Consider the following 288,358-nt stretch of genomic DNA (forward strand, 5'->3'; position numbering starts at 1 on the left):
AATATTTTGAATTTTTACATGATGTCATATTATATGATAGCATTTGGGTACATTCAAATGAGGTGGGGCAAAATTTTCCCAAAGCAGAAGAGGCATTTCTACTCCTACCTGCCGTAATCCAAACAGACAGTGAGCCACCAGAGGCCGATTACGCCGTTGAAGTGCGCCGAGACGGATCCAATGAATGTTTTCCAAGAATTTGCAGAGTGCAGTTCAATTTACACGAGACGAATGCTTCATGTTTTAGCCAACCGGGAGATGGCTCGGAAGAAACGACACCTGGTTCTTCACTTATCATACGGCGATGTTTTGTCACTACGAGTGTTTGGTAGACTGACATCAGCAGATGTTTGTGTCCTCGATACTTGCTTTGGCTGAATGAGGCATCGGGACAGATGCGAGAGTGACGGTCAGATTGCTGCCGCCATCCAGTCTCAGCGTGAGATTGCTGATTTTAGTCTTGCAATGAGAAGGGACAAGCGCTTAGGGACTGATTAAGGCTCATCATCATCACCGCTGTGTCTTGCCTCATCTAATGACTCAATTTCGGAGGGGGGTGCAATAGCGTGTTGTATATTGTTTGCGACTAAATAGTATTCAACAACACAGAGAAAGGCTTGTGTATATTTTTGGATCATTTATTAGTGGCAAAAAGATTGAAGTTGTGTTTTGAAGAGGAAAATGGCCGTCAAGAAAATTCAAGCATATGCAGAAAGAGCAACACTTTCCTTTCTAAGTAGGTTAGCAACAAACCTGGTACTCTTAAAAAGAAGCTCAAAAAAATATCTCTGACAGGCATTACATAATTCCTTTGGCTGCGGGAATGGAAATGAAACAATGCCGAGATGACACTTTTCAGTATTTTTGTTTTCTGCTTAGGGTACTTCTATGCGCTAATGTTTTCTGCTCTGTTTGGAAATATGATACGGAGAGGAAAAAAAAACAGTTCAGAAGCAGCTGGGTTTATATTGTCATTTTTCAGGTTCCATATCTCAACAAAACTAGAAGTCATTTCCAAAATATGCCTGTTTGCTACATATATCAAGTCAAGTGTGGAATTTATTCCCTTTTTGTTTGACGATGGGGGTCCTCATCCTATCATGGGAAGTGACCCACGTTGATGACCCCGTGGGTCAACTCAGGCACGGTTGCGAGACGACATCTCGCAGCTGTTGAGAGTCCCCATACGGAAATGAGTTGAGTTGAAAGGACATTTGAGCTGCTCTGTTTGTTCTTTTGTGCCAACGGGGCCAAGGAGAAGCGGCTCAAATGTTAGCGGGCAGATGTTTGGGTAGGCCTCTTCAAATGTTCCAAGGTCACCGTTCGTATCTGTTTACATTTCATAGACACAATAATATGTAAATCAATCAATTCAGATTTTTGACTCCTAATAAAATAAACTTACTGGTGAATATCTGACTGGGTTATAAGATTAGCATTGACCCGTGATGTCTTTTTTCAGAGTGAGGTGAATCCTGAGAGGAGAAGTCTCCTGGAGGGGGAGACAAGATGGCATCCAACCACATCCTGCGTAGCTACTCCATCATTCCATGTTTCATCTTTGTGGAGGTGAGAAATTGCCCCGAGTGCCGACGATGAAAATCTGGGAATGGATTTTATGTGAGATATTTTAACCATTAGCAAAATGACCTTGTCTGGTTGATTTTAAATGTCTAAATGGAGCGTGAAGTGTCGGGATGAGTGCGAAGCAAAACGCGTGTGCCATCCTCCATATTTAATTACCTTGTAGCCGACTGTCTTAAATCAGCACCGAATAGTACTTACATACACATTTCCCGGAGAAAAATCCTCCAGAATTTGGTGTGGCATTACCATTCCACCCTCGTGCTTTCACCTCGACTGACTTGTCACTTTCGGACGGGACGGTCCTCCCTACGCATCTCGTGTGTATTTTAATTTCTCTTCTGCGCCTCAGAGCTTCACCTTGCATTCAGGGCAGCCTCATCCCTTTGCGCTTGTTATGTAAGAATCACATGACAGATCTGCATCTCTTTTCAACCTCCCCTTACAGCAAGCAAAGGGTCTAAATAAAATGGATCATGTATCAAATGTACACCAAAACATTCTGCAGCAATGTTAAAAACGAATCTTTGACAACTATAGCCGTCAACGGCAGCGAATGAGTTAATTTTTGCGGTTGGGTCACATTGACCCGGCATCATTTTTTTAGTGTATCAAAGAAACAAATTGGGGAGTTTTCATTTTATAACATAAAATGTACTGTATTCATTCTTTATAGATAATTTTAAGTTCTTTTAATTGAATTCAACTCAATTGTTCTGGAGTTGTAGCGCTAAAAGATTACAGTGGGGGCTATCGTTTCAATCCAATTGCAGACCAGATTGAGTCAAACCATGTGTGACATTGCTCGGCAGCTTGCGTTGACATTAAAAAGTGAGCACAGACGCATTTGAAGCACTGTTGCCTCTATAAAATGTTGTTGTGTTGTCTGTTTCACAGCTTGACTTCATCGTACAACAATTTGCTCAGATTGCAGCTTTCAAGTATCTTGGCTTGAAGTCGGTGTGCCGTGCCGTTCATTTGGACATTGCTAATCACCACCCAATTAGCTTAATGAGGGTATTTGATTGCAAGAGGGTCAATAAGTGACTGTTAATTGTGTTGATGACAACATCCGCCAATTAACATAGTGGTGGTGGGAAGGCCTGCCAAAAGCTCTGAATTATTCACTGTTGACACGGAAATAAATACAAATATTCACGTCAGACAGGTGCTTAAAAAAACGGTTACTGGTTGAGTGCTTGTAAGACACACAAGACCTTTAAATCAAGACTCTTGGGTAGTATATTTATATTATATTTAACTGCTCGGTGCAGTTAAAAAACAAGCCTCTTCTGCGCCGTTGTGGGTGTGAACACAGCTGACTTAATTGGTGAAACCTCCACTGGAAGATTATACTCGATGTATGTGACACAAATACATAGAGACTGGGTTTTTTTCATGTCACATGATCAAGACATGAAACCAGAGTGGAGCAGCTGGCTTGTAAAGTTTTACCCCAGAGGCAGTGTTGACAATTTATGGCCATTTGTCACAACCTTCCTTTCATGAACCCCAAGCCCATGTTAGTTTCGCCATTACCTTTTTGCTGAAAAATAATACAAGACAAAAGAGGCATAGAAATTCTATTGAGAATCACAAGAGAGGTGGGATGAAAGTAAGCAGGATGAGTAAGGTGTAACGAAGTGAGCTGGAAGGAAGAGGGAGTAAATTAATTAAAGGAACAGTTGTAGTGAAGCAGATGGAAGCTGAACTTCCCTTTGGGTGCGCTTATGTAACAATACAATTTGGCTTTCCTGGGAAAGGGACAAAATATTCATAGCTATGGTGATATTGATATCACTGATCATCAATCACTGATATATTGACGAAAAAGGAACTGATTTCATTTTTTGCATGCATGTGGCATTTCCCTCGGTAAGCTCTGAAAATGCATTACAGCCGATAAATTATTCAAATCAACCGGCGCCTACGTTGTATTTGTGTTGAGCATTCATGTTTGGAAAGTGACTATAAGTTCATTTCCATTACTTGCTGTCGGTTCTAAATCAGGTCATGCATTTAGTCTGCTGATTGCATTTGACAATCCCGGAACCAGCAGGCACACCTTGGTGTCTCTTCTTGCGTGTTGTCCCCTTGCTTGCGTGGCTTTCCACAGCTGCTTCTTCCCTTCCCTCAAGACAGGCATGGGAGGTTAATTGAGGACGAACACAACTTGAACACAAAAGGTGACGCAACACACGTAGACTGGTAATATATATGCAACAGTACTCAAAGGCATACATTCTTTATCCTGACTGACATTACTTCCATACTGAAGAGCTGATACCTTCTCTATGTAGCGTGTAACTATTACATTATACTGCCTCCTGGTGGTTAATCATTTCATGACGTATTCGGATAAAAGTGAGGTTTCAGAGACATTAAAAAAAAACAAACTTGAAAATGTTTTATATTGAGGGAAAAAAAGTATAATATGTCCATTTTAATTCTGCTCACGGACCACAAACGACTTAACGCCAGTGTAGTCGGTCAAGTTTGCCCTTCAAGGTAGGCCGCTTTACTGCATTAACTTTGTAGCTTGGTTTTATGAGCGCCAGTGCCATCAGTCTGCCCTTCTCACAGTTGAGGTGGCATGATGCTGGCTGGAAGCGGAGAAGCACATATAATGGAGCCAACAAATTTCACAGAGAGGGACCCTTGTCTAGATGGAATATAAATTGGAACATACCTGCTATAATATTAAATACTTGGGAAAAAAACCAGTAATTCAATTTGACTCAAGTGCAGACCAAAGTTGAGTGTATGATTGAATAAATTAATTTCATATTTTCATGACTCTCACATAATGATCAATAGCACTAAATATTTAATAGCTCGGTAGCTCTGGCTAAAATGAAGGCCTTCATTAAAACATACTTCAGAGGTAATTTAGCGACACCAAGTGTTCAAGACCGGTATTACAGGTATTTAGCTCTAAAATTAAAATGCAAAGTCTATAAAAGCACAAATGACAGATATTTCTACATGTATTTATATTTTCGGGACCTTCAGATCCTTCAAACACAACCTCATCAGACTCCTTTGGCTAAAAAAAACGCAACAGATCTTGGGCGCATTAGTGAGTGAAGAATACAAATGTGGAAAAAATATTCACAGAACCACTTAAAAAGGTTTCAATACGCTTTCTGTTTTGCATTGTAGCCTGGCTTCGTCATCGCGGGCTAAATATACCATATTTTATAAAAAGAAGCAAACATGCCTTCAGCTAAATTCTGGAAAGAGTGGGGTAAAAGAGCAGAGACAAAAGCTTCACGTTGGAGGGATGAAAAGGACGAGGGGGTGCAGTAGGAGGAGAGCGAAAGAGAGAGAGAGCGAGACAGAGACTGTTTCTGTGCATGTTTTGTGTGAAAAGCTGCCAGACAAGCGCAGCCGAGGAGCCGAAAGCCTCGAATTCACTTTGAACTTTTCTTGAAATGGCAACTATGAACAATTCTTAAGTCCTGCAACATGTTCTTCTTCCAGCTGGTCATCATGTCAGGTACGGTGTTGCTGGCCTACTATATGGAGTGCACGGATCTTTTCAGCGTGCACGTGCAGGGTTTCTTCTGTAACGACGCCGAGCTGATGAAGCCGTACCCCGGGACGGAGGAGGCCAGCTTTGTACCCCCCCTCATCTTGTACTGTGTGGTAGCCGCTGCTCCAACCGCTATTGTGAGTAAAACTGCTTCAGTGAAGGAAAACGCTAGTTTGGTTTACCGCATGCAGTTATCCATCCTTTTTTTTTTTTTTTAATCGCACTTGTTCCTTTTATTTTCCTTAATTTTCATTTTGAAACGTGCCCAAAATCGATAATGAATGAAACAGTGCCCTCTGCTGCCAGTTGAGGGCAAATCATGTAAAAACCAATACCGAAGCATTGAAACTCTGGACAAAAAGTGCCTGGATCAGTTATTATTCTTACCATAAAAAAGCCAAAATGCCAAAGTAACATTTTCATGCAGCTTTAATTCTTTCACACCGGTAGAAATGAGATTTACTGAGATTAGAAATTAACGTCTTGTAACGAATATGGACATCCGGATGACATCAGAAAGCCTTGCTGACCATTGTGAAAAAAGTCCAACTTCTCTCAAGCAGCTTCATTCAATGTAATGATATTTCCGAATGAAACCTATTTGCCTCATTCAAATGCCTTGAAAAAAAGTGATATAGCTCTGCCGATAGGTGTCAGTGTTGCTCCTTGCTGTCACTTGTTAATTCCAATTAGAGTATTAGGTATTCATCATAATGTCATATTGGGTTAAACACAAGTTAAGATAGGCCTGATCAACTAATGACTCTGTCATATCCAAAAACAAAATCTAAAAATGATATGGTAATTTATTGGCATCTGTTTTTATGTCTCAAATTGAGCTGCATGCAATTTGCCATCAGGCCTTCCACTCTGATAGGATGCCAACAATCGGCTCTCTAGTCATGTTATATTTAGCATCTCTATCTGATGCATTTGGATTAGTTTTTCCCTCTTCCCCCTAATTTCATTTTTCCTTTGAATATTTACATAAACGTATTCCTAACCGTGTAAATCCTTTTAGCTGCTTGTCCCTGGTCATGCTTCATCTCCGTGACGTGCTGCGTCAGCTTGGGTTTAACACTCCTCATCACTTCCCGTTTTACCTTGTACACACATGTATTTTTTTCCACTTTTTTTTAATTGTGCCCTCTGAGAGTGCTTTGTCAGGTGTTACAGTTGACTCTCCAAATTGTTCCGAAGTCTTCTCATGCGTAAATAAGCGCGAGAGCAGCCAATCAGAATTAATGATGTCAAGGCTGGGATGTTGGCCAATTAACATGTAGCCTGCAATGGATGCTGTCTCTTTTCCGAAGGAAGAACCCAAACCATGTTGTCACGAGAATTTAGTTGGCTTTTTGAATACATCTGCATTTAAATTTTGATTTATTTCATTAGTTGAAAGTGGGACTAAATTCATAAATTCAAGTATTCATTCACACCGCCAGAGGGCAGTATTTCTCTCATTCTTTTTCCCTGGACAAGGGCAGTTGTCCTTGTGCTTCTTTCGAAAATGTCAACTACTGTCTGGCCTGGCATGCACAATTCCAGTATTTTCACGAAATTGAGATATATTTTAAGCAATTTGTGAATTCTAAATTGCAATGAGTGGTTCGACATTACCCCCGAATTAGAATCAGAGCAATTCTGTTGAACCACCTGATCAATTGCTCACTAGCCATAAATCAATTTCAATTGGAGTAGTAGTTTGAATAATGTATGAATGCATGCTAAAAATTGCTATTGGAGGAGAGATTAGAACTTTTAAAAGCCCATGAGGTTGAAAAAGTGGTTGGTGTCGCTGTGTTTGTTTTCATTTAAAAGCAAACCGATTAGAATTAGCGGCACAGTGAGCTAGCCATTAGCAATTGAATATTGAAAGTCATATTGTTCAAAGTTGTCCAGTTGAGTGCGGTGAGATCCCTCTGCAAAAATGAGAGAGAGAAAAAAAAAAGTGCCTTACTGCATAACTGATTTATGTCTTGAGTTATTTGTTTCCTCCTTGAAGGGAGGCATATTTGTTTCACAGTTTGGGCATTAGCTTGCTCGAAGACAAGATTATGCAAAAACGCTGCGGTGCAAGAAAACAAATAGAGCTCGGAATTGATCTGTGGCATCGGCGGATACCGAAATCATTTTATGCTTTGATCATTTTGAATTGCATTCCACTTTTGGTTTTTTTGGGACGCTAGCCCTGCGCAGGCTAAGTAAAGGATGGATGATATTTGCGTGGTAACAGTTCAGCTGATTTGTTTGGTGGTCACAATGAATCTGCTGTTTGGCAGCATCTTATGATGGAAAAGAAAGGCAACATTCATCAGTTGTGGTTTTTCATCGACGTGCCATACTTAGCTTGTGAATAAGGTGACATACACGTAAAGACTCAGCCTGAATATGGTGGGCAGTTGCAATCCGTCATTTGAATTTCACAGGTGAAGCGTTTTATGGACTCGCAAGGATATTGCGACCCTGCGCTTCCCTTAATTACTCCGCCAGTGTTATTAAGATACATGAAGCTGCTGCTGCTTCCGTTCTATGTCGGGGCAGAATGCGAATGAGTCATTTGGTTTAATTCTGTGTGCCATGCAAAATTTGTTCAGGCCCACGTTTCTGTTTTTAGGATAAACACCAATTAGGGGTATTCAGGAGATGTAAAGCGATTACAGTCTATGTTGATGTCATGATGCATTTTATGGCTCCAGGTGTAAGGGCACTTCTTCATAATGATGACTATAGATGTGATATAAACTCTGTTGGTCTTAAAATGTAATCTAATTTCTTTAATTAGGTTACAAATGAAGATGTTTTTCAGCTCTGTTTTCAGTATTCCAATTGGACGGTCGTATAAAATTAAGTGCAATTGCTTATCCATGACAGTAGGTGGCGTATCACATTCATTGTCAGCATTTGAAGAGGAATTTTACACTATTTTTTGGTAATTTTTTTGGGGGGGGGGTGAAAAAAAAGAACACAAAAAAACTCACCTTCAGAGTACAATAGTTTAACACCGCAAACAAACATGTCGGCAAAATTCCTTGGAGTTTGTTCCAGTCAAGAAAAATATTGACGAAGGACATTGTGAGGGTCAGAGCAGAGTCTGTTATGAACACAAACACACAGCAGCTTGCCTCACTGTAGGAATTTCATTTAGTGTGTCCAGCAGCAGTTTTTCCATCAGAGGTAATGAAATGTCACCGCTGTAATAGAGCCCAGCAAAGACCGCATTGAGAAACACTGCTTGTGTACACAAGAGCCACCCACGGGCTCAATGTTATCTCCCGTCATTATTATAACAGGTGTCTTTTTCTTTTTGTGTGTCTGTAGATTTTCGTCGGCGAGGTGTCCATGTACGCCATGAAATCGACAAGGGAATCTCTCCTGTCTCAGGAGAAAACCATCGTAACTGGCGACTGTTGTTACCTCAATCCTCTTATTCGTCGCGTCATACGCTTCATCGGTAAAACCGTGATATTTAAATTTTGTTATTTTAAAATTAACATTAGCTAAGCAATATTTTAAGAAGCGCGCGGTGATCAAGCAAGTCAAATTTCCATGACCTTTGCGTGCATGATGAGATGGGGCATTTGTCCAAGATGGCACAAAGCCAGTCGATGCAGTGATGGATTCGATACCAGCTGCAAACTAAATAAAATCTTTAATGGCCGCCTTTTACAAGCCTTCTTTAGAAAATGTTCATTGGAGTTCACTTTGCTTCTTGCAATTAATTTGCAGCACACATTTAGCTGCGTCTGTTTCTTGACCTAAATAAGTGTTGCTGTTTTCGTATTTTTTTTTATACTCAAATTAGAAAAGTGACTATTTTCCCTGTTTGGACAAAGCGTTGCAACAGCTGCCCCCTGTTGCAGATGAGAATACAAAGCACAGCCGTTTCATGCCTATGCAAGCCAGATAGCTAATCAGCAGCCATATTTCACAGTGAAATCAATGCAGACGCTGCTAAGATTGATTGGGCTGCAAATGTCCATGCAAATATGCACATTAAGCAAATATTTGTAGGTTTGTTGCTATGCAACTCAAACTTTTGTTTTCCTGAGTTTGTAGGAGATAAAAATGCATTTTGCAAAACAAGAGGCAAACAAAGTACAGGGACAACAAAAAACACAAATTCAGCCAAATTCAGCAAATGGAAGTGACACTGAAACAGTGACCTAAATACAAGCCAAGTGATGAGTTAACGAGCTATACCTGGACAAGGCAGGAGTGACTGGGCGGAGCTTATTGCTCTTGATACAAACCAACAGGTAGATGAGAACAGGTGGAAACAAAAAAAAAAACTAATCAGCAACCAACTCCAATCAAAATATATAATTTAACAACCTATGCTAATGCGTCCTGTAATAACAACAAATAAAAATGGCCGCCATCAGTCGGCTTCCCGTTACATCCTGGTACAGCGTCTACATTTATTTGAGTGTATATCATTCGAGTTATTGCTTTAATTAAGTAAAGGTGTTGAAATAGTGGCGGTTTTTTTTCCGCACTGTAAATGATGATTTTGGCCCCAACACAGCCCCAATTTCACACTAAACTCATATTTGCTATTACGTAATACGGCGTGGTGCTTTTTTTACAGGCTTGTATGATCCCAAATTCTTACATTGTTATTCTTTGTGCATCCGTAGGTGTGTTTGCATTCGGACTCTTTGCCACAGACATCTTCGTCAATGCCGGCCAGGTGGTCACGGGCGGCCTCTCGCCGTACTTTCTGACAGTGTGCAAACCAAACTACACCGGCACCGAGTGCCGTTTGAACCACCAATTTATCAATAACGGCAACATTTGTACCGGAAATCCCGTCATTGTCGGGAACGCCCGGCGATCTTTTCCGTCCAAAGACGCCTCGCTGAGTGTTTACTCTGCTGTTTACCTGACGGTGAGTTTTGATGATGTCATCGCCAGTTCAAAGTGGATGAAAGATTCAAAGTATTAGGAAAAACTCATTTCATACCCAACCACAATTTGTTCACAGAAGCACAGGCAGGGATTTTCGGAGAAACCATCTATTTGTATTCCCGCTTACCAAAATTCTTTTCAGCTGCGGCAAAGTGAAAGGGGAATAGAAGTGTGTGTTTTGATAAACAGAAAATAATAATCCACAGACGTGTTTGTTGTTGTGGGCGCAGCAATACGTCCTTGAAAGGCTGTTGAAAAAGTGTCTGGCTTCAAAACATGACCTTGGTCACATCTGGTCATGTGAATTAGGCCGTGGATTTGTGGAAATAACAAACCATACACACAGTAAAGCCAGCAAAACTGGTTGCCTTAGTCAACACTTTGATAAACTCAACAGACAGATTGTTTTTTAAAAATATATTTTGCTAGCTACACGCATCTGGTAGGAAACTCTAGTGGTCTCGGTACGGTTCCGTGCAAACTCTGCCGAGGTTAGCAACAGAGTTTAACATCAACTCCATCTTCCTTTTCCAGATGTACATAACCAGTACCATCAAAACCAAGTCTAGCCGCTTGGCCAAGCCTGTCCTCTGTCTCGGGACTCTCTGTTCAGCCTTCCTCACCGGACTCAACCGGGTTTCAGAGTACCGAAACCATTGTTCGGACGTGGTGGCTGGATTCATACTGGGATCAGCAGTTGCACTTTTTCTGGTGAGGACTATGAAAACAAATAAATCTGATCCTATGTATTTTTATGTCAAGGTCACAATTGTTTTAAATCGAGGTGGTCTACCAAAGAGACCCATAGGGAACCCCGTCCGAATTAAAAACGATTTATTTCACAGTCTCAGAGGCTTCTTAGGTGTAATTGCTGTCGGGTGAAGAGAAGAGGGAAGACATAGCGGGAAGACTGACGACACGTTAGCGAAACGGGAGTCCTACTGGCACCGAGCGTGCTTTTAATCAGGGGATTGGATTGTTCCCTCTGCCAAGGTTTTATCCCACATCCGTCTGTTTGTTCGTCCGTCTGTCAGCTGCAAAAACTATCAGGCTGATTTGCCTCTGCTGCTGTCAATACGAGTGGACGCCGCACTTGTAGTTAATCGTAAAGAATTTTTAGCAATTTATTGGGCTCCTTGTCCAATTTCTGGTATTTAGTTCAGACTTGGTGGCAATGTCCAATGTTTAAATTGGATTGTCCGTGTTGCTGCCGGATAAGAAATCCAGCTCAGTCTGGATGACAGGAAAAACAAATTGGTACTAAGATTGTCTCGCATTTTATTTGGGAGCTTTAAAACAAAACACTGTTTGGATAGTTTACTTCAAATGAGCTTTCTTGCGCAGGATCAGATACAATCTGTCAGTGAGCATCAGGATTAAGATTAAACACAGTGTTTGGAATCACACCGCCAAACCCGCTTGGGTTTATAAAATATTGGTTTTCTTGTTCAGATCTAATCAAAGAGACATTTTTGTATCTTATCCGAGGAGCAAAGGTGCTTTCTGCTTCATGTTCTGAGACCAAGTTTGGTTATGAGATTTCTACTATGCGTTTAAAATAACAAAAATGTCAAATTTCCTTTCTTTCATTTTAACTTCATCCTAGAAGGTTTTGACAACCTCAGATGTGTAAAATATTGAAATGAATTAAGCAAAATGACATTGTTGAAGACTTACTGATGACTCTTCTACAACGCACTCCACAACTGGACCAAACTTTCTTTGGGCTTATTACTTTCGATTTTACCGTAATTAAAAACATGGCTTGGGAATATGGCCTATTATTAACCAATGGCACTGTTTTAAGAACATTACAAATTAGCCAAGCTGTTTACAAAATTCCCAACCCAACATAGTCTCCCTAAACCCATTAGATTTTGTATAAAATCATTCTAAATACTCTCCGGTGGACTCGTACAGTTTGTATGAGCTGACTTGTTCCCCTCGTTCCATATTTATTGTCGACTGGGCGATAGGGCGTGTGCGTGGTGAACAACTTCAAAGGCGTCCACGGTGCCACGACCAAACAGAAGAGCGAAGATTACCGCGGCCTCCCCCTGATGACTTTCCCTCGTGTCGAGAGTCCCCTGGAGACCCTCAGTGCACAGGTACAACCTCGAAGTTTGTTTCATAATTGGCAGAATTCCTTCAAGGCTTTTTTTTCTCTTTCTTTCTTTACAAATGACTCATCAACAAAGCACAGGCATGAATGTTTGCATGCACCTTGTCCTCGTCTCCCTGAATGAAACGCTAACAGAAGCTCAGCCGGAGCGTTCCTGACACTTGCCTGATGATGTTTTCCCTCTTTCCATTCACCACGACCCCTTTCCACACTCCTCCCAATTCCTTTTCTTGTCCTTAATATCCCCCCCTCCCCTTTTTTTACCCTCCTGCTATCACATCCATTTTCAGAACCACTCGGCATCAATGACGGAGGTCACATGACTAAGGGGGCAGCACCGGGTCACGTTTGCGTCTCCGCAGCACTTCCAGACACAATGACAAGGACGCATGTCACGTGGCTCCGATTGCTTACCAAAACCAAACATATTTGTCTCGTTCATTCCTCCCCTCCCGTGTCAGGGGGGACCAAATCCACCATGTTTGTAATGGGCATGGGTATTACAAAGCAAACTCAAGCACAGATTGTTTTCTTGATAACAACTCATTGCAACATGGGGCATTTATGTTCCTCCCAGGTATTCTGTTTTTGATTGGACGAGGGTGTTTTGCACATTTTGTATGAGCGATCGCTGTCGAACCCAGCCTGAGGGTATCCCACACCCCTGTGTCGCATCACATCCCGTCAGGTGACTTCCCTCCGTTTACCCCGTCCTGTCCGCACCTCAGTCTGAAAATGTGCTATGGAAAAGTAGCAATGTTGATGTTGTCATTCTGTGATGTTTGTCATTTGTACAGAAAAAAAAGAAAGAGATAGAATTCTTCTTTTCATGACGCCTGAATATGAATTGACCGTGTCGGGTCGAAATTTTGTAAAGATTTTTGTCAATCGATCCTTTTGGACCTTATGCCTGCTGTAAACGTCGACGTGTTTCGGTATCGGTCAGACACATCAACCATGTGTGAGACGCTACACGGTGTATCCAGATTCATCGTTTTGCTGTTCGGAATTTCTTCTCAGAGAAGTTCTGCTGAGCTAGCCTGTGCCAGACCGCTCCGAAATGAAATTATAGTCTGTACACTGTAGAAATGTGTTTTGGAGGGTTTCTCGAAGGTCTGGCCAGCTAACAACGTGAAGCAGGCTAACGACCTTGGTCGGCTAACAATGTGAACCAGGCTAACGACCTTCTTCACCTTTCCTCCTTGAGGTGTCCCTCCCCCACCCACCAGTGGATTGTGATGCAATGTTGTGACTCCATTTCCTATTGGAAGAAATCGCCCAGCATGAAGAGAGAAGTCAAGATGTTTTATAAATATTCATGATTTGAATGATAACATTGTGATGATACTTGCCATTTTATCATATGTTGGAAAAGAAATGTTTTCAGTTCAAATGCTGCATAATATTTTATTTTCTCGGATTGTTCTCAAATTAAATAGTCGGTAGCAACAATGTAGTCTCCTGAGTGTATTTTCCCCCTGACCATGTTTTACATTATTTAGATCAAAGGTGTCAAACTCAAGGTCCGGGGGCCATATATGGACCGCGACATCATTTTATGTGGCCCGCATAGACAAATTGCGCATCGACTTCAAAAGGTGTTTCTGTTTAAAATACTACTGTCAATAAAATTTTAATGGTCCATAACTTAATAGCGGGAATTTTTCTAAAGTTTTAGGAGTCAGAGATTGCTGGCTCAGTTGAAATAAACGGGAAAGTGAGAAAATATCGGCAGGAGCAATGTGTTGTCGCGTGGAAATGTGTTGACCAATTCCCAGCCTGAAGAGAAGCACTGATAGACTTTGAACTTAATAGCATGCCGCGCAGAAGAACAAGACATTGAAGGAACACAATCCGGTAGAGTCCCCCCAAAAATATTGACTTGTTGCTAGCAAACAAACCTTGACATTATTTTCCTTTTGCATGACCGCATTCAACGTTTTCTTCTTCCAATCGACGTTCCTCAGACAGAAGTATTAGTAGGAGCACGAGATGGGTGACCTGACACTTTGTTTTGTTTTGAGTTAAGTCATTCTGTCACGGCCTTATCAACCTTAGTGACATTCACGTCAGCACAAAGCAGAACTCTGTCTCGCTCTCTCTCAGATTCACAAAGAAAGCTGGGTGCCGTGCCAATGCACTTCTGCTCGCTCAGGTATTCATTTCAACGGTGACAGTCGGCGCTTACCGCATTAGACACACTGATGAAATATAAGAGCCTGTTTGTGTGTGTCTCGCAGTCCTTGGCTTTTCCCAGACTGCCTCCTTTGTCTATATCGTTCTCTCCAAGCAATGTAAGTGAGGCATAGTGCAAGGACCAAATATTGGTTATATTGCCGGTGGTGATGTTTGAAACTATAATGGATTTTTTTTTTAAGATTGAAAAGCATTCGTAGCTGTAGGTGAATCTCAGTGGTACTCACAAATAAATATTACAAGAACTGGCAACGATGCAGCCGTTTGAAGCCGGTGCTTAAATGGTGAATGTGGAGGGTGCTCTTGTTTGATAAATAATTTGTGATCATTATAAGTGCAAACGAGAGAGGTCAGTCTTTAATGACAGAACTCAAAAGTTGAACAGCAAACTTGTGAAACAGATTTCATTACAGGGAGACGACTTCAGTTGTGAGTGTTAAACAAATATGTCAGAGGTGGTGTGATGGTTTATGTGTCAGATGTTCACAATGCACTCAAAAATTTAGACTGTTTTATGTTATGATACTTTTCTAGCTTCTTCTTAGCAAGACAGAACAAAAAACTGATCTCCAATGCAAGGGGTAGACATGTTCGGTCCTAGAGAGAGTTTTCCTTCTTCACACACCTGATTCAAATGATCAAGGTCGTTCTCAAGCTTCTGCAGTTTGCTGATGAGGTGAAATTTGGAATCAGGTGTGCTGCAGCAGGAAGACGTGGAAAACTCAGTTTATCGCAGAAAAACCGAAGAGATGATGACCAGAAAACGAGACCCAAACCAATAGATTCATAACCCCAAAGAAGTCATTGGTAAACAAAATCAGGTTTCATTAAGATCCAAGGGACACCAAGACTTAATGGCTGGGTTCAAGCTCAGGTCATGGCAACTTTGGCTGAGCTGTAACATAAGACTCGGGTGATTTGGCCCATTAGGCTTAAATACCTATGGGTCTTCATATCTGGGATGGGGCTTATCACCACTGCAAAGCAAATGTGCTCCCTTGAAGAGGCGAGGCTTAGAGGTGGAAGGCGCCAGAGAGAGAGAGAGGGAAGCAGTAGGCAAGGGATTGATTGTCTATGTGAAGCCCTTTGAGACTGCTTGTGATTTAGGGCTATACAAATAAACTTGACTTGACTTGACTTGACATGAAAGAAAATGAAGGTAATGAGAGGCAAGGAAGGGAAATGGTTTACACAGCTCACCACAAATTGCAACAAGCGAGGAAGGACTGACTTGGTGCTCGGTACTGTTCACGACTCCCCGTTTAATGCAATTCACAGGTCAAGAAATGATCGATTGATTCTGTTGGTATTGATTGAGACCAAATGCACCAATTCAGTCCAGCGTTCTGGAGCCCTCCTGGGCTTCATAACATTGTTCGTCTGTAAATGCCTTGGGTGCATCTTCTTCTGGGACCACCACATAGGGGAAGTTTGCTCTTGACAAATTGGGAAAATGTTTCAGAATTCTGGTAGTGTGTTTTGGTGTTGGTTAGTCTGTTGGTGGGATTGTGGATACTGTGAGAGCTGATTGGACTGTGGCACCGTAACTTGGCTAGGTGGAGTCTGGTTTGCTAACGGGTTTTCCGATTGGTACTTTTCCAGTTCTCTCTTCCTCCTCATCGCCGATTGCAGCTGTTGTTTGATGACGGAGATTTGAGTCTCCAGTTCAGACAGCTCTTGCACTAGTGGAATGTGGCCCACACCCAGTCCAGTTTCACAGTCCCCAGCACTCAAACCCAGACACTGTCCCGGAGTTATGCCCGGTGCGGCGCTGCCCTGCCCTTGTCCAAGTCCTTGGGAACATAACCGGCCCAACAGGTTGGTGCGCCCATTCGAGGCGGTCACAACGGGGAGGTGTTTGCCCAGTAGAGGAAGAGAATGGTGAAGAGGAATAGCCAAAGCCGGCGGGGAAGACGGACGCTCCAAGTCATTGTGCGCCTCGTTTGGAAGAACCCTACGCCTGTTACAGAGCGACGAATCGGCGGGATTCCAGGAAGCCGACTGGTTGTTTCCTTCATTGCATCTGGAGATGCAGACAAAGACGGAAATGTAAGGTAGGACTTTTTTTTTTAAATCTTTGATAATGTGGTCCATGTACTGATTCTTGACTAATTATACAGATGACAAAACTACATTTTTACTTCGACCTGAAGTCAATATTATTAGATATGATAACATCACATAATATAATATATATTAAATCTAAATAGGTGCATCTATTGAAAACTAAAGATCCCAAAATAAATAAATCAAGTAGATTTTAGAAGCCATGGCAAATTTTAAACCAGCAGAGAAGGTCTTACCAGGCTTGACAGCCTTAAGTGTGATTGAGCTGAAACATGAACCGGTTGAACATCTCTTGTGACTGAAGCTGCTGCAGCCTCTGACACAACAGTGACTTCTCTTCGTCTAAGTCACTTCCATTCTCGCCATTTGTGATCTTGATCCAAAGTCAAGAGGAATTGGGCCCGTTCAGCATTTTTTACACTGGAAATGCAACGTGCTATGGACTGCAATATGCGGATTTCTATTCATTTGCTTATGCGCACTTCTCTAAAGTGGTGTTTCCGTTGAGTCAGTAATTTTATGATTGTATAGTATTGTATAGTAAAACAAAAATCCCGATTGTGCTCTATGATTTAATATTCTATATAACAGGATGTATGGAGCCATAACCGCAGGACAGCCTATAGTTCTATTCATTATTCAAACAGCAATAATTAATTTAGTTTTACAAGTGCTCCGAGTCAGACAACCGCAAAAGGTTGTTTTTCACTTCTGTGTCCCACTTGGAGGACGCTGTAAGCATTTTCCTTATGTCACTTTCAAAAATAGCCACATTGTCTACCATCCTACTGCATCTAATTCAACATTCACATATTCATGTGCATAAATATTAATTTCCGACAATGTTCTTAAGTGTTACATATGTTTTTCCTGTCGGCAGGTTCTTCCTAATATTTTCTTCACAAAGGTTGTTCGGCGATATCATTTATAAGCTAAAAGCTTTTAATTGGAGTGAAATACAGAGCACATTATACCCGCAACATACTGACAGGTTGACAGTTATAACTTGAATTGGAAGGGCACAGTGCAGAAGGGCCTGATAGAATGAATTGAACTCCACGGGCAGAGTAATCTATTCTCATTACTCAGACATTCCTCTTGATTTGGAGTGTCCTCTCTGCGTGTAGAGCTAAGCTCGGACAAATTTGAAACGGCACCAAAGAAGCTTCTCTCTCTCATATAACAGAACTCTTGCTCAGCAAAAGCTCAATGGATACTTTAACCTCCTCTTGAAAGAATAAAGCTACGAGTGTAGGACACAAGTCATCCTTATCTGATAATCTGCAGTCATAGTGACTCAAGAGAAAAGCTGGAGCGGGTGCGGTAATGGAATCATGGCTTTCGAAAGAACTTGGTTGAGTTTTGACCGCCACAGAGGTGGTCTAAATTGCGGTACAATAAAGGCAAAGAGCAATTTAAAACAAGTATATTTGCAGATATTAAGGGATCTTTGAAATAGCTAAAGAAATCGGTGTTACCTCTTTTTGGGCTTAGTGACAGTCGGCAGCTTGTCATCTGCAAAGACGGAGTTGAGGGCTCGGTGTAATCTCTGGAGAGGAAGCAACATATGAACTGTCACTTATTTGGGCCTCAAAGAAACTTTTTGAGAAAGAGTTGAGTACCTGACTGGTATGCAGCCAATATTTGAAGCGTGGCTCCTTGACCCTCGGAATCACCAGCTTGTACACGATATGTTCGGCAATGGTGGTCAACAGAGATAAAGCCACGCCCACACACAGCATCACAAAGAGCCCGGAGAAATGTTTTATGCCCATTTGTAAGGTCTGCGGGGGAGATATGGAGGAATACCAAAGTTGGTGTTGAAAGAAGAACGGTCAGAGTCATCTCAAATGAATTTTCTCGAGCATGAATGTGTCAACGCTCCCTAAGAGGCGTATCATGAGTGTGCAAGTAGCAATCAACAAATGTGATCTTGCACTTTTCTTAATGGAGCTCTTGCCACAGATACTGCCGAAGCACATCCCCCGTATGAATCTTTTTTACTGCCCCGTATGGAGGAGCTCTCAATACGGCTGCAGTGGCCGCATTATCAAGTGATGTGGGATGTAAATACATGATGGATTAAATTGGCCATCTGCCATATTGTGACTCAACTAAGATGGCTGTAATGACATTTCAGGTGAAGCCAATTACTTCCAAAGCTGGGGGGAAATTGCCTCAGTGCTGTCACCATGTTTGGCATCATGAGAATTGGTTACAAATTCGAGATCTTTTTTAATGGGATACTCCAGTGGTATATTCTTGAAATTGAGAGGATGCTAATTGAAGAGTTTTTGCATCTTAATTTAAAATTCAAGCAAACTCAGCCTCAGTTCATTCAGGCTGCCTTGATATAAAACAAGAAAAAAAAGTGCCAGGCATGAACCAAAGTTAACATCCACAGACAGAACAAAAGGGGTTCAAGGATTGACCCTTGAGGGACTTCACACAATAGCCACTCAATCGCTTTCAAACGTTTTAATGGTAGCAAAATACCTCGTTTCCTCTAAGCATGACAAGAACTATTTTAGGATTGTTCTATTTCCCACCCAAAGTTTCCAACCTGTCTAACAGTATATGATATCAAATGCCGCACTGAGATCAATAAGTGACTATCGTTCAAAGGTAGGTGATGATTCATTCCGTTCATTAAGTGTGGTATTGACTCTGAAATTATTTTTAAATCGCAGTCGTACTCTCACGTTGTCTGGAGTTGCCCACTTGATGAAAGGTGATCTATCAATTGTGTCACTGTTTTTTTGGAAATAAGTTTGCCAGCCATCCGATTGAATGATCGCTTTGAAAATGCTGAGCGTGTCTCAAACATAGCAGCATGGTCAATATTTTACTGCCTGTGTCACATGAATCTCTTTGCTTATTCTGTCTTATGTTCACTTTGACAGAAACTTGTAACATTGCTGAAAATGATGGCGATGTCAAGGTAATCACAAGAGTTCATTTGCAATGAAACATGAGTAATGTTTAGTTGAATCATTTTTTTACAAGGTTTTCATTTGACAGTTTATACTACATATTTCGCCGCCTGCCGGCTTGGTGCACCTCTGGCATCATCCGTGATCTGCTTGCCGGGCCTCGGACGGATAAATTGCGTAAAATTGAATGGCATCCAGCTAAACGCCTGCAGTCATCATAGAACGGGGCACGGTGCTGCAAAATGAAATGAACCTGAAGCAAGTTGAATGTCTGGAGCGACTGACACCCTCTCGAACAAATCTGCAGTGTGAAATAGCTGACTTATTACAGTATTATGGAGAACTGTGCAACATTTTACAGCTCAGATATGTTTTTTTTTATTATAATTCTTTCATTATTTCATCTATTTTTTTATATTGATGTTCATGAATGTACTTAGTCCTAAATAAATAAATAAATAAATAAATAAATAAATATAAAATAAATAAATAAATAAATCTATATAGCACTATTGTGGCAAAGCAAATACAGAGTCTTTGTGAACAGAATTAAGTTACAAGTCCCGAAACCACATTTTTAAAGACCTAATAAGGTTTGTACAACCCAATGTAAGCAAGGAGACACTTTACGAGATCCCAAATCACAGCCGGCAGTTAAAACGACTGACTTGTCGTGAACAACGGTACAAGATGGAGCTCAGAGGGCTGTTTGACTGCTAAGGACAAAGCAAAGTAATGGACGTCCAGCTTGGTTAGCAGCTGGAGGGTTTCAAGGGGGCTGACTTTGAATTACAAGTTATTGCACACATGGTTGTTGAAATGACCTTGAATGGAAAGCATAGCGAGAGCACCTTTTTCCTGACGTGTTTTTAAGAGGAAGCCATTATTTGAGTATGAGCATGAATCTTCAAGTAGCCTTGACTTTTACACAAGTAGCCACACTTCTTTATACTCTGACATTATGTAAGGAGAAACGCTCGACGGATGCCACTCCAACGAGCTTGACGGGGGACTATGTGAGTTTTATTTTATTGTTGCCAAATATAAAAGATTGAGTGCGATCACAAGTGACACACATTTACAGGCAGAGAGACCCAAATAAAAGGCTGACTCATTTCCTGGGTTCATTTATAGAGATTGTTGATCGTCTTCATCCTGACTACCTTTTTTCACTAAGTTTAATCGATAATAATTGATACATATACTTTACCGCAGCCATGAGGCAAATTAAAGAATCCAACAATTAGGAGGGAAGTAAATGTTAAAGCCAACAGTTAATGATCTAGATAGCCATCCTGCATCTCCTAATTAAACATTAAAGATGCATTAGGAAGATAAGCGGCAGTTGATTGTTTCAGTGAGTTGCTAGTTTTCGGACTTCATCACATTAATAACCACATTAACTCGCGCTTATCAAAAAGAGCTCAGCAAAAAAAAAAATTGAAATTAAGAAAAGCAATTTAGGATTCTGCTTATCATTTCAGCAGGTCATGGTGCAACATAGACGTACAGTACCTAGAGGCACACAAAGCGACTCTCATCCATGTGAGTACGTTCAGTGAATATAAAGAACGCAAAGCCAAATAAATAAACATGACACCGAGATCAAAACAACATCAGCGGGGTTTAATTGAAACGCCGCCAAGGTGAAGGCGGCTTGCGTACTTACCTCAGTAACAGCAAAGCTGCGTTTCCCGCACGGCACCACCTTGTACCATTTGTCATGCAGCATGTCCATGAAGCCGTCCGACTTGTACTGACTAACAAGCTCGGAGAAGTTGGAGGTGAGTGGAGAGTTCTGAGGCAGACCGATCCCATATCCTGTCAGTGGGCACACAATCAAAAACAAAATAATCCATATGTGGCAGCATTTCTATTGATTTCAGTATTTATATAAGACAGATTTTCATTCAGGTCGCAGGTGTGCTGGAGTCTACGGTGTTGACCGTCTTTTTCGAAACTTAAGGTCTGCTTTCCCTTGGCAACCAACAGTGTCAATAACGGCCAATTCTAAAAGTACTAAACTTACCACTTGATAATGTGAATAGACCTGGAGGCTGCATTAAGTAATTAAAAGCAGCCATGGTATGTGGGACTATCGAGGCCTGTAATGGATGTTAAAAACCACGGGGACGTTTTCACTGCGGGTGGAACGATGCTTTCTAAATGGGCCTGAGATTATCAGGAGACTGTGTGGACTGTAAGCTTTTGAAAGCCACAAGATTTACCCTGTTAAATGATTTTTATGTTCGCTTACCTTCGATAGCAAACGGTTTGCCAACAGTCAGAGTCTTGCAGTCTGCGTCGATTGAGACCTCGTAGTCCAGCAGAGCTTTGTCCATGATGAAGGCGTCCAGTTTCTGGGGATCGTCCCTAAAACAAAAATACAATACATCGTTTTTCACTGTGTTGTCTTGCAGCCGGATCCAGATGATTTTAGTTCTCGCAAGCAAAATAAAATAAACTGTTTATTTCATGTTAGCATGAGCTTTTAAACCCACCACCAAAACGTCATTTGTTCATCTGTAGCGTGGCTTCATCGAGCAGTTCTATTCCCGCTCCATCTCTGAGGTTGATTACTAAAACGTCTTTGCATCTCGATGCTTGCAGGCGGGTTAATAAGAAAAACCTGTGCTTGAAATTGCATTGTTTTGAATTCATCAGCGGTGAGTTGAGCCGTGAAAATCTGGATCCTGATGAAGGTGATAATAGCAAAGATGAAGCAACCCTGCAATATTATGATTATATTATCACGTGACTGACAAAAAATGACAAATCTCAGGCGTGCATCCTTAAGATACGCATTTCCGGCTGCTGAGCTGTAATTTCCTAAGGTCAACGTTTTCCTTGAACTTTATAATCAGCATTTTAGAGACTCAGTTGAGGAAAAAAAAAACGTTTCATCCATTTAAATTGTGTTCTCTCCAAGCTCTGTTTGTATCCAAGCGGCCTTTCTTACTTTATTTTTTTTGCTTTGCTCAGTGGGGACACCGGTGGAATGTCGAAGCAGCTTAGGATGACAGCGATGGTGGTGAAAAAGAAGATAGGAGCTGAATGTGAAGTGAAGGCATACTCGCAGTAAGGAAAATGACAGCAGTGTTATTTTTTTCCTTCTTTTCATTTCCATTCACTTGACATTTGTGTGATATTTCCAGAGACAATAAACCCTTGCTGGACTGTGCAAATATTTGAATACGCATGCACGAGTATGCAAAAAAAAAATTGAATTACTTGAGATTATGTATGCCGTCCGGCGTTGCTGGGACGTTGTATCGCCGCATGTACTCGTGCATCTCGGGAAAACTCTTTCTGACGTAGTCCTCGGCGCTGCTTTCCCTCACCGTAGCGAATCGGAATCCCTGAGAGGGATGGTGCAACTGCAGGAAAGATAGCAAAGGCATTTAAGCTTTAATAATATCAACCCCACCACCTTACTTCAATCTTCTATTGATTTTCTACAGTTACGCAACAATTTCCGCATTCGAGTACCTGCATTTAGCATTGAAAGGTAAATACATCCAAAAGAAACTCAAAAGTTGCGGTTGAGTTTTTTTTTGTATTACCCTATCAAATAGAGTCTAAGAGATATGATTTTTTTGATCATGTGATCAGAATTTGGTTGTCCAACATGATGGCGGTTGAGGATGTTTCAAACCGTAACGGAATTCTTTCTACTCAGTACCAGGTTATAAGGTGTATTCAAAAATTACATAACTTTAATTTGACATCCATACAAAAGCCGCACCCGATGATTTTTGTGAAAATTTAAAAACATTTAATCGTCTTTATAATCGGAAAAATATGGACTATACATTTTTTTTAAGACTTATCTTGATACATTCGCACTGTCTGAGTAGGAAATGAGGCCATGCTGACTGCATGAACACCCCCACTGACAAGTCAGTCAAACCGTCTGTCAGTTTTTGTGTAGAATACCTTTGGGTCATGGATCCCTGACAGCTGCTCATAGGTCTTCTCACCAACCATGACCGCCGCCAAATTAGCAGTGTAGGTGGACAGGCAGAAGAGACAAAAAATGGCCCAAAGGTTCATCAGCAGACGGCCCGTCCAGCACTTTGGAGGCTTGATGGCAACGGTTCTTCCAAAAAGTATGGCGTAGCATACGTTCAGAGCAGAGGAGAAGGAAAAGACGCGGTCTCGGTTGCGTCCCCGTGGCGTCATACCAAATGGACTGTGCCACTCGTATAAGGTGAGGAAGATGGCGGTGACGTGGAGAGAGACAAAGATACCCAGCCACATTGACCAATGGAGAGGCCACATGAAGGCCCCGATGGGTGCTGCGGTGTCACGGGTACGAACCTAAACACAAATTCGAAACAATGTTGAGGGGAGGTCAATGATAATAGCAATAGAAAAATGAGAGGAATCAAAAACAGACAACTGACCAGAATTCCCAGGCTGGTGGAGAAGAAGGGCGAGGTGAAGTCAATGACTTGGCTTCTTGCTGAATTAATGCTAAAAGACGTCACAGCTAGGTGAGCAGCACCGCTAAGCAGGTCACCAACTAATCCCGTCCAGCGTCCATTTTTAAAGCCTCCGTATTTCCCATCTCCAACAATGTAGAGGTCAAAGGTGAATCCCATGTCCTCTGCCAGCTTCTCCAGCAAGTCAATGCAGTAACCATAGCAACATTTCTTCGCATCTGTAGGGACAGATCCATTTGGTCCTGCAAGATTTTGGAAAAAACTCTGTAAAACCGATGAGTCATTGGTGAGCGGATCGAGGCACAACTGGCCGGCGGGACACATCCCGTCTCCATCTACGTCCCGGGTGAACACAAACGGGTGCTCCACCAACGTCACCACCCGTAAATGCAGCCTGGTGGGTCTGCGCCAGTCGCCTCCCCCTCCGGAACCCTGTCGGTTCGTCCAGGCCCCGTGGTCCATCACAACCTTCCCCCTGCGCCAACGTCCTAGTCTCGTCCAGGTTGGCTGGCCGAGCGGGTCCAGCTGGAGGGACCAGATGTAGTGATGGGCTTCTGAGATGACATTTTGGCTCTGACGATCTCTGGATATAAAGCCACTCTGGCCCTCAAAGGATGTGTTGGAAAGAAATCTGAAGGGAACCAAACAGAAGCATGACTTAATAACCGTTCAACTTGAACAATGGAACCACAAAACTCCCTCAACCAATAAGTCAGCTCCACGTGACGGTGAACAGCTTTCTCGAAAATAGAAAGCTGTCAGCAGCATCAGCGACAGACACAAGCCAATTTCACACCGACTTCCCAATAAATTGCTGCTTCAGACGTAACAGAAGAGCCAGGAATTATTTGGCCCTCTGTTTCAGACAGTGGCCACCCAAGCGAGACGTCGCCTCGGCCAAAGTATGCAACACTCGGCTTGTCGTGAGATAACTAGATGGATGACGACATCAACACACCGCTGTTGTTTTGCTTTCAACGCCGGGGACCGGCCGTAGGAAATATGTCATAGATGATAATCTCCGCTCTCTGTTTATCCACCTGTGTTAAGACCCCCCCCCCTCTCCCATTTTACATTGGTAGCATCCACACAGGACAGTGAGCAGATCAGAAGGCCTCTTATCAGTGTTTACCTTAAACACGTCACTTTTAGCTTTGCCGGACATCTGTCAAGTCATTGCAACGGTGTAAAATCAATCCACTCATAAGGACAACATGAAAAGGTCATAAATGAACGATGATGTGGTTAAGGTCAGAGAATGTTGGTTAGTTGGAGATCAAATGTCAGAATACTCTAAGTTTCCATTTGTATGTGTTGTGATGATAAAGAAAACAAACCGGTGACAGGATTTAATTACGGGTTAAACGTATCTCAGTCTGACTATTCATAATATACTAAAATATTAATATATATAGATGTTTTTCGGGCCATAAAGCGCGCTATAGATTGTAAAGCTCGGGATAAATTAGCTTTCTCTACATTCAAATATGTAGAAATGTCTATATATAGGGCACACGGTTTTATAAGCCATCAAGCTTTATTTAATTTCAATTCATCATTGCTACACAAAGTGTGCAGCTGATTTTTGAGAAGATTAAAAGATTTTAAGTGTGCCTTATAATCCGAAAATACGGTCCTGTATGTTACTTTTATTTTATAAAGTATTTTGTATTCAATACAGAGCTGTGGTTGACAAATTGCATTTGACCCAGAAGAATCCCAAATATCTGCTTAAATATGATCTCATACTGTGTTTTTCTGGCATGTGATTGTTGCTCCGCCATTTTTTTTTGCCCAAATCAAAATGCCAGTGTCCCGCTACAGAGATGAGGTGTTCATTTTGGTGGCTTGAGTATATGTGTGTGAAAGTGAGTGTTACAACAGAGGACAGAGCATGGCCCTATGATCACGCCATGCCTCGCAGTAAGCTATGCTACTGGCTGTCCGAGAGTGTCCGGAACCAGAACAGACACGCACGCTAACGCACACCCGCAGTCATGTTTTCCATCACACCAGCAGAAATCTCAATAAAGTCAATACCTCGCTTGTCCAGACCCAAAACTTGACAACAATGGCCATTCAAAGATTTAAACTAAACTTGATATCACGACAGTGACTCCTTGCAGACTATGAGAAGAGAAAGGAGCTGAGTTGGTAGACTTTTCTTGTGATGCACAGTCACGACTTTGGAAGATGGCCTCTCACGGTTGTCTCTTTCATCTCCGACGCCCGCCGTGATTTTGCTGTCTCACACAACTCCAACAACGCAATGTGACATTCAACAAGAAAAATGGCTCCAACTATCAAGGGTCTTGCTGACAAGTGTGATGAATGTCCAAGCTGATGTCAGAGAACTTTTCTTTTGTGGAACCCGATGGGCCGCTTGTTCTCATGCATTAACTACTGAGGAGTGGGTGTCGGTTGGGGAGAGAGACTAGTTCGTCCAATACGACCAATACCAATAAAGGTCTTTTGGGAAAAAACAAAAAACAAAAAAAACTGAATATAAATTCAATTTCAGTCAATCTATGGGGCCCATTTAAGCAAAATTTGGATAATTTTCATGTGATTGACTATCAAAAATATAATGATTGATTATTTTGATTGATAGTCAATTAATCGATTAATTGTCAATTTCCCTGCTTAACACATTGTGGCATTATTAAGATTCCTGATCCTGGTCATTCTCATGATAGTTGCTCATAATCAAATCCAAACATTTGGTGGTGTTCCACGTCATAAACCTGATTTATTTTGTGTGTAAACGCTCTGCTCAAGGAATTTTAGTGCGAATATATTCTTCTGCTTCATTTCACTCATTTGCATGGAAGCTAGTTTTATCGCTGAGGGAAGCTTCGCCCTTTAAACACAACTTCGAAGTTCACAAGTAATAATAAAGTGTAACTTTCTTTTCAGGGTCGTCGGAATCAACGCGGCACATAACAATGACGTTTTTATTCTTTCCTGTGCGATTCACAAATGGAAGACTGATGGCATTTGAAGCGAAGAATCCAAGCTGGTATTTTAAGCTGGAGAATGACAGCGGGGTGAATCAAATCTGTTTTCCACCATCACGACCTCATTGCCTGCCATGTCAGCTGTGTTCTTGATGCCAGAAGATACGTAAAGAAAGAAGCGCAGCTGTTTTTATGGAGGCTTTAAAACAATCTCACACGCCCAGAGCAAAACGGAAAGTGTTTGACTTACACAGTACAACCCACGGAGGGAACATTTATTACGTAGGACTTTTTTTTTTTTTGGTAACCGAGCTAGCTGGCACATTAAGAGCATGAACCAACTCCTCTGATTAGTGATCTCATCTGCAATTTGTGCAAACACACACAAAATCTTTCTGGGGACTTGACAAGACATTATCATCAATTATGAAAATTTGCAAAGCTCTGACAAAAATATACAAGAGCCAGTGCACATGGGTAGCTTAAAATCATTGACATTTGCTTGGTCTTAAATGGCATCAACTTTGTGGTGATGCGAACATTTAAGCTATCAATGGCAAATGACAAGCTTTGCATTTTTGCAGTTTGTTTGGACCTGCAAACAAAACTATATATTGGATGATTCTTGGGATACTAAATTTAAAACAATTTAAGACTTGGAGCGCAAGATTGTGAGACTTTGCCTTTGCTGCTGCCAGTATTATTTTTTCCCTCATCATAATACAAAGTGATGTGCCTTGAAAGAATTTTCCCACAGGAGCGAGTGAATTAACATCCAATGATGCAGCACTTGGTGCTCAGCCATCAGATCAGAGAGGTAAATAGAAAGGAGTATAAAGTGGCATCTCTTTGAGGACTTTATAACACTTCCTGCTCTAAGCCCATAAAGGCAAACCAAAAGAATAAAGTAATGTCAGGACAAACAAAAAAATATAACCCAACCTCAACAATGTTAAATTTCCAAACTTTCTTTGCAGTTTGTTGATTATTTCAAAGATTTACCATAAAAAGGGAATTTTCAAAGTTTTACTTATATTTATCTTCCTTTTTCTACTCCTGAAATTGACTGTTTTGTGTTTAGCATAAACGTAGCCAAAGCCTCTCCTGCTCATCTGTCACACCCTCAACATGATATCTTGATTCCGCGATGCAGAAAGAAAAGTCTGGAAACACATGAAGACACAACCCTCACTCTTGTTTCAAGCATACGTAAAGGTATTCAAGGTGTCTTAAACATCGCGAATGTCAAAACACAATTTGTACAACGACACGTACTCCGTCACAGGGTGGCAATTGCTCATCTTTGAGGAAGCCTGTAATCCCGGACGGGGTTCTCCTCAACCCGCCTGTCTTTGTCTACTGATACATGTAATTCCAAGAGCGACTACTCAATAATTCATAAGATGCTCCAACCAGAGTAATGTTAATACAAGCCTAATTCCCTTGCCTTTCTTCCTTGAGATGCTGATTCAGTTATTTTAAGGTAAATCTCAGCAGGAAAAGACACACTGGAATTGTAATGCAGCGGCTTGTTCACTTCACCTTCTCATCAAAGCACTACTAGCAGAAGTGTCATCAATTCAGTCTCGGTTGGCTAAAAGAAAAAAAAAATGCTACAAGATAATGGAATGTCTTTAAGAGCGGTCAAATGGTCTGCTAACTACTTTAGTAACAGTACCAAAATGGTTCAATGTGATGGTATTACTACATGCCACCTGTCAATTCATTATGGGATCCCCCAAGGGTCTATACTAAGTACCATTGAATTTGCTATTTAAATAAATGTGTATCAGGGGACAAAAATAAAAATCAACATGGTCATCTTACCTTGTCAAGTATTCCCCTGAGCTTCCATTTCTCGGCTGTACATCCATACAATTTGTAGTTCCGGGAATGAGCGCCAGAGCGGGATTCTCTTGGGCTGCACTTCCGATAGCCCGTGCCACCAGTTCCAACGAGTCTTGGACGTACTTATCCAGTGAAGGTGACGCCATGATCCCGTGTGCCAATAGTCCAAGGGGTAATCCTTCTGTTCTCAACTCAGCCACATTCTGGCCGTCCCCTAAGATCCAGTGGAATTCCGGAAGAGTCATCCGAGTAGCCGTCGCCCAGAGTCGACGAACCTCGCGAATCTCGCAGCCGAACGTCACCACTCCCACTGTGGTCGAAGGCTCTCTCAGGGCCTCCAACTGCCGCATGAGAGCTTGCTGCTGCTCCGTTTTAGCGTTGGAAGCCGAAGCAGATGAAGACAAATGATGGGAAAATGTCGATGACAACTCCATTCCTGTTGAGACACTTAATGCGCCTCCTGAGTTAGATAAAGATGATGACGGCAGTGCAGAAGTTGAAGATGTCAGGTTGACAAGCGCGCCCAGGTGGAAACGGGTGTTATTTTTGATGAGGAAAATAAATTCACTTATGTCCCATTCCTGGCAGAGCAACACGCTTATGTCCCACCAGCCATTCATCATCAAAAGCGAGTAGAGGAGATGAGGTGCCGGGGCCTCCGCTGATCGCATTGCCATTTGGAAATGAAGAGGATTCTGATGAAAGAGGGACATGAGAAGAACATAATTAAAGACATACACAGAAATGTGTCATGTGATGTAAATGTGAGTTGAGCTGACAAAAAAAGAGGGTTCAAAACACATGTTGTTTTACCCCCTACAACTAAGGGGCAGTGTGTTTATTTTTATTCAGGTGTGGGCGGGGCCAGAAGGTTATAAGGTGTGACTGATTAGCAGAGCAAACAAATGTTGAAGGTGGAAGTTACTGCAGAAACTGTCAGAAATGTTTTAAGGTAAGACCTATACTTTTTTGTTTGAACAAAAGAAAACAAAAGGAAAGCATGTTTGTACTAGAACACGTTTGTCGGGCGTTTTGTTGGTTCCTGATTATAAAATACAAGTTGTTTTTTTGCAAGGAATTCTATGTTGAACATTATTTCAATGGCAAGACAATTTTGTTGGTTCAGTCAATTGTAGCAAACAAAGTAGTGGTGGACATGCCCCCCACACTGTGCAGATGTTTTTAGACATTTCATTTATGGAAATTTCCGAAAATAGACTTCTTCCTTAAGTCTTTTTAAGAGATTTGGAAAATAGTTGGAATCATAAGGAAGGAATGGAAATGATAAAATGACAATGTCAGTGATAAACATGGAATGACGCAGATAAAATTTTTGAAGGGGTCATTTGGATTTCAGAGAGTGCAAGAGAGACATTGGGGAGCACTGCGAGAAACAAAAGGAAGAAATGAAACGCAATTAGACGGAGGGGGAAATTCCGATAGCGACTGGGGAACGTTACAGTACGGGGAATGGGATAGCGGACGATGGCTTGAAGATGAGGCTTCGAAAACAGATGTAGTGAAGTGGAAGAGGAAATAAAAAATGGGTTATGAATCCAGCACTGGAATTACTTTGCCGCTTTGAATTCAATTTGTTCCTTGAGACCAGACACAGAGGTGAAGAGAATGGATTTTCAACCTTCACTTACCTGCTTCCATGAATATCATTACTCACATCACAAGTTATACTACATGTGTTTATGCCAAAGCAAAAAAAATGGAATATAGCCAATATTTGTCACATACTTTATATCTTCTAATCGTCGGTAAAAAATGAAGTTCCGAGACTTTAAAAAAAAAATAAAAAAACGATAAACATGATGAATGAAAAACTTGTTTTAAAAAATAGCGGTAAAATGGCTTTTTATTCATTTTTTTGTTTTTTTTATATATTTTTTTGCTTAATTTTGTTTCAAGACTCCAAAATGGAAAAGAAAATCCACTTGTTTGATATCCTATTTTTTTCCCCTTTCTACTCCTATTCATGTAAGAGAAACTGAGAGGAATATCTTGGGACGCACGCAAAAAATTATTTATTGACATGTACTCGCAACCGACATACCTTGGTGTTAATCGACTTTACACAACCTGTGAAACCAAAATCTATCAGAGCCACCAAAAGCTTTTAATCACATTAGTCACTTCATATGCGCGTAATAATTTTTCATCTGCTTTCTAAACTGTGCCAATATAAGCATCAGTTATAGCCAATTAAAAAAGCTGTTTTCTGATTGGAAGATTAATAAATGCCACTTCATATTGACTCCAACCGCCAAAATCTGCACATCCCAATTCAGTTCTCATTGTACTGCGATCTGTTGTCATGAAAATAAGATGAGGGGGGGGAAGAAAAGATCTGCAGTGCGGCTACCTGTTAAAATCTTTGTACGAGATCCCAACCGTGTCCCAGAATCTTTCACCCATCTAATGTTTGTCCACCATCAAGCCGCCTATCCATTAATTTGCTTCCAAATGCTACCTGCCTATCCACTGTCCAGTCATCATACACATTTACAGTTCCCACCATTGATCCTTTTCACTTCTACCGTCCATCCATTCTCCATACACTGGCAGCTTTCATTTATTCACAGTTGACAAATGACTCAGTGGATAGATGGACCCCGAGGAAGATCAACGGATGACTGGATGGATGAATTTATTACTGGATGAAAGGCGATGGGACAGATGAATCAGAGGATACAGTAAAAGGATGTTTGACTTGATTGGTTACTGGATGGATGGACGGGATGCATGCAAAGGTTAGATTACTCGATGGATGAATGGACAACCCAAGTAGCTAAGATTCAGCCATATGTTGCCATCCATCCATTCATCCAGCTATCCATTCACCCACCCAAGCGCTCACCACCTAGACTTTCTCGTCCAAGGTATGGAAGTGAGATAGAGACAAACACACACACACACACACACAGTCTTTTGTGTCTGAAAGTGGCAATTGTCCCAGAAGCATTCATCCACACGGCATGTGTGTGTGTATGTGTGTGTCAGTGTGCACGTGTCTTTTATTTTGAGCTGTGTGCACGGAATATCAAAATCTCCCCCCGGTGATGAGCAATGACTCTCCTGTCAGTGCAATTTAAGAGTGTGCATTTAGTTGCAATAAATCAATTGAGTTTGTGTCTAAGTGAGGATGGCAGATAAAGACAGTGCACAGTATAGAATTAGTGTTCAACTAATTTCATTTTTTCAAGTAAAAACCTGACATAAAATTCACTTGTGAGTTCATTAAAATGACTAAACGGTTTTTGAAAACAGCAGCAAGGATGCTAACAAATTTCCTACACGGCAGAGATAAGAGACTTCTTTCTGCAACCGATTCCTCAATGACCATAAAATCCGCACTATCGATCCAAGGTACACAAATGAACTAATTGTTTCAACTTTTAAACATAACCATGAGAGGTAACAGGTAAGAGATCAATAGTGTGGATGAAAGCCCATCCTGAGGCGACCTCGTCGTGTGTAAGTGTGTATTCATCTTCCACTGACTTGGCAGTGCTATAATAATGGAATCATTGGCTGCCAGGTGATCACCTTCGATCATTTATGGAAATGGAATCCCCACCACCACACCCCCGCCCCCTCCTGTCGTGCCGCTTGTTTATTGCTACCATGGACAGCTCCCTCGCTTTTGTTGCCATTTTGGAGCGACGTGCGTGTTTTTGGAAGCAAACGCAACGATAAAATGCAAACTCTATAATGCATGAAGGCCTGAGCCTAAATTTGAACCCTGAAACTGTGAAGTGGATATTATGATTTTACACCACTGTAAAAAAAAAAAAAAGGATTCTGTTACATATATTTATCAAACTGGATTATCAAGAAGCATATGAAATTGTGCAACAGTCTATTTGATAATGTAAATGTGATTGAATGTGAAATATTGAGATATTTTTTCCATTTATCTTGCACATGCCTGTAAAAATAAAACCCAACTTCACTTCTGTTTCTTATTATTACCTCACTTTGTCGCTTAAACTCTCTCGGAAGCACGCTGACAACAGGCACCCGAAGAGCTTGAGATACGAACTCCAACTTAACAAACTCGTCACGGTTCCGAGGGAAGGAGACCACGGCGGAGATCCCTTGCACGACCACCGTGTGACACACGCTCTCCACAAAGGACAGCGGGTCCTCGTCCTCGGGGCTTCCCGGCGAGGAGAAAGAAAAGGCTGGAAGCTCTCCGAGTCCTGAGCCCACCGCCATGACGAGCTCCAGTGACAAATTATAGGGAAGAATCCCGGCTCGGTTCACAGCCTCCACCGCGAGCAGGATCGACTCTCTGGGCGCAAATAAACGCTCATCCCACGATGTGTTCTCTTCCCGCTGCCGTGCGTGGATTTTACCCCGATTCCCACCCCGCGGACTGGGAGCGGAACTTCTACTCCGGAGGCTTCTGAACTCAGCACTTTTGGAAATCTGTTTGTCCTCATGCGCTCGCCCATTTCTGATCTCCGATGGAACGCCCTCGGTATTCCAGACATCGGAAGTGCTGGTGTCGGGGAGTAAGCGAGGATGCACATGCAGAACTCCCACCCGAACCGTGTGACCGATGCGCTTTAGAACCTGACAAGGTTGGGGGTGCGAGTAAGAGCACAGCGGGAAAAAGACAATTGCGCACATCAGTAAACACACTGAGGAGCCTGTGCCATTCACCAACATCATCATCAGCCCCATCTTCAACGTCCCCAAACCATAATCGGATCCCCAGTCTGGCCACAAATCGGCCCAATGCGGGGGCCGCTCCTTTGGTGCCCCTCCCGGGACCCACGGCGTGGCCCTCGTGATGCGCTCAAATCAACCGCAGCCCCGAATCCAGCTTCGGTTCCACGTCCAGATGCCGGTCCAGCTCCCGGCAAAGTTGCGCGTTCCTCCACAGACTCGAACAACAGGCGGGAGCCGCGCGCAGACAAGTAAATATCCCCCAAAGTGCCGTTTTTCATCTCAACAGATTGCCATCATTCAAACCTAACGCAAGGGAACAGGTTGTGCCATTAAATGACATCTTCACGTATTAGACGTGAGGGAAAAAAAAAAGAGGACGATATGAAGACCAAATATGTCCACTGCGCATTAATGAACATATTCCAAAAGAGTGGAAGCCCCTTTTCGGCTTGTTGGCACAGAAAGAAAAAATAGCCCATTTTAATCCAAAGCGCAGGCGTTAAGATAGGCTCACCAGGTTTTGGAAAAGATGGACATAAAAAAAAAAAGATATTTCCCACTTTGCTGAGCGTGTGTTGACAGGTTGGAGTCCACGTCAAATACCGACACCGCTGCCGGCACGAGAGCGCAGTGGGTTGGCTCTCATTGGGAGGAGGTTTAACCCTCTACTGGCTTTACCCCCACATTCCACACCTCACTTGTGTTCGGAGAAGAGCCGAAAATGAGACAAAAGTATTGGGACACGCGGTCGTGACGCATTGTCAATTGCTTTCTTGCGCTATTCAGTGAAGAACGTTTTTTTCCCATTGTTAATGACTAATTATGTAATTATGATTTCTGTGTTTTATTTTAGAATGTGATTATGTCTGACTTATCTGAAGAGAATCAACCTAACAAAATATACCAAAGCCGTTTTGTGCAAATTATTTGAGTATTTTTAAAGTGACTTTCTGTTTTATAGTCTTAAAATGACTGAAATCAAATTTCTATATCATTACTTTTAATTTAATCACATTAGCTGGTGCTTAATTGAACCTCGATGTGTATATATGTTGCAAAAAAGTAGGTCATTTATATGCCCCCCCCCCAAAAGATCACAATTAACCAGCATCGAAATTTAACCTTTGTTGATGGACAGGCTTGAAATAAAAGACAATAATAGGCACAGTAATCCTGAAGGACGAACAGAAGGGGCAAATGTCTTTTGGGCAACAGGTGATCTAGAATGGGTGCACAACATGAACATCAAAGTCAAATGGGTTGTCATGTCCGGCGGGGAGAGTGACATGTTATGTCACGCATTACGTCCCTGCTGCAGGCACTGTTCGGACCATCTAACCTCTACACCGAATGCAATTTATGAACTCAAGCGGTGGGCAATATAGTCCACTTATGACACAACTAGCACCATGTCACCATATTTTTTTTCTAGCTTTTTTTTAAGTGCTTTCTGATAATTGAAATAATAATTCCATTCATTTGACAGTCATTCTTGAGGACAGTCGCGTCTTCATTTCAAATCTGATCGGGGCATCCCTACTATTTATTATACTGTTAGGCTAGCAAGCTTTAATGCGCTCGACCCGTCGCTACAGGTGCCTGGAATAAGTCTGGAATGTTGGCGAGCGGCCAGATTTAACAGTTGCTGCCAGTGCAAGAGTTTTTTGTCAGACTGTCAAAAGCCGCCTAAGGGCAGCCATTCTCCTGGCCGGCCACTGAGGGAAGAGACCAAACGTTGCTGGCACTGGCGTTAATGCTTTGAAGACCATCTGGAGGGGACTTACCAAGACCAGAAGACCAAGCGGGAAGTACCGCTCTGTGAAGATCGAAGGCCATATATGAAGGCACACTTTACGAGCATTGTGTGGGGAAGTATAAACTCGGAAATCCCAGCTGGGTGTTTGGAGACTCAACAAAAAAAGGATGTCAGGAAATGTCTTCCGCTTATCTATTCACTGCTTACTTTTTGTTTTCCCTGTTAATCCTTTAAACTTTTCCAGGTATTTTGTCGTCTGTGATGTAGTGGTCACCCATTTTAATCCTACCACCACCAAATTTTAATCTCACATCCGACTAGCCATTGCTCTTTTTTTTTTTTATCCCTGTCTCAGGTTTATGACCTTTTTTGGTTCCGATTTCTATTAAGTCCACTAGGCGATGTTACATTTGTCTAATCTGGCCTTTTTTTATAACCTTTTCGATTTTACACACTCGTTCTCCTGTAAATTGACTATACGGGGACCTCTGTAACACAACATTTTTGGGAACTCTGATTAACATCCGATTAATTTGGATTTTTAAACATAGGGAAAATAACTGCATATGAAAAAAAAACATAATAAACAGCCAGTACTGGTAAAATTCCAATTTAGAGGTTCCTTTGTTTCGGTTTGTTTGTCTCGGCTTACACCAACGAGTTCCCCATCATCCATCTCTCCGTGTGAGTCCTTTTGCTTGATAGTGAGTATGTTGACCTTTACACCTGCCATCCTAATTCTTCCATGGCTCATTTCCCTCTCCAGTGTCAGGGCTCATGACCAGATCAAACTTGAAGATGAGGATAAACTTCAAGGTCAGAGTGTGTATCTGTGCATTTGATCACAGCATGGGTCAGCAGAGAACTACACTCAGATCTTTCCCCGTTTGGGGGTGGTGGTGGGGAGGTATATCAACAAAGACAGGTCACTGAGTTCTTTGATAGTTCAGTCATGTTCAGTAATAGAGTCCCGGGCTTTAAAAACGAAAGACATCTACACCGGCCGCTCATGCTTTTGTATGCATCCTTTCTAAAAGATTGAAATTCAATAGGAGGTCATTGGATGTCTTTGCAGATTAGATATAAATCAATACCCTGCACAATTATTTAGACAACTTTGCGTCGCGTGGAATCCCTAAAACAGTTTAGCCACGAGTAAACACGCAGTTTTAATTGCTTAATCCGTCTCATTGGTTAGCTTAACACACATAACTTTAAAATGACTTTCGGGCTTTTCGTAAATGAATTTGTCACTGATAGTTATCAAATCAAACACTTTCAGATTTTCTGCTTTTTTTACTTGTATTCTAGTAGAGTTTTATTTGGTGGAAATCAGTTGAGACTGACACAGTCCAATCAGGTGCAATCACATTTTGATTGGGTATTCAAATTCAAATCTCTCTCTCAGGCATGTCAAACTCATTTTTTGTTGCGGGCCGCATCGTAGTCATAGTTTCCTTCAGAGGGCCATTATGACCGTCAAGGTCGTATATGGTATAGGCTCTACAACAAACTGATGAATGAACTAGTTTTGAAATCAGAGACTAGTGAAAACTGTTCAAATATGTTAAAAAGTTGGCAATAAAGAAAATGCAATTTTTCTATTTCATAAAAGTGAAGGCAATTTGTTATTTTAGTATTGACACATAAAGTTGATGCAGAATTTGTCTTCATGGGCCATATAAAATGATGTGAAGGGCAATATCTGCCCCCCCGGGCCTTATGTTTAACACCGATGCTCTATCTTGTGTGTCTTGTAAGTAAGACAAAAAGTTCAAAGCATCATCATGTGCACCTTTTTATGTAATTGCATGTGTAGCGGATGTATCTAACGGGGAAAAAAGGAAATGCTTATATTGACACGGGCCTGTGGTCTCAGCTCATGCTGACATTAGCGTTATGCTAATCAGCTCTTCCGCTGGAAATTTAGCACACTGTGCAACACCTTACTTTTTTTTGCACAAATGTTCTTTAATTTGGGGAGATGAGAATTACATATATACATATAATATCGGGGGGAGCCAAGAAAGTGATGATTCAATTTGAGAGTATAGCCAAGTGATTGTCGCCATAGCAACCGAGTCACAAAGCAAAGGATTAGTGGGCAATGCTCTAACCTTCGGCTCGTTCTTCTCCTGCTGAGTGGAAGATATTTGACAAATGAAAATACGTGACCTGAACGCATTTTAAAGTCAGGAGCCACTTGAGCGTAGTTGATGATTATGATAATATATGATAACGTGATAGTCTTGCTTTATACAATCATATTTTCTGTATGAATATGCTATAAGTAGAACATGTCATTTTGGGCTTGGCCACAGAAAGGCCAGGAATTCCGTGACAGTGTTGCAAGGTACTGCCACGTTCGTATAAATAGCTAATATTAATGGGCCGCGCATCCGCAGTGTCAGCCGGTCCAATGACATTGTGGAGTCTCATATTTCAATGAGCCACTCGAGTCAGCACATACTTTATTTCTCCGGATTTTTCTTTTTTGTTTTTTGTTTTGCACAGGCAGAGGATTACTGGCTCTGCAGGATGGCTCCCCCCGCCGAGATAGCCAGCCTGGAATCATCACATACACCGTTTCTTTTTTGGAATCCCCATTCCGACATTTCTCTATCACCAGCAGGCTGCGTCAGCCCTGCTCCAAAATACTCAGCCATTTTCTTTGTGACTTAGAAATGTTTTTTCATTGGTGTAAAACTCAAGGCCCGGGGGCCGGATACGGCCAGACACATCTTTTTATATGGCCCCCGAGGACAAATCAAATTTATGTCAGTGCTAAAATTGCAAAGTGTTTTCACTTTTAAAAAAATACAGATATTGATAGCATTTTTTACAATTCATCCTTTTAAAGTAACTGAACATGATCTGCTGTTTTTCAGATTTGAAAAGTAGTTATTCATCAATTTGTTGTGTAGTCTATACTGCATATAATACGAGGCCTTTATACATTTATTTGGGTTGATAGGAAACTTTTCTGACTCTGAAGATACTGAATGTGTTTTTCTGTCGAGATATTAACGGTTGAGTGAATAGAAAAAAAAAATTGCTCCGTTCACCGTCCTCACCTTCAGGCTGTTCAATACCCAGTTGGGTATTGTAATGCATTCTCATTGCACCTTTAATTGTCCAGATTTTCTAATTTGCCCAAGAAACGAAATAAAAGTTTACGAGTGCTGTGGCGGGGATCATTGAACCGCTCATTGGACCACTGTGGGGGTAATCATCTTCTCCTCGCTTGCTATATTGTATAATTAACCTGCTAAAGAAAGCTACAGACAGCCACTAGAAAAAGATGGATCGTGTTTTTTTTTTTTTTTTGTCTTTGCGGATTGCGTTTAGGCGACATAACAAGATGGCGGTTACAAACTTGCGTTCAGTCGACCGAAGTTGATTGCCTGACATGTTGGATATCTACCGAGCACACGGGGGACACTGTTAGGCGATGTCAATGGGGACGAGTCCAATTACAGCATGGAACAGGTGTTCCTTGTAAAAAAAAAAAATATATATATATATATATATATATATATATATATATATATATATAAAAGGCTGGTGTCGATATTGATGGCGGAATGGGATCCGTGATGACACTATAACGTTTTTAATGAATATATATGAATAACTAAGCTGAAATGATATTTTGTGAAGATGGAAAAAAATGTGAGAAGATGGAAAACTGAAACATCAGCAAATTGAGTTGTGCCACAAAAATGACTCGATAATCAATTTTTTTTTCCTCGTTCATGAGCCTCAACATGAAGAACAACCATTTTTGTTGCACATGCACCTCTTAAAAGCTGTTTTTAACCCCGCTCAACTTTAAGGTTAGTCAGTGCACATTATTTTCATCACTTACATTCATGAATAATAATATTAATAAAAAGCTTTTTCCTGTAACACCCTCTAGAAATATTTCAGAAGTTGAACGTATCAACTGAGCCTTTCTGTTTTTGGATGGAAAATCTATACAATGTGTGCATATCTGGTCGGAATATAAACCTAGCATCGATGACATCACACTTTTTTTTTCTGTATGGATTGATCAAATCCATATTTTCTTAAATGTTCTATTATTGTAGGTGGATTGACCATATGTCTACTCTTATTTACCATCTTAGTCACTGCTCACCCTGCTAAAACGTGATTAGAATCTCATTCGACCAGGGCTCTCATTAGGCTTTTTAAATGACTTGATTAGGTTTCCACAACACACACACAAACACAAACACACACAGTTCTGCGATAATACTGACTATCTGCAGTTTTCCTCAATCATCATTTACGATAAAGAGAATAATGGCGATTGTATCTGATATGGTCGTATGTTAATTAATATATAGGAATAATTTGACATTTGCGCCTTTAAGTTTTCATTGTTGGTGTTCCCCAACCTTCGGAAAAAAAAAATAAATTACGCACCACTAAGCCGAAATGTGCCAAAAAATGGACATAGAGCGTCTGTGTGTGTACCAGGTTAAGTATAATTAGAATGCATGTGTTTTTCAGGTGCTGTGTGTGTGTGTGTGTGTGTGTGTGTGTGTGTGTGTGTGTGTGTGTGTGTGTGTGTGTGTGTGTGTGTGTGTGTGTGTGTGTGTGTGTGTGTGTGTGTGTGTGTGTGTGTGTGTGTGTGTGTGTGTGTGTGTGTGTGTGTGTGTGTGTGTGTGTGTGTGTGTGTGTGTGTGTGTGTGTGTGTGTGTGTGTGTGTGTGTGTGTGTGTGTGTGTGTGTGTGTGTGTGTGTGTGTGTGTGTGTGTGTGTGTGTGTGTGTGTGTGTGTGGTTGCTCAGGTGTCTTTTTCATTTTGTGAGTGTGTTAGTTTGTGCCCCTCTTTTTGTGTGTCGTTTTCGAACTCCCAAGTGGCCAGTCTGCTGTCAGTCACAGCGATGCGGCGTGACAGCACATCTTCCTAGATCGAGCCCAGCCAAGAACCTTCTCTCTCTTTCACTTAATGCTACTTTTCTCTCTTCCTTGCTTTTTTTTTCTTTCTCCTCCTCCCTTCTTTGTACTCCCATTTGTCTCATCTGTCATTTAGATCTCGCTTTCTCTCACTTCACCTTGCTTACTCCATTCAAACGTATTCAACTCCATGCATAATCAGAGAGGAAAGTCAGAAGGAGGCAATCCATTTGTTTACTCCCTGTGTCTTTATCACACAATGTCAACAAATATAAAAGGACCGTTCTGGTGAAAGACGCTCATCGGCTAAACGCTGACATCGACTTCCAGTTATTTTGTTGACCATTGTTTGTGATGAAATGATGGACCATTTTCTTTTCATAACGAGACAAATCCCTTGAAGGTGTTTATCACAGAATGCAGAGTATTTAATAAATAGCATCACTTTCCAGGAGGTGCCATAAGTCAGTCATGTAACACCAAAGGACTTAAATTATTTCACGGAGGACATTTGATGAGCTTGCAGGGTTTTGCCCAACTAATGTTTTTTTTTTTCTCTTGCCGGGTTGATCGGATTAGTATAAAAGGGTTCATATCAATCAGATTAGCATTTGGATGTTCAAAAATAGCAGACACGAAGATATACTCGAGCATCTTGAACACAGAACGGTGCTAAAGCGTTTCGATGTTCTATCCATCTCACGAGAGTGATCATATTTCATATAAATATGGCCTTTACTTGTAAGTTAGCGTTAGTGTTAACTTGCTCGCATGATCAGTGTTTGTGCGCGCACATTTTTTTTATATTATCCTTTTGTCAATTGACATTGTGTCTTTATTGTGTTTACTCGTTAGGATCGCTGCATCAGCGATAAGTCTCACTTCACAAATTTATACTCACGATAGCATAACTTTATTGATTCATTTGCTGACCTAAACAGTCAGGGACGTGATAATTAATATTCGTCGAACCGTCCAAAAGGTCACAAAAGTAGCAAGGCTGTTTTCATTGCTATTCTCGCTGTTGGGCCCATGCGGCAAATATGCTGTCAACATCTTAAATAGTTCATTGCGGTATGGCAAGCTAGAGACCACCACGCATTGTGTCACCAGAGCTTTGGGAACAACATTGGGTATAGCCTTCTGTTCAAGGACATTTCAAGATGGCCACTTGGGAGGAGGGGGGGGGGGCGTCACAGACACCTTCTGGATCATAACAACACAAGTTAAAGATCTTGACAGGTGAAGAGAAGAGAATTGAACTTTCAGTCTCCCCCCCCAAAAAATATCTTTGAGATGGAAGAGCCACTGCTGCCTTCTGTGCAGTCGAAATACAAAGTCCGGGAGACACCGCTATCCTTAATAATGACTAATGACCTGACAGACTTTAAAATAAAGTGTTGCGCTCAGTTTTATTGGGTTCCATTATTTATAATCATATCACTGTGAGTGCAGGAATATTAAAAGAGTCACAAGACAGAGAAACTCTGCTAATGCTTCTTTATACTGATATTATAATTGCAATACTTGATAAAAAAAAAAAAAAAATATTGTAATATTTTATAATTTTGGTTGATTCAGTACTGGAAACACAGCAGACAAAAATTTAATTTGTTCCAAAATATTAGATTTCACGTGAGGTGAACAGAAACTAAAATTACAAATGAAGTACTTATTGATGAATAATAGAACTCATTTAAAATAGATTTATAAGGAAGGAATACCAAATATTTGATCTCTTCCTGATTGAGAAAAAATGATCCAAATGACATCACGACACAATCTTCTCTTCACCTTCAACCTTTACGGCTCAGATGTGAAAGTGTACAGCCGCTGCCGAGTGCACAGCATAGCAAGCATGTGTCCCAAGGGTCGGGCGTGAAGGTTAAAGAGAGGAGGGAGGTCACCGCCGCTTATCATTTTGAGTGTCATTTTGGCGTCTTACTCTGGAGGCTTAACGACACACTCGATGTACTGAACCATATAGATAAGCACACGCGGGTACGCATGCGCACACGCTTCCGGCAATTAGCTCCATCCACAAGGACGTAGACAAATTAAAATAGATATTTATCACTGCATCAAGAGAGAGAAGTCACTCATACATCCAGTCGGGGAGAAGAGACAGGAAGTGAGGTGGCGATGATTTGCGTTCAGACATTAGAGCAGACTGTCTCTCACTTGCAGCATGGGCAGAATTTGCCACAATAGGTCAGGTGTTAATGTGATTTCCATGCTTACATAATCTGCACCCCCTATAAGCTCATAGAGGCACGGGCCAACTCTGTCGAGTCAAGTCTGCAATTTTTGCAGACTCGTCCTCTTCTGGTAGGCATGCAGGGACGGTAATCGCAGGGAAAAGCGGATCGGGTCGAATCTTTTCTTGCTATTTGTTGAAATATTTTGTTTTGCTGTAATAATAGTCACAGAGAATATATTTCCGGGAGATTTGTCTTTTTTTTTTTTTGTATACCTTAAACTCAGTTGATATGTCTGGCAATGCCCAAAAAAAAATACCGGATTGTGTCTGTTTGGTTCTCTGACCTTGTACATGGCGGAATCACAAATGCGATGATAGACACTTTTGTTTTAGTCTAAAGTCACTTATTGTCAAATCAACAATGAAGTTAGCGAGATGTTGGAATCGGGCACATTTTGTTCCCATTCAGATGGCAGATTGACATTTTGCTCTTAGCCATAGGGCAAACTTTTCATTCATTCTTATAATTGTGATTGATTTGTCATTTGTCAGTCAACGACTCAAGTACAGCAGAAAACGAGGCCGCTGGTTATATGTGGTCTTATTCTTTAGGACTGTCAACCTATGGAAAGCCTGCAGCTTCATTACGCGCTCATGTTAAGCCGGCGAAAGATGACAAGGGCATATGCGAACCGCCTCAGCGTAATGATGCTGATTATGTACACTGTCATGTAATGATATGATTGTTGTGGCGGAGTGAGAAGTCAAGATAACATCAGGCTTGCAAAAGTTTTTCCCAAATTGCTTCTTGTAATCGCAGCATCTTGATATGTTTCGTTTAATTTTCCATATCTATGAAAATGAAAAAACAGCAGGAACTCAACAACTGGATTTTCCTTACCGACTTCATCAAACACTGCCGGAACTAGAAGGGGGGGCCATGGGGGCACTGTCTCTCCGCCCATTGTGAACTACTTTGATGTGCTTGTTTATATTTCTTTTTGAGAGCTGCACCGCAATTTATATCTGACGTGTTCATGCCGATACTGTCGTATGCCATTCACAAAAACGCCAAATGCTAATTAGCGACAGTAGCGTTGGAATCTTCTTACCTCATAAATTTCTCCCAGCGAATATGTTTAAAGAGACCTTGCTAATAAAAGTTTATGATTCATTAGAGAGGTGAGCCAGGTGGTCTAAAATCTTTTTTTTTTAATTTCCTGTGGACATTTCCAGCTGTTGCTTTTCTTCACCACAGTTGCATTAATCTCACATCTGGGCCGTCATTAACTTGATCAATTAATTTCCGTACTACAAATCCTTCATTTAGGTTGACTCCCGTGCGTTTTGTCCGGCAATATAAAAAGATTTTACAACCTTGAGACTTTTTCAAGTGCATCTCAACCTTCCCTGCAGTTTCTGTCTTCTTTCTCCATCTTTTTACACATAAATAATTGTTGAACGAGGGCATGTTTTTTTTTTCCCATCCAGCTTTCATCTTTTTACTTGTCCAATATATTTGCGTCACAACCTCTGTATATCTTCCACCTGCATAACTTTCCTCTCGTGGGAGCTTTTACCGGAGTTTGGTGCTAAAAAGCACACACACATATAAATTAATAGAGAAGTGCATGACTTTCGATCAGCATTCTCAAAAATCCCGCTAGCCTGCACTCTGTACTGTCCTAGTTAAATTTGATCGGACTCTACCGTCATTATTTTACCTCCACCGCCCCTCCAGCAAGTCTAATAGTGCAGAACAATCAGTTTTGAGTCTTGGAGTGGTGATCAGTAGAACAGTTTACGTTTTATTATCCGGCGGAATTAATGCAGTCGATACAGATCAGTGTGGTGATGAAGCCGATAGCTGTGAGTCAGGACCAAGTCGGAATCAATAACACTCTAAACTTTATGACGGCCATAAAACGCATGCATACACACCGGGATGGATTTACAACAAGTGTGCGTTTAAAAAAAATGACGCTGTTGTAAAAATGTCTGTAAAAAATAAATAAGAGATGCTGTTTGTCATTTTTCGGGCAGAATCTGGAGAAAAAAAAAATGCTTCTCAGCAAACTGTGAATCCAGATAAGATATTTGGCTTCCTATATTTGTAAATACCAATTAATCCATTACGAGGACCCTACGTTGCAGAATTTCTGCACAAATCCCCTTCACACAAGGTCGAGATTGAAAGTGCATATTTTGAAGACACAAAGAAACATCATTAGTTGAAGCTGGGCTGGTTTTTTGAGTGAGGCGTTAGAAATATTTTATATAGTAGACGACTTGAAATGAATATTAATTACTTCAAAAGGTCTTGGTACATCAATGCAACTCATGTTTGGCTTTAAGGCTTCATTTAAAGTTGAGGTCAGACTCCAAGGATTTTTTTAAATTTTGACAGAAGATGGAATAAGTAAAAATGATTCAAGAACTTAAGAAACATTTGTCTCCTGCAAAATCTTGTCAGCTCCTAAAATTTATGTACTGACCCTTAGCTCACTACCCTGCTCAGCGATTTCAGTTCTGGATATGATGAGGTAACAAAAATTTTGTTTTCCATTTTCTTTTCATAAGCGACAATCGGCTTTGTCCACACCCACAACGGCGCAAAAGAACAAAACACCAAAACAAAGTCTAGATTGCCAATCCGCAGATTTTGATCGACTTTCTTCTTCGCTTTCCCACCTGTCACGTTGTGATTAGTTCTTTTGTATTCGCTTCCCTTGTTTTTTTTTTCCTTTTCTCAGTCGCTTTGTCTTCCATATTGTCTAATGTGTTTGTGTGTTTCTCCCTCAAGGTTTTCTAAACAGGATTTATCATTTTTGTCCAAAGTTTTTCTGTCTTTGGCTTCACCTGCCTTCACACTACAAGCAGGATTATACAAATGGAGGCAATCCTCTTTTCCTCGATATGTCCCAGTTTTGGAATCCTGGAAGATCACTATAACTTGTAATACTGCTACAGTACACACTCAATTTATAATAAGTACTGAAATAAGACTTGTAGGTCAGTCGTGGGTATGCAAGTTTTATTTTGAATTTTTCATTTTAAAATCCTTACTCGAATTTGCTTGCTGTGCTTTGGGACGGATCGAAATAGCCACATCGTGTTTTAGAAAAGTGTTACGATTAGGAGGATTACATGCCTCGGTGAGTGTGAAAATGTCGTTTACATCAACTATAGCCAATCGTGTGACTCACAAGTCTTTTTTAAATGCAGCGCGTGTGTGTCTGTGCTGTTGAGCAATGTCCAGCCCTAATCCCACTTTGAGAGAACCAGCCACATATTTTAAATTGAATAGCTACCCAGTGGGCTCTGTTAATCTTCGATTTCTGTATTGTGCATTGTGCTTGCGCTGCATGCATACAGGATTTTGAAGCTGCAGTCAGCGATTGAACGCTTGAGTCAGATATTTGGAAAACCACTCGTGAATTTACTATCAGAAAATTAATGAATGCCAAATATTGGCTTTGTTCAGTGGAATTTTATGCACATTTGCATGATGAGAGTTTGCCATTTTGTAGAATACATTCCCAATATACCAAAGTGATACGTTTATCAAATTGAGGTCCAGAGTATAACTACTTGCTCAAGATGTATCATTTCTTAATTTTGACTATTTTATTTTCATTTAAAATGTTTATATAAAATTTTATATATAGTTTTTAATTTGTATCTAAAATTATAATGAAGCGCTTCTCACAAACTGTCTAGAATTGATTTGTCCCTCCTTCTACATTTACTAGAATTGATATATTTTCGTTGACAACAGTAATAAGAGCACATTTGCAGCTCCGATCACAATTGTCATACATGATACAGTGACACAAAGCGATGCCAGACCATGTTTAACATCTACTCTAAAAAACGCTTTCCAATAAAAGCTGACATTGAACAAAGTGCTGCCAACTCACTCGGCTCTTTAGTACAGCAATTACACAAAGTGGTGACACATATTCTATATAGATCTATGGATTATCCCAATATAACCTCACAGGGTAGTGTGAAATAAGTCTGTCTCCACATCATAAAGCTAGCAATGCTCTGGCAGTCATACATCCCGAGAGTGTCTACTAGATGAGGTCGCAACTCTTGATGAAAAATTGTGAAAAGGAATCCAAACAGACCGCGCATGGTCTAAAGCAGCCAAGTTGGGCTTCCAACCAGCTGCTCAGCTTCAACCAAAAATGGACTCGGGAACGTCAGTCCGCAGCGAGTGGGGAGGAAAGGTGGCGATTCACAAACAAACTTGAAAGTGAGGATGACTAGCACGGTGCTGTGAGATGGGAGGGGGGGGAGCAGACAGATGAAGGCAGCGGTGTACATGGAAGTCGAACGGGACGGGAAAGGATGCTGATGTAAGGAGACAAGGGAGAGAGGCGGAGTGAGAGACAGATGCTCAAAGACTACAGAGCGAGCATGTGTCGACACTGTCGTAATTGCTATCTCATGATGGACCGTCTGAGTGGGAAGTTGAAAAAGGCCAGAGGCTGAGATAACATGGTGAAAAACTCCATTTGACATCTTGTGACATGAACTATGGCGCTTAGTCTACATAACAAGCAGACTAAGCTTCACACATTGGTGAGAACTTTGAACTTGACATCGGTACTTGCTGAACTGGACGTTTCCAGATCGTGGAATGAACCCACTCCCCTAATTTTAAAACTAATTTACATAGGTGTCAAACACAAGGCCCGGGGCCCAGATACGGTCCGCCATATCATTTTATGTGGCCCGCAAAGACAATTTTTGCATCCACTTTGTGTCAATACTAAAATTACAAATTGTCTTCACTTTTTAAAAATAGAGATATTGCTACAAATTGTTTTTGCTCGCGACACCCCTGAAATCTACATTGTGCAATTGAGGGCAAATTGAAAATTTGGTGATTTTTAATTGTACAAAAATTCACTGGGGCTTTCCTCACTGCCCGTTTGTTTTAATGACTCTTTTATTCATGGAGTTGCGTGAGAATGAAATATGTTTTCAAATCAAGTGAGGGAACTCCTTTCACGTATTCCCTATATGAAATAAGCATCCGTCACCTGTCCAATAATCAGGCTTTCAATTTGATATAAGAAAAAAAAAAGCTTTCGGGCAATGAGTCGCTCATTTTCATCTGCTAAGTAATGCACCAATTCTACCTTTCCAAGCAATTTCTCTTCAACCATTCAGCCTGCAGGGAGAAAACTTTTCCACACCTCGACTCTACTCTGCACTTAACATCTGCAACCACCACCCACCCCAACCCCGGCTTGTCTTCATGTCCCATCTCTTTCTTGCACTCAGCTGGCATCAAAGGCTGGATGTGAGGAAGGGAGGCAGCGAGAGGCTGCCAACGCGGTTGGGGAGCCATCCACAATGCGTTCGGCATACTAAAAGCTCAAACGGGATTTTAATTCAGGATCTGGCTTTCATTCAAAAGCCATGATTCACCTTTACAGTTTTATCCAGTTATGTATTTAGAAAAAAACACAAAAAAATATAAAACAACCCAGTCTTGATGCCATGAAATAACGAGCAGATGTTTCAAACCATACGACGTTGATGAGCACAAGGTGACGACTACACGACGTCATTGGATTTCGTTTTAATATTAGAACAAAATGCATAATGGAGCTTTAAGGTGGCTCTTGAAACAGATTAAGCCGTTCCATTAATGGAGATTGTGGCTCATCTTGTAAGAGCTGAGTCGAAATATCTGCACTGTCATGGATATAAGGCCACATGATTGGAACTGACTGCCACAATCTGAAATCCAATTTGGCACACGGGCCAATTTGGCTCTTGTTCAAATACACTCCAAGATGTGAATTAGTGTTTGTGATGAACTTTTTTTTTTTGCTCATGTACGCTTTGTCCAAACTACTGCACCATCTGTGAAACCTCAAGATTTATTCTATGTGTGTACATGCAGACCTTAAAGTATATTTTGTCTCATGAGTGTTTTATGCTTTGTTTAGGATGTGAAATTTTCTGGTAGGACGCGCAGGTAACAGCCCTCGAAAAAAGCTTTTCGGAGTTCCAAACCAAATGGGACGACTTCTGAAAGTGGATTTCTGGCAGAGTGAGAAAATGAAAAGACAGGACATTGAAGGTGTTAGAAAATAAATACATACATCCAAAAATATTAAAAAGTATATATTTTAAATGTATTTTATAAATAAATAAATATTAGGCAGCCATCAAGGAATTTAACTCATACTATACACATAGAGACAATTATTTGTATACAAGCTGACAGATTGAAGCAGGCCTCGGAGAATATGACTCTCCCAACAGCCCGTATCATGTTCCCACAGGTGGCCCGAGCTGTGACATGGTCGTGACCCCGTCATCAGTTTCCCAACTGTCAACTGTGCCCGTTGTAATGCAAACTGACTTAATGAGCCTTTTGAGACTGTGTTGAAGAGGTCAGGCTGCCGTTTCTTGGCTACTTTTGCTACACGGAAAGGCGAATGAATACTTTAACAGCACTAAGTATTTGGAATGGCAAATTAGAATATGGCAAATATGTTTTAAAATGACTTAAAAAAAAAAAAAATCCTCTGCATGGTGCAGTCTTACATTACACTAGATGGCTTATTAAAATAGTCTGGGAGAAAAAATTGAAAGTAGGAATTAGTTCAATGCCCCTTTGGAGTCTGTAAGTTCATCTTTTGAAATATAAAAAGAGAGCAATAGGGAAATTATACTTCAGCCCATCTTAATTAATGTAAATACGTATTGAATTGATTGCTTGAGGCGCGGGCCATATCGGCATGCAACCATCCCATTGGTTTGTCTTGGCTTTTGGTCCAAATTCCCAACAGAGATTTCTTTAAAACTCTTCCACAGGAGTAGATAATAAAAAAAGACTTTGACAGCTCCATTTCTGTTTAAGCTTATTGGCTGTTTGGATCCAGGATCCATAATGACACGCAACCGACTACATTTCTGTCTGGCTGCACATTGGTTTTTCGATCTGCTCACCTTGCCTGCTTTGACTTGCAAGTTGTGGGTGGGAAAGAGTTTGTCTGGCAGGACGTGCTGATCTTTTTGTCTCTCGGGATCTTTGGCGGGCTTGAAGTAAGATAAACGAGAGGCGGTTAGTGCTGCCGTCTGCCTAGTAGCTCATCAAAGACTTATAATTACATTACGTTACGTTACGTTCCTCACTTTGGACAACATACTTCCAGGTTTGTCCTTTTTATGAGACCTTTATGATGTGATTGAGCAAGGGACCGTGAGAAGATTAGATTTTTTTTTTCCCCCCCCCTCCACTCGCCACTGTGTAATAGAGCACATGACATTTTGATCAAGAAGTGACTTTTTTGCTTTGCCTTTTAGCGATGGCTTAACACATACTTTTGTGACTGGAGGACAGGGGGGGGTGCACACTATAGCAACACTGGGGGGAGAACAAGGGTGAACTGATGGACTAGTGACATTTGCAACTTTTTCCAACTTTAGAGCGCTGCGTATGTGTGACATAAACCGATGTCTTATATTAACGCTGACGTAACATTATGAAGCGTTATTTCATTCTTTGCTTTTTATTCATTTCATGAAAGTAACCTCATGGAAGCGTGAATCAGCGCCATTGATTTTCCGATCATTGTCTTCATTACTTCGTGCTTTGCCGAGAACTGCAGCGGACTAATTGCTGGACTGACATTTCCATACTCGTGCTTGTTTTTTTTTGGTGCACAGGCAGAAAGAATGAATTTTAGATTATAAAGCTGGTTAACACTCGAACGTTACAACTATGTCCCGTCGGTTCACCGGCTCCGGCTGACCTGCCAAGTGACCCCATTACTGGATCCGTTGGCTCTATTAGACTCTCTTGTTTTTTTAATGAGTCTGTTCAAGCACAACATTACTTTGAATGATGACTTTGGCATGATTGGCAGTGACCCTAATTTGCCGGTCATGGTGTTTTCTCTAAATGTTTTGAAATGATGTGAACATTACAGATCCAGAAATTTCCTTGAGTTCTTTTTTTGTCTGTGTCTCGTTACTTGGTTTCCTTGACACGTCTTGTTTACAGCTTTACAACAGAAGTCACTGACGAGATGAGACCCCCTGAGTTAGCACCTTAAATGCCCGCACCTCCAGCAGAAGGGTTGCATTCGTTTATCTGCCAGCATGTACAAAAAATGCTAGGATCAAATAATTGACTTTTGGGTATTCTCAGATTTTTCTAGGGTTTTTCTTGCCACATTTTCATTCGTCCCTGTCGTACCCGTACTATACTTTATCAACATTTATTTTTGTAGAATCATTTGGGTTTGCAAGTTTTTTTGTTTTTGTTTTTTAGACCGCCTGAGCTATCCTTGACCTCCCCACAAAAATCTTAACGCCAACCAATGCCAGTACCAAACAAACTGCAGGAAAAAAAAAAACAACAACCTGATCTGTATTTCTATTACCTCTTATCTATTTCCATCACTGTCTCCAGCTAACGCTCTAACTTGTAAATAAAACTAATCACTTTAATTTAAGCAGGGAACCCATTTGGCTCACTCCAGCTGCACTTGCATTATTGATTGGAACCAAACATTGGTTGAATATATTACTTTTCCTATCTCACACCGTTCTTTTCAGAGCAGTTAAAGATGAATGACGCAATTATATTTACAGGTAAACGGCATGTGCCAACGCGATACGTTCAGTAATACCCGCCATACCGTCACCGTACGTAAATCAGTTCCACGAAACCACATGCGACGTCGTGTCCTTATCTCAGTCGGTTTATTCGAGTTAGCAGACTCTTCAAACGAGCAGAGGTATATATTGTTTCAGCCCTTGTATTTAATTATCCTCGCCGTCACTTTGACGTACGGTAAATCACGGAGAGAACCCGACGAGAGGAGTGTCGTTGGACCGGAGTTGTCTGCATGGGTGTGCTTTTCAACAGGCTTGCATTTTTCAATCGGCGCACACCTCCCTTTGCAGTGTGACGCCCAGTCCCAACGTGGCTCGGTACGACAAATGAGAGGTCATTAGATGATTCTCAGTCAAACGGTCATCAGCTCGATCCGACCTAATCGCATAATGGCCTCAAAGGCTGGCACGGAACATGCTGGGAAGGGGGTGGAGGGGGGGGACTGCTCGCTCGGCCTGCAACCATCTGGATGAATAATGAACTTGCTTTTCCACCAGGAAAATTGTTAGTTTGCAATCACGGTAATTTGATTCTCGAAACTGAGACTGTGACAAATAAAGTAGCTTGTTTTTGTTTTTTTGTGAGGACCATCACAGGCACCAGTCGGCTTCAAAAAGATCCCAAATAATAAGATTTTTAAAAGTTTCCCTATGTGGGTCACTACTCAGTGGACTTTGGAGAAGTGCGACTTTGGACTTGTGACTTTGTATGTTTTATTATTTATAGCTGCTAATGTGTTTTTGGATCTCTGAGGATCCTCCCAATGGGTCACTGCGTCACTCTGTGTCAAGTCCACAGATCCTTTTTGGGTCAAGTTGGATCAGTTCTTCACAAATCAATGATTCCATTTAGAGAATCACCATTTGAGGGTTTTTTTTTTTTTTTTTTTTTTTGCAAACACTACATTTTATTTAGGTCAGTCAGCTACTCGATTTTTTTTTTTTTTTTTGCTCTCCCAAGGCTGTCAATGTAAAAATGTGTTCTCTTGAATCACTGTGCTTGTTCAATTTAATGTGGTTTTTCCAATCCCATGCTGTGCCCCTCCCTTTTCGGGACCAAAAGCTTGGGACTTTTTCTTCCCCCTCTCCACTTCTTTATTTTTTTTCTTCATCTAATAAACCCGGGGCCCCTTTTGGCAATTCAGGCTTCTCTGGTGAGCCTTCTTCTGTTGGTAATTGTTTTTTTCTGTCTCTTGGACGGGTTGTGACTATTAAGCGAATTTTGTTGTTCTGCGCAGTGACAATAACTTTGATTCCATTCTGTGACTTGGAATTATTGTTTGTACGGCTTCTCTTGTTTGTGGTCATTATTTCCATTTTATTTCACATGCACAAGTCTGTCCCTTTGCGCTGTATTGGTTTCACTTCATGTTACATATTTTTTTTTAACAACTAACTTCATATTTCTTCGACACAATCACTGATGTATTCATTTTTGCACTGGGAGTTGCTTGAAGATTTCATATCCTACCGTTCTCGTGCAAAGAAAAGGCAACTTAAATATTAAACGACATCAAACGGTGCCGATTCCATTTGCATTCATGAGTTCCTACTTTTATGTCTGAGACACCAGCCAGAATGATTTCCGTGACATTTTTAGAACAAATTGAGCCAAGTATTTTAAAGTGGCAAATTTTGTTCCTTCAAATACTTGCAAGCTTTCTACACGAGTCAATCAGAAAATATTCCGTCTCAATACCTGCTGGATATCTCACACTGGAGGGTTTTCAGGAAAGTCCATCCTGGTAGGATAACCCAGGATAATACCGGAACATCCCCGGTGGGATTATGTGCCTCCTCTGGCCTGCATGTGAACATCATTTGGACCCCTCACTGCTGTAGAAACGAAATATTCACATTACACCACCTCGGCAGATGCTGCTGTTACATGATTGCTAAGAAAAACAAAATGGCGGGAAAAGTGAAATTACGGTTCGTGTTGGAGATTCAGAAGTCAATTCCGACACATGCAAGGTAGAAAGACAAGGCGAGAATACATTTTATACACCAATCCCTCTTAAAATGCATTGAGGATAACGCACTCAATCTGTCAGCTGTATCCCCCGATGTTCATTTTATCTTGACGAGTTGAGAAAACAATGGTCGAAGGAAGCTGTGATAAGGGTCAATCCAAAAGGGAGCTGAGAGCAGGAAGAAGGATCAGATGAGAGGACAGAAAGGGACCCAAGATGGTTGTGTTGTGCGAGGTGCATGGAAAAGGGCTTCAAAGAGGAGGAATTTAGTGGACTGCAGAGGAGAGGAGAGCAGAACGGGGTTGGGATGAAGAAAGTTATAAAACAAAACAGGCACCCCTGAAGCCAGGGGGAGAACTCACTATTTCCTTTTTTACCAAAAAACTCCATCTTAGTTTTTCTCTAATGGACACACACACACACACACACACAACGTAGATAATAAACACAAGAAGTAGACTGTGAATAATTGCCTCATGGGAGGGGAAGAAGAACCCTCAGCAATGGATTGACATTTGGGCTGGTGAGTGGAGCAGAAGGGGCTGATTGAGAGAGCTTGTGATATTTATACATAAACAAACAGATACATGTAAACAATATGTTCTCATTAAATATCGGTTACATCATTGTCAGAGACTCAATCCTGTATGTCGGTTGAAATAAAAATGATTAAATGGTTCCAAAACAAGAGTTGGCACAGATTGCTGCATTACATCATTTCAAGATTATATTTTAAAGCATGGGTAGGCAACTCCGATGTCCGGTGGCCTCTGTGTTGTCCATGTTTTCTATGTCTCCCTGTTGCAACACAATTGATTTAAATGGTCAAATAATTAGGAAGGTCTGCAGAAACTGGATAACAATCTGGATTATTTGGGGTGTTGCAGCAAGGAGATGTAGAAAACATGCAGGACTGGAGTTGCCGAGCCATGCTGATGGACTTCTTATGTGAGTAAACCACGAAAAGAGTCTATATGAATTTAAAGTGAGATGTGAATTAGAAATCAAGTGTGATGACTGCAACAGAAGTGTTTGCTTCCAGGATGCTTCATAAATTGTATGCTTCTGACATCTATAGGTCCATAGAAAAATTGCAACGTTTATTTTGTACCTAAAAAAAATAATAAATAAATAAATTAATTAAGCCTGAGTTTATGAGGAAAATAGAAATATATTTTACCACAACTAAGATACAAAACCATTAACACACGTACTTTGCAAAATTATGTCACTAAAATAATAATAAAAAAACATCTCCCCAGAAAATCAAGACCATAATGTAAACAAACATACTTTCCAGTATATATCACAAAAAAAAAAAAAAAAAAAACCTGGATCACCTGTATTGATCGCAAATGATTGAGAAGGTTTTCGCGTCTGTTGTGAGCAGTGTGCTTATAATTAAAATCCAAAATGTCAGTGTCATAATCCTTTCATAAAAATGGATCCTGTTTTGCATACCTTGTTATGCTTGTGAACGATGCCCATTAAATCACATCATTGTCAAGCCTGCTAAAGCAGCAGTGCAATTAAAGAGCAATGGACCAAATCATAAAATTGTCAGCAAATTTTATGTCAGCATCTCCGCTGAATAGCTTCACTGATAATGAACTCTCCATATGACTAAATAACAAGCAGCAACAATAAAATAACCTAGTGGCCGCTATAAAATGTTTTATGTGGCTCCTCAATACAATGAATTCAGAAATCCTTCTAACCAGATGGAGGCGCTAGTTGCTCATGATTCCACTGTCTAGTTTAACTCAACTCAAATCACTGTTTTTTTTTTATTTTATTTTATTTTTATTTTATTCCAAACCATGTTTTTTTTTTACACCACAAGCCCTCAAAATATTCCAGATATCTAAAAGAGTCTTATCGTGCCCAAGTACGTTAATAGAAATACATTAAGTGGTATATTTAAGTATTTTTAGCATCAAATAAAAGTGACCAAGCTGCACAATGAAATCACACATTAATCTATGGCTAAAAAAGTATTACATTGCCATTAATCTCACTAGACCTCTCCAATTAGTGTAATCTAATTAGTTTGTGCTGGTTAAAGGAGGCCAATGGCTCAACTTCTGACAAGTGATGTGGACCATAAAGGGCCTTTGTGCAGATGTTCGGTGCAGTATGTTTTATATTGTATTGATATATTGTGAGATATTTAAAAATAAAAAAATCCAAAGTAAAGTAGTAAATTAAAAAAGTGGGATTTAGACCAGGTGAGCTCTGGAGGAAACCTTTTATTTATATATTTGAATAGGGACAATGCACATGAATTAATGCATCAGTATAAAAAAAATAATATTTACATATACCTTGACATCCAGCACCATTCCCAGTTGATTTTTGCCGACTTCATTATTTACACACTCGAAAACAACGCTCCATAATCAAACACATTAAGCAATTTGCAAACACAAACAGTCCTATTGACAAGTGTCTTATTGACAAAGAACAAGGAACAAATCTTTCTCCTTGACTAAGCATCTGCTCAAGTGAACAGAAAACCGTTTAATGAACACGGATCGGTGTCCGCCAGCAATTAACATTTTCCCACCGAGGCCCAGAAGGCCTTCAAAGGGAAAGCTCAAAGGTAATCGGCAAGCCCACATAAGGAGGACCCACCTGGGACCTAACACAATGTGCTGCGGAGGAAATTCACGGTTGGTGCTCGCCTCAAATGGCTGCAAATATGGGAACAAGGCTGGAGAAAAACAGGAGAAGGAGATGAAATAAAAAAGCGGCTAGTGAGAGTGGGGGAACACAAGAATGTAACAAAGTGCACAGATGGCGGGGCATACGGTGAAATGTGTCGCCGCCGATGCTAGCAAATTTGGGGGATGCTAAAGCTGCAATGTGTGGGCATGTGTGTCTATATTTTATAACCCATTGCGCTTTATATTTGGAAAATTCCTGAAATACCCCAAGCATTAAGCACCTGGGACGAACAATACCGTCCGAACAAATTGATTTGAGCTTGGGCCGAGGCTGCGGATTTATCAATAATAGATTGTTTATGTCGGCTTTTCTGTTCTTAGCTACTCTTTGTGCACTCGCAAACAATTCAATCTGAGATAAGAATGGCATGCACTTCCATCACTCCATCTACATGCACTTTAGTGTCTCCAAGGATGACTTCTTTGTTGCCAAACTTGAGGACACTTGAACTTTATTGGACCGTAATCATTAATGGCTTAATATTTGATTGATTAACAATAAAGAGATGATCTAACTTTCTGCAGCTAATCTGAATTCAAGAAGATGGACGGAAGTAAATATTTAATCAAGATAAAGGGATGAACCAAGGTGGCCAAGGAATATGAATGAGGGTTATGAAAAAGAATGCATGCGGGATAATTTATTCTTCCGCAATGCAAATAGTGTGACATATAATGACATTATCTGTAATTATATTAGGCAGCTATTTCAGGAAGAGAATCTGCCCCCAGCTGCTATCACAGATGTTGAAGCAGAGATTGGAAACAAGGGAGGGGGGGGGCATGTTTATTTGCAAAGTGCATGTTTGCACGCATGTTTGACCTCCCCGTTGGGTACGTGCATGTTTGATTGGATATGTTTGTATGCAAAAGTAAATTGCGCTACAAGTGCGGGTATGCACGTGTGAACCCCCTCACCCAGCTCCCCCCCCCCTCATATTTGCCCTTCTTCTCTGTGTTGAGGTATCCATCTTGCCAGTATTGTGATGTTTTCATCCATGTGTGATTGCTACAGTTCCCCTCAGCCAAAACACACAGCTCTCCAAAGGCACACGCCGTGCCAGCTTTAGCCACCCTCGGAGGAGCGAGCGTCAATAAAATATGAGCGCATGCATACACCCAAGCAAACAGACACTCGCTACGGGTCGCACATCAATACACGCAGCCAGGCCCGACCCGGCCTGCGCGTTTACACTGCTGTGAACACCGACGCTAAGTGGAAGTTTGCACGCAAACATGGCGGCCACGAGTTACCTCAGGCCGACTGTCATAGAGAAAATCATGCTTCTCACGCTCCAAGTTTAATTCATGAATGCTTTGTCTTTTTATATATATGAATATATACACGGTATATTTACATTTTTTCGACACCCATGTTTTTCATTCAAGTTTGAAGCTCGGCGCCCTAGTAGCAGTCATCTCAAACTTTGCTAATTAGTCCAGACAATGAGAAATGGACTTCTATTAATGCTTGTGTTATCGCTTCAGATCCAGACTAGCGGGGGTATTTCATGGTCTGGCTGAGAGGACATCAAGCGTGGATTGACGTTTGCAGTCTTTTATGTAAGCGCCGTGCTCAGACAAAAATGGAGCCAGAGTTGATGAACTTTCATAACTCCATCATATCTGCGCTTGGTCGAATGTTTTTGTTATCGTGAATTGCTTTGCAAGTAAAACAATAGAAATCCTTGCTGAGGTACGGACGGCTTGCCAAACCACTAGGCTCCCATTAGATGGTAAAAATACAATTCCGATTTGCCCTACAGGGCACTTGAGTGGGAGGAAGCCAAAATATTTGGAGAAACCCTTCAGGTTTGAACCCAAGTTCATCTTGGCGCTGAGCAACATTTCCCAAAAACGCTTTTCTGTGCCATACCTGTTCTCATGTTCACCTTCGCTCATGGGTGATGGAAGGCGATATTTTGTTTTGCTCAAAATAATACCATTTGGATCCATGTCGATGTATAATTGACTTAAAAGAGAAAATTGTAAAAATAAATCATTTACATTGGTTGTAGTAACAGTCTGCAAAAGTGTCTAAGCCAAATTCCAATCACTTGTCTTTCTTTCAATTGCAGTATGTCCAAAGTTATGGCGGCACTCATTAAAGTCTTTCTTTATCATTTAATGAAGTCATTGGATTAGAGGTGAAGCTTGGAACGCTCAAACACGGAAAAGTTTTGGCGCCGAGGTGTTTGATAGCCCAAGCGAGAACTTCTGCTTTGCGCTATTGCTATTTATTAATTTACTTTCATGACTAGCGCTAGGTCCAAAAAGCTACAAAACAACAACATGGTCCAGTGTTTTCTTAAAAACGACTAAGGAAATAAATTGCAGATCTAAACAAACCACAGAGGTCACGACTTAGTTAAGGCAAATTAATTTATTATGAAGTCATGCTCAATGGAGTGAGACTGTCAACAATCTGTCTCGCTCAGCCAAGCGTTCGTCTTTGAGTCGACGCAGAGCTCCTGCTTGTTGGACAAACGGCGCAAAGGTTTCACAGACACATAATGTTTACTTAATTAGCATAGTCTGGGATCAAATCTATTTATAATTTACAATGAAACAAGTTCAATTGAAAAGAATGAATTCTTGATCCTCTTTTCAGACATTTTTTTCAAACTTCCATTCTCTCTTGGCCGTCATCCTGTAGGGAGAAAGTCGCCGCAGAATTAGCGTCCCCTTGATCTATAATTACCAGATAATTCGTTACCGCTGGCTCTTTCTCCTTCCTTGTGTGCCAAGACAACGTGAACTACACGACGTTCTTACAGCTTGACGACTTTGGTAACATATTCACAAGATGCATCCAAATCGCTGAGAACTGTAGTAGTCCACTCCTTCACACAGAATATTAAAATATTTTATATAACCAGTCTTATTCCAAAAATATTTTTTAATCAAATTACTACACACTGTCTGAATAAATTTGCATAAGTATTCACAGTTCTTGCTTTACTTTTCCGACGCATTTTTAGTAGCAATTGCAGCTTCTGGTCTTTTATGAATATTGTCAATCAATAGTTTGATTGAACTTTTGTGGACTTTTCTTGAAGTCATTCTTTGGATATCTTGGGCCTTCAAGAGTGCTCTCGAGTTTGTTTTCATCCAGGAAGTTTCTGTACATTTTACCTTCGATTCCCACTCAGTTCCTGCGATGATGCTTGACCTTCTAGAACATAGGTGTCAAACCCGAGGCCCGGGGCCAGATACGGCCTGCCACATGATATTATGTGGCCCGCAAAGACAGATTTTGCATTGACTTTGTATTTGACACCCCTGTTCAAGCAGGTTGTCCTCTTTTCACACTAGAAGTCAGAATTGCAGAGAATAAAGTTAAGAGAACCGCATGATCGAATCAGACAGACAGATCATTTTTTTTTTGCACTCGCAGGTGGATGAAAGACTACTCGCACTCGGCAGTGATTCATTTTTATCACTGTTGCACTTGGTAAAATGAATCAGATGTTTCCGTAAAAATTGATAAGACAGTCAATAAGGCGGCGAGGGTAAACACAGTTTGTAAACCACACTTCTATTCACCTCACTATCTATTATTCATCGCTTGAGATGATTCTTTCATGAAGCCAGCTAGTTGCACATAATTCATAACGCTTGCTGTGGAAAGTAGGACAGCGTAAGATGCAGGCGGGTTGGGGAGGAAAGATGAGAGGGCTGAGGGAAAATGAGGGTGACGAAAAGGATGTAGACAGAGAGAGAGAGAGAGAGAGGGGTGATGGAATTATAGTTTGAGCGGGAGTCTGTTTACCGCCGAGAGAGAGAAAAAAAATGGGAGAAAATTGGGAAATTAGGAGATAAAAGGCAAGAGAAAGACAGACTGACAAGCGGGGACGGATAAGCAGAGAACACCCCAAGACACTCTTAACAAGGAAAGGATAAGGAGGGGGCGTTTTGTCAAGACATCTCTATTAAGCGTTGGTGGGGTGGGGGGGGGCGGAGTCTGCGGCAACAAGAGGACTTCCTGATTGGCTATTTGTTTTACAGATGCAAATTTGCTCCACATGATGCGCAGACAAATGTCGTCTCGAAAACCGACCTCCCGGGATCTTCAACATCACCTTTTAGCGCTTTGCATCATGTCACTTTCCAGACATCCATTTTTTTCAACGCTGTTCAGGGTCACTGATTTATTGGAATCCAGCCCGGCAGATTTTTTTAGGGTACAGTCCATTAGGCCGCAATCTTTGACCGATGCTAGCGGGATCAAACGAAAGGAACCATGTCCTCGGATGACATGATTTGTGTGTTTTTCATGCTCCTCATAGATACATAGACATACATTTCTAATGTTAACCCCAAAAATTCCAAGTTGAATTTCTCCGATAATCTCATCACACCCAAGTTACAACCCTGTAGCTATTTGGTGACATGTGAAAGGGCGGACTTTTTACTCGTCTCGGTTCCTCTCTCTCTTTACCAGCCCCCGTCTTCTTTCCTCTTGATCCTTGCGCTGCCGTCGCCCGTCAGTGGAACCTTCATGTCGCATTTTAACGGATGACTAAGTTATCACAAACACTGCCGCAGTGACACGGAGAGCATTATGCATATATACGCCAGAGGTTCACGTCAGTTGTATCAAAGTGTAATGTTAATGTTGGTTTGCCTCAAGGTTGCTGTGTGTGTGTCTGGTTGCTCTTTGTTTATATTTGGGTCAACCGACCTCACACATCCTGTGCGCTACGAGTTCCTGTTTGTGTGTCTGTGTGTGTGTTTGCGTGCAAAGTCCCCACAAAGCTGTTTGTTGACCATATTTTTGTCTATAACCTTTTTTTTCCGTCTTTCGCAATTTCTCAATTTTTGTTTATACTCATTTTTATGGTGCGCTTGCCCCATTGTCACATCCATCTCATGCTTCCTGCAGTTCCTTTGCCACTACTCTCCTCTGCAGGCCTCCAATTCTCTTTCTACCTCTCTCTCCTTCTTTTTGAGTCTTCATTCCTTCTGTCTGCCGCTCTGTCTCGCCCTCTCTCCTCTCTTTCGGATTATGGAGATGAGAATGCCATTGTTAAACGCGGGGAGTCGTCTGTTATCCCTTGGTGTCATTTCACCGGCAGGAGAGAGCAGAAAATATGTGACTGTCAAATTTAGGGGCACATATACCTCAGAATAAGCGACGATAAATCTCGATGCGCAAACATACCGAGATAGAAGCGCTGAACTTGTGTAGACATGGATAATTGGTCAAATTGAAGAACACATACGATAACGTTTGGGCCGCATTGTAGTCATAGTAGTTGTAGTCATATTTATGCCTTATATTATATACAAAAGTGAAGACAATTTGCAATTTTAGTAATGACAGGAATTTCATGCGGGCCACCTAAAATGACGTGGCGGGCCATATCTGGCCCCTGGGCCTTGGGTTTGATACTTATGGTCTACATGGTTTAAACCTAACATAGCTGTCAAAATGGTGGACCTAACTCCATCTGGCAACCGCCAGGGGATATCAAACTGCAGAAAGGGGCTTTTCTTTGTGTTTCTTACGCTTCCTGAATAGAAATTTTAATTTCCCGCCGCTCGTGCTTAACGGTGTTCTGTATTATGGAAACGAGCGGAGGGAGGAGGGGCAGACTCGGAAGGTAATGCGATCCATTTGTTACAGTTACAGTCGGCCACTCAAATAATTTCATCAAATACAGGTTGTGTCCTGCTATATATTATATCTGGCTGGATTATTAATGGCCTTGTACTGAGCATGAGTTCATTTCCGTTGTAATTAGCCTACGCTGCAGGCTATAAAACGGGAAGTGATTATACGATTATTATTATATACTATTTGCAACAGGATAAATGACAGTATGGAAATAAAAAACGTGCAAGATTTGTTTCCGCATGTTTTATTAAGACACTGCAAAAACAAAAGCCACAATGTGGAATTGCTGGTGAGGTATTTAAATCCCTTTTTCTCTTCCGACGGACATTGTGACAAGTTAAGACCAAATTATTTTCCACATTGTTTTATAAATAAGGCTTGATAATGGAATGCCGCGCTGTCTTTGTCATCTGCACAATGTATGCAGGAAAGCATTCCCAAACCACCATAAAGCAAGATTAAAATAAGCCCGTCCATTTTGTGTTTACACACAAACACACACAGGCAAACACACACCAAAAATAATAACAGCAAATATGCAAACATAAATCACCTTGTTAAAGCCCCGCTTGTATCTGTGCCTGTGTTTAGTTTTTATTTATTTATAAAGAGAAAGCTCAACGGTAAATTGGAACGTAGCCTCTTTTACACAATAATTATTCACATAGTGACAATAAATCCCCTCAGCGGGTAAATTTAGACTGACTTTCCTTTCTCATGTTACTTTTTTCCATTTTATTTTGACACACTTTATGGCTTGTGTGACGGATAAAATAAAAGTTTAAATCATCATAAGGGGGAGATAATGAATGTTGGCTTATGGGAAAAAAAAAAGCAAATGATTAACAAGTTGACCTTCAGGCAACCTAGCAGGAGGAAATTTTCATTTTTTTTCTTTGTGTACCTCGACAAAGTTTTGTGGACATTGGTTTTGTACTTGTTGGAACCTGCTGCGTGGTGTCCTGGTGTTAATGTTTTACAAGTCGTACAGACTGGGATCATTATCAAAACAAAGCTACTGGTGAGCTGAAACTTTTAGCTGGACTCTATCTTGCCGAGCACTGTATTAATAATTACCCACAGGTATGCTAAAAGGGAGGGAAAAAAAAACCCTCTTGTTCTCATTGGTAGCGGTAATGGTTTCATTCTCCTTGTGAATGAATAAAAAGGAGAAAATAAGGTTTTTAAAAATGTTATGAACATTGCACTGTTTTTTCAAAGCAAACAAGCAAACAAACAAATCAAGAATCACTGCCTGTAAATAAACCAAAACCATCTTTCTTTATTTGACCTATTTAGTAGCATCATTTTCACACCAAAATAAATAACCCACCGAGGGTTTATTTATTTATTTTTAACTGTGAGCATCGAAGGTGCTCTTAGAGCTCCTCTGCAGCGTCCAGCAGCTGTGCCAGCTCTCTCCTGGCATACTCACAACAGTCATGAAACCATCTGTGTATGCAGGCAAGCACAAGTAGATATAAATGTCCTCCTTAGATCTGGAAGCGACGCAATACCTCCTCCACAGCTACGAGCAAATGCTTTTCAGTCCAAATCAGGCTTTTACATTTTTGCTATTTTAGCTCAAGACCAGATGAAATGCTTTCGTCTGCTTCGGTTGTGGTGATTTATTAAAATCAAATCTTATTTTATGAACAATTATTGTATGGTATTATATTGCTATAGTGGCTGTGGTAGCAAACTGAATAAATCTTGCTAGTTACGGGATAAAACGTTTCCAAAGTGAAAAAGGCAGACGTAATACAAGTCCACAGTAAATCCTCGAGTGTGGCAAATTGTTTGGAGGCTCTTGACATGACCTTAACCAACATGTTTGCCTTGAAAGAATTTATATAATGTGCTTCAGCAGGACCGTGCACGATAACGCGCCTATTGCTCTCGTTCCTGTCCAGACGTTTTCCGTGCTAAACACGTCTCAATTTATCCAAGCCCATTATCACACCTTCCATGCCTACGCAGATTGAAAATGTTCCGCCGGCTCTTTTTGTCTTCCCCTAGTTGGAATTATACAGGAGTCATTATGAAAATTGGTTGTATGCATTCGGGACAATAAAAAAAATGATATGAAAAAACTGATTTAGTAATTTCTATGCATTCCTGCTAACTTTGTCTGTCACACCTATTATGTGTTCTTTTTTTCAAGCTTCAATAAAGTTTGAAGGAACAAAATGTAGAGCAAAAAAAAACAACAGGCGACAAAAAGATGAGAGAGTTGCATGGGGCAAAAACAACAAAAGCTAAACGAGATAAAAGGCAGGCCTTTAGGAAATAGATGTGATCAATTAAAAAAAAAAAAATCCAGCTGGCAGAAACGATGGGATTGCGGGTTATATAACCACAACATGGCCGCCATGTCCACAAATGTGTGGTTGTCCTCTGCTGACTGTTTAATCGCACCTCAAACATCGCCTTCTGCAAATAGCGATGGCACCAACACGAGGCGGCGGCGTGCCAGTTTTGGGCGTCCCGTGATGTTCCAAAAAGCAGAAGTTACCATTTAAGCTGCATTGTAAATATCACGCGGTCGGAAGCCAACAAAACGTAAACGTCAACATTGACCTGTCACGTGATATATACAAAAATCAAGAAAAAAAAATTCCGATGGCCGCCACTTACCTACCAACAGCGATATTACCCGTACATTCATCGGGCTCAAGGAAGTCAACTTTATTTGACTCAGTTAAAATCCACATTAATGAATATATCAATTACAAATATTTATTTAAAATGTTGTTTAACACTGCTTTTACAAAATTGGATTCAAAATTAAAACCCTGTCAACAGAAGTCTTACCGAATGTTTTGTTGGACTACATTTCACATAACAGTATATTTATTTCATTTTCTGTAATAAAATTCTCATAAGCTGCACTTAGTCTAAATGAGCGCACTTGGTCTTTGAGGCTTGTCATGCATTCCCAGGCTTCTTTTTTTGTTCTTTCTCTCTTATGATTCCACTTAGAAGAATCTATCCCCGTGGTCCTATACATAGCCCCTTCTCACATGAAGTATATATTGTGACTTGGGAGATAAAATGTGTGAAAGAAGAGCAGCAGGATTGGGAGCAGTGTGCAGAAGGGGGGGGACCAGCCAAAATAGAGCGAGAATATCAGCAGCGCTGCCTGCCAGACTCGCTGAGCTGCTAAGCAGGGCTTAACGATGCCCAAGGGTGTGTGCGTGTGTGTGCAAGTGTGTGTGTGTGTGTGCGTGTGTTTTGGGGAGCTTTCCTTCTTTATAAGCCCCAAACATGAGTTCCATGTTTTGGGTTCAACCAAAGGCCAAAGAGTCTGAATAGCAGAACTTTGTTTGAAGGTTGATTACTTGCCAATTAGTTGGTCAAGTGACTCTAATTTCAGGGAGTGGAGGACAAGCGGTTGTCTTTTTGCTAAAATTGAAAACATGGTGATTCAGTAGTTTTGGCGGTGTGATTTAAAAAATAATAATTCTTGCCGGTCATCGGTCAGGGCATCTGCTGCTTCGCTCGACTGGAGTTCCTAATGAGGTCACCCACAGTTAAGTCAACCAAAAATCCGACTTGACCTTTGGTCTCATGCCGCGTGACCTTCACGGCGGGGCCTGTTTAAACTTGTCAGCCAAAAATCCAAAATGCATGAGAAAAGTCCAATCTCAAAGATGCGAGTTGAGAAATTAACAATCAATGACATCAAATCATGTTTTTTTTGGGGTTTTTTTACTTAATGTCTTCTTTCTGGCATTCTTCTAGGCAAACATTGCATGGAATGAAGCAGCGACACCTTGAGCAAAACACACTTTTCTGGCATCCCACAACCACCTCCACACCCGCTGTCACGCGCACACACACACAAAAAACAAACACCCGTACTCAACACTAACACCTACGACGATGCTCATCTTTTTACATACAAGAAATGATTCAATTTCGTACTCCGAAAGGTGAGAATATTTAGGAGGTCATGCCAGCTAGAATGGAGCTGCACACAATTATTTTTGGATAATATATAACAAAATGTTAGAAAACATTTTTTTTTAAAAAGCCTCTACTTTAATTTACAAGAGGAAAAAAAAATCCAAAATTGAACATTTACTTTTCTCCTGACTTTGCTACTTAGCGGTTTAATCACAACATGTCACAATATGAAAATGAAGGGATAAAAGAAAGAAAGAAAGAAAAAATGAATAAGCCGACCGTGTAGTTAATAACAGACATCAGAGTAGGAGTGCGGCAACACTTAATTGTCAGTGAGTCACGACTCCCAAAGTTTACACCACACAGATTTGCACCTCCATTAGCTGTCGCCTGAGAGTGTCTGCAAAAATAAAAAAAAATAAAAAACCACAAACACACACACACACACACACACACACACACACACACACACACACACACACACACACGCACACAATGGAGAACAAAAAAAAACCCGGAATAAAGCGTTTTGAGCTATCTGTCTAAAAGGAAGTCCTTTCCATTAGAAAACAAATGATAGCAAGTAGTTATTTTGTTCTTTGTGCGTATTTTGTCATGCATCTGGGCTATGTGGGGGTGGATGAAAAATATGCCCCCCCATTGCATTTTTTAAATTGCCCATCTGTGTGTGTCACATCCAATTAAATGGCCACACTTGCGCATGTAAAGCCATTACGCCTTTATTATGAGGAGCAATTTTGAGGCTTTTGCGCCACGAGGGTCCTGCGGTGGGGTTTACCTGTGGACTTTTCCTGATTGGATAGGTTTGGATCTTAAACCCCGCCCCCTTCCGCCCGTCTCTCCAGCTGGTGATCGGAGCGCACAGTTTGCGTTCAGCTCCCCACTGCAGAACATGAGCTCTCACCCCACGGATCGGACACTCCACGTCACTCATGCTTTCACCACGCGATTTCTGAGGGAACCTGCCACGCTTCAGGATTCAATTTGCGTTTGAATCGTTTTGTTTTCCTTTTATTTATTTTTTTGGATGCGCCATGAAAGCGCGTTGGAGGAGTTGTGGCGCGGCGCTGGTGGCGTGGACGTGGGTTTGGAGTGTGGCGTGGTGCATCCCGGCAAATGAAGGTAAGCTCGTGTGTGTGTCCCTCAATATTATCTTCTGGGCTTGACTTGACGCTGACAAGTGTTCAATCAGTTTTGCGCGTCTTGCGCGCACGCGTGGATCTCCGCCTCCTTCTGACATGTCAAACGCTAAAAAGACATTTGCAGATCATTTCACTTGCGTGGATCGACACAATGTCTTAACTTTAATGTTTCCTCCTTTTTTTTCATCATGTCCCCTTAAAGGCAATAAACTGTCAGTATTATTTCATCATCTCGTGCAAACATGATGACATAAGTCACCTGACGCGTCACATTCACCTGTCACGTTGGACATCCCCAAAAAAAAAAAAAACAAGGGGGGGGGGGGCTGATGTCAATACAGCATGGAACGGAGTGTCAGGTTGTGTTCCCACGCTATTGTCTGCCCACTGTGCAGAATTCTAATCGTGTGAGATGAAGGCTATTGTGGAAGGCTATTAGTTGGCATTATCCAGGCGAGAAAGAGAGAACATTCTTCAGCCTGCTTATTCTTCACATGATAGATTTATTTGGAAAAAGTTTAGGGTGCATTGAAGAAGTGTTTTGTCCATTGTGTGGTTGTAGAATGGTTCGCTACTGGTGTTTGCTGTGTTGGAATTCACCTGATTAGCAGGCAGAAATTTGATTTTATCGAACATTTACTTCCCGTTTTGATTTGACAATTTGTTTTTGTCATTTGGTATTTCCATCATTATAATCGCCGAATGCAATTTTCTTTCTCTTGTTTGCGAGGCTGGTGATTAATTGGAGGCACAAACTGTGAATACCAAAAAGATCTTAATGGCTCTTTTAATATTTAAAGATGAGCTCCAGTAGTGAGGAAACTTCTTGAGTTGCATATTTTAATGGATTGCTTTTTTCAAAACATTTCAGTGTCGTGTAAGATGCCCACACATTTGTTTTCGAGATCACCGGGCCCTATTAATGATAATATTATTTGACATTAGTGTGGGCCCAATCCATCACAGTGGATTAGCCACGTTTGGATAAATGACATAAAGTGGAAATGCATGAGAGAAGGTTAGTCATAATGATCACGCTTGAGTGACTCAAGCTAGCTTGCATGCAAGCAGATTTGGAGAGGAAAGAGAAACCAAGACCAGGTTGGTTGTTGTGAGGTCACATTAATGCCGCCCACCTGCGTTTTTATTTTAACAGGACTTCCCGTGTTCAAAATCTACGCACCTCTTAAATATGTAAAATAACGACGACTATTGAATGCCCGGAATGGATCAGTGTGACGAATTAAATGGTTGAAGGTAGAGCAAAAGCAGCCACATCTCCCATATGATCTAGTTCAGCATCACTTATCTCTTCTTTATGGCCTAATTAGTTGTCTAACAAGCGCCAAAGGACATTTTTTATTATTCTCAGCAGAGCGGTAGAGACTTTAAGATTAGCGGAGTTTTTAAGGGAGCGAGTCTTTAGGCACAGAATAAGAAAAAGTTACTTTCGGAGAATGCGGAATTTATTTGATTTTTTTGTTTTCATTACGTGATTATTTTTATGGCCACTAGGTGGTGTCATTTAAAATACCGTCATGTTTATTCTTCTCAGTTGATTAAAATAAAAAATAAGTCAAAATCCATCCTTCATGCTGAACTTTTTTTTTGCGATTAATTTTTTTTTTTTGTAAGTGCATAACTGCAATTAAGCTAGCTGGCAAACATGAACACACAGAGTTGGACTTTCACGTTTATTGTTTGAGTGCACACCGTGTACAAGTTCAACATTATCACTGATGTGATAAGGGTAAGTGAACCCTGCCCACATGACGCAAGATGCTTTTATCTCATGTGGCACGTCATCCCTACCTCTGTTTTCATTCCTCTTAATCAATGTTATCCATGTTGTATGCCATGTGAAAATTACATTTGTGCACTTTATTCATTTCTCACTTTGGATCAGCTTCTGTATTTTCGATACTTTTCATATCTTCCATTTCGACTCACTGCTATTTTTTTTTTTTTTTTTTTTTTTTTTACAGTTAACCTGCTGGATTCTCGCTCTGTGGCGGGAGACCTCGGATGGGTGTCATACCCGAAAAATGGGGTGAGTGTACATAGAATTCATTCGAAAAAGCACAGGGAAAAAAAAAATCCACCTTATAATCAAATAGTCTGATTTGTTTTAGGAATGTTGAAGGTCATTTAAGTTTCTAAGAACTCCTCATTAAGTAGACGATTAAAATGAATCAAAATTCTTTTTCAGCCGATGAGTCAATCGAATAATCGGTAATATAATCGATTAATAAAATATCAGCTATAGTTAATTACGTATTTTCCACGTCACTACAAACATCAACAATAATTGAATTCCTGTTTTGCAGTCCTGGGAAAAATACAATCTCCAATATCAGAAAGCTCCATTTAATCCCCATTGATTACCTTGTAGGGTATATGCTAACATCTCTCGCTTTTAAATATTCAGGTGTACACGTCAAACCAGCGTACACGCTGACCATAGCGATTTCTTGCCTCTTTTTTATATTCTGATCACGGCTCCTCTCAGGCTGTTTTGGTGCTCCATGGAGGAGATGTGATGCAGACATAGCCGCAATCATAGGAATCTACTGGGATGATGCCTCATGTGTATATATTTATCTATATTTCTTTTTTTATGTATTTAATAAAAGACAATATTCTCACATATTAGCTTTTTTTTTTTTTTCTTCCATTCAATGCAAGCTGCTATTTGTTTTTTTCCATTTACCATATTGTCGCGTGTTCAAATGATTTGCGGGAGGAACAGCAATTACTGTTCACTATTCGAATTCTTATTGTGGAAGCTGTTTACAATGGAGTCCAATTTGGAGCAGCCTCTATTAGCTCACACACACACACACATGCACACACACACCGACTTGGCAGCGGCGGTCTACTACGGCTAAATAAGATGTTAAGCAGGGGGCTTTTTTGGGGGCTCATATTCCAGATGGTTTGTTTCATTCTCCTCCTCCGCTATCTTTCACATTGGCTTCTTCTATCTATCCTCGTTGCCTCCCGTTTCTCTTCATGTCCTTGTTGCCATCTGCTTGTCTTTTTATCTCACCATCCTTGCTCGTTTCCTTTCTGTGCTCCCTACCAAATGCTTCAGTTTGCTTTGAACAGAAAAAAAAAAAACATGGAAGGTGCGTTTGAGGAATATTTTGTCTGGAATTAAATGGGATTAATGCATTCCTGATGTTCCATATATTACCAAAAATCCTCGCAATTTTATTTATTTTAACGTTGGTGACCCTCCCATTGCGTAAAAGGTTTCTGGATGGAAGTCAAGCCTGAATTATTTGCAAGTTACAGCCAGACCGCAAAGGCAAGTCCTGGCGAGAACACTTAACTTTGTTCTTTCTTCCAGTGGGACCATCCCTCCTCCATTTCATCTCCCGTATTGTGTCGGAGAGTGATGGCAGATTAGCTGAGCTGCTGTTCGCATGCTATTTCACAGAGGCTTTTATCTACTGCATCTTCAAGCAAAGAAAAAAAAATAAAAGAGGCGGCACGAAAAAAAAAATGAGGGTTGTCACAATAAGCATTATTTTTTCCATCCATGTCACCTGGCTCGGTTATATGCTGTTAGTCTAACCAATTCCAGGCCCGTTTTGATCTGGACCATATCTCCTGGCCTCATTGACAGTGCTGACAAAGGCCCAGTGATGAAAACATTTGGACTTGAAACATTGAGGCCGAAAAAGGCACGTGACAACTGATTGCCAGCTGGCGTCAGATTGGAGGCAACCAAAACAACTCTCAAACTAGCTACTCACTTTTCTCATACTTGAAAATCTGAAAGGGTTTCACGCATGCTTGGAATATGAACCGTGCATGCCTCATGGATGGATGATTTTGAATCAAGTTCTTTCAAAAAATGACAGAAAACATTGCGTAGAGACTCAGATTTAGTGCATTGGATATTTACAAGATATTTGGGAGACTATTAAAAATCATTTTTTTTTGTAGTTTTACCATGTCAACACACAAAATAAGTTTTCAACATATTCTAAACGCATCATTAAAACATACACACAAAATAAGTTCACTTAAAATGAATCCAACACAAACTTGACACTTGACACAAACCTCACTCAAAATCTCCCCTACGAGCTCGTCGGTAAAAACGCATCAGAGCGACGACTGATTTAAAAAAAAAAAATTCAGGCACGCTTCGACGGTCTCGCTGATTCAGCGTGAGAAGCCCGAGATAAGGCCAGACGAGCGACAAAAATGCTGAACGCAACACAAAAATGGCATCGATACCTGATGGTAGCCAACGCACGACAATGTGGATCTGAACTGTGCTGAAAGATTAAAAAAAAATAATAATAACCCTCACTTACATCATTGGAACTTTTTTTCTATATATATAATGAGTCAATTTTGCATGTACATTTGAACCAAATTGCCATTTCATTATGGGAAAAAAAAACACAAGACTTGATGGTGAATGACGTTCAATTACAGGCTATACGAAAAGAAAACTTGCAGAAATTGGAAAGTGGAGGAAAATGATTACCATGATGGACAGAGCAGAGTCAGCCGGGTGCGGAAGTCGATAAAAAAAAAAAAAAGTGAGGGTGTTACCGCGGGTTGTCGCGGTTGTGTTTCATGTTTCACGGATAAAGAGCTGGGGAGGTGCTGTTCTATTACGGTGTCATGGCGGTCAGCTGTAATAGGCGGTAATAATAAGTTGGAGACAGCTTTGCAATGCCAGGAGGGCACTCCAAGCAGCCGCGGGGGGTCGGCCGCTGACTGATGTGACACAACGCAGACACAAACACGCATGCACATAATAGTCAGCCAAACAAATACACACGCTAATGAGGAGCTGGAGGGATGGATGCTTACGGGGACTCTCGCCCGTTTGGATGCAAGTGATAAGGACGGCGAGCCTGAGCGGGATGGCGAGGTGAAATAGATCAAACTTTGTCGTTATTTTCACTTCAGAGCAATGATGTGGATTGTTTTGCAGGTCAATCTTGAGTTTATTTTATAATTAAGTGACTGATGCCAAGTAAAGTTCCGTATTTTCCGGACTATAAGTCGCAGTTTTTTTTTTTTTTTCATTTTAAACTGCCTTTCAAGATGACATGTCTGTTCCTGGTGTTTGATTTTATCAAATAAATTTCCCCCCAAAAATGCGACTTAAACTCCAGTGCGACTTATACATGTTTTCTCTACTTTATTGTGCATTTTATAGCTGGTGCGACTTATACTCCAGTGCGACTTATAGTCTGAAAAATACGGTATTTATTTGATATGGCTTAAAAAGTTCAAAATACTCACATAATAGTCCAGGTGATAGTCCAGGTCCTGCCTCCGCCCGACAGCCCCTCCCCTCCCTGATTCGCTGTTGTTTCTTGTCGTTCGAAAAATTGATGACTCATCTAAATTGATCAAGTTCCTTTCACATTAGTAATATAAAAAAATATTCTGGGGTTACTCGGTTAGTGTGTGTGTGTTTGTGTTAAGCTGCAGTGAAGGCTCCAGGATCCGTGCCATCTAACCGATAAGAAGCTTAATGTCTACACAGGGGAGACATAACTCCAGTGATATCTCCACATGCATATCCTATGTTTGTGAATTGTGTGAGGGCAGTGATGTCGCCATGTCCTAAAATGTCCCCTCTTAATAATCTCCTCGCATTCCTATTGAAAAAAAAAAAAAAAAAAAAAAACCTCAACAATCTTGTGTTAGGTACCTAAATGGCTCAGCAAAGAAAGTGGATGATTACGACCTAAACAAAAGGCTGAGAGGTGGGGAGGGGGATGAAGAGTAATCAGGTGGAAGGAGACTGATGCAGAAAGACACGAAGAGGGAGGCATGGGGGGGCGGGGGCGGGGGGGAGACAAAGGCACAAGGTTGTGTACAGCAGCCGCAGAAAGGATGATTAATATGGGCTATTAAGCTATAACACCAGATCATAGTCTGGTCCCTCTGGCCATATTACGCTGACATGATAAAGCGCCTGTATTAGCCATGGGAGAGTGCTAGCGATGCAGATAATAGCCACATCCCAGGAGAGTTGCAGAAAGGAATTAATGCCACCGGAAATCATTTACATTCCAACTTTGTGAACAAACACACACGCACGCAGTCGGGGATGACTAGACTGTAACTTTTCGGCAGGTGTGGCTCGACGAGATTCAGGCTAATTCGTTTTTTGCTGACAAGGACACCCCCCTCGTTTATGGTGAATGCATACACTCGTAAGTCCCTCTACTCCTTTGGACTGAGGGGAAATGAGGTGGAAGGGATGAGGATTAGTTTGCCGTCCATATTGAGCCACTCACGGCTCTTTAGATACTTTCCTCTTTCTATGTTAAGCCTCGACGAGATTTTCATGGTAATGTAATATGAAATCAAATGATTTAAGAGAAACGTCTGGAAATATTAATCGTCATGTGGCTAGACCAGGTTGGAAACACAAAATGTCTGAAATTCTCAATGGCCACCACCCTGTTGTTGATCAAGTACCACAGAGTCTGATTTTTTGATTTATTTTATTTTTTTCTGTACCAGTGGGAAGAAATCGGGGAAGTCGATGAAGACTATGCCCCCATCCACACCTACCAAGTGTGTCGGGTCATGGAACAGAACCAGAACAACTGGCTTCACACCAACTGGATACTGACCGAGGGAGCCCAGCGTGTTTACATAGAACTCAAGTTCACCCTGAGAGACTGCAACAGCCTCCCGGGTGGCGTCGGAACTTGCAAGGAAACGTTTAACATGTACTACTACGAAACGGATGGTTGGGAGTTGGAGGATGGAGAAATGGGGGACAGCGAGGGGATCACGGAGGAGGAAGACAGGGCCTTGAAGGAAAGCCAGTACATCAAAATCGACACCATCGCGGCCGACGAGAGCTTCACCGAACTCGACCTCGGGGATCGGGTTATGAAGCTCAACACCGAAGTTCGGGATTTAGGCCCTTTGACTCGGAAGGGCTTCTTCTTGGCCTTTCAGGATTTGGGAGCCTGCATCGCTCTGGTTTCCGTACGCGTCTTCTACAAACGCTGCCCGCTTCTCGTCAAGAGCCTGGCTGAATTCTCCGACACCATTCCCGGGTCGGAGGCCTCGCAGCTGGTGGAAGTGGTGGGTCGCTGCATCAACAATTCGTTGCCTTTATACGAACCTCCCAGGATGCATTGCAGCACCGAGGGTGAATGGCTGGTTCCTATCGGCAAGTGCGTGTGCCAGCCTGGATTTGAAGAAATCCTCGGATCCTGTCAAGGTGAGCACAAAAACTTTGAACCTGCTTTTGTTCATCTGGTGTCTTGACTGTATTTTTTTTCACCGAGTGCATGTGCTTTTCTTAGGCTTAGTGGACTTTTTTTTTTTCTCCTCCCCCCTGAGCCTCGAAGCACTTTGCTGCTTTCATACAGTCGCCGCTCTGCTAAGCCAAGAGCCCAAACATTCCCGCTTCCGACGTCAACTGACATTCCCATGTGCATCCTGTCGTCTCTTGTTTTCTCTGACGCTTTTTATTTTCAAACAAGACAGTCTATGTGCAATTAGCATTGTTATTCTCAACATATTTAACAAAATAATTCAAACCATGGTACTTGTACCGGTACTACTGTCATCGACTCGTACCGTTCATTCACGAACACCTTTTGTGTGTTTACCAACTCTCGACTGTTTCTGGTATTTCGCACATTCACACTTCCTTGAAACATGGTGCGCTTCAGTCGTTAGCCTTTTTGAGTTCAGTGTTGTTCAAGGACACCTAATATGAGCTGCGGAGCTCAGCTAGTCTCGTGACCTTCTGATTACAAGACAGCCAATCTACCCCCCACCCTTTCCCGCGCCCTGCCGGCCCACTTTGTTGTTTCATTGTCCCCGAGCTATGTGAGGTTAGTGCACAAAGTGGCTTTGTCAAGGACCATTTAGCACGTCTAGTTTTTCATCGCCAGAAAGTCACAATAATAAACATACCTTACTTTCCTAGCTTCACGTGATTATTAGCTACAATGTCTACCTTAAAAACTATATCTGCAAAAATAGATGTCATAGGAGCAAAAGGAGTAACTTGAGGACAATTTACGGGCGGGAATGTCCGTGTTTTATAACTGACAGCGAGTGGCGAGCACGTTTTGTCTCAGCCTCAAGGAGAATTTCTCCTTCCACATGAAAACCCCAAAATTAATTTAACTGTCAAAGTAAAATACAATGTGAGGATGTCTTTAAAAATATATTGGGAGGGACATTTGAAGGTTACCCAACATTAGGTGCTGTTTGTTTCAAGGCGTGTTGGCGTTTCCCGCTCTGAGACGATAAAAGTTGTGTTAAATGCTAATTATTACTGCTTGTTCAACATTTATTTCTGGATAAAAGACATCTCGCTGCTCACCGGTAAACACGGCTCACGTCGCTAACGGAGCAAAACAAATAAATGTGACTCCTCTAGCAATTAATGAAGCTACAGTGGTTTTTACTCTTGGACATGCAAATGAGGTTGTCACTCTGCCAAGTCTTTTGAAAATGTTCGAATGAGAAAGGAAATATTTCCTCTAATATAGCTCGATATTTATTTTCGTAAACAATCTTGTATCTTTCAAAGGATTGGTGAACATTTATTTTATATATATAAAAAAAATATATATATATATATATATTTTATATATATAAAATATATATATATATATATATATATATATATATATATATATATATATTTTTGCAATGTTAACAAACCTATTGTATTCACCTCATTTAGTCCTTTTTTTGCCCTTAAAAGCGAGACACGGCACTCTGAAAATAATACAATTGCATATTATTGCCACGTTCAGCCTATTCAGCACCTGTTTCAAGCACACACGCCTCGCCGAGTGGGAATCGTTGCAGGTCAGAGTGCAACACAATTGGAGAAAATGTCGCACGCTGCCGAGCTGAGCGTGATTTAAAGCAGTCTTTGTAAAAATGGGATGGAAGCGTTCGCGGGCAGCTCGTTCGCACCTCCTTTGTCTTCCTGGCGTTTTATTACCTTACCTCATTGGCACGCCGCTATTTCACTGTCTGGTTTTTATCTTTATTTGACTTCCTCCAATCTCCCTGGTGCTCGCGTGTCTTTTCTTCTCCATTTGCCGTGCTCCACGTTTATCTCCATGTCACTGTCAATCATTTATTGTCTCCCAATTCCTCACGGCCTCACGCTGCCTTTTTTTTTTTTAATACAACCGCCTACATTAGCACTCCAACGGCATAAGCGGCAGGACCCTTTTCCCTCTTTGTGTCACTACATTATGTCTCTGTTTGCGGAAAAACAACACAGGCCATTGTCACTTGGAAAGAAATGAATTTATTTAAAAGGTGAAACTTGTGCGATGTATTTGGTTGTGGATCTACAAATTCACTTGACATGTTCTTGGAAAAAAAATATCGGAATGATAATGTGCTGGAGTCTCCTCGCTCTTCCTAATCCAAAGCAAATGGAGTCATTGCTATACGCTGTAAACAAACGTAATAAAATGTTTTGCTTCGTGAAGTCATGAAGTGCAGCGACAAGACAATGAAATGTTATCGGTTGAATACAAAACCGAAAAAAAATGAAATAAGTCTCAAATGTTCACGTTCCAGAAATATTCCATTCCGTCTCTTGCCATCGTAAAAAACTTGATTAACTGACCGTTTTATGTGACTTTTGATATTCTTAATGGCCATACAACTCTCATCTCAACACTTTTTCTTTATTTTACGACAAATGTAGAGCACCTAATAAAAATCGCAGCTGTGCCTTTCATGTCATTCATCAACAACAAGAATCGAAAATTAAAGCAATGACTGTAAAACAATAGAAATGATTTCATTCGACACTTGGAAAACAAGTCATTGAAATTCAAGTTTGTATTTACATATTATGTGGTGATATCTTGTTACGTTGCGGTTGTGTGAGGTGACAGATAAAAATTCTGAATGTGCTTTCGTGAAATGTATAGATAATTGGTAAAAGCCAGCGGCGCTGTCAGCACAGCGAGCCCACGAAGCGAGACAAGAACGAGTTGGGGGGGTGGGACTGCAAACAAGGTAGGGGGGGAGGAGTCTATAGATGGACAGACAGATAAAAAGTATAATGGGAAAACAAGTGGATGGAAGAGAAATGGAAGATTTCTCACCACAGGGTGTGAGGCTAAATAGACAAAGAGATGGATGAGTGTTGTTTCTGGGGCGACGGCCACTGTGGACGAATAACTGAGGACAGAAGTGGGCAGATGGATGAAGAGAGAGATGAAGTATGGAGGCGTGGGTAGAACTTGGAGATTGAGTTCGCTCTCCCCAACTCGAGCAATGAATTTTGGATGTGTAATGCGAGTGAGAACATGATTAGATTGAATTTGGGGAGCTCGTGGAGATAAGGGAGAAATCTTCGTAGGACTTCAATCGTATGTATTTGAAAGAAACCAAGTGTAATTATTGCAGAGAAACTCATTTGGACCTTTTTTCCAATGTGTTACCTCTACAGATTGCCCTGGGTACTATGTCAGTACCTTGTCAGTACCTGATGGTCCATTTTTAGAAATGTAGAGATTAAATGGAAGTAGTCTGAGGATTGACCCTTGTGGAACTCCGCATTTGATATTTGTTTTTGTCGTCTGCTGAGCAGTTTATATAGTCAGCACTGACACCTCGCAATACTAAGACGGTGGTTTTGAAGCCATTATTTTTCAGATGTGTCCAATGCTGCTTCTCACCATATGCCAATCGAATTAGACTTCAGTTTGCCTGTGTCTCGACAAAAGACCAACAGAAATAATGAATATAGTTTATACGTTTCTGCATATACTAATGATGGAATTTCATCATTAATGGGAGGAAAGCTAGATTTGTATTCAAAGCATAAAGACCAAGGGCATTGTTGCAAAGCTCTTAAAGGAGAACTGCTGAAATAATGAACGCTCCATTGAAGTAACGGAATACACTGACGGACTTCTTTGAATATAGAAAGGTATGAGAGATGGATGCCATGGTACAAATAAAGCTAGAATCCACTGATTGACGGCTTTGCTCTGTTCCGTTTCGGACCAGGCTGACAAAAGATAAAATGCTTGGTTATATAAGATGGCCAGTGAAATTGAGTGCTAGGATGCTAAGGTGGGGAGGGGGGGGGGGGGCAGGAAAGATGAAACGGGATGCCAGTGGATAAAGAATGCAAACGAAAACCTGGACGGCGCTTACTATCAAAGAAAAGAAATTCCTGGAATGCCGCAGAGTATGTTCCTTCTATTTTTGTCGTCTAAGTGTGTCATGGGCAATGCTGGATGTCCCTTTGGGATTCTTTGCTCAAGAGGCGGGTCTCCCTTGATGTTCTCCCGTGTTTGTCAAACTTGTCAAAGATAACAAACAAACAAAAAGGAAAAACATAATTACGCGGAAAACTGTGCTCAGTTTGTATTGCTTGTATTACCTCATTTGCATTATTTTCTTCATATTTGGAGTCATTTATAAAAACACCCGATTCCCACGCAATCTTGCTTCGAGCTTCAGTTTTCCTTTTCCTAATGTGGCTTTTGAGTCAAACACTTAGAAGCAAGCTTGAACAAAAATGGACGAGCCGTCATGCGGCACTAACAGAGGCGCCTCGGTGAATGATAGCATAGAAATCTGCAAGGGGCGGATGGAAGCCTTTTCCATCATCTCCTCAAGTATGAATTGAGTCAATTTGCTGCAAAAAGAGCTGCCATTCATCATTTTAGATCCCGCTTTGCTGGAAACCGCCTGGCAGCTTTCATCGCATGCTCCCGTTTTGCGTTCTGGGAGTCTCTCGCTCTCTCCCCCCCTCCCTCGCTTATCACCCCATCATCTAAACATGGCGATGCTGTCATGACAACTAAAGTGCTTCCTGAGTGCTTGTTGGGTAAACCAACTTCCCAACTCGGGCATCCTCTAGTTTACCCTCCCTACTGTGAGCGAGCTGCAAATGGGCCCAGACCTCATTTAAATACCAACTCAAAAATGTAATACAACCACGCTGAATTTAAATGTAATGTTGTTTTTTTTTCTATTTTCTCAAGAATTTCATGTATGAAGTCCTTTAGGCAAATTCAGCAGGTGTGTATCTAAGTTTTCAATCTGGTTCTGATCCAAATTGTGATTATTTAGTCTTGGCCAACCAACATTCTACAATTCACGTTATTCTACAAAACGAGACTAACATTCTCAAACGATGATGCTATTTGAGTCACACGCGTCGGTTGTTTTGCTGTACAAAATATCCGTCCATAACATCTTCCCTCATTATGTCATTGTGTTCTACGTTGGCGTTCCTAATATATCGGCGTGCGTGCAGTTAAGGAGTTGCAGCTGTACGTGCAGCTGCACACACAGACCCGCACGCATGTTTTGTATGCAGATTGTGAATGGTCCACATGGGCGATGCTGATTTATTTTTTTTTCTCTGATTTGATACCATTGAAGTGCCTGACCCAAGTTCACCTCAATTCTGCTTCAGGTCATTTGTGAGCCGCTTTTTTACGCTAGCTAGAAACGAGTAAACATTCCATAAATATTTAATCCAATATCTTTTTTTTTTTGTCTCTGTATTTTGGCCAGACTTATTTATGCTCGTGACATCTAACGTCCAATCTTCCCCAGCCGAGCTTCATTGGTCCACTAAATTGGTTTAGGTTCATAAGTTATTGTGACCTTTTTGTTTGGCCTTTTTAGTCTTGGACTGATTGTTGGATGACAGAGAGGACCATTGTCCGGCATGACAGGAAAGCCCCGTTGACTCGATTGTATATGACGACATTATCATCTGCCATTGTTTGTGTTCACACACAAATACAGACACAAATTGGCAAATAGACACGAAATGTACACAAAAAGTGAATGAGCATAATAAACAAAGCCACGGAATCCCGATCCACACACAAACGCCCAAAAGTCAGTCCATTTATCTTCATCTCTCTCTTCATCCATCTGCCCACTTCTGTTCATAAAGTCTTTGTGTTTCTTACGCCTCACTGTGGGACAAATACAGGAAGAGGATATTTACTTTGTTTCCTTCTGTCGTTTATTGGTCTACAATACTACCGACGTTGTATTAGAACCGATTTTGCGTTCAAGATTACTTTGGCGTCAATTTGTCTGCAGTATTTAGTGCAGAAATTTAACGATTTCAAGTATGAAAAAACTCATGCTATTAAATAATATCATCAAAATATTAGAAACACCAAAAAGGCATTTTAGGTATTTAAAGTGAAGAGGACGCTCGTTAATGGCCATCATAGGACACCACTAGATTTTTTAATTGCCCGGGATGCGGCTTTGTGTGATGCATATTAATTGCGTATTAGACACACGCATCTACACACAAATGGCGCATTAGCGTGTATTGCATATTAATTACCTATTAGCCTTTGTTCTGTGCATTAAACGCTGTGTGGCATCAAAAGACAGCTTGGCCAAGGGCAACGTGCACGGGAAGGTAGGACAGTCAACCATAAAAATCTCACCCCCTCAAAAAAAAGAAAAGAAAATGAACAATCTGATTCCAATGATTTAAAATGATGATGTCACTAATTCAGAAATATTCATGACATTGTCAGCATATGTCCTGCCACGTTTGACAAATTCGGCTTGTAGTTAATTAATTTCCAATGGTGATCAGTGTTCACTTTTATGCATGTGTGATGAATTTAACATAAATGGAAATGAGCAACACATATTAATACCTCAACATCAATAATGTTGCTTCCTATGAGAATTGCCCGACTGACTTTCATTAAAGCAGCATGCAGGTGATTTTTTTTTTTTTTTTTTACCTCCTCTGTCTTTCCTCCTCATTATTTGCAAAATTCCCAGGTACATATTTTCAATGTGACCCTTTAGCTTAATTGACTTTATTTAAGTAATGACGTGCGTAAAATTAGAATAAAATGGACTGACACTTTCATTGAATTAATTTCGTTCATTTCATTGAATTTAGGTCATTTACTCATCCCTGTGGACAAATTTTAGATTACTTGGTTAAACTGTTTTTCCAAGTCTGTATTATTTTTGCTTCGATTGGTTTGGATCCAAAGATCCTTATCCTTGCCGGGTTTTGTATTTGAAAGGAACAGTTACTTCATTCTTTGTAATCTGTCTGTGGGGGAGTTGGAGCTTGAAGTCAAGGAGAGCTACCGGAGATGATGGTGGTGATAAATCTAGTGGGGGGGGGGGCTGGAGAGAACAGATCAGGTGTCCAATTGTCTCTCCCACATCCTGGGTTATGCACACAGAACAAAATAGAACTTTATTGTGGTATTTATAAAGTCTCAAAAAGCAGTTTAGCTGCTCAGTGGTTTGGACCGAAACTCCCGGGCCGGTGCTCAGCAGAGCGTAGACGATGACCACTGCCAAGGTTGTTATCCATTGACGAAAGTTTTGTGAGAAGGCCGCTTCCTACTTCACTGACTGGAATTCATCGACGGGTTAATAAAAAAGAGAATGTATCACAAAGTGAAAATAATGTTGATCCGAAAAAAATAAACCAGTCGAAGCAGAATCAGCGCCTCTGCTGGTTGTAGACGAACATTGCGCGGCATGATGAATAATCAAGCCTTTGCATTTAGCACAATCACTTAAATGACAAGTCGGCAAAAACAATGCCCATCCATTTTCCAGACGGTTTATCCCCATTAGGTAGACGTTGGGCAAGAGGTGAGGTCCACCTTGGACTACCGACCAATCGCAGAGCACTTAAGAAAACAAACCAGCATTCACACCGACGGAGAATTTAGTCTTCAATTAACCTTCCAAACACCGCTCAGAACGAGAACATAGGCGTGCTAATCAGTCGTCGTAAAAACAAACAATTGTCATTAGGCTCACATTCGTGTGTGGCATCCGAGAAGCTAAAAATGTGTGTGACGGCAAGGTCAAGGCGAGAATTTTTCAGGCCTAACGTTCCGTGACAAGTGGGCAAGGTTCCATCAAGGTGACTCACTGCATGCCCGGCACACACACAACCACACACACACAAATCTTGCACATCTCCCCTCATTCCTATTTACCTCTGTGGTTTTATCTGCGCTTAATGTAGTTATTAATCACAGTTGCGGTCTGAATAGTCCACAAAAGTGCCGCAATAAGAAACAAAGGAGCGATCAAGCAAGAAGCCTTAAGAGGACAAGGCTCCCCCTGTGGAAGCTCCATTATCACACGTGTCTATTTGTATCTGTCTGCCAGCACAAGGGAAGAAGATATTGCAGCGATAAGTCAGAAGTTGTTGATGCATTCTTGCGTGTTAACATTCGCTGTGTGTCCACCCTGTCGTGGAACCGCGTTTATTTTTTGGGGGGGGAGATTACATCTTGTTTCTCGCATCCTGTATAAAACGTTGTTGTGAGAGAACATTTTTAATCTGCTGCTGGCGACAAACCGGTGAAGTGGAGATTGACGGGTTGAGCGCTTCCAAAACGTCCGTTGTTTGACAGTCGCATTGTGACAACTCGCAGCCCCGTGCGCAATCAATATAGCGAGCAAAACAACAGAAGACAATTGACTTGCTAAAAAGTATGCTTCAATGTCAACATTTGAAGAAAAGTCCCCACCGAATTGTACTTCCCAGTAATCCCTTGAGGGCTACTGACAGAAACATAGAAGAAAAACAATGCAACAAATGTTTTTATTTCCGTTTTTATTGCGGCGATCGGTATCTCTGATGACATCAAAACTCCTCGGGAAAGTGTGATTGCCACTGTGACCTCCTCCGTCAAAGCAACTAACTGCTTTCTCTTCTTCTCCCACTTCATTTGACCTCTCTGCTTCCATGACACCCTTTTTCTATCCCGACATCTGCGACTATCATCTCATCTTTAAACACCCCCTTCCTCCCTGCGGCATCCGCTCCCGTCTTTCAGCTTGCAAAGTGGGGTTCTACCGCTCGCTGCTGGAGTCTCTTCTCTGCAGTAAATGCCCGCCCCACAGTGTGGCCCGGCACACCGGAGCAACCGTCTGCAGCTGCGAAGAAGGATATTACAAGATTGACTCGGATCCTCCCAACATGGCCTGCACACGTGAGATTTGACTTCTCTATTTGTACAAATTGATTTTTGATTCATTATCTAAGCAGTTCTTTTGGACAGACATGGAAGATTATTTTATTTATTAAATAAGATATATAAAATTAAAAAATATATATTATCATAATAAATATTATTTAATAATATTATTATAATAAATATTGAATCAATTATTATGGTAAAATATGTATAAAATAATCTTCCCTATCTAACCAAAAGAGTTTAAATAGTATCTTAAGAAGACGGTATGAACTTTCACAAATGACTTTTGATTTGTTCTGACTGAGAAATCCATTTTAACTCTCAGGGTCGCCATCGGCGCCCCGCAACGCCATCTCCAACGTCAACGAGACCAGCGTCTTCCTGGAGTGGTCCGTTCCAATGGAGTCCGGTGGCAGGAAGGACATCCGTTACAACGTCCTTTGCAGACAAGTCTTACCGGACGGAAGGGGATTGGAAGAGTGCGGTGCCAACGTTCGCTTTCTGCCGCGTCAGGTGGGCCTGACCAACACCTCTGTGATGGTGGCCGACCTGCAGTCCCATACCAATTACAGTTTCCTCTTGGAGGCCATCAATGGAGTTTCTGAGCTGGCTAAAGAGCGTACAAGGCAGTATGTGTCACTCAATGTGACCACCAATCAGGCTGGTATGTACTCAAATTACCTTTTGTCCATAGATGGTCGTGTGTGGGCGGAGCCTAGTTTAGTTTAGTTTTGCATTTCATTTTTTCACATTTCATTTTTTGCAACAGCAATGTCGTCGTCGAACATAAGGGATAATAATCGAGATAACGGATCTCACCGTAGTTGTCAATCTCACGAGCTTTCTTGGTTTCTATTCAAATGAAGATTAAAATTGCAAAAGCATCTGCTTGGGAAGCCAATTTTTCTTGTCAACAAATAAATTGTGCTTGCGTAGTTTAGTTTTGTTTGTAATGAAATGGCAAGATGGCGGTATGATGGAACGAGCAGAAGGAAACGTCTGCGCTCTGCTTCCATTTAGGGGATACATTGAAAAAGAAGACAGTTTATTGACGAAAGGTTTGCACGCTATCGTGGAATCGGAGGAAGTTGTAATAGCGGAGGACAACAGGGACGGTCACTCGGTCCGGGAAAGAAGAGACAGATGGTTGTTTGATAGTCAAGAGAAGCGACAGACCTCTAACCCCGCCGTCACTGTGACTGTCAGCAATCTGAGTGGATTACACCAGAGCGCAGAGCTCCCTTTGAGTTCATCGGAGTTGTGGCAGGATTAGAGTTAACCAAATTGGAGATTAGGGATTACATTAGATTACATATGACTGGCAAAATTGCCAGTCCTTGGCAATGGGTGCAATTGTGTTGGTTAAATTACACTTGTTCATTTCATTCAAGTGTTGGGAACCCGTATTGGACAAATTGGCCCTTTCTCATGCTCAGATATCATAATTCATAAATGTATCAGATCACATGATTATTCATTTTATCCATAGGCCAGTTTGGAAATGTGTCAAATTGTCATCTGGATTGGGATCATGACCAAGTAGTTACCGTATTTTTCAGACTATAAAACGCATTTAAAATTGACAGTGGAAAATGCAATCTTAATATGGCTCATGTGCAGTAATGCAATTTATATAACCCAATGCACCCAATATTTGGAAATTTCCCTAAACCTTTGAGTGAGACCGCACCTTATATCCTGGTCCAAAAAATACAGTATCAGATTTTTTTTTTTTTTTAACACGGCAGCCAAATAATTCCATTACTGCCTCCAGCAGATGGACAAGAAGATTACTCCAAAGGTATGATAGCTACTTCGTGACAGCAGGTTGCTTACACACAGTGAGAAAAGATATTAGTAAGCTCCCAAAGGACCCTCAAAATGTGCTGGTAGCAGTTCACTACAGTGCAAACCGTGTTAATTTCCTCACAGAGTTGTGTTCAATGGCTTGATTAAAGCTGACAGCTTTGTTATTTACCAGAGATGCAAAACAGATGTCACCTTTCCCAGATGTTGCTACCATCATCATTCCACTCGGGCTTTGGGCATCGTTTCAATCCTATTCCCTGCTGCACTTGAAACAATCCTGAGCCCATTTTTGGTGATAGCTGCAGTCGCAACAAGAACTTTCTCTGATCAGTTTTGAATCGGTAAGAGAAATCAGGCCAGCGGGAGAGCTGACAAGCCAGAGGACGAGTAGATCTGAAGTGTGGGGAAGTGTCATACTTGATAAGGGGTCAGATAAACAGACCGTTTCACGGTGTCCCTGTAAAGCCGCGTCGAATAATAAAATGTCGGTGCTGAAGGGCAGGTTCACGGAAGCGCCATGTCCATCACATCGACTGGCAGATTAGAAATGTTGGAGGCCGTTATGCAGCACGAACACAAAACTTTATGAAGCTGGGGATTTTGTTTGTCTGAGAAGTGCATTGCAGATGTTATAAAGACAAAAGATTGGTTTGAAATAGAATCGGGAGAAAACAAGATGAAATCGGTGAAAGCTTATCTACTTTTCTTACACTTTTGGTTCTACTGATATTTCTTTCAACGCTAGCTAGATGTTCGAGGGTCTGTATTGATTTTATTTTTATTTTCCAAAAGCTTGCAGAGCAAAGTGGTTGGCTCGGGTTTTATTTTCAGCGCTGCGATAATGATGTAAGGCGGAGGTACTTGAAGTTGACAAGTGAGCAGCTGTCAGCGTTAAGGTAAAAAGTTAACGTGCAGAAAATTGTCGACATTTGTGATCATTTTGCACTTTTTGTGAAATACCCCAAAATGTTTGAGCACGAGAAGCGCGACGCCTTTTCCGTCGTATCTGTTTATGAAACCCTCATAATTTATAAATAGGAGAAGTACTTTGGGTGCCTTATTCCCGGTTAATCTGAAGGAAAACTAAAGGCACTCTGTCACGATGACAGTCGAGCCTTTACAGTATTTAAAAACAGAGTGTGCTTGTGTGTCGGTTTTTGGTTTCAGGCTTTTAAGATGTTGCAGATAGGACTTTTGTGAAAGCATCTACTCCAGGATACAGTTACCGTTGTATGTAGCCGTGATTTATTCCCCGTAGAGTTCTGCTGAGACCATTGAAACTGAAACGTTGTTTGGTGTCACACACAGACACACACACACACATACATACACACACACACACACACACACACACACACACACACACACACACACACACACACACACACACACACACGTAGACGTTGCCAGAGGGAGCATTTTGCCTGGTTAAAAGCCTCTTGTGTCGTAGATTCTCCAACTGTCCCTGGGAGAGTTGGGCCAAGCGTTCAGGTTACGTTCAGGATGGCTCAATGACGGATGCACACTCACGCAAGTCGGCTCACTCCAGAATAAATTACCTCAATAAAAATTTTTAAAATTGAATCCACACAACCTCAGGCTAGTTGAATTTAAACCAGTCAAAGATACGCTAGCACTAAACTAACCTGGGTACTTATGAATTTTGACGTTTTCTCCCAAAAATTTCCTGAATTTTTCACACCACCCTACATGAACCAGGAAATAGCCTATTAAAATTGCTCCTAATATTTTTTGGTGTTACCGCTTCCCTCAGCATTGTGACAGATTGATACAACAACTCGCCTTCTCCTCTGCCAGCATTTAATGAATTGCCCAAGATTTAACTGGAAAGTTTAATTAGGCACACGGGCATTTCAATGCCAAAATTGTCGCTGAGCTGCATTGGCATTGGTTGGAACAGCTCAGTGGGTTGAAAATAATTGAGTATTCCCGAAAGAGCTTGAATACAAAAAGTGTGTGTGTTGCACCTGATGGATGAAATGAAGTCACATGGTCATGAATTAAAACTGATTGTATGGATGGAAATATCTTCACAATTTTGAAATGGTCTCAGAATAGCAATTTTGGCCCTTTGTGATATTTTCGACAGTTTGATGAAACTTCCTTGTCAGTTGTCAACTCTGTTGAAATTGTGTGCGTGTGTTTGTGTATGTGTGTGTATGTGCAGCACCCTCGCCGGTGAGTGTGGTGAGAAAAGGTCATGCCGGTAAGAGCAGCATCGCGCTTTCCTGGGCAGAACCGGATCGACCCAACGGCATCATCTTGGAATATGAGATCAAGTATTTTGAGAAGGTAAAGTAACAAATGTTACGAATATCAGTAGTTTAATTGCGCAAAACTTTGTTTTGCTGATTTACGTAACCAAAATATTCTACTACCGTTTATACCGAACATATTCTGGGTTTTCTTTACAGTCCATGATTTTGCTGACGTAGTCACACCTACTAAACGACACCTTGTGAAAATAATGTTGCCTTACCCCAAAGCTGTTTTGAAGGTGGACATTGTTAAAGAGAGCAATTTGATGCTTCAGCTCAGTTCAGTGATTCTCTGCCCTTCCTCCTCTCTTCCTTTCATCCTTGTAAGCATTCTTTTCTGGGAAGGTCATAATAAAGGTAAAAAGAGAGTGAGCGAGAGAGGGGAAAAAAAAAAAAACAAGGTTTGTGGTCAGTGGTTAGCTAATGGTTTCTGGCTAATGGACTGGCTTTGAGCCTTGTTTAAACCTGATGAGGTTACACTTGGGAAACTGATCCTCAGACATTCAAACAAAGCTGAGCACTGAGGCTACCAGACCAAAAAAAAAAAAAATCTGTTTCAAATATGTACTTTCTCTTCCAACAGGAGCAGGACTCCAGCTACACCATCATAAAATCCAGGGAGACAGAGATGGTGGTGGAAAGCCTCAAACCCTCTTCGGTCTACATCTTCCAGGTCGGACAAAATCCATATCGACATCGATTAATGATAATGAGATGACACGGAAAAGAATCTACGCAAAGCGGGCAAGCACTTGCAAAGATTTTGCTTATTGGAAGTGACGTATAACTCAAACAAATGGTCCCTCGGAAATAATATTGCGCCGGACCAATAAAGATATTTGAAAGTGGTTATAGTCGGTAGATTTCAATACTGGGCAATCTGTTCCAGGAGGCTGATCAATGTGATCACACTTGATATGAATCCCCCTCCTTTGAGAAATAATAGAATTAATGTGAGTATTGAATATTTTTGACGTGTACTTTGCAGGTGCGAGCCAGGACGTCTGCGGGCTATGGCGCGTTTAGCCGGCGTTTTGAATTCCAGACCAGCCCTTACTGTGAGTTCACACAAAACTGTTGGACGAGGGAAACGAGGAGTGTAAGCCCGAGCGGGCAAGCGTGGCCATATAAAAACCTCACACCTGTATCTGCAGCATCGTTCAAGTCTTTACATCCCACCCTGTCTTTTTTTTTATTTTTATTATTGGCAGTAACAGCCACCAGCGAACGTGCCCAGGCATCCATAGTAGCGGTGGCCATCACTTTGGCGCTTGTCCTGCTGGCGGTGGTGGCTGGATTTCTACTCAGCGGACGGTAAGGCCAGCTCGTATCGGTTCGGAGACGGACGGCCGCTGCGCCACCTGAGCCGTGCCCTCAATCAATTTGACAGATAAGCAAAGTGATGCTTCCCCCGGGGATCGGCCTACGTTGATGTAGCTCGATTTCATGTGGTTGGATGGAAATCGCTGATCTATGTTATGATTACCTTCAAACGTAGCCCCGGAGTTGTTATGACAACCCGGTCGTTGCTCTTTGATGAGGATGATAGTAGTCTAAAGCATTCCTCATCTCATTGGATCCGGATTGGCATCAGAAGTGTTTAAACTTGTTTGTATAAAAGGTCGGTATAGAACGAAGCCGACGCGTCCGTCAGTATCACAGCTCCAAGCTGCAGCCTTCAGCCGCATCCGCTGTGGAGGTCACGTAGAGCAGCTGGTGTGGTCACAATGCTTTACTGTCAGAGTTTGGATTCATGAATATCATTGATCCTTGTTGGAGAATATGCTGAGCCGTGCTGTTTTCTGCCAGTGTGTTGTGTCTGTCTGGGGGAGTGCCCAGCATGCAGTATCTACAACGGATGGGCCTCGTAAAAAAAAAAAATAAAAATAAAAAGTCTGGACTTTGCTATAGTCAGTGGAATATATTCCGTGTGGCCAAACTCATCCAACAAAATTATCATTCGAATATTCATACAAAAAATAATTCAAGAAAAATGCCTGGATTATTTTCACCAAATATATGTAACAATAATAATAAAAAAATATTAATAATAAATTGAAAATTCTCAAGCATGTGACAAAAGGTTAAAAATGGAAGCCCAAGTGAATTTCCCCTGTTGAATCTGGGCCAGGAACCCAGCCCCAGGCTACCCCCCAACCCCCCCATCTTTACTGTCCAGACTGCTAACGCACATCCGTTGACATAGAATCAGGACACACATGTGTAGACGCACTTCAACGCAGTGATGCATGTCCACACGCATACACACGGACATCGCCCATACAGGAAGTCCGAAGACCGAGTGGCCACTGGGCAAGCTCAAATCCCTTGACTCAACAGATCCGGAAAGCTAGACACCCTCGGGCAGACACAAAACACACACGCACGCACATATACAGTGAATATCCAGCTGCCGATGGAAAGCCTCTTGGATTTTCTGTCCTACACAATGAGAGCTGCATGCGTGAATATTTGGAATTTGTTTGAAATGACAAAACTAAGCTACGTTTGCCTTAAGTATATTCTACGTAGAAATGAGGGCAGCATCGCTTGACCCAGTTGACAAATGAGCACATTTCAAGTTTGTTCAACCGTGAAAATAAGAAGCTCCTGTTCTTGTTGAGCATTTTTGGCAGGCATCATAAATTTCCTGATTGAAATCAATTACAGATGGTTAGCCGGCATTAAAATAATTGGAATGTCTGTGTGTGTCTGCGTGCGTGTGTGTGTGTGTGTGTGTGTGTGTGTGTGTGTGTGTGTGTGTGTGTGTGTGTGTGTGTGTGTGTGTGTGCACCCATGGCTTTTTGTTAAAAAATCAATCTCCTTTGTTTAATCTAGGTTATCTGATTGTATCCGATGGCTCGGATGTGTAAATATTGACGTAGAGAAATTGTTTGGACTGGCGCAAACTCGTGGGTGGATTTTTGGGTACACAGGCAAAAAAAAAAAAAAAGACTATAGTAAATTTTTCATACATAACATTTACAACAACAACAAAAAATTTCCTTCTAATTTGCTGTTTAATTCTAGGAAAAAAAATATTGACCGACAGAATAAATAAATACAATACTACAAATATATTTTTTATCTTTCCTAGGCGGTGTGGCTACAGCAAAGCAAAGCAAGATCCCGAAGAGGAAAAAATGCACTTCCATAATGGTCACAGTAAGTTTACATTGCATTTCTAAATACGTTCTAGATTTCCGGGTGAGACAATATGTCATCAGTGATTAACTGTGGAGGGTTCAAACGGTGGCCGTGTCGTTACGGGTTAGTTTCCCCCCCGGAAGGTCTGACCATGTGTGTCTCCATGACACTCCAGTCAGAGATCTTCAGGGCATTTGATTGTTGGCACACTGGCTGAATCCAAACATAGCCATGATGGTTTCCCCGTCTTTACTGCTTGATATATTTGGCAACATTTTGGCATTGTCTTCTGTAGGCCATCTGTTGCAATTAGGGATGACCGAGACTGCCGTGTTGGCTCATAAGAAGCAGAATGCTGCCAGTGTGTGTTGCTAGCACACTGAAAGACTTACCACCAATATAAAAAAAAAAAAAAAGTATGCTATTCGTGTGTCTGCAGTAAAGTTCCCGGGAGTGCGTACCTACATTGACCCCCTCACCTACGAAGACCCTAACCAGGCTGTGCATGAATTTGCCCAAGAGATTGACGTTTCATTCATCTCCATCGAAAGAATCATTGGCGCTGGTAAGGTTTTTTTTTTTTTTAGCTTGCTGTACCATTGAATAAGATATTTGCAGCTCTATGTGTGCGTTTGCCTCAGGGGAGTTTGGCGAGGTGTGTAGCGGGCCGCTAAGGTTGCCAGGGAAAAGAGAGATGCAGGTCGCCATCAAGACGTTGAAAGCGGGATACACGGAGCATCAGAGACGTGACTTCCTGTGGGAGGCGTCAATCATGGGCCAGTTTAATCATCCCAACATTATTCGTCTGGAGGGCGTGGTCACCAAGAGTCAGTGTCTTCTAATAATTAAAAAAATATAAATAACATAATTTGTATTTATATTTTATTTATTTATTTATTTATTTATTTATTTATTTATTTATTTATTTATTTAATTGTTCTTTTCAGGCAAACCAGTGATGATTATCACCGAATACATGGAGAATGGATCACTGGACACATTCCTTAAGGTAGGGGAAAAAAAAAATATTGCAAGATACAACTGACAATTAGATGATAAGAAACCAATTGAATAGTGGTAAATATGGCACTAACTATACACAATGGAGATGAATAATAATGAGCAAACCAGTAAGATTGCAGCGACGGACTGAAAGCTAATCAGTGAATGGATTATCGTCGCTAAAGTGTGTCCTTCTCTGGATGTAAAAATGAATAAATACATTTGGGTGATTTTGTTGAATGCTGCACCGCAGTTGTTGGCAAAGCGGATCAACGGGGAATGACAATACAGCCAATTAGCTTTTATGATTCCAGCTAAATGCCTCATTAAGTTCAGACATTCAAAGCCAAATGTAGCTACTTGCTGCAAACATACTTCACATGACTGGCACGACTGTGAACGGGAATCTCAATCGTTCTCGCTGCAAACCACTTTAAGCTTTTCATACTTTCCAAATGGCACCTTGTTCAAATAAAGCAGTTCAGGTTTGCTCCTCAAGTTCCTGTGGTTCATCTCAGCAATGTCAAAATGGTACTAAAAATGCTTCAGAATGTTGTGGTGCGGGAAGTGAGAGCAGGACGGTCCTGGGTGCCAAAAGGAGGGAGGGGGTCGAGCAGCAGGCAGAGCAGCTCGCAAAAGCCTGTCAAGTAATTACATGGATGGCTGCTGTACTGAGGACAGTATAAATGACACCGCCAAGTGTCTGGACGGGCTTCTGGATTAGTCGTTGCACCATTTTGACAATGCAGTAAGCGATGCTCGTACGTCGGGCTTAACATGGAATTGAATTTCTAAGTGGGACCTTACACTGTCGATACTTTGGTGGGCTATATAAATGGTGGAAAATCTGATTGAAAGCACAAAAGGAAAGTAGGTTCATGGTAACAGAAGGGGATGTACTGACACGAATACCCTGATGATCAATTTAGGGCTGTCACGATTGAATATTTTTAGAATGGATGATTCTTTCGATTAATCGATGAATCAGACAAAAATGATTTTGCATGAAAATGTATTGGAAAATCATTTTCCCCATTTACTGTTGAGAGGCTGACACTAAAAATGGCTCTCAATTTGATAACCGATTGCTTGTCGATTAATCAGTTCATTTTGACAGCCGCAACTCAATTCATACCAACATTTATTTTTTTTGTCTTCCACTCCAGAAAAATGACGGTCAGTTCACTGTTATCCAACTGGTTGGTATGCTACGTGGCATTGCATCCGGCATGAGGTACCCAACGCACACACACGATTTGATATCGACAGCAAATCTCCACGGCTCGCTTCTAAAAGCCAGTCGTCTCTTTCTGGCTAATGAATGCAGGTACTTGTCTGACATGGGTTACGTCCACCGCGATCTGGCAGCTCGAAACATCTTGGTCAACAGCAACCTTGTGTGCAAAGTGTCTGATTTTGGCCTGTCCCGTGTTCTGGAGGACGACCCTGAGGCTGCTTACACCACCCGGGTAAGGCGTTGCATTTTGATTTGGGAAGGCGCCTTGGCAGTTTGTTTTCATTTTCACATAAAAGAAATTGCTTGTCCCATACAGCCCAAGGTGACATTTAAAAGTTGACCAACTACTCTGTTTACAATAAATGGTAAATCACGTACAAATAATAGCATTGAAAGTCTGAAAGACGGATGATATTAAATGCTTTTTTTTTTTTTTAATCCACACTCCAAATGGCCACACGATAGTGGACATCTTTTTTTCCGAGTGACATCCTTTCAGATGAATCTCCAGCTTCCAGCCAATTAGTCGCGTCGGCCTCTCCGGCACTCAATTAGCGCCCGACATCCCGTCACTCACCTCTCTTCCTGCTCTCCACTCATTCTCACTCACTGGCACTTCCTCGACTCCGACAGAACGGCGAGAGGAACATCATCCACACCCTTCACATCATCAGACTCGGAGATATCCCGCTGCTGTGTTCATCAATGCCGCATCAAGCTAATTTCACTTCTCATCGACTGAAAGCACATTTGGCTCAGCAGTCATCCCGGGAAATATTCTATCTTAGCGATGAACGCTTTATAATGAAGTCACGTGTCTGCACACACACACACACACACACACACATACACACACAGCCTATGACTATTTATAAAAGAATATCAACCTTGTTATCTATATTGCAAAAATTAGGATTCATTAGCATGACGGTGGGTTGTCTCGTGTTTGAGTTCAGTTTAAAACCTTTGGAAATAAAAATGAAAAAAAAAAAAAATTCTTATATATTGTGTCACAGGGCGGGAAGATTCCAATTCGCTGGACAGCTCCCGAGGCCATCGCATTCCGGAAGTTCACCTCAGCCAGCGACGTATGGAGTTACGGCATCGTCATGTGGGAAGTGATGTCGTACGGCGAGCGTCCCTACTGGGAGATGTCCAATCAAGATGTAAGTTCTAGAACGTTTGTGTATTTTGACCTCACACAGATTTGTCCTCCCTAGTCATTTGCATGAAATATTGCTGATATTTTTAAAATGCCTTGTTGCCCGTCTTCTGTACCAAAAAATGAACGTGTTAGTGAAATGCACGCGTTTCCTTTCCAGAGACTGACTGAGGCTTCCTGTAATGTCACAAGCGATTGATGTCAATCTATTACTGCAAAGTGTTGACAATGAGAATGAATAGCTTTAATAGAAGATTAGATTTTCCAGTGTGTGTGGGGGGCGGGCGGTGAAGCGCGTGAACGAGCACAAAGTTGCAGAGCTAAGCAGAACCTCGTGGGAGGGAATGTCACACTTTTTTTTTTTTTTAACATTTACTCCGTTCAGCTTCCATTTTATTGTAGCCGTGAACACCATGTCGGAGCAAATGACATGACATTTTTAAGTAGCCGGCGACCTAAATCACTCGCGGGTGAGGAGCATGTCGGAGGATCTTAAAAGTACAACCCAGAAGTCCTCCAAGATTTCAACGGCGTGGAAGCAGACACACGTGCACACGCAACCCTGCGGTGACCTCCTCATCCGCCAGCCCCTCCCACCTCCTTTTTCTTTTGCTTATGAGGCCGTCTGTCTCCAAGAAGTGGCGAGAGGGGGAGTAAGGGAGGATGAAAGAAGGGAAGTCGAGGAGGACGTTTGATGTTTAATTGAAAGCGTTATGGCGGATTTTCTCCGATCCGCACAAGAAATTGCAGCTACTTTCTGAAAGCCTTCTCCTTGTGTTTCATTTTTTTTTTCCTGCACTCCATCGCGTTTTCTCTCATCCTGCCTTTTGTCTTTCATCTGCATTCTTTTATTATTATTTTTTTTTTTGCCAGTCAGCTTCGTGTGCCTCTTGGCGTGTTGGCCTTCTCACCGTACACTCCCACGCATGTGTGTTTAAATGCAATCTGTTTTTTTTTTTTATGACTGAACTTCAACATCCCAATTCCCTCCAGTCAGTCTTGAGTCGAGCAGAAGTAGACCAAGACCTCCTCCGGTTTTGATTCACAGCTCCATCTCGCACAAATGATTAAGTAACCGATACTAGATGATGCCTTCATGATGCTCATGAGATACAACATCACATTCAGCTAGCCAATAATTTCGGGTTTACCCTTTGGACTATTGTTGTCTATTTTAAGATGAAGGAATTGTCCTTAGGTGTTGGCCATCCTATCCTTCTCAACAACTCCCACCCAATTCTGCAGGTCATTAAGGCGGTAGAAGAGAGCTATCGGTTACCGGGTCCGATGGATTGCCCCGAGGCGCTCTACCACCTCATGATGGACTGCTGGCAGCGGGAACGAAGCAACCGGCCCAAGTTTGATGAGATCGTATGTCTACTCGACAAACTCATTCGCAACCCTTGCTCGCTGAAAAATCTGGTCAACTCTTCGCACAGGTGAGAATTACACACTTAGAATAAAAAAAAATTAAAAATTCCCGAATACATAATGTACGTTGAATCAGAAGGACACATTTAAATTAATCTGACTGAATTTGTATTTTTACTTAAAATTGAATTTCCTCTTTCGACGGTTTGGAGAAAATTCACCTTGGTGCCAAATTAGAATTTCTTCACCTACCATTGCTTTACATATTCCTTCTCTTGTGAATTAAACTCAGAGCTAAACTCATCATCATTCAGATTAAATGTAAATAGAGTCTGTTGAATTCTTATGTGGCGGCATAATTAAATCACTTTAGACAAAGACCGCAATCGCTTCGTGTTGTTGGAGGAAGAGGTGGGAAAAAACCCCCAAAGAGGCATAAATGAAATTGATTTTCTTAAGAATAAGCAATAGTTTCAATTGTTTGCCTTTCAAAGCATTCTAACATCCAATTAGTTAGTTTTACATTCGGGTATAATGACATTAACGTGTTGTAATGGAGACATTTTAAGTCCTCATTTTCTCGGTGGAGGCAATGAAACAACGGTTGATCATTTCTCGGCCTATTCTACAAAGATAAGTAAATTCCCGATGTAACAACCAAAGCAATAGCGCTCGACAGTTCAAAGGAGCTCGAGCAAGACCAGACCTTCCGCATAATGAAGCTCCTATTAGCTAGCAGCGGCGTAGAAAAACCTGTTTGCAACCTTCAACGTTTGTATTTCAAAGCTCGGCGCACTCGCTTTGTCGGCATGGAGAATAACCTGAATAATGTCTTCTTAGTAATGAGTGGACTATATTTTCAGTTTTGCATCACAATGCATTCAGAGAATAACGAAGGCAATATGTCCAAAAAAATTCTGTCACTCTAACAATCTTCAAATACACCGCCATTTTGTTCCCGGCAGTGTTTGCAATCTAATTACGATTGCCGTAAATTGGACATTTTCTGATTTCTCATTTTAAGTTTCTGAATTCCTTCTCGATCCAAGGGAGGAAATAATCAATATCATCTCAACCAGCCTTCCGCCTTGACAGCAGATTTTACTTTCCAAAAGGTCCAAATCACCGACTACATTAATGACTGATGTCTTCAGGGTGTCCAACCTGTTAGTGGAGCATGCCAGTGTTGACGTAGACTGCAACGTCTGGAGTAGAACAGTAGGCGAGTGGCTGGATTCCATCAAAATGGGTCGTTATACGGAACTCTTCATGGAAGGAGGATACTCGTCATTGGACACGGTCGCTCACATGACATCCGAGTAAGGCCACTTGGAATTTGAATTTGATGATATCCGACGGTGATCTTCATGTCTTCCTGTTTTTTAGGGACTTGCGGAGAGTTGGGGTGAACCTAGCAGGTCATCAGAAGAAAATTATCACTAGCATTCAGGAAATGAGAGTCCGTATGAACAGCTCCAATACCAGTGTTAACATCTGATGCATACTGGATGTGCACAATATACGTGGACCTAGTATGAAGAAGACTGCAGTTGGACCTAGAGCGGCTGAGCACTTTCTAAATGATAAGGAGCAGACTTTCTATGGACCAGTTTTTAGGGGTGTCACAGACCAAACTGAAGGGTGATGAGTGGTTTTACAACAAAGGGATCATGGTGGACTTGTTTGACTGAAGACTTTCCATCCAGAGGATTTCATTTGAGTGGTTCTCTGGGATTCCTTACATCCCAGCACTGCTTCGGTTCTCAAACACGGAGAACTACCAGCACTTTTCGGTGACATCACAAATACGTTAATTTATTCTTTTAGCTTGTCTCAGGTTTTCTGAGTCCAGCGGATCTGTATGTTTTGCTTTGTGTCTTCTGGAAAAGTGCATCGAGGCACCAACGGCTACCGTCTAGATGTGCTCCGGTTTTTGTTTGGCGGTCACAAGGATGCCATCAAACTCATTTCCATCAAACCTTAAAATGAATGGCAAGCATGTGTACTGACTGAAACCTGAAATGCAAAGGTATGAGCCTAAATTTCTCGGTTAGATTTTTGTTTTGATATTGGGTGAATGTAAAGTTCTTTAGATGCTCATCTGAACGGTTGTGTTATGTTCTGATCAGGAAATGACACGGGTAACCCACTCTCCTAAAGTTTGCTCGCAGATTGCATGAACATGTCAGCTCGCTTCATGTTGTCTTTCTTAGGACAAAAAAAATTGGAACTTGATTGATCAGCGGATTTACCATGTTGCTAAGGAAACAGTCAACAATCACTTAACCGAGGACCATGATGAGTCTTCAAATTAAGAATCACCCATATTTGAGATTCCAATGAAGCCTTCACGTCCACATTCAGGTACTGCAAAAAACCCTCAGCAAGTTTTTCTCCACCACAGTGCACCTCATTGAAACGGAACCACTGGCAAACGGAGGCAATATTGAATAAATCGATAATCACTTATTATTTATTTGTATTTATAGAAAATGCAAAAAAAAAAAAAAAATGTTAGTGTTTGCGTTTAATCTGTGAAGCTCTGCCTACATGTATTTCATGTATATAATGTATTATAAATATTTAAAGCAGGGAGCATTGTTCTTCAGTCTACCATGCAGGTGGTCAAGTTGCTATTGATCGAGCATTTCAGTACTTAATAAAGATGACATTTCTAGATCAGTATTCTTAAAAGATCAACCTGGACCACTCTAAATTAGGGACAGGAATAATTGACATTTGGATTTTTTTTCTAGAAATATTTTCAATATTTCCACCCATCCACTTAAGGGAACATGTGATGAACCATTATTAAAAAAATGTCCAAGACTTTTTTGGGTTTGAGAAGATTTTTTTTTTTTTTGCCCCCCTCAAAGAAAAAGCCTAACTCCGCCTGTGCCCCCAAGAGTCATTTCTAGCAGCCTATATACAAAAACAGTAAATATTTTTACTACACTATCCAATGTGCAGATAACTTGCCACATGAACCTCATCTTTTCCGATGACCGCTATTTTTTTTTCTTCAAAAGCTTATGAACGAGTATTAGGGCAAGATTGTTGTGTATTGTTAGAAGAGAATAACTCGAATAACAAATTGTCTAAAGTTTTATGATCGTCCTCTCAATGCAGTCTGATTCCGGTCCTAATATTCAAACATTATTCTCCATCCTCTTACTTTGTGTTTTTCTCTCTTCACCGTGGCCCTAACACTCCTTCATAGCTTGCGTGGTAATTCAGGAGATGGAACTGAATCGAGATTGTAAAAGTACTTTTATAGGAGATGGTTTAGTAGGGGGGGGGGGGACACTCAATGGACTGTTTGAAAAGCACACTGGAAGAATGTAAGATTTTTAAAAGGCTATTTCACTTTTTTTTTAAGAACACGTTTTGACTTTTAAATAAGACCCAGAGTCAAACCGAAGGCCTCTTCTGTGGTTAGGAGGAGTTATGGTGTTAAAACATTTTACTATCTTGTTTTATATAATAGGACAGTGGAATTGTTCCTTACATTAAAGTAGAGGGGAATAAATTCAGTAAATGCACAGAAACCGGTACAGAACGAAAACAGAACTTGGGAACAAATTAAGTTTGTGACTATTTGGATGGATGAACATTTGGCTGTCATGGGGGAAATTATAAATCGACTAACAAGTTGTTTTTAGCTATTTTTTAATGAGACGGGAGACTCCTGCAAGTGTCCTATTGAGCAGACTAATGCTTCCCTGAGGACTTGCTATAGTGTGCATGAATCTCAGCTAAGCGAAACTGACTGACAACACCCCAGCCAAAATAATCGCGCTCCATTTTGCCTGACTCTCTTCAAAACACAATTAGTCAATAATCAACTCCATTCAACCGACTTGAATGGTTAACATCGTTTATGGCCGACCGTATATACAGGCGGTATGAGCAATTATGCTGCCTGTATCTGCTTTACTGCTTCTTAAATTACTTTCATCAATCATTCCATAATTTTGAAATAATGTGTCAGATTTTGGGGATCACGCACAAATGTGGTGGTTATTGGCTTTTCGCAACCACCAAACTAATTATAACTAAAATCATATGCCCAGGGCATGAACAGTTGGAAAATTGTACACCCTTCTAAGTGCCTCGTATCTTTTTAGCACCGTCGTTTCCTCCCCTGCCAAAATACTTCGTCTTGATTGTGCCCCGACGTTTTATTCACTTTTGCCAGGCAATAAGAAGAATGTCAGACAATGTGTATGTTGGAACTAATTTCATTTGCACTTTATGACAAATCTGTCAACCTTCTTTTTAATTCCCCGCTGCAAAGTTATTGGAAGTTATGTTTATATTCGGCTTGAGCACAAGAATTGGGTCATAATTTTGAAGCATTCCCAATGATGACGAGCACCATTTTTTTTTTTTGTGTGGCACAAATGTGATCATGGCTCGAACAAATGCATGACGGTGACTTGATGTTCACGCAATGTTGTGAACGTTATTGGAGGGTGTTTTAGGCATTCCAGCAATTCCACTTCGAAGTGGTCTTACGTTAACAGCTCGTATTAATCTGCATAGCTTTTAAAATCAATCATTAACGCATGTCATTGCTATTTACCGCCATAAAATAGTTTCATTTTTCCAGCAAAGACTTACCGATGTCTTGTTTCTCTGCGATGCCGCGAAACTGGAATGACTGAATTTTATGAGGAATTTCCAAACATTTATTAACTGCCATACACATGTAGAAATATGTGAACCAATTTCTAATAACATTATACGAAAACTAGCTTTGAATTCTTTTGATGTCATTTGACAAAAGACTAGCTTTTCGCTCGCGGAGATTTGCGGAAGGCAAGTCAAGAATAATGATCGACAATTGTAAAAAGAAATATCGTATTTTTCAGACTATAAAGGCCCGTTTATGGAAATTTCTATGGATAAGGTGCATTGTTGATCTTTGAGAAAATTATCTTAAGTGTGCCTTATAGTCCCAAAAATACGATATACCGCAATAAGTTCCATTGTTATGATCATCGTTCTCCTCTTTTTACCGATGATGACACCTTTTTTTGTGCCGTTTAAAAACAACAAGAACAAAAAGAAGACAGAAGAAAAAGCCAAACACTCAAAGGTTTTACCACCTGTCCCTTGGTTTGCCGACTTACAAAGACAAAGCGTTAGCATGAAACTCGACTTACGGGTCTCGGGTAATCTTTGAGTCGATGATTTATCTCCCGCTATTTCCAGACGTGGTGATCAGGTTTTGCTGAAAACAAAAAATTGTATTGTAAGCGCACACATTTTCTTTTCAACAACTGAATGAGAGTTTTGGATTCATTGAAAGCACAGTGAAACATACTTAGTAACTGTTGTGCTATTAGTTTGTCTTTGAGACCGTCATGTATTATGTTTGTGTTGCTGTTTTTGTAGTGTGTTCTCAAATGCTCTATTTTTTCAATAAAATTGGACAAAAATACGTGCGTCCGTTTCTGGAATGGTTCTGGATCAGCTTCATAATCTGGTGGAGGTAGACTTATTTAATTTGTCTGTCTACAAATCAGAACAGTAGGACGAACACGTCCCAAAAAAAAAATGGATGAATTGATGTTTTGAGGGTAAATAAACTTGACTTCATAGATTAAGCAATCGTATCCACAGCTCGACCAGAAACAATTTCCTTTCACAAGAAACAATTTCCTTTCGCGAGCCAAATCCAAGAGTAATATGTCGAATATTATGTTACAACTGCACCTTGTCTTGCAGGGGAAGAAAATTTACGCAGAAAAATTGTTGCCTTGCAGGCTACGTAATAAAGACGATGACCAGGAAGCGATTCGACTGCGTTTGTTGAGGCGATCAAAGACAGAATTGGGTATTTGAAATGTCACTCAAAATGGCACCTGATGAAGAATTTATAGAAATGCCGTGCAGGTAATTGTGTAATCAGAGTTGTCTGCGGATGTCAAGGGTGTAATTTGTCAAAGGTTGACTAAAATTGAAAATGAAAATTACAACTACTGTTTTTTTTTTTAATAACAGAAGTGGAACTTCACTGGAAGAAAAGAATAACAGCCACAGAAAATAATTTGTGAAGTCTGAGGAGTCCTTGGAGTCTCATTCAAAAGTTTAATTCTCAATATTTGAACAAATCAAAGATGGAATAGCTCGGCAGAATCGATTGTGACTGACTCGGCCGGCTTTTCGAGCCGTTCCATTTTGTTGAGTGCCTTAAGCTAACTTCCGTTGTGAATTGCGCTATATAAATAAAAGTGACTTGACTTGACAATGCATTAGCGGCTAAGAGTAATACTCCGTAATAAAACCGAAGAGGCTTTTATAGTGTCGTTCCAAAAGCTATGATGCAAGCCCAAGCAACAAGAGTGACATGCGCTGTTGATGTCAGCAGCTCCCCTCTGCCTCTCGGTCTCCGTGAAAGCAAACAGTATCTTTTTATTTGCATTCATCTGATTTAAATCCTGTCGATAATACGAACCCTCGGATGAACTACATTCATCCTCGTCTTCCAGACAGCTTCATACCGCTTTGACTCCATATTGGATTCTGTCAAGTGTGGCCTATTGTTTGCCATCTTTGTTCCTACCCGTCCCGCTACCGTCAAGACGGTCTGTCTAAAATCAGGTGTCCCATGGTACGATAAAGTAATTTTCTCTTGAAGACATGCCACCGGTCGAAATATCCCTTGGGTCATTTCAAAATCATTGCCGAGAGTCCTCGGTAATCATGATGAATGACCTTCAGTAGAACCTTAGCTGTCACTTGAGATGCACTTGAGAGGAATTGATGATCGTCTTTCTGTGTTGTCATGTATTATCTTAGCTTGGATATTTTACTGTATAATTTCTAGTTTCCATTGACCCAAATTACGTCCATACGTGCAAAATACTCACTCCCCCCCCCCCCCCCCCCCCTCATGGTCTGCTCTCCTAATTCCCCAAATGCAATTTGTGTAGCTGTTAGCTCAAGGTGGACACGAGCAGATAAAGATGATCTAAGTGTAACGCCAATGCTTTGACATGAAACTCTGGTCTGACCCCCCTCCAGCAAATAAGCCGCTGGTAAATAGCCTTATCCATTCTGCTAGTGATCCGACAAGCCTGCCATGAGAGGGCCGTGTGATGTCAAGTGGCTGGCTGGCAAGGACACACACATTCTCACACACACACATACACACACACACGTCACTTGCAGGTCTTTGTGTAGCGTTGGAGATAAGTCAACGCACACACACAGACACGAAGCAACCACCCCCCACCTTTCTCTCTTGCCTGTCGCCTTCATACAAAGGTAGCCAGAGGGAGGTATTTGTCATTTGCCCAGATGTTTTTTTTCCAAGGTCCTTTATCCCGAGCAGTCAATCATACACGCGCTGAATTGTCCCTAATGTGATGTCCTTTCGGACCAACGGGCTATGTCTGTTTGAGATACGAGCGATTCCACGCGTGTATGAGTGTTGAAGGTCGGTCAAGGTGAGATGGAGGAAAAAATTGGAGACACGGGGAGGATACAAATATATATTAATGGCTGTAATATGAACGCCGTTGCTCTTGGGTAATACGGTCTGATGAATGCGAGCGCAGACTTGCACGGTTTGTCACCGGCTGGATGTTCTTTGTTCTTGGCCATGCTGGTTCCTAATGAGTGGAGTCCAAACCAGGTGATGAAATCTTGCGTAATGGCTTCATAATAATGTCTGTGCTGGCATGCATGTGTGGAGATGCTTGACACAATTGGAAAGCAATGCTGAGTAGATTGGAGATTTAAACGCTGTATATTTCTTTCATTTTAGATTTTTTTAAATATTATGCTGATTTATGATATTATTTTAGATTGTTTTATATTTACATTTTTTAATTTATATTTATGATCTCATTTTATATAATTTTTTAATATTACGCACTGATTCACTATTTTATTTTATATTTTTTACTAAATAATACCCTAAAGACATAAATTAGCCAAGAGACAAAGAATCATGACATTACTGGTGCTCACAAAATGAACAAAAGCTACGCATGAAGGTGTTTTGCAGACTTTCCTGCCAGTTTGAGATTGTAGGTCGCGCACGGCACATTTGGAGCTTGGCGGAGCTTTCAGCCGTGTACTTTAATAAAGACTTGCTGCCTGTGCACCGATTCGTCTCTTTTAATAATTGTTTTGGGGATTCCGTACGGTAACCTCTGTAATGTGTTCTAGGAGAATTATTAGAGAATTTGTAGTGTCGGGGATAAAAGCTTCATCATAAAGATAAATCATAAATATGCACGTAACGATTTTATAAAGGGCAACAGGAACTGTGGCTTATTAGGTGTTTTTATCTCTTGTTTAATTTTTGGAGCGCTTCCAATTGTTTGTGGTTAGTGTGGGTATGATTTAACTTCCTTCAGCCATTACTATCGCTGTAGGTCACTTCGATGATTGCATCTGACGTGGAATCGATTTCCACTCAATGCACTTTTCTCAATCACCTTGTAATTGACTTGTGAGCAGCCTCGGGTGTAGCCCACCTATTGCCCGACGTCCGTTGGGATGGGGGTCTAGCTCCTCAGTCAACCCGAACAGGGAGCCAGATAAGTGGAATATAAAACGGACGGATGGATTTTTACTAGCTTCACTTATTGAGGTTCATCCATTGTAAAAGCGACAACCAGCTCAACTGACTCTACTCCAAGTGAGTGAGATGCTAGATAAAAGGTCATTTCCCTATATATTCATTTCCATATACATTTTGACATACATATATATGTGTATATATGTATATATATAATATAAAGAATATAATTGTTATTTTATTTTATTATTTTAATCATTTATAATAATAATAATTTTAATATCAATATTTTACTATTATTTTCTTTTATTATTTATATAATTTTATGATATAATTTTCCTATGAGCATTTAAAGCATCAGGACTACATTCTATGCAAATTTCCGAGATTAGATCCTCACTCCACCAAAGTGGACACTCCTTATCACGCCTCATCTGCTTCTGAGATTTCTGTCAATTAAGAAGGAAAGCACATTGTACCCTGCAGTTTGAATTTGTAATCACACGCTTGCCTCCAGTGCTACGGAATAGACGTTCCCCAGATAGCTCAGGAGCGTGATCACACCCTTCATGTAAAGGTGAACAGTAGCGTAGATTTACTTCTAGAGATGTGTCAACATCCAAGGCCTTGAGGTATCACCTTGAATATATATATATATTTTTTTTACGACCTCAGCGACCTCGACAGCATATGTCTCCTTTTGTCTGTTTTCTCTATAAAGGTGGAATTGAAAACATCATCGTCAGAATTCCAAAATACTTTGAATTACATCCATCTTTTTTTTTTCAACAAATTTTCACTGAGGCCAGCAGATAAGTGTCTCTCCTTATAAATGTTGCCATGTATAAATTGTACGGCAAGAATGTCTTTTTGAGTGTGAAACATCTCATTTGTCTTAATATCGAATCCTTGCTATGAAGACACGCTAATGACGGTAATGCATCATCTGGATTGAAAAGGGAACATCCATTTTAAAAAGGGGGATGCCTTTCTGTGAAAAAAAACAAAACACATTCGCCCTTGATTAAAGACATTTTCAACTCTTCCCGATTGACCCATTTGCTTTAAAAAGTGAAATGGTTGAAACGAGCATACCTCATGCCGCCTCGCCGTGTGTGTAATCACTCATTATTAAGTCATGTTTTGAAAATGACTATTGATTTTACCCCACAGCAAGATCAAGCTCCCGAGGGACACCAGAAAATATGCGCATGTTATGTTCCCCTTCGGGACTTTCCCTGTAGACAATCAGTGGCACTTTTTTTTTTGTTTTCTGTGATGAATTCACTCGGCTGTGCTCTGATCCTCCCGTGCGCTTTCCCCCGAGTGAACTCCGTGAGAGTTTTTATTTTCTTATATTTGCTGATCGTCACAGTAGACGTATCACTTGCTTCTCTGGAATGAATGGATTTGTCTGAATGGTTGAGGAATGAATAAGAGTGGAAGAGCAGACGTCTCATGTATCTCTCTTTTTTTTTTTTTAGAATTGTCTGAAAGAAGCTCTTGACCTTTTGACCTCATTTGTAGGATTTCAATTTGCAGGATCGCATTTCACAGCTATTAGACGACAACCTCGTTATTAAATGCTAGCATTACGCTACATAACACAATTCTTGCTATGCGCTAATTTAAGTCTATTAATTCCGTGGAATGAAACACACACATTCACATCAACACAGGACTGTATCTGTGTGATCGTTTCTATTATCTAGGTCTCCCTCCTGGCTGCACATCAAACATGGATGAGCTCCTACCATAAAAGGCTCCATTTTCCTTTGATTTATACAAGGAATCAAAATCAGAAAGGTGAAAAGTCCAAATCATGCATATTTTATGAACTTGCTGACACCAAAGGCAACATGGAAGAAATTTGGGTGCAAATTTGAAAATAGATCCATGAAAGCAATTTCACAACCAAGTTGGATCTTTCTCAAGGCTAAGATGACTTCAAGACCTTGAGAGGGGTCTTTGCTTATTCCAGGTTGGATATAGGTTGAATGTGTGTGTGCGTGTTTGTGTGTACAACGGCATCAATTAAATCGATTGCAATGAGAACAGGTTGGTTTCCATTACCGATTTAATTATCCTCCATCAAACAAACATGATAGTAGGAGGATATCTGGAGACTTTTATTCATTCACACGTCCGCAAAAAATCTATTTTATTGCTCTCATGGCATTTCAAATATATCGTCACATTTCTATATTCATAAAACGAAAACATGTCCATGCAGTTATCCGTATGAACTACAATTTTAATTGATGTTTTTTTTAAAGGACTATTTGAGGGCGGGAAAATGAATAATAGACGAGGCCAGAGGTCGGCGATTTAAAAAAAAAAAAAATGAGAATAACTTCTTTGATAGTGACCTGCACCTTTGAAATAATGCATTGCTGAAAATTATATTATCATTAATAATGAATGATATTCATCTTTGGGAAGACACTGATCATGTTAATAAATTCTTGCAATAATTATGATAAAAGGGGAAAAAACAACTTGGTATTATTTCTTTAAGACTCAGTGTGACAAATGATTAAAAATTTAATTTTGCAATATTTCCTCACCTTTATCTACTCTCTGAATCTACCTGATCCAATTAAGTGCATCTCATTGAAGAAAAAAAAAAAACCATCAGACTAAAAATAAAGCTGTCAAAATTCCAAAGCAGACAAGCAGCTGCTTGGCTGCGGTGGAAGTACGAGACAGACAGCTGTAAGACGTGTCTGCCGGTGTCTGCGTCTAATTAGGCTACAGATTCCGCTCGCTCCCTCTTCGGCGTGATTACATAACGGCCTCTGCGGTGAAATATCTGAGCGCGTGCAAACCCGTACAGTGTGCACATGAAAGTAAATTTGTAAGTTTGACCTAGAATCATTCAACAGTCTCGCACGGCTTCATTATATCACCCAGATTCCCTTTTGTGTTTATTTTTCTTCTCCCTTATTGCTCATTCCTTCTCATCATTTTCCTTGTCACACATTCACCCTAACGTCACCCTCCTTGTCACTTGGAAAGTGCAAAAAGTCAACTGCTCTAATAATCTAAGCTTTCATAACTTGCTTTTAATTATCTTGTTATCTTTAAGGCCACATACTGTACTTCCCCATCAATTTGTTCCGGAGGATTGCGCCAAACGCCACGAAATGAAAGGCTCATCTGGAGAATAATAACTTTGCATGGTTTAGTAGCATACACCAGATGCATGGTGGAGATAATAGCAGCGTGCTTGTTTGAATGTGCAACTTAAGGGGACGGGACATTAAGCTGTTCTGGAGACTTGACAGGATGGAAAGTGCAAATGAGGACATTAAAAAATACAATGTGATTCCTGCCCATCATGATTCCAATCAAAAAAAGGGTCACCAATCAAATTTTTTTTCGTCTACATGCGGAAATTTTTTTCCTTCAGATAAGGATGGCAGTACTGGAGAATTATCACTTCCTCCACAACAGAACCACTGCAGCATTTCGCTAGCTCCTTCACTCTTCACTTTTTTCCCGCCTCATCACCTCTCATTCTCTCCCCACCTCCTCTAGCGTTCTCTCATCTCCCCCTTCTGCACTCCCCCCATCCCCACCTCACTTCACCCCCCCCCCCCCCCTCCTCCCCACATGTCTGTCTGTTGGAAACTGGAGCAACATCTTAATCGAGGCTCACAGACGTGACGGGAATTTCTTAGCAACCTCGGCTCTGCAGCAGAGAAACACACGTTCGCGCATACACACACACACACACACACACACATTGCTTGGCAGCCAATTAGCAGCCTGCGATCCGATGCCAACCCAATGACTGCATGTTGATGTGCTGGCGGCAGTGTGTGTGTTTGTGTGTGTGTGAGCTGATGCCCATCACAAGCAAAGGTAGATAGGAGACTATCTCTTTAATGTGTTTTGGGGTAAAGATTGTGATTCATTAAAAGAAAAAAGAAAAAACAGCTCCATTAGGGACAGATTGAAACAAGAAGAAGGAAGTGGGAGTTTGCATCCTCTCGCCGTCCTGGTTCCTTCAGTGCATCCGCATGTTTTTGCCCACAAGCAGCATTAGGAGAACAATGAAGATGATTTACATGGAGCAAATCCTTGCTTTCTCCTCCTCATCCCCCCCCCCCCTCATCCGTCCTCTATTTTTGCTACCTATCATTCTACCCCTGCTACTTTTCTATTCTGCCTCCACTTTGGGGAGTTCATCTAAAGGTGAAAGCAACTAAAAGAAAAAAAAAAAAATCACATATTCTCTTTGTATGTCAAAAATATTGACACCGGCCTCGGCATAGTATCAACCAGGCAGTGATGTGATGTTTCATCATCTTTTTTTTTTTTCTTTTTTGAGGCGGAATATGTTGAAATCTGCCTTCTCGGTTGTTTTTGCCCTACTTGGTCCTTCATACTGACTTCACAGACTTGTCTGAAATAAATACACGCAGTGAAAGATGAAAAGTTTAAAAAGTGAATTAAAGTGCAATTGTTACAGAATGATTCTGGAAACAATTTGTATTTATAAAAGATACATGCATAACTAAATAAGCCGCTTTATTGGATAAAATAAGGATGACAATTCTCATTGTTGATTTGTAGCATTGTCAGTCCATAATGAAAAAAAAAAGTACTCTCAATGACTACACTAAATTGAAGTTACCAGGTCATTCTCTCTCTTTTAATCTTGATACTTAAATTAGCTTGACCTCTAGTTGAGTAGTGTCGCCCAATGATTATAATCATTGTGCGAGACTGCCACCTTGTGGGGGCACATGGATATGACAGGCTTCAAGAACTCCCATCAAGAGATTTTGTCTGGGAGTGATTTTGAATTAGCTAGTTATTTTTTGGATGCTCAACATTCAATAAGTTTGATTTTCATAAATTTGTAACCTCATAACTGCGAATAGAAATCATGCATGCTTAATGAGTTCCTCAACACATACTAGCAAATATGTTTCTTTATTTTGATAATAAGCAACCTTCAAGTGGCTCAAATATCTTCCAGGAGTCCCCGCCTTGCATGCTTTTTCTTCTATTGCTGGTTTGCATGCAGGCATCTCCTCTAGGGACATGCCAGTTTCCAAATAATGAGTCTTGTCACATGACCACACTCAGGCTCTTCCGGGATCTTGTGTGGAAGTGTTCTTATCACTACTCCAAGTCGACTCCTGGTAAACCCCTCATAGATAATTCCAAGAGAGCCGCAGGCTTAACCTTTGAAGTCACTAGACTAAAAACAGACAGAAATTCATCTGTCTGCACATTTTCCCGACCACTTAGCTTGTTAAAGTGTCACAGCGAAGCTGGGGTCTAGCCCATCTGATTTAGGGTGACACCCTGGACTGATTACCTGTCAGTCACGAGGCTGACACATAGAGATAGTCAGCCATTCACACTTGTGTTCAAAGATTTGAGACTGAAACCTGAAATAGAAATGAAGCTTCCAATGTGCTTCATGAACCAGTTGTTTTTTTTTCGGGTGGATGACACAAGTTTTGGTCAAGTCAGTAATCTTGAACAGACAGTGCCATCTAGAGGATTCAAATAAACACAACAACTGGTTTATGAAGCACATTTGAAGCTTCATTTTCCCCATCACTAGCAGATAAGCATAATATCATTCAGATACATTTATTTTCATGGTGTCATTAACACAGGTGAAGCTAAGTCATTTAAAGCACACTATATAGCACAAAGATATTCAATTTCTCAGGACATTGTGAAATGATCATTAGTGTCACATATTTTGCTTCAATTGAGGTGAAAGCTGATGATGTAATATTTCACTACAAGTACGAAAAGTCAGTCAGTAAAATTAATAAATATTAATATCGTCCTTGTAAGGCTGTTTAAGATGTGAAACGTCAACATCGACTCTTCAGATTCTGCAATTTGTGCCATAATGTCAACATCTCCTTGGGATTCCGCCTGTGAACAAGCAGCACAGATTTATACGCGCAGGGATTCTCCCTGTCTATCTCCGGGAGGTCAAATGTTAAAAAACCCAGGTGATGACTCGGAGACAGCCCGAGTTTTTCCAGGCACATTCCCAGGTAAACATCATCAATTGGGAAAAGGCAAACCCTCCGGGACACCTCTTTTAATCGTAACGCAAGTGAGCGAGAATACACCACGCCGCCTCCTCCGGCATACGTCGGGTAGGCTCCTTTATAGAAACTTTCCGGGATGTAGTATTTCGTCGATGGATCTCGGTTTGGCGCTGCGTTATGAATGACATCCCCGACAAACAAATCCATGCGTGTTTCATTTCTGACGGCTAGACGTCGTTTGTGTTCCTCCCACTGCTGGTTTAAGTAATCGAGGAGGGCGCCGGTTCGGACGAAGACGTCATCGTCACCCTTGAAGATGAACACAGCTGTGGGGCAGTACTTCTGGAGCCACTTCCAAAACAGCAAGTCCTTCAGGGTCAGGTTGAAGAAAGAATCCTGAAAATCCCATTGAAGGATGTCAGCGTAGTTTCGATTCTCTAGGTCCAGGAAGTTTTTCAAATCCGGGTGAGGTCCTGTACTGGAGTCCTGCCTGCCGAGCAAAAACACAGTACGGACAAATCCGCCTTTCTTCTTGAAGTCCCCCGTCACAAAACCGCTGCGCCCCCAGGTTTCACGGATGGCTTGTCTGTTTTCAAAGTTCCCCACTTGAGATTTGATTGCTATGAGAAGCATTGGATAACGAAAACCTGATTTGGTACCGTTCCTTTTGCATATGGTGGGTTGATTGATGAGGATCGGGTAACTCCTGCAATGCATTGACTTGACAAATGTTCTCAATTGCACCGGTATTTTGTCGACATCATATAGATGTGAGTCTGAACACTTGCGTGACACACAAGCAGAGAAGCATTCATCCTGAGATGAATCTTTTGCTCTGGGCTCCTTCGATGTGCCGGTCGTATTTCCTCGAAGTATCGGATTGTAGTGACGGTCCAAGGAGTGCTGCAACTGATTCCATAGTGCGCTGTGCTCAAGTTGAAGCTTCCAGAAGGGGCTGAGCGGATAAGAGGCCAAGGCCCCGGAATTTGCCGAAATCCCCGGAGCGATGTAGTGGACGGTTATTTTCGGGGGAGTGTAAGAGATGGTGACGAAAATGGTCACCAGGATATAAATCAAAAGGTGGCCGGTCATCATGCAAGGCAGCAGGCACATGCAAAGCAGCCTCCCGTTGCACTTGCAGCATTTGCCCATTGCATGTGGTGAAATTGGGCACAGGCCTGTACACAAAGCAAATAGAAATCTTTATTTAGTTGATGGATGGAAAGATGAACAAAGTAGCCTCAAATAACTGAATGAATTTATATCCCTGCAGTCGCATACTGTGTGTTTATATCTTGCACTGCAGTCAATCCTCTTGAGTTGTTGTTACCGTGGTGATGGCCCAGCGAGATTTATTAACTCAGAGCATCATTCTTTACCTACCTGGAGGACATACAATATATATTTTACAATTTTTAAAGATATTTTGGCTTTGCCCCACTGTTAGTGAAGGTAAGTGTGACCTCAGTTTGCATTCAGTAAAATATATTTTCCTTTTTGTCAACGGCATTAATGTCCTGGTGTAAAAATGAGAAATTACAGCATTTAATCTAAAAGACAAAATACATTTAATTTCTCATATACATATATAAATTCCATGAAATTATCAGGGGAAAGAGGGAAGGCAATACTTACAAAACAACAAAATTCTAAAACAGGTTCAATTGACTGAGGCTCAGTGAGGTAAAGAATCCATCTTGATAGTTGTTATTATTCCCGGCTGGTTAAGCATCACTGATGTCGATGGCGATGTAAAACTATCAAAGAAAGAAACCCTGCTTGGCATCTACCGCTTCTGAGCAACAAGTCTCAGGTGAGATAGAGAAAGCACTGAGCATGCGCATTTTCTTGGCCCAACACGTAACATCTATATTAAGATGAAATTCCAAGTAATTTAAACCCAGGAAGCTGCTCAAACAACCTGGTTTTTTTCTTTGAACAAAGGATTTGCATGCAGGTGCTGTCAGTGTAAGACTGTATTTGCATGATGCCACTAAACTACCTATGAAAAGACTCACACTGACATCAACCTTCTGTTTTAATGTCAAAAAAGTAATAATAATAATAATAATCATCATAATAACAATAATAATAATAATAACAAAGACAATAATAATGATAATAATAATAATAATAATGCCAAGTGTGAATAATAATAATAATAATCATAATCATAAAAAAAATCATAATAATAATAGGGCAATTAAAGTAAACTGTAAACATCACCGATCCACGCATACGTCACAATAGTACAGAACTGACATTAACACCAACCAATAAAAACGTATCTGGCAACAGGGTCCTTGCCTGAACCAATGAATCCAGCCAATAAAAAGAGAGCAAAGGCGGGGCTATATGGTTAAGTTAGTGTGGATACGAGCAATACAGTTTGGTTGAGCTTTGAATGAGGGGCCGTCATTCCGGTGGCTCGGCGATTGTATTTCCACTTTAAGGACTCGCTGGACCGATTTAAAATGAAAAAGCTGAATATATTGACAGGTACCTAAGTGACCTCCGGACTATCTTCCACTTACTTAGTCGGTAAGTATGTTCTAAAACAGTTCATAATGTTAAATTTGCAAGGGACAAAAAAAAAAACATACAGCAGACCTGATTATTTGTCTACCGGACAAAGTAGCAAGCTTGCTAGCGATTTTTTTTTTCGCACTCGCTTTTGAAGCCGAAGGGAGGAGGAGAAGGAGTAACAGTAATTACAAGCAAGACAAAGAAACTTCAATGCATTTCACACTTGGTAATTATATCAAAAATTGCTATGATGATTTTTTTCGTTGTTTCTCAAAGTCTAGACTGACTCGATTGCAACGAAGCTTATTAGCTTATTCTTCGAACCGTGTTGAGTGCATGTGTGTTTTTTGTGCATGTGTGTTTATATTGTGGGTGGTTACAGAGAGTGAGATTTGATGTTACAGACAAAATACGGCCGCTTATCTTATCCACAAGGCCCTGCTAGTCGCGATTAGCATTTCATTCTGACGTTCGAGCCAGCCGTATCAACACGGTTCGAGGTTTTTTGTTGTGCCTTGCAAACATACTCCTCCAATATGCTCATTCTGCAACCGATTGGCGTTTTTCTTTTTCTTTTGTCTCTTTGTTTTGGCGTTCAGTCATCCCCGATGAGTCATTATTATTGAGAATCATAAGACTTCGATATTAATGCGAATAAAGTGTTGAATTGATCTGTCGTACTTATTAGCACTTTAAGGTTTAAACCATTCAAGCAAAATCTCAAAAGGAACTCAGAAGTGATGATCCCCTCCTTCCTCTTCTAAGTTTTTCTTTGAATTTGAAGCCTCGATGATCCAGTATGGTTTTTTTTTTCTGTAAAATAAACATTGATCTCATTTATTTCGTTGATCAGCGTACTCTCACTGCCTTGCAGGGGAATTGATCAGATGAGGTTACACGTGAAGGTCGTAGAGCACGTCAATACTTTGAAAAACAAAACAAAAATATATTCCTGTCTCTTTTCAACAGTGTCTCTCTGAATGGATTTCTGAAGTAAACATGCCAGTATTGCTGACAGAGATTTGAGAAGAAACCCTTTGGAGTTTGCACATCAAATTGTCGCTACCGCTCGTTCATAGTATGTCGGAAAAAAAAAAAAAATCTGAACACGTTTTCTCTAAAGCCAAGCGAGGCACCATGTTTGACCCTGCAGGTTTTAATGCGGTTTGACACTGCTCAGCGAGAGAAGGTTAACTCTGGTTTTGATAATGGGATCGGTACTTTTGTATGGGATTAGCGTTTGATTAGTATCAGCATCAACGTAGAAGATTTGTCACCTCTGTTAAGATGGATTAGGTTTTAAGGCTGACCTAGTAACCGAAAGCTACCCTATGTTGACACAATTATTTCAACAAAGCAACTGGCTTGTGCACATAAATTGTGACAACAGCCTTCATGAGTGTTTCTCATCACTGCTATTTTTTTTCTTTTCTTAACATTTGCACATCTTTGTCCCCTTGTGTATTTTAGGATTATTGGATACTCCGCTTTCTGCTCCCACCAGCATTTGCACATTCCATCGAAAATTTTCCAATTGAAATATTGTCCAGGTTTTTTTTTTTTTTTTTTTCCCCCTCAAAACGAATGACTTAAAATTGGACGGGACAAAATCCACATGCATATTCTCTTTTTGTCCTTTTTATTTCCTGAAGGATTTTAGCAATACAGCCTAACAGCTTTACATCCCTCCCCCCCCCTCCCCTCCCTGGATCCCTTGACATCAGATTAAGAGGCTAACTCAAAACATTCACGTACACAACGTACACACAACATGTCCTCCATACTACCCTTCACTCCCCCGGTGGTGAAGCGGCTGCTGGGTTGGAAGAAGACTCCGGCGGGAGGCGGAGGAGCGGGAGGCGGCATCGGGGGAGTAGGGGAGCAGAACGGAGGCGGGCAGGAGGAGAAATGGTGCGAAAAAGCCGTCAAGAGCCTGGTGAAGAAGCTGAAGAAGACGGGGCAGCTGGATGAGCTGGAAAAAGCCATCAGCACGCAGAACATCAACACAAAGTGTGTCACCATACCCAGGTGAGATGGCGCACACATGCAAACTTTGTCACATTTCTTTTCTCAACTTTTTCTACTTTGTGGGTCCGCTCGAAGGAACTCATAAACAAGCCCGACTGACCGCACAGCACACGTAACGTGGAGTTAAAAACATGTCCCAATACCACAGACTTGCAGGACATAAAAGTTGCGCAACGGAAAGCCCACTTCTTCATTTAGGTCGCACAGGTTAACCTTGTAGCAGAAGTGAAACCGGGGGTGAAGGAAACCAAAACCTCGCACGTGAAACCGAGCTTCTATTGTTGACATTGTTCGTTTTCTAATGTCTGGAGAAGTGCCCTCCTAAAAGTATTGCAATGGGCATTATGAAAAACGACCACAAGAGAGCGCTTTGGTATTCTCAGATTCCTGTTTTGTGTACTTTTGCTACGTATTGTTTTTGAAATTTTGTGATTCATCTCACCACAGACAACTTTCAGATGTGGGGGGGAGGCGTGTGTAGTGTGTTGTCAGCTGGAAATAGGTGTTAGAACTCCAACATGTAACGGAGGAAGCGTGCGGAAGATCACACGCGTGGGCGGGATCATTACGATTGGTAGTACAGTACACGTTTCATTGCTTTGCATGCAAAAAAAAAAAAAGGATGGTGGAAAGGAGTGTCAGCGTGCGTGCGTTGCGTCACTCATAAGCCATATTCAGCATTTTTACACTAATTGTCTTATGTTGTTTCAAGTCTTCAATGTGGTCTTACTATTGACATTTTGAACAGTCATTTGCATTTTTTCTTTTTTTTTTTCCCCCCATGTCATATATTGGTAATCTTATAGCAGCGGTGGGGAAACTAAGCTTCAAATAAAGCAGAGGAATCTCAACTTGCCTCTTTATTTCAAGCAACAGTGCCATCGAGAGGAGTCAAAATACAAGTGGTTCATGAAGCATATTTGAAGCTTCATTTTCCCATCACAATGTTATATAGTTTTGTGGACAAAAAAAAAAAAAAAGCTAAGGTGGTTTATGTCCAAACAAGAAATGTGACTTTATGGACTGTCATGTTTGCTTTGAAGGGATGACATTTGACTTTTGTCTAAAATAGTTTGCACGCTAGACTTATTTCTAAAATAAAAAAAATAAAAAATAAATGCTTTGCTTGAAGCAGACAAAGATAAGAGACCAATTGTTGATGTATCTGTTTGTAATTCCATCTTACTTATTTGGAATGTGACATCACACGTTTACTGTCTGTTTACTTTTATTTTTGTCATTTTTTTTGCTCATGTCTTGTATGTGTGTGTGCGTGCGTGTGTGTGTCTGTGTGTGCATGCATGTATGTGTGTGTTTATAGCAATTGCTCAGATCTATGGGGTCTAGGGTCAGGCCACATGATAGAGCAGTGGGACTCTTCAGGCATGTACGGATACCCTGACCACAACAGGTGACCACACTCGCATGTCTACAAATTGTGCATCATTGGGCGGGCGGGCGGACGGGAAAAGTGCTTCGAGGCCAACCAACTTTCAGTTAAAATAGCTGAATCCTCGTTTTAGCCTAAAAAAAATGTTTTCCGTTCAAGGCTCCGTCTCTGCTTTCAGGTCGTTGGATGGACGTCTTCAAGTGTCTCATCGCAAGGGCTTGCCGCACGTCATCTATTGTCGCCTGTGGAGGTGGCCCGACCTTCACAGCCATCATGAGCTGCGGGCCGTCGACAACTGCCAGTACGCTTTCAACCTCAAGAAGGACGAAGTGTGCGTCAACCCTTATCATTACCAGAGGGTGGAGACGCCGGGTAATGATCTCTTTGGTGTCGGGTTTGAATATAGGATAGCGCCCATCGTCAAGCTGCCATAAAAAATTATCTACGTTTGCACGGGAAAAAAAAAACACAACAACCTTGTCTCTTATTTCTACAGTGCTACCCCCAGTTTTGGTGCCCCGCCATACAGAGATTCTGACGGAGCTTCCACCTCTTGATGACTTTACAAACTCCATCCCTGAAAACACCAATTTCCCAGCAGGCATAGATCCTCCTAATAACTACATACCAGGTCCGTAAGCATCGCAAGCTTCGCTCCATCCAATATGGCGCACCAGCAAGCCAGTGATGCGGATCAAAATCAGAATATTAACAGCTTGATATTTTTTTCTTTGCGCTTTTACAGAGACTCCCCCGCCCGGCTACATTAGTGAAGATGGCGAGGCTAGTGACCAGCAAATGAATCAAAGTATGGAATCAGGTAAGCTAGTCTGGTGTTTACAAATTTTAAAAAAAGTCTGTTTGTTTTGAAAATTGAAATTTGTGGCTCTGTTTTTTTTTTTTTTTTTTTGCTAGGCTCACCAGCAGAACTTTCACCCAACACTTTGTCACCTGTCAGCCACAGCCTGGGTAAATCTGCTCGAGTTGCCCTTTATTATTATATTAAGAATTACCTGCTGCAATGATTGCGTCATAACGGCCAAATGTTTCCCAACAGACCTTCAGCCGGTCACCTACAGCGAACCGGCTTTCTGGTGCTCCATCGCTTACTATGAACTCAACCAGCGCGTCGGAGAAACCTTCCACGCTTCGCAACCTTCCCTCACCGTGGACGGCTTCACCGACCCCTCCAACTCCGAACGCTTTTGCCTCGGACTGCTCAGCAACGTCAACAGGAACGCAACTGTTGAAATGACAAGGAGGCATATAGGTATTTATTTTTATCCTTGGCTACCTGTACCCGTACTACAAATATTTCTCGTGCGCGTTTATCATCATAAATCAATTTCAGGTCGCGGCGTGAGGTTGTATTACATCGGAGGAGAGGTGTTTGCTGAGTGCCTCAGCGACAGTGCCATTTTTGTCCAGAGTCCCAACTGTAACCAGCGATACGGGTGGCACCCCGCCACAGTCTGCAAGATACCGCCAGGTGTTTCCTCCTCGACACTATTTTCCCCTATTTTCGTTATACGGATGCTTCTCAAAGTTTTCACATCAATTACATAAGCAAAAGACAGGGCTTAGTAATAGTAAGCATGCTGCAGCCGAATTTAAGATGAATAAAAAAAACAAAAAAAAAACATTGCGGTATTGTAATTACATTCTGATCTCCCTTTGAGTACTTGTTGGAAAAATAAAGCCTTCAAGGAAGAGCAACCGATGCTCCCCATGCAACGTGACTTGTTTTTCCCTCAGACTCTCACCCACACGCGCTGACTAATATGTATCCGTGCAATTTAGAACATTTCATTCTTGGCGAAAGCAGCAGCAGCGTCAATGCTGTCATTCGGCGCCGCACGTTTGGGTAGAAGGCAAACAAGAGCAAGCGTCACGTGGAGATACGATATTTTCATCAGAGGAAAAAATAAAAAAACTTTTCTATAAATGCAAATCAGATAGTCTAATCCCAAACATCTTTTACTTCCAGGCTGTAATCTGAAGATTTTTAACAACCAGGAGTTTGCCGCTCTGCTGGCACAGTCCGTCAATCAGGGCTTCGAGGCCGTCTACCAGCTGACCAGGATGTGCACCATCAGGATGAGCTTCGTTAAAGGATGGGGCGCCGAATATAGGTATGTGCTTCGCTTTGGGCATTGTGCACAAAATCAATCTTTTCAAAATCTTCTCCCCCTTCAGACGTCAGACAGTCACCAGCACTCCCTGTTGGATCGAATTGCATCTCAATGGCCCCCTCCAGTGGTTGGACAAGGTGTTGACCCAAATGGGTTCCCCCTCTGTGCGATGCTCCAGTATGTCCTAAACGACGTCTTGACTGCTGCTGAAGAAACTTGACATGACACAACATTCGACCAGCATCTTAGAGACGGAAATGCATCGAAAGGACCTTCGAGAACAGGAGCGGAATGTAAACATCACATCGAGCCTGACTATGACCTTTGACCGATCAACCTCAGGCTGACATTCCTATCACCATGGACCTAAAAACTGAAGTCACTCTGCATATCCCAAACGACAAGAGTGGCATCCCCATTCACCTTTCAGGTATTTGACTGAGGTGCTGAACTGAACCGGACTCCAACTCAAGACAACAAACGGGCCGGCCGGCCGGCGGGGAATTCGTGAGTCTGTGGCGCTCGCTCGCTCGCTCCTTCGTCAGGTCACCTTTGCCTCTCCACTGCCTCGCTGCCACGCCACAAGCTGGATTCGGTGTCAAGAGTTTTCGTTTACACACAGTTGACTCGCAGTCCTACTGCCACTCTCTGGAATTCATCTTCAAATATCCTTTCTTGGTTTCAGTGACCAAAGTAGGGTTCTGTTTCTTGGTCAGGAACACACACACACACACAGAATGGGTGATTGCAAAGGTTCACCTTGTCATTAATAACGCTTGTCGTGTCCAATCCTGACACACACACACACACACACACACTCACTCTAGCTGTCACTCAACTACATCCGAGTGCTCAATCTGGAAGAATTTCAATTTAAAAGCGGGTGTTCCCTCCAGGGTGGATAAGCGCACGCACCAGCACAAGTCGACACACTCTTCCCCTCGCTTCCTTTCTCTGTTCTATGCCATTCCATTATCTTCTTTTATATATGACAAAAGGAGTTGTGCTGGAATGTAGTGTAAATTCATGTGCAGGAAGAGAGTCTGGCGCCCCCCTTGTGTTAAACAGTCACAAATACTTGTATGCATTATGCTAATCTCTCAATTGTTATGCTTGAATTGATGCATGGTTTGCCCCCCCCCCCCCCCCTTCCTCCGTTTATCAACAATGCTTTGATAAAAAGAATCCTACAATGTGGAATTTTTGGAAAAATGGCCTCGACATCAAAAGAATTGCACTGCCCCAAATTATGCACCCCTTATTCTTACTCCAAAAAAAAAGTTGCCTTTGATGTAAAATAGAACGAAAAATGCTTTTAAATTGTACAGATAGGAATGTTGAAAAAACCCCAATAGAATATTTTTGGAATGGTCACTATTAAAAAAAAATAAAAAAAAAGTCATTTATAATGTCTGAATTGGCTTATTATGGAGTAGGCGCTCATTCTCGTCCTCGCTTACAAGCTGGTAGAACAATTTAGAATCAAACGTTTTGCGACTAAACTTTATTTAAGCTTTAAGTATTAAACCAAGCAATTATGCTGCACAGTTATTTGTGGTTTATTTCTTTATTTTGTATTGGTGAGTCAAAAAAAATCTATAAATTTATATATACAAATGAATATGTTGAAATTTTTTGCCCATCGGAAATGAGCTAACATGATGATTGTCCCGAATATCAACTTTGTATTTTTCTCTACTTTTCATGAAAATGAGATGAAATTGAAATTACTTTTCTACATAAATTTACAATCTATAAATTATAACCCACCCCCTTCTTGGAAAAAAAAAAAAAAAGGTGGTTACCACTCGGACCATTACGGCAAATTTCCTATGCTGTCCCAAAGACTAAATGCAAGTTTGTACAAGTTGCTTGATTCTGAAATCCTAAAAATCAATCATTCACCTTCCCGAAAAATTGAAACCCCTTTAAAGATGAGATATTACCTTTTTTTTTTTAATTTGTTGTTTAGTTTTCATGGGTGTAAACCAGCAGTTGCGCAATACAGAATTCCAGTCGTGTCTTTTCCATCAAAAATATATGAGCAACATTCCGGTTCGCAATGTGTTGTTTTTTTGTTTTTGTTTTCTCTCTCGATGTGTTGCTCGCGCGTGGCCCAACATAGAGCACAAAAACACATGACCGGCGGGACATGTAAATATTTGTGTTTGTCTCGCTCCATCCCGGTGTCACATTCATTGTTTACTTCCGACGACGGACCGACACATTTCCTAAATTATGCGTGTGAACGCAGACGGCGATGTCCACGCGGTCCGAGTTGAGTGAATGAATTTCACTTAGGGCGGCCTTTTTTTATTTTTATTTGATTCATTTCCCCTTTGTATGGATCCATTGAAATCACTTGTACATAAACGGAACCAGCCCCGTGGCATTTATGTTTATCGCTCTATATCTATGTTCCATGTCTTTTTATTATTATTTTTTTTAGAGAATACTTTACTGGACTTCTCAATGCCAAGGTCAGTACATGATAGAAAGAAAATGTTTTTTTTTTGTCTTTAAGGTTGTTGTATCGGTGACACATGCAGTATTTTTGTTTCTATGCATTGACATCAGATTGTTCAGATGGTATTCTCAGAAGTATTTTCAAAACATACAGTATAGTAGTTGTTTCCCCCCCTTGTTGATTCGATTCTTACCATTGTGTGCATACTGCCAGGTTCCAGCAAGCCTTTTGTGTTTTTTTTTCTTTTCTTCTTCTTCTTTAAAATGAGTGCCACCTTACGCTGCAGTTGGCTTTTTTCACTTCCCGAAAAAAAAAAAAAAAGGTTTTGCAAATGGAGCATGAGCTGAGGCTTACCAATCACAATGTTTTCTTTCTTCTGTGAAGGACAAATGTGGATTTCCAAACGAGCCTCTCTTTTTTTTCTTGACAAAACTACTCTGCAGGGGAAAGTTGCTTCATGGCACTAGTGGTGTTATTGTATAGTTATTTTGTTTTTCTTTAAATGCTATTTCTTTGATTCAACCCCTTCCCTCCACCCTTCTCTGCTTTTCCAAACAGCATTTCCTGTTCAGCAAATAAGCTGCAAGGATGTCTGTCTTCTTCAAACACTGAACTTCATACACGTTCCAATTATGAACGAGCAACTTCTGTGTACACTAATAAAACTGTAACGATTCAAATCGAACTGTGTGTTGCGTGTGTCAAATGAGTCGAGAGTCATCGATTCAAATTAATCAGCCAATCGTTCAGAGAAATTTCAGCCATTTTAATATAAACTATAATTATCGTGTGCAGGTAATAATTGAGCTTGCTTTTATTTTGACATCCTGCTGTTTGTGAGTGGACAGGTGAAAAGGAAAGGGCGTGGCCAAAACCTAAATCAGGTGAAATTGGCTTGCTGCACATTTCACATATAAACTCCAAAGAGAATCAGACAAGATGACATTTAAGTATGTTTCTGAAGGACTACCATCATGCACACAGCCCAACATTTGTGATCTTTTCAAGTTCAACGATGAAGGTAAGTTTGACACGTTTGAAGTTTTAATTCAGCCAACCACACCTAGTTTGAATGCATCAATTGGAATTGTCCACGCTGCTTTTCTTCCAATATTACTTAAAGGTTTATAAATATTTGTGTCATTGCAAATCAGGAGTTCAGCAGCTTTCACTCGACAAATTGAAACCACGGGATTTTATTTAGACACATTTGTGGCATTTATTAGCCTTGTTTATTTATGCATTTTTAAATGCATGAACCCTTTTGATTGCAGTGCGCATTAATGGCCGCAAGAGGGTAGTAAAAGTCCACTAAAGAAACAGCCTGAACTCGAGGGAAGTAAATAAGTAGGCTACTGTCACTTAAATTATTATGGTTGAACTTTTTTCTTTAAAAAGCATCACAGGATTTATTACTGACTTTAAAAAAACATGATAGTAAAGATTGTAGTAAGATGACTGAGGCTAGAGTTCCTTATTCAATATTTGACTTTTTTTTTTTTTACATGTCACAATATTGCAATTAAAAAAATAGTATTTTTTTTATCCCAGTTTGCCACATGGGATACTTCACTAGTAACTTAAAATGTATTTTGGTATTGGTGAGATTAATTGAGACAGCATGTCTTCCTCAGTTTTTAGGTTTGGGGTTAGCTCACTGGTGATTTGACATTGTAAATTCCTAGGAACGTTGTAGACACACTCCATTAGCACGGAATTATGAAGCTTGCTTTCTTGCTGTTCAATCTCTTTGCCCATCATCAACTCCCAAGTGTCCTCTTCCAGGACAATACATTGCAGTGCGGTAAACATTTCCCAAACAAATAAATACAATATCCTGAACATAGAAGAACTTTCTGGAATTGTAATATGGATCGCAAATACCATTGTGGTAATCATGCTTTTGGTTAATGTAGACGCTCACGTTAACTCTTACGACTGTGGCGTCAGGATATTGATCGGATCTGTTGTAACCGTATCGTCTGATCTTGTGCAAATGTAAAATGCTTTCCAATAATTATGGGGAAGTTCGGGTTGGTAAATTACAGTCAGACATATTCGAATATGTAAGTGTTTAGATTTGGGTTGGAACCCTGGGAAATATGGAAAAAGTAATAAAATTGATACAAATTAATTATCCTTGACAAGGAGCAATTTCTGTATGCATGTATGTGTTCTTATTGTTTTTTTTTTGTTTTTTTTTTCCAAAGAGACATTGGATATTCTCATGGAGAAACCCTCCTCTCGGTTTTAATTGTCAAGCAGACACTGTGTTCGTGTGTTTTTGAGAGGCCGAATGACCCGAGGAGAGTTAATCATGTATAAGTTATGACGACTAATTAAGACTACCTTCTAACCTATGTCTGACCCCAAACGAATAACAATGCGCCTTCTAAACGCTGTTGTTTTTTTGTGTTATGGCTGGCCGCTAGTGCAAGACTTACCATGATCTGGTAACAGGAGCGTTATGAGAGAACAAGTGAGAACGCAAAGAGAAAAGGAGGGGATGGAGAAAAGAGAAGACATGCAGGAGTCTGAACCATGTAATTAGTCCGGAATGATTTTTCCATTGAGTCAGTGCGTGGCTGTGATGCAGCGTTGGGACAAAGACGAGACAGCGAGCCTGGCGAGTGATGCAACAGGGTGCACTTGGGGGGGGGGGGGACTCTCTGAAACTCTGAGACCTCTGTGGTGTCTTGATGACATCAGTTGAGCTACTAAATGGACAGAATGGACAAGGGGGACATTTTGGGCTAACGTTAACATTTTATGAGCACGGTGTGGGCGTCCGGTTAGCTATATAATTCGTTTATTGTAAAAGTAAGAAAAAAAAAAAAAACCACTTTACGCATCACCTTTTGTCAAATGTGAGGCAAGACAGTAAAAGCATGTGTGAATGGGTTCAAAGTCATTTTTTAATTCACCTGCGACAGGATGTGCGGTCGGGAGTGAATCGGGTTCAAAAGGTCACGACAGCAGTTGTCCATTGATATCGTGATGGCTAAACGAATAGTAATATACGTCGATGTCAAAGCAATTTGTCTTTCTTTATTTGGGAAATATCCACAAATGATGGAATAAACATCACGACCGGAGATAGAGTGCACTTCTGGACTTCCACCACCAGAGGTGCTGTTGTCTCAATCTCACCTCGTTAGCGTCTTAAAGAATCTCGTGACATTGTTTGAAATTCACACGCTTAATATTTTTTGTTGTCCCCCCCACTCCCCTCTACATTTGATACGAGGTAAGATGTGTGTAGGGTTATGAAAACAGTTAAACTTAATAATTGATGTTCTGCATTTCAATCAATTTCACCACAGTGTTAGGCTAATTAAGGTTAGCGCCATCCTCCCGGGGCGTCTCTGCCTCTGTGTGTTGTGTGTGTGCGTGCCAGCGATGATATGTGTGCGCTTGCTCCATTTTATATCTAAGAATACATGGGAATTGTCTATTTTGGGAGCGAGAAATATAAGATCATCTACACCCCCCCCCCCTCCTTGTCCTCCTCCTTCTTCCTCTCTCCCCGGGCAGGATCCTAAATGCAATTAACACAGTCGCTTTACTGCCTGCTAATTATTAAAATACACATGCGTACACACGCACACACACAGAGTAGCAGTAGAATGATTATTTTATTCTTGTCTAATTTAAAGTTCATTGATAATTGTTTTAATTAATTAAATAAGGAAATATACACACTTAAGAAAAGCTGTCAGGTGGGCCCGGCAAGAGCTAGAAGCACGGAAAGGTAATAATTATCGGGTATGTGTGTGTGTTTTTGACAGTATTTAAAGTGAAACGCATTTACCAGTTTTTTTTTCTTAAATTCAAGATGATACCTACTAGGGCTGTGCAATAATTGAAATTCAAGTACAATTATTAGTACACTCCACAATTAAAATATTGGCATCATCGTAAAAAAACAACAACCCTGAATGCATTGTTTATTTATAAAAGGAAACCATATATAATTGTATATATTTTGGAAATATTTGCACCGTTTTTTTTAATTTTGAAAAAACAAATCTCATAAATTTTATGTGGATGGATAGGAACCTATATAATTACTCTTTGTCTTATTTTTTTTTTTTAAATGTTTAAAAATTGTTCCCCCCCCAAAAAAAATGATCATTTGAATAGTCACGATTTAAAAAAATAAACAAAACCCCATAATCAAGCAGCCCTAATATTTTTTATTATTATTTTTTTTACTTATATTCCATCATCTAGTCACTAAAGACTGGGGGAAGGAGAATTGGGGAGCCCTGGAGTGGGGATTGCTATAGTGTAGTCTTCAGGCCCGAGGCCACACGGGCATTGTGTGTGTGTGTGTGTGTGTGTGTGTGTGTGTGTGTGTGTGTGTGTGCGCGTGTGCGCATGCCGAACGGCTACGTGAATACGAGAGTGTCAGAATGAGGCGTAGTCGCACACATGCTCAGCACATATGTGTGAATGAATGAATGAAAGAAAGAACGAGTGTGTGCCTGTGCGAGTATGTGTGTAAACAGAGGCCCCTGGCCAGGCCGTACGTTATTGATGCTCTCGCCCGGGGGTACGTCGGGGGGGAAATGGATTCACGCGCACGCGTGTACACGAGGGTCACGTCGTGTCGTCAAACGGCGGCGGGTGAAAGATGGCCGGCGCCGATATGATCAGTCATCTGTTGATCAAGATGTACTGCCGCCGCCAAGTCGGACTTACTCTCACAATTTCACTTGCTCTCTTTGTTCGTCTCCCGCCGGGTATTCATTTGCTTAGAACTTGAACTTATTTGCTTCTCTGTGTGTATTCGCCAGTGTGCCGTTAGACACTTTTCAACCGGGAGATTTTAAACGGATGAATGCATCAAACATACTATTTCGATGGGGTTTAGGTCTGGGTTCATGTAACTTACGTGTCGTCATTATCGATACTTTGATACGACTTGTTGAAAATTCAATTTCCGATCAACGGTCAAAGTTCCACTTTAATTATTGTACAATCCATTCCTTTTTTTTTTTTCCGACTACCCCTTTTACCCTTTGTCACTCTAAGTAACATCAGCTGAGATATTGTTTCCTCAAGTCTCTGATGTGACTTTCGTGGTTTACTGGTATTGATATCCTACCATGTCTTCATTTTCTTCACATTTGTTTTTTACATGTGGCTCAATATTGTTCTCCCGTGTCATCTCTCTTGTGCCGTCATCTTTGTCTCTTCCACCTTGGCCCTTCCTGCTCCTTTCATTAAAGTGTCGCATTACATGTTTGCCGATGGAGACCTACAACATGCCAGCAGTAACACACACACACGCACAACACACACACTGCGGTAAGAGGTACGGTAATGCGTTTTAGAAACAGTGGTTAACAGTAAAACACCAGTCCAAAGTGCTCTGCTCTGCGGTGAATAGCTAATGGACTACAGAGACTTTGTTTCTTTAAACTTAAGGTGTTGTTATTTTCTGTGGTTAAAAGATAATGGAGGTTCACGATGTGGTTAAGTGCCATGTGGATGTCAGGGGAACGGGAGTTCAGAATATTCTGAAATATAGCCACTGCTTTAAATAAAATGTTTAAAAAAAGAAAAAAAAATATATATATTTTTTAATCATTTAAGAAAATATACACATATATATATATTTTTTTAAAAATCATCTACTTGTAATAGAACAGCAGAATAGTCAAGACATTTTTGTAATTCTTTTTACTGAGAGTGAAAAGCCAGTCCACTTGTTTTGCATAAATAACAATCGAGAGGCTGAAGCGACAATCTGTTTCGAATAAGCTACATGGAGCATCCTGATTTGTAAATATGATTCTAAATTGTAAAGAGGGGCAGAGCAGGCAGTGTGCAAGCATTACACATTGGGCAACAGATACGTCTCATCTCCACAATGTGTGGTTAGCGTCAAGACCGACACAGGTCAGTGCGCCCTGACCCCAGCTGAATGCATAATGCAGCCGTTCTGACCACACTTAAGTTTATAGTGGACTTAAATGATCGGCGCTGGTAAGGAGGGGTCCAAGCACTAAGAGCTCTGAATGATGCTTTAATGAAGGTGTACAACTGTGATTGGTTATGAGGATGGAAGTGTGTCTGCACGCTGCACTTTGCATGATGGCCATTTTGGAATAGACTATAGTGAAATAACTCTTATCATGTGACGGGTCATTTAGACAGAATTATTTTGTCACATTATTTGGAGCTTAGCTTTTCAGGTTGCTAGCTTAATGCAAACTCTAATTAGCATCTATGCTGCAGTGATTTAACCCTTAAATCAACGCGACTGAATACAAATAGTCAAGCAACAACAGTACCCGCAGTCATATATTCTTTATCCTCTGTTTAGCTTCGAAACGACTGATATTAGTGCCGTACTGATGACCCCCACATGCCTCACTGGACAGAGCTGTTGTGGGATTCATAATATCACCCCGTCTGTATGTTTTATACTGCCCCCAAGTGCCCGAGGCTGGAACCGATTAATGGTATTCCTATTCATTTCAATGGGAAACGATGATTTGCAATACGGGTGTTTTGAACGAGGTCACGGAATGAATTATCTCAAGCCACCTTGCCATTTGTCCCATTGGAGAAGTCCAATAATTTGTCATCTTTCACTCGGCTCCCTTTTCCGTCACTCACTAAGTGCATTTGTCCTACGCCAATACTTTGTATCATGAAGGGAACCCTCGTGATTCTTTGTTCACCCCCCTCCTTAGTTCTAAAGTGTCTTGTCTGGACTTGTAAACAACTATCATATCTAGCCTTCTTAAATAGCCATCGCATTACACACACACACCAAATATCTCATCAATGTTTCAGAGGCCAGGCTAAGTATCATCTAGCTATGCACCATAGCTCGTCCTCACTTATTTACATCCGGCTGCCCCCCGCGCCACTGAAACCTCAACAGCAACATCAATGATTCATAAGTCAATGTTTTAGCAAAATGCATTCCTGCTCTGTCAATACAGAAGAGGAACAGGAGGGATGGCCATGGAGCGAACGGACAAAAGGCAGGAAGAAGAGAAAGAAAGAGGAGAAAATGAAAGGGATGGATGATGTACTCTTTAGATTTCACTCGAATATGACCCACCTCTCCCCTCGGGGTTTCAATTCAATTTCAGACATTTAAATATTGATTTTTAAACATGCACCTGCCTTTTAAAATGACGCATTTTATGCTGCGTGTGTGGTTTTTGTAGTCTACAATTACAGGAGATGTAGATATATGACCCGTATTTTTTGTTTTTTTTAATTAATTTTATTTTTTGATTTTTACAATCCGAAAAAAAAGTTCCACATATATTTTCCTTTGAACATGCAAGTCAATAGACTCGGTGGGCCTTGACATTGACTTGTTTCAAGGTAGCAAGGACGACGCACGGCGGCTGCCGTGTTGCTCTCCCGTTCTGGTTTTGCTGTCTCTTTTTCTGTCATTTGGCGCCCAGGGTGAAATTATGATAATAAGAGAAAGGAAAAGCTATTACTGTGGCTGCTCTCTCATTATGTAAATGATATTAAACGGGCCCTCTTTTGCGTGCTGGTGTGTGCGTTTTCCCGCATATGTGAGCCTGAGCCGCCTAACAGCCATGAGCACGCGTTTTTCAATCTGTTTGACCATTTGTTTGAGTGGAGGCATGTTGAACTATCAGTGTGTGTGTTTGTGTGTGTGTGTGTGTTAAATGCATGTGTGTCCAGAGGCTACGAGGGCTAATCTCCCCGTAGTGATTACAAGGTGTCAAACTCCCCCACATTGATTATGACATGTTAATTACACACCATGTTTCCTCCACCTGCTCGGATGACACAACAAATTCAGTATTAAACGGCGCTCTTCGCTCCGAGGTCGGCATTGAAGCCAGCCGAGGCGTCGCAATGTGTTTGTAAGCTTTGAAAACTTTGTCATTCATAAAGATGTCTTGTTGGTTTTTTTTATGTTTTTTTTAGTTAAAGTGGAGGTTTGCAGCGTTAAAATTAGTTTTGAGATTTAAATTTGGCATCAGAATGTGTATTAGCTCCGCCCCCTCATGAATGTTTGCTTCTCAGAATTTGACTGCAAACATCACAGGCTAGATTGTTTCTACCCGGCTAAAAAAAACAAACAAACTCTTAATTCACAAGAGTAATCATATCCAGAGCGAAGAACTTTTTGAAAATTTTGGAATTGTTCATCAAATGCAGACTTGTGGTGATAATCAATGATGACAATATTCACATGATTAGGAGATTTTTGACTAATTCTCACTATCGCCGCCTGTCTTGGAGCTTTTCTATTCATTTGTCGAAGTGATCTTGATTGCATGTGCAATGTGTTGCCGCTTGTGTGTGTGTGTGTGTGTGTGTGTGGGGGTGCTTGGTGGTCTATCCGTACTCTACTCCATTGCTTGTTTATAGCTTGATACCACAGGTCCTTTGGGATTTATAAATATTGATTGTTTCAAAGGATAGATAGATGCTTGATAGTCTGTCGGGGTCTTGGGAATACGCACTCTGGCACACACAAACTCGCCTTGATGTGTTTATCTGTGACGCTGAAGCCAATAAAAATTGAGCTTGTTCCTAAAACGAAGAAAAATGCTGCCTTTGTGATTAGAAATGTTTGTACGCTCGGGACATAAATCCCGTCTCGACGTATATTTCGTTCCGTACGAGGCCTAAGTTGACTGATTTCAAGATTAATTCACTAACGACGGAGCCGATGAATTTTATCGACGATGCAGTGACGGCTGACAAGGATCCGATCTAATGTTGTCGTACCAATTAAGATCCAATTACTTATAGACGAGGTTAAAGGTTAAATTCATTTTAATAGGTATTCATCAAAATTCATTCAGTAAAATATTTTTATAGTTCTTAGTGAGTTTTTGTGTTGTCACTTGGCCAAACGCAAAATCTATTTTATATAACTTTGAGAAATGTTCAGTCCCACTCGAAGGAAAGAGCCAAGGTTTTCCGAGATGTAATTTTCCTGCATGCACGTAGAAGGCGTCGTGTACGTTCAAATTCTCGGGATGACAAGAATGCTTCTCAGAGCTAACAAAAGATTGGATGGAGGCACCGCTAAAAGCGCAGCCAGACCCACTTGAGGCGAGCGAGTGGATGAACCGGAATAATAAGACGCCGAGATCAGACGCCGTATATTGGCGATCCCATCTGGGCCCCGAGACATACTTCTTACACACTTTCTAAAAGCTCCTCTGTGTATGTGCTTGTGGGATCATGGAAAAAATCAAAAGACAAGTCTTTCTTGGTTCAACTTGGCCTTTTTTAAATATATATTTTCCTCACGACATTTTAAAAATAGAACTTCAGTCTTTCTGTAGCATGCATGCACTCAGGGCTGACAATGAGGCGCTCTAAAACGTCCATTGTAGCTGTAAACCACACGCTGGTCCAAGGTCCAGGTGTCTATATATGTGGGTTCATGTGTCTGGAAGAGAGTTGCAAAAGGTGTGTGTGTGTGGCCCGTATGTGCGTGTTCCAGCTCATTTCTCACGCTATGTGTTAGCGTCTAATTCCCGGTGACAGATAAGTGGTCCAAGCAGAACTGTGTCAGTTCTGTTTAGTCGGGACACGGCCCCTGGAAATAAGACTTAAGTCATAACCACACACACACACACAGCAATTGTCCTGCACTATACACACACAGGACATGCACGATCCAAAAGAACAAAAATGTGCGGACACCTCCGTGCGGTAAAACTCACGGTTCGAATGGATGTGCAGAAAATTGGCGGTGCTCTGTAGATTACGCAGGAAAAACGCTTGGACATGCACACTGTGCTAGAAAACAACTTATTCAGTACCTGTCACCTCCGCTTAATAAATAACAATCTAGTTTGGTATGTGTTGGAAAATAACTTTAAGGTGTGTGTGTGTGAATATACAGTTGTCGATTTGCGTGTATGTGTGGGTGAGATTGGAGGAGGAAAAAAACCCAAAATGACGGGAGAGAGGCCTTGAGCGGACAAGCGTCGCTATCTAGATTAACCATCTCGTCGGTGTGGTCAGGCCCCTTAATGAAAACCAATCGAGATTCACTCGGCTTTAATGAACAACACACGCACCTCACAGCCTCAATTTAAACCTGCAATGAGGCCTTGTCACTCACTGACTTGGTGTGTGTGTGCGTACGGGTAGCTATGTGCGTTGGGATTGTTATTTTCTTTCGATTTCCTTCTTTTTGAAAAATTTTGGATATATATATATATATATTTTTTTTAAATATATTTATTTACATATATTTATATATATTTATTCATTTGCATATCTATTTATATATATTTATTTACATATATTTATTCATTTGCATATTTATTTTTATATATTTATTTACATATATTTATATATATTTATTCATTTGCAGATCTATTTTCATATATTTATTTACATATATTTATATATATTATTTATATATATATATATTCTTTAAATATATTTATTTACATATATTTATATATATTTCTTCATTTGCATATCTATTTATATATATTTATTTACATATATTTATATATATTTCTTCATTTGCATTTTTCTATATTTATTTACATATATTTATATATATTTATTTATTTGCATATACATTTACATATATATTCATTTACATATATAAATATAGTATATATATGATTCTATTTTATATCAAATACTGAAACTATTTCTAGATCATTTCTTATGATGTACCTTATTCCTATTAGCGTCTGAGGCGGCTAATTGTGACATAGCAAGGTTGCAGCTAATGGCAGGAAGGTCTAATTACGAGGCGGCACCGACTGCTCCGCTGCAGGCGCCATCCGTCATGCTCCGTGTTGATACTGTCTCTGGCCTCATCCACGCTTGTAATCACGCTCTGTCTCCGCTGCTATTTGTCATCCTCTATGGATGGCTGCCTTTCTACTAATCACTCCTGCTACAGCCGCTAAGCAGCGCCTAATGGACTCATCCCGGAGAGTTTATTATCAAGGCTCACGTTACTTACTCCCTTATTTCGCTGCAATTAAAGCCACGTCAACATCAAAGTTGAAAGATTTTCCAACTTTACAGCAAAACAGTTTTCCTTGTCGATTATAGATCATCTGTTTAAGCGTAACACAAGTTATAAGGCAAGGAGATGTTTTGTCCTCATCCCTTCTTCTATTCTGTTTTCTTCCTTTATTATTCCTTTCATTGTTCCCAGAAGCCTCAGGGCTAGTCCATCGGTCTGATGGCTCCCAGCAGGAGGGAGGACTTAGGATGCATAGCTACCGGAAAACGCGCAAAATGCGAAATAATATACTGTGTTAAGTAGGGTTGTTAAAAAACGAAATGTCGTGACACCGGTCAAAACTCTTCGTTTTTTGTTGAGCGTCGTCTCAGTTGTAAAATTTGGATTGGTGGTTGCAACCCGCACGGGCACTGTTGACTCACTCACCACTCATTTGCAGTAATGTTTTTGTTTCTTCTTCAAATAATTACAGTCAGGCCAATTAATTGGTGGGATGATTATTGCATAAGCGATGTTTTTACTTTTAGGCTGCATGGAGGTTCTGTTGCGCTGCTCCCCTAATCACACTGACTCATCGGAGAAAAACGGTGAGAGGAGACGCTTTATTAAAAATTGTTTGTTGATATAGCATTACAAAACAAAGGGCTATTGATTATTATCCGTTCTTATCTGAGGTACGATATTATGTATGATTGATATGTTGTCTGTCTATATATTTTGCTTCACCGTTTGTGTTCACACATACAAATGTTGAATTTTACACCAAATTTCACATCATTTTATGTTGGAAGTTCGAATCCGAATGTTCTCAATTGCCTGAATTTTCCTACTTTCAATTATCGGGTAGCGCCTTTCGCCAATGTCTGGAAATTGCGACACTCCTCCTACTTTCAATTTGGCCCTTGCGTGAATTTATCCAGCTGTACGTGGAAGATTTTCTTCCAAATAACGCTGCTGTTCTTGTCACTTAAGGCGGGGCGAGCATCACTTGCAGTAAACGACTCCTGCAAAGTGATTGTGTACGCACAAACACGAGTTGTGCGTTGATCTCATTTTGTGAGCTTTGCTTGCACTGCATTGCAAAGTAATAAAGAAGAGCGTCGTTTTCTCACCCAGTTTAGTAATTACGGGAGCGCCGTGATGAGAAGGTTTTCTCTAGATAGACTAGATTGGCCATTCATTACCAGCGCCACACACACACACACACACACACACGAGTACACACACACACACCCAGTTGAGGAGAGACAATGGAGGGCAGGCTGATTCAATCTGGGCTTGTACTTACAGAAAACAATGAGATAATCAAGTCGAGTATAACACTGCACAGCGCAGGGCTAAGAGAAAGTGTGTGCAATATTCTTTTTTATGAAAAAAAAAAAAAAAAGATGCAATTTAACAGCTGACAAAATGGCTGTGTAATGTGGAGTTGTTATCGGAGCGCAATCCTGTGTCTTTTTTTTTCGGCCTCTAAATTGATATGTGTTTGATTCCAGCATCCCCCCCTCAAACCGGCACCCGGTGGGGAGCCTTTTTAGATTTTACGCTTGGATATATCTGTTTAACTCGGCATTTACTCCTCAGACAACACAATGACACACACATGCACACACTTAACACATGTGATGGCGCCCCTCTGTCTCGAGAGAATTTGACAATGCAATAAAAGACAAAAGGCTGAAGGAGCGAAAGGGAGATGCGTTGATTGGGGTGTAAGACATGCTGATTTCTTAAAGCGAGCAAAACGTGTCCCAAATTTTACAAAATTTGACAAATTATACATCTGAAAAAAACAAATAGAAACCCTCTTGCAAATTTGATATTTTTAGTCAAGCTTTTTTAGTGGAGCTTCATACTGTCTTCTTACATTTATTATTTAAAGAAAATCTATATAAACATTTTAAAATGTAATAAATTAATTCATAGAATAAATTAAAAAATAAATAAATAAATGAATAAATAAATAAAATTATGCATTCGTCCTTACGTGCCACCTTTTGTAGCCAGATAAGAATAGTCATTTTAAAAAGTGTTGCACTGATGTGATTTTTTTATTTTTTATTTGGTTAACCTGTAGATTGCCATTTTGTTAAAAGCGACATCATTCTCAAAGAAAGTGCTAAACAGATGTCACACCTAATTGATCTATAATGCCTTTAGTTGCCATCAAGCAGGCGTGACCAAGAGAACATATCTATCGATCCCCCTCGTCATCAACCTCACCCTCTCATTTGTCCGCTCCCCTCTCTTGAACGCTAAACCGAGGCCCACCAAAGGTCAGAGGTCAAGGTTGGGGTGGGTCAGCTGCGTGACAGTGAAGAGTCGCACACCCGACCTGCCGCTTTTATTCCGTTTAAGCAGGTAGAAAGAATGTGGTTGTAATGTGAGATTGATTGGTGGAGCGCACCCTAGACACTTTGTGTGTGTGTGTGTGTGTGTGTGTGTGTGTGTGTGTGTGTGTGTGTGTGTGTGTGTGTGTGTGTGTGTGTGTGTGTGTGTGTGTCACAATGATTCATTTCAAAAGGTCCAATGGGAAAGCTGTCAATATCTCTGATCCAAACCAAGACAATTCATAGAATGGCCTTTGGCAAACGGTGCTTGTGTGTATGTGTGTGTTTGTGTGTTTGTCTAGATGCGCCACATGTGTGTTAAGTGACACATGTTCAGAAGCTCGACCACATCAGAGAGCAGCAAATTAAAATCATTCTTTGACATTTCATTGTCCAACTGTACATTTTCGTCCCTTCCCTTCACCGCCTGAGATCAAACGGCGCACTTAAGACACCGAGACGCTCGCGCAAATCCCTCAGGTGATTATCAGATCTCCTCAGATCATCTCCGAGCCACCCACTGAATCGGATTTTGCCGTGCCTTTTTATTTATCGGCGGGCCCGTGACAATATGTTTTTCTTTACCGTTATCATAGACCACCCGAGAATGATATATTTATATCGAGATATATATAGAAATATTTATAGATCTGGATATATAAGTTTCTCGTTCTCCGAGTACATCTTGACAAATGATATTAGATTTTTTTTTTTTTCTTCCATGAGTGCGTACGTGTGTGATATTATGGAGATCAGAAGCAGACTGGGAGCCTCAGAGGTTATTAGCTTATCCGTATTGTATCGAGATGAGGGTATGCGTACACATCTGCCGATGACACTTGAGAATTGAGATCTGTGCCTTCTCGTATGTTAATGCTCGTCTCCGTTATGTTCATTTGACAGCTCACAGGCAAAATGTCGAGCTGTGGTAAAATAACAGTAAAAACAAGAACATTTCAGGTTTTTTGGGGTTTTTTATGATGAGGTTGTTCGACGAGGGTGTTTGACGTGCCGTGGGAGTTATCGGCGACAAACTGTAAAATGTTTGCTTATGCGATTTGTGAAATCAAAAGCAAATATGGGAGCGCGAACATTACTCCAAGTCTCATTCAGCTCATTTTCTACAGAAGCCTCTCTTGTATTTTATCATCAGCGACTGTATCGGCAAGATTTAGTCAATCAAATAGTCCTCTGATAGTTCATTTGGTTTTCTTTGTTAAGGTTTCGGGCAGCGTGAATAAAGTGGCTTATTGGACACGTGTCGCCAAATGTATTTTCCGCCCAATTACAGTGTCTCTTGATCAGCACGTTTTTTTTTTTTCTGGGATGAGCTGCTTTGTATTGTAACATCAATCCCTCACGAGGCAGGAGATCGACGAATCCCAAAAGCATCAAGCGGCAAAAAAAAAGCATTAACGACATAGCGAGATGTTAGAATGAAAGAAAATGGTTCTTTTTTTTTTTTTGCTAATGTTAACAGCTTTTAACCGCCTCTGATTGATGCGCCATCAGAAGTTACTGCATTTCACACTGCACAGATTCCTACTTAAAAGTCTCAAGAGCGCTAAATTATTTATTGATGTCTCTTCTCATCTACATCTGGGTAAGGATTGAGGATGGAGGAAGAAGAGTGCCAGTTGACAGGGGAGCTGTTTGGGACCCGAGTAGCTAGCGCCTGAAGGAACTTGTTATTCATGCGCACTTGTTCACCTGCGTGTCTTCTGTAATGGGACTCAGCAGGTAGTTGGGGGCGGGTCACAAAGTAGCAAGGAAGCAGTCGCAATGCATGGAAGGAGTTTAGCGAGCAGTCTACACCGTATGATTGGGTTCTCGTTGATCGTGATAATAACTTGATATTTTTTATTCGGGAACATTTTTTGACGTAAAGAAAGAAAACAAATATTAACGATATTTATACAAGAATGGCAAAACAAAGAATTTGCTAATCTGTTGGCTAGTAGCTAGCTAACGCTACACTCTCATTTACTGACACCCACGTCACTCACCAGTCCAGGCCCCCCCCAAGAAGACAAAAATGATATTTGCATCTTATATTTTATTGTGTTAAATACTGTAAAAAAATATATTTGATGACATGATTAATCTGTGAATGTTTTTAGCTATTCTATGCTATATTTATATTAGCTATGCTAGGCTATATTTAGTGCTTCTCTTGTCAAAAGTCCAAATGGCTTATAGGGTTGCAAATTTATAAAAAAAAATAAAAAAAACACTTAATAAACTTGATACAGAACTATTGAATGAGGCTTCATCCATTTATAGATGGCTTGGATCGTGCATGCTGCAATGGTCACGTCTCCGGCCTCCAGACTGGAAAGACTTCCACGTCTCTGAATCTGTTGTTTGAGTGAATCATGACCAGGTTTGAAGCATCGCCGCGACCTTGCGCTTTGAATTATTGAACGAAGTCCTCGCCACCCATCGGTTGGATGAAGTTCGAGGAAAAAGTAGTGCGCTCATTTACTTTCTGTTGTGTAGAGTGCACAAGGCGTGTGTGTATTGGGGGAGCTTTGGCTCTGGCCCATGTTTCTCCCTCTACTGTTTATTGAGGGCCTTGTTCAGGGCCCGGGTATTGATTTCTGCCGGGATGAGATGGGCTAGTCCTGGAAGACTCTGTGACGAATGGATAAGGAGGAATGGAGGGATAAGTGGAGGAATGTAGCTCTTGTCCCACTACAGAGGCTTATTGAATTCTCTTAAAATGTTAACTTGATCTCCTTGGCCTTTCCTCTTAAGTCTCATTTTGATTGGAGAATCCAAAAAACCCGACAAGAAATGGTTTCATATAACTCACCGCATACGTCTTAAGGGCCACCCCCGATTTGACACGCCAAAACTCGGTGTGTTTGTAAGAAACTGCTTAATCGGTATGGTAATTTTAGGAGCTCCTGTCCTGAATTTCGAATGTTTCTTTGGTCTCCATTTTCAGAAACGAGGTCCAACTTTCTATGTTTCATTCCACAAATGATTGTCTTTTCAGACCCTCAATCACAAGCACCTATAGTCCGCACTCAAGCTGAGTCTCTATCAAGGTTGTATAGTTGATTGTTGTCTGCTTAAGTGCCCAGTGAAAGTCACAAAGCACTCACACACACACACACAAACATCTCACACACACCTTTTCCCGGGCCCTCCGTCAACTTAACGGCTGCCGATCAATGGCGGGAGGTCAGCCTAGTGATAGAGAAGCACGCCGTTGCTTTTTTTTGTACGCGTGTACTTTCACGTTTGTGTCGTTGTGATAGAAAGCGGGGCTTAGGGCTGCCGAGCAATTGAAAGAGGCTGGAAAAAAAGTGTCCAAGATTCATTTTTTTTTTCTCATCTGGTACAGAGGGGATGCCGGGTGTGTTATTTTTCTTGGCTTTAGCCCTCACGGCTCTAAGTGGGTATTGATCAGGTGCCTTAATGCAAACCTGTCAAATTAATTTTGCAGGGAGAGAAGTCTGTGACTGCTGCTAGATTGCTTCAGTATGAACACAAGGGCTCGGATGGATGGATGGACATGGAAGTGGGAGGAAAAGGATGTTTTTGTGAAATGAGCAGCTTATGAATTTTAATCATCATCTCAAACGCAATAATCAACCACAGGCTCCCGTCCCAATTGTGTTCCCTAGCTGACGTGACACGGTCCTCGCTTTCCCTCCTCCGGTTCGACTTAGTACGCCACACAAAAAAGGCAATATTGGAGGAAATAAATCCTGGCACATTCTGGATGTGCTCAAGCACTCCAAGTATACCTCAGCTGCTGTATTTAACCTCCCTTCACCCTTTTGCTTGTGTTTTATTTCCCATGTTAGACATGTTGGCTTATTACTCCCCTTCTGTAGTTAGTTAAACATAATTAGGCAATTACACACAGCTACGCTCGTGATTTAATCTCTTCATTATGCCGTTCATGGACACGCAAGATGTGTACGTTTGTTTATTGACGCACACCTGTTTGCCGTTTATTTGTCCGTTAAAGTCACGGAACTTGCGTATTTAGCACGACGTTGCGGCAATTGACATGTTTTGATGTGTCAGAAAAGTTACAGGACTACCGTCACCATGTATTTCAAACCCCTTTAGACTTATTAAATTCGATTTGTACCTAACAATTTGAACAGCCTTACCGTATTTTCCTGAACTACAACTGGGATCACAGGTTAATCTCCGGCCCTGCTCCTTTACGTCGTTAGTTAGTTAACTGCCGACCGGGAGGATTTTCACTCTGGGGGGAAAAATTTAAAACAACCATAAGTAATTTTTACGATGAGGGATTTGAGGGATATAGTGGTGTTATGGAAGGTGCATGTATCTGCATGTGATCTACTGCAATGTACAACCAGTCTTACTTTGGAATTTTTTTTTTTGTATTTTATCAGCTTTTTCGTTTTGCTTTATGATCCGTAGAGAGCTGAAACATGCAAAAGTACAGAAGACATACACAAACTCGGACAGCATTAGCAACCACGGGAGGGTTGCGGAATATCTCATATGAGGGGGGATGACATTTTAACTATGTTTTCAATTTGTGCTAATACTTTGTGCAGACATGATTGCTGAGAGCACGACACCCAAATCTCTCGCTTTCTCTCGAGACTCTTATCATCCATCTGGCTCACAGTCTGGGTATTAGTGCTTTGCAAAATATACACCAGTTCTTTTGGATTAGCCATGTGTGAAGAAGGACATTAAAATGGTGGAAGCAGCTGTGATGCACCGATTTTTCTAAAAAAAAAATTATACAAACTGTTATTTCCTGAAGTGACTGGAGAAAAGTTGTATATCGTTTATCTCGTTCCTCCAGAGTGATATTAGTTTATGAAGATTGGAAATATATTCTTATCATTTGTCTCTGTTAAAAACAACCCACAGTTTCCCCCCCTCCAATATTTACATAAATACATATGAAAGAATAGAATGTCTTGGCCAAACCTATTTTTTTTTCACATTTTCTTGAATATCATGTTTTTAAAAATTTACATACAGGGAAAAAAAAACAAACCCAGAATGAATATTGTACCGTGTGTGTGTGTCACTCCTCATATCCATCAAAGGATGCATCCTATTCACAGCAGCTAGACAGAGACGTCATGCAATCTACTTGGGCAAATCATTTCATTTTCAAGCGGCCGCCCAGTGGATTTCTATTCAGATGAACAAGGAACTGCATGCACTCACGCAGAATAAAAATAAAATGTGTATATATATTTAAAAAAACAATATATATATATATATATATACACACTTAGCTTATCTGTTGTACCTCTTGAAAAACGCACAGCCTTTTTTTACCGCTAGCCAGATGATGTTAGCTTTTAGCCGCATTGTGTTGCAAACAATGAGGCCACTAGTGCTGCTAGCATCAGGTGTATCTTCCTGATAGCCAATACCGACATCAAAAGACGTATTTCAATCTTAATTGAAGTGAGAGGCGTCTGCAATTGGACTGAATCTCATCTGTTTTTGTGTGTGTGTGTGTATTTGTGTCGGACGGTTTGCACGCAAGATGATTGCTAGGCGTGCAGAGGGTGTGTAATTTTGAGCATGTGTTTGCCTGTTAATTGAATTGTGAGTTGTTGAAGGTCTGAGAGGTGTTCAATTCCGCCATATTCTTGAAGTACACTTGAGTACAGACACTAATTGCGTTTTGCAGGTAACGTCACGCGTTTGATGTTGAAGTTTCGTCGCTTCCTGAGTATGGTGTGTTTTGTCATATGTGCGAGCAACACGAGGAGATGGAGAGGCTTGGTTGCTTTCTACTGAGATAAAAGAAAAATGGCAGCTTTTATGAGTTTTTAATTCTGATTTTAATCTAATAGCGCAAATTCTGGAAAATATTTGAGACCAAAGGCCATTAGTAAAGATAAGATTGGGATATCGTGATTGTTTTTGATCCCTACTCTTTCCATCTATTTGTCAATTAGGAAATGAAAAAGGCCATCATCTGAAGCGGTCGGAGATTATTCATTTGGCATCGGAGGGTAATTCACTCCAGTTTTGGACTTTTACTATAATTATGAAAATTCAATTCAATTTATGACTTTTAAACCATCTTTTCAATCCTCGGCTTTGTGGGTTTTGGACTTTTGGGGAAAAGTACTCATGCAACTTCTTCAACGAAGGCAAAAATCATTGAGCGCATTAATGTTAAAAGCTTTATGACTGTCAGAGTGCATTATTGATGCGCAGATTTAGCAAAAATCCAAAGTGATCCCTAAGAAGTCCCCGGTTTTTACCATTTTTGACAAATTGTGAGTCCTATTTTTGCAGATGGTATTTGGACGTTTCGACAAAGAATGTATGATTGTAAGCGAGCGCTCTTTTGTTTCGAAAGGCGTTTGATGATGAAGCCAAGCTCTCCTCCGTCTGCTGCACATCCTCCACAAGACAAACAGTCTATTATTTAAACCTGTCAGATGCACTGAAGAGAGGAAGGAAAACTTTTTTTTTTTTTGCTTTTCCAAAAAAAGTGCATGTGTGTGTGCGTGCTTAATCTATTGTTCCTTATGTTACATTTGTCCCATTGCCGCGTCGAAATGATTTTTCAAAATAATGAAGTATTTTTTTGGAAAAGCACGTATTACAGCAGTTTATTCATTCATCCACTCCCACAAAAACGGCAATTTAATATAACGAATAAAGTTTTTTTTTTCTCTCTTTATTTCCTAATTACAACATATACAAGGGCTACACAATGGCATCTTATTAAATCAATATTATTTACAATCCACATTCCTAATGCGCACCGGCGCACCACTTATGTGCACCCCTGATATTTGATCAGTGCATAATGCAACTTTAATGTACTATAAATGGATTTGTGTTTTATGAAAAATAATGAATAATAAAAAAATGAAATTAAATTAATTGATCCCTTTTGACAACCATACATTTCCTTATGTCCAAGTTTTTGCTATAATTTCTGGTAATTTTTTTTTTTGTGTAAATTTGTAGCAGCCAAAATTATGATCACATTTAAAATGAATTGTCGGACTAACTCTCACACAGCAGTGTAGAGTCGGTTCAAAGAACAGCGGCCTTCTTCCCCCCCCCCCCCCCCCCCCAGAGGCCCAAGAGCCAATGATGGTCTTTATGTTGCTGCTTAGCTGATAACACATCGCGTCGCCACCTAATGTCCTCGCTCCTCTCTCCCTCTCCCCTCGCTCACTTCCTTTGCTTCCACTTATCTGTCTTGCGCTCCGTTTATTTCCCCGCGGCCTTCCTCTCCGTCTCTCCGCTGCTGCTTGTCTGCAGGAATGAATCAGACGTAAGAGGCCAAACAAGATTTTCAACCCATTGCTTTTGATTAAGTGACTTAACACAGAGGTCTGCGGCCCGGCAATATCACTAATGGTCCGAAGAAAGAGAGATAGTGTTTGGGTGGAGGGGGAGACAAAGCGGGGAGGGAAAAAAGATGGAGAGAGACAGAGAGACTTTATCCTCGGCTAAAGGAGAAAGTGATTATGAAGTTAAAAGGAGCTTTGCGTTCATCGCTTTCTCCGCAGAAAGTTTAGTTGGAGAATTAAGATTAAGCTGGATTTGGATCCACGCAAATGCCTTTTAGTCAGAGGAGGGTGGGTGGGTGGGGGGGGGGGGGGGCTAAAGTGAAGCCCTTCCATAGAAGATAGAAAGTTGTGTCTGCGAGCCGCTCGCTATTATGCGGTATATTATTTCAAAGATATACTCCTTTTCATTAGTAACATTACCCAGTGGTGAGATTTGTTTTTAGAGTTTTAGATCAGATGCACCTGCATTTTTTATTTTTTTTGCTTTTTTTTTCTGCTGTTTTTTTTTTTTTTTTAATGTAAATTGGTAAATGTAATGGCTCGTCTGCAATATAGCACACTGGAGTCACCCTGGCGAGGAACAGTAAAAGTTAATAAACAGACGAGCACTTCTAATTCCCTTTTTGGCTTTTAGCCGCGGATAACAAATGCCGCTCTTATTGAAATGCAAACCATATGTCGCTACTTATCGGATTTCCTGCGGGGTATCAAAACAATTTGGGATATGATCTCTGTTGATGACATGATATACTTAAAACACCCCCCCCTCCTCGCCCCTCCCACATCCCAAAACATGAAAACACATTTTCATAATCATTTGGTTTTGGCGGATTGCTTTTGAATAGTTATAACAAAAACAACGCAATTGAGTCCTTTAATGCCACAAACGCTTTTTTTTATTTGGTCATTTTTTTTGTAAAGAGACAAATGCAGTCATAGAATGTTCTTTTCATTTTGAAGTCATGGTGAGCAAAATGTCAAAGGAATGCGATGTGATTGGAAAGACACCAGTGAGACGCCAAGTGACATACGACGGCCATTACAGAATTTTTGGCTCCGTAAAGTTGCATTTCCTAAATGAGGCAACATAATGAACATGAATTTACTTGCTTAAATTTGTTTGCTATTGCTTCTGCGCCAGTCACAAGTCAACCCCCCCTAAAACATTCTCTGAGGTGAGGCGCTACCGTTTTGCCATCATGTGTACGTTTGGTGTGCTTGGTATGTCGAGCTCTCTGCACATTAGCGGTAATTATAGTCGGTAATAACCCTAACGAGGAGAGAGGGACTGACTGTGTGCAGAGCAGCGATTACATGTTAATCAGCTACCATGTTGTTGGAAGTAATTAGACAATGTTGTGAGGAGATTTAGATGGCAAATATTTACTGCAGCGGCGAGTGCAGTTGGGTAGAATGAATCGGATTTCATTGTGAGACTTGTGTACTGCTTGCGCCACAGCTTTGAATTTGGTGGACACTGAAAAGCTCATACAAGAAGTCTGCAGTAAGGTTAGTTTTTTGTTTTTTAGTGTCTGAAGCTCACTCGTAACTGAAATGTTTCACTCACAACACAAAATTCAACCAAGTAATGAGATGTTCATAAAATTAAATTAAATTAAATAAATTTAGAAAAAAACTGGTTTCCGAAACTCATTTGTGGTTATGCCACCAAATCTTTTTGGTTGACTATTATTGTTTTTGCAATTGGGGTGTTACTCCACACATCAGACACTTAAATCCATTTCTTCAGTCATCTGATTGGTTAAAGTTACTTCAGGTTGTGACATGTAATACAGTTTAATGTCTCACACAACATAGGTGATAGCAATGATTTTCTTTAATTTGATTTAAATAAGAATAGCTGGAAATAATCCCAGCCAACAATGACTAAACCAAAATGCTGATTTGTGAAAACAATGGTCAAATTGCTGATTGGAATAGATGAGCCAGATAGAAGTTGTCCCACCTTCATCCCGAACATTCAAGCTCCGGAGTGGACTTCTGTGTCAAGTTAATTAGGTGTTAACGTGTTTGGGCGGCAATTGTTTGTGCATCAACTCTATAATTGTTTGACTGGGAAGTAGGAAGCTGTGATTTCGCAATACGCCAACTGCCATTTAGGCTCAGTCGCTCGAACGGAGCCGTGACACTGATACGCGCACACGTTAATTGTATGTTGTGTTAACGAGACGCAGGGGACGCGGGAGGGAGGGAGCGAGCGAGATGGGGAAGGCGAGAGACGGACAGAGATCAGCCAATGACCTATGTGATGAAAAAAGACTCTTCTGACAGCTCATTGCCCAAACCTCTCAACCTCCATTTCTCTGTGTCTCCATTTTTTTTTGTGTGTGTGTGCTCATGACACAAAGGGTGATTGGCTATTAAAACACTGTAGAATTAGGCATAAAATCGCTCACTGAATGCTTTTTATAGCCAACCATTCTATTAATTCAATTGCACTTTCCGAAAAGAATCCCTTTTTGTGCAATCTTATTAAACCTGAAACTAATAGGATGGTAATAAGGGCGTAATCACTGTGATGCTTGTGAAAATTATTCACTGTATTGGCAGCCATATTAGCTTTTTAGTCAAAAGCGAAGATTGCCACAATGCTGATGAGAAAGCTAGTATTGGCGGGGATGGTATTTTAGTGATGTCACTCGGAGGGTGATCATGTGACTCGGGGGGTTCTGGAGCTTTAGAGCAAGTTTCAGCTCATTGTTTAGCACCCGGTCCATGACTGTCATCGTTTTGGTTCAATCGCACCTCTCTCATTGTGTCATTTTCGGACGCAGCAGGTTGCCACTGTCAAGAAAATGCAGAAAAAATATTTCACCATGTCTGCTCTATGCCAAACACAAAATATCATATAATTGTAAGAATTATATGATAAAAGCATTTACGCATGATTACAGAGAGATTAGGAACGTCCGCAAATTAGAAAACAGAAAATGTCACAAATCTAAAATAAAAGCAATCTGCCCGCTGTTTGTCTGGTACAGGTTGTCCGTTGCCTGCGGCACTGAAAGGTGATTAGACAGCCAGGAAAAAAAAAGTGTTAGAAGACAGAACCTCATCAGGAATTTAGAACAGCTTGTAGAGACAGACGAGAAATACACCGCGTGACATCCGTAACCCGGTTAAAACAAAACTTTGGATTGATTTGATATTGAGTTCCAGTGAAGCTTTCCTAAATTGTACATTTAATTCTTTTGAATATTTGTTCAATTTTGTGGCTATTTACTTAAAATAAATAATAATAATATTATTATAAAATTTAAACGTGTACATTCTGTATAATTTAGAATTTACATTTTATTTTTGCAAAAGTTTACCATTTTCCATGGCAAGGAATTAAGATAACGCACCTAACATACGTACTCATGTTAATGACAAACGAAACCTTCTGCTTTTTGCAATACTTCAACAAATGCCACTTTATTATAGTTCTCATTTCATTTACATATTTTGATAAATTACTTTAAAAAAAAGAAATCATTACGATAAACTATTCGAAATAAATGACACTTGCGGGCAGACATGTTACTGAAAACAATATTTTTCAAAAGCCGGGATGATAATTGTCCACGACTAATTAAAAATGCTTTGTTTAATACAAATCAAAACACTCCAAAACAAAGCAATTAAGTTTTGCCCTGGGAAAGATCTGAGTAAATACGTTAAACGCCCCGTCACTCGTTTCGCACCTCGGCGAGGTGGCGAAGGCAAGTCTCGACGTGGCCGAGTCTGATCTTTAAAATGAAAAACTGATTGCGGTGTCTGCTTTTGTAATTAATTAACCTGATTGATTGTGACTGCGGCTTGATTTTGAGTGGCATTTCATCAAAAGGTTCTTACTTAACAGCCCCCTTTTCCCACTAATGAAACAACAATTAAAACAGTCATTTGCATCTAACATTATACCCTCTATTAACTAGAGAAGTCGCTAAAGGGGGGGGCGGAGCTAGCAAAAAAAACAACAACACCAAAACGTGTGCTCTAAGTGATTTATGGGAAATGTGACTGCCAGTTCCATGACCCCGGGACGGTACTTTACGCGTGACCCCGACGACCCCGACGGGTATCAAAGCCGTCATTCGTAGGAATATGAGTTGCCTCGTCAAAAAAAAAAAAAATGGGGCTCCACGGGGTGTCCTTGAGGCCGATTGGCTGAGAGTTGTCAAACGATCACAGCGAGGAAGGGGGCGCCACCCTTCTCCCCCCCCCTCCTCCAAAATCAATTTCAATCAACGCGGAGACGCAATATTATCAAATGTCAAGTCCACCGTGGCCCCCGGCCCTGTGGCGCAGCAAAAAATTATTCCTGACAGCCACTTGGCGACTTAATTAAGTGCCCCCACCCAAAAAAAAAAAAAAAGATGGGAAGTCAGGAGGCGGTGCGGAAGAGGGAGGGGCGATTGAGAATCCAAATACCTCAATCGGTCAGTTGGTTTTTTTTTTGTTCGCTCGACTGCTCGTATTGACAGGCCGTCCCGAAAGATGGCCTCACTGGGGAGCGAGAATGGTTCCAAGAGGGAAAATGGGTAAGAAGTGTAGTAATCATGACAAAAGATGAAATGAGAGTCAGGCTGATGCTAGCCAAGAGTTGTTGAAAAGTTTCACCGATGAGGTGATTGACGGGGGGAAGCGACGCTTCATTTATTGACAAAGACTTCCCGACACATAGGCTTGATATTGAAATGATTCCTCTGGAAAGAAATTTCGATCGACTGGTAATTGCGGAAGGATCGATCGACACGTTCCGCGTGGCTCCCTCTGGGATTTTCCCTTTGTTCACAACACACACAAGGCACACGCTTGCCGGTTCTGGACCAGGAGACTGGATCTCGGGGGAGATGTGAGAACTGATTGAGCGAATCAGTAAACATGAGTTGCTGATTGTCCGTATGCAGATGATGAAAATGGGGACGGAAAGCAGGAAAGATGAACACCGCTGATGGATTGACTCAAATGAATATCTCACCTTTAAAACACATTGAATCCTCCCCCCCCTTCTCTGAATGCTGCAAAAGTCCCATTCATGAATGAGTAATTCTGATCAATTCGCCAATCCGTCAACGGTTAGAGATCCATCTCTCTAGCTCGTGTAAAGTATGATTTATAAATGGCTGGAGGTCATTATCAACCGACGGGCTCTTTATAAGTCTAAATGAGTATGGCCTTTCTTTTCATGTTCTCACTGTGACAGGGACAAGCATCTTGTCAATACAGAAATGAATTGTCAGAATACAATTGTGTATATATATTATATATATTTTTTTCTTTTCAGAATTCAATTGTGTATATATAATGTATATATATCTTTTTCAGAAAATAATCGCATATATATATATATATATATTTATCGAATGTATATATTTAACATTTTTGTTACTTTTTCATATATTTTTTTACATGTGTACACTATGAAAGCCAAACTTTGAATGCTTGTATGAGTGGCCCACACCAAAGTGCTACACACCTAAGGGTGCGTTGTGTAAATAAGCGTGAGTGCACCCCTGTAGGTCGGTCACAACAGCCATCCATCTGTCCCCGCCTTGGGTCATCATCCCGACTCATACAGAACCACACACAGGTTATACCATTCTCACAACCTCCACACCATCTTCCTTTATTTTTTTTTTCTCATCCTCGGAAGCGCACACATTCACTCTTCCAGCCCGCAGCCATCATTTAGTGGTTTGTGTTCAGCGAGTGTTTTGGATGTGTAACACTAGACATGACAAGAGAAGACCCGGGATGACGGAACACTGTCCAGAGGTCAGAGTGTGCGTGTGTAATGTGTGTGTCCTAATATTTTCAAGCACCTGCGGAGGGCTGCTCACCTCTTAATGTTCTTGTCTGCTGTAATGACAAATGCAAGGTACATATCGGAGCTTTATGCGACTTCATTGGTGATGATATTGTGTGTTTAAAGCCGAGAGACAAAAGTCGGGTTACAAGCCTCGGTTCCGGTTGACAGCTAGTTTTATCTTTTGACAAACAGCAACTGAGTAGCTATAAATCCAATCAGGCAAATTGAAAATGTATCATAAAATACAAAGTATAGAAATTTCAAAATAAAAGCTGGGAACTTTGCTTAGTAAAACCAACACTTCAGGTACGGAGTTGAAACACTCACTCAAATGCGTTGAGCATAAAATAAAAGTTTCAAAAGCAAAACTTTAAATTAGCTCTTTGAAGCATTGCAAAACTAAAATGCAAACTTGCAACTAAAAACTAAAAACACTTTTCAATTTGTTCTTTCGCTGGGCCAGAATTGAGTTGAGTGACTCCTCGCATTGTGCCTCACATTCAAACGTTAAATTAAAATAGAACATTTAAAGCTTCTGATACACTTTGATTGAACTCTACGGGTGATCAACTTTGGAGTTTGCATTACACTTTTTTCCCCCTCTTCTGTTTCGGCCAACTTGCAAACACGTACTCAAATGCAAGAGTGCACGTCTCCGCCGCTTTGAAAATATCTACTCGCAACCACACCTTTTATGGTTTGAAATATTGATAAGTTGCCCTGCAACATTAATATCGTAAATGGTTTACAAGAACACTTAAATAAAATCTCGCCCACACTGGCTATTCCTTTCCCCTCCCCTCCCGACTTCCCCACAGCTGTTATTTTGTTTTTCATTTTAGTAATGGATTCATCTGTTGGAGGAGCGTGTTTGAGGAAGAACGAGATTAAAGGGAGTGGGGCGCACAAATAAGTATCGTCTTAACGTTTGCAAGCATGCACATGTTTGATTTTTATTTTTCCATACATATTTATTTATTTTTCTCCAGAATTTTTTGTGTGCAGAGAATTCAGATATCCTGCAAAAATGAAACAAAATATCTTAAATTAGCGAGTACTAAGGGTGTTCCCAAAAATTGGATATAATAATAATAATAATGAATTTTTGAGACATTAAAGAAAAATAAATTGGCTTCATGTTTAAAAAAAAATAATAATAATTATAATAATTAATAATAATAATTTCAACCTGCACTAAGTAATTAATTTCAAGCTTTAAAAAAAAAAAAAGAATTTGATGAGTTGATGAAATAAAATCAACATATGTGAGTGTATGAATAGACAATATTTATGTTTACACTCAAAATCCCAGAATATTTTAGCGTGTCTTTCTCGCGATTGACAAGATTTATCCCCGCTGAGTTCCCAAGAGCCTGATCGAGAGTTTTAAAGGGATTAGAACGGGATTAGGCCCCAATAGAGAGGGATTAGCCCCCCACACTCTTGTTGCTGCTCACATAGCAGGTATAACACACACACACGATACACTCAACATAGAACTCCAGTGTCATATTCTATCAAGACAAGGCACTTGGCATATACAAACATTCGCATACAAAAATAAAAGACCTCTTGACCCCGCAGTTACTCAAGTGCAGCATCCGTCACCAAGAAGAATAATTGGTGTGTGCGCTCGTGTGTTCGTGCAAACTCGTGTGTAGTTTTTGCGGAGGAATCCAAATGGAGAAGAGTGATAGAACGGCATACAGTGAGGTTCATCAAAGTCAGCCCGAGCGACGGCCCTCATTTTTCATTGGCTGAGGGGTCCCCCCCCCGCGCACCTGCGATAGCCCACCTGAGAGAGAAAAATGAGCAAAGAAAGATGGTGACAGAGAAATCGAGTAAGAAACAAACTCCGGTAAGAGTCGCCTGAAGAAAGACAGTGTGGGGGGGGGGGGGGAGTAGGGGGGGCACCGCTCGCTGGGACAGTTTGAACGACAGCGTTCTCCCTTTTACATTTCACACCCGGACGCTCGCCGCACTGCCTGGGGAGGGGGGGGGGGGGGCGCGAGGGGGCTGCAGTGTGTCTTGTTTTGCTCAAGGGAGAAAGACAGAGAGATACATTCCGACGATGTTATTATTATACGTTTGCCTTATTTGGGATCACAAGGGGACTAAAAATGACACACAAGAACTTGACATGCGTTCATTGTTAAACTTTATCGAGCAAATTTTAAATGTATACCTCCGAGCTCCAACGGTTCCTAAATCCCGGCCGACTTCCGATTTATTTGCTTATAGACTATAGAAATTTGAATAATCTATCCTAGGGTCAAACTGTTGCTAACATAAAATCTCTTTTAACTATAAAGGCCAAAATAAAAGTAAAGCAATACCTTTTTGGACTTGGATTACAATAAGCAAGTCAATGTAATGATCTGGCCTTTTAATAGTCTTTATTGTTTTACGCTTAAAAAAGTTTTATTGCTCTGAGCTGCCAGCCAGGACAGTCGGGACTTCATCTCTCATACAGGTTCACATATTATATTATATCATTATGTTATATGTTATGTTATATGTTATGTTATATGTTATATGTTATGTTATATGTTATGTTACATGTTATGTTATATGTTATGTTATATGTTACGTTATATGTTACGTTATATGTTACGTTATGTTATATGTTATGTTATATGTTATGTTATATGTTATGTTATATGTTATGTTATATGTTATGTTATATGTTATGTTATATGTTATGTTTTATGTTATGTTTTATGTTATGTTTTATGTTATGTTTTATGTTATGTTTTATGTTATGTTATATGTTATGTTTTATGTTATATGTTATGTTATCTTTCATATTGCATACAGTAGTCATTTCCCAAGTGTGTTCTTGGTTGGTCAGGTGTCACCTTCACTAGGTTGTGGACATCATAAGGGCGTGATGTCCATCATGTCTGTCATCACTCGTTTGATTGTACGCACACGTCTTGCCGTTGCTCCCGGCCATAGAAAACCACCATCCCGCCGCTACGCTACACACTACACCGAAGCCATCGCTCAGCCACTGTCACACACACACTTACAGACACACTTGCAGGTAAAGACACGTATAAATAGACACAATGTGATCATGTGACAAAAACATAGTCAGCCACACACGGACGCTCAAGCAGAACCACATATCACCCGCGTGCACACGTACTCATTCGGACAGACGGCTTACGCTAGAAATGAGGCTAATCCATCACTTGGAACACACAAACAAAAAACAGTAGACATTGTCACCTTCACAGCTCACCTGTTATCATCGCGACATCCAGACTTGGCTGAAACTGGAGCATTTTCAGAGCAGTTAAGACAATATTTATATATATATCAATTCATAGTTCATGGCTGTGAGTGACATAGAACCAAATTGCCCTCCAAAATAACAAAGCACACGACATTCCTTCAGAGAATCAGCGGCTCGCGTGTTTGACAAATGCAGGCCGGCGGCTCGGCAGTCGGGGTCCGAAGGCTCGGCTGGCTGAAGGCTATCGAGCAGCCGACTTTCATGGCTCTCTTGTTACTGGGCTGTAAATTCAACGGATGGCTCCTGTCTCTGCGTATTGATCTGCTCCGTCACCTTGAACCTCACTATTGACACATGGGGCGACGTTGAGTGGGGAAAAGCGGCAATTTACAGACCCTCAATTATGACATTCATAGATGATGTCACAACAAGGGCATAGTGCTTGGGGACACACACACACACACACACACACACACATATTCATGTAGTTCGCCGAGGGATTGAATCCATTTGTTTGGGCACCAAAGCGCTCGCACACTCACACCAAATAAAAGCAACCCTAAACAGCACTTAATGGCACACTGTTAGTTTGTGTGTTAGCTGACACACACTCGCATGTATGATTGTGTGTGTGTGTTTCACCTCTGACAGCCTATCTAATGCCTGCTGTCCTCTTACTCCCCAGACAGATGGCTCACTGGACCATGTCATTAGCAGAGTACAGTTAGCCCTTATAATGTCATATTCAATAGCATGTATTAATCGTACAATGGCACGGGCCAAAACGTCTGTTCACTGGATGAAACGGCCAGCTCTCGATTTTCAGGTCAAGATAAAAATGAGATTCATAAGGCGCCGCCATATGCAAACAATTTGGAATTATCTTTATGAATGCAAGCCAGCTCGTTCCTACAAAATATCCCATTGTTAAATTAACAATAACTTTTTTTTTTTTATTCTAGATAGTCCATGTACCATTACAACTATTATGAAACCTTTGATGCATTAAATGCGTTATTTATTATTCATTGGCAAACTCAAAATTAAGTTTGATAAGGCAGAGTTCAGCCCAAGTTTATTTTTCCTCTGCACAGCTCAGTCTTTGGTGAACTCTGCCCTTCACATCTTCTAGTTTTATTAATTTAACTTTTTAATTTAAAACTGTTTTTTTTTTTTTGCTGGTAGGGGATTGTACTGGATCATAATAAAAAAAAAAAAAAACATCCAGCTAATTTAGTCATTACAGCAATGATGACTCAATTATGATCAAAAAGGTCCCAAGAAATAAAAAGCTATTTTTTTCCCATATTTTAAAAGAACTGCTTTTTTGTGGGCTTCAATTAGCAAATGTATATGATCTATTTTTTTTGCAATCATGTAACGTAATACACGACATTAATCATATCACTTATGTACAAAATTCCAAAATAGAACAAAACAATTAAAATCTTTCACCGGCCCAACTTGTGGGCCCGACCTTCACATCAAGCATGTGGCAATATTGCATTACAAATGGATTTAAAATTGAAGCTAGATCACATTTCACATATCTGATTCAGTAAGTAGTGGCCAGGGGCCACGCAGCCATCGTTACTACTATATTCACAATCCATTGATGAGATCATGAAAAATTGCACGTGCATGTGTCTGGACTCACCCCGACATGTACTGACACTCATAAATACACACACACTCACACAAAGAAAAGGAGACACACTCCCCAAGGCCTGAGGGCTCTCAGTGTTGACCGTAGAGGACGTGGGTCAGAATAAAAGGGCAAATAGAAAAAGGCTCTTAACAGCCCACACAGATGGGCCTATGTTACACACACACACACACGCACACATACGCACACGCGCAGTGGGAGGTCAGGGTTCACCTGGAAGGTCTGGTCAGCGTCCATCCATCAGTTTTATTACCGAGCCATGTCAAAACATCGAGCGGACGAGCGAGAGCGAAGAGAGACCGATTGGTTAATTACAAAAGTGTCCCGAAAAAGTATTTAGAAAAAAAATTTGATTCACTGAACACAAACCAAAAAATTCATTGAATTTTGTTTCATCAAGTGGTTGCAAGAAATAAATTATATATATTGTGTAGACTATATATCCACTTCAAAAATTGTATTTGGATACAGATTATTTTATTTCGTGCAACCACTTGACAAAATCATAATAATCACTTTTTTTTTTTTTGGTGTAGAGAGTTAGACAGACCAATCTGTGTTGCAGAACTTTTTGTGAAGCCGGTGTTCGAAATATTTGTGCAAATTCGAGTTTTAGTTCTCCTCGATAAACAAATTAAGATCTTCTTAAATTGGTTCCAACTGCTCCTTCCCACAGCAAAACCGCACAAGGAGCAACAATTACACAGTTGAGCTCCCAGCATGGAAAAATTCACATCTCAACATGAAGTACCTCAAATACTCCTTAAATACTGCAATTTCCTCTCGGCCAGTCCCAAAGTAAGCTCTGTAGATTTGCTTTTTGGTTGAATTCAGTCGAGTTTTGTGTAGTTGTGTCTTGTGACACTCAGAAACAGATTTTAGTGTCATCCAACACCAAGAGTCCGATACCAAAGTACGTGAAAACGTGTGTGTGAAGTTCATTCCCCTTCTTCCCTTCTCCCCCGTGTTTCCCACGGGACTCAAACGGTCATTTTGTCCTGTCACTCCCCTTATGATTTTCTTCCCACATTGCCTGTCCAATAATGACAGTTTAATTTGCCAGCCAATTACACCAGAGCGGTATTTAAATGAGCCAATCAGCACGGCTGACAGAATGACTAGTCACTCTAGTTAGCGCTCAGACTCGGAGGTCGATTTACTCTTGGACTTCGAGTGTCTGTACGGTTAGAACGGCGGCCACTTATCACACTAATAACTTGAATTAAATTCAGTGTCCATTATAAGCCTAGGTAATGTACCAATAATATTTTGTATTTATCAATATTTTTATTATTTTATCATATTTATCTATATGTTAATATTTAATGATATTTTTAATTTTTCAAATGATTATGATTATTCTAATCCCTGACCACCCAAAGGTCATTTTCAGTCTGCATAACTACTTTCTGTAATTGTACTTTTTAATACAAAGCACCAGTTAAGTAAATATAACCTCGGCCTAATATCTTTAGATTAAATACATCTTTAACGCACTGACTTTGTCCTTTTAAGCCACACACACACACACACACACACACACACACACACACACACTCTCGCCAATACACTCTAATGCACACCCTCGGGTACTTATAATCACAGTAGCATAACCACACTTAAAAATATTAAACATGGCCAGGAGGCTTAGAAATTTGCGCTTTTAAATATGTGACTTGACGCACAAAAGCTTTTTGATACCCTGTGAAATAACTTGAGGATTATTTTTCCATGATTTTAGCCACGGTAAGACGGACAACCCTTTACACACAAATGAAATTGTTACTAGATAAAAATTGACAGCAACACTTCAAAGATGAAATGGAAAAAAAAAAAGTCGGGTGGAAAAATGCAGATTATTTCAAAAACAAACGGGTTGATAAGTAATATATTGAGGGTTAAAGCCAAAACAAAAGACAACGCACACAATATGTTCCTTAACGACGTCTGGACACGTCCAATTCAGTGACGACTGCACAAAGAAACATTCCGACCTAAAGACACACCAACAGTACACACGCACACACACACACACACACGCACACACGGGTCAACACAAGAGGGAGTGGACCCCCAATGGCGACTCTGGCAGCATCCTCCATTAACTCCATTACACACATATCGAATGCACGGATATGTGTCACCGTCTCCAGGTCAGAGACAAACGGATACCTGATGAGACGAGGTGAGACAGCACCAAAATAAAATGGAACAATAACTGCAATGTTGATGGAAGGGGGAAAGGTCACTTAAATGACTTGAAAGGTACATTTACACAACTAAGATGTGTTAAAAAGAGAAAATGTTGGATTTCTGGAAAGTTGTCAAGATTATATTCTTTTTAAAATGTATTTTGAAAATGTATTTGTTCCATTATAATGGACAGAAGGTGTTGTCTTTGGTCCATATGGACATTTTATGTCATATCTGGTGTTCCTCAGGGGTCTATACTTTGCCCCAAGCTGGTACTGCAAATTCTTTGTTTTTAAGATGATACTAAACTTTACGGTCATTTTATTCATCAGTCTGATTTGGATGCAGTTTACCACTGACCGAACATTTCCACAACGTGGGAGGATGCCAAAGTACCTGGAGAAAATAATGTAATTAGGAATGGGAGACAAGCCAGGTCCAAAAGACAATGTAATGTCTCTTGTTTGTTTGCGCTCTGTTTGCGACAAACCAAACGGGCATGGGCAGCTCGCTTAGTTAGTTAGTTAGCAAGGGAATCAGCCAGTACTTAGGCCCCAATTATCCACTAAATCTGCCTCTCTCTAAATGAGATTATTGCTACACGCACAAGCTGAAGCTCCCATTGGGTTCCATTAACTTTGATTACTCCTCATTATTTACTTACAGCTCTGCCACTGTTATTGCTTTCACTTGCGCAGATGCCCAGATAGGGAGGACCCGAGCACGGAGGCGATACAAGCGCAGAGCATTATTTATTTATTTATTTATTTTATAAATTCATAAAAGTAAGTAATAAGTGAGGAGGATGCACCTAATTGCAGAAAATGAAGACCAAACTGTAGAATTTTAAGTCTTTTTTTTGTTTTGTTTGTTTTTCCTCAACTGTTTGTATGGTGGTAATTGAAAAGAATAAGATTAGAGGAGGGAAGAGGAAAACACTCCAAAGAAGCTCGTCGGTTGTTGGAGAGCATCTCACTTGTCATTTTGGGGCCAAGCCCGATGCTCAGGGCGCACATTAGAGCCGGCGCTTTTCCCACGCGTTTGTTTTCATCTTTGTGTAAAGCCTACGTGAATATCAAGAGGCCACAGCTGTTTGCCTCCAAACTTTCTGTCGGCAAAAGAAAATTCTGGAAAGTCAGGTGTGTTATGTAGAGAAATGCAGTGAGACGATATCAAGTCAGCTCCGAGGCCTAATTTCACCGACATTGTCCCTGGCTTAATTGCAAAATTCCCTCCATGACTCCTTCCCTCCCCGTTGCGCGGCTGTGTGGCGCTCCGAGGTAAAAAAAAAAAAAAAAATCAGGATCTAATTTCATTTTGGTTTGTCTGAGGACAAGTCTTACATGTTTAATTCTATCCCAATTTCATGTAATCAGGCGGAAGACTTCCCCAGAGGGAGGGCAGAACAGGTCAGGACCAGGTCCGGGCTATTTACTAATGTAATTGGCCCACCTTGATTCCAGCCGCCTTTGTCTTTGCCTTTCTCTGCCATCTTTCTTTTTTTCTCCAAGTCACACCATCTTGTCCTATCTCCTCCCTTTTCATCCTCCTTCCCTCTGGGCCAAGTGGACGTGTTTGTTATTGTGATTTCATATTTCCTTCCATCCATCCATCCCTGCCTCTGCAGCCTCTGGACATTGACTACAAAATCCATTATCATTTGTATATTTTAATTATGCAAATGAGGATAGCTCAGCTGGCCTGTTGGAGGCTGCAGGGGAGAAAGCGGGAACTCCATCGCGGGTGATTACAATTCATCCGCTCGTCGCGCTTTAATTGTAACAAGCTAATTACCGTGTTTCCATTTAGTTTGAACAATGCCAAAAAGAAAAGGGAGTAGTGATAGCTCGGGCTAACTCGCGCGGCAAAGCTAGCTGACGGGCATTTGGAAAGGGAGGGAGGGAGAGATGAGGGAAAGCAGGAATTAAGGCCTGAAAGGTCATCAGAACACTGATGCTGCAAGATTTCTCCCACGTACAAATTCACCATGTGTATTTATTTGATAGGGTCACGTTCTGAGTCATGCAAAATTCAAGATGGCCGACTCACTTTTGAGTCACGTGACTCACTTTGCCCCTGCGCAGATTCTTTCTGCATGAAATGTATTAAATTGAAATGTAGGAATCACTATTGACTGACTTCAAATCATAATGATAAAAGATGAAACAGCTGCACAAAAGAGAAGCATATATAGTGTTTACCTACTTTAGCTTAGCCTCAACATAGCTTTTCATGTACTTTATTGTAGTCAAGCAGGTTTGGATCCAGATGGTTAAATAGCCGAAAAAAAAATCTACCAATCACATTTAACTTGATACAACGATTTGCTTTCAAAAAGAGACATTTTGTCAGCTGAGTGCGGATCAAGTTGAGCCTGTCCCAAATCCTTCCACAATCCTCCCCCTGTCTTGACTCGCAATGAAAACAAGTTGAAAGGGCTCAGTGCGTTTCCTAAACGACATGAATAACAAAACTGCTGAGCAGTGAAAGTGAGGGCAAAAAAAAAACAATTACCATGACATACAATCCATGCTCAAACATACAAAAACTAAAGGCAGTCGTGAAGCAACGCCGGTGTTTATGCTCGAGGTGTTCTGCTTCATCTTCTCTCAATTCAGAGTTCTTTTGCCACTGAAATGAGTCCGGGGCTTCTGGGGATCAAGACCAGGGCCTCAGCTGAGCAAGATCTCATTATCTCTCTTTTACATACACTCACGCACACACACCCCGCCATGATGTCACACTTTGGGGATCCTTATATGTATGTCAGATTGAACACTTTCTTGAAAATGATTTGTTTTACAGTCTCCAAAAAGTAGAGCTTAATTTTGCCCTCATTCGTATCTTCAGGATGCAACTCGGGGTGCACCTTTTGCCATCTTCCCCGTGCCCACCTACTTTGCCATGTCATCGGGGAGAAACTAGAAAGGTATTTGAAATTGTCTTCCTTAATCATTTCCCTGATCCCGCAGGACACGTGATGACATGATAGGGGACGGGTGGGGGATGGAGGAGGTTGGGTGGGTGGGCGTGTGGGTGCCTGGAGAGAGGAAATGCTGAAATCCACTTCACTGAAGGCTTCTCCAAGGATTTTGGAAGGAACGCCCGGTGACACAGATGGAAGCAATGAAGGGCGATAAATCAAACCTGAAGTTCATACGGGGGGGGGGGGGGGGGGAAAGGGCATGATAATGACATTCTTTGCTTTTCTTTCTGTGAGATCTTTATTGGATCATAGACCTATTTTTGTAGAGCTCCACCTTCACCTGACTCTTCAACTGTTTGCATGGAAAGTTAACATCTGTTGTATCACTGGATTATGATCCATGATGTATACAGATGTCAAACTATAGGTTAAACCCAGACATTAAATACCAGGAAGTCTTAGTGGAGAGATTAGCCTCGGTAAATATGTGAAGATCTTTAAATCACTCCGTGGAGCTGCTAAGTGGTGCTCAGTTGACGATGGATGGATGGTCAGATGGATGGATGGATGGTTGGATGCATGGATGGTCAGACAGCATCCCAAATCCAACTTAACCAGCAGTTTGGGATCAAAGAGAGGACGCGAGAGCTCTAAAATATAACATTCATTAAAAGATCAGACACGCTCAGGATCATCGTTAAACTTGCCCTGATAAAAATAACTTTTGAAATCGCACATGACCTCAGATGCACTCTTGCCTGTATGTACTGCTTTTATTCCACGTGATCCAAACACCACCATGCGAATTAGATGATAGAAGAGCCAGTGGAACACTTAAAAGAATCCCAAATAGGCCCATCTGTCCATTTGACACTCGGTGATTCTTACTTAGCAGGCCCGGCGCCTGGTGGCAGTAATCCTGCAGGGATTTTATAAAATAGACACAAACATATTTATGATCCCAGATATGATTTTTGTAAATCTATGTTTTAGTGAAAGCTGTTAAAGGAAGTATTTTTGGAAGAGTTACATTTTGGACAACTGGACATACATATAAACCTGCTGGGTTATTATGATTCTTTTTTTTATTATTATTATTTTAAGTAAGTGGCCACCTGAACTTGAATCCACACTGGTCAGGACCAAACACTGAATTAATCCAGAAGGGAAAAAAAAAAAGGTTTGTTGAACCCACTCAATATTATTCCGTCAAGTGGTAGCATGATAAAAAAAAAAAAGAAGGAATCCGAATATATTTTTTCAAAAATAATCCAGATAATGTATGTAATCAAATTCCTTGAACTTCACTGCATACTAATGATCATGCAGATGTGAAATCTGTTTCCCCCCCCGCCCTCTGTTGTCCAAACATACCATCTGGCATTTAAAACTAAGATAATATCGGTGTTAAAAGGATAATAATCCAGATCAAACAAAAGTGAAGAAAAACATCTTGTTTGTGTTTGGACTTAATGTGACACCCTTGTTTTGATGTCACTATTTCAAAAACAACATGGGCTCACATTAGCTTCGTCAGATCAGTGTCAATCCCAAGCATGCCTCTTTCAGCCCGGGCCTTTTAATCCTTCACTTCCACCGCTACCTAAGGGGTGTTGAGGAGTGAATGGATCAGTGAGAGATCAGCGAGAATCATCATCATCATCATCATAACAATGATCGCCATGATGAGATGTGTTTTGATGAGCGCTCTTGATATGAGCCTGTGGCACCTCGACAATAATATACACATGTGTACCGCATAGGAAGAAAAAAAAAAATTCTAAAGTGTATATGGTGAGAGATTTGTGTGAGCGAGCCACACACCCTCCCTCACAAACGCATCTAATATAAATTCTTATTTAAATCCAAAACACCAGAGCGGTGATTTGGTTGAACAATAATTATTTTTCAGAACCAATAATTATTAGCGTTTAATTCTGTTGTTCACTGTTTTGCCTGATGGCCATTTCTTTTGCTTTTATTTATTTCTTTTTTTTTCAATCCGGAGCCCTAAAGCAAACTGAATGAAGCATTCGACTTGAATATCAAATAATTAGAAATCAAATAATTGAAAAAGGAAAACGCGGCTTGATCGTCATTGAAATGTATGAAGTTGTGCTTCCTGGAACTGTGTCTTGTCGTGTGAGGTCATATTTCTTTTGGTTTTAATATTTGGACTTTTAATTGATTGATTTATTATAAAGAAGAATCTAAAGATACCCTAATAATTTTCTTTTCTTCCCCGATATTATCTATATTTTCTTATCACTTTATCTGGAATGTGTTTGTCACTTTTACAAGGCAAAACAAACAATAAATGAAGATTAACTGCTCATAGTCTATAATCTGGGTGAGTCGAGTGCGGCTATACAGTATGTTTGATGGGATTACACACGGGATTACACAATTAAAGCGTGTCTGCTTGCGGGGTTTGTCACACTGTTGTGACACTGTGAAGAGAAATAAGTAAAAATGAAAATATTATATGAACAGATCACACTTGTTCTTTCTTGAGTCGATTTTTGCTCTCCATGGCGTTCTCTCTCATTTATACTTCCCGGCTTTTGATTTCGGGCATTTTTAAGCACATCTAAATGCTCTGACAGAACTTCTCCAATGCCAGTCATCTGAGCTCATATTCTAACTAACAGCAATTACATCCACACAGTGATTGGAATCATCTTTGTGTTGGTCAATACCGACTCTCTCGCTCAATTTCATTCTGGCGGACGTCTTCCCGCTTTCAGCTTTTATTCGTCCCTCCCATCACTCGCCATGCCGCCTGGTGATTAAGCAGTAAATTAACCTCCAGGCCTCATTAATAATAAACGGATAGAGAAAGCTTTTGGTTGTTCCGTTTCCTGTCTGCCACGCTAATAGACCCCCTTAACGTTCACATTAACATAGCTCTTGTTTACTCGGGTAGATGGACGGACAGGGACGAAACATGGGCGAGATGGGTAAACCCATCGTATATAAGTCGAGGTGTATCATTTCACAAAGCACCTCAAATCGGAGGCGGGACCAGCTTCTCAAAACTGACGGGGGTCAACCTCGGAGTTACCTTTGCGGCAATAAGCATGCTATCGAAGCGGGTCGCGCTTCTTTCCAAATGTTCTCATATCGTTGAAGATATTACAGATATGAATACCAAGTTATTAAGGATGAAATTCCCGTCAGAAAACAAAGCTCGGGCGCTCTTAATAAGAAAATACAGTAAAAGCCTTATGGGACCACATTTGCGGTATTTCATTCCAACATCTTTTTCAGGTCTAAGTGCCAATCTCGAGAGTTGCCTTGATTTTATGCCCCACATAAAATGGCGCCGTTTGCTCCACAATGGCCTATTTAAGTTACATTACCTTCAAATATTCCCCAGTAAAGAAAATTAAGCTGTGCTACTGTGAGATCATCCAGTTAGTTATCTTCTCCCCGTAGTAAGGATGTCACTTTGACACCCTGTGGAGAACACAATCATTCTCTTGGACAAAAAAAAAAGTAATAGTCTTATACAGTGTGCCCTCAAATAGTCCACTTCTACAAAAACCATCAACACATTTAGAGGTGTTTTGCATGGAATAATATTCACAAAAATTGATGAAAAAAAATGTAAAAAATGACAAAAAAAAGTAATCCATTAGAGTCCTAGTTTTCATTTCTGGAGACACTGGATTTGGATGCTTGGGTCAAGGTGACACCTCCTCCCCCACCCATCCTCTGACCTTGTAGCCTCTCTGCTTACCTTTTCAAATGCTCTGTAGCGCCCAGCAGTCTGTCTGCGCTGAAGCTAATTGGCTTCAAGATGCAGTGTTCACTGTTCAACGTCTCATCACTCATTCCACTTAGAATAACTTGTGCAGGTCTGCCTGTGTCCAGGGGTCATTAAAAGCAGAGGAAGCCTTTAATTAGGAACTCTGGATTATTGAGTGAGTAACCATCACCTGCCATAGCTGAATGCTCTATCTGCCTTGCACTTTCACTTTAGCTGACATCTGGAGTGATCCACGAGTGGAATGCCACAAAATTAGAAGAACATAAAAAAACATGGTGCTTAATTGGCAGGTATGCAGGAGATTATTGATATAAAACAACCATAATATGCTGATTTTATTTTTAATTATAGTATGCCAATTTAATTTTTTGTTTTTTTGCGTAAATTCTAGGTATCAAAAGTTTTGGTATCGGTACTTGGTATCGGTGACAAGTCAAGAAAATACTCATATCGTTGTTGTTGTTGTTATTATTATTATTATTATTATTATTATGTGCCTTTGCATAATCCCCTATACCTAAAGTGCTTGTCAGTACAATGCATGGTAATCTTCTGTTGTACTAATTGCTACCCGTGCCCGAGGCAGCACACATGCTGCCTATCTTTCTGAGCAACTGAGTATCATCAAATAGGAGCCTAACAAACAAACTGCTGTATTTTGATATGCAGTCGTGCAGGAAGGAGGGTGACCTAGCTGCATGCACGGTGGCAATCCTCTTCAAAAGCCTCACTTTCTGTAATAAAAAAAAATCTGGAATAAGAATCATAATCTCCATTATGATTTTTTTTCCTTCAATTTGCTTAAGATGTGTGTTAATTGTAATGGCGCGTTAAGTCTTTGCGGAACGTTCCAGTAAAAGACAGCGCAGCATTAAGTAAGGATTACATTTGGAGCGACCATATTGTAGCCTACATCTGCTTTTTTAATCGCCACGAAATGAATGGAAAGCTTTATTCTTGGCTCTAATAATATATGCACGCCTTGACTATTTTACCTCCATTCGAGATAGAACATAAATAAAAAAAACAAGATAAATTCCCTCATTTTATTATGAACTAATAGAAAAGGCTTGATGTTGAGAGAAAGGGCTGTTGGGGTACATTTTAGTATGGTAATCACTCACCTGGGGCGTGTTGCGTTTATTGACAGCTTTGATGTTAAATGTCTCAAGCTCACTTAGTGTTGTACCTCTTAATTTATTATGTCTCCATCGCTCTTCGGTGCGTGCGTGCGTGCGTGCGTGCGTGCGCTTCACTGGTTTGACCCTGCAAAATCACACAAGCGGTTCCAGGTTTTTTTTTTTTTTTTTTTTTAATGCATGATGAATTTCTCAGTGGGGCGATCTGCTAATGCATTGTGAAAACGGTGAAATGTAGTCCAAAGGGGGCGTAATAGCTGTTAATAAAGTTTTGAATCCAATTTTTAATGCCCCACCTTGCGTTATTTACATGCACTAAAGCATTAGCGAGATAGACACAACAAAAACTTTATTGTAACTGCAGGGAATTCCAATTTTTAAGTCAATACAAATATTTGTTGTTTATAAAACTCCATTGTGACGTCACTTTTGCAAGTGCGCCTGCCACGCGCGTCCCCGCCCCCTTGCGTGTGTCGCAAAACAAAAGCACGCGCTGTGACGAGGTAAATTGGTTTGAAAAGGAGCAGATGGGGCTCGTGTGTTGGTGCGCGCTCCGTGCGCGTGCACGCCATGCACATCCCATGCACGCGCTCATTCAAGAACATCACCCCCCCTCCCTCCTCTCACCCCTCCATCCCAAAATGAGGCCGCCAGCTCATCTCAATTTGCCCTTTCACAACTGATTACCGACACAAAATATTTGCCATGTCTGACTTTTAACGATCTAACTTTCAACTTTTTACTTTTCAAAACGGTGTTAATAATTGTGACTCATATCTCCCTCACGCAAAGACATTTGAAGAAGGTGACGACATTCTTCAATCTAGGTTACATGACTTTATATTTAGGTCTGCGCGTTCCCATCTGTAATTTGTCTGCATATTTTTGGTGGATGGAGTAATTGAGCATCACTCGTGTATTTCAGAGCAGAAATTTAAAACCTTAACTTTGGAACACCCACTTCACTATTGTATTAGTCCATTTTAATTACAACGGGAAAGCACAAAACAATAAAAACTCAAACAAAAGAAATACCATATTCATTTCAGAATTGCACCCAACAGACAAATATTCACCTTTTTTTCCCCATTGAATTATACTGCGACTTCTGTATTAAAAAAAAAAAACTTTTGTGTTTGATCAACAGCACCAACCTGTTCACACTAAATAGAGCGCAACCCTAATTAGCGCCCACTAAAATTACTGTTCAATTGTTTAAAAAGAACTGTTGTAATAAAGTGACGGCTTAAGATACTTTATGACATGATTCAATATAAATCTATATTTTTGTTCCTTTATTTTATTTCCGTTCATTCCAAGTCATCTAAAGGGCCAAACGCGCAGGGATAAACTGCCGTGCGTGTGTCCCGGTTGGGGATGGTCGTGGTGGTGGGCTGAGCTCCAGCCACACGCCAATCAAACAGGAGAGAGAGCAAGAGAGAGTGAGGTTCAAATGGAGAGAAGGAGAGAGAGAGAGAGAGAGAGAGAGAAGGAGGGAGGGCGAGAGAGAGACGGATTAAGTCGGAGCGTGGCACCTCTGAAAGGCGAATAAAAGCAGAGCGTGCGTCCGCGGTTTAGTCACATCTGACTATCTGTTTCAATGTAGTTGGACACAATTTAAAAAAAAAAACAACAACTAACAAAGCCGCTGTTAATTAATTGCGGTTGTATATTAGATGGTTTTAAAAAATGAGCTTTTCATTCTATGTAGGATAAAAGTGATTTTTCAAGTTAGAAGGATTTTTTTTCAACAAAAAATTTGGAGGACTCTCGGCTGCTAGAGGTAAGCACTCGAATTAAATTGTACATATTTGAAAATGTCCCCTTTCCATCTCGTTTTGAAATCATCACCATACTAAATGATACGCTTCAAATTTGGATTCATGTCGTTGCGCAATTGTGAAGGGAAGAATTTTTATGCGTTGTGATTTGCCGTTGATCGCTCAAAATTGCGTCAATGCGCTGTAAAAGTTTTCAACCCTATTTAAAATGAGGTCTTCAAAAGATCTTCTTTTTTTTTGTTTAAAAAAGCTCAATCATAATTGTTTCTTTTCAACCTTTTTATCCCTGATAATCATGCGGGAATTATTCAACAATAATAATAAATCAGTAATCGTTCTGCTATTGAAATAACTCATTTACTAAAATGCTCATTTTCATGCTGTGTTTTGTCATGACAAGTTTTTAAATATAGATTTTTAAATCAATTAAATTAGATGCACAAATATTATACTGCTATTGTGTAGGAATAATAAAAAATGTGCCTTGTCCTTCCATTTACAAATTTAAGATCTTGAAGTCTGAAATGTAATTATTTATTAAAAAACATAGCTGGCCGAGTTATTAAAGTCGTATAGTGATTTGAACATGAAATGCTTTCTACAACATTTCTGTAGCATTTTTTTTTCATTTTGAGGTGTGTGTTAATCATCCTCCAAATACAAAGTTTTTGTAAAATAATGAAACCATTTCTCAAATATTAATTAAATGCAATTATATATTAGAAAAGATTTTTCTAAATGGAGTACAAGTTTGGTTGGCCTGAATTTGTATGTTCTCACCTGATGTAACATGGACTGGCCCTTTTTTATGTTTTCAAAATATATTTTTAAATGCACAAATAATATTTTAAGATTAATTTCACTTGCTTTCTTCATCAGCTGGCAAGACAAGATTATTTTTTTTCTAATCATAACTCAAAAGAGAATGCAGAATGCAAAATTTCGGGCATGAAAATAATTCCAAACATCATGCCAAGATACATTTAGTAACTTTACATTTGAACATCTTCATTTTGTGCCCTGGCCTAAAAGGGTGTTTTTACTTTAGCAGCATCAAATCGTCTTTATTTTCTTTTTTCTCTTCCTCCTTGTGCAGGTTTGTCGTGCAAGTATGGACAAGTCTCATCTTTCCAACCCCAATGACATCATCATGAGCAGCCCACCAGGCCCGTACCCGCAAGAAGCTCTGACTCCTCCTCGGCCCAACCATCACCACTCCTCGTCTTCCTTATCCTCGCCCTCATCCTCCTCCTCCTCCTCGCCCCTCAAGCCCAACCAGGTGGGCCAGGTCATCCTCTACGGCGTTCCCATCGTGTCGCTGGTCATCGATAACAACGAGCGACTTTGCCTGGCTCAGATTTCCAACACGCTGCTGAAGAACTACAGTTACAATGAGATCCATAACCGCCGCGTGGCGCTGGGCATCACTTGCGTCCAGTGCACCCCCGTTCAGTTGGAAATCCTACGACGCGCCGGCGCCATGCCCATCTCGTCACGCCGCTGCGGCATGATCACCAAACGCGAGGCCGAGCGTCTCTGCAAGTCCTTCCTGGGAGAGAACATGCCTCCCAAACTGCCCGATAACTTTGCCTTCGACGTGACGCACGAGTGCGCCTGGGGTTGCCGGGGTAACTTCATCCCCGCCCGCTACAACAGCTCACGGGCCAAATGCATCAAGTGCTCCTTCTGTAACATGTACTTCTCCCCGAATAAGTTCATCTTTCATTCCCATCGCACGCCGGACGCCAAGTACACTCAACCCGATGCCGCCAATTTCAACTCCTGGCGGCGGCACCTCAAACTTAGCGACAAGCATCCGGCCGACGAGATGGTGTACGCCTGGGAGGACGTCAAGGCCATGTTCAACGGAGGGAGCCGGAAGAGGGCCTTGCCCTCGGGGGGCCACTGCCATTCCATGGCCTCCATGAAGAACGTCGGTTCGGTCGTGCCCCACATGATGGGCGGCGACCCGGGCGCTCACAAAAGAGCGCACTTTGATGATGACGAGGACCTAGAAGGAGGCGCTCTGTCACCTCGGAAGACGCCGCGCAGCTACCCGGTCATCCCCGTCCCGAGCAAAGGCTTCGGCGTGCTGCAAAAGTTCCCCCCTGCGTCCATTTTCCCGTCGCCTTACCCTTTCCCGGCGTTTGGTCTCTGCCAGCAGAAAAAAGACGACGGCGACCTTTCGGCCGGCCACAAAAGCGCGGGACTGTCGGGTCTTTTATGGCCCGGACGCAAGGATGCTTTTTATCCTCCCTTTTGTATGTTTTGGCCCCCGAGAGCGGCGGGGGGGATCCCGGTGCCCACGTACTTGCAGCCTCAGCCTAGCCTCTCCTCATTGGCTGACAATCCCTCCCTCCGGCAGGCCTTCCTGGATCTGTCCGACTCCTCCGAAGCCGCTAACGGGAACGGTGTCGCTACAAACGTGACCCCCAACAACGGGAGCGCCGCATCCAGATCCAGCCTCTTTGACCCCGACTGTACCATGGTGACCCCTGACCTCCGCCCCGTGACTTCGGAGAGCTGGCTCAAACTTTTAGACAACCCCACGCTCCAAACCAGAAAGCCCAGCTACGGCTCGGCCTTCCGCCCAGTCACCAAGGACGCCGAGAGCATCGCTAAGCTCCACGGCAACGGAGGAGGCCTCGCCGGGACGACGAACGACGAGTCTAGCCCGGTCGTCGCCGCCGGCTCTGACCGCCACCCGAGGCTCTCGCCCGGCAGCAGCTGCAGTTACGGCAGCGAAAGCGGCGGCGAAGGAGAACCGGAGCCGGGGGACAGCGAGGAGGACGGAGAAGTTGACGTGGAATCCTCCAAGCAGGACGACGAAGAAGACGACGGGGGCTTCTCTAACCGGCCCCTGCAGACTCGCACGAACCCGTTCCTGCCCGCCCCGAGCAACAGTGCCGGCGACGAACGAGGGAAGGAGAGGGGGAGCGTGTCGGCGTACGGCGGCAGCCCCCCTCCCTCCGCCGACCCCACCCGACAGTCCCCCAGCTCGCCCGCTTCGTCGCCCGCCAGCCTGCAGCTCTCCAACTCCAGCCCGCCGCACAGCAGAGAAGACGTAAATATCCCCCCCCCGCCGGCCACATCAGCTAATTATTATTTAAATGGCGTTGCGGCAGGCCGCGATGTGATCTGCATAAGCAGATTGATAGGCCGACTTCTCCCTGTTGGAATTGAAAGAGTCACCCCGCCCTGATCTTGACTGCCATGTGGGCTCTTTAATGACCACCTCATGTTTGTTCTCCTCAGCCTGTTTAGGGCAACTCTAATCTTTAACCTGTTGACACTCGCATTAACCTGGCGGGCCGAGCAGTGGCGGAGGCAGGAGTGAGACAAAATATTGAAATAAATCTCAGGGGTTGACTCTTTCAATAAAAAAAAAAAGATGAGAAAAACATGTTGACCTATTTGATATTTTCTACGACATGTTGCAAATGTAATCTTCGAATCTTTGTGATTCCAGATGGACAAAAACCGAAACGAAGGACTGCCTGCCTACGCAACCAAAGACTCCATGTCAGGTGGGCACACGTTTAAAACACTTTTCTTATATTCATGAACAAAGGCTCGTTATTAAAACAGCTTTGACTTACTGTCAATTTTTCTAAAAACACTATTTTTTTATATTTGCCATTTTTTTTTATGGTGGCTTTTTTTTTTCCATTGAGTGACTGTGAGGTGTTTTATGTGACACGTATTTCTGAGATGTTTCATTTTCTGCTCTCATCTTTCACATCGACGACATGCTCCACTTTGTTTTGTGGTGGGGCACACTCTGTCGTAAACACATAAAAACACACATACACACGACGTGTTATACCGTCTCAGTAAACATATCTCATTGTGTCTTCAAGATGAGAACAAAGAGCCCAGCAGCTTCTTTGGAGTCGAGAATGAAACATCAGTACCGGCGCCAGACTACTGGAGGGAAAGCTCGGGTAGGTTATTTGTCTTCTTCAATTAGAATAAATCTGATTTGCATAGTTGATAGGTGGGTTGGTTGGTTACACTGTTAACAAAAAAAAGTTGGGTGAACTCAAAAATTCAGGGAAACCTCAAACAAAATTTTGCATTCAATAAACTAGAACCAGATTTCACACGCAGTCAGTTTTTAAATAAATTGAGTTTTTTTTCTCCTTAAATAAATTTTGCAAAAGTCCATACCAATAGATGTCTATCAATAGTTCATTGTTATTCATTTAATTATAAGCATATAACCATCGGTGAATCGAATGGTCATCGACATTCTGCAAATTGCTCTAATATAACCGTCTTGCAAAAATTATAAAATCATTCTCGACTCTGACACAAAATCCTAATTATCTGCGTGAAGGCTTTTTTTTTTTACCTATTCATCCCTGGTTTCAGATCTTATTAGATGGAGCAAGTGTACCCAATGAAGTGTCTAAATACACACAGGCAAGAAAGAGATCACCTAAAAAGATGCTTAACCCGATTGTCGCCGAGGCTCTCGCTCCTCGGGGAGCCGTTATAGTTCAACGAGAAAACATCAGCTCAGAAATAAGCAGCGTCTCTGGCAGCCTCCATCCTAGACCAATATCGCCGCAGACATAATTGCCTTTTTTTTTTTTTTTTCACCCTCCTCTCTTCCCCTTCCCCATCCTCAGCGCAAAAAAACCTTTGCTGTTTGAAAAAGATCACAGCTTATTGCCTTTTTATATCTGTCAGGAAGACATTAAAAGTGCTTTATGACATCTGTGCCAACATTTATATCTACCCCCGCTTACACAAACGCACACACCCACTACCCCGGACACACCCGCACGCACGCATCGTAATGATCTCCGCACATAATGCGTAATGTATTTCGAAAAATTACACGAAACAAATTAAATGAGACCACCTTCCCTCTGATTGCCAAACGTCTCCCTGGGCGTTGGGAAGCTCTACGTGATTAGAAGGCCTGACTCCTTTGAGAATGCAACCCTCCCCTTCCTTTACCGCCTCCACTGTCTTTAAACTCTCCCTCTGTTTCTAGGGAGGTAAAAAAAAAAATAATCTAATTTTCCATTTATGTAATGCAAACCGCTTTGGCTTTGACTATTCACGGTTAATTGACTGTCAAACGAGGTTGTTATCCTCGGGCAGTGTCTGCAAATTTGCTTGTCAAATGAGACAGAGAGAGGAGAGGAAAAGAAGAGGCGAGAGGGGGAACTCTCGGATCTGAATGAGAGGAAAGAGCATAGGAGGGCTGAGGGGGATATGAAACGACTGGAGGAAAACCGTACGCGTCGAGTGTCGGCGATTGCTTCATCATCTCGTGCATCGCCTGCTGTTTTCAAACTGGTCACATTGCTATGGGGGGGTCGAGGAGTCCACAAAGCATAAATCAAATATTTACAAACTCCAAAAATTCTTCAGAAAACGCTGTTAAAGATTCTTACATATGTAGGAATGTGGACATACAGGAAAAATCGGAAAATACTCAAAAGTCAATTATCTGGTCTGGCACCTGAAAGGGGCTCAAATTCCAGAAGGGGGTCGGTGCCCTCGCGCCCCCCCACTCTAGCGCTGCCACTGCTGACACCATTTATAGATTTCAATGAAGCTAAGAATTGTCATTTTGGAATATGGGAGGAAGGCCCAATCTAACAAGATCTGATACACAATGTGGAGCCCAAATTCTGCTTATACAAACCTACTATAATTTTTTTTTTTATTGAAACTCTATAACAAAAAACGATCATCGGTGATAGGACATTGTAATTTCCTTAAAATGTGGAACTGATCAATTGAAATGTAAAAGAACTTGACTAATAGCGCATTTTGTAATGGGACACTGACGTCTAGCGGTCAAACGGTGAATTACAGTTTCTTCACAGGTTGGAGATGGGAACAATTCAAACGCTGATCAAGATCAGCTCTGCTGTGGTTGATCGTAAGATATTTTTTCATATCAATTAAAAACCTTTTGCCTTCTCAGGTGACCAAAGTCAAGAAGCCACATCTCCTGTGCAGCTCAAAAAGGATGTGGAGAATATGGAGAAAGGTATGCAAAGATATTTTCATTCACACACTATAATGAATGCATGCAAGCTGTTTTGCAACATTGTCATTTTTTAATTTATTTTTTATTTTTTATCCCCGACAGAGGAGCTCCAGAAAGTTCTGCTGGAGCAGATAGACTTCAGAAGGAGACTGGAGCAAGAGTTTCACGCTTTGAAGGGCACCTCCCCGTTTCCTGTCTTCCGTAAGTTCCAAGTCAAGTTGATTTTGTGCTATTATGGAGTTACCAGTTACTTGATGAATTGTCATCATCATTTCAGATAATTTCCAAGACCAGATGAAAAGAGAGCTAGCTTACAGAGAAGAGATGGTCCAGCATTTACAAATGGTAAGACAATACATGCAAAAATGAATACAAATAAAATACTGTTGTTGCTTATGTGTGCATCCAAATAAAAGGTACAGTGCAGTAGATCCAATTATGTTTGTCTTTCATGGGTGAGAAGCTCGTGTGCAGCATGCGAATCAATCATCACAACTGACTAAAAGACTGACAGCCTCCATTTGTCTTTTCTTTCTGTCACAAACTTGCCACGCCTTCGTGCACGCACAAATTGCGAATGCCGAATACGCAAAATTCACCTCAACAATTATTGATACATGTTTAATTTGCTGCTTACTAACATTTCTCTACTTTTTTGTTTTACCCTTCAGATTCCATACGCAAACATCATCAGAAAAGAAAAGATCAGCTCCCATATGAATAAATAGCTGACTTATGCCCCCACCACCACACACCAGACACAGTTGTCCTGTTCTTTGGGATTGAGTTCCTAAAAGAGAAATTGATGGAAAATCAGCAGTCAAGACTCCAACTAGGACCCCAAAGAGGTCTTCGAGACTAATCTGCTGAGATTCAACTACCTGACTTTTTCCAAGAGTTTTTAAAGGTACAAAGAATGGGGTTGAGGCTGTTTTTATTCAGGACTCAGAACTGCTGCTGTAAATACACACACTGGATGAGGATGGTCCTCATGCTGATGTCGTTACTGTTTTTGTTGCTGTCATGTTAGTAATTGACATATCAGCCATTATTGACTGTGAACATATTCATTCTAAACACACAGGAAACGTTACCTCAAAAGAACATCATTTGTCATATTGTCCCAAAGTATTCTGCACACAAACATCCCAAAAAATGTACTTTTTATTGACTTTCTCAAACAAATACAAAAAATATACATTAAAGGCTTCACTTTCATGAATGGACAGGAATTGTATAAATGAAACTTGTAATATATCCCGACTAAAATTGTATATATATCGTCCAATGTGGGAATAATCATCTTCACAGTCTGTTTAAATGTGTTTCCTATTTTCATTTTACTATTGGGGCCGCAGACCCTGACCTTAAAATATGATTATTTAAAGAGAAAAAAAATGATAATGCTGTCATTTGTGTCTCACAGTGTGTAAAATGAAAACTCATACATCTTGTTTATACATTGAACCAAATGAATGGATAAAGTTGTCCTTTAAGAAAGATGTTATAAACTGCAGATGTATTTAAATAACCTATGTTCCTGTTCTCTGCAATTTATTGTATGCGTAAATTAAAAGACTATAAATAACACCGTAAATGTTTCCTAATTGTACACAAATCATTTATTAATATTAACATGTCATATCATTTCCAGAAAAAAGCATTTGTTTCGAGCGTCTCCTACGTCACAGTGTTTACGTCCCCATTATGCGATTTACGATGCTTTTCTTTTGCACGACGTTTTGTGCTCATTTACGGCCCTCTGTCTCCGTACGAGAAGTTGCCAGCATGGCGTTTACTCTCTATGCACTCATCCAGACAGCTATTCTGTGCACAAATGCTGTCGCTGTGTTGCACGAAGAAAGGTTTCTCAGCAAAAGTAAGTGTTTATTCGTCATTTTTAAAACATACGTAAACATCAATAACGTTTGATTTTTGTTGTCTGCTAGTGAGGCCAGTTTGTTATTGTGATTGTTTTTGATAGAGATGTAAAACAGTCATGCGTCTTTCTAACATAATGCATTGTTTAGTCTATACATCGCCATAAATGAAGATTATCTTTGACTAATCAGATTTTTTTCCCCCCCCTCATAAAGTGCAGCTCTCGTTTGTTTTGGCCAGACTGCGTTTCAATCGTATTTCTGCACTACTTTGTGTTTTCTGTACTGTACCATCTGACTTAAGTATTTTCTTCTGTCTTTAGTTGGATCAGGTGTCGACCATGGGGTCTCTGGTTTTGGAGATGACCCGGGAGTAAGAGCCCAAATTCTCAATCTCATCCGCTCAGTCCGAATGATCATGAGAGGTGAGTTCCTTTTGTCCCTGACTTATATCATGTTCTTTTGTACCTAACTTTTAAAGTTAAATGTGTTTCCATCTTTGTTTTTTTAGTGCCTCTTATAATTGTGAATTCAGCCTCCATCGTCCTTCTGTTGCTTTTTGGGTAACGACCGGTCACAAAGCCGAGCTGCAGGACCAAAGAACAAAGGACCAAGGAACAATCTCGCTCTTGCTCTCACACAACTGACACACACAGTTGACATTTAGGTGGAAGCAATGTTGTTTAATACTTTCTAAGAAAAAAAACAAAACAGCAGATTCCTTCAGTTGCGCTATTTTTTTTTTTTTTTTTTTTTTAATTGTCATTTAATGTTGATATGTCCAAAATTATGTGGTGAGTAATTTACATCTCCTGCACAATTTGTGTGGAGATTGCATGTTTTCCCTGTGCTTTTACATTTTTGTTTTTTATAGATTCCTCCAACATTCTTAAACATAAATTTCCATTTAAATGAGGACTGCATATTCCCCTATTTGTAAATCTGAATTAGCTTTACACTGTTACCACAGAGACACTTGTTGCTGCAAGTCATATTGCAACTGATGATTTGCTTTTAAAAGAATTGTGCCAAATGTGTGGAAAAACAATGTCGTATTTATTTGTAATGCCATCATCTCAATTGTGAAGTTTCTTTTCTGAATAAATTTACAGCCTGTCATAATCCAATCCAAATAATGTTTTCTCTACCTCTTTCCGTTCTTTTAATATTGACACATTTCTCTTGCTCTGCTCATCCACTCCCTGCTGCTCCACTTTTTTTTTTTTAATAATCCCCATATGCTGTGAATTATCACAATTTCCTGCCCTGTTGATCCTGACAAATATTATTAACAACTTTTGATCCTAAAAATATGAGGGTAGGTCAATGCGGCTCTCCTAGAATTGAAAGCATATGTTTATCAGAGGGATATTAACAGCAAAAGTCGGTTTAATCTCTGATTAGGCTGCTGTGAGCTTTGGTTTTACAATAATATGTGTAAAGTGATTACAGGCTGTCTTTGCAAGTGTTTTTGGGCTTCAATGTGGCACTGAGGTATGATTCTTTTCTTTTTTAAATAAAAGCTTAGTTGCTGATGTTAAAATACAACCCCATCCATCTAGGTATGCATTTATGATTTAAGACTGATGGGATAAAAATAAAATAGGGTCAAAGGAAATAAATGCATAATATAGTTTTTACTTCATTCTGACACTTCTCTACCATGTTTTCCACATCCAATGTAAAATGTAAAAATATATGTATAAACAAAAACTGAAAAACATGTATTCACTATCAAGAGGTAACATGAAAAGAGGATTTATGTTTGGCATCATGTCACGATAAGGTTTAGTCTTTTACTAATACCGTACAATAAGCTACCCATTAATGCGATATGTCTGTTTGTCATTAGTGGAATGTGCCTCATGTTTTTCCCCCCATCTTTGTAATGAGTGATTAAGTGGTTAAGGATGATTACAGCCTAGAAATGTGGTGGAAACAAAGTGAAATCACAAAGGAGAGCTCCTTTTCATTATACATGCACATTTAAGTGGGGAGGCAGCACTGACCAGTAAAACTTAGAAAGGCTTCCTATTTAACCAACGAAGAAGAAGAGAAAACGAAAGTAAGAACAGCTAAAGGTTAGCATGCTAAACTTCCTTTTAAAAGCCTTTTATCTGATCTAAAACACGTTCATGTATTTTTATTATTGTTAGTTTAATAACTACGCTTGTTGTCGTTACCAAGACATTTTGCATCATTTTGAATTACCATCGTAGATTTCCGCGTCAGTAGAACATTGCAGAACATTATTAAACATGTCAGTGATGCAGTTTAGATTGGTCTATAAAGTATGCATTGCCTAAATAAGTTTTTCTTAAAGGTAATTAATAATAGATTACAGTCCTTGCATTGCAGTTGTAAACCATTGCAAACCATAATGTATTAAACATTTACATTGACTGTCTAATATAAAATGGCATTCATGATTTTGTATAGATGGCTATTTTATTAATCTTGCATTGAAAATGAAATACTCTCTGTAGCAACATTCACAGACACTTATTCTAATGTATCTTCATGCAACAGCACAAACAAAAACTAAAATCAACATTGAGTAGAGATGTTTTATTTAATTATTTAATTGCATTTCATTTAAACACCATCTAACCTAAAATTTGAAACAACTGAAAATATCAGCTCAGTATATTACCTGCAATGCTTGCTATTGGGCTCCAATTTTTGTTTTGGCTTGGATTCTGCTTCAAAACTGAGCGAAATACAAATAACAGAAATGGGACATGAGCCGTGTAAGTAAGTCCCCCAAACTGATAACTACATGACAAAAATCCAAGCATGTCTAAATAATAATAGGGGATCACGGTCTTCTTCCAATAAATTATCCACAACTCACTCATCCAGATCTGCATTCTAGGCTAAAAACCATACAACCAGTTTATAATCCTCTCGATTTTCTCTGATCTAGGTTTGAACAACACAGTAATCTGATCCATTTTGCCAATTCTGCATGATTTACGATTATAATCCATCAAAAACAGAATAAACGATTCGAGCGCTCTAAACCTCCATTTACAGTGGACTTTATTTTTATTTATCAGTTTAACAAATTGTACTCAGACTGAAGGCCAAGTAGCTTTTGTCAAGCACATAGAAATGACCGCATTAAACATAAAGGATTACATTTTTAATGGCCATCTTTTTTTTTTTCACGTTCTCTCACGCAGGTGAAAAAAATGGCAAGCAGACGCGCTCTAAAAGCCGTCCTCATTGACCTAAGTGGAACTCTGCACATAGAAGACACGGCAGTTCCCGGGGCTCAGGACGCCCTGTCCAGGTGAGACGCTCTCTTTGAATGAGGACAGAAAAGGACTAAAACTTATTTGATATTTGCGTGTTATCAGGCTACGGCAGGCGTCTGTCGCCATCAAGTTTGTGACCAACACAACCAAAGAGAATAAGAAGAACCTGCTGGAAAGGCTTCAACGGCTCAACTTTGACCTCCAGGTAAAAATAATAAAATACAAACCAAACAAAAATTGACTTAACGACTGTAATCATCTTACGTCTGTCATGTAGGAAAAAGAGATCTTCACATCACTGAGTGCCGCGAGGAGTCTTTTAGAGAAGACAAAACACAGACCGTTGCTCCTGGTGGAGGACAGTGCCCTTCTAGATTTTGCAGGTACACAGCTGAAAACGGTCCATCGAAAGCATTAATTTCTTTCGTGACAGGTGTCACTTATGGTAGGAAAATGAAGCTTCAGAATTGCTTCATGAACCATTTTTGTTTTTACCCCTCTAGACGGCACCTTTAAATCAACGGTGCTAGAACCGGTTCATGAAGCAGTTTTGAAGCTTTTTTCCCCCCCATCTTGTGTCACTGCATCGTTTGCAGGTATCGACACATCCGACCCGAATGCTGTCGTCATCGGACTCGCTCCCGATCACTTCGACTACCAAACTATGAACGAGGCTTTCAGGTGATTACATCGACCTGATATGTGATTTAAAGCGGTTGTCTTGACTTAATAACATTTCTGTCCCTCAGACTGATCCTGGATGGTGCGCCGCTCTTCGCCATCCATAAGGCTCGTTACTATAAAAGGAAAGATGGTTTGGCTCTCGGCCCCGGGCCCTTTGTCACCGGACTGGAGTATGCCACGGACTGTAAAGCAACTGTCGTGGGAAAGCCGGAAAAGACGTTTTTCACACAGGTTTTTTTTTTTCCCCCCACCATCTTCTTGAAAATATTTTATTGGATCTTACGAGACTTTGTTTTAAAAATATTTTCCTTCATGTAGGCTCTGGTTGATTTAGGATGCAGCCCAGATGAAGCAGTCATGATAGGAGACGTAAGCGAACGCTTACTTCGTGGAACTGAATCGACTTTTATTCTCAATTTGATCCGTCTTCTCTCGCAGGATGCCAGGGATGACGTCGGAGGAGCTCAGAGTGCCGGAATGTTGGGAATTCTGGTCCGAACTGGTGAGATTGAAGCTTTCCAGTCAAATTCTGTGGGAATTGGAACTTGACATCTGCGATCACGTTTCAGGTAAATACAGACAAGGAGACGAGAATAAAATCAAGCCGCCTCCTCACCTGACGTGCCACGCTTTCCCGGATGCCGTCGAGCACATCCTGAAGAATCTACTATAACGTCACTTGCAGCAGATAAAAAAAAAAAAGACTTCCAATGATATCTCATAGCTGCTTTTTAATGACTCTTCTAATTAAACAACACCAGATAATGTCAAAGAACCACGTCAACACAATCAGACGGATTCAAAGTCTTTCTCCCAAGCCGTGTGTTTCTCCATTAACCCGCTGGCCGACGGTTTGGTGTGGGCCAGGACTTCCAGGAAGTCCTGCGTTTTCACCGTTCCCAGCCGCATGGCTTGGGCACGCGTGTCTCCTGCACAAAGCCTTTCAATCAGCACCTAAATGTAGAGACGTGAACTTGCCCTTGTCCTACCGTTCTTATTTGACTCCAGAGCTTCAAAGATTTTACGGGCTTGTCTCATGGCGGCCTCCTTACACACCAGTCTGATGTCAGAACCCGAGTAGCCATTCATTTCCTGTCCGAGAAACATTTCATGGACTATTTGGCCAATCCTGACAAGAAACCATAGCAAAACGTGGATCGACTTACCTTAGCCAGAAGTTGATAGTCTAGCTCGGTTTTTAGCTGCAGCTCTCCCGTGAAGCTGACGGGAGGCAGCCAATGAGAGATCATGGCTTGGCGGGCCTCCTCAGGAGGAAGACCAACTAGAATCCTCTTCTCTAGTCTTCTTAACATACCTTGGTCCAGTTCCCTGAAGAAGGGAGGCTTTCAAATGTGAGGCTACAGATGAAATTTCCTTCCAATGTTTTTTTTTTTTTTTTTAAGGAAAAATTGGTCAATTTTAACATTGTACGATTATAAAGTTTGTATGTTACCAAGGCAGATTGGAGGCGGCCAGTACAAAAATGAGCTCGTCTGATCTCGCCAGTCCGTCCATCTGGACCAGCAACTCCGCCTTCAACCTTCGACTGCCCTCATGCTCGCCTCTGAAATCACGATTAATAAAAACGATTTATTCATTCATTTCAAGACTTTGGCAGATGTTGAGGATGAGAAGATTTGTTAAATTATGTAACGCTTACAGTATGTTGTATCCTCTCTGGCCCATTATTGACTCCACCTCATCTAGAAAGATAGTGGAAGGCGCGTGGTAGCGGGCCATCTCAAACAGAACCTGCAACCCCAAAAAAAATTTGTGACAGAAAATTAAATTGCCAGTTTCTTTACCTATTATGAAAATGAAATACAATCGTTTTATTTTTATTGATCTAATATCGTGACCAGTGCTTGCTAAATACTGACCCGAACCAATTTTTCCGAGTCTCCTCTCCACTTGCTCACTAAGCTTGATGCTGATATGTTGAAAAAGGTTGTCTTGCATTCAGTAGCCACCGCCTTAGCCAGCAGGGTCTTCCCCGTACCTGTGAGTTGTGTTCCGGCTCATTTAAAACAGCGATATCACATTAAGATGTTTTTTTTTTTTTTTTACCTGGAGGTCCGTAAAGTAACAATCCCTTCCATGGAGCAAGGAGTCCTTTAAAAAGCTGGGGATACTATGGCAAGCAGAAATGTAACATTAAAAAGGAGCACGTTTTCGAAAAAAAAAAAAAACGTAAAGGGCGTCCCTAACAAAATATGTGCATTAATATGAATCTGAGGTGATAAACAGGTGCTGTGTGAAATCACCAAAGTGACCTTCTACCCTGGAGAACCAATAGTAATGGAGACAGAAAGTGGTGGCGGGATGTTATTCAATAAAGGAAGCGCTGCAGGGAGCCCAGATAGACGTTCGCATCGGTCCTCATCTCGTTGCGTAAATGTCAAGAGGATGCAGACGACCTGATTTGATGTCATCGCATCCATCAGAAGCCTCCCGAGTGATGAGCGTGGATAGAAATTCTCCCGTCCCTCCGTCTATGAGCGGGTTGCCATATTATCCCACGTATAGATTTCATGTCAGCCTAGCGGACTTGCCTGACCCCCCCCGTCTTTTAAAGGAGATGTATTCAGAATCGAAGAAGCGGCGGGAATAGCAGCCGGCGTACCTTAATGGGATAGACGATGGCCTCTTTGACTAATCGCTTTGCATCCTCCAGGCCGATGATGTCGTTCCACTTTACGTTGGGGCTGTGCAAGTAAATGTCCTGAAATGGGACAGACGCACAGACAGAGTGATACGCGCGGAAGCTAACAGATAGAAACAGACGGACATCTTGACAAAAGAACTTTACTGCACTTTATTGTGCGGCGTGTGGGATCACGGAATCACACACCGGATCAGATATTTAGATGAAGTACAGTTCTACATCACAAAAAACTACAATCACATAATTCAATTTATGCATCTTAGGCAGTGTCAATGTTGTGATGGGCAAATGAAGCTTCATATGTGCTTCATGAACCAGTTGTATTTTTTGCCTCCAATCTGTTCAACATTGTGTGTGTGTGTGTGTGTGTGTGCGTGTGTGTGTGTGTGTGTGTGTGTGTGTGTGTGTGTGTGTGTGTGTGTGTGTGTGTGTGTGTGTGTGTGTGTGTGTGTGTGTGTGTGTGTGTGGTACCTTATTAATGACTGTGGCAAATTCTTTCATCTCACCATCCAGTCCCGCAAAACCACTGAGTGGCTTCAGCAGCCGATCCTGCCCAGCAACAAATTAAATAACTAAGAAAATTAATAAGAAGGGCAGCAATAAAGATTTGGATTACTAGAGCTTAAGTTAGTTCATGATAAGACTATGCAACATTCAAATTGAAATTTGGGTTACGCCGTAGCTGAGCGTCATCATAAAGAAAAGATAAACAACTGTGGGAATTTACCTCTTGCTGGCCATCTCCTTTGCAGGTGGTTTGGCCCTACAACACAATATATATACACAATGTTTAGAATCTCGACGCAAAGTACCGTATTTTTATTCAATTCACAACTAAACTATAATGGAGCACCTTCTTGGTCATGGCCGCCCCTCCAGCTTGCGCAGAAGCGATGGGGGAAACACTGAGAACAAAGTCTGTGAATTCTGAAGGACAAGATAAGCTATCACCCTGGAAAATGAAACAAAAAGGTAAATCATTCCAAATGAATCCTTCTTTTATCAGTGAATGGATTGCGTACATTTGGATGTGCAGGAGCAGCGGCATTCCCTCGGACGTCTCCGCCAAGATTTGGAGGCAGGATTTTGGGGAGAGGTTTCACCACGGAACAAGCGGCCCTAGCAGAAAAATGAGGTGAAAGGCTGAATATAAATAATGTCAATAAGATTCATATTGATCCCGAGTGAAACAACGTTGACTTGCACACTCACCTCTTTTTTCCACCACTTTTTAAATTCCTGCTATCACCTTGAATGAGAACTGAAACGATAAAGACTTTTTAAGCACGACGGTGTTTCGTTATTATGCCTCTCTTAAATCGTGTCACCTGGTTCTACGACTTTCTTGATAAGTTTGGGATACTTCTGGTACTTGACATAGTGATAGCTCTCGTACTCCATCAACATCATCTCTAAGTCGACATTTTCGCAAACTTCAAATTTCTTCACGCTTCCGTTCATCTCCTGGTCCAAGGCCACTGCTGTGTTCACATAGCTGTTGGATAGACGCGCAATATTTTGACCTTTTTGCTTTTTGTGAGAAATATTTAGAGAATCTACTAAAGTCAGTACTGACCCATGCCTCATCAGATGTTGGTAGATTAACATGAGGAGGCTCTTCTTCCTCATTTCAATCCTCAACTCATCCTAGAAATAGGTAGAAAAAAAAATACAATTCAATTAGTGTTGGGGACAAAAGCTCACAGTAATCATTTTTCTCACACATATTTGGTGAGTGTTTATTAATAGCTCACTCAAACATTACACATTGTTCTCCATCCTGCAGTAGCATTTATAGCCAACAGAGGGAAGCAAACTGGCATAAATTTCGCTCACTCAGTGTAACCAGGCAACAGTGCACGCCAAGAAAACACAAAATACAGCGCTACTAAATACCTCACCCAACAAATAGAACATCTAGAAATGATTGCATGCATAACATGGTGGGGGGGAAGCATTAAGTGGATCCCGTTAAGTGTTTTTATTTTGATGACATATGTTTAATATGTTTGCAGTGTTAATATATTAAAAAAACACTTGGCCTGTAAAAAAGTACGGAAATGCACAATGAACAGTACTTACCGCCTCCCGGGCTTGGTTTGCATGTTTTACTGAGTTGTAAGAAGCGTCCATTTATTCTGTAATAAGTCGTAATTATCGGGCGTTTTTTCGATAAGCGTTCGAGGGGAAATAGTCGGAAGTTACTGTGGTAGTTTGTCCATCGGGACATGCCGTAGTTATTTTTCTTCATTATGATATAAATATGCCACATTTGTTAGCGTGTAAACGATGAATGTACTTATTTGAAATCGTCATTAACGTTTTAATGCACGTTCTGTATTGCTCCAAAGCAAGTGGCATTAATAGTATTTTGCGTCAATTTATGCCAATCTTAGATTACGTAATATCGGGAATGTAACTTGTTGCGCGCTTTGATTATCGCTTAAGTGTTTTTTTTTTAATTCAAAGCGTATAGTCGTAGTAAGACTCAAGGGTAATATAGTTCAAAAACGTTTATTCTCAAATTGTGCAACATTTAGATATTTTTTTTCATTCCTTTAAGACTTATATGAACCATATACTGAACAGTGTGAAACTTTATAGCTGTGTAATTGAGAATTTATCCCAATACAAATGTCATTTAGAGGTTGTGGTAGAAAAGTAATTGACAATGCATTTGTGTGTCTGGCTTTCGATTACATTTTCTTCAGAAAGGTAGCTACATAAAGACAGCAACTATTTAACTAAAAAAAAATCACAACACAAAGTAAAATAAGACAACATCCCAGCAGTGTTTATGCAACAGTCAATCGTAATGACAAGCCTGATCATTTCTTTTTTTTAACATGTTATGTAAAACCCCTCAAAAGAATGACACATTTAGCAAGTATTTGGAAGATTTTAGAGCCTTATTTTTTTTAACACCACCACCCAAGGCAATTTGTTTTTTTTAGCACCAAAAGACTTCATTGTCTCGCTGAGGCAGCTTTAACAGGAATGCTCTTGTAGTGTAAGATTGCAAGAAGCCTGTTAGTGTAAGATTAATGTAGAAGGGTGTGGCTACATTTTTCCTTTAAAGTACAGTATCGGTGTTAGTGTTGATGCAGTTTGGAGTTTTCTTGGTTCAACTCGAGCATAATCAAGAATGTTCTTTCATTTACGTTAAAAACAATCATCGGGCAAGAATTTAATCCATGACAGATATGTAAGACAAAACATCACATGTTGTGATGTGGCTTGTCCCAGTGCAGGTTTGTTATCAGTGTTAACGCCATTGCTTTTTAGAACACTCCGGCCTCGGCCAACGTTGTTCCGATCTCCATCAGCATCGCTTTGCCGTAGACTTTGAATGCGTGAAACATGGTGACAAAGTCGAGGGTGCAAAAGAGGGTGTCGAACAAAAACCCGCCCAACGTGGATGGGATGAAACCCCGGCCGTACTCGACCATCCATGTCCCGGCGGTCCACTGGACCCCCGCGGCCTCGCCCATCTCGTGCATGACAGTGTCACCTGTTATTTGGGATGGGAAAAAAAGCCAGACATTAATAGCAAACCTTTAGCCTAAACATTAAATTATGACCAAAATTAGTCATCAAATAAACCTCTTGTATATGCATTTATAAAACACATGCCAATGTAGTATTCTGCGAAATAAACAAAAAAATACAGTATTTTTTTAAATACCAGAATAGAACATTTCAGTTTTAGTGGTTCCATCCTTCCACCTTCTGAAGGTACCAGAGACAAGGGTATCCGAAATATCAGCCCAGTAACGACCTACAAAGACAAAGATCAAATTTTATGCTTCCATAAGTCGACCTGTCTCCTAAAATTCGACAAATGATTACTTTGAATGCTCTTGGGCTCTGTAATCTTTAACCATTACAACAATCCCTCACCTGAGTGTCCTGATGTGTCTATTCCAGTTCCAAACAGTATCACATATTCTGTCATGGAGGCGTGGAGTACACACATGGATCCCATAAAGCCTCCAGCATTCAGAAACACCCATTGCAGGTCTTCATCTGGCAGGATGTGGCCGGGATACCTAGATCGATTCACAAACATACAATATTTCTGGATAGAATGTGTATGAACAGCAAATTGGATGCCTTGGTGCAAGGTTGGGCTTTGAAGAAGCTCATGCGATGGATGTACCCGATGCTTTCAACATAAACACATAGTGAAGCTAAGATGGTAATAATGGCTGTGAATGCTTTGAAATCTTCCCAGCTGCAAAATCGCTTTACCTCTTCCTGAGCTCGACAACCAGTTTCGCGTAGGCCTGCTCGTGGTCCTGCCCTAATAAAACACGCAAACAATGAGCGCGCAAAGCAAGGCAGGCGTGCAAAACGTGCGATTGCCTTTTGCACGCGTTTATATGACAAGTAGGAAGAATCCATGCGGGTTTTTTTGCGTGCATTTCATTTTTTAAATTGCAACACTAACCAGCGTACTGTTTGGTCAGTTTGGCGATGTCGTCGTGGTTGAAAATATATTGCTTAGTGGCCATCCAGTGCCTCAGGAGGAGTACGGTAAGGGAGGTAACTCCGATAAAGATTAAGAGTCGAAAACACGAGCTGAATAAAGCCATGGTTGACAGCAACGAAGAGAAGATAACGGACGGACGCAGCAGCAACAGGTTGAGGAGGTCCAAGAAGCGTAATTTGGCGCAACTCCTACCAGCAACAAAGGGGACTGACTGTTACTTCCTGGTTCAGGGAGGTGTGACCGAACCGCTGAACCAATCAGATGACGATGTCGCCGTGCAGTCCATTCAAAAGCTCTTGTAGGGTTTAATTTATACTTAAAGCCCATCCTTTAAGGCTCTTTTTAAATTTTAAGTGAATATTGTCTTCATTATTCATGGTATATTAAATCTATATATCAACAAAGTCAGCTTGCTTGAACTGCGTTGTGTGTTTTTAAAGAGAAAGAAAACACATATTTCGTGATCAAATAGTATGCTCCTGTTTATACAGGAAGTAGCCGACGAAGCATTTTCCTGCACGATCAGCTGTCACAAAAGGAAGACTTCTCACTAACATTAAACAAAGTTGTCGTTGTTGACATGAGTGGCCCCGAAACCCAATTTGATCCAAAAGGTAAAGTTGCAGCGATGAGATTTACGTTGCCATGTATGACAAGCCTCGAGATCGGACTAACGATGTGCTTTACGCACAGGATTCTGTTTGAGAATTAACCCTGCAAGGACAAGTGTTTGTATGCTGCGTTAGTATTACTCATAATAAAAAAAAAGCGTCATGTCAACCATGATTTGGTTCAACCGGTAATGTTAATGTATCAATCTACCTGCAGAGCACCAGCACCTGCGTTATAATCCATTGAGGGACAGTTGGGTCCTGGTCTCAGCCCACCGCATGAAAAGACCCTGGACCGGACAAATGGAAAAACCTCCAGAAGAATGTATAGCGAGATATGATCCGTGCAATCCTCTATGTCCTGGAAACACACGTGCTAATGGAGAGGTAACTGCTTGCAAAATACCTTGCATAAAATAACACAAAATGAAATGAGTATTTCTTCTGTTGTCTCTGTAGAAGAATCCAGACTACAAGAGCACTTTTGTTTTTGAAAACGACTTTCCTGCCATTCAGCCAGATGCTCCAGATCCTCGTAAGTTGTTCTTTCATCAGCCCAAATATTTTTTTTTTGTATGAATTTACCACTCTCGCATGATTCTTCATCGTAAAACGCCACACTCGTGACGGACGAGGAATCAAATGCGAGAATTTACAATGCAGTTATATCATTGAAGATTTTGTTCTCTTTAGCTTCAGATCAGCATCCATTGTTCTGCTCTAAAGCTGCCAGAGGTGTGTGGTAAGAAAACATTTGTTGTTATCAGCTGCATTATAACTTTCAACGTGCTAATTGACACACATGATCTCTTTGTTTCAGCAAGGTCATGTGTTTCCATCCCTGGTCTGATGTCACCCTCCCTCTCATGAAAAAAGAAGAGGTTGTCATTGTGATTGACAAGTGGGCAGAGATCATGGAAGAACTGGGAGCCACCTATCCGTGGGTTCAGGTGACTGACCATCAGCTTCAATCTTCTGTCATAACATAAAATAGACATGCCATCTTTTGTTCCTTTTTTTTTTTCTAGATTTTTGAAAATAAAGGAGCTGCGATGGGTTGTTCCAATCCGCATCCCCACTGTCAGGTAGAAAACGCAAACATGCAAATAATACTCACAATATTTGCCTTACTAAAATATATAAGTAATTCAATACATTTCCCAAGATGGCTTTTTAATTACATTTAAAAAAAATCGTCTTACAGCAGTGACACCAGATAACAGAAGCCCCACATCTGCAATTCTAGACGCTGCCACAAGAGGGCAGTGTGCTACTTCAGGCTAATGTATAATGTCTCGTATTGTCTTCTCTCAAGGTCCTCTAGGGAAATAAGCAATTTTAGACTAATTAGTTACAAAGAAAACAGGAAAAAATGGAATGATTGGATTTGGAATCATGTTTTTATTGCAAGATTAATGATATCAACATGACATCATTCATTGTTTTGCAAGTCTTCATTGAGCATCATGTAACATTGTTGCGGATTTAAACGCTGTGCAACTGACTGAGCCATCACAAAATATTTGTGAATGTAAGCATAATGCCTTGATTACCAGTGGGGACATTTTGTGTGAAATAAGTGAAGGGCTTTTTTTAATCAGAAAACAATTAGCCATTCTGTCACATGCAGCCCTTGCGTGGCGTACAAATACAGCGAGCAATGCCTCCGGTTATTGCTCTACATGGTATATTTAATTACCTTTTAGCCTCCATGTCAAGAATAATAGTAATCTTAAAAACCTCCTGAAAATGGCTAATCGAGCTGACAACCAAAACGATTTGTGTACTTCCTTCCATATCACAGGTGTGGGCCAGCAACTTCATTCCAAATGAGCCAGCTCTGTCCGATCGTTGTCAGAAAGCGTTTTACGACAAGTACCGGGAGCCAATGCTGTTGCAATATGCCAAGCAAGAAGTTGAAAAAAAGGTACCCTTCAACAGCGACATAAACAACCCGAGTCAGCTGTAAAGTCGCTCTTTGTTTTTTTCCTCTTATTCCGTTTTGAAAGAAAATCTCCACGCGTCATATCGTTTCTGTATTCTCCCTTCATCCATCTATTCTCCCACGAGCTTCCTCCCCCCCCCCCCCATGTTATTTCTGTTACACCTTTGCTTCCTGTTTTCCCCTCAAGCACACACGACCAGTTTTTCAGGCAGCGAAGCATGTGATGGGGCCGCAGAAATGCTCATTAGCATCACGCTGTGGCATCCATCTTCAAGCCGCACAAAGATTACGATGATGCATTTTGTTCCTTTCGTGCGTTTTAGCAATCCTCCAGTCATGCGGGAAGAGCAAAAACAACGGCGACCTTGAGCAAGTTTTGGCAAAGCTCAACATTCAGCAAGTAAACAACATCTGAATGAAGCAAATCTCTTGGGGGAACAAAAAAAAAAACCCTGTGGCCCAGAGATTATTATGATTAATTTTTATTAAATGATCCCAAACCATGACAGATCATTTTATAGACCTTTTACCCCAATATAATTTCCCTTAAAATTGCCTAAAAACTATGGAAATGTTCCATATTTTTCTCTTAATTTTTACACCTATACTATACCTACACAAATTGCAAAACAGTTACAATATCAGCCACCATCTTTTCTCAAGATGTCAAAGTCAAACAGTTTGCTAGATTTTGAACGATGGAGGAGTCCAACTCGCTCGATCGACTTTGCAAAATAAGAAATCCAGCAGTCACCGACGGCGCTCGTATCCGTTATTATAGATGATTTGCGGAAAAATAAAATAGCCGTCTGAGGTGTGAGAAGCGTGCGTACAGAGCACAAGCACTCGCGGGCGCTGACCTTTACAAAATTAGAGTGGAAGCAGTGTGTGTTTGCGCTGATAGTGTCCCGCTTCCTATTTGCTCCTGTCTTCCTGACCCAAGGTTACGACCGTAAATTGGCACGCGGCAGTACTTGGAGAATCTGGAATTGGGCTTTGGCTCCCCATGCAATACCCTTGAGTTTGAAAGCAAAACTTTCCAAGCTAATTGAGTGAAACTTTTTTTTTCTGAGGGGAGGGGGGGGGGGGGGGAGTGAGGTGTCCGCTTTAAGACATTCTTCACTTACTTGGAACTTTCTACCTATTATTTTGTATTCAGTCCGCATTTTGCCGCGTGAGGGGGTGGTAGAAGGTTAAAGAAGAGTATAAAGTTTAATTTATGATACAATCAGTCGGGGATAACTCCTTGAAATGTTGTTTACATAAAGTAGCATCCATAAAAAAATAAAAAAAATAAAAAACACAAAAAGCCCATTTTATTATTATTTTTTAAATTATTATTTTCATTATTTTATCAATGATATATGAATTTAATTATTATTAATATTATTATGAATATTTATTTAATTGTATAATTATTTTTTTGTGTCCCTCCTTTTAGGAACGTGTGGTGGTGATGAACGCTCATTGGCTGGCAGTGGTTCCTTACTGGGCCACGTGGCCCTACCAGTTACTGCTGTTACCACGACGACACGTCCTCAGAATCAATCAGTTGACCGCAGAGGAAAGAGAGAGTAAGTGACGCCAACAAACAATTGTTCCCCACAAGCACGAAAACAGTTTGTGACTTTTGGGATGATTCTTTTCACTTTGAGTCTGAGCTTGCCACTTTCCAGCTCTCATTTCAACATCAACAGTTCTTGTTTCCTTTCTTCATCTTCTGATTTGTTTTATTTTTCCCAGGTCTGGCTGACATTATGAAGCAAATGTTGACCAAATACGACAATCTATTTAACGTGTCCTTTCCCTACTCCATGGGTTGGCACGGTAAGAAAAAAACCACACACACAATATCATATTATTATAATTCAATTTACTTGACCAATTTCCCCTCACCTAATTATTTTTTTCAGGCAATATTACGCAGGGTGTAAAAAGTCTATTTTCATTCCTCTTAGGTGTCGAGTGGAAGCTTTAGTGTAGCATAAATCAGTGTCAGACTCATTAGCATATTTAAATGTTATCGGCAAGAACGTAAAAGTAAAGGGATGCCTTTTTTTTAAATTTTTATTACCTTATTTGTAGGCGATATATTCTTATTTTAATGGTGCTACATTGTGACACGACATCTACTCCAATACTGAGTAAAACATTTCAAACAATTTACATCCCACATTTGAATAGCTCATGTTATCTCAGAATAAGTTCCTTGTTGGGACAGAATTTGAAAAGTAGGCATTGTTCCAAATTGCCCAATTTTCCGAGTTTGGGAACATCAAGTGAGCAAAATTGTATCATGTGTTGTTCCATTCTTTTATCTTCCCTCTTAGCGTTTTTTTTTTTTTTTTTGTCGTTGGCAAATGCGTGCATGTATAAAAATCTGTTGTTCATACCTGAGACCATCTGATTGCTGATGTCAAACCCATTTGGCAATTGCACAAAAGTGACTCGAAGATACAAAAAGAGACATTTAGAAATAAGTAGCGTATGGATAAAGCTTCAAGCGGAGATTTCAAATTCAAGCCAAATCTTTGTTCCAGTCTAGCGAACAAGCAAACGCCACAGGATGACGGCATTAGCGAGGAATCGACAGTCGATCCAAAAGCCGAAAAAAGCCGTCCCTGGCTTCCACTGCTCTGTATATTACAGTGAAAATGAATAATTTTTTTGGAGCATTGTTATTGAGCTGTGGGGCCTCTAAGAAGTGCTGATTGTGTGCTTGTTTACATAAACAATGGTGATTACTGTCAGCACAATTTCTCCCCATGAGTCGCAACAGTAACTCATTTCAGTAACTCATTTCATCATCACTACAGATGAATTATTTATATTATTCAAATACATATATTTATAAATAATAATAAAATATATGTAATTTATTTTATATATATTTTTTTATTGCTGAGCTGTCAAAACCTGCTCTTTTTTGCCAAGATAACCGATGAAAGGGGCTTCTTTTTCTGGTTGCTGTCTAAAAGATTTAATGAGCAAAGTGCTTCACTCTGTGAATGGCAAGCAAGATGAACGTTCTTGTTTTCCCATTGTGATGCGTATTCTTAATTAGCCTCCCAGCCAGTCACCCCGATCATTCTTTATGCTCGCGCGCAAAATGTATTGCAGAATCGATGACAAAGCAGGTCAATATATCCCGGCTATTCATTTCTATCTTTCTTTTATTTCTATACACAAAAGCCGGGGAAGGATTGGTCTTTCATCGTCTTGTGTTTTTGTTTTTCTCAGGAGCCCCTACTGGCCCCTACTTAAAGGAAGACAATTCACATTGGCAGCTTCACGGTCACTACTACCCTCCTCTTCTACGCTCAGCCACGGTCAAGAAGTTCATGGTCGGCTACGAGATGCTCGCAACCGAGCAACGGGACCTCACTCCTGAACAGGTGATTTATAAAAGCAACACTCCTGCGGGTTTTCCACAGCTTCATTTACAACCAGGACCTATTAGTAGTTTAATTTACATTTTAGACATAAAAAAAAATAATAATCAATGAGCCCTTCAAGTCTAAACTAATGCTGACATAAGATTTAATTGCATGTATGTTATTTTTTTTTTAGGCTGCAGAGAAGTTACGGAATCTACCAGATGAGCACTATAAAATCAGGGCTGTAGAAGAAAAATGACAGTTAAAGTGAAAATATCAATTCAAGACAATCGAAAAATGACAATAATCAATACTAACATAATTGTATATGTGAACCGCACTTATCATGTCTGCCACACGACTTGAAAAAACAATTGGCTCAATTTTTAGCGTTACATCAAGGTATTATCATTTGTGTCAACGTATCAATGTCATCTTTAATATATCGGAATCTGTATATGACATATGGATTGAGTTGAAAATGGCAACATTTTGAAAGGAATCACTCGCACCCATATTTTAGCAACAACAGAGGGCAATGTTGCGCAAAGAGTAAGGCCGAGTAGAACCGAGCATTTTGACGGGGTGGGTCACATTTGAGATGTAAAACAAATAGCCTGAGTCATTATTTGATAAGTTAAAAAAAAAAAATGCACACTGTATATATTTTAATATAAATATACAATTGGTTAATACAAAGCCTCAAAATGTTGGGGAAATGTTTTTGCTATCAGCCCATCTGTTTTTTTTGAGATTATATAAAACTGGACGGATTTTCGCTCCATTTGGTGCATGGATCATTTGATTTTTATTTGCATTGAGATGAATAATATTCAGTTGTATGTACAGACTTGCCGCAACTCCGTTATCATATTTTCACAACTGTTTTTGAATGAAGCTCGCTAAATTGTGATCAAGTTGGGCAAGTATTGCATTTTTTGCCTCATCCATCCACTTAAGATAAAACCAAAGTGAAACCGACTTGTTTCTTTGCCTTGCGTCACTTTATCTGACCTGCCTCCTCCCCGTGTTGCCTCAAAGTAAATAAACACAGATGAAGAGGGTCTCTTGCCTTAAATCTGGCTCAGCCAGCCTTCTGTATGTATTTGATTAAAACATTCTCTCCTCTTTTTTTTTTTTAACATCAACACAAAGTGTAACATGGTTCCAATTCATTTAATCATCAAGATCCAAAATTTTTGTTGTTTTAAAAAAAAAAAAAAAAAAAAAGGCAGGCAACTAAAATATTCAGAACCACATTGTTAATAGAATTTCCATTTAAGTGCATTCGGAAGAGCACTTGGGAATATCTCCAACACACAATGCTATTATTGCAAAGCTCAATCTTTGACTTCCTATCAATATTTAGCACGATTGTGCAAGCTTGAACCGGGATGGCTCACAGAGGTCGAGCTTTGTGAAAGTCTTTTTGCGGCTGTGCCTTTTATGTACTGTGACAAACCTCATTCTTTCAAGTCAATATTTATTTAGTGCTTTAGTTTCATGGATCCCCTCCTCATCTATTCCATCACTCCTTTGAGACTCGCTGTAAGTGTGTGTATGTTTCTACATTAAACCTCACAAATGAGTATTAAGCAACAGGTTGACTTTTTATCACACGATCGACTCACGACGAGTCTTTTAAAATGGAACTGTAATTGCGCAACCGCAGTGACACACCGGTTGCGATTTTGTCCTTTTAGCCGTCTTGTATCTTTTACACGATCGTGCTCGCTATCAGTCAGATTTCACCTCTGATTTCTCCTCACCTCGTCTATAGAGAGCCAGATAGTGGAGATGTATCCCGGAGGCGACGGCGATGTAAACTCCAATAATAAGGGGAAATGTGAGCCAGCGTTACCTCTGCTCATCTGTCTGATCATTTGCCACAGCCCGTAGACAAGGATGAGGGCAGACGAGAGAAATAATTACCAAACAGACAGAAACTGACGAAATGATGCGAGTGTGGCAAAACCTGCATGCTGCATTTGTTGGATTTGAAATGATTTACCATAAAATAGCCGTGTAAAATTTGGAAAATAGAGCACAGTGTGGTCAACGGACAATGAGCTGGAATCACAAGGCTATGCCTCACAAAGGTTAATTTCACTTTATGAAATATTTATATTTTTCCTCTCTGTTGTCCATGCATTTATATTTGACTTTGTCTTTATTAAAAAAATATTTTTTACTGGCTTTAACATTTTAATGTCATTTTAATTCATTTCAGTGGTTAAAACTAGTAATGGGAAAGTGACACTTCAAATCTGCTTCATGAACCACTTGTATTCTTTGCTCCTCTAGATGGCACTGTTGGTTAAAATAGAGGCTAAAAAAAATGGCAGGTCAGCGTGCTTTCGGCCCAATTTTGAAAAATAGTTCAAATATAACAAATGGTTCATGAGGCAAATTTGAAGCTTCATTTACCCCATCGCAAGGTAAACCGGATGGGAGATATGAGCAAATCACAGAACGAATTCTACTCATAATTGTACACATCGCTGAACTGTTTGAACTTTTGTGTGACTTGTGAGTCTGCCACCCACCAGCTTGCACTGTGTTCAGTTCAGTAAGTAAATCAATGATTTGATTTAGGTCGTCTAGAGTGGGAGACGCTCCATTCATTCAGGGGCTGATGGAGAATAAACAACAGCGAGAATTGAAGCAATTGACGCCAATGCTTAGATGGGCGTCACCAATGAGCTTTACCCCTTATCCTGTCCTCGCTTGCTTATTGGACTGGCTCGCCATGGAACTTGCAGAGGGGCTATCAGATTGTACTCCGGTTGACTTCTCTCATTCTTCCAAGAATAAATAACCAAGACACCCCATGGTGGTTTTTTTTACAAAAATATATGTATTGATTGGAAGAAATTTCCATTGTACACTTTCTCGTGTAGTCAAACCAACTACATAAAACGAGCAATAGGGTCATGATTACATGAACAAAAATGAGCGTGAGATTAGAAATGTGGTGTAGCAAAACAAAAAATCACTTTTGGGTTCAGGAGGTTTGCAATACCAGAATTATGTACGTCTATGAGCAACTGTGTTAAAACAGTCCCTTCTGAATAATAATACTAATACTAATAATAATGACTTTAACTGTGCAAACACCCTCTAAACTACACCACAGATCTTATTTTATCTTGTGTAGAGAAGAGAAATAGTTTGTAGCGGAGGCGGGACCGATACGTCTTTAACCACTCTTGGATATGTGTACAAAAACACAGCCTGTAATATTTACTTGCGCTAACACGGTTTTATCAGAAGTAGCAGGTGATAAATTCAATCGTGGTCAGATCAAGATAAAGAAAGATTGAGCGCCTTTGGACTTTAGGAATCTCCGGGGTGCAGCAAAAAAACCAACAACAGTCTTTAATCCTGTTTGTTGAAGAGCTGTTGAACAACACTTGTTAACCTGAGCCATCCCCCACTGTTAGTGGATGTTATCTCCCGGCTCACTCCGTCTGGGTATTTTTCCCTTTTATTGTCTCGTAGAATGTGATTTATCATAGCTCGGGACGTGGACTGGATGAAACACAATTTTACGAGGACAATCTGATTAGACTTTTAATTTCCAAATGTAAATTTAGTTTGGCTCTCTATGGGATTATTTGAAATACTTTGACCTCGTTACTCGCACTTCTGCGTATTGCTGAGATTTGTTTAGGACCTCCAATGGTTCTTCCTCATTTAGTTGACCGTTCAGAAATTGATAAAAATTTAAATCAATGGACGTGAATGAACTTTGTGGGGTGGTAAAGTCGACAAGTTGGCTCGTCGACTAGTACAACTTCTTGTCTGGATATATTGTGGCACGCACCATGGGCCCTCTCACAAGGAAATACTTGCAGTAGACCTACAATTGTGGACATTTATCGAGTTATCTAGCTTTGCTGGCTAGCTATCTAGCTATCAAGCTAGCTATCTTGTTTTGTTTCTAGCTATCGCTCTTAATCTCGAGGTATCTCTTTCTCACCGTTTCTCTCTCTAGTTATCTTTCTCTCTCTCTAGCTACCTCTATGTATCTACTGTCTCTACCTCTCTCTATTGCTAGCTCTATAGCTATCTATCTATGTATCTCTATCTGTACATTTGAAGGTCATACATGGATGATTCAATTCCCCACCAAGCCACATATATATGCACTCGCTACACGAGAACAAACCGCAACCTGCCAACAGCCGGGATCAAGCCACACGGCCGGCCGGCGAGGCAACGGCTCGGCTGACAGACAGCCAGTTAACAACCACCTGGCCTGACAGCAGCTGCGCTCAGGTTGAGAACCAGTCGGATCCAACCTGGCAGCCAGAAGTCTGCCAGACAGGAAGCCAGCGGGAAGCCACCAGTGCCACAGAATGACCTGACAGAAGGTGAGGTGAAGAATCCTTGGTAGCAACAGTGGCCAGGTGCTTTATGTCGTGAGGTGAGATGTCTAGGCTGAGATATTAATATCACCGGCTCTCCATTTTCTGTCACAGTTTAAACGAAACAATTTCCTTGTGAATCGCTTGTTCGGGAATCGTTTTGCAGAGAACAACTTATTTTTACTTGCAACTGCGTGTCTTCTCTTTGCCAAAGTACATGTTTGGTTTGTAGCTTGCTTCAACACTTGAGCTCAGAATATACGTAGCTCTTGGAAGTATTGCCGCAAATATCTGTGACATTGTTCCATTTCATGTTCTGCCAGGATTCTTCGCCTGTCTCAACAATTGAGCGACATTTTTGGCAGCTACGGTACGGTGGTTGCAGTTCTTATTTTTCTTCATTTAGAGACTTCCTTTCCAGAACTTGCTCTTGACATCAGAGGACAAAACCTCCGCTTTTAGTGATGAACTCAGAAGTCACGGATGCTTTCCTAACAAACCTCCCGTCGTTCTACAATGTTTCTATCAGCTACGATTTATCATAAGACATAATTGGAGTTTACAAATTACTTTTAAAAGTCAATTTGTTTGCGACACACTCCCCGACATGTGCCTGATGGCTTTGAAAGCCGAGCATTCTATTTCCAATGCCTAGGAGATGGTTTTCAAGGATAAATGTCATTTCTGATGAATATACAGACGCCTCGTCATTCTCCCGGCCTTCAATCACCGTGGTAAACGAGGGCGTGCCAGCTTTGACGTTTTCTTTGTCCTCGAGTACGCTCAGACAGCTCAGAATAAACCACTTTCCTCCCTAGAGTGTTCCAACATTATGCTCCGCTGAGCAATGAGCTTTAGCCTCTGCTGTTGTCTTTTTTTTTAAGTATGTAAAATATGCATGGAATCAGAATTGGACATGTAGTGATCCTTCTTGTAGTGGTTTTTTTTTTTCCCCCAAAAGATTTGGCATTTTTGGAGCCAGTTGGCAACCTGAAGACAGTTTGTTCAGTTGGTAATTGTATAGTTTTCAACCTTTCGAGATTGTGTTTCCGCAGCAGGATGAATTTGAAAATAGCAAAAAAAAATGCACAGCATCCAGACGTCCTTTTATGATGCCTCTTCTTAGATATGAACCACGGGGTGAAAACAGCCACTGTGTTCATGACATCTGAATAATTTCCCTCCTCTAACAGTGTTGAGTTAATGACAAGCCCATGTTTCTGCTCCAGACTCCAGACTGTAGGCTGGCAAGCCTTAAAGTGGCAAACCTTTCCAGCAGCTGTTTATGCTGCTCAGAGCTTGACTGTGTTACTATCCCTCTGTGACGGTTAGTTAAAAGCTGAAATCAAAACACACACATACACACAGACGACCACGGTACAGTGCATCCCACCCACACAGCTGTCCAGTCGGTATCCATTTAAGGAATCCGTAAAATATGCAACTTATACGTTTATTGTTCCGTCAAAATACAGCCATGAGGAACCAAAATCCCTTGCACACCCAAATGTGAAAATCCCCCAAAGTGTCATTTTTTTGTTCGGCCATTTTAGTTATTAATGGCTGCATCGTTTAGTTATTTTGACAGAATGATACAATTATAGTTTCGGAATATCCATACACACTGACTACTTGTGTCAAAATTACTTTAGTTTCCCAGGAACATTTTCAATGAGATATCTGAAGAAATGTGAAGTGTATTAGAGATGGACAAATGAAGCTTCAAATTTGCTTCATGAACCAGTTGTATTTTTTATACTCCCTCTAGATGGCACTGTTGGTTTAAATACCCTGTTAGTGCCCTTAATTGCAATTATTGACCTCTTTTCTTCAAAATATGACAAACACCAGAACCCAAAAGGCTAAATCACTCGATTCCTTGTCAAGAAGAGATGTGAAAATCTGACAGCGGGATGTCCAAGTGTTGTGTATAATTACTGCATAACAAGCCATTCACTTCCTATAGCCAATTACTGTCATGCAATGTGGCAGTTGTGAAAACCTCTTAACTCCTGTCTGAGGAAAAATGCAGATAAAAAAAGAAACCCATCAACCACAGGTTCGTTCAAATGCGTTTGTGTGAATGTGTGTGTTGGACAAGTTGGTTAGTTGATGAGTGTGTGTGTTTAGTGCGACAGTGTGTGGGTGTGTCCATTGTGGGCTTGTTAAGTGGGTGACAGTAAATGTCAGCTGTTGGGTTGTAAAGGGTCTCAAAGCTTGTTAAAGAGTGACCGGTGATAACGGAGTGATGGGCTGCCGCTATATAGTTGCTTTTTTTTTTTTTTTTTTACACACACGCATTTCAACCTAACTGTTGTACATACTCTGCTGTGTCTAGTTGGAAAGGATCAACATCGGATTTTTATTTTTTTCAAGGTTGTTACAGCTATTTATTGACTCTACAGTATGTATGTACAGTATTTTAGCACAGCTCGTTATTTTCCCTACTTAGTCTCAAATCAATGTAATGGCTTGCGTGACTGCAAGTTTGCTAAGTTAATTCAAGCTGTCAGCAGCCATAAAAGCCGCCAGTGAAGGTGAGCAGTTGAGAAATAGTTTTGTCAGGGTGCACTTTATAAATATGGGTGCTATCTATTTTTATGGTCCAGCTGTTCCTAACTTGGCTGCCATAACCGCCATTCGTTTTCCAAAATGAGCCTCCAGTTGCGTTTTTTTTTTTTTTTTTATATAGCAAATGAGACAGTAAAATTATACTCTAAATGTTGCTGCAATTTCTGAACAACAATCTGGAATGGAAAGGAACAGAAATGGTCACACAATTCAAAATAGCCTTGTTTGTTTGTCCGTATGGCCCTCTCTTAAAAAAAAAAAAAAAAGAAAAAAAAACAGAAGATGGGCATGCTTTGAAATTGTTGGTCATATGACAAAAAAAATATCGACATGTTTTGTATTCCTCAGGTGGTTGGGGTTTTCTCCCTTTGATGAAACATCAACTACAAATTGAAGCAGCATTTACAGTGGAACTGTCCATGGTGCTGAAACACGTTTTGCATCTATCGAGCAAGCCATTCAAACCAAGGACCTCAGAAGTAAGTTATTTCAATTCATTAAGATCCAAATATTGAAGGGCTATGCTACAAACTCTCAAAAACTAACAACCCCCAAAATTTGCAGCTCTGCCTGACCCAAATACTAACTTAGAATTTAGAAGGCATATTTAAATGCATATCCCCTTGAAACAACAAGAACAAACAAGACCAAACAACATCCACTTGTTCATTAAATACTGATTTACTTTCAATAAATACAATCTCCTCCCACATCTCACTGCAGTTGCTCCTAATGAGCGGAATAAGACAAGTGGGCTTGAAAACAACCTTGAATTATTGTCATTGAGTCAAGAAATGCAAACCCCTACATATCCCCCCTCCCACCCCATGTTTATTTCTCCTTTACACATCCTTCCTGCCAGCTTGTGTTTTGGCACCGCTTCAGTTTTGAAATAAAGCGAGCTGAGACTCCAACCTCCTGCGCACCGCTGAGAATTAATGGCGCGCGAACAAAGGACATCATCGGTCACAGAGAATAATTGTTTATTCCCACAGATCCGAAACTCGGAGGTAATTGTGTTAAACGGTCACTAAACTTATAGCATTTTACACAAAGGACATGCTGAAAAGAGGCTAATTAATTTGTAAATAATGGATCCCAAAATGCGGACTTTCTCAAAGACGAGCAAAATAGGAACATTTGCCCCCTCGAGAAACTTAGGTAGGACATTGTATGGGGGAAAAAAAAAATATTTCAGTTTGTCTAGCTGTTTGATTTCTGACTTCTTGTACAACTTTAGCACTATTGGTTGAATTTCAAAATCTACTGCTTCAGATTTTATAGAATGAGGCTCCAGTGCATGTTTAATTAAGGCACTAAATCTCCAATCCGGACCATCTTAAAAAACACCCACAAAAATCAAAACATTCACCTATTGGTGTGATCTTGGGGACAATAATACTCTAGTCATGGGATGTCAGAGATGAATGTCAACAGACCTTTCCTGGACCACAGCCACGAGACAACATTGTCTATGCATACAAATACTCCTTCCTGCCTACTGTTATAAACAAGTTCATCCAATGAATAGGAATGAAAATATTGGGTTTGTATGGGAATTGAGTCCCGCTAGAATAAAATGTTAAAATTAGCAACCATCATTTTCTTCCGAAAAGGAAAATAGTGCTTTGCGAATTAATAACTCTATAGTATGCTTTTGATCCAGACACTGGTTGAAGAGAAGTTGGCAACCACCTACAGTCTAACTTTAAATAAACAACACATTATTGAGCTGTCCAATAAGCAGCCAATAAATGGAAGTCGTGACAAATTAGCACCGGAAAAGATGAATTGTCACCCCGTGGTGGGGAGCAGAGAAGAGAGGAATGATGATGAAAAAGTTCAAGAAACAAGATCAACAAAATAGCAAAGTAGGAGACACACCCAATTGTGAATGACTGAAATACAGTCTCGTCTCATCATATGTATGAATGAAATATGACGATATTCACCACAGCTGTCAGTCTAAATCTTAGCTTACTTTCTGTCGACAAATTATCAATGGTGAGTGCTATAGAAAAGAAATAGAAAACAACAAAACTAATCACTACTTAGGACTTATATTTAATTTCAAACCTTAAGCAATTATTTTAATAATACTACTGAGGTAACAAAGCAATTTTCCTTCCATTATCAAATATGACCCATTAAGCATTATGATAGCGCCAGCCTTCTGTGCTCAGTATGAGGACAATAATCTTAATGCTTATAAAGAGCAAAAGCTGTCACTGACCGGCAAGTGTTGATGAGCTTCTGCAGCTCTTAACTCCCTGCTATGCTGCCACTTAGGCTCCCCACTCGTCTTATTAAACAGCAGGGGGAAGGAACAATCATAATAATACTTAAGAAATGTGCTGGCAGGACATGCTTTTGTTGTCTGTGTTAAATACAGAATTGAGATGGCTTTGTCACAGGTGAGTGAAAAGATAGATTTATTAAAAGCATGCACAAGGACCCTGGCCAGATTCTGTGAGAACAGATGGGACTGTCTCACAAAAGTCCACAATGAAAGCTGTAACGATACACATTGCATGTCCCTTGTTTCCTTTAAAAAAAAAAAAAGAAGTCTTTTCAAGAGGTGACGGCATTGTTTTGGATACTCATAACTTTATTTGGCACCATGTATGCTGCCGGGCTGCCGTCGTCAGCGTGTGTTCCAAGATGTATTTCATCGACAGATGGCAAATTGCTTTTTAATTAGGCGTGAACATATTAATGGCGGATCTTTATCAATTACCGCATTTGATGGATAACTCAGCAAGTGGACCAAAAAATGAAAATAATATAAACAGTAGCATATGTGTCACTGTTAAATATCTTCAAACTTATATTTTTCAAAATGCGACCCACTTGGCAATACTTCAGAAAATACATTTGATAGGAATTTTAGAAAATGTCTTGATTAGTATCTGCCAATAAAGGACTTAGGTAGCTATCAAAAATACAAAAGAGTGGCAGGAGTTTTATGTTTTTAATTTTCAGTTACATTACTTCAAATGTCAATCAAATCCTCATATCACTGTTTAGATTATTCTTACTACTCCGCGGATGAACGACTCAACAATCCTGCAAAAGTGCCACTATATCCTCCCGTTGGCATCTTTGTATTTTGCCCCGCGACAATTTGGCAGAGAAAATGTTTGCCAACACGGTTCTCTGTCGCTTACTGTGAAAATAAATACAATCAAAATCCCCCCCCCCCCCTGTTGTTTCAGCTTTCCAAGCTGCAAACTGTCAACAACACAATCACTCTACTGGAAAAAAATAATACATATTATTTTTTCCAGAAGAAAGACATTATTCTCTGATAAAAGTAGGTGTTGGCAATGTCAAATGGAAAAAGTCAATTTGCACACATCTGATGGAGTGGCAAGAGGATTTGATTGCTTTTATCCCCTCTTCTAAATATGAACGATTTATAAGCTTATTTACAGGGAAGGTTCACCCTATGATTACCATAGGGAGCCCATTACCGCCTCTCTTTACCCCGTGATTTATTGCTGTCGCCTTGAAATGATGACAGGCATTTTAAGGAGCGTGATATTCCACTGCATCACAAGTGCTGGTATATACCTTATCTTGGTTGACGGTGAAATAGAAATGAAAATGACTCGGGAGTTTTGGGGGTCAACTTTAATCACCGGGATAGCAGCAAAAGGCATAAAAAGACCAACGTATGCAGTAGGAACCATTTATGGTGGAGATTAAGGGGCGAGATGAAAAGAAAACCATCTAATGAGCGGAAAGTTAAATATTTGTTGACTCTTTAAGATGGACACTGACTTGCCATTTTTAAAGCCCCTTTATTTAAACCAACTCTGCCATTTCGAGGAGTCATAAAGTACAACTGGTTCATGAAGCACATTTGAAGCTTCATTTTCTTCACCACTAGATAAAAACTTTTTATCCAATCCGCATGTGGCAATCATTCTATTCTCGCTATTTTTAGGACCAAGATCTGTCATGAATAGTAAAAAAAAAAAAAATGCGAAAGGTTCACACCTCTAAAAATGTTTCTACTTGCTTATATTTCTATCTTAAACTAAAAATATATCTGACAATTTGTGAATCACTGAGATTGACTCTAATCTTTTAATATTATTTTGGCATTACACTTTGAAATAAATCAATCCATGGCAGTCTCTTTTCTCCCAGGCATTTGCGTTGGAAGAAACTCAAACACAGGTTTCTTCTGTGTTCCTCTCAGATCTTCCATCACACACGTTTCTCCCATCTTTCTCACTCTCAAAATAAGCCAAGCAGACAACATTTCCACATCGGGTTACAACATAAATGAGCCGACACCATTTCTATCGCACCTTCCGAACACTAATGACACTCTGCGCTCGTTGCAATCTCGCCTCATGCCCTCATTTAGTGGCGGCAACCTGCTCATCTGGAGCAACTAGGGCTTGATGTCTTGCTCAAGGACACTTCAACTCTGTCGGACAATTACTAGATTGCCACTTTATCTGCCGAGCTGTGCCATTTCCGTCCTCTTAAAAGCGAAATCCAGTGTGACACAATTTCATTCATATCAAGGTAATAAAACAGACTTCTCATGCTGGCTTCAAAGTATGCTTGAATTTTGACTGACATCCATCCAAAGAGCTTTTACGGGCAATAATATGTGAACACTTGACAATGGAAATGGGCAAAATTGTGCTCTTTGTTTTCATAAGGTCACAAGCTCAATTCAAATGTATTTAGAAATATCTTCACAGATTAAGAAACAATACTGCTCCTTCTCGAGCAAAAATCTTACTCGGTATAAATGAACCTTTGAAGTAGTTTTCTTTTATGACTCTCGTTGGCATCTGTTCTGTGCACAGTTGCAGCGGAGTAATTACATTGCTGTCGGAGGACGCTGTACAAATAAATGCTGAGGAGGATGATGATGAGTCAAGCTGTGCGCCGCTGTCGCTTCTAATGTTGCATTACGCAAAATTATTGTGGTATCAAACAAAGTACAAAAGGCTAATTATGACTACGTGTAGCCTGGACTCACTTAGCGCTCACACGGAGCTAACGAGGCCTTCTCCTCATTAAAGCTTTTAAAGCTCCAGGCTAGTCGCCCCTCGTCAACTAACAAGGCAAATGAAGAAGGCGTTCTCCGACTTTTCTCGGGAGGTCGGAGCTTTGAGATTCGCCTCTTCTGCTCCGCGCAAAGACAGCGGGGCAAAGTTCGACTGACCCGAGCGAGGCGCCTCGGCATGGCGTTACAACCCAAAAGACGCTAATCATGCTGATAGGTTGACACGTACGCACATTTCGGGGGAGGTTAATTAGCCTTCCTGACATATTACTCTGATGGCTTATCTGAGGAAATGTGACATTATAACAATAATATATAAGGACAGTGATCCTACCGGAAACCAATGTGAAGCTAAAATTTAAATAAATGAGACAATGGTGACCTGGTTATTGGAACAAAAAAAATGACACGCTAAATCTCTTTAACATTCTTAAATAGCCCTCATTAAAAGTATTTCCGTGTTTTATATGAACCTTATTGTCATATCAGACATATCTCGATTTGTTGGGAGATCTTGACAATAGTGAGCAGTAAAAAAAAAAACCTTTATTAAAAGCTGTCAGCAGATAAAGCTAAGCCTATGACATTTTTTTTTTATTTTGAGCAAATCGGACAACTTCCCTTGAGCCCTCATATGGTCAAAGTGGCATATCTTAATGAGTGTGTGATCCAAAGCAAGATAAAGTAAGGCAACATAAGATTAACTTTATTGATTCCTAAAGGGCAACCATTGCAGCGGGAAGGAATTGAGTCATTATAGCAGCATAGGGCGCCTCTATGGGATGGAGGAGAGAGCAAATAGACTAACAGGGTGTTCTATTGTGTCGAGTGAATAGCCTGCAAACACCCGGCCGACTAGGCCCATCGTGAGGGACAGCGGTGCTGGCAGCACGACAATGTCATTCTCAAGGTAACTTCTCAAACACGCAATGGTGAAGGGCGTTTTATTTTTGGATACTGAGCCAAAAATGGTCGCCGATGTTCAAAGCGGGTGTGTGATGGTAGCTAGGGAATATGTCGGATGCTAATTGTGTTTTTTTTTTGTGTCTTCATGTGTATTTATTGGGATTTTGTGAGATATCCAGATATCAGTATGAAGATTTTTCCACATTGTAAAATGAAATATTATCCATAATCCTAAAAAGAAAAATCAAAGGAGCTGGTGTGACAAAGCGAGGTACGTACCATTTTGAAAGTGGATTTGTACCTTTCCTTTTCAGCATTTAATTTTGGTGGGAAGGAACCGTCATTAGTCATCATTACCCCGTGACCTATAATTAACCACCGGATCATCTTTACACATCACGGCAATGAAAATGGCTTCTCAATTATATCATTTAACCGCATGAGACTATTTTGCGGTGAACTGTTTTTTTTTTTTCCACTATTATCATTATCTATTAAAATAGAATAATAGCAGTTTGATTTCTTCTTCTCTGACACGCTGAGGCAGTCCTGAAAACAAAATGGCACCATAAGTCTTGTTCTTGACAAATTTTCTCCAACCCAGCTAATTAGCTAACTTGTCAGCGGTCGGCGCTCCACTAGAACAAGACACGGACAGAAGAGACAAGCATGTAAACAGCATTACAACACAAGATACATTTGGGTTTTCAACTCTTTTATAATAATTGTCAGAGCTGACTTGGTGACGGTCTGATTTATTTTCGTAAAGGCCATCAAGATAATGGAAGTTATGTCTCTTGGCTCCTCGTGGTCTTTGTCGCTGCACAGCATTCAAAATGAGACAAAACAGCCCGAAATGCGAGAAACCTCTGTTGTGGTTACCGGAGACAAATCGCAACTATTAGTCTCAGCTAGTAGGGTGAGACAGAGGTCGAGATGGAGTTCATTGTTTGCTTTCTAAGACTAGGCAAGTGCATTGATTTTTAAAAGAACACGTACAGCACATTTGTTTGACCTCCTTAATGAAACCTCAAAACTTGAGAAAAAAAAAAAAGGTGTCAAAGAGAGCTCAAAATAGAGCCCAAGAGCTTTGTCCCATTCTTTACGCTCCATTTTGCTCATTTAGTCTATAATTAGTCTTCCATTCAGTCTTGAAACTATATATTGTAATATTACCATTATATTATCAAATCATACTCCTATTATTCGTACATTTTGGTCTCGCAGTATGAAAATGCGAACGGGATGATGATTTATTATGAATGTGAAATAAATGAACTTGTGTTAAATGGTCTTGAATGATACTCGCTGACAGTGTCTATCAAAATGGAACATTGTTTTCTTTGTATAGGGCAGAACTTTGAGACAATTACTTGGAAATCGGATGAGTAACAGCTGTCTGCCTGGAGCAGACAGTCCCGTAGGAAACTATCTAAAAAGAGGCTGGAAAGAGACAGATGACAAATAGTCTGCAAGATTCCCTCAATTTGGGGAGACTATGTATTGAACAACAATGGTCCATATAATGATTCACTATTTCCAGCTCTGTGGGAGAGTGACAAAGGGAATCCATTCAACAGTTTGCCGGAGGGCACAGGGGAGAGACTCAAATCAAGCGGAAGAAACAAAATCAAATCCTTGAGGAAAACCTTGGCTCTGCGGCAGTAGAGTCAAAAGACAATAGCATGGCACCAAGGCAACCTTCATTTTTGACCCTTTCATTTTCTAAGAAAGAATTCAAATATGGTGAGTTCAATTTTTTTTCATGCTGACAATGAAGGTTACTCGAGAGAAACTGGTTTTAATTTTGAATCAGAACCAAGCTCAGAGAGGTAAAAACTCTTAAGATGTATTTCAGGGGCCCCGGAATTGAACCCTGTAGAACACCATAAAACAATGCGGCAGTGCGGAACAAAACGGATGAATAATTGTGGTTTGCAGAGTCATATTTTTGTATTAGCTGAGAACCTAAATAATTGTGTGGATTTAGAAGTTGCACTGGTCAAAGCTTTCCCATTGAAGCACCATCCGAGTCCAGTATTTTGTGATTGCGGTGATACTGAAGAATTGGCCAAATATAGTACCCTGGGAAAAGTGGTATTGTTGCCATTTTTGGATTTGGCCTGGTTCCTTGAATTTCTGCCTAAAACGATGTTATCACTGCACCGTCTGGAAACCTGATTTTAGGTCCAGAAATACACACACACACACACACACACACACACACACACACACACACACACACACACACACACACACACACACACACACACACACACACACACACACACACACACACACAATCAATTTATATTTGAATACTGCTGTCACCTCAGAATTGACTAAAAGACAGCGATGCTTCCTTGCGCTGTCTGCTTTTGAAAAGGTCAACTAAGGTTCTATTTTTTTTTTTGACAACCCGTCTATCTTAAATGCAGTTGTCCATTCTTGTCTGCTTCATTCATCTGCATGCAAAGTTTCTATGAAGAAAGTGCGGGGTGAGGAACGTTGACAGCTGTATGGATGAATGACTGACAGTCCGTCCAAGAAAGGAGATTTAAATGTGTCTTTTGTTCTGGATCACAAAGTAAAAACCGGTACTTCAACATGCGGTTTTGTCTCTGGGCTCCATATCTGAATACTTTATAGATATTCCCCATGAAGATTTTATTGGCACATTGACACCATATTGACACTGTTTGGAGGTTTGAGTCTTTTGAAATCGAGTTTTTTTTATAACACCATTTCAGACATCTGTGTTTTTTGTTTGTTCTTTAACTTGACTCATTTCAATACATTTAATTAAAAGCATACACACGTAGAAGATCGCTCTAGGCCAACCATCCATCAAGCCCTTATTACATATTGAAGACCCGATCTCGTCACAGTGTCACTCTCTCGGCAATGTTCTGGTTTCGATTACCTTTTTTTTTTCCCTCTTTGAACATGTCCGACTTATCTTCAGTTCCATCACTTAAGTTATGTATGAGCGAGAAGGCAAAGAGGTTATTTTTCATTTTCAAATACCATTTAATACCCTTTTGCCAGAGCAGCCCGAGTTACAGTATGAACCTTCTTCAGATTCTTGTCATAACTACTCTCTGGAGTATTAATTTAACTTTTTGTCATTGCAGCCTTTTGTCCTGGTAGAGTTGTCACTCTTGTCAGCGCTGTCCCTTGCCTGACCGCCATGCTGTGTGATGAGGAAGAATCTCTGCGTGATGTCTGCCATCTGGAGTTCGCAGCCTTTCATCATCACTCCACCTGGTTGTGAAATTCCAGCTGCATCCCGCTTTATCCGCAGTGGCCTCCGTTGGCCATTTGCGAAGTCTAGACACCTCTGCGCCCGTGGCAAGTACCTACAGTCTGTTGGTTGTGTCACCAGTCAAGAAAGAAAAATCTCATTTGACACGGTAAGCGGCCACATGTACTGTAAGTAGTCTTACATTTTGTGATTTTTTTTTTTTTTAATTTTTTGTGCCTGCCAAGTATGACATTCCTTCCACAAAATGAACCAATTTCCAATTTAGGCTATTACGATAGGCCCTTGAATGTATAAAGTGCGTAATCTCCCCGAATCTTACATATTTGAATTTTGGTTCGTTCATCACTCTGACAAAAACATCTGCCAGTGTGCTTAAATGCCGTAATGACTGCGGGGGATGAACAACCCCAATCATCTCGGTAATCTCACAGCCCAAAACCACAAATAAAACGGCAAAAAACAGCTTGTTCCTCTCAACAGCTGTGCGCCACAACTGGCACATTTGAAATTATGCGGTGAAATAAAGTCTATCGAGTCACTCAGGTGATCTGTCATGCATGTCTTCCCGACTCATTTGACTGAAAAATTCTGATTGACTCTCTGACACGATTGTTTTACAACTTCGGCCCCAAAACTGTCGATCATTTAATTTAATATATTCTTCTAGCAAATTGACTTATTTGCCAAGAACCAATAGGCTGGCATTTTTTTGTCAATTTATATTATTTTTTATTTGTCAATTTATATTTGCAAGTATTTCCAACAGATCTGTGATTCAATCACAGAAAGGTGCCAATTTGAAACTGTTTTCACAATGGATGTGTTTTATTGATGGGGGAGAAGGCATTTGTGTGTTTTGTTATCAAAGTTGGAATGGAACAAGCTGATTGTGAAGGTAACCTGTCGCTTTCAAAGAACATTTTGTGAATATGTTTCCACACACTTGTTCTAATCACCAAGGTCAGTCAGGACAGTCTGTCGCAGCAGGAAGCCTAATTATCATAAGGCATTTATATTTTGAATGTGTTTTAAATGCAAGTGTGATTTAACAAGTTGATTAGAAGGCACAGACACGACCTGACCTCCAAATTACATCCCATTAGAAATAGATTATGGTGAGTGTTTGTGAATGCTCAACAACATGCAGCATTAAAGCATACGTCATGGTCACCAAAAACAGAAATAAATCTAAACCCAGGAGGCCCATTACTGCTCCGATTTTGTCAGGGTTTTCTGTATTGTTTTTCATCCTAGCTCATTCTCAATATAAATGTCCTTAAATTCTTCAATGTACTATTTATTTGGCAAGTATTTATTTCTAGAGTCTAAAGCATTTCATCTTTATAATGTATTTATATTTTGTTTCCATTCAAATAAACTCAAACCCCAAATACTAGTGATTTGAAAATGAAGTTTCAAATATGCTTCATGAACCAGTTGAACCTAAGCGGAGGAAGAAAAAAAAAAGTTCTAAATGTAAAGTCACATGTGAACGTGCCCCAGATTAAAAAAAAAAAAAAAACGCAAATCATGTAAACTCATCCAATGCAGCAATTAAGTCACTTTAGAATCATGAGGTTGAACAAAGGGTTAAGAACCTTTCTTCTAACTTGTCTCCACTTTCACAACATTCATCTTGTTTTAGTGTTCTGTCAATGTCGGCTTGTAAAACGAGACTAACTGTGACAAGTTGTCCTCAATGAGCCAGGTGACATCGTATTGTTGGAAAAAAAAAAAGAATAGCAATCAATGACTGGGCTCAGTTAATTAAAAGTGATACGTTGCTGTTGAGAGCATCAAAAATGACAACACGCATGCATGCAAACACATTTATAGTCTCAAGTGAGCGTATCACTAAAATAAACTAACTGCTGCCAGGTGCAAACCTTGTAATTCATGCCATGTGAGGACATTTTAACATCTTATGATGTCAATGTTGAGTCATTTACTGGAGATTTTAAGTAGAGGGGCAGCAACACCGCAGAAGAAACCAGAACGCGGTTCGAATTTTTCTGTCACCTTAACTTGAAGCCCATTCTTCCAACATTCTCAGATTGGATGCTGTACATGGGGGACAATGACAACTCAGCAAAGAATTAGCATTATTGATTGACAATGGAAAAATGCACATAGATCATGTGTGGTATTAGAACTCACCCCAGAATGAAGCGAAGGTTGAAAATGTGCAGAAAGACCTGGCTAAACCGAGATAGTCCTTCCGGTACTTATTCCATCATGACCCGTAACTTTATTAGTCTTAATCCCTCTCAGTTCCATTTCTCACTGGATTTCATACGTTCATGCAAGTCTGAGAAGGATGCTGCTGTATTACACTAAAGACCGTTAACGCCGGTCAATCACATGCTCCGCTGGCTAAAGAAGCAGGTAGACTGACGCTATACGAGAAAAAGTGGGGCAAAGGAAGTTGAGTACAACAAATGTGGAAATATTTTTACGCGGTGCTCAATGTGCTCGGGAAAATTGCCTTGTAAACTTTTTTTTTTTTTTTTAAGAACTTTCTCAGTTAGTCATTAAAAACATCACTTTCCACCCGCCACACATGCTGCGATTTTAACAAGCCATTTTGAGGACGCAGTATGACGTCAACTCTCGTAATTGACTACAAGTGCGACGCATTTTGTATGGAACGTGCAGCTCCGAGAAGAAGGGCGAACATATTAGAAAGTGCCGGAGATGAATACAAATCTCGACGAGGCAAGGTGTGAAAAGAATCACCTCGGCGCAGGTGCGGCTCGAATGGGTCACGTTTTGATAGCTTTAGGTCACTCGACAAGGGCCTACAATTGTAATTTCAAAAAAGTATTACATTACAACAGTAACAGGTGAGAAATTTACAAAATCAAAGTTACATTTGAACCAGTGTATGTATTTTTAACACTTTTATACTGCAGCACTTTCTACACATGACGGCACTTAGCTTCGAGTTTCACTTTTGTGCTTTGACAGTCCATCCGTTAAGATAACTGGCATTTAAGTCCTGGGCTGCCGTGCTGTACCGCTGATGGATACACGCATCATCTGTCAATATGAGTCGCATTCACTTTGGTTGACTGACAGTATTTGGGGAGTTTAGAAAGGGAGAGGGAAGATGTTTCTGCAATACGAGGCGGTTGAAGCGGTCCAATATTGTCGCATTGGCTTTTGCGTTTTCCTTTAGGATTAAAAATACCGCACTGTTGACGGTGCGACGACGACGGCACATCAGGGCAGTGAGACGTCACCTTCATCTTAACACTGGATTGTAAACTGTCATCTGTGAGGCTTTGTGAGACGTGTTTGTTTTGAATGTAGTTCATTTAACACATACCGTCGCATTAAACGCTCTGTCGTCTTCAGAAAATCTTCTTTGATTAGTTTTCATGGTTTACGTACCACGGGGTCAAATAGAATTTGCCGCACATCGGCTGCTGTGACATATTTTAAGCGACAAAAAAACAACATTTGCAATAAAGTTTTGTAAAATGTTATGATTAAGTATAAGAAAGTAGCGGTACCAGGTATCCAATATCGAACTTAATTTAAGGTATCGGGTACTTGTGGAGGTTGCCGATACCAGCTACCGATAATTAAATGAATGTAGTTCATTTAACACATACCGTCACATTAAACGCTCTGTCGTCTTCAGAAAATCTTCTTTGATTAGTTTTCATGGTTTACGTACCACGGGGTCAAATAGAACTTGCCGCACATCGGCTGCTGTGACATATTTTAAGCGACAAAAAAACAACAACATTTGCAATAAAGTTTTGTAAAATGTTATGATTAAGTATAAAAGAGTAGCGATACCAGGTATCCAATATCGAACTTAATTTAAGGTATCGGGTACTTGTGGAGGTTGCCGATACCAGCTACCGATAATTAAACCCGTTTTTTGTCATTGTGTTAAATGAAATTTTACATATCAAAACAACTAGCGGTACCGCTACTCAGTAGCGTTACTAGAACGTACCACATTCCTACGGAGCTGCAAAAACACTCGAGGGCATTCGCCAAACCATACACCCCCCCCCTTCTGTTCTATCCATATATTTAGTATTCTAGGCAAGGTTGGACAAATGAGTTATAGGAGTAATGTGTGTCCGCCGGTCAAATTAAATTAATGTTTTGCTGGAGAAGCGTTATCAAGCTCATTATATTGAGCGACACGCATGCGAGAGCGGCCGGTGTTTTCTGCCGTTCATTAATAGATGTGACGCGCTTACATAAGCACATGTCCTTCATTTGAGAAACGATGCTAGCAAACATAACCCGCCTGGTAATTAATTATTTTCCGCTGGACTCTCTTATAAAGGTTTGATACAGATCTTGTACGCTGTAGTCAATCGTCACAAATGTTTGTTTGGTTTTTGACGAAGCCACCACAGCTTGCCTAATTACTTCGTCCACATTTGGATATTTGGAATCAAATTAAAACCCAAGTACACAAGGACACATTCAACACACCACAAAGAGAACCCTAAAAAAAAAGTTAACGCTAACTTTTAATTACACTTTGACTGTACTGAGCGTGTGATCGCCCTCAAAGCACCTTTTTGCTGTGCCTTCAATTAAATTGAATAATTTATTCAGTGGTTCAACTGAACACACTCACGCAACCACTGGTCATCATTAAAATGCATCATTAGAAGCTAAGCCGAGGAAAAGCTAAAAGACTTGTGGGTTCCAACCGACTGGTTGATCTGCGCACACAGACATTTTCACTGGCGCACATTTTGAAGAGATTACATGTTAAGAGTTTGAATACTAACATGAGAGCAAGATGGCAACCACAATATAAAAATAGAAAATTATGATATCAATTTTGTCCATGTGTCCAGATTTTAAACTGTAGTTTATTTCGAATAAGAAATAATGCAACACTAATATGCTATCATCTGTTAAGATAACATAAACAAGAATGACAAGGCGATACAAAAAAAAATACTAAAAGACAATGGGGTCATGAGTTTGTTCTGTATCTATTATCATATAGTGATTTTTAATTCCCTCGGCGTTGTTTCGCTGACCGATTTATCAACGTGATGACAAAGTGCGAATGCGTGTGTAATCTGTCTTTGTGAGGGCCTGGCGATGAGAAGTCTTAATAGAGCCATAATCTCTAATTGCCTGCAATTACTTTTAAGATAATAGCATTGTACGACTCTCGAAAAGACAAGGCCGGATGATTTGTAAGCAAGGATTTTAATTTTGGAGCCAATTTATGGAAAGGGCAAAAAAAAAAAAAAAATACAGATGAGGAAGTAGAACATCAGACATACAAAGCAATTATTTACAGAGAACTGAATCGTAATTGGAAAGCAAGCATGGAGTGTAAATGGAAGTTAACACAAACCCAATCTTGTGGGTAAATACGTTTCTCGAAATGTTGGCAAGAACAAAAAACGTGACCTCCCCCCACCCCACCTAACCCCTTGTGTGACCTCACACACATCAAGCAGAATTCTCATCATGTCTCGGATACTGCCTCATAATGAATATCAACGACCTGACCTTCTTAATCAATATACTGTACCGTTAGTTATTGATTCCTTCCGATTCTTATGCCTGGCGTGTACATGATACATGGTTGTGTTGATTTGATCTATCCTTGTGTATCCTTGTAGCACGGCATTCCTAACCACAAATTCACAAGTGACTAAAGTGACTCGTATGTGCTCACAAGGTTCATCCCGAAAGTGTTTCGAGGACAAAAGAATTTTCAGATCAATTATGACTTTTTTTTACCCGAGGGATTTTTTGTTAAAAAAAGGATCACATTCCCTTCTCAAGCTAACTTTTAATTAGATTTTTGTATTTTTATTATTGTTATTATTCACGGTCAGATGGAATAGACTTCAGGGAGTCATTTTAATCACATATTCCGTCTGTCTTTTTTTATTCTTGTATTCTCATTCAAGGTCTAATTGCAGGTTCAGGTTGTCGTGCAATTGTAATTTATTTAATTTAGCATTAAACATAATCTCATTCTACAAATCATCACTTTGTCTGATGGACGCAGGGTGAAAGAGTCCACCCGGTGTACTTTTTAGCCCCATGGGATGTTTTGACCAACAAGCAGAAGATGTGATGAAATCTGTTTTCAGAATTTCCTTAGAGGACTGCTGTCCTTCCACAAAGGCTGAATATGAAATATGTATGCCCGTGGCATTCAGACAATGCCCAAGGCAAGAAATGGCCATGATTTCACTTAAATATGTGTCTCCCTCCAAAGTTCTCAAGGGCTAAAGGAGAGAAAAACCGTTGCAACAGCTGACCTCGTTGGTTGAATGTTTTATAATGATAGTCTTGTAGTTAGCATGCTTGTTATTGTCCTGACTGGCTAATTAACCAACCCGGAATCCACCGGGTTGACATCCACCAAGTTGGATGGGGTTACTGGTGCTAATTGTTTAAAACAGGTTAACAGTTAAAAACAGTGGTATGAAATAATCAGTTTTAGGTTGTGAGAAATTTCATGTTGAAACCGCATGGTAGATGTGTTTTTAATACTGACTCTTTTTTTTTTTTTTTACCCACATTATCCTTATTTTTGCTGTTTTGCACGGGTGAATAAGTCTTTCACCCAAAACATCAAATGATATATTTATTTATTTATTTATTTGTTATCATCATTTATCATGTTATCATCATTATTTTTTCCTCCTCCCAAAAAAAAAAAAAAAAACCTGAGTAAAAGCACTGGAGTGAACACGAATCAAACAACACAACTAATGGATTTCAACTAATCATATTCATGTGTCAATGCTCTGTTTTGTTCCATCCCTAGACTTTCATCTCTGTGAGCACTTTTCTGTTTTTATGAGCTTGTTTTTTCCTCTTAAGACACCTTTCAAATTTTCAGATGTGGCACCACAGGAAGATTCAATCTTGTGGGTTGCTTTTAACAGCAAAAAAAACAACAAAAACAGTACAGGAACAGTGTTATGTTGATTTCATCATTTTTTCAACTTGATTTTCATCAACATTAAACTATAAATCAAGAGAATTACACTTTGTAACCCGTCTAATCACCAGATTGTGTTTTATCGAGATGACATGTTTAGCCCTCCACTCAAAAAAAAAACCCCAAATGTTTTAATCCTCTAAAATATGCCCGCTCATGTCCTATTAACCATCCTGGCATTGCCGTGCTGTCTTCTAGCAAATCCAAAGCATCACGCCTCTCTTGCATCTCACAAACACACACCGCGGCCTTGGATGAACCCCCTGTTGTTCGTCCCTGGCCTGAAGCTGACTCTGTTTATTTATTGATTACTATGCCTCACCATGTAATATACGCAAGGGTACAACACAGCAGGCTATGTCCACGCACATCAGTGCTTAATAGTTTACGGCAATTAATACGTGACGTAGTCTTGGCACTGGAATGACTTTAGTTTTTGTCTTTTTTCTTGAAGTGTCATTGAGTCAACATCATTTATTTGTGCTCTATTATAAGATCTGCTAAATCCATACCTAAAGAGATTACTGTTATTCCTCGTGGCTTTTTAAAATCGTTTCGGTCTGGCTGAAAAGTGTCAGGTGCGTGTGGGGAAAACCAGAGCGAGTCAACAAAGTAGAACAAGTTTTAGAGATTTTACTGAACAAACAAACCCAAAAAAAAACAGCCCGCCAACTTGAATGAATAGAGGCAAAAAAATTGACATGACAAAAGGTCGACGTGACAAGAGAAGAAAAATCATAACGGTAAACACTAAACCGAGTGCCGAGGAAAACTAACAACAGAAAATCACGGTGGTACTTACTGGTGAGAAAAAAAAAAAAATGAAGAAGCACAAAAGAAAACACAACACTCTGGCAATGACAACAAACAGACAACACTAACTGCAGTTTTCTTCTGACTCTCCTGTGCCTTCATACTTTGCTGATGATGGCCAGCAGGTTCAACTCAGGAGACTCCGCCCACTATAAACTAGGTCAACTATCGATAACCCAAACATTTCAAAATGTCTTCTTATCTCTTAAAGCGTAATCATGATGACTCTTTTAGAAGTGTAACAGCTGTATTCTCAGTATTTGTTCTAACAAATTTTACTCTTCTCCTTGCTGGAGGATTAATTAATTAATTAATTAATTCCAAACCAAAGTCTGCTGAAGTTGGAAAACTAATATTCATTTTATTTAATAGCTTTTTCTGAAGGCGGTGCAAAAGAGATATCGCCTCATTAGCCTATTCAGTGACCTCCCGACCTTGTGATTTGCATAGTTTTCCTTTCAGTGAACAAACTCTGGATTGTGGGACACCAAGAGGAAGTTTGAAATATAATTGGTTGAATACAGAACAAATAATGGCACTGTGATTGTCCACCCGAGTGGTTTGCATCAATAAATCATCACATCCCGCGGTTGTACACAGAACTCGTCAGATGTGTCGCTTTTGCTTAGTCACGCTTGACCTTGCACATTTATTCAACTTAGATTTGACTCTGAGTTAAAAAAAAAAAAAAAAATCTGTTAAAAATCCCACGTTCATATTTTTCTTGTGGCTTTGATTTAACAAACTATTTGCGTCTTGCCTCCGCTACTACTATTTATTTGATTTGATATGAATTTCATTTTAATCTTGTTATTCTAACCTTGACTACTTTTACTGGTTAACACCTTTTTTTTTTTTTTTTTTACTGGGGGCAGCAAGAAAAATGTGTTTGGCCTTGACCCAGAACTGCTCTTACATCAATGATTAGCGAGAATTCTTCCGACTGTTTTTTTTTCCCTCTATTTATATTGAGCAAAAAACACTTTGTAAAATAATGCTTGACTTCTAACACATCAGTGAAATTGTAACATTATGACTCAATCTGACCTTGACTCACATTGCAGGCCTGCTGGCTTATAATTTATTTATCTCTATATATCATTTTTATGTCTTTGGAAAGAACCTCCCTTCCTGTCTCTTTCACTTTTTTGGACTCCTTGTAATTCCCTTGATGCTGCTGAAATTATTTTGAAATCTCTATTTCTGTAACCGGCTTTACTTTTTAAGACTTAATTGAACGTGACATGTAAGCAAAGCTCACTCCCTACGGTTAAAGAGTTCAAAGGTCATAGACAGTGTAGTTATTACAACTTTCAGGATGTGTATGGAAAAAAAAAAGATTGAAAATAAAGCTTATTTTCAGACTTTCGGATTTTCTAGTCCACGCCTTCACGTGAGCGAAACGTTCATCGTTGCTGAGTCCGCCTCAAGTTGCGGCGATGCATCTTGCGATTTAGGAGTCCCCCCTGGTCGTTCCCATAGCTCAGGCAGTGAGGTCTTTTGCTGTATCAATTATGCCTCAAGTCGCTCCAGGGAAGACTTTGATAGACTGCGCATTTCGTAATGACTCCCTCGTCGGTAGCTCCTGTAGCATTCTGTGCGTGCTTGTACATATATTCGGGAATATGTTTCCCAATAGTCTGCACACGGAGGGTAAAAAGATGTCACATTAGTTTTGCCACTTTGTGGCTTCGAAATGGAGCGCAATGAATTCTGACGTTTACTAGTGTCAATCCACTTAGAGAAAGAGCTATAGAGAGAGAGAGACATAAATGTATGGATATAGAACAAGGGGAAAGGTGACAAAGCATTTTTAGAGAAATAAAAATATGTATATTAAGCAAGCCTGCTTTTTTTTTATGGAATAACAACAAAAAAATGAAAGTGGCAGCTTTTTTCCTAAAGCTTTGCGAGTAAAAAGAATAGCATTACATTTGATGCCGTTTCTGTTTTCACTGACTGGCAATTTTCGATTTGGCCTTTTAGTTGTTTTTTTTTTATTCTCATCATAAAACACATGCTATTTGAAAGGCAAATTGAAAGGGTAACAATGTGACATTTGGGATGCGATCATAAAGACTGGAAATGAGTCGAATCCAAAACGAGCACACATTCTCGTGTACATATTCTCATTGACTCGAGCCCACAGAATAGCAAAAATGTGTGTGTGTGTGTCTCATCCCCCAGAGCACAAACAGAAAATAAGTCTTCATTATACTTTGCTTCTTCTTTCTCACGCCAGCCGCTTCTGTGGCCAGTTCAATATACATTTTTCATTTCTTTTATTAAACATCATATCTGAAAGTAATAAGCATAGACTCTGACGGGAGACAAAAATAACTTGAGGTGGAGTGGGAGAGCACAGGTTTAGATGAGAAAAAAAAAAATTACAAGAGGAGCTTGATTTGACATTTTGAGGTTCGCGTAGCCAATTGTCAATTTTTGAATCATCGCACAGAATTGGAGTAAATGCTTTGGACGGCTCCCGCCATGAATACTTTCACCCAGCTTGCCTTCATTGGAGATTGACGGGGAGCTTTGCATTGAGTGGTATTAACGACAGATACAGAAAAAGGAATCAAGTGGTGAGTGAGATGGACCGCTGAGGAAAAAAAAAAAAGCGGCCACAATTTATATCTGTGCAATAAACGTTCAGTTACGACCGGGTACTTTGCCCAGCGTTTGTATTTATGTTCAACCCGGGATTATTCTACACACAAAAATGTCAACGGTAACACATTCTTACAAACGTTTACTGAAATAACACGTCATTTAAGGAGACCATTTGTAATTTTAGTCATGACACAAAGTTGATGCAAAATCTGTCTTCACGGGCCGCAAAAAAAGGATATGACGGGCCGCATCTGGCCCCCGGGCCTTGTGTTTGACGCCACTGCCAGAGTGATGGCAATCATTTTTCCGTAGTGGGCCCCTTAGGAGTATGTGGAAAGAAACGAGGCATGAAAAAGTAGCTTGGGAAATATGACGTGTCAGGAGATTGCTTTTCTTTGCTTCAAGAAAGATACCGAGGAGCCGTAATGAGTGGAAAGACTTGAGATGACTAAAGTTACACAGAAAAAAGGGATGATGACTTTGAAATGTTCTCACCTATTAAAATATTGCCTCAAATTTCTCTCTCTCTCCATTTTCCAGCTCAATTGCACTTGATGCGTCTCCCCTTTCGCCTTAAATGAGTGAGACGAGTATGAGGGGAGAAATGAGGTGTGGAAGACAGCTCTTTAACTAGCCAGGTCTAATCTGATTTAATGGACTGATTAACTGACTGGTTGACTAACTCGCAGTTCAGTCGCAATTCCCTCAGGGAACAATAAAATACTACATCCAGCTATCATTTGCTTGAATAACACCATTTTGGACTGATTTACTTTCTGGCAACTGATTGCAAAAAAAAAACAAAAATAGGACAAAGGAAGAGCTGATCAAGTCTAAAACATAATTTGATGTCATAATCAGATTTAGTTTGGATTAAAAGACTGTTGTTTAGCCAGAAGTGTTGCTTTTTTATTATTAAAAAAATCTATATTATAAATGTAAATATGAATTAAATATAAATATATTAAAAAAAAAAATATATATATATATTAGGGTACATTCAGGACACTACAATGCTGTACGGATGTCACCACATGTATTTCATGTTTTATTCAATTATGCGGCGTTCTCCTTGCGACTCCACTCACCCATAATCCTCTTCTCTCCTGGTCAACCCACTTCCCTTTGACCTCGTCATCGCAACCTCCGTGAAGAGAACAATGCCCCTTCCTCCACAGTTTTTCTTACCACTGACTGCTTCCCCTGGGTGGAATTTTATTCCTTTATCCCAGGTGACATTTCTCTCCTCATTCTTTATACATGTCTCAACGACTCTGTTCCCTTGACATTTGTAATCTCCCTCTCTTCGCCTCTTTTCATGAATAATCCACCCTTTTCAACTGTCATCTTTTGATTTTTTTTTTCTCAAGTCATATTCACTTGGATTCCTTTTTGCTTTTGCTCTCCAGGTGACATTTTCTGAGCAAAGTTCATAAAAAAGCTGTTTTTTAAAGCATCACTTGTTCTAAAATACGTTACCTCCTTGTTCACCATGCTGGACGGAAAAAAAAAAAAAAGCTTTATCCCGTCATACTAATCACCAAACCTGTCGATTTTTCATCAGTGCTTTGTTATGTTTTGCTGTACAAGGAGCGAATTATGCGCAGATAAGAGAAAATTATATTCAGTCTCTGAGGAGAGAAGAGGGCACTGCTCATTCACAGCAGCCTCGTATTCTCAATTATACGTTGATTATCTATCTGCAGAGATCGCTTCTGAGTGTGCTCACTGATAATTAGACCTAAGAAATCTTTCTTTGAATTCTTTAATTAGCTTTCCACCATGATTTTTTTTTTTTGGGGGGGGGGTGAGTTGTCTGCTCTCTTTTGTCTTTCCCCTTCCTTCACTAAAACATTTGCCCTTTTTTGCTTCACTAACCTCCTGACAGTTAAGCAGTTTTAAATCGATACTCTGTTTATTTTAGCTCTCAGCAGGTTCCACCGTTTCCCCCCTCGCACGCACGTTGTAAATTTTCTCCCTTCAAAGTGATAAGCTATATTAGCTCACAGCACCCAAAGACCAAAGTTGGGAGACTGATTGGTCTGTAGCCGCATATTTGCGGTTAATTGGCTGCCCTCTGTGAGAGATTGGAGAGGCTCGCTAATTCATTAAGAGGCAGGAGATCGCCACAACCGCAGTCAACCAGTGTTTATGTGCCCATTTTAGTTGTGTTTAATTTGGATTTGCGGAATAATTTCAGACTTTGACACATAGAGAAATTTGAGATTTATATATATTTTTTGAATTATATTTTTGTATTTATATCTGTTTGCTTGCATAAGTACAACTATAAACATTTAAAGGTCTTGTCATGTATTTTGTTTTTCGGCAGTATACCCGAAAAAGAACTAATAATGATGATTACACAGCAAGCATATGGCTCGGAACAGAAGTGCTAATTATTCCCATGCTGCTACCTCAATGCAATCGAATGAGCATTTTTTTTTTTTTCCAGGGGCGTTCGGAATGCAAAATAGTTCCCACCTGTCGCCATTCTCGACAAGTTTCCCAGTGGAGAGTTTTAATCTTCTTTATACACTTTCTAAACCTCATGCCGCCTACATTCAAGGAAAAATCTTTCGTAAAATGTTCATTGGCTGGTGAAAGTAGTTTTATGGTTGGATTTCTTTTGAAATTTCAAAAACACAAACACCGTGACTATTTTGTGTCATTGGTTTAATTGGATCGAGGAGGACGGGGGTGTTTGCCATAAAATAAATAACTGAATAAAACTTCACACATGAAGATTGCAGCATGTTTCAGGGTCAACCAGTCCTTTTTAGTGATGAACACGCAGACTGGGCCAGAGGTGATCTGTAATTTAGTGGAACGACATATTTTGAGGTGTCATTATCATTCATTCTACTTGATTATTACTACCGTGATTAATGGGGCAATCTGTGCCACCGACCCGACTCAATTCATTACGCCGTCTTATTAATGAGCGAGAAAATTAAAATGTATAATTAAACCACAGTCGCCGCATCATAGTTTTACACTGTGCAATTTGTTTCTGGACAATAAAACCTCATTTGGAACACATTAATGTTGAGACTACAGTATATCATACCTCGAAAAAGAAGACATTGAAAAATTACATAATAACTTTTTATGGATAGTTTGCTTACTTAATGTTTGACTTAAAGGTGTTCATAATCAAACACAGATGCATCTGGGGGAAATAATTAAAATGCAAGGACAAACAGATTTATTGATCAATTGGAAAAAAAAAATCAGAAAAAAAATCCTTCTAAAAGTGAGCTGCAGGTATTTAAATGTGCACATTTTAAGTAGAGATTCCTTTGGGATTTTTTGACGTCTATTCTCGTCAATAGCAGTGAATGACCTCATAGCCGCCGCTCGCCTTAAAACGATGTTTCCCAATATAAACATTGTTTTGAAACATTTTATTAGCTAGACCGAAGTTTTTCATCGTCATCAGAGGTACAACAGAGTACACACAGAAACAGCACAAGTAATTATTTAACAGCACCAAACAACTTCATCATATCATACCCGAACGAGCACATAAACAAAGCAAGTTAATTAAGTTCCTATTTGTGATGATACCCAGTTATATCACCATATAGCAGTCATCAAGTACCAAGCCAGCACTAAAGCTTCTTAATTAGGCTAGCAGTAGCAGCAATTTTTTTTTTTTTTGCTATCACAGCCTTTCAGACCCCCATTACCACAATCATTTGCATAATTTTGCCTTGATTACATAATGTGGCGATGTAAGCCATTGCCTGTGGCATCATCTCCAAGTGCCAAGAAGCAATTATTCAAAAGGATCAACCAATGCTGTTCACCTTCAATCAGTTGTTTGTTATTATTATTATTCTTATTATTTTTCTTGAATGTAGAGTACACAGATTTGAAGCTAGATAAAAACCCTTTTTCCATTTGTCAGTCTCAATCCTTTCAAGTTCTCTCTTCATAAGAACTGAAAGGTGTTCTTTAACCCCCCTACAATAAACTTCCATTTTTTTTTATCCCTTTTCTTCTAGCATCATAAAAAAATCATTAGCGATCAAGAACTTAGAAGGAAAGGGTCAAGGGCATAGCTGTCCTTAGCATTTCAATTTGAACCACGATAAGACTAGGCCTAATAAGATATAGAAGACCACATGGTCAGATTCTTTTTTTTTTTGTCCTATATTAAAAAACATGATTTTTAAGGTTATAATAACATCCCAAATGATGGCAAATGCACATCTGTTACATATACCTCATGTTCCTCATGTTTGGCGTTGGAGCAGTTATAGCTAGAGATCGTTTTACCTAAGCTAAGATTGAAAAAAAAATAAAGTGAGGCTAATTAGAACACAATCTTTCTTAACCTTGTTAGAAAAAAAAAAAAGACATGTAACAAATTCATATCTGACCAACAAGGATATCTATGAAAAGGTCAGAGTTCACGGATAATCAAATTCGAGTCAAAAATACAATTAACCGACTTGAAAGATAACATTGCAAAATTGAAAATTGAGATGTACAAATGTTTCTGTGTGCCTGAGCGTGTGTGTGCGAGTCAGAACGACCTGTTGGCCAGTGGAGAAGTGCGCAATAGTAATTTCCTTTTCAGAATTTCACTTTTATGAGTAAATAGCCTTGTGTGGAAAATAATCTGAAAAGAAAAACAAAACAAAACTGGAACTGGCCCATCAAGCAGAATCTCCATCTTTAATCGTTTACGTACATTTAAAAGCACTTGACTATGACTGCTACTCGTTTGTCACGCTAAAGGACTTTCGAGATTTCAAATATGGAGGTAGTGAAGCTTGTTAGCTTCCATGAATACTAAAGAGTGTAATTAGACCGTAGCCTTGCTTACATTGGCCACTAAGATGTTTTTTTTTTTTTTATTTGTTTTTCTTTTGTCTTTTCAAGGATGAGGAGGTTAAAGTCCACTCTGGGAATCATTCAGCTTCCAATGTGCTGTCAGAGAGATGTAGAGCAATGAAAAGGTAAAAATATATTTGATATTGCGTGATAAAAAAAAAAAAAATGCCGTTACATGATTCATTCACAACCATTGACAGCTTTAGATGTCAAAAATTCATTTTCACAGCGCTGCCAGTGAATGACTTAATAGATGGATTTTACCCTCTAACACATTTTTGCAATTTCCCCAAATCTACTTGTAAACAACAGCTTTCATTTTTTTTTTTTCCAAATATAAATGGACGACCTTGGGGCTCTTCTCATCGCTCATGTTGGAATTGCTCGACTTGATTGGTTGTGAACTTTTGAAGTTGAGTGGAAAGTTAAATTGAGTCTGTGTCGCTTTCTATTCCTCCCTGTCAAACCATATCAAAGAAACAATTTGGCACAGCACGCCAAATACCCATCCATCCACCTGGAAGCTACCATTAGACAATTTCTCATCAGGTTGTTTCGAGTGTTACCCAAACTTTTTGCCTTGTTTATGTGACTTTAATAAGTTTATGTACAATTTCCATTTGGGAAGTTTTTTTTTTTTTTTTTTGTACAGGTATAAATTTCACATACCACATAGGCACATTTTTGTGTCTGTGGCTTTTTGAATGTTAATGAGCTCGATTTTCAAAAGCAACTGCCATGCGGTTAGCAGAGTGTAACGTGCATAGCGAGGAGATAAACACACAGTAATGAGCTTTTTTAACCTGTCGGGACCAAATAAATAAATAACCATTCATTATTTGTCTTCTCGCCGTTACATTTTTGCGAATCGGTCCTCATGTTAATGAGCACTTTTTTTGTCACGTACTAACTTTAGAAACAGGAATTTGGTCATTGTTGATATAAAAATAAACTTGATTGTTAGACTTGATTATTTAAAAGGTAGAATGAAGTCCTTGATTATGTTTCATATTGATAATGAGTTGTTTGATATAATCGTTATGATTTTGGGGGATTTTTATGCATTCATATCTTTGTTAATATTAAATTAAATTAATATATGGATGAATGGTTGGAATATTTAATTTAATTTAAACATCAATATTTTTCTTTTGTTATTTTGATAGCGATTCAAATTTCAATTTTCTTATACTGTATTGATATCAAATAGTAAAGACTGAGGTAGTCAGCTAATGTCGTGAATGCGACGTGTGCGTTTGTGTATGAATGTTATTTTACTCGCGTGTCCGTATTAAACCAAAGCCATATATTTTTCCCTTCCTCTCGGAATAAATGGCAGTTTACTTGAATTGATGCAACCCAAACTTTCATTATGACTTGAGATAAGCAGGTGGCTGAACCTATAATGTAGTTTTGAGTTACAATGTGGGCAAAAGGGAGCAATGGGAGAATTGTAAATAGCCTTAGTAAATCACTAATATGCACTGCAGAGTTTGAGCGCAGTCTGCTCCGGCAGATAGCGGTGAATTGGCAAAGTCGATTTCGCCCCAGACTAGATGTACATCCATTATCAATGACATTGCTACTGTTGAGTTTAATGGACTGTGGCTCGCGTACTTTCTCAGCGTACCGTTTGACTAAAATAAATGTTAAATAAAACCACGGGGCACATTCATGAGACTAGTGACATACTTTTTGTTTTATTATTTATACTGCTGGACTTTTTCTGACTTAAAAAAGGTGGGAGATCGTGTGGATTAAGGGTTTTTAGGGCTTTATAAATATATTGGACAGTGATTGACAAAGAGAGCTTGTATTATAAAGCATGCAGGTGTTTCTCATAAAGAGGCCAGTGAAAAAAATATATATATATAAGACTGTCGTTCACATTCATGAAAGCGCTATAAACGCAAATGTGAGTCGTGTTGCTACCGTAATACAAAGCAGCCCCTTTTCTCCTCCCCCTCCTCCACCTAAAAAAAAAAACCCTCACTTTTAAAGTGGAATCTGATATGTCTTCAGTTAGTCACTTTTAACAGCATAGTGCTTTAATCTCGTCAAAATCCCCGCTGTGACTTTTAAAAGCTGCCAGTAACGTCCTTCCAAAAATCGTTTGCAGTGGCACCTTGGTTCTTGCCCGGCGAGGAAACGCGCTGTCAGATATGAATAGTTTCATGATCCTTCTCTCCGAGGTCTCCTTTAGCTCTGCTGCGACCCGGAGGAACGGGTCAGAAGTCAAACTTTTCCCACCGTGTTTCTACACCGCAAGTTTCTACTCCTCAAATTTTATTGCCGGGGTCTGTAATAAGGAATAGACTGAGACGATTTTACTAGCAGGGGGGTTAGTACAAGTACAGATTATATTTACAAAAAAAATGGGAATATGATTTACCATATTTTTCGTCCCGAATAAAATCTTATGATGTTCTTTAAATCCAGAGCGCGCCTTTTCTTTGAATGCCAAATTGAAGTCATTTGCTCAACTGTTTTAAATTCTAGTAATGCACCTTATAACCCGGCATGTTTCATAAAGTTTAGCCTTGAAATGGAAATTTCCCAAAATAGACAATTGAGACGGCACCTTATATTCCAGGACACCTTGTAAAAAAGTGCAAACTGTTTTGTAACAATCTCGATATCGGTTAACCACTTTAATATTTACGTTGAAACACTTGATTTATTTCACCATTACTTTGAGCCATTTTGTCAAGCAAAGGTTTTGTCATTTTCTTGAGTCATCTCTTGCTAACGTTTTCTTTCTTTCACAATCTCATTGCATCGTGGCCAAGAAAAAAAAAAAAAAATCTAACAAGTATGCATTTAAACAAGTCAATCGAGTAAAAAGCCAATGAGGCTTGTTTATTTACAGAGCGCTAAGTGCATTGTTGGCAATATAAAGCACCTGATTTATAGCTAGGAGATTGCGGCGAGTTCATAAAGTGAACGCCAAAACTCGATCCCTCCATCGCTCCCGAACATTCGTGTCTTTTTCCGTGTACTTCTCGTTTCTCCTTGTGGAAATCTAAGAAGATGCCGTAACTGTCAAACATTTTGCTTTCTATGTTACTTTTTACAACCATTTTAATTCAACTACAGGAGAAGGGTGAGAGGAGGCGGAGCTTTCATTTAGAAATACGCTCTGCAACAGAACTGGGTAGCACTAAATTACCCCCAGTCCATAAAAATGACCTCAACAGCGCAATATTGTTTTATTTTATGGGTGCCCACAGGCTTTCTAGCAGCTGGCTATTTCAATGGCAACACATTTAACAATGACGCTTTGTGTTCTGAAGACAGAAAATAATGAATCCAAAACATGTCTGTCGATACAGTTAAAAGTCAGGAAAAGTAAATATCTCAAAACCATCCACGCATCGTAGATAAGTCTTGAAAATAAATGCCTTTTTTTTTTTGGGATGATTGAAGATAGAAGGGCAAAAGGCTTTTATGCACACATTTGAAGAGATGATTTCATTTGCCAAGGGCACCCCTAAAGCCTCTGAATTGTTCTCGAGCCTACTCTCGATATTGGCAGGAGTGTCGCATCCTCAACGGCGGCGCACAGCAGCACACGCGGAATTCATCGAGAACCAATTTTCATTGTCATTTTATGGACACAATGTGCTTTTTATCGGCATCCGACCCTAACGGCGTATATTGGGCATATGCCTCCCTCAGCTCATTTCTCTCGCCGTCAAGTCTTTAAAGAGGGTATTTTCACCGGCCATTTAAACAGGCAACGGGCCGATTCGAGCTCCTTACTGAGATTAAAATTCTTCTGCAACATCACTGCAGGCAGGTGAGCTCGTAATATTAAAATGAGGTTTGATGGCTCGGCCTTGGAGACGTTAGCTATGTTTTTTTTCTAAATGGGAGATGTCAAAAGTTGCCATTTGAAGGTTTGCAATAACCAGTAAAAGGGCAATTCTTTGGTTTTGACACGAACTGTCTCTCCAAAGTATTGGGTCAGGATTTGAAGGTAGGTCAGCATTCAAAGAGTCAACACGCTTTTATTCCGATTTGAGTCTCAGCTCTGCAATTTGGGATTTTTAACAGGGTGCTGTCTGACTGTCTGACTGTCTGTTTTTCTTACTCAGTGGTTGCATGGTGATATTTTTTATTTATTTTTTATTTCATGTTAGGTTGTAGACATTTGTACGATGATTTATTTGGCTTCCCTACCAACTCGGTCGCCCGCAAAGCCTTTGGACCGGAAGCCCCTCCCACTCACCACCTCATGTGTTGCTAGTCTGTGTGTGGTGTATTAATGTATGCCTGTTTACTTTAGTTTTCTTCTTTTTCCAATTCCATATTGTGTTCCCATGACACCAGCTCAGTATGGGGTTGTTATTTTTTTTTTTTTCGCTCCCTTCCCCCTTATATTTTCTTTTCATCTGTGAAAATGGGGGTACTGACATAGGCGACTCGGCGGATTCCCGTTTCGTATCCCCGCGGTAGTCGTTTTTTACCCCCCGTGTTTCTCAAACTGGTTGTGTCCGTTCTATTTTGTAAAGCTATTCTGATTCAATATCATTACGTCTCAGATTTGATGAATCAAAATACGCATGCTAATTGCTTCAATTAGTATGTATTTATACAAAATGTACAGCGTGACCATTTTGAGGGTTTGGCAGACACCATCCCGATTGCGCCGGGTTAGTAGATTGGCTACCCGCATCAGTTTGAGTCAACACTTAACTCTCGGCCCAATTTTGAAACACGCATGGTGTCATTTTTGGAACATGTCTGGTGTTTTTGGCCACGGCACTGACCTGATGCCGATTCTGGCTTTGTAGTAGATTGGACGAAAAAAGAGGAACAGCTCATCCAGTGTTTCATCATGGCACTGGCCATGGCTATCATGGACAGCAAAGACGACATTCTGTCTCAAATCCGATTCGGTTATTCGATCACGCTATTTCGTCTTTAGTCATTTGTCACCGGGCCCCGTTACCAAATGACTTCATATATATTCATGGACAAAACAAGAGAAAAAAAAAAATGACGCATGACTTTGAAATACTTTTGGTTAAAAAAACAAAACCAGCTAAGCGAGGCAAGAAAAAGAATACATTTCAATACAACAAAGACCACACAAAACATTCATAAGGTTTTCGATCTGCACAGCAGGGAAGTCAGAGGCGAGTTCAAAGGGTCTGATTAGAGAATGAGCAACATCAGCGCACCGCGAGGCTTTTTGCACATCCTTTAAAGAAAAAAAAAAAAGTGGCAGAAACTTACCCGAGGGGTCCAAAACCAGAACACCCGATGTTTTGACTCATCTTTAGCATTCGACAGTTTTTCTCTCTCCTATCCAAATTAAATATGTATCTATTAAAAAGTGAATATGTGTCATAGGACTAAAATTCCATTTTTAAACCATATTCTATCACTTATAGTCCCCAAAAAAAATTGCAATATTTTCTATTGTAGACAATTCATAAACTGAATTTAAAGTAAAGTAAAAGGTAGCAACCAAGTGGTAAACATACTTTTTGTCTGGGTTTGCAGGGCAATAAAATCACAATTTAAATAGACACTGTGTCCTTTCGGGTGGCACTCTAATCATGCCGTAAACAAAGCTATCATCGGGGTGGCAGGCCAGTGATTGGATCAGCGGAACGGTGGAGGAGGTGTGGCAGAACCGATCGATACATATGCGTCGTGAAATTGGGGCCGGGAGAAAGACGAGGATAGAATTGCTTGAGCGGAGGATAAAAAAAAAAAAAAAAAAAAAAAGGATGAGGTGAGGGGAGAAGCCAGATTTGGAGGAAAACATCATCGGCGTGGCACCGAGGTTTTGTTTATATCAACCAGCTAAGCTTAAAGCAATCAATTTCACTTAGTCATTTAATTAGGCACCTCCATGTTAAAGACACATTTGAGTAGGAAGAATTTTTGAAGCTTTGGAAAGCGCATAATAAATCTAAAAGCAATGTAAACAAATGTGTAATGTCCTCTTGTGATGACTTTCCACTAACATCCATCAACCTCGCATTCCTCAAGCGACGTCGCTTTCAAAGCAAATAACAAAAATCTTATTTGGTGTCTTGTCAGAACAGACTCATAACTGTTCTAAGAAATCAAAAAAGTTTCAGCGGGCCAGCTTGACATTTGCTACTCTTTTGTGCTATGAAAGAAACCAAACTATTGGTGACATTTTTAGAAAGTCCCGTTGGGTTTCCTCAAAGAGGTTCAGAGACTCTGCGGAGAGGTAATCCCAGCGCTGTTAGAAATTTTTCATCTTGTGTGTGGACGAGTCAGCGGGACAATCCCTTTAGACTCGGCTGTCCGCGTACAATATCTGCTTTTAATTGCTGGTAAGAAAAAAAAAATAACCCCTTGGAGACAGAGGGAGGACTAAAGGCTAAAAAACAAAGCAGTAAAAGTTGTGTTTTTTTTCCTTGTCAAACTAAAAATGCACTTTAGTCAGACCACCCGCAGCGGTTTTCACTGTTGGAATCGTTTAATTAATCCTGTTTTGGCACATTCGCAGCACTTTGCACCACTTTGCCTGCCAAGTAAATTAACTTTGTGTTTCATATACAACTGGTAATTAAAGAAAAGCTAATATGGGATATTAAATTATTATTTTTTTGGGGAGGGGGTGTTTTTGAGCCTGCTAATTGATGTTTGGTTGCGTGCGTTTTTGCAATTATGACATCAATTTGTCACTAGCTTGTCAATGTGATTCTTCTACCATGTTAAGCTGTTAAGACTTTAGGAATACAGTTGTAATGATCAACTTCATTTGTAAATATTTAAAGGATTGCACGGACAGTTTTAAAACACGTGCCGGTGCAACCGAGAGCAACTGAATTCAAAAGTAGTCGAGAAAATGGCTGACATCCTTTTTATGAATCTATATTTGTTGAACATAAAATGTGACTCCTAAAGACCAAGGGGAAAAATGGCCATAACAGAGCAGAAGCATGAAAAGAGACAAAGTAAAACAGGGAAATAACAAATCCAAGGTCCCCAAACAGAAAAAGGATGGAACCCAGTGTGAGAAACCGATCCAGCCCGAGACAGGAAGGAACAATGAATGATGGAGGAAAGCATGGTGATGAAGTATGGCGTTGGAATTAATGCACAGAGGAGGAGATAGAAAGAAATGTGGGAGGGAGCAGGGCCTGGCTGACCACAGCCAAGTTTGAACACCATCAATCTGCCCCCCCCCCCTTCCCAACTTCACCCTGAGGAGCAACAGATCACACATTAAGACAAAAGAGTGGGAAAGGGAGGCTGGGAATTAGAGAAGAAATGGAGGAGGGTGGGAGAATACAAGAGGGATAGAGTTTGGGTGTGGTAAGACACAAAAAGCACAAGCGGAAAGGGGGACTGACCAAAGGTATATTAAAACAATAAAACTCAACCATTTTATTTTGCTGATGACAAGAAAAAAAAGCTATGTTATTTTTATTATTTGACTCCAATGTAAAATCAAAAAAAAAAAAATAGGGACATCTTGAAAATGTTATTTTTTTTCCCCGGGTCGTGAAGATCAAATTAGTTCACTTCAAAGTTTGGGTTAAGCTCCACCTTGTGCTGCTACGCCTCTTTAATTATATCATTTTTTTTTTAAATTAGGCGATATGAGCGCAGATAAGAAAAAAAATGAATAATGCAAAAAACATTCCTTGATAATATTTTATATACATATATATTTTAGCCCCTTAAAACTAGCGCATCGTTAGAAACGTGTACCACTTAATAAGCTTTCCCTTCAAGTAATGAAACAGAATTTACAATAGTTCACATCTTTCGTTAGCGCCACTGAAATAAAACTTTCAAAGTAGTCTTGAAATAGATTCAGCCACTAAAAAAAAAGATTGTGTGGCTTCTCCCGAACATCCCCACTAGATCCCATAGCAAAGAATCCAACGTTGTATTTCAGCAACGCCGGGTCGTAAATGTGGGCGAACATCAGTTTTACATCTAAATCATTCTTGATTTACGACGGCTCCCCCTCGCCTTAGGATTCTGCATCTGTGAGTCATTTTCTCTTAAGTTTGCATCCGTGCGTGCCTTCATACGCCATGGCGAGATATGAAGTCACAGTGGAACGAGGCTTTAAGCATGTAAATGCTTCTAAGGGTGTAAGACAAGTACTTTAGCAATGAATCTCTTGTCATCTCACTTGTTCTCACACAAATGTGGCGGGAAAGAAAAAGGCAAATTTCGGTATGCCTTTATAAATCAGGCTGTATGGCTTTATAAATCAGGCACTTGATTGGACTCCATTCACTGGCTTCTCAGACGAGGAAATTTCGAAGGAATCTTTTTTTTTTTTTTTTTTTTGCTGTTGAGAGGAAAGACATGGAAGCAGTTTGAACAGTATATGGAAAATAACTCAATGTTCAAAAGTCAATAAATGAAACAGTTGTTATTTTCCTAATTCCAGTTTGAAAGTTGACCAAGTTTGCAAATTCCACTTCAGTCGGAAAAAAAAAAACTGACTTCAGCCATGACCACGCATTTGCTAGCGAACAGTTTCCCTTTTAGATTCCCTAAAAAAAAATAAAAATGTTTGCTTCTCTGGTATGATATAATGAATTCTGTGGCTTCTAACTGGTGTGCCGCTTGGATTTGTTGTCAATCCTTTGGATGTTTCCTAACAAGCTGCAGACGACAGCCAGTTGATGCTTGTGCTGGGTTTCCGCCCAAGGCTTCCAAAACATCTCTGACATTCAGCAGCTATGATTGGACCTCATCTCGCTTGCTGTGACACCGACTATGCTAGTTTTGTGCTCTGAAGCAAAACGTACAAACACGAGAATCTTTTCAAAATGGGCTTTTTTTTGTCAAGTGTGGCCTCGGAAGCTCTGTAACCTTCGAATGAGGGACACGTTTTTATTTTTGGGGGGTTGTTTAGCTAGAGACATCGAATTCATGTTTGTTCATTCTTTCATAATTAGCATTTATACTCTGTGTTAACATAATCTTGTCTAATGTACACATCTCATTTCCAACATCTCCTCAAGGCCTTACATTTTCAATTTCCTGCGCTACCTGTTGGATCGACGATGCCCCCGTGTATTAATATTTTGTCGCTCGATATTGTTGCCCAAGGCTGTTTTATCCCCCTGCTGTGTGTGCTCCACGTTTTGAGACAAGAAACATTTTTTAAAGGTAAAAAATATTTTTAGGGGATTCATGAAAGTATCTTGACATCATAGCTAGGGGGATTAAAACAGGAAAAGTGAGCAAAATAGGCTCGTCTGTTTTCCTACGCCAATGTGCCTGGAGAAAAATACTGATTAGGTGGCTGGGGGAGGAGATAATTCAAAACCAAATGAGCTCCTCTGAAAAGATTCTTTGTAAAATTGGTTGTACAAACGGTAGGCAGAGTGTTTACGACTTCAATATCATAATTAAGTGGTCCACTGTGAAGATATAACGTCGTGTTCCCGCCCTATGCATTTTATACCGTCCAATATGATGGTCTCGATCGATGACGTTAACGGTATTGCAGTCAACTAGTTCAAAAAGTAGTTAGCATCAAAACTTTTTAATTACATTGGTCCCATTATTGGCCCATTGAAGATCCTGAAATCCAACAGATAGAGACATAAAAGCTTGTCCATGGACGTGCATTACTCTGTACGCTCGCTCACCTTATTACTCAAATGGATGGATCCTGACAGCCATATCTTTGTCCTCTCAACTCCCCAGAAACCAGAGAATCTGCTCAGACCATCAGTCCTCGCCGGTTGTTAATTAGCCATCTTTTCCCGGATTCACTTCACTTCTTTCAGGTAAGTCCCATTGCTGTGCATTCCCCAAATCAATGGCAATGTACATTCTAGTACTCACATTTTCATATTCATAATCAGGTAAGAAAGACGAGCTTTTGGACTTGAAATTCACATTGCATAAACTTCCAAACACCTGCTGTGGTGTATGAAGTTTGGAATCAGGGCATGGTTGGATGGTAGGCAGCATTTTGCAAGGCAATGATGGCATCAAATTTACATATTATTTTATTTTAGCTTCTGGATATTCTTTCTCTCATACACGCACAAACGCATCTTTTAAAGTGTGAATAATATATGTGCAACTTTGTGCAAATTGTGTGCAACAACAGAATTAAAAAGTCATGTATTTCCATAAATTTGGGGGACACGATGAAACACAAAAAGGGAGAAGAGCAAACGACAAACAGAAAGTAGGACAGAAATAGGCTGAATCTGAACCAGAACATAACGGATTTTTTTTGGTGGCCAGATCAGCGACACGGTCCAAGGCGGCAGAATTACGCTTAAGCCGCTCCCTCATAAAGGCTCCCTTCGATATTTGCATGGAGATTTACCATCAAAGGAGTGAGGGAGAAAAATACTTCTTCACTTTAAAATAGTCTTTTTATACACACTTTGAGGACATCTGTAAAAAAAAAAATACCAACTGCAAGATCTGGAAAAGAAATTCAAAGTTTTGAGTCACTTAATTTTAGTGTTAAACATACGAATCTGAGGTTATCTTAGCAATTAGCATGGCTTTCTGTATCATCTCTTCATAAGAACAATATTTGTCAGAGGTGTATCTTATTTGCCGCTGTGCAATGATGAAAGTTGCTTTCCAACAAAGACAAATGGGCGGTGCTCTGCAAAAAAAAAAAAGTACTGACATATAACGTAATTGACTGATGTCCTCTCACTCTCTCTGTTTCCCTCCAATAATTCTTCACTGTGATGAGCAACCGCCAAGTCTCCATAGCGGAGATAAGGAAACTTTTAGTTGAGGCTGGATTTTTAAACTATTGTGCATAATCAAGTATGTCCCCATCTGCTTTTACGTGATTAGACTTTGTGAAACACTGCCTGCCTGGAGTTTCAAGAGCCCCCCATCTTTTAAAATGTTTAACTGACACTCTCTTAGCTTTGACAGAAGATCTATCACAGTTTTCTACCTAGGAAGCTCCGCAGACGCGGGGACACATTTCCCCCCCCTCTCGTCCTCCCTATCTCTTTCGCTCCGTGCGCTCCCGTCTGAACTTGGCAGGAGATCGATTTCCCTCCTGAGGCGAAGTGTTCAGATGACTGATGCTGAGAACAGGAGAGAGCATGCCGCTCCCATCAGTTCTAGCACCAAAGCACTGTTGACAGGATCCTAAGAAGTGCGGCCTCAGAACTGATGAGGCAGCAGGAAGGAAGACATGCAAGGAGTGCACCATCAAGTGCAGTCAGGTTGAGCGGGATGAAGAAGGGGGGGAAAACAAAAAGCCAAAGCAATTGCCATAGAAAGAAAATTCTCCAAATTAGGTTTTAAAATGGAAAGATTGTCGAGGGAATGTGTTGTGTATTTAAGAGCGTCACTTCTTTCGCAATGCTGTCCGGTAGAAGTAGATACCGATACCAAGTACCGATACCGCTATGCTGTCGATACATAAAAACATAATCTAAATCACAAGTTCCAAAAATGACTGATTTCTATATAAAATGGCCACTCGTGACTACTGATACAGTGAAATAAGTCAAATCTGTTATTTATTATTTGAGCTAAAGCTACTATCAGTGCCGTTTTCCCGATACCTGTTATCGGTACTGACCCGCTCAACATTTCCATGGAACAAAATCTTCTTCTGATGTGTCACTACCAGTGAGTCCAAGATGTAAACATACAGTATTATATTTGACATCTGACACTGATAATTGATACAGCGACACATTTTTCATGGACACAAACGTTTTTTACAAGCGCTAAAAACTGAGAGCAATATAAATACATTCGTTAGAGTTTTATTCTTCCTAATTCGTTTGATAGCAGCCGATGGAGTCACGGTGGCAGTCGGTTTCACCCGAGACATCAAATTAACTTGGCACATAATGGCAGTGACAAAAATAATTAAGCCGTGAGGCCACTTCAATCGCTGCCTCTGTGCTTTCAATAAACATTTTCAGCCAACTCCATAAAGATATAAAAGCAATACAATCCAATGTGACACCGGGGTCTTGATCTGCTTTATGTGCTCCAACATTTTTGCCGAAAGAGCTTCATGCAAACATTTTTAATGGCTCACAATTGTCTGTGAAATCTCCCTCATGATTTGAGCTTAAAGGCATAAAAAGGATTCATCCGGCGCTCGCTACATTGTTTTTATTATCACCATTATATTACGTGTTTTACTAATGTCCCCTGATAGGTAAAGCTGGAGGACTGCTTTTCAATGCAAGCTTTAACAGTACTTCTCCGCTCCATTTGGCCCATATCTGAAGCGTAAGAATTTAATTTCTCAGCTCCGGCATGAAGAGCATAAAAAAAAAAAAAGTCATAATAAGATAGCCGGCATTGAAAACCATTTATTAATGTGAATGTATTGAATCGTTTCTATTAAAGTTTGCCATTCAAATATCGACAATGGAGTCTTTGCGATATGGTAAGAATATAAACACACAATTTGCTTTCATAGCTTTCTTGTCTTCTCGCCGATCATGATTGAACAGGAGAAAGCAAGTAAAAATGTGAATATAAAACAGAAATGATATGGTTGCAAAAGTGTGCACACCCTGTAGAACCCAGGGTTGTGACTTTATTTAAGAATCGACCACATTCAAACTCATGTCAAACGCAGGAAGTCATAACACGACTGACACCTTTTAAAGTGCCTTTTGATTAACTTCAAATAAAGTTCAGCCGTTTCAGTCGGCTAGCGGTCAGCTAGTGACCAATTTAGGGTGCACCCTGCTTCTGGGTATAAATCAAGGTACGTTAAGACTAAGAAACAGAAATCACCCGCAAATTGTATAGCCTTAAAAATTGCAACTTCCTGGCTATTTTATATTTCCAATTGACACATCAGTGCAAAGTGCCGACACTGTGAACCTTTTCTGGCAAGATTGCTTGTACATTTTCATGGCTTTCTTTCGCACTGACTTTTGCATCCCATCCCCAACCTCCTGGCTCTCTGAGCTGCGTTCTCCATTCCTGCCTTTAATCATCCCTCACTCTGTTAGTGATTTTATTGATTGTAGTATTTCTGTCCTGACTTGTGGTTAACACTTGAGCGTAGCCTTTCTAAAAGCAGCAGTGTGTGTGTGTGTGTGTGTGTGTCAAGTGCATCTATTTCTGCCTATATGGCCAAAGTGTTTACAAGTCGAAATGCCAGTGCTTGCTCTTGTGGAGGCTATCAAAGCTGACAGAGTGAACACAAGCCAAGAGAGTTTACATGGACGTCATTCAATTCGGTTTGTAGATGGACTTGTGGCTTAGACTTTTTAATCCACCCAAGTCTCGACAGACATCCTTCACCTTAACAGTTGGGCTGTGGAAATAAATGCTTCCTTGCCTTCTGAGCTCGCTTTTTTATGAACATTATTTGCAAAGATTCTCAAGCGTGAATGTCATTTATTGTCAGGCTGGAAAATGTTTTTTATGCATTTATTATGATTCATTTTGACATTTCTGGGTGTGAGTGTTTTTTCTGCCCGGTCCGGATTGGTGAATGTCACAAATCTTCAACTAACACCATCCCATCACCTTAGACTTCATTTTACGCTTGCAAACCACTTGCAATCCTTTTAGAGTAATCAAACACTCACTTTAGGTGCAATTTTTTCCAACTGTTGCACACTTAGGCCTTTTCTGGATCTATTTTGGGGAAAGATTGTATGAATATTATTCAGTGGTACACCAATGCCGATACCAAGTACCGATACCCCTACATCGTAGTACTTTTGAGACATAAGATTTACTCCCCCAAAACAATTTCCTATATATCTATATATTCCAATATAAAAATCCACAAAAAAATATAAATTCTGATAAAATAAAAATTGTAATGAAATAAATGATAACAAATGTCAGTGTTAATGTATTGATGTCATTTCTTTGAAATGCTTTTATCACTGGTTGTCATTAAAACACAGCTGTATTCCTATATTATTTTATTGTTATTATTTACTGCGCCATAGATCAAGATGGATTGAAATGTGTCACATGCAAATTTGACTGGGGAAAAAAAGAATGCAGTCATGCAGACACTTGGGAATAATAGCAGGCGAGAAAAGATTGGCAGCATGTACACACCTACTGTCATATGCACCCATCTGACACAAAGACGTCGACAACAAAAGCTGACAAGGCTGAATCAAACTTTTGTACTGAAGGAAAAAAATTAACGCCTCATCTTGAGACGTTTCTTACTATTTCCTCACCAAATAGCCAAGTTGCATCTTAAGCCTTTTGATTTCGTCCTTCAACAAACTTTCAAGTGAAATTTAAGGGCAAGATGAAGTGTTTGAAATCCTGCACTGAAGTAAACAAACTCTAATTATCTTATTTGTTGCTTGTCAAGCCTTATTTTTAAAGAATGTTTTTTTGTTTTTTGGGGGGAAGGACATGCTTTCAGTTCTTTAAAAAAAAATCTGGGAGAAGACCTTGAAAGTCCTTTGACAACAATGAGGCATCGGGTGAGTCATGCCGGATGTTTATACAATAATTGATTATAATCATGACAAAATAAGGACTAACATAACTGAGTCTCTCTATATATATTATATGAATATACTAAATACTTAATTTAACATGTTTTGAATAGAATGACCGCTTCATGTAACTCACTTGACAAATGCATGCGAGTTCCCTGCAAGCTTGTAATTTTGTGTGCGGTGTGATTGCACAATTAAAGCAACCTTCTTATTGCCCCGTGTGTGGCAAAAAAAAAAAAACACTTTACACGGGAACCAAAAACAGGATTTGGTTCTGGTGGGCCACTCTGTAAAAAGATGAAACAAAACCCAACTAATAAAACACAAGGAAGGGAATTAAAAACTTGTCAGACCTCCTTCGGTGCTGCATCTCAAAGTTATGCGGTCTAATTATGTGGAAAATGTGCATCTGCTGAAATGAACAACGTTTAGTGCGAGTATAAATTTACATCTTTGGATCTTGCAGGTAAAATCACAAAAATAAAAAGCATGTTTGGGATTCAAAAGCTGAACTTTGAAAATATAAATTGAAAAGCTGCTCTGTATCAAATCCCGTGATGCTTGCCGATCTTCTTGGCTTTCTCTAAATGTCTGGGTGTCACGCTTTGTGTTAGAAAGATCACATTATCATGAAGAGAAAGGCAGGAAGACACTTCAATACACCCGTCATTAAAAAAAAACAAAAAAACAAGCGGATGATAAAAATTGTGATGAGCGTTGACAGCGTGCTCCCCATTAATTAAATAGTCAGTCAAATTTTAGTCAATGAAAATGTTCTTTATCATACTTATAATGGGAAATTTCAGTTCTAATATTTTCATGTAACTACATTGATGTTACTTTTTCTTCAAAAATATATGTAGATGAGGTCTGTCAAGATTGCGAAAGGCAAAAACTGCTAACTGTAAGTGATGCTAAAGCAGCTGACCAATACTAATGAGTACGATTTCACCCGTACGATCGTGGTTGAGTGGCAGAGGCCGCCCTCCGCTGGAAAATTCGAATGACTGTCACTTTGCATCTCAAAAGAATAAAACCCAAATCTTGGATGGGGCGTGTCTCCATTTTAGAGGATAAAATCTTTGATCCCCCTCATCTCCCTCAGGGTAGTTATGTCCGAGATGATCTTTCTGCATGAACTGATGAAGCCCGCTCAGATGAGAGGTGAAGCATCTTCTTAGACAAGGCAAACAGTGCTGCTGTGATCAATTCCAGCCCCTGACAACACAGTGACCCGAATGAACGTGAATATCCACAAACTTTATTTTTGGAACCTTTTTATAAGATACGGAATGTCTAGTCTTTTTGTGTGTTTTCGGTTTAAAACCCACGAGGATGTCACTGGTTGCGTGACCCCCCCCACTCAACATGGCACAGACTAACAAAGCTGCCAGGACAAAGCACTGAATAAAAACATTTTTTTTCTTTTTACTAAACTTGAAGTGAGAGCTGTAAATATTCATGGATATGTCACTGGGGGGGATGTTGAATAGTTGCGTGGCTGACTGAGCTGTGAGCGAATATGGCGATGCATGTTAAACTACTCGAGCAGACTAAGAAGTGCAACTGCATTACCACAAGCGACGTGTCACTTGGAATAATGTCACGATTTCCTCCATGTCCACTTTATACATCTCCTAAAATGCCTCGAGAGAATTAATGTCATAGTTTGTAAATTAATTATGTTTGCTAAGGCGGTTTTGTAGACACATACTCGTGTATATATCAATTTTTGTTTATTTTTTATTTATATGTATTTACATTTATTTATAAATACTTCTATTTCTTGAAAGCATAAGTAGTAGTAGCTTAGTGAAGGTCTAATATTGCATTTATCCGCCTTAACCTGACAGATTCAACACTTCTGTCAGTTCAGTGTCAGCAGGGTCCTTTGTTATACGGCTTCAAAACGACATTCGCATCCCGAGCTCCCAGCATACGATACTGTGGTCTCTTAGTGTTAGCTGCTAGCAACTATTTGAAAGCCAAACTCTGACAGTCGGGGAGGAAAAAAAAAAAAACGAGGCCAAGGATGCTTTGTAACATCTCCCTTTGTAGCTTCAGCCACTGTTCTGCCACGAACAAAGTAACAAAGTGTGGCTGCAGATAACCGAGCGAGCACCACAGTCGAGTTGGCATTAGTGGACCGCCGGCATCAGAATGTGCAGACGAAAAGAGCATTAATGCTTTTAAATAACTAATAAAACGTAGCGCAGTAAAAGGCATTCAAATGTCACAGGGGGCTCCGATTCAACATTTTTCCTGTTCAAAAATTTAAATAGAAGTCAAAGGTACTTTTTTTTCCTCCCTACTCTCCATAGTTTATTATATCAGACAACAGAGTCCTGAAAAATGAGATTTGTGAGGATCAAAACATGGCAGCAGAAAATGTTCCATTGTGTTGGCTTATCATTTTGATTAAACGCTAACTGTAATTGGGCTGAGTGAAGCACCTTGGACGAAGCGATTGGGCCGCGCCATCCTCCCGACATATGGGCCAGCAAGCTCAGGCCTGAAGCTTGCCAAAAATGGAGATTACCTTGACAGTGCTACCGGCACTTAGAGCGGATTAGCTCATAACGTAACATTATCTCTTGGAAATTAATGTCCAGAGGATAAATCCCGTATTTTTATACATATCACAAGGACAATAGATTGAATGAAAATAATAATTCTATGAAAGTTTCTCTGGAAGTTATAAAACTTGTGGAACATAAAGCATCTACTAGGATAATAATTTTCTAAACATTAATGGCGAGATTTATGATAAAATTGCCACAATGGATTTCCCTTTATTCAGGAATTAAGTAAAAATGTGCTAAAGTTTTTCCCCATTTTTTTTAATAAAGTAATTTTATTTTATCATGCATATATAGCTCAATTAAATCCAAGCAAAACTGTCCAAACACTTCTCATCTTAAGGATTTGGGAAGGATTTGTAAGTCATCAATACTTCTCTGACCTACAACGATTTAGGGTTGATACTTGTATCAAGATCACACCGAGAGTCTTTAATTAAGGGATTGAGAGGTAACATTGGATCAGAGGCAAATGGCTCACCAAAGAACTGGCAAGAGAGATGAATGTCCAGTGACTCGCCAGAGTTCTTACATTGATTGCTTGGCAGCAAAAGTGAATGAGAAGTACTTTAGCAACTTTATGAATAATTGGCAAAGCGCATTAGCGCAGGGGAGGCGACCGTAGACGATATCCGCCTTGGTGTGAATTCTCTACTAATGTTCTTCCGATACAAATTCACTTCACTTGTATTTTCTGTGGAAAGGCGAGTGCGGGCTGGCTGATCTGAGAAAGGGAGGTGTGCGTCACTGTGGGAGTGATCACAATTAACTTTGAGCACGTTTTTGACAACCACCATCATTCTTGGAATGTTAAAATGGCTAAAAAAAAAATGAAGGCAGGACGGACTGATGCTGGAATCAAACAATAGGAATTATTATTGTTTTAAATGTGAACAAATTAGACATGTAGCGTCACAGATTGGCTCCTTTCGTGTTCTACAATTCTACGCTTGGGTGTGTGGCTTTGAGTATTTTCACTCTGTGGTTCAGACATTAAGGGCTACAAATGGGAACCAACAGCCGGTGATTACTAGCTTGAAAACCATGGACCACACACAAGCAGACTAAGTGTGAATGCTTTTGCAATAGTTGTCATGGCTGCACAGAATATTTCAATGTTGGGAATGTGTGAAGGCGAAATAACCTGAATACTAAAATGGCAATATGTAAAAGACGGTACAGAAAAAATAAGAAGTCATGGGTAATGCTACTCAGTTGGCAAATCCTGAAAACTTGCAAAGTCTTTGAAAATCTTAACTTCTGTTGTTTCACCAGGTGTCAAGTAGGCACTCATTATTTTGTTTTGAGCTTTGAAGAACAAAAGAATAAGAAGGGAAGAGTTGGAAAGATTTTTTTTATTTTTTATACGATTTACCCCCCTTCTAATGAATCCTTGTGTTTAGTTGTGGAAAATGAGGAAGATTTGGATGAGCGTGTGTTTTTGTTTACTTTTCTATAGTGTACCCGCATGTGATCATATTGGCTCCAAAAACAGTCACCGAATTTTGTTGTGTTACTGTAAGACAAAAATGCATCGCATTACATTTGTCTCAAACACAACTGCTGGATCTCGAGACGGGGAGCACACACAGCCCTACAGTGTGTCTCCTGGGTCACATCCCGGTAGTAGAGAGCTCTCATCTTTGTCTGCCAACACTGCACAAATACACAAAGGGTGTATGGAGGTGAGGGTACATGTGTCTTGGTGAGAGTGCCGATTGCATTTGAATGAAAACCCCGTCCTCCCTGGGGTGAACTGGAGCTCACAGACGATTCAGACTGAGCCATCCCTTTATCTATACAGATGGAGGAGCTTGTGCTCTATAATATTGTGCCAAAGCATGGTCAGAGCTATGCGGTCCATGGGAATGATAGTGCCTGCAGTTGAAGAAAAAATAAAATAAAAAAAAATCCAGGCATTTGTTTCTCAGACAAATAAGAAAAAGGCGTCAACGGTCGTATATGGAGCCATATCGATTAGGTTTGGTATTTGTGGCAGATGGCGCACTCGCTCGACCGTAGCAATCATTTTGTAGCTATTAAAAGAGCACTTAGTAGCTAATTACTGCAGGCTTTGATTAGCAATTGCTGAAAATTGAAAGTGCAGTATGACAGAAGCATCACTCAAGCGACGCTTGGTGATAGGCGAATTCAATTAGAACATAAGCAGTTCCAGTCCGTCAAATGGATTTAAGTTATGGTCCAAAGATAATATATAGCAACTACTGCTATCAAACTACAAAATATATATTCCAATTCTATTTTATTGCCGTTAAGATTGTTCATTTATGAGGAATGTGCTCGTTTGTGTGTGTGGATTATCTCAAGTCAAATTGATTCTATTTTAGTGATGGGAAAATGAAGCTTCAATTGTGCTTCATGAACCAGTTGTTGTATTTTCTGATTCCTCACTGTTGATTTGAAGAGGTAAATCGGTGTAAGTCGTATCAGAAAAAGCAACATTGAAGAGTCAAAAACTACAACTGGTTCATGAAGCAAAATTGAAGCTTCATTGTCACATTTATTTATTTTTTTCCGTTAAACAAAACGACAGCTGGTGTAAATAAGTGACACACTGATTATATACTTCATGTCCAAGTAGGAGGCTTGTGCAATTTTGTCATGCCCAGGCACGTTTTCCAGCTGCTGAGGCTCATGCAAGGGTGAGAACACGCATCAGCATAACCATTTTGCAAAATTTCAAATATCAAGCATGCTCAAGCCTGTTCTGATATTTCTAGTGAAAGTGTCGCCAAAAATGCAAAACTAATAAATAAATAAAAAAACATCCATGTGGCGGTAATCCTTTGATGCCCGTTGAGCCGAAATCTGGTGAGATGCATTGAGGTTGTCTGTGATATGCTGACATCTGGGACCATCTTATGTATTTGTGTGTGTTTAATTAGGCATTTAAGTAGTATTAAGACTTTTGAAACATTTTCCAAAATATTTCCTACTGCGCATCTTGGGTTTGCAATAAATTACAGTGTGACGTCAAAGTGGAACAAACGGCTCACGCTGAGTACAATTTACTTTGCCAACTCAAAAAACAGCCATCTGTCATGTTCGATTGCATTAATAGTAGATCCCAGTCGCGGTAGTTTATACTGTCCTTCGTCTGTTGATTTTTAAAGAGAGGAGGGTCACCATAAAGCTTCTGTTTATCCTCGAGTCTATTCCAGATTACGTATTTTCAGCAGACTAAATCCCTCTGAAAGCTTGGCGTGTTGACCGTCGCGACGTGCTGAAAAAGCATTTGGGCTGTGTCCACAAGCAGGTGTATTCCTAAAGATTTGCATTTTATGCAATTTCAAAACCACACACAGCAAGCTCGCCGAGAAGACTGGCAGGCCAGTAAGCACCAGGGATGTCAAAAAGAAGAACAGCAAAGAAAAACAATGCTCTCGAAAAGTTAATTCATCTCAATCTAGCTGTTGCTAAAGTAGCGTAGCCTATGGCTGAATTTAAAATGGAATGTGTAGCAGCCATTACGGATTTACATCTCTAATGTTAAGAAGCTGAGAACGTGACTGGCCAATACAATACGGTATAAGCTACACCACATAACACATTTTTTTTTTTCCCCATACATGAAGAGGATTATAAAAGTCTGTGTAATGTTCATTAAAAGCTATCTACGGGCACTGTTGCCGAGACCAATTACCCATTATTCACCACTGCCTCCGAGTGTTCACATATATAGAAAATGTGTCCGTGTGGGTTTTTAAAAAAAAAAAAAAAAAAAAAACTTTCTTCTCTCAGCAACAGCTGGGTATTCTAAGATTCAGACTCGTGCAGATCTTCAAACATATCTTGTTTGATGAATCATGGAACATGCTTCCTAAACAGCATTTATAGGTAGATACAGAAACTAGATTGATTTACTTTTTTCTTTTTCTTTTTTTCTTCGGGGCTCAAAAGCAACGCTTATCATTGTGACCCTGAATGATTCCTTTCTACTGTGAAATGTCTTTAATATGCAGCCGTGGTGCATTTATGATTTACATTCAGCCGTAGTGCTTTTTCCAAAAACGAATGTTCATCGCTATGACGGGGGAATTGTAAGACTCATAATGACATTCCATTTATTCCGTCGTAGATGACATTTTTTTTTCTTTCTTTAATCCCCGCCACGTTGTGAACACCACTTCAATGTAGAACTTCCTTTGTCGAGCTATGGAACCTTCTTACTCAGTTCGTCATATCTGATGCTTAACCAAATCATTTCCATCAGTTTTTTGATCGTGAAATATTAACATACAAGAGTTTTAAGTTGCAAAAAAATGATATAGTAGCGGAATCAAGAAGCTTCTGGGGTGCCGAGTGAGTATTAATTATGCAATAGCGTCCTGAGTGATATTCATTATTCTATGACAGCGGAAAGTCTCAGCGGTTGTTAATCAGCCTCCCACTCACGTTGTACTTCTTCTTTCTTTTCTGTGTGCCTTTTCTGTTGAACATCATCATTTCACTTGTACTTTGGGAAATTAAAACCTCTCAAAGCAATCCTGCTTCTCTGCGCTACCGCAGCAGCATCTGTGCTTTTTGGCAGTCCCGGTATTTCTTTGCGTTCACTAGCCAGCCTTGATTGGACCACTTAGAAATAAAGAGTGTCCAAAACAGATTGCGCAATGACTTGAGCAGAAGGTCCAGGACCATCACTCTTTTGCCTAGTCATTTTTTTAAAGACTTTTGGTGACAGGGTTCTAAAATGGTTCCCAGCCAATCATGAGGCACGGAAACAATATATTTATATCACAGCTAAAATTTGAGTCTGTGTACCTGAGTGTGTGTGTAATCCAATATGTCTGCAAGTCCTTGCTATTCAGCAGTCTGACCTTCAGTATGTTAATGATGCCAATTAAAGGGATAACCGACGTTAATTACCTCTGCCCCAATTATTCTTCTCCCTCCTTCTCAGTTGCAGCTCGACAACCAAACCAAGACAAGACAAACGCACTCCTGTCGTTTTGTTATGTTTGTGCATAACATGTGGTCAACATTCACCCTGACGACGGAGGCAGTTCCTTGGAGCTGTTATGACATAAAGAGCTCGTTAATGTTTGACACTTCAGCCACAATTTGCCATTGTGGCAATGTCGCCCGACCGATATATGTCATTACGTCCATCTTTAGGTGCTGTCAATAAAAAAAAAATAATATGTGTAGGCTGAGAAATTGCTTCACCGCAACCAAAGTTTGACAGTTTGATTATTTGGCCACCATGGAGAGGAGCGGTTAATTGTGAAAGGCCGTCATTGGCTCATAAAGGTTTAATTGGTTTACTCCCAATCAATTTATCCCTCGCACTTTTAGAACGATAGCTGTGACCCTGTCTGGTTTCATTTAGATATAGACTATAAATGTCAGACTGTGTTTCCTTTAGCACTGGTTTTAACCAAGCCATTTATTGTCTACTCTCCAACGTGCTATTACGCACCAGGCTGGAACACGAAATTCTCTTCTTTAAAAGAAATAACGGGCTTTTTCGGCTTTTTTGATGTAGAAAACATATTGCACGTGCAGTGTCAAAGTTTCATCTCAAGGTATGTTTGTTCAGCCTCTCTTCTGTTTTCAAGTGGTGCCTTTTTTCTTTCCATGCCCCAAACCTGCAGTCATTAATTCTGCTCATGCCAGGTAAATGAGGCATGCCAATGAGGATGCTCACGTAAAGCTTTTCCTCACAAAAGAGGGGTGCGGCGAGCATGCTAATACAAACGCGCAATGAATACACACACTCGACCACTAATTGACTTTGATTGAGCACTCTCCAACGTCCCTTAACTCTTTACCGGCGCCGAATGGATCGCATAACCTGGTGGCCGTGATTGTTGACATTGAGCAAAACTAAAATATATTGTTTGAATTTTTGGACATACATGCTTGTCTGATGAAAAATGGTCATTTTGCATGTGATGGGCGATCTGGTGGTATGTTCTTAATTGGCTTAATGGCTACAATTACTTCAACAGATGTATAGGTCAACACTCTGCTTTGACTTTAGAACTCTGGGCAGCCGTTTCAAACAGCCGCTCGGTTAACTGTGAAATATATTCCGCTCTTAGATTATCATTTTAATTAATCTTGCTTACTTGGTCGTGTAATTTAAACATTTGCTGGGTTTGCTAGAGGGAGGAATGCACGCGGGGGATGGGGGGGGCTTAGACTGAGGATGGTGAGCAAAAGAATGTGGCGATGGCCAAATAATGTCACCTTCACACAAATAACACAATGTGGTGCCTTATTAAGCAAATTATTTCCTAATGATTTTAACCCATGACGGTTTGAAAATTCTAACCCGTAATAAAACTTTAGCGTGCTTCATTCGTGGTTTTGAATCAACAAATGTACTAAAACTGCTAGTTCAAGTAGAATTAATACTTTTCCAAAGTGCCATAACTCAATGTCAAGTTGAAGCGGGATGGAAAAAAAAATAAGGGAGTATTAATTTGGAAGATCAGGTTCCATGTCAGTCTAAAAAGGCAATTACTGTGTTCATTTCCGCAATATTCTCACTGCTCCCTCAGACCCCAACCTCGACGTTAACCTTCACAGCAGGGGGGTGATACCATTCAAAACACTTGTGTGCCCCATTTGGAGTTTGTATTTTACATTTCTATATGATCGACTTATCTCAATGTTTTCGGTCTAAAGTCAAAACCAAAAATGGCCTCGCTGAAACCCGATGGGGAGTTCTTTCGAATGAAATGTATTATGTATGCAATAACAGGTTTTCTGAAAACAGGAAGTGACATGGACATGATCATCGCTTTGTTCTCAATTGTTTTTTCATACGACATTGTCATCATGTTGTTTTCAAGTCAAGCCCTTCTTCTGCCATTTGAATCAAATTCATTTGCAAAATCTGACATCCCATCTGTGCATATTTTACACTGCTGTACATGAATTGTTAAAGAGTCCCACCAGTATGAGCTCTGTGAGTGTCAGCAGGCCGATTTCATTTTGGACTCTTGGCATCCCGTAGTTTGCACAGGAAATCGTTTTGTGTCCAGGAAAATGTGATAAAGCTCTTGGGTTGATTTTGGGTCTCGTCAAAAGAGGACCTTTTCTTTTTTTTTTTTTACATTTGTGGGTTTATAGAAAAAAAAATCATCAGAAATCCCACTTGAATGTCATTCACTTTTGTAGCGCTCCAGTACGTCTCTTAAGCTGATTCCTGTCAACAACCACAGCTCTCTCAATCTATCTTACACAAACATAGTTATTACTCACTGCGGTGTGGCGAACACAAAATAGCACCAAAAGCTGAATCAACACAAACTTAGGCAGCGGTCAGCTTGGTCCTTGTCAGTAAATAGAGACGAGAGAGAACGCTTGGCTAGTACCAGCCGGTTATTAGTGGAGAAACAAAGGCGTCGGCCTCTCTAAGCAGCTCTATTTTTTGTATTTGTATGTAAATCTGCAAAGTTTCTCATAGTTTCACGCAGAAATGCTCTAATTAAAAGGAAATCTTTCATGTATGGCGAATAATTCCTAAATCCGCAGTTAGCTTGGCTAACCTGATGTTAGCGACTTGTGTCTGTATGATTATATATAGAGATATAATTTTTTCCATGTTTGTTTTCTAGCTTTCTCAAACTAAATCATATAAATGTTCAAATGTCAACTATGTTGTTTGTTGGTTTTATTTTGGCTCCAGCCAAACCCTCCTCGAAACATAACTGAGTATTAAAGGCTAAAAGCGGAGCCATAAACAAGGCGTTCGTTTCCAAATACAACACAACCGACATTTAAAGTTTCTAACTTTCGTCTTTTTCGTTATTTAAAAAAAAAAAAAAGGCTACTTTTCAGCTTTAAACCGAATCCAACTAACAAGAATGTGTCTTTGGGACAAGTTACGTGTAATGACACACATGTGTGAAAGGGCAAATCTAACCACGGGGAGCGAAATGAGCAGGCTCTAGACGGCTTGACCTTTGAACTAAAACCAAAGGCTGGCGCAAGGGAGCCACCTCTAATGAAGGGCTTCAAGAGTGGAAACCGCTGCACCTCCTGTCATCTCCTGAAATCGCTCATCAAATGAAAAAACTGTGCGAACTTTTCTTTTAAAGCCTCTATTTACTTCAATGAAGTTGCCTGAACACACTTTTTTTTTTGTCAACAGCCCCCAATTAACACTTGTATTAACACAAGGAATTCCAGACCATTAAGCAAGTTCACTTAGACGGTCAGTAGTAAAACACCTCAATTTTCCTGCCAAAATCGTATCAATAAAGTACATTGTTAAAAAAAAAAATTATATATATATTTTAAAGTTCATATTTTAACAGTAATTTGGTTTTAAACAATAGAGAAAAATTCAATCGACAGATTTGACGCTGTCAGCAGATTTTGGCCTTTCTAAACCTCAATTCAGTTTCTTCTTCCAACCATTCCATTTTGGACGATTTTCTCATCGCAACTAAGCTGGTTCGTTTGGAACCCCACCCAGAACACACAAACCAGTTTATATGGTGCACACCCAAGTTGGATTACTGTGTTCAAACCTAACCGAACCGTCGACACCACGCAGAAAACATTTTGTTCCATTCATAGTAACTGAAGGCTGCTCCGTGTGAAAACCTTCTTAGTAGCAATCGATTGACTTCACTCAACCTTTAAACTGACGAATAATGTATGAAAACTGTAGTAAACTACCGTAAATCCTATCGTACATATCACGTGACAAAAAAAAAAAAATGCATACTTTGAAGTGGACTTTGCGAAAACTGTTCAAACGTTTTAATGTTTCCATGGCAACCCTCCCTCCTTCGAGTGTAATCAGGAGAGTTTGCCTCAGTCATCTACCAGCATGCTGTACTCAAGCTTTAAAAGGGCAGCTTGTATTTTATTTCTTTTATTTTTTTCCCCTTCTGATCTTGGTCTATATTTCTTTCCACTTTCATTTTGGCCTTCTCATTTCAAACATCCCATATGCTGTCATTTCAAATCTGTTCTTTTGGTTCTTTTTTTCATATCATCTTGTTTAATCTGTTTTTCACTATGTTTTGTTTTGCTTCACCGTCTCTCTCTGGACTTTTGTGCTGTGCTAGACCTTACTCTTTTATATTAAAACTTCAGTGGGTGTTTTTTTCTTTTCATGACAAAAAGTTGCCGTGTTACTGAGACTTTGCCTGACGAGCCAACTCGGCCCTTTTGTGACAATTCGTTTTGCTATTAACAAGAGAGAATCATGCTGTAAAATCAAATGGATGATCCCCAATCTAATATGGATTTTTTTTTTTTTGTCTCCTGTAAAAAGGTTCGAAAATATACCGCTTACCTATCAGTACAGCTTTATTGCCGTACCGGTCCAAATAGCTGGCTTGCACAGGGAAAAGCGAGACATATTGTTATCTATTGATTACTTCAAGTATCATTCTTAGTAATTAACTTGTTCTGATTGCAAAGTATCAGTGTGGCTATTTACAACTTTGTGCCACAAACAACCAAAAGATAAGCAGAGCTGTAGTTTTCTGTGCTGCACAAATTAGCGTAGGTGAAGAGCGTAAGTTTGCGATAAGAGTTACATGCTAATTGTTCTGTGAAGTCGTCGACAGAGGCAGCAGGGCACTATTTGCCTGGCTACATGTCCGCTGTATGTTATGTCATAATGAACTCATTCACTGCCATTGACGGCCAAAGACGCCAATGTTCCATTTTTAACTCAGTGAGTTAAACTGTTCACTTTGGATCAAATGCTTTTCTTTTCTCTTCTCTTTATTGTAGGGTTTAATATGCGATGGAGTGTGCAGGCAATTTACCACCCACCCTTTCTCTGTATTTTTTTTATCCTTATTTGTGGGAATTTAACCAAACTCTGAATTTATATTTAGTTTTTCTTTTATTGTATTTTCAGGGCTGGGGTGCAATCTTGCGTTCTGCATGTAACCAACAAAGTAGTGTCAATCTACCTCAACAGATGGTGCTCAGTTGGAGTCCGAAACTAAGATGAAGTTCCACGCTGAGTCGGATGTGTGGTTGGAAGAAAAGAAAAAAAAAAAAAAACTGTCAAGTTTGTGAGTGAAGGAGCGATGATTTAATTTAGGATGTCGCTATGTACCTTCATTTCTTTTCACGATTTGGCCTACCAGACGATTATCATGTCCTAGTTTTCTATTCAGTGAGAAAAGTATTTTTTCTTTTCTCTGTCTTATCTTTTTGGGTCACTGTGGGTGTAAAACTTTAAGGCAGATTTGAAAAAGCTTCTTCACTCTTTTACAGTCACACTTTTCAAACTACATAAACTCCAACTCGTCTCTTTTTGAGATGGGTAGAAATTGTTGTGTCGATATGTTCTCCTTATGCTTGAAAGAAAGCAACCTTTAAAATGCAAAAAAAAGGACTTCTGGATCTTGCTAAGAGGTGTGATGCAAAGCTGAGGTCTCCGTAGGTTTTGAGTCTTAACACAGAAGTCGCCGGCCATTAATGAAACCGTTTATGCAGACGGAATCACCTACTTGCCCGTTCCAAATGTGTCTATTTCTGCCCTACTGTGTCTTTCTCTGACATTTCCGAAATTGCTACCGCTATTATGGCATCCTGCCTGTTTCCATCTATCGTTCTCTTTTTCCTCCTATCTATTTAAACACGTCTTTGACTTTTACTCTTTGTCACGTCTGCCGCCTCCCCCTCATTCATATGTGGTTGACTTTATTATTTGTACTCCTACGTCTGTTGCTGCTGCCGTTTTTTTTTTCTCCCTCATCAAGCACTATCTGGCATGTAATGTCCGCCCATTCCTTTCCCCCAAGACACACTTTGCTTTTTCTCACCATGACCTCTTACTCTGCCTTCCATCTTTGTTTTATTTCTTTTATTTTTTTGAGGTTGTCTTACTTGCTCCACCTTCCCCCCCCCACTTGTTCTTATTTTTTTTCATTCTCTTTCATTCGGTGCATCTCGTGGCATATCGTAGATAGATCAAGAGATGGATGGATAGATAGATCTCTCTGTTCATTTTGCAATGACTCAAAGTTATCAGTCGGGAAAAAAAATAGATAAGCCAACAACATTCCCACCTCTCCTCGAGTTCACGCCTCTCAAATCAAAATCATTCTGCCAAGTGTGAGTCTTGTTGAGAATGTTATATGACTCAGTGGCTGTGATTTAAACGTGTGACTGATAGTGTGCTTCATGTCCCCTTAGCATGATTTAATAAATGTATATATATACATATATATATATATATATATATATATATATATATATATATGCCATGTGAGCTACTCCAGGAATGAGTTGCAGACAGAAGAGGAATAAAGAGGCACAATCTATGAATAAGCAAAGTCCCAATAAAAGTCAAGGGGACATTTGGGGTTTACCGTCTTGCTGGGCTGCTTTCAACAAGCTCCATAAATCATAGCAACATCTTGCTGCGACATTAGCGGGAGGCAAGTTTTTTGACAAGATGACATTGTGATCAAAAAAAAAAAAAAAAAAGACGCATAATCAACTGAGCGTTGACAAAGTTAAAACTCAAAGGCATACAAAATGAGCACTATAAAAAAAAAAGGTTACCTTTTTGGAAACTACCCAAAGCACATTAATGGCTCAAAGTCGTTTAAAATCGTGAAGGTCAAATTTGCATTATGAGCACATTTGTGTGTGTTTTCTTGAATCCTTTTTTTTTTATTTCCTGTCCTATCTTTGTTTTGGATGATGTGCATCCTGTAGTGTGTCTCAACAGGTGTGCACCGCATATGCGCATCTGGGACGCCTTAACAATCGTCAATTGTTGCCCTGCATCTCTGGCGTCCTTTCATTCCTAAACGCGCAGCAGGATATTGAACCGTACGTCTGGCTTGGAGAGCCGAGGCGAAAAGATGTTCTTGTGAGATATAAATAGAAAACAGACCTTTTTTTTAGTTCTCAAACTAAGACAATCAGAGCGGCGGCTTTTGATTTTGACTGCTGATAGGATTGTGCTGTTGTCATTTGTTTGCTGCTGAATTATGCAAGCTGCTTTCTTTTTTTTTTTTTTTTTGCTTCTCTTTTATGTTCAAAATTTGAAGCTTAAATCCTACTTTTGCTGTCATTTATCAGATGATGTTAAAGGAAAATACATCTGACTCGCTCCTAATTATCTTCCGGTATCCCCCGTTTGTACAACAACACATAAGCTTTATGTAAACAATCGATACATTTCAATAATAATGACATTTTAATCAAATGCATCATTTTAGTTCAGATCAGTGTCAGATAATGAGATGGAAATGAATTTTGCTACAGTTGCGTTATCTAAAATATGCGAACACTATCATCCTTATCCAATTACTTCAGATTTAAAATCAATGTCGCTAATGGTTAATTGCATATGCTTTCAACATGGACATGCCAAAACTGTATTTTCCTTCATGTCCAATTTCGAGTCAAATATTTACCAGCCTTTCTACAACGAGATGTGTTTTTCCTCCATTCTTATTGGAATTCTAATTGCGAAGAAGATTACTAGCGTGTCAGGCATAATTGAAGCTGACAAACAGCACTCGTTAGGCTAATCTTATTCATAATTTCGCTTGGGCTTTGATGGTCCCCATTGATGAAGACCTATTCTGTATTTAATGGCTTGTTAGTGGTTTGGTGCAAAATGGAGACTGTGAAGTTCTGTAGCTGCTAAGAGTGAGGCTTTTTGCGTGTAGTACATTTTTTGGACAAAAATGAAACAAAATAATTGGATGAAAAAGAAATAAAACATAAAAAAGAAATAAAACTAAGTACAGTAAATTTTCAGCATTCTATCCGATGCATTTGTCGAAAAGACTCCTCACTATTGCCGAAGTTGGAGCGTTGTTGTTTTGACTGTGCGACCTGTTTGTGTCTTTCTAATTTAAAAGACGCAGCGGGATGTCTGATGTGCTGCCAAAAAGCTCAGCAGTGTCACATCAAGTGTTTGTCTCACAGGATAGTCTTTCACTTTATTAGGGAGCCCGTGGCACCGCTGGATTACTGGCAGACGACCGGCATTTTCCGTTTTAATGTCAACCGTTGCTCATAGGAAGTGAATGAACATACTATTGCCAAGAGAGTTACTAATATTTAAAAGAAATTTGGAACGCTTTTGTTCAGCATTGCTTAACCCGACTTTTGAACACAAAATGACCGAGCGGATCCGTCTTTGCCACGGCGTCGGAAAGCCGATTTAGAATACAGAGTCAAAAAGTAAATGTCAGGAAAGTTATTACCTTCGCGCAAAGGGTCACAATGTTGAAATATAGCCCGTGTCCTTTAAAATGGCATAAATATTTTATAATGGTGACTTTGATTTAATCGTGGCTTGTGTGTTCACAGATCTTCAGTCCAATGGAAAGAAGTTCCATGATATTAAACCCAAAGCCTCAAACACACAATCTCCTTTCAACAGGTAAGACTGATTTTATTTATTTATTTATTTATTTATTTATTTATTTAAATTATTATTATTGTTTTTTAGCAGCCATCTTTTAACAATGACTCTCTTCAAAAGTGAAGTCGTTCATATAAAATCAGTATTTTCAATGCTCAGCCAGTTGTTTATAGTGCAGATTTTATGACTCGAATATTTTTTTTACCTTAGAATCTAAGGTAAAATAGAATCTAAATAGAATCTAAGGCTTAGATGCTTTCCCAACAATTAACATTTCCCAACTTCATTTTTGAAGCACAAGTATCAGTATTAGACATCAAATTCACATGCGGCAAATGCCCCTGCCTTCAACTCCATGCATTAAACAGATGGTAGGATGAAGACAAACATTTGACATGATGACATCCAAGCCTCCAGTGATATCATGTCTAAAGAGCTCCAATTTGAGCATGCAAAATAATCCAGCACGCAAACACGCCTCGCATAAAATACACTGACATTTTGTCTTCACCTTATCACTGCAAGTAAATGTTTGGCTTAGTGCTCATGGAGGCTTCTGGGCCAGATGATATTACTGATTTTGAGGAATCAGTTGCCATAGCGTCCCACGACGTGTTATTACGTTTCATCCAGCGGCTTCTATCTGTCTGACCCGAGCTAAAACCCAAAGACATGCTGATAAGCAATGCATATTTATTTTACTCAGTCTTTCTTTTGCAGCCACACTATCTCCATCCATCTCTCCCAAGACAATCCAAATCCAAATATATGGTCTATCTCTTCTTATCACACACTCTTTGTCAGCACATAAACAGCGTTAACCAAACGCCGGGCAAACAGAGGATGACGCAAGTGCGTCGAAATCCTCCACCCTTGAATCTTCACATGGAAAGCAAACACGGTTTTATCATTTTCTTGGTGGTGGTGGGGTTAAGCTTTCAAGAAGACATTGTTCCAAGATGCTCTTTGCTAAGTGTTGATGGAACTACTTTTATGTGCCCTCGTATAGTGTGGTTAAAATACAATAAAACACTAACTAGCACCTCATCTTATGTTTTTATGAGGGTTGTTCTCAGAAAGTAAGGTCCCAAAAGGACCTATAAATTACATTTATAAATCAAATGTTCACTTTATAATGCTTGGTTGCGAATCATTTGCAGTCAATCACAGAAATCTGGCATGCGCAGACATCACCAGACGTTGGATTTCCATCCCCCGGTGATAAAAACGGTCGTTTTTGGGCCATTGTCCATCGACATTGTTAATCTCCGTCAAAGTAGCTTGGAAGCATTCGGGCTGAATATGAGCTGATAATATTGCCTGAAACCCTTCAGAATTTATTTGTCAGCGGTTCCATTGGCATCCGCGACCATCATGCTTCACAGTCAATACTCACACGAATCCCGGCTGTCGACGTGAGTCGCGGAAAGACGATTTAAATATTCGACTCGGCCGCGGTCCGACAAGAAACGAGAGTTGCAAAGACTGACTGCTCACATTAAACAACGGTCGGTTAGCAGGAGAGACCAAAGGAGTCTTTTTAAAACTCAACAATAGATCCACAAACACCACTTAGGAGTCTGTTCATGTAAATGATCCTTTTTAATTTCAAGTATAAACTGATTAGAGTGGCATTTGGTGAAAGGAACTGGGATTAGCCTCCATCTTGAATCAGGCTTCCGAATGTCAACCCTCTTCATTATAACTCATTGTTTACAATGTAGTCATGCTTATCACGGCGAGACAATGCGGCAGAGTAAATTCGAGACACTTGGCAGTGGCTTAAGGTGAATGACATTTTGAATACGGCGTGTAAAGTGTTTATCAGCCGAGAGCAGGTCCAAACTAATCCCTTTGCCCGTTTTTCTTGCCATTATCGCAAAGTGTTGTCGCGCAAAGGTTGCCATGGTAGTGGTGTTACGTGTATCGTGGGAAATATGCCCGTAGGATGGGGGAAATTAAATTAATTTTGTAATTGCACCTATTGTCCTTCTATCCAGTCTGCAGGGTGGCCGACCGGTTGCACATTCGCGTCTGCCTTGCAATTCTGAGCTTGTTTATATAAAAGATGGAGAATTATTGTCAATCAAAACACATCAAGAATCAATCAAAAATGTCTTGAGAATGTTTTCATATTTTCTTCCCGATAATTTATTGCGGGAAAATATTTCCTCAAAATGATGCAATCCTATTCCTCACCTCGGAGTCAAATGATACAAAAAATACTTTTGACCCTGTTGAAAATGAAGTTTACCTGCCAGTGGGTATTGCAGTGGAAACACCTCGTGTGTGTTGTTTCCCCTTGCTGTTGTTCCTTAAACACGTATTGCAGCGGAGGCAGACCTGCAGCTGAAGGTCAATTTTAAAAGGTTTCCATTACTGAAAAGGTCAGCGCTTCCAGGTGTGAACCACAGCTGTGGTAAAGACGCCAAAATACAGCAGGGGGAAAAAAAAAACCAACAACATTTGTGTATGTGCTTATTAAGCTTTCTTTTTTTGTCACAGTAAGACTCTTTTAGAATAGATGCAAATGTGTGTATTGCTGATTCATTTAGACGTTTTTCAAATTGTGCATAAGGGATGGGCAACTGGCTGGAGAAATTGTATTTAAGTTTTTTTTTTTTTTTTACGATTCGAAAAAACTCTTAAATGTCCAAAACATGAAAAACAAAACATGAAAAAAACAATCTAAAAATATATTGAGAAAATATGTGTAAAAAAACAACAGTACAGTACAAATATGCAGGGGTTGACTGTAGATTTTAATTGTAATATCAACGTTCACCACTAGATGGTAGAGATGGTTTTGTTGCACCTATACTACTTCAATAAATGAATGTTAACTTTTATGCAAGAGAGTCTTTTGCACTGGGGGAAAAGTAGAGTATATATATATATATATATATATATATATATGCACGGTGCATTATTTTTTTTTTGGGGGGGGGCATCCATCTGGCTTGAGAATGCATAGTCCTATGTGCTCCCCATTAAAATCATAGCCCCCTCTAGCATCCCTGGTCCTCATGGTACAGTATGTTTGGGCTACTCCCTACACTTCTGTGAATGGTGGCTAGGGGGTGCACTGTGGACATGATTTGTGTGCAAGCAGAAAGAGAGAGAGCAACAGAGCGAGTGTGTGTGTGTGTGTGTCAGTGTGTGTGTGCGTGTGTATTCCTGCCTGTGGCTGGGCTGGTCACATGGGGGACAGCAGTCTGTTTAAAACAGCCTCAGCTCGCTCACTCCGAGCAGTGCAAGACACCGAGACAGATGCGCACGTCGCCTCTCTCTTCCACACAAGCGCTCACACACATGCTCAACGTAAGGAGACGGCAACTTTCCTCTATCGGACTGACACAATACACACCCCTTGCCACACTGGAGGAAGAGGATAAGGAGTGACAGATCAGGAAAAGCAGGCAATAAAGAGGAGGTTCCCTGTGAGTAGCCAATTGATTCTTTTTTTTTAAACCTGAAATTGTAATTAGTGCTTGGATTTTGTGTGTGTGTGTGCTGCTGCGCTTATCGGTGCTGTCTGAGCAGGACCTGACAGAGGCTGAGAGTAGAAAGGACTTGCTTGAATGGGACTGTGAGAATGAAAGAAAGGAAGCAGCGCAAGCGTGGCATTCAATATGTGGTGCTGGTGCAACCCTGGGATACATCTCCATCAATCTGCCCCTGTCTCATCCCCCCTCCCTCCCTCACTCACTCCCTCCCTCTGCCCGTGGGAGCTAATGCTGTTAATTAGCAGCGTGCGCTTGGAATGAAAGGAATGCCATTGCGCCGAGCCGGACTGGGCTTTGCTCCGGACTCTTGTGCCGTCTCCTCGTCTTGTTGACGTTTTGTACGTGTCGATGAGGTCAGGCTTCTTCTGAGTCATAGGCTGATGCCAGCCCATTATAAGCGGCTGAACCAGTCACAGTTCTATCAATGTCCAGGAAGAATCGGTTCTCTTCCCCGTGATTCTCTGGAACTCTTCCTCCTCATCACTCCATCTCTGCGCTGGTGTTTGCTATTCCAACTTTCAACATCCAGCGTGCTGCTTTTCCGCCGGAGTGGAATCCAGACTAGAAAGTGAGAGGATTGTGAAGAAGAGAGGGAAGACTGAGGAATGAGGGAGAAAGTGGAAGGTGAGGATGGGGGGATTAGGAGGGGGGGGGGCATTGAAAAGGCCGACACTAGCTCGGACAATTAGCCCGGGGAGTGTGTCCTGGGGTGCTATTCTGAGAGGGGCTTTGGCCCCTGGGTCTTGGGCGCTGGGTCACGGGATGCCTTGACCCCTCCAGTCGACAGCTAGGCATGGGAGCCATTATTACGGTCTGATTGATTAGCACTGAGCGGAAATCCCTTTTCTCTTCACTCCTCGGGAGAAAAAAAAGACGAGCGCTTTTTTTTTTTGTCCTTTTGCTGGTGCTGCAGCTGATTTCCAAAAAATGACTTCGTATATGATGTAAAGTTGTATGTGAGGGTTGGCTTCAGGGTCAAAGTGCAAAAACCGAAATGTGCAGAAAATATTTTTTTTAAAGTAGTGAGTAGCATGTTTATTCCTTTTTTTTATTGTCTCCCCTTTCTCAATCTCCTTTCACTGCTTTAATCTTGGCGGTCCCATCTTTCCCTCACCCTCCTCCCCCGCCTCCTCCTTCGACTGGGAGTTTAGTGTGGTGTTTAGCCCGGCTCACGGCTGATCAAAGCAGGACGTGTCAGACTAGGCTTAGCCCGGGCACTCCTAATGGAGCGCCGTTTTCATGCCTTGTTGCTGGTGGGTAAGGAGGGAGACATGGGAGGGGGGCTGAGATGAGAGAGGGGGGTGTAAGGAAAGTCCCAAAACAAGTGGCAGAGGGAGCTGAAGGCATCTCGGCCAAGTGAGAGTGAAAGAACAAAAATAAAAGGAATGAAAAATCCAGAATTTGGCTGATGTTGCATCCAAGAAGCGCATTCAAGTCTGAGTTTAAGAAACTTTTTTTTTTTTTTAGCGCTTCTTGGACCCTAACCACCTAGACTGCAAAGAATCTCTCCAGATAATCCGGCCATTTTTGATTGGACAGTTTAGGTCGGCGCAGGGTAGCTCTCACACATGGTTTGGTTTTAACTTGGAAGCAACACCAGACGGGAAGAGGGCTTTGTGTGTGTATGTGCGAGCGTGTGAAAGCGAGAGAGGAGGAGGAGGGGGGGGGGGGTTCCAGGGGTGCATAATAAGAAAAAGAGATTTCGGAGTGTGTGTGTGCATGTCCATATACTCGCATTTACCAACATTTGTGCAGACACACATTAAAAGTGACTATTAAAAAGCGGCACTGGCTCGCGGAAGTTGTCCATCTATTAAATACACAAAGTTAAGTTGTGTTTACTAAAGAAATTGATTCGAGGAAGGACAAGACATGACTAACTAAAAACAATTTAGAAAATGAGATCATGGACTTTGTGGCAGGGTTGATAGGTGAAGCAAATTATTCTTAAGCAAAGAGAAGTGGCAGTAACTAAAGAATTTTAGTTAGGCAAGTTAACTGTTTGGATTTGATCTTTCGATTCAAATCCACACATAATATTGACCCTTACTGAGAGGCGGAGCAAAATACAGCACAGTCACATTAAAGAAATAAGAATGAAAAAGATTGTGAGTACCTGCACTTATCCCATCTTTTGTCTGAAGAAAGGCTCCAAGCAGCCACAAATATAAACTCCCACGCTTCCTCGCATTGCCCTCTCTCTTTCCTTTGAGTTGGGAGATGCCACTTGCTGTTTGCTTTTATCTATAAAAAACGAAGGCTTTCAAAACATGACATGATTTGATTCAGATTCAGTCCCAATTAAGATGCCTCACTTGCATTACTGAGATGTGCTGCGGTTTTCGCCCTTTAACCCGCAGCGAGTAGAAAATGGCTCACACGCTGTTTGATTATCACTGCTGTTTATTTTAGAATAGAGAGTGGTTAAGTTGCCCGTATTACTAATTTCAAATGTGTTATCAAATGTATTATCAAGCCTCGTGAATCATTTGCTTAGTGGCTAGCTGCTATCCAGTAGTCGCTATGATTCAGAATCGTGTAAATGTGGCTTCAGGCTACATTAGAGTAAGCAAATAGGGGTAAATGATGAAGAAGCAAGAAATGCATTAGCCATCCATCTATCCCTCCATTCATTGATTGTCATGGACAAACCTTTTTAGGAGTACTTTCATTAGGGAGATGCATCACTGATAGATTATCTTTGCATGTTGCCCATCAACTGACTAGTCCACTGATTCGACCTGGTTAAAAAAAACTTAAAAAAAACTCAAGTTGGGATGGCTTAAAAAATTCTAGGTGGCTCCAGCCTTGCTAAAATGGACCTAACTACACTTCTAGAATTATTTTTGCAAGGTGTTTTTTTGTTTTGTTTTTTTGTTAACAAAATACAGATTTTTACACTTGCTATGGTAAAGAAGGACTTGAGCTACCAAAGTTGCGAGACAAGTTAGGCATTAGCTTTGGTAGAGATGGCAGGTCCCGTATTGACAGATGGGGGAGAGGCGGTGGTCAAGAGGTCAGGAAGAAGTGACAGGTCTCGCTGAGAAAAAGGCCACTCATAGTGCTGGCTTGAAAGATGAGAACAAACACCGGGACGCATAAGTGCTGCGTGGCTGAGAGGCTGTCCGCCATTTACGTCAACATACGTGACATTGACTCCTTGAGGAAGACAGGAGAAGAGAAGTCAACTTCAGAGGGTCACCATGAGGACAGTAGAGGCGATTGGGATGTCGCAACACCAGAGATTCAACAATGAAGCGGATCCCAATTTCACTGAAAGGCACATTAGAGAATAAGTGGGGAAAGAAGGGACTGTGTAGGAAGACAAAAATGTCATGAGAGTAACAGTGGAAATGAGATTGTTGCCTCTTGTCTTGTCTCTTTGGTTTATGTGAACATCACAATTTGCATAATACGACCGTTAAAAAAAAAAGAAGAAGCGGAACGGTCTCAGTCTTGTGTTACTTTGCGGTTCAAATACAAAATGTGTCTCGGAACATCAAAAATCACTTTCAAAGTACTCTGACACTACGCAGACAAAAACAACGAGCCTCTTCTCCACGTTTTTTCTCGCATGGATGTCGTCAGATTGAATGACAATTATCGACGTATCCGCTTGTCTTGTTCCCTGCACAAAAGATCAACTGAAGGGAATTAGATGCTTGAAGTGGAGAGGCAAGAATGCTCAAGTCTCATTTTCCACACTGGATAAATTCTGCCAAGGAATCTTAAGTTGCAGTTTAGTGCGAGGATGCATCTGTGAAATATCGAGTTTGAACAAAAGCTTTTGAAAACACCAATGCGAATTTGGACTTTTTTTTCTCTTCGTGCGACAACAACCACTTTCTAGTTGTTCCCATTTTTTTTCGTTATTCAAGTCTGCTCACACAGATGGCCAGCTCGGGGATACTAGAACAAGATCATTCTCATTTATTTTCATGTTTTTGTTTGTTTTTACGCCATGAGTTGGAGACTCTACTTCACTGCGACTGATTTGCAGAACATGTTCACGTACATCTGGGAGTGCATGAATTCAATAATGGAGAAGCTTTCAGTCCATTGAAAAACATTACACGTTTCGGGTTCATTATAAACACGAGGTTATTTATTTATTTATATTTTTATTTATTTAAGCCATATCATACATTAGCTGTCCATTCCGTTTCTTTTGATCAAGTGTGTGTAGAGGTTTTTTTTTTTTCAGGGTGGTGAGCTTTTAATCTATTTAATTCTGATCTTTAAAGACGAATCAATGCTCCCTCTTATATTTCCATTAGGTCGCACATGCAGGGAAAGGGATAAAGCTTGACAAAAGAAGCTCAGCCATGGCCACATTAACAGAGAAAATTCACAATCTGCTCCCAAAGTGGATTAAGATGTTGGTTGACCTCCAATTTGTTTGGATGGAGGAACAGCAGAAAGCTGGAACAGCCACCACCTGATAATATTAATTTCAGTTGTATCATTGTCCATAAAGTACCGTAAATATCACACCAGACGTAGACAGTGATCTGTAGATCTAATAATTGTTCAACCCATGACCACGAGGCGTTCTAAATAGGCACACTAGCTCGATCTGTGTCAGTCTTCGGGGAAGAAAAAAAAAAAATAATTGCTCACTTTTTTGTCTTCTCTGTGTGCACTCGCAGCTTACAACGAGGCACTCTACATAGTTCATCATCTGCGTCATGTTTTGTAAAAGCCCCTTACAGTAAATAGTGAGATTTTGTTAGACAATGTTTTTTTTTTTGGAGGGGTACTTGACACACCCCCTTCCTCTTTCAACCACCCTCTCAGGATGCACTAATTTATTTTGCCTTACTTAACTGACTATTTTCCTGCACGGGAATCTACGAGGGTGTTTTTTTTTTTTCCAGCCCACTGTGATAGTTTATTAGCAATGTCTCCTTTGATGGTTACTTTGCACGCTCGATTATGGCTGAAAGGGAGTGGGCCGGGCCCCGGGGTTCCGAGGAAGTCTGTCTAATGATATTAACAACATCCTTTATATGGTAGTCACTGCTTGCAGGGGTTTGTGGAAGGAGTACATAGAAGAGATCAGAAGTCAAGGAAAGAGAGTGTAAAGAGAAAACCGATGTCACCCCTGTGCGTGATTTGTAAGCTTAGCCAATCACAAGCGAGATATTTCACACAACACGGGCACCGAGAGTTCATTTCAAGCAATTAGCTACAGCGCATTATAAACACCTGGATATAAAATAGTGCCTGCGTGTAAAACCGGCAGGAGTCAAGGAACTCAAGGTGCTCGTGCGGCGATTCAGCCAGAAGAAAAATAAAGGAAGGAATCGATTGGCTGGTGACTGAGTGAAAATAAACATGACAATTATGAGAGATGGATCGCCAAGACAGGAGTGACCCTGGTCCAATTTGAAAAGGTCCGCACACTATCTTCACGTATATTATAGTGAGCTGTCACCTAAGCGCACGTCATTTTTAATTGAAAACTTTGCCGTGCTGTCACAAATTCCTTCGCCTCCATGCGCTTGGGGATTAGCCATTTATGAATAATAAATATATGTCTGAAAACAGAAACTGATAGTTGTAAACACTGTATGTCATAATAAACAATTTATGCGACCATAAAATACCATTGCAGATAAATAGATTCAGGGCCGTGTATTGCGCAACACAACTGATAAATGGCAGCTTATTTTATATGGATGCGTTGTTTTCGATGGAGCTGCGTTGGACTGGCAGTCATCAAAAAAAATAATTCTATCAACATTTTTAAATTATATGAAATATACCTGAACTATAACTCAAGTTTCTGTACAATTTGTACGATCTGAGTCATTTAACCCCAAATAACTTAGCTTATCTCAAGATACAAAAACAGGAAACTGAGTGCTCTTTTCTTCCACCAATTGTTCATTATATTTGTAGAATCTGCATTTAAAATCCAATCGACCCATCAGCTCAGTGCCCAGAGGCGGCGGTCATACTAGCCTTCTGCCATTTTCCCCTCCAGATGTAACATTTACAGCTCCATCTGTCCTCCGATTGCTCTGCAGTGGTGCGCAACCCACGGGTCTCAACCTCTCCTTTTATGATACTTTATTTGTTTGTCATATAAATGTCATTGTCCGTCAGCCATGAGAGTCCTACCCCACGGTATAGAAACAATTGTTTTGCTAGTAGCATGTGTGTACTTGTGCAAGCAGATTAAATTTCATCGTGGAGGCATGTTGAACACTCCGTCAATTTCCTGCCACACATTCGCCTTTCCCTCCCCGTGACAAATTCCTCGATTCCCTCACAACACATTTCTAATATATTTATTGGTCATGGACATTTTATGGTCGCACATATTGCTTCTCTCCAAGCCTGGCAAATATTGAATGGCTTCCACATTTGTGTGTGCAAGGGTGGGAAAGAAAGATGAGCGGAAGCTAATCGTGTCAAAGATCCTCGCTTTGCCTCCTGTTTGGATTTTAATGCAAAAAAAAAATATATATATATATATATATTTCGACATGATCAGTTGCGGTATGAGGCCATTACATTCCGCAGTATTTAAACTAAAGTACATATGGGACCAGTTAAATGTCGGCACATTTCTCCGTTACTACAGGCAATTTGTTTTAATTGTGGACTTAAACATAATAGAGCTTCAAATTTCCTCCTTTCATGGCAGCCCATATGAAATGTGAGAGTGCCTGTTAACTAGCTCAGTTATGTTACGACAATCAGAAAACGCGATTCTTAATGCGACGTATGTCATCCGTCTCGATGGATTTGACTCGGGTGAGGTAAAAACAATATGACTTTTCCGTGGTGGATTTTCTGGGTGAAGTTACAAACTATGTAGACTACATTACGGGAGAAGCCGTTCCGATGATTCAATACAATAATTGTGAGACGTTTTGAGTTACATCACAAGGAGGTTGACTTCAATATGTGGTGACATAAAAATGTGCATGTTTGTGAGGCAATCAAATCAGTCACAACTGGAAATACTGAATCAAACTTTTCAAAACGTCATTCTCGGTAGTCGAACGAATCCGAAAGTGCCAATGTATTACTTCACCACCATCCATGAAATATTATATTCTCCCAGGGATGATCCGCAATAGCGGTGGCCTTGGATTGCACTCCATCCCGACTGGCTGTAGGCTTGTTAATTAAAATAATCCCAAATATTCACTTCAGCAGAAGCATTAACACCAAAGTAAAAAAAAAAACACTTTACTAACTTGTTATAAGAACGCTGCTGAGTCAGAGTTCAGGAGAGGCTTAATTTCTTTTATAATTGGCTGTGAGTAAAACTTCTGCTGGGTACTTTAATTGACAAAGCACACATTTTAAATATTAGGATGATGAGTGACCACCATGTAGGCCATGAGCTGAGCAATATCTGCTGATTTACTATCCCAACATAGTCGCTAAATTATATATGGTAGAAAACCTTTCTTTGCTAATTTGGTTGAAAAAAGAAAACGTTAGCGAATGCGAAATCCAATAGCGATCGCTTGCTTTCGCTTCAAATTAGCTCCGATTATGACATGTCTATATTGGAGCTTTCTGGAGCCTCGTGAAATATGTAAAGTAAGCTTTAAATGGATTTCCAAGGACATAATGGAGTGTGTGCTGTATTTCATTGTTATCCTGCTCGCCCCCTAATCTCATGAGACACAAAAACAAGGCCTACATGTGAGACACGGGGAACATTTAATTATTTACATTAGTAGTGGGTCTATGGGCTGGCAGCAATCATGGCCAATCAAATCAGCCGGACCATTTTTTTTTTTTTAAGCGCAGCACTCCTACCATGAAGCAATGACAGCTTTATGATGGTGGGTCTAAAAAAAAAAAAAAAAATACATTGAAAAATTGTTACAAAATGTTATATGTTACACAAGACAAAGATTTTGGTCATTGAACATCACTTGGCCCATGTAAAATGATCTGGCGGGCCAGCTCTGGCCCCCGGGCCTTGAGTTTGACACCGATACTTGAGAAGATCTTTCTGCTTGCTCCTCGAAATTTCTCCCAACCAATGGTCGACTTTTTTTCGCCCCATTTTTCTTCGTCAGATTCCATGACCTTTAAGACTATTCAATGTCAAGGCACCTATCAATTGGGGCGAAAGAAAAACAAGAAAACAGAATGCACTTGTAGAGAAGAAGAGACAGCGAGATGACAGGCCACCAGATGGTCTAATATCCGCGGGAAATATTACCGCTGGCAGCCGCTCACCAACATTAATGACACCGGTCATGTACCAGCCCCGAGAAGAGGCTATGTGTGCCACTTCATCTTCCTGAGGCTGCACCCTCTATGTGGGTCACATTTATTTCGACTAGCAAGGTCAACAAGCCATCTCCCTTAATTATCACACGATTACCAAAAGGCAAACCTTTATTGCACGATAGCAAATATGTGCATTGGCCAAGACAAAAGAGCAAGAGTTCAAATCATACAATCGTGTCATGCTTGGAGAAAGTTTCACTAAAGAAAATTCACAAGCGAAATGTGATATTTCATCCCCCCCCCCGGGTGACTGTTTAGTAATCTCACAGTCTTTTGGTTCAGTCCAGCAATCCCTTCTGTCTTATCGCTCTCAGAGGTCTCTATGAAATATTCTGACCAAGCTCCTACGGGGAGCACATAATTAGAAAGCACTGAACCGTGACTCTGACACGAGGGCTTTTCTCCTATCTGTTTGGACAAGCCATGCTGAAGAGGGGAGGGGGGAGTAGGGAGGGGGGGGCTGTAAAACATCTTTATGGTCAGGATGCTACACCAACCTGAAATGTCCTTGATTACATTTAGACAGATATGAGCAAAAGGAGGGGGAGAGGAAAAAGTGAGGAGATGCGGACGGCAAGATATGTTGATAAATACAGCAGAGCAGAAAACGAAACTGGGGGAAAAAAAGACTTGGGATTGTTTTTTTTATTTTTAAATGACCAGTGCTCAAATCATCAGTCATCTCTAGTAGATTCTTTGTTTGGTTTCACCTGACACGCAAGACTTTTCCAAAGACGAAAAGAACGGCGGTTACAACAATTTATTTCAAACTTCTATGAAGAGAAGGTGAAAAGTAGGTCAAGGTGCGGACCAAATGGTTGCAATTTGGACCGATTGTAGGAAAAATGTCAGTTCACTTGTTTTGGATCAGATCTGATTCTGTATGTTTTTGGTTTTTCTATGTGCCTTCTTCTTAATTGGGGGTGGGGGGGTCATGGTTTGACTTTGTTGACTTTGTCCCTATATCGCTTCATTATGTTGTGGCGATGTAACTAGCTCGTTATTGTGCTGACGGCCTGTATTAGCGGAGGACAGCGAAGCCTCTGGGACAGTTTTATTATCGTGTGCCCTTGGTGCATTGTGGAAGTTCACATATGATGACGGCTAAACACACACACACACAAACACACAATCATATACTGTCCACTCTTTTTTTTTATGAGGATCCCTTTCAGATAAATGAATGTCCAGCAGCCAAAGTTGTTAATTACCATTTATGGTTTTTGATGACCATTGAATGGTCAGATTGCCTCTCATTGCCATTACATCAAGAAACCAGGGAATAAAAATCCAATCTCGGTCGCAGACTCGTAGCAAAAGTAATGAAGGTGGATTGTCATGGTGATTGGTTTTATATTATAAATGTTACAGTGCTCATCTTCTGTGGGAGTCAGAATTGATTTAATTCTGTGGGGTGAAAAAAAAAAAAAATTATATATATATATATATATATATATATATATATATATATATATATATATATATATATATATATATATATATATATATATATATATATAATTTTTTTTTATAAAAACCTTGCCCTACCCCAGCAACCTGTTTGGCCTCTCAGTAAATCCTTCCCAGCTCACCCCTCGCAACCTCTACTGACAGCAAATTGGCTCCGGACGGACTTCAAATGATCTGGTGCGGGATACCTCTTCTCTCTCTTTTTTTTTTTTTCACCATCATGATCTAATCCTCTAATAAGACCACCTCTACAGTGGGCTTGACAAAGCCGCAATGCTGCAGGTCAAGCGTGTCACGATACTTACGGTAGCTTTAACAGGCATTTAGGTTCCCTCGTATAAAATGAGGAAAAGAATATTCACCTCAATTAAATTGATCAACCAAAACTTGAAAGACTCAAGCTAATTTTTTAGCCCCCTTATCGCATGTGTCCAACGCCCACACGAATACAATCCATAAACAGCAGCTAGCCCAGTACCGATATCCGACTCAGCGGTCCCAAACAAGCGGCTGCCAATCGTCTCACCGTGGCCAAAGGATGCTCGGTGTTTGCTTCATGTTTATTCATATCTCAGATTGTGTTTGCGCTGCATGTGTGTGAACAGTCTGACGGTCACAGATAAGGCGGCGGCTATCTTATCGGGTGGAGCCAACCTATCCCGAGCCCTAACAAGCCTCAGGTGTTTTTGCACATTGACATTTTTCCATAGCTTTATTTCATGCCATTTGTGAAAACTGTCAATCTCAGCTTTTGAAGAAATATTTGTTGCTTGTTTTTAAAAGTGCATCTATGTAAACGATCCGAGTCAAGGTGCCGGAGCTCATTTCAATTTCATTTGAATTAGCACCCCTCCAAGTTGTCTGATGTCGCATTAGTAGATGCATGATCAAAAGATGGCCGTCGCTGGCTTTGAGCCAACAAGGGCCCGTTTCCAATTTTGCCACCACATATCAAACAATGCTTTATAGTTCTGGTTTTTAATTGAAGCTCCGTCGAAGCAAAGATCCAACAAAAGAGCACAATCGTGTCTTACTCGAAAAGCCACATTTTACTCGGGCTGATTTTTATAAAATGCTGAGAGGGTCATTAGCACTCATCTACTTTAATCCTTCATTTCGTTTGCATTTGGCTTTTCATCTTATTTTTAATTTCTTTCTTGCATAATATATTCTCTGAATAATTTGAGGCCAGCCAACGAATGCTGTCAACCTCTATGCAAGGCATGAGGGATTTGCTTGTTTGTTTTTTGTTGGCACATCATTTACGTTTTTTTTTGTTCCTTTTACTTGTGTGACTTCTTTTTGGCGCACTCATTGGAGGACAACTAAAGAAGTGCTGAGCTCTAAAAATTAAGAGTCTAGCTGAATATGAATATGAAGACATCTATGTTAAAGTCTGTGTTTGTAAATGTGGAACTTGGAAAGCCCCGTAGTGATGCTGCAGCACAGCGTCTGCATGCCACCTGCAGCTTTTTTCCGCCTACCTGCCATGCTGGAAGATGAAATGGAGGTTTTAGAAAACAAACAAGCAGTCATAGATGCCTGTAAGATGAAATGGACACACATGACAAATATATATATATTTTTTTTTTCTCTAAAAAGCAGCATTTGGTCTGCAGACCTCAGTAAACAGACAGAATGTATGGTAACCATCCATTCATCCGTCCATCCGTCCGTCCATCCATGGACGCTGACCTCACATGTCCCCGCGCCTCCCTCCAAACAAAGCGACACCCCGGGGAATTCTCCTCGCCCAAGATGGCTGCGACTTTTGACTTTTAAACAGACTGACAGCATTTGAGGTTTTATTGAATTGGATTTATTCCCCCCTCTTAAATCTCAAATGCCCAATTTCAGGGCTCAGCCCATCTTATCCTCTTGTAGCCGCTCTAGTTACACCTCAGCTATTCTGCTATAATGGAGTTATTTTTGAATTTATATTCGGCACCAGACTGCTTCATCAAAGTTTGTGACGTGGCTGCAGCAACAGCCGTTTTACAACACGGATGATTTGGCTTGATGTGTGTTGCATGCTAAGTTACCATGAAGTGAGGCCGGGTGCACATGTGTGTGTGTGTGTGTGTGTGTGTGTGTGTGTGGCAGCAGACAGCGTGAAAAGCGTGTAATAGGCTCACCTGTCCCTGGTTGCAGACTGATGGGCAGGTGGAGAGAATGGAAGCCAGATGCAAAGAAGGAAGCAAAAAATGAATGCGGAAAGAAGACCTCACAAATGTTTCGTGCTTGCATTTTGGTTTCGACCTGATGAAAAGTCTGATGGAAACAATTGTTTATAAATAATTATTTTGGACGGGGAGGAATTTAGGATTTTAGATCCTTTCGTTGAGACTGCGCCTTGTAGTTCGGTGTACCTCAGGGTCTGATGAGGTGTGTTGGGGGAAATAATATATAACAACCATGTTAGAAATGCAAGAATAAATTCCTATTTTTCAGATTTTTAAATCGTTTATTTTTTTCTTTATATAATTTAATTGACTGTTTTTATTCAACAGGGTGAAGAGGAGGACTGCTGAAGTTTCATCTTTTCCAAGGTAATTTCTTTTTTATGTGAATATGCTCAAAAATACTAGCATTACAAAAAATAGAAAAATCTAATTAAAATAACAAAATGATAAAAATATCACATATTTTGTCTATTGATGCGATTATAAGCGCTTTGAAAAAGATTGAAGAGATTTGGAAAAAAGGGGGTAACTTTATTCATGATTAATTCAACAGCACTTTCATTGCCGTTGAACTCGAATTGGAATCAACTCAGTGTGATGCAAATGTTGCAAAATCAAGATCGTCATATGCTGATAACAGCTCAGTTCAGGGTCTCAGAGTTCATTTGATTCAGCGCTTGATCGTAAACCTCCCTAGCTCGCTCGATGCGGCCATCTCCGCCTCCATGTTAGTCGCCTATTTTCTGGTCCAAGACTTCATGTGCATATGTGTGCGCGTATGTGAGCTGGCGAGTGTTGAAAAGGATTCAGTGAAGAGGCGGCTATGGTTCCTCTATCCAGAAAATACACACACACACACACACACACACACACACATACACGCACCTGTCCACTAAATACCCAGACAGAGTGGATGCACATGTAGCAATATATCCAGATTCCACAGAGGCCAATGGCATACCTTCATAATGGCAGCTCAAGACTATAAGGTTACATACAGGGAAGTCTGGAACCGCCGAAATGCTTTGAACATTTGCGCTCGGTGTTTATTCACTTACAGGATTGCTTTAACAGATGTCATTCATTACGTTTTACAAGAATAACCGTTTTTTTTGTTTTTTTTTCTGGTCAGATTTTGTAATTGTTTGAATAAATTACAGTATGAAGTTCTTATGTAGCTACTGCAATGTAAATGATACATGGAAAATGTAATTTCCTCGGTTGACCTTATTTGGGTTCAAGTCGATTGTTAAAAACAAGGCACTCACGGTACTTTAATGTGTTTTGGTAAAGCCGTGTTTCAAAAGATAACAGCTGACCTTTTGCAAAAAAAAAATGGCATTTACCAAATTTGTGGTTCTCCGTGTTCCGCTAATGGAAATCATAGGTGAAACGTGTCGTGACTGACTTGACAACGGTAACATTAAAACGGAGACTGATGTTTTAATCGCCAAGCCTTCAGAGAAATCAAGAATTGCAGTGCAATTGGAGAATATACACAATTTAATATATCAAACTGTTTGTTTGGTCATACCAATATTCAAGTCGAGCCAAAAAAGCTTGAATATAAATAAATCCATTCATCATTATAAAATAGTTGCAGTCTGCATGTTCAGTCTCAGTTTAAACCTTTTGAAAGTTTTGGCCAATGCTGTAGTTTTGGTTTATGGCTAGTCGCGAAATGTTAGTGAGCAATAAATATGCAGCTGCACAGTGGAACAGAAACACATTTTTTTAGTTACACATTTTATTTTATATCTAGATATTTATTTTTCTGGAGCTCAGTCTAGTTTCACAGGTCACAGTCGGAAATTCCTAGATATAAAGTTAGTTGTAATAATATGAAGAATTACCTCGTGTGAACCCTTGTGGGTATTTTGGAGTTCCCAGTGAGAAATTGAATCTCCATGAAGCCAAAGCCTAACATTTCATGTGAGTGACACCCCACTTGTTGGGTGCTGGAAGATAATCTGACTAACTCAAAGAGCATTTTCCCAACGAATTCCCACTTTGCCTTCACAGACTAAATACGTTGGAAAACCGAGAACTTCTTTATGTCTTTCTGTGTGCCATTGCAGCTTTCTGATTGGCATTCTGGTCGGCAAAATGTTTTGTAGATAACTCAAAGTGTCAACTGGATGAGTTTGCGTCTCTCGCCTGTTTGTGTGTGTGAGGTCGCAAGTAATGCGAGTGCGTGCTTTGATCCCTCAGTGTCGCCATGTCACCATGATGGTCGTTACACTGTCGGGATGTGTCTCGTTCTCACCACACAATATTTTGGACAGGAATTTGTGCTATATATATTTTTTTTTATTTTTAATTTTAATTTTATATATTATATATTTTCATATATGTCCAGTGACAGTCCTTTACACTTTTTTTTTTTTTTGAGCTTGCAATGTTTCAGTCAGTATTAGTATCAGTGATTGCGACCTCTGACCTGAGCACTGTTGACATGGCGTGATAAGACAAGGCATATCATTCCAGAGGAGCAAAGTCCCGCGGATGCAGACAGACATGAGCTCACTCTCGCCCTATCTCTCTCAGCTGAACCCCGAGCTGTGTTGACAGTGTGCATGACGCCCGTGCACACTGACATGGCCAAATTAAGATCCACACCAGTCGCCATTGCCCCAACCGAGAATTGCTGACAAGGCAGTCATAAAGTGATGAATTATATGAAGCCAGCCGTAGACTTAGTTTGACGACATAGCACGTCACTCGCCTTGCACGGTTGATTCCAAATTCAACCTTTAACATTTTATTTTTACAATATGCAAATGATTTTCTTGAAAAAAAATGAATTCTACCCAAGAGCTAGAATGAAAGGTACCAATATTGACTTGCGATGTTGACATCGAACTAGCATGCCAGGTGCCGTGTTGCTGACAAGACATTGGACGCTGTGACAAGCTGTTTGCTATTCCACAGCCACGGCAGCGCGGCCAGGGTCACATTGACAAATCTAGTCTGGGGGGGGGGGGAAACCCGAGCCTATCTTCCCAACAAACATCGCTAGCGCTTGAAAGTCCGTATCCATCGACGGGGATTAGGGCGGTTGTGTGAGGTTGCCTCACCGGGCCGGCCCCGCTTGCTGTCGGGATGCGTGTGCGAATAATGTCAGTGATTGTGTGCCTTTGCGAGGCTGGCCGGGGGTAAAGCTGAGCTTGCGATGACAAAGGAGAGGAATTTAAATGAGAGAAAAAAAAAAAGAGGATCGGGCTACGTTTGCTCGGAGGATGGAAGAGGCTTTGGCACCATTGTTGTTCTTCTTTGTCATTCCGCCTTCTTTATCTCTCTTTTACAAATCTATCTTGGCTCCAACTTTACTCACCAAATGTCTTTATTTATCTCATTAATCTCATCGCCTCCCGTCTGTTTAGAGAAGTGGATGAGGATTTATTTATTTTTTTACTCTTGAGGTAAAGAGCATCCCAACCCGCGATACACTGTGGTGCGCCACTTCCCCCTCCAGAGCTACTGAATGGTAGACCACAATTTCCTCAAAGCTGTCCGGAAGTCGTTCTCAAGTGACCTCCGAGGTCCTTCCGACTCCTTAAACTGGAAGCTATCCCTCACCACAGATCCCCGGGTTCGGGGATTATTGTCATGACATGCCCCGACAACTCCAGCCACCGCTACGGCCGGCCAACCCAGCAACGGAGTCACGAAACATGACCCACTCTGACTGGATGTCCCCAGAAGTGGTCCAAGTTCTGAGATGAAACTCCTTCTGACAGTAAACCGCAAAGCAAACTCTCACAAGACATTTGTCGAAGCGAGCCGGACAATATTCGCCGGAAGTTCTCGACCTCACCGCACCAGCTCAGTTTCCTTCCCTACCACGTTTGTGTGTATTCATGTTAATGAATCCATTAAGAGTGATGCCGTACTGATTTTATTTCCCCACTCTGGCCCCGCCCCCATCTGCCATATTTGCCCTAACCATCTCCGCTTGTTTACAGTCCAGTCTCAAGTCCAACAGACTCATTGATTTCACCCTCTCTTTCTCTATTCGTCTCACGTTCTTTCTAATAAACACCCAGATGCACACATACGCACACAGACCCTCTCTCAGCAATTCTGCCACAGCCCCCACCCGTGCTTAGTAACGGCTCTAATTGCAATCAATTAGGAAACTTCAGAAGGCTGAAATAGGAGCTGTGACAAGGGGCATCCGCTGAGCTGGCAGACAGAAAGAAAGAGAGAGAGAGAGAGAGAGTGAGAGAGAGAGAATCGTGTTGGTGTGCAGGGATGAGCTAATGGTAATAATGTGATTGATGTGGCCACAGCATCTGAAAGTCACATCGTTTTTCACACCAGGTATTGATCCGTGACAGCATCCTCCTTTTAGCTCCAAAGCACAGCGGATAGGGAATGGTACTCATGCTGCCACATTTGGGGGGGGTTGGAGTACGTCAAACGGAAATGGATTTAGTCATTCTCCTGAAGGATTTGGACATAGTGCTAATCGACATATGGATAAGGCACGATTGCGGTTTGTCACGTATAGTAAAACACTGAAAATACAAAAACCCGTTGCAGCGGTATGAACTTTACAAATCTGTCACAAATGACTCATGTAAAAGTGTCATAGCTGGTGAACAAGTTTACAACCTGACCAGATAACTTGAGAATATTACATACAGTCATGCTAAGAGATAAAAAATAAAAATAAATAAATAAATTCCACGAGCAGCACATTTCATCGCGTGGAGCCGGCATGAAATAGCTTGTCAGAGTCTCACATCTCTGCAGGAACCCGCTCTGTGTTTTCATAGTGTGCAGCTACAGCGTCTACTGTAATGGAGTCGAGAGCAGCTGATCAAACATCATTCCCGACCTTCCCTATTTCTTGACTTCAATTTGTTTGCATATGCTGAACTGATTGGTCCCAAGACACAATCTCTCAGACATCTTGACTGAAATAGTCTTTTGTCGTGATACAAGAAGCTTCAATCAATGAGACGAAAGTTTTTTTTTTTCTCTCTTAGGCAAATATTATAAATAGTTTTGTTAACTGGAATCGTGCAGATCTTTACAACTTGATGTCACGGAATCATTTGGTGCAAAGCTTGTGTAAAAAAAAAAGAAAAAGAAAAAAATGGCCAATTTTTAATACGAAGCCAAGAGTGGATTTTTTTTTTTTTTAAAGGCTCACTGTATAGTCTCGGGTCTCGTGTTTATCTGTCTTTGCCTCAGGGCCTACAAACCCTTTTATCTTGTCACCCTAATGCATGCATGAATGTGTGTTTGTGTGTGTGTTTGTGTGTGAGTGAGTGTGTGTGACAAAAAGCAAATGTGTGCCAGAGAGAGTGTGCGAGATAGCAGGATAGGGAGATGGGATGATCAATATGGAGACGTCAGGAGGTCTGCTTCTACCAGGGAGAGAGGGAACAGGACACCCGGCAGTGAGTGGAGAGGAGAAAGCAATCGAGGGGAGACAGTGAGGGAAATAAGTCCATAGGAGGGGGGGGGGGTGCAACAAAAGAGGCGGGGCGGGTCATATGGGGGCTCGTTTGGGTACGGCGGCAACGTTTTGAGGATGAATAAAGAAGTGATTTCGATTCTATATCGATACTGACTCGATATTTGTCCTAATTGTGCTTCTTTGTGACTCACAGCATAGTTGGAATCAAAAGCTCCTCCTTCAACAACGGGATGAAAAAAAACAAAACAATAAATGTATTTATAACATTCGTTTTGATGCATAATTCAGACAACATAAACATCAAACGGGGAAAGAAGGCAACTTTATTCTTCTAGATCTAAAAGCTTCGACTTGACACCCATAATGAATATTTAAACTTTGATGACCTTACCTACCATATGCCAGTAAATGATTCTTCACCGCCCCCCCCGCCACAACTCTCTATTTTTATACCTTTGTCTTCGTTTCATCCTGCTCTCTTTTTTTTTTGACATTTTTTTCAATTGCTGTCACCTGAGATTTTTCATCTCTTTAATCAAGACGGAACCACTGAGACATGAGACAAGTTAGCGGACGACTGCAATCGTACGCTAATGTAAAAAAAAAAAAAAAGGAATTATTTAATTATTATTATATTTATATTATCTGTGGAAATCATGAAGTGTTGTGAGTTCACAAGAAATATGCTCTGTAGTCTTGAGGGATCAATATATTTAGAAGATTTGTTTTAACTCTCATTCAACCAAGAAAATGCTCCAAGGAAAAAAGCAAATAAAAAGAATTGTCCATGAATTACTGTATGAATAAAATAAAAATTAACATAGGATTAGCATGCTTTATAAATCATTTACATGATACATACATTGATTAGTGCTAAGAATCGGTTCAGTTTTTTTATTTTTGCTTAGTGGCCTCGGGCAGACGACTCACAGGTTGCACAAAAGCGAACAAGTGTATGTGTGTGTGTGTGTGTTGAAAGACAAAGTGAAAGTCAGATAGGGTGGGACAGTGTGTGACGGGCCATGCACGTGTGTCCTCCTGCAGCCATAATGCATTAGTGTAAGATGATCCGTCTTCTCCCTCGTGGGTCCTAACCTTGGAACGAGCGGAGAAGCAGGTTGCATAGATTTAATCTGATAAAAATACGAGCGTTGGCGGTCAACATCGTATGCATCTATTTCAGTAGTACCTTGATTTCTTTCTTTAATGCTGCACGCTTATCTCAAAGCGTAATCCCCCATTGAAATGAATGGGAATGCCGTTAATCGGTTGTGACACCCCAAAGACACCCCAACAAAATTGGGTATTTTTTGTTTGTTGATTGCAGTTTAGTAACAGGAAGATGATTTGCTAATGCTATTTGCAGTAGAAATGATGCGCCATGCCAAACTATTTATTGCATTCAGAATCCCACTGGCCAGATACTTCAACCATTATGGCAGTACTGGGGGCTAACTCAAATCAGTTTTCCAACTGAACTACTCCTGGTTGTGCTGAATGATCAAGAATAATTAGAACAAATACATGTACAATGTGAAATTGATTATTGAATGAAAATGAATTAAGGGCCCTGACAGCAATACAATATCCCTTCCAAAGCAATTACTCGTAAAGCTCATTATGAAATCATCAGGGTTTTTTTTTCCAGTAATAGTCCATTGACACACATACTTTTAATATCCTCACACTCTGCTTTGATTAACGGAACTAATGAAGATAAGCATGACTTTGATGAGGCAGGTAGAAACATCCCCTCCTGAAGATGACCCCTTGACCTCTAATATTAAGGAAATACCTGAGCGCAATAGGGTCATTGACTTACTCTTTGACTGACATTCTCTCTCCTGCGCACAAATACACACATGCACTTTTTAGCACACACTCGCACTCTCAGGGACTGAGAAGGCCTTATTATGTGAGCCAGAGGAAATGCAGACACAGCAGAGGACAGGCCACCCATTGATCCGAGTATAGACTCCTGGACTTCCCTGGCTCGGCTTTCTTTTCCTTCTCACAGCTCTCCCGCACTGTCTCCGTGTTTTTTAACTCTTTACTTTCTGTTTCGGGTTGTGTTGTCGGCGCATTTCGTGTCCTGCAACCTCCTCGTCTGGGTTATTATCGCCGTCAGCCTTCTTGAGTGCACTATTGCACTCTCTCGACACTTTGTGATACAATTTGTCTTTTTTTTTTAGTGTTATAATCTGAGCAAAGAGCAACTCTGTGTTCCTGTCTCTGTGCAACCTCTTTCACCTGAGCCTTCTGCTCTTGTCTCAAGAGGGCTTTTGTATTATCTTACAGTCTCTGGGAGCCAGAGGGAAAATGTTATCCAGTAATCAAAGTGTCCTTGAGCAAGATGTAGAGCCCAAGTTGATCCTGAAGGGCCTGGCTCGCTCCACCACGATTGGTGTTTTTTTTTTTTTGGTATTCTGAAAGAGAGGCAAGGACTGTTAAGTGATTGCGGCCTTTTTCATCTCGCATTGATGCTCGAGAAAATGGAAAGGCCAGAACAATAAAATTGTCAACAGTGCAAAAAGTCAGGACATTGTCATTTGAAAAGATGGAACCGCTAATGCTAATTCATGCTAAAACTCTTTTGTTTACATTTTAGTTGACTTTTATGCATTTCACAAGTCTGATTTATACTGGACAGAAAATTTCCAAATTGTCAACAAATCAGGACACTGTCATTTGAAAAGATGGAACCGCTAATTCTAATTTATACTTACACTCTTTGTTTACATTTTAGTTCATTTTTGTCCATTTCACAAATCTGATTTATACTGACAGAAAATGTCAAACATTTAAAGACATCTGTGTCTGCTCATATGCAACTAGAAAGACTTTATTTATAATTAGGCCAGGGAGGATAAGGAATAGTCTTTCTCTCAATAATGGTAGCGGGGGACTTTAAAGTTGATAAGAGGGGCAAAACAATTAAAGCAGGGACGATCGACCGCTGAGCGTTAAGTAGGAGAGAAGTAAGAGGAATGGCTTGTGCATCACTATCAGCCGCTAAGACCTCTGAGACTTGGGATAAAAACAAAGCTGCCTTCTGTGATGGACAAAGCAACACTCAAGTGGCAGGTGATCCTGCAAATCCTTTTCCATCCATCCATCCCTTGACTCCTGCACACATTTTCTTGCTCGGTGTTTTTCGTCCCTCGTCACCAATCTCCTTCACCTTGTCTCCAACACTCTCCAGCCACTTTGCTTTCTCTCTCCAGTTCTTTCGCTCTACCGGACGGGCTTTTATATGAACCATGTGGACCCCGCTAGTGACATGCAGACCTGAATGTGTGCGAAAGGTGCTGACACGTGTGTGTTTGTGTCTGTCTCGGAATATGTTTGCGTGTGTGTGACGGAGGTGCTGACATGTCTGATCTGATCTTGGGGTCTGGAGGTGAAGGCATGGCGACATTCTTTTTGAAAGCAGATGAGGAGGATGCAAGATGAAGGAAAAGACGAGTAAGACGGTAAACAGAAGGGATATTTTATTACCCCACAGTCAAATGAAAATGAAAGTTTGTGAAAAGACACAGGTGAGATATTAAAATATCGATCCAGTTTTACAGATTATAGTTATGGACCCCATTAAAAAAAAAACAACAACCCATAAATAAAATTATTCAAAAGTACAAGAAAACAAATTCAAATGTAATAGTAAAAAAAGAATAGTACATTATTTTTAATGCAGCGCATGTTTTGTAGATTGACATAATGAAGTGTAAATCCATCATCCAACCCGTCTTGTAGTCTGTCAAAACGTACGCGGGCATTCACCAACTCTATAAAGAAGACACCCAAGTTCATGTGAGGGGTGTCTTGTTAAAAGTGATTGATGCCTCCTGTTCTCTCAGCTGCTGAGAAGAGATGAAGGGACACAAGTGATGCAAATCAGATTGGAAGCTGCCTGCTGGCATCTGACTTCAGGATGGGTGATTAAAAACACATTATGACAAAGAAAACATCTGGTGGCACATTCAAAGCCTCCACCCAACAGTAACGTGGCGCCATATTAGCCTGGCAGAACATGCGTGCGAGATTAAAAGTGGCCCGCAAAACTCCAAATGTAGATTCAATTACACTTTTATAGCATGGCCGTAACTGAAAGCGATCTCCAAGCAATTTGTTTTAATGTCCCAGTGTTGTGTGCTGTAGTTCAAATAAGAATGAACAGTTGAAAATATATTTCATCCCCGATCTGATCCAAAGACAGGCCTAATGATGTTTATTTTTTCCCCCCCTCTCTGTTGTTCCCAAAGTAAATATTGTCTTGCCTAGTTAGTTATATAATGAGATAATTAAAATGTAAATAGTGAATGACAAACTAGGACAATTTCACTTAATAGCAAAATGCCAAAGGACAGCATCTGTTCCGGATGATGTTGTCCACATTATTTTGTCCAGACAAGTTTTAATGTGGATAACATGACATGAGATGCCTTCAAGGTTATTTCACTCAAAAGATGGAGCTCAATTTCAGGTCATGCTTCATCAGCGCCCCCCGAGCATCTCATCGCTTTAAACCCATTTTCAAAATGACAATTGGGAAGAACGTATTGGATAGCAAAGTCATAATTGGACTTTTATAGCTTTGCAAAATGAACCCAATTGTTCATCAGAGAAAATAACTTGAATCTGTCATTTCAAACCGTTTTAGTAGTCATTTGCGGGCGACCATTTTGCCCCTCGTCGTTGAAGGAAAATGATAACGTCTCCTCGGATAACAGCCAATTAGCTCAGCATTTTTCTGAATTTGGTCCCGTGACATTTGCGAGCCGACCTCTGATTGGTCGTTTACGTGACTGTGATGTCTTGAAGTCACATGTTGACTACCACGCTTGGTGGGGCGTCGCCCTAGCAACGGCTTTTGGCAGGCCGCCACGGATGTTACATAACAATTGATGAATATTTATACACATTCATGAAATGCTCACTCAGTTCCATGTTGTATAAACGTATGCGTATGGATTTGCTTCAGACCCGCACAGAGGAGCGTGTACACAAAACTCAGGCCAAGCCCGGCTCACTTCTCTAAATCCCCCAGTTGCTCTTGTGTGAATAGTTGACTTAGTTGCTAATTAGTTCGGCGCAGGACTTTTCTTCCCAGGCCCTGGGTGTGTTTTTGCGTATTTGTGTGTGTCGCTCATGCAGTGGAGGGGTTAATCCTGGCTACTTGTTGTTCTACATCGCTGCCCGCCACACCAACCCCTTCTGTCTGTCTCTCTCTCTCTCCGACTTCCTTTTATATTCAAGCTTTTCAGTTTTGACTCTTGATGCACTCGAATGCTTTTCTTTTTTGTATGCAACTTTTGTGGTAAAGTCAAAATTCAAATATATTTGAACCAAATGGAGCATTTGGAAGCAATATTAAATGATATATTGCGCAATATCATTGCACCTCATGTCAACACTACATTTCCATATCAATCTTTTCTCTCTGTGTATCCATCTGCATCTCCACCAAACGTGTTGTTGACAAATGACTAATTCTCAGTACCTCCCATGCTTAATTTGACTGAATCTCACCTCATCCCTTAACTAATCTCTCTCTCTCTCGCTTTCTCCCCCCTTCCTCTCTGCGGACTAATGAAAATCTGGAGTGTTGGTCTAATCCCCTATAGCGGTGTGCTCACAGTTTCTTTGTTGGTCAAATCTGACTAATACCCCCCCCCCCCCCCCCCCGTCTCACTCCGCAGCACAGGAGCCCTTTACCTCACGGACACACAAACACACTTATCTTAAACCAATTGTATTTACTGTTGCCTAAATATTAATTAAGGATTCACAATAGCAAGGCAGCGAATTAATTCTTGGGCAAGCAGCTAACAGGTGATTCCTTAACACCCCCCCAATGAGAACCATTTTAGATGTGCTAGAAACCTTGGAGGAAAATAATGAGCAATACTTGCCTCAAGGGATCATGTGTTACGAGTTAGGTCTAATCTTAAACGAGGCCGGAGTGAGTAGAGAGTCCTGAAAGTGTAAAAGAGACTTGCCCTTATGGGTCACTGATGGCGTATAGTGTGAACAGTTGTCTGTCTGTGATAAACATGCACCCCGTTCCAAGGTGCCGTCTGCTTTTTCCCAATTCGGCGCCAGCTCTCCGTGACCCTGAACAGGATAAGCGGCGTAGAGAAAATGGATGGAAATGGATGGACCTTGGTTATATACCCAAGGTTTCACTTTTGCAAAGGTGTGGAAAATGGCACGTTACAGTCGTTCTGGAGCATTACAATACGTCACCCCTACAGCAGCTACTTATTTAAATGTTGCGGTATAGATGACAGTGGAACATTGGTCACTTCAAGCATATTTCTCTTTTTTATCATTTTAAGAGCTGAGTCGAGTGTGTCGGACATGCAAAGCGATACTTTTCAAATTTACTTGAAGGATTATGATTGGCTGCCAAGTTGTGTGATGTCATCGGGTTATTAGCATAGCTAACAAATAGACTTCCATTATTTGAGTCAAAAAAACATTCCGTCCTTGACGTCACCGTGCGGCCGCCATTACGCTTGGATTCAATTAGATATTTAGCATCTCTTGGTGGCTCCACAGTAAATCACTGAAACCATGACCTTCCATCAGTATTGATCTGCCCTTGCCGTGGCCATTCTGTAGCAACACGCACCGAAGCAGCAGCCCGATCTTCATTTGAGCCTCGTCGTCGTCATCAGTCATCGTCGTAACTTCGTTCAGCCGCTAAGCAAGCTGACCCTCCAACTGCTCCATTACAGGGCCGGACGGTGACCTCATTTAACCTTTCTCTTCTCTCCAAAGACATATACAATGTTAACGGGCAATATCGATGTACTCTATGCCCCAATAAAACATATGCAAATGCCTTAGTCGATGTACTAAAATGGAATGGACTGTCAAAAATCTTTGCACATGATAAATACAGTGCTTTTCATTTATCGATTTTTTTTTTCTTCTTCTCCTCTATCTACCATCTTCCTGCGCTCGCTGCCGGCGTTGAAGCATCATTGACGTTAGAAAATGATGTGCTCGAGTGTGTCCGGGGGTGTTTTTGTATTGATGCAACATCGGCGTATGGATTGAAATGAGTGAATGCACATAAGCGTGCGTGTGAGAGCGAGTCGGACTGTACACAATGCTGACAGTGTTTGTAATATTTTGCAGCCATTAGAGTGCCTGTTTATGGAGACTGTGCAATAAATCAGAGCAAAACATAACCAAACAAAACTTGAGTGTTTATCCGTAAGGAATGCTGTTTTCAGCTCGAAATGCAGCTACAGACTATTCACTGTAATTGTTTTGGTTAAAAATGGAGTTGCAGCAATAAAATATAATAAAAAAAAATAGAGCTGTGAGCAGCTATAAAGTACTTGCACATAGGACAATAACACTTTAAAATAATATTCACACCCTCAAAAACAGCAACCCGTGGCGACAAACAGTCAAGCAACAAAATCAAAGTTTCAATAACTTTTCATCTTGAACATTTTTAGACAACAAAAGTTTGAAGATGATAGAAGCACCAAATTTCAAAGTAAAATTAAAATGGTAATGAAACTTTAAGAGTTAAGACAAACTTTTAAAAAAAGTTCCGTAACCCTTTATAATGTTGCCTCGTTGCTAAACATTCAATTTAGCAATCTGTTTGTTTTGATTCTACTTTTATAGATAAAATTAGACTTCCATAGTTCGAACCACTTCTCTCATGCAGAAAGTCAGCCAAAGGTGAGTTGTTGTCTTGCCAAAAGAGATTTTTAGCTTACATGCTCTCAGGCAACACTCCTGTGATTCATAAAGGCTCTGCAAGATTGTGGCGGCGTACCGTTTAGGCAAAACAGACTGTCTTGACTTTCCCCAAAACTCATAGATTGCATTTTTAAAGTAAAAACAAATATATATAGGTGAGTTTAAATCATGGTTAATGGATAAGCAGAACCTGGTCTTGTTTGCTTGCCTATTTTTGAAAAACTGCAGATAAGCCGCAGTCCTCCAGAGGTCAAAAAGCCAACAAGAGTGAGGAAATAAAACAGCAATACAGGTGTGAAGCTCAGAGCTAACTGAAGGCTCTGAAAAAAAAAAAAAAAAAAAGCTAAATATTTTCCGAATGTAAGCGCATAAACACTCCAGACTGTTAGAGGGTTTCGGGTAAAGGTGTCCCCACCTTCGGCTAAAGCTGCCATGAAATCAGACCCCCTGCTGTTTGCCTCGGGCCTTAAGCGTAAAGTGACGATAGACTTAAACAGAGAATAGGGATGGGCACGAATTCACACTTTGGCCCTGCGGGCTCAACGATTTGCTACCAAGCCTTATCGGCTCATGTGAAGAAATTACAATCCGAGTGCACTTTTCTTCTCTCCTGATTTGTGCCAATCAAGTCTCTCTTAGTCTATGAAATGTAACGATCTCGTCACATCACAAATTTCCTTCCTTCCCTCTTAAGTATTTTTATCGTTTTTTTCTTTAGTCGCCTTTTGTCTCTGGTTGGCCTCCCATGTCTTCCGCACCGAATTGCTCAGTCCCCCCCCCCCACACTCTATCTCTTTGCACACGCAAGACCCATTCAACTCGAAGCAAATCTCCAAAATGTCGTTACTGCTGCCAATTCGCAGAGAAAAGACATCCAAAAGAACCGCAATGATTAGCAACCTAGCCACTGGGAGAGGTTTTATGAGAAGATTAGGGTTTTACAGCTCAGCTATGAATCAGTGTGTTAATTCAATTATTCAAACAATAATTCACTCTACCTTCAAGCAATATGAGATTGTCAGAAAATGGCGAGACTCTCGAAAGAAATGGCCCTCTGCTCGCCTTGACGCAAGAATGGATTGAATTCCAATAAGTCACCACGGCTCTAAAAATATGAATAATACAATAATAATTTCATAAATGACCATGCATTTTTTTATTATATTATATTTATTATTATTATGATTTGTTTATTTTATTTTTTTTATCTTTTTATTTTTTTTATTTCTATACCTACCTTGGCAGAAGCAAAAAAATGTTTTGCTAAAAACCGCAGTGGACATTTCTCACGTCAGGACGTCACCGATTGCAAGACAAACTAGAACAGCCGGAGACGTATTTCGAGCACGTGGAGTCATTGCTCATTCCAACATTGCCTTCTTTAAAACAAGCTGAGTGGGGGAGCCCCTGCTCACCTTGAAAAGTGCTGAGGTTCTGTCTAATCTTTGCCTCCTTTAAAAAAAAAATTACCTCTTGTTTCAGACGTTTCAGTTCAGAGAATCAATAGATGACTGCAGCTCCAAATGTATTATCTCACTAAAGGAAGGCAGGGCGGGAGGAATGATGAAAGGGCCGAATGAGCTGGGCGAAGATGACGAAGGGATGCAGATGAAGAGTGGAGGAACTGAATGATGGGAGCTGGATGGATTGGATTGAACATTTGGAATGGGTGACTATGCAGAGGAGGGCAAATTAAAGGGCTGGGTGGAAATCCAGCAAAGGAGCTATAAATGCATCGCCAGGTAGCCATTAAGAGCTGTCAAACGTTGAATTAGGGAGGATGGAAATCAAAGAGATGGTTGGGGGTGCTAGACAAATTGAAAAGTGCCTGTAAATAAGTGTCTGAATGGAAAGAAGCTGAAAGTCAGTCGTTAAATCTCCCCAGCATTTGCACTTCGGACTATCCGATCAAATTTGGAGCGCATTTCGGAAATAATTCATCATTGTCGTTTGTTACAAAGAGGAGGAATGGCATTCTTACACTTTGCCAGTGATGACAGCCTCTCCCATTACTTTCCTTCCTCCTCGCACATTAGCTCTCACCGCTTTGTCCCGTCCCTCCTGCCATCGGCTGACATTAAGCTGACAGTTTTATCCATTTGCGGCTTACAATGAATACAACAACAAGCCTCGCCATTAAAGTCTAAATCGGTGACATTACAGGCGACTTGAAAAAATAGGAAACATGAGTCTTACTGCAAACAGCAGGTTACAAAGACTAATCTTTTTCAACATGAGTCATTGGGAAGTCGTCACTTTTTAATTCCACTCTTCTCTTAAGATGCGCCTCTCCAATGATAAAGGCAGAATCCTGTCAGGTGTTTAATTATTGTTTTGATTTTCCCTAGAGAATAAAAAAAAATAACCGCATTCTTAAGGCCAAACTTAACTCGGCTTGTAATTACCACCGAGGCCTCGGATAATTATTACTTTTCCGTAAAGTGGTGTGTTTGTCGGTGCTTATTTGTCGACATATTTTTAATTTCCTCTCCAGCGTGTACGCCGATTGTGTGAAAAGCTATTACGGGCAACCAATGTGGAAATATAATGAAACGTTTAACATGCGTAGCCTTTGGCTTTTTTTTTTTTTCCCTGCTAGCTAGCGCATTAAATTCAGTCGAAAATATTGTGAGTCGTATCTAAAAACAACTTTTGTTGTCTGTTTGCGCCAAAGGATAGAAATCCTAAAACTGAAAGGCGTCATTATAAGTAACGAAACATGTGACCTCACGTGAACTTCCGTCAATGTTAGAACACGATGGATCTTTGAGTTACATCTGTTGTTCTCAAAGTCAATCACGCATTTCACGAGATTTGGTTCCACGGGCGTGTAACACGTCCCCGACGTCTTATAAACTCCGTCAACTGTCAATCTTGGAGTTTCTTGTTTTCACATGCAAATATTTGCCATTCATGGTTTGGAGTTCACTATATTATCACTCTTTGGATCTTTTTCAAATTTCCTTCATTCATCCAGACGGAACTCTTGAGGGACTTAATAGATATTTTGCACTGCGGGAGACCCGACATTCCGACTCCCGTGTGAGTATCGGGATATGAAATGTCGAGCATCTAAAGTGATGTTACGTAAGAGTCAACACAGTTATGTAAAGACACTGCATGTGTGTATCTATTAAGTTTATTTATTTTCGATTTGACGTCGTTGAGGAAACGGTTCTTTATATGTTAGTATGTTGATTTCTGGATTCAACAGAACTATTACTTGTCTAGTAAAAAAAAAAAAAAGCCTCGTGATTGGGCAATTTCCTAAAAGGTGTTTGAATAACTAAAACTGGCTTCGACCATTTTTTGTTCCTCACAACTAAGTGATGACTGTCTCAAGAAAGGTCACATATAAAGGAGGTCCAATTTTCTACATTTCCATTTTATTTCTCAGAAAAATGTTTTTAGTTACCTGAAATGAACTTTGTCAGGAACTCGGTCATTGTCAGTGATTTTTTTTTGGGGGGGGGGGGCTTGGAATTTGGATTTTTGTTCATTATTTTGCTAACCGTATTTTTCGGAATATTTGGCACATTACCGCACAAACCAAACAAACCAGTACAGGAAATAAATCAAACTATTCAACTTCCATTTTACATACATAAAGGTTTCCTGATTATTATTATTTTTTGACTAAATGAAACGACTGAAGCAAAGCAGCCAATTTATGTCCCAATTAACCATGATAAACAACTTTAATGAAGTGTAGTGTGTTACTTTTGTGTCTTCCTCTCATTCTATTCCATCCACTGTTGTGCTTTGGGATTTATTTCATGTTGACCTTCCAAGCAGCTTTGATGTGATATTTCTCACAACGGATGCAAGGTGTGTGCACGGAGGTTGGCCAGCAGGCGTGGCGCTTGGCCATGGCTGTATAACAGATTGCTTTGCTAATGAATATTGAAAGGACGGGCCACGCTTGTACAGGTGTGTGTAGGTGTGTTTGTTTGTGCTGTATTTGTACTTTGTGTTTAGGTTACGGACAATGGGGGAAGAGAATGCTAATAGATCTGTCAAATCCTTGGCTCGACAAGAAGCGCACACACTCGGTCTCTTTGATGTCGGCTGGTTTAATTTACCTTTGAGATTCCCCATTGCTGTCTTGCATTTGTCTCCATAATTTACTTACTTTATTCTAATCTCTTCAAATTGTATGACTAATGACCTATACAAAAATAGCTAGTCATTTGAAAAAACACACAGTGACTGACTTGGGAGCTCACCATGAACAAATAAATGTGACTTCCTTCTTTCAACAATCACGCAGGTGGAGCCAATTTCAACAACTCGCCAAGAATTCCGACCCCCTGAAAATGACCCGGGGCCGACGGAAATTAAACTTTATTTGTTCGGGCCGTGTTGAGCATTTCTGTTTCTTCCCTTCATTTTTTTTTTAATTCGTTATATGATGTTATACATAATAACATCTGCGGTATCGTCGTAGCCTGGTGTGAGAGGAAGCGTTGTTATTACTTTTGTAAGGAAACAGAATCACAAGAGTTAAATCGGGTTTTCAAGTCGGATTCATTACCACGTCGATCAATAGCGGCACGATTTAAATATTCAGTTTGCTGTTTCGCCACGTCAGACGAGAAGACTAATTTAATCACTGAGAGAGAAGCACATTGAAGCTTTGTCACTGCCCCCCTGCTTAGTCACCGTTATGTCATCGTAATAACGATCCCCCCCCGAGGAAGGTTCCTCTGTCATCGGAGTTTACCGGACGACGTTGTAGAAAGAGACAAAAAGGTGGAATAACTGAAAAGCAAAAATAACCCGTGACAGATGTGAGAGCGCTTGAGGGTAGAGGGGAGGCAAAGACGATGACAGAAGGAGCCAGATACCGAGTGAGAGAGACGGACGGCTCCGGTTCAAATGTTGAATTAAAACGTCACTGACAGAGAGGGGGAAAGAAAATAGGCCGGCTGACGGCTTGCTTCGAAACCGCCAGCTAATAAACGACACGCTGCTTTTGACAAAGGCCGAGCTTCGAAAATGACATCAGTGTTGAGTCAGCAAGGTGTAGTTCTGCGAAATGGCTCTAAATTTCCCGAGCGCTCGAGTGTGACGTTAGATTCTCTCCTGTGATTGTTCAGGTGCCCGCAGCTCCTTGGTAATGTTTTGACATACAATTTATGAGTCTCATAACACGTTAGTCATCCATGAATGCTTGTAGTTATTGATTCTGATGAATGAAGTGAGCATAAGAAGCTTAAAGTGGTGATTTGCCCCAAGCAGAAAGGAAGGAATTACATCACATGGTGCACTTTATCAATTCTTCAGATTAAAGCCCATTGATCAGATCTTGGCGGCTTTAATTGAATCTTGAGGGTGTTTATTGCCAAATGTTCAATCGAGGTACTGTACTAAAAATAAAATATAAACATGAATTACATCAAGTATGGTAGAAAATCTTCCACACACACACACAACTTTGCACACACAGACCTTCAGTAGATCAAACCCGATGTGTGAGATGTCCACAAGATGTGTGTGTGTGTGCGTGGGTTTATGCCCGAGGGCCGCTCATCTTTTAAACATGCCTACATGATGCTCATTGGGATGGACTCTACACGTACAAGTAACCTTTTTACGGAAAAGAACGTAATCTCAGTCTATGCGGCTACTCCATCTGCTATATTTACCTAAATGGCTTTGCAAACACGTTGAGTCAATACGCCGTTTTTAGTTTCAATCGTTAGCTGAGAAACATTCGTGTTAGGGTCATCCAAGCGCATTTATTTAAAGGTAGGGTTGGTGGATGGATGGATGGATGGATGGATGGATGGATGGAAAGAAATGATCTATTTAATTTGAGAATCGTGACGTCCAATCAACCCAATGAGCAAATATAGGGCAATGGAAGAAAAAAAAATGGCAGCTCCTGCAGGTAAAGTCACCATTATTCAATTTGGACACGGCATAGGGCAGCAAAATGTGCGTGCTCGCGTGCGTGTGTACGTGCACCCTCCATCCTCTGCAGGCAAGTCCTCATCTCTGGTTCTGATTAACTCCCTGTAAAAACACTTCTGTTCAGAACATCACAGCCCGTACATCACACTCTCTCTCTCGCTCCTCGCACACACACACGCACACACACAAACACACACATGCTGCGCAGCTCCCGGAGGCTCCCTGTTCACAAAGGGGAGTCTACACCCATCATTCAAAGCCTTATAGGCCTTAAGAATGCTGACACACACACGTTCAATCACACGCAGACACGCACACACATCGACACACAAAGTGTTCTGTTTTCTTTGCTTTGATACACTTATAGAGTTCAGAGGTGAGAGGGCTGGAGGTAACACCGTGTTTTTCCAGAGTTTCTAACCACCTAAATCTGCTTCTAGACGCACAAGGAGGTCCAGATGGCTGGGTGGAGACAAAAACACTCTCACATGCACAAGTACACCCACTGTCATGCTCAAATGAATAATAACAACCCCAAAAAAAGAAAAAAAAAATCACATAGATGCACATCGGAGAACTACCACCTGATGCATTACCGTAACGGTATTTTTTTTTTTGACATACCGGTGTTATGAATTAGGTGTAAAGAACCGACACATGTTAAATAAAGCAACCGTGTGATGCGGGAAACCACGGCAACCACTACAACAAGTGGCGAAAGCATGCATGACGCATCATAGCGGACATTTCTGGGTCCTCCAAAATCTCAGCCATCCGAACACAGTCACGTGTGATCAGTAGATCAATTTATCACTCTGACCAAGGATCAGATTGACATTGTCTTTAGCAACCAATTACAGCCAGAAGGCCGGTGAAAAAAGGTCACCGTCATCCAAGCATCAACGCCCACCAACGGCAAATACCAACTTCGCTCGGTATTGCGTATGTTTACGCCCGCGTCTGCGAGCTGAGCCCCCCAAAATGCCAGTCGGCCTAGTTCTCCTCCCCCTTGTGGAGCAAATCCCGACATGATTGATGAGGGAATTAATGCTGCCAAGCAAAGCAAAGCATTGTGGGAATGAGGAAGTCTTATTATTCAGTAGGGGGCATGTCATTAGAGGTTCCAAAATCAACAGTATGATATTATGTGCGTGCAGATGTTTTTAAATGTGTATGTTAGGGCCCAGCGGGAATTTCTGTCAGGACGTAACAGAAGGGAAAAGGAATTATACGGGGATGTCGTTTTTTTTTTTATGGTCGGGGTTTCTGCAGTTTGTAAATATCCCGGACATATTGTCACACTAACATCTCGCCGTATTAAAGTTCAAATTGATTGACTAAAAATTTTTTTCGGACCGTATATCGGTCTTACGGGGTTATAAGGAGCACCGTGTTACTTTTCAACTTATTCAACTTCAATTTGACTGCTAATTCTTTCATGGTCTTGCAGTATTTCAGTTTAACTTCTCACTTGCCCAAAGGAAGGACAAACATGAGAAATGAGTCACTTACTCAAGTTGGATCAGTTTGAAGTAAAGAGAATAAGGACGTTGTATCTTTAGCAAAGACTTTTTATTTTTTTGATGTCAGGAAGTTTCCTTCCCCCCCCGAATCGCCGAGGTTTTTCCACTTCTGAAGGTGATGAAATAAGAATCTCTTCCCTGAAAGCATCTGGGACATTTGACTTTGTCTTAGTCTTACTTGGTTTCTGACTTGCTCAGGGAGCTTTGGATATATTCCTCTACTGCCTTTCATGGCAAAGTCGGAATTCTCTAGAAAAGGCTTCGTCATGTGAATTTCTTGGTGAGAGAAATTTCTTTTGTCTTCCCAAACACACCAAAGCCCACCTAGTGTATTTCCCACCTGGCTTTCCAATTTAAATGCAAATGATCCCAAATCGGACTCCGCAAAGACGCAGCGGCATCGAAATCATTTGATGCCGCGATGAATTATATATTTTAATTAAGCAGCCAAAAGAATCATGCCTATTCAGCCCTTTTTACCTCCAATAAGAGATGAATAAATAAATATATAGGGAAGGGATGAAACGCCCGGAAGGCAACGGGTCGTATTGAGTTTGGCCGATTGTGTCCCTAACCGCCTGTGGGCTGTCTTTATGTGGAGCAATCTGAAGCTGTCACATTTCAAAATCACATTGTTTACTGACAGCCGCTTTAAATACCCCACACAACAGTTCAAAATGGGCCGGCGCATACCGACACACACCGTTTGGATTTTGATGGGCAAACCAACAATCACGAAATGAAGAGCCGATATGGGAATTGTGATGCTCTGACAAGGGAAGCAATTTTAATTTCACCCTCTGTCATTCCCCGTGATATCATCTCTGATGAAATACATATGAGCTGCCAGTCATTCACGCATACACAACAGGCAGCCCCGGCAGCCAATCTCAATCGCACGCCATTAATGCAAACTTCACTCACAGATGGCCCACATGAATTCGGGTTATAGAATTCTGGAAATGCACTTTACAGAGTGTGAATTGAATCTTGGGAATGCACATAAAAATCGTCTGGTCGCTGTAGGAGTCTTAAAGTTGCTAGTTGCACCTGTGCGTAAGGACACCCAACAGGGTCCTTTCTGACAACTATAGGTGGTCGTCTCATTTTATCGGGGGAACAGGCAGAGATAATGACATCATCGCATCATCATGGTGAAATCTTTAGGGCGCATTATTTTATGGAACAACCCCATCACGTTCATTTTTATTTTAGCCATTAAGGTAGAGCACTAAATGCTGACTCAGCAGAAAAAAAAAATGGCTCTATTGTTAGCTTCAGGAATGTTCATTTTTATTTATTATTTATCTGTTGTATTGTTCACCGAGACAAGCGACATGCTTTCCACTTCCAAGCCTTCTTGAAACCCCCTGCTAGGGTGGTTGCTTTATCGCCGCGGTGCTAGTTGTTTTTTTTGTCAGTGTGCCCCCTATGACCCTCCACCCCAATGCCTGGTGGTGTTATTTTTCTTGGACATTTCACTAATAAACTTGACAGAGATTAAAGGACCAGGAAACAACACGTGGCACCAATAACTCAGTCGAGTCCCTCACTTCTCATATATTGGAAGTCAAAGTGTGACTGGGACTGCAACCTGGACATTTGGACTTAACACACAAAAAACACATTAGTACCTCAATTGTACCCTTTTAATGAGACCTTCATAACTTCAATGCAGACGTCTGGCCCCGGTGTATTGCTTCTTAAGTACTTGCAGCCAATCTGAGTGTTTTGTTCACTGACTTATTTGTCGCTGTTCGGCTCTGTTTTCAGACTGATTGAGTAGTCACCTTGTCAATCAATGTACAAAGCGGAATAGATTGATCTCTATGTCAGTATATATTTTTACAGTAGTGTTTAGATTTTATTGTGTTGAACTGAGTACGATTACTTGGTCGAGACTTAGACGCTATGTAGATCTGGTCACGACTTTTATAGAAGCAGGGTAACATGAAATCTGTTTAGACAAGACGTTTATTTGATCACCGTGACAAAGTACTGGCATTTGTTATGAGCAAATCAAGTTTGCGTTGAGATTGAGAGCTGATTATTGAAGACAAACAAAATGGGTGTGGTGAGAGAAGAGAAGACCGCAAATTGAGATGAGTGTTCAATATATATTTTTTCGTCAAACAAAAGTAAAATTGAAAAAGTGTGGAAAAGGAGATTGTATATTTAGAGAGGACAAAGAATGGGAGCCACAGAATAAAAAAAAAAAGCGTTAATGGGATGCGACAGCAGTTTGTTAACAGTTCAACTCCTCCATCCTAAGAACAAGGAAATTCACTTTGCTTTATACGCCTATATTTAAAATGCTCACTCTGTTCTGCACATGTGGACATGTGCTGTTTTTTTCCCAGCCAACATTCATTGGCAGGCCAAGTGAGATAATTCTTCCTCTGTAACAAATGTAAAATTCCGCGGAAAAATCGAGTGGACAAGTGTAGCTGCAAAAATGGATCTTTGACGTCTATAAGCATCAATGGTAGTGAATGAGTTAAAAATGTCAATAACTTGTCGTCTTTAATCCAGATCTACATCCATTTTTATGTTCCCCGCTCAAGTCCCCGCAAAGTTACATGAATACCTCTTGAATAATTCAATAATCATCCAAAAATATAAGCTCATAAAGCTCAGTTGTAATAAATGAAAACTATAATAGTTGCCCTCAAAGAGTCATTGCTCCTCAAGGAGGCTATGTTTGTTTATGGTGTGCTATACCTTTAAGAGCCTCTGTTCATAGCCCATCCCAGAGTGGGTGAACCCATTAGTCTGATGAACAGAGAAAGAGAAGCAAAGACAGAAACAACAATTTCAAAACCCAATTTAAGGAAACTCAACAGGGAGTTGAACAGGATTAGAAACCCCAAAAAAAGCTTTTCAAATAAGGGAGAAAAAAAAAAGGTGCAAGAAAAGGCCACCACCACTACCACAGACACCATCCCATTGAGAGGAGATAAAGACAGACAGACAGACAGGAAGCAGCTATCTCTCCATCTCCTCAATGGCGTTGTAGGCGTCCGTGTCTGTCAGTCAATCAGACGGACGCGGTGGCTAGCCACTTTGTCGTCTCTGGCAACGTGCTCTCTCGCTGATGATTTTCCTGTGTGGTGTGTCCACAGATGGCAAACCTTGTGACATCGCTGTGCTGTGTAGTTCTGGCCGCAGTGGTGGTAGCCTACGCTCAGAGACGCAGTCAGCTTGGTGAGTATACATTTTGAGCTGTTCTTTTTTTTTTT

The 288,358-nt window shown here is 40.5% G+C and overlaps 12 protein-coding genes and 2 long non-coding RNA genes across 26 annotated transcripts in view; 10 read left to right on the forward strand and 4 right to left on the reverse strand.

Moving 5' to 3' along the window:
- The first annotated feature begins 1,509 nt into the window (after positions 1-1,509).
- On the forward strand, positions 1,510-13,404 carry plppr1 (phospholipid phosphatase related 1). Of its 2 annotated transcripts, none has more exons than XM_085927051.1 (7): positions 1,510-1,569; positions 5,068-5,256; positions 8,441-8,573; positions 9,760-10,010; positions 10,565-10,741; positions 12,007-12,138; positions 13,360-13,404. In XM_085927051.1, the coding sequence occupies exons 1-7, from the start codon at positions 1,510-1,512 to the stop codon at positions 13,402-13,404; spliced, it is 987 nt and encodes a 328-aa protein (XP_085783177.1). The 2 variants fall into 2 exon arrangements, with proteins under 2 accessions (XP_085783177.1, XP_085783176.1); XM_085927050.1 differs by lacking the exon at positions 13,360-13,404 and adding an exon at positions 12,443-12,526.
- Positions 13,405-15,497: 2,093 nt separating this feature from the next.
- Positions 15,498-33,304, reverse strand: grin3a (glutamate receptor, ionotropic, N-methyl-D-aspartate 3A). The gene is made up of 10 exons (XM_085927098.1): positions 32,580-33,304; positions 28,578-29,293; positions 23,755-24,424; positions 23,285-23,668; positions 22,580-22,725; positions 21,606-21,721; positions 21,018-21,169; positions 18,038-18,199; positions 17,894-17,964; positions 15,498-16,371 (listed from the first exon to the last, which is right to left on the reverse strand). Exons 1-10 carry the CDS (start codon positions 33,294-33,296, stop codon positions 15,807-15,809), a joined length of 3,699 nt encoding a protein of 1,232 aa, XP_085783224.1. The 5' UTR covers positions 33,297-33,304; the 3' UTR covers positions 15,498-15,806.
- On the forward strand, positions 29,512-48,833 carry LOC147048298 (uncharacterized). Its single transcript, XR_015067825.1, has 3 exons — positions 29,512-29,550; positions 48,119-48,252; positions 48,458-48,833. It is a non-coding gene; the product is annotated as an uncharacterized LOC147048298 (long non-coding RNA).
- A 17,087-nt stretch (positions 48,834-65,920) lies between these two features.
- On the forward strand, positions 65,921-96,212 carry epha5 (EPH receptor A5). 2 transcript variants are annotated; one of them, XM_085927099.1, is made up of 19 exons: positions 65,921-66,172; positions 68,178-68,242; positions 72,706-73,420; positions 82,032-82,187; positions 82,501-82,839; positions 86,173-86,297; positions 86,847-86,936; positions 87,252-87,321; positions 87,475-87,577; positions 89,361-89,428; positions 89,850-89,975; positions 90,052-90,237; positions 90,358-90,419; positions 91,579-91,646; positions 91,740-91,881; positions 92,666-92,815; positions 94,057-94,250; positions 95,337-95,501; positions 95,569-96,212. In XM_085927099.1, the coding sequence occupies exons 1-19, from the start codon at positions 66,085-66,087 to the stop codon at positions 95,678-95,680; spliced, it is 3,024 nt and encodes a 1,007-aa protein (XP_085783225.1). In that variant the 5' UTR covers positions 65,921-66,084; the 3' UTR covers positions 95,681-96,212. The 2 variants fall into 2 exon arrangements, with proteins under 2 accessions (XP_085783225.1, XP_085783226.1); XM_085927100.1 differs by lacking the exons at positions 95,337-95,501; positions 95,569-96,212 and having other exon boundaries at positions 92,283-92,815; positions 94,057-94,205.
- A 12,358-nt stretch (positions 96,213-108,570) lies between these two features.
- LOC147048300 (N-acetyllactosaminide beta-1,3-N-acetylglucosaminyltransferase 2) lies at positions 108,571-109,908 on the reverse strand. Its single transcript, XM_085926412.1, has one exon. The coding sequence runs from the start codon at positions 109,906-109,908 to the stop codon at positions 108,571-108,573; it is 1,338 nt and encodes a 445-aa protein (XP_085782538.1).
- A 1,212-nt stretch (positions 109,909-111,120) lies between these two features.
- smad2 (SMAD family member 2) lies at positions 111,121-119,984 on the forward strand. Of its 2 annotated transcripts, none has more exons than XM_085925667.1 (11): positions 111,121-111,297; positions 112,753-113,310; positions 114,632-114,721; positions 114,879-115,072; positions 115,197-115,331; positions 115,446-115,520; positions 115,616-115,669; positions 115,758-115,970; positions 116,052-116,189; positions 116,688-116,832; positions 116,897-119,984. In XM_085925667.1, exons 2-11 carry the CDS (start codon positions 113,054-113,056, stop codon positions 117,018-117,020), a joined length of 1,425 nt encoding a protein of 474 aa, XP_085781793.1. In that variant the 5' UTR covers positions 111,121-111,297; positions 112,753-113,053; the 3' UTR covers positions 117,021-119,984. The 2 variants fall into 2 exon arrangements, with proteins under 2 accessions (XP_085781793.1, XP_085781795.1); XM_085925669.1 differs by lacking the exon at positions 111,121-111,297 and adding an exon at positions 111,307-111,508.
- Positions 119,985-120,133: 149 nt separating this feature from the next.
- Positions 120,134-169,197, forward strand: skor2 (SKI family transcriptional corepressor 2). 5 transcript variants are annotated; one of them, XM_085926991.1, is made up of 10 exons: positions 120,134-120,320; positions 130,802-130,861; positions 155,662-155,740; positions 163,526-165,493; positions 165,899-165,956; positions 166,290-166,373; positions 168,380-168,445; positions 168,548-168,646; positions 168,723-168,790; positions 169,117-169,197. In XM_085926991.1, exons 3-10 carry the CDS (start codon positions 155,663-155,665, stop codon positions 169,171-169,173), a joined length of 2,478 nt encoding a protein of 825 aa, XP_085783117.1. In that variant the 5' UTR covers positions 120,134-120,320; positions 130,802-130,861; position 155,662; the 3' UTR covers positions 169,174-169,197. The 5 variants fall into 5 exon arrangements, with proteins under 5 accessions (XP_085783117.1, XP_085783115.1, XP_085783114.1 ...); XM_085926989.1 differs by lacking the exon at positions 130,802-130,861 and adding an exon at positions 154,188-154,250; XM_085926988.1 differs by lacking the exon at positions 155,662-155,740.
- Positions 169,198-170,197: 1,000 nt separating this feature from the next.
- Positions 170,198-171,461, forward strand: ier3ip1 (immediate early response 3 interacting protein 1). Its single transcript, XM_085926296.1, has 3 exons — positions 170,198-170,324; positions 170,649-170,750; positions 170,837-171,461. The coding sequence occupies exons 1-3, from the start codon at positions 170,234-170,236 to the stop codon at positions 170,890-170,892; spliced, it is 249 nt and encodes an 82-aa protein (XP_085782422.1). The 5' UTR covers positions 170,198-170,233; the 3' UTR covers positions 170,893-171,461.
- Positions 171,462-172,305: 844 nt separating this feature from the next.
- On the forward strand, positions 172,306-175,870 carry hdhd2 (haloacid dehalogenase-like hydrolase domain containing 2). 3 transcript variants are annotated; one of them, XM_085925993.1, is made up of 9 exons: positions 172,306-172,406; positions 173,511-173,620; positions 173,688-173,790; positions 173,863-173,968; positions 174,182-174,266; positions 174,335-174,500; positions 174,588-174,638; positions 174,708-174,771; positions 174,839-175,870. In XM_085925993.1, exons 2-9 carry the CDS (start codon positions 173,520-173,522, stop codon positions 174,940-174,942), a joined length of 780 nt encoding a protein of 259 aa, XP_085782119.1. In that variant the 5' UTR covers positions 172,306-172,406; positions 173,511-173,519; the 3' UTR covers positions 174,943-175,870. The 3 variants fall into 3 exon arrangements, with proteins under 3 accessions (XP_085782119.1, XP_085782120.1, XP_085782118.1); XM_085925994.1 differs by having other exon boundaries at positions 172,359-172,390; XM_085925992.1 differs by lacking the exon at positions 172,306-172,406 and adding an exon at positions 172,620-172,648.
- On the reverse strand, positions 174,987-179,190 carry katnal2 (katanin p60 subunit A-like 2). The gene is made up of 16 exons (XM_085925991.1): positions 179,017-179,190; positions 178,511-178,581; positions 178,263-178,429; positions 178,147-178,195; positions 177,957-178,053; positions 177,788-177,886; positions 177,662-177,697; positions 177,406-177,483; positions 176,893-176,991; positions 176,337-176,400; positions 176,150-176,268; positions 175,930-176,021; positions 175,723-175,833; positions 175,436-175,598; positions 175,259-175,361; positions 174,987-175,198 (listed from the first exon to the last, which is right to left on the reverse strand). Exons 1-16 carry the CDS (start codon positions 179,065-179,067, stop codon positions 175,059-175,061), a joined length of 1,539 nt encoding a protein of 512 aa, XP_085782117.1. The 5' UTR covers positions 179,068-179,190; the 3' UTR covers positions 174,987-175,058.
- A 242-nt stretch (positions 179,191-179,432) lies between these two features.
- Positions 179,433-181,661, reverse strand: sigmar1 (sigma non-opioid intracellular receptor 1). The gene is made up of 5 exons (XM_085927103.1): positions 181,385-181,661; positions 181,186-181,237; positions 180,835-180,983; positions 180,620-180,712; positions 179,433-180,445 (listed from the first exon to the last, which is right to left on the reverse strand). Exons 1-5 carry the CDS (start codon positions 181,527-181,529, stop codon positions 180,216-180,218), a joined length of 669 nt encoding a protein of 222 aa, XP_085783229.1. The 5' UTR covers positions 181,530-181,661; the 3' UTR covers positions 179,433-180,215.
- Positions 181,662-181,885: 224 nt separating this feature from the next.
- Positions 181,886-188,340, forward strand: galt (galactose-1-phosphate uridylyltransferase). 2 transcript variants are annotated; one of them, XM_085926206.1, is made up of 11 exons: positions 181,886-182,040; positions 182,255-182,424; positions 182,497-182,572; positions 182,731-182,779; positions 182,858-182,987; positions 183,066-183,122; positions 183,842-183,964; positions 185,424-185,556; positions 185,726-185,809; positions 187,223-187,377; positions 187,553-188,340. In XM_085926206.1, exons 1-11 carry the CDS (start codon positions 182,007-182,009, stop codon positions 187,616-187,618), a joined length of 1,077 nt encoding a protein of 358 aa, XP_085782332.1. In that variant the 5' UTR covers positions 181,886-182,006; the 3' UTR covers positions 187,619-188,340. The 2 variants fall into 2 exon arrangements, with proteins under 2 accessions (XP_085782332.1, XP_085782333.1); XM_085926207.1 differs by lacking the exon at positions 181,886-182,040 and adding an exon at positions 182,041-182,167.
- Positions 188,341-194,705: 6,365 nt separating this feature from the next.
- LOC147048308 (uncharacterized) lies at positions 194,706-218,866 on the forward strand. The gene is made up of 3 exons (XR_015067824.1): positions 194,706-194,779; positions 203,376-203,654; positions 218,790-218,866. It is a non-coding gene; the product is annotated as an uncharacterized LOC147048308 (long non-coding RNA).
- A 33,459-nt stretch (positions 218,867-252,325) lies between these two features.
- The window catches only part of cntfr (ciliary neurotrophic factor receptor), a 100,559-nt gene continuing 64,526 nt past the window's right edge, over positions 252,326-288,358 (forward strand). For 2 of the 3 annotated variants that reach the window (XM_085926160.1, XM_085926162.1), the window contains exons 1-3: positions 252,326-252,531; positions 264,849-264,887; positions 288,242-288,323. In XM_085926160.1, coding sequence (XP_085782286.1) covers positions 288,242-288,323 — 82 coding nt within the window. In that variant the 5' untranslated portion in view covers positions 252,326-252,531; positions 264,849-264,887. Of the gene's footprint in view, positions 252,532-264,517; positions 264,724-264,848; positions 264,888-288,241; positions 288,324-288,358 lie in introns of those variants that run through there. The other variant, XM_085926161.1, reaches the window with a different exon arrangement.

The sequence above is a fragment of the Syngnathus leptorhynchus genome, chromosome 12 (assembly GCF_054491065.1).
Source record: "Syngnathus leptorhynchus isolate UIUO chromosome 12, UIUO_Slep, whole genome shotgun sequence".
Classification (NCBI taxonomy): domain Eukaryota; kingdom Metazoa; phylum Chordata; class Actinopteri; order Syngnathiformes; family Syngnathidae; genus Syngnathus; species Syngnathus leptorhynchus.

Coding starts and splice junctions, on each gene's coding strand:
- plppr1 (XM_085927051.1), top strand. CDS start 1,510: ATGGCATCCAACCACATCCTGCGTAGCTACTCCATCATTCCATGTTTC. Junction 5,257..8,440: donor CCGCTGCTCCAACCGCTATT/GTGAGTAAAACT, acceptor GTGTGTCTGTAG/ATTTTCGTCGGCGAGGTGTC. Junction 8,574..9,759: donor TCGCGTCATACGCTTCATCG/GTAAAACCGTGA, acceptor GTGCATCCGTAG/GTGTGTTTGCATTCGGACTC.
- grin3a (XM_085927098.1), bottom strand. CDS start 33,296: ATGGGGCTGATGATGATGTTGGTGAATGGCACAGGCTCCTCAGTGTGT. Junction 24,425..28,577: donor TCAGGGGAATACTTGACAAG/GTAAGATGACCA, acceptor GGTTCCCTTCAG/ATTTCTTTCCAACACATCCT. Junction 23,669..23,754: donor CCACCAGCCTGGGAATTCTG/GTCAGTTGTCTG, acceptor ATTTGTGTTTAG/GTTCGTACCCGTGACACCGC.
- epha5 (XM_085927099.1), top strand. CDS start 66,085: ATGAAAGCGCGTTGGAGGAGTTGTGGCGCGGCGCTGGTGGCGTGGACG. Junction 87,578..89,360: donor GGATTTCTACTCAGCGGACG/GTAAGGCCAGCT, acceptor TATCTTTCCTAG/GCGGTGTGGCTACAGCAAAG. Junction 95,502..95,568: donor GTCGCTCACATGACATCCGA/GTAAGGCCACTT, acceptor CCTGTTTTTTAG/GGACTTGCGGAGAGTTGGGG.
- LOC147048300 (XM_085926412.1), bottom strand. CDS start 109,908: ATGGGCAAATGCTGCAAGTGCAACGGGAGGCTGCTTTGCATGTGCCTG.
- smad2 (XM_085925667.1), top strand. CDS start 113,054: ATGTCCTCCATACTACCCTTCACTCCCCCGGTGGTGAAGCGGCTGCTG. Junction 113,311..114,631: donor AAGTGTGTCACCATACCCAG/GTGAGATGGCGC, acceptor GTGTGTTTATAG/CAATTGCTCAGATCTATGGG. Junction 115,332..115,445: donor TCCTAATAACTACATACCAG/GTCCGTAAGCAT, acceptor GCGCTTTTACAG/AGACTCCCCCGCCCGGCTAC.
- skor2 (XM_085926988.1), top strand. CDS start 120,252: ATGTTTCTGAAGGACTACCATCATGCACACAGCCCAACATTTGTGATC. Junction 130,862..163,525: donor TGACTCATCGGAGAAAAACG/GTGAGAGGAGAC, acceptor CTCCTTGTGCAG/GTTTGTCGTGCAAGTATGGA. Junction 165,957..166,289: donor AACCAAAGACTCCATGTCAG/GTGGGCACACGT, acceptor TGTGTCTTCAAG/ATGAGAACAAAGAGCCCAGC.
- ier3ip1 (XM_085926296.1), top strand. CDS start 170,234: ATGGCGTTTACTCTCTATGCACTCATCCAGACAGCTATTCTGTGCACA. Junction 170,325..170,648: donor AGAAAGGTTTCTCAGCAAAA/GTAAGTGTTTAT, acceptor TTCTGTCTTTAG/TTGGATCAGGTGTCGACCAT. Junction 170,751..170,836: donor AGTCCGAATGATCATGAGAG/GTGAGTTCCTTT, acceptor TTGTTTTTTTAG/TGCCTCTTATAATTGTGAAT.
- hdhd2 (XM_085925993.1), top strand. CDS start 173,520: ATGGCAAGCAGACGCGCTCTAAAAGCCGTCCTCATTGACCTAAGTGGA. Junction 173,969..174,181: donor TGCCCTTCTAGATTTTGCAG/GTACACAGCTGA, acceptor CATCGTTTGCAG/GTATCGACACATCCGACCCG. Junction 174,501..174,587: donor AAAAGACGTTTTTCACACAG/GTTTTTTTTTTT, acceptor TCCTTCATGTAG/GCTCTGGTTGATTTAGGATG.
- katnal2 (XM_085925991.1), bottom strand. CDS start 179,067: ATGGACGCTTCTTACAACTCAGTAAAACATGCAAACCAAGCCCGGGAG. Junction 176,401..176,892: donor CCATCGTCTATCCCATTAAG/GTACGCCGGCTG, acceptor TGCTTGCCATAG/TATCCCCAGCTTTTTAAAGG. Junction 176,022..176,149: donor ACTCGGAAAAATTGGTTCGG/GTCAGTATTTAG, acceptor TTGGGGTTGCAG/GTTCTGTTTGAGATGGCCCG.
- sigmar1 (XM_085927103.1), bottom strand. CDS start 181,529: ATGGCTTTATTCAGCTCGTGTTTTCGACTCTTAATCTTTATCGGAGTT. Junction 181,238..181,384: donor ACTGACCAAACAGTACGCTG/GTTAGTGTTGCA, acceptor GTGTTTTATTAG/GGCAGGACCACGAGCAGGCC. Junction 180,984..181,185: donor GTTGTCGAGCTCAGGAAGAG/GTAAAGCGATTT, acceptor GAATCGATCTAG/GTATCCCGGCCACATCCTGC.
- galt (XM_085926206.1), top strand. CDS start 182,007: ATGAGTGGCCCCGAAACCCAATTTGATCCAAAAG. Junction 182,988..183,065: donor CCACCTATCCGTGGGTTCAG/GTGACTGACCAT, acceptor TTTTTTTTCTAG/ATTTTTGAAAATAAAGGAGC. Junction 185,557..185,725: donor GACCGCAGAGGAAAGAGAGA/GTAAGTGACGCC, acceptor TATTTTTCCCAG/GTCTGGCTGACATTATGAAG.